This window comes from Lepus europaeus, chromosome 1, assembly GCF_033115175.1.
Source record: "Lepus europaeus isolate LE1 chromosome 1, mLepTim1.pri, whole genome shotgun sequence".
Taxonomy (NCBI): Eukaryota; Metazoa; Chordata; class Mammalia; order Lagomorpha; family Leporidae; genus Lepus; species Lepus europaeus.
Window position 1 is genome coordinate 61388097 of NC_084827.1, and position 288358 is coordinate 61676454.

General features: G+C 45.1%; 3 protein-coding genes and 1 pseudogene across 6 annotated transcripts; all 4 read right to left on the reverse strand.

Moving 5' to 3' along the window:
* Positions 1-14474: 14474 nt before the first annotated feature.
* Positions 14475-40551, reverse strand: LOC133750225 (cytochrome P450 27C1). Of its 4 annotated transcripts, none has more exons than XM_062179734.1 (9): positions 40327-40551; positions 34266-34456; positions 30930-31129; positions 28083-28292; positions 27000-27163; positions 23241-23407; positions 21907-21985; positions 21336-21539; positions 14475-17858 (listed from the first exon to the last, which is right to left on the reverse strand). In XM_062179734.1, exons 1-9 carry the CDS (start codon positions 40549-40551, stop codon positions 17742-17744), a joined length of 1557 nt encoding a protein of 518 aa, XP_062035718.1. In that variant the 3' UTR covers positions 14475-17741. The 4 variants fall into 4 exon arrangements, with proteins under 4 accessions (XP_062035718.1, XP_062035801.1, XP_062035964.1 ...); XM_062179817.1 differs by having other exon boundaries at positions 34266-34453; positions 40327-40424; XM_062179980.1 differs by having other exon boundaries at positions 34266-34383; positions 40327-40413.
* A 26235-nt stretch (positions 40552-66786) lies between these two features.
* Positions 66787-97935, reverse strand: ERCC3 (ERCC excision repair 3, TFIIH core complex helicase subunit). The gene is made up of 15 exons (XM_062180076.1): positions 97828-97935; positions 97332-97537; positions 96442-96678; positions 94476-94525; positions 93911-94046; positions 93562-93726; positions 92991-93195; positions 90501-90815; positions 85539-85723; positions 78777-78979; positions 74076-74172; positions 72956-73073; positions 69889-70007; positions 68644-68796; positions 66787-67227 (listed from the first exon to the last, which is right to left on the reverse strand). Exons 1-15 carry the CDS (start codon positions 97853-97855, stop codon positions 67096-67098), a joined length of 2349 nt encoding a protein of 782 aa, XP_062036060.1. The 5' UTR covers positions 97856-97935; the 3' UTR covers positions 66787-67095.
* A 6237-nt stretch (positions 97936-104172) lies between these two features.
* MAP3K2 (mitogen-activated protein kinase kinase kinase 2) lies at positions 104173-187386 on the reverse strand. Its single transcript, XM_062180273.1, has 17 exons — positions 187340-187386; positions 153678-153746; positions 147728-147855; positions 147085-147125; positions 145135-145234; positions 139713-139826; positions 139236-139323; positions 136070-136200; positions 135177-135256; positions 132636-132703; positions 131686-131778; positions 130830-131036; positions 124205-124353; positions 123710-123841; positions 121612-121741; positions 114207-114384; positions 104173-113178 (listed from the first exon to the last, which is right to left on the reverse strand). Exons 2-17 carry the CDS (start codon positions 153682-153684, stop codon positions 112953-112955), a joined length of 1872 nt encoding a protein of 623 aa, XP_062036257.1. The 5' UTR covers positions 153685-153746; positions 187340-187386; the 3' UTR covers positions 104173-112952.
* Positions 187387-239262: 51876 nt separating this feature from the next.
* LOC133762728 (coiled-coil domain-containing protein 71L-like) lies at positions 239263-241626 on the reverse strand (annotated as a pseudogene).
* Between the last annotated feature and the right edge of the window lie 46732 nt (positions 241627-288358).

The following is a 288358-nucleotide window of genomic DNA, read 5'->3' on the forward strand; positions in this document are numbered from 1 at the left end:
CATTCTTCAGCTGTGGTTGTCCTAGACTAAGTGGAGGTGGATCAAAGCAGCCAGGCAGTCCCCCAGAGAAGTCATCTAAGGCAAAAATTTTTGCAGGGTCCCTGGGGACAGAAGCGGGGAGAAGGCAGGTGGACAGCAAGGTGTCTGTACTTTATTTTCCTTTTTTAATTTACTTAGTTAGTGATCTGAAAGGCAGACAGGAAGAGAGGGACAGAGACAGAGACCGATTCCATCTGCTGTTTCACTCCCTCAAATGCCTGTAACAGTTGGGGCTGGGCCAGGCTGAAGCCAGGAGCCAGGAACTCCATTCAGGTCTGTGAAATGGGTGACAGGGACTCAAGTACTTGAGCCAACACCTACTACCTCCCAGAGTGCACATGATCAGGAAGCTGGAATTGGAAGTGGAGTCAGACTCAAATCCGGGCATTCCCATATGGGACAGGGGAGTCCCAGGGGGTGTCTTACCACAGCAGCGAATGCCCATCCTCTCTGCCCTATTTTCAAGGACCAGGGGTCAGGAGACAAGACAGACTCAGAGCCGGGGAGATGGGGCTTCTCCCCATTTCCATACCAAACCCAGTAGAGTGCCATGGGGCAGAAGGAGGCTGTTGCCCAGGGCAATAGCTGGGGTGAGCAGCCAGCTCAGGTGCAGACAGCACTGACCCCAGAGAGCTGTGTGTGGCCCAGGGAGAGGCTGAGAGGCTCAGTAAAGGGGGCAAATGCCCTCCCTGGGGGGACTCCGACCATGACAGCTGGGACCAGGCTCCCCCACCCCCAGGCTGGGGAGGGCTGGAGCAGTCAGTTCCACAGGCTTTTGTCAATGACCCACACAAATGTAGAAAGTATGGCAGCCAAAATTGTGAAGAGTCTCCCCACGCCAGCAGAGTCGCTCCATGCTGGAGGTAACAAAACTAGGATAGGAAAATGGTCCCGTGGGCAGAACACCAGGCTGAAGCCAGCAAAGATCACATTCTGCAGGGACACGTGGAAAAGCCGAGACTGAGCTCCTTGGGCGCAGTGAGAGGGAAGTGCTGGGAACAGACAAGGGGTTAGTTTTTCTCAAGTTCTGGGTCTTCCCTTGCTGGGAATTGGCAGTGGTTTGTCCCCAAGGGTTCAGGGGTGGGAACATTGGCCCTCAATGTGGTGGTGTTGGGAGGTGGTGGAGACTTTAAGAGGTGGGGCTTGGGGCAAGATAATTAGGTCATGGGGGCTGCACTGCCTGCAGAAGGGATTAATGTAGTTCTCAGGGGCCCTGGTCAGTTCCTGCTAGAGTGAGTTGTTTAAAAAGAGAGAGAACCTGGGGCAAGGAGCTGGATTGGAAGAGGAGCAGCCTGGAATCAAACTGGCGTCCACACAGGATGCCTGCTTTGTAGGCACTGGCTTAACCTGCTATGCCACAGCGCTGACCCCAGCAGCCAGTAATTCCATTGGCTTTCCTACATGAGTGGCAGGGACCCAACTATTTAAGCCATCATCTGCTCGCCTTTCAGGATGTACATCAGCAGGAAGCTAGATTAGAAGCATGGAGTAGCCAGGACTTGAACCAAGGACTCCAATACAGGATGTGGGTATCTCAAGTATTGGCATAACCCACTGCACCACAACACCTGCCCTTCCATGGGATTTTTAAAGAATTAACGTATATAGTAGGCAGCCTACAGAGATGTTCCCATCTTCCCACGAGGTGTTCTGTAGGAAAGCTTGAACAGCCAAATAAATGTGGGAAACTCTGGCTCCATCCCACTTTCAGAGACTCACCACGTATCTTGCTATTCTGAGGCTCTGAGAAGCCCTGCAGTAAAGAAATTTGACAGTTCTCCACGTTTTCGGCATTGGCAGCAGAAAATGTTAATAGGGTCATAGGGCTGTGTTTGTGCCACAGAACTAGTGTTCTACCTGCTAACATTGGGAAAGTCCAACCCAGGCAACAAAAGCTGATCTTCATGGGCTGGACTTCATAACCTGTGATTTCATCATTAGAATTCTGCTCGGGGCTGGCATTGTGGCTCAGTGCATAGAGTCACTGCTGGAGACGCCGCTAGTTCAAGCCCTGGCTGCTCCACTTCTGATCCAGCTCCCTACTGATGTGCTTAGGAAAGCATTGGAAGGAGGCCCAAGTACGTGGGTCCCCGCCACCTGTGTGGGTGACCTGGATGGAGTTCCCAGCTCCTGGCTTCAGCCTGGTCCAGCTGCAGCTGTTTCAGTCATTTAGGGAATGAACCAGAAAATGGATGATATCTCTCTCTCCCTCCCTCTCTCTGTATCACTTAGGTTATACTGTGTTTCATAGCATGTGGTATGGGAATTAATTTGACCTTGTGTTTTTCAAGGGGGCTACCAGAAAGTTCAAAATTGCATGTGTGGTTCCCATTTTGTGTCCACTGGCCAACATTTTCCTCTCATAACCTAGCACATAGTAGGAGCTTCATAATAGAGTCACTTTTGAGACAAATCCGGATCGGTGTCTTTCCGTTTATTTACTTATTTTCATTTGAGACACACAGAGAGAGCTCCATCTGCTGGTCACTTCACTAAATGCTCACATCTGCCCCAGGCGGGGATCGGCCATCACTGCTGCCTTCCAGAGTCGGCATGGAAGGTGCAGGCAGCCATGGCGTTGAGTATCAAACCCAGGCACTCCAACATGGGACACTGGCCTAACCACTAGGCTAAATGCCACCCTGGATCAATGTCTTGATTTCTGAAAACATACTCAATCCCACCCACCTCGTCCACCTCAGCTTTAGCACAGTGAATTGCAAATGGCAAGTAAAAACTCACAGGCCAGGCTGCTGGGTGCATTTGGGGCATAGTCCTGAGCATGCTGGGCAAGACATAAGAGACAGAGACACAGCGAGAGAAAGAGAGGAGGGCAGCCTCCCTGGGAGAAGTGTGCAATGCCGGGGGCTTGAAGAAGCCCAGATCAAAGCTGGCCCAGCCTGCCCCTATGGACAGGCCCTCCCTCATGCAGAAGATACACCACGCAGGCGCCCAGCACCTGCAGCCTCAAGCAAGTAAACTGCTCACCCACAGCTGTCGCTCAAGGAGAAGTCATGGTTTCCATCTTGTGGTCCATTCCCATGCCCCTACCCGTCCCACCCCTGCTACCTGCACCGTAAAGGTTGGCCCAACGCGAGCTGGTGGCCACCAGAGCCACGGCAGCAGTGTGTGCTGGCTTCCATTGCGGACACTCCTGCCACGGCTGGTTTCTACAATCGCTTCCAACAACCGTCAGCTCCCAGGAGCCGTGTGCTCTGGACCAGCTCCAGCACAGGATGCACAGCTCAGAAAACCACAGGGAGCAGCCCGGGCCAGAGGGCAGCAGTGTGCAGAGGCGCCGGTTGAGCGGAGCCTGTGACTCAGCGGAGGTGCCCCTGGGAGAGAGAAAAGGCTGGAGAGGAGGAGGGGGGAGGAAGCGGCCTCGCCTTGGAGAGCATAGTGATGACCCAAACATTTACATCGTGGGCCACGCTCCAGGAGGCCAGTACTGCTCCAGATGAGGAGCCTGGGCGTGGCGGCTGGAGTCACTCTGCGAAGTCCTGCCCTTGTCGGTCCCAAGCTGCCGCTGGCTGAGCCTGCTCACCATGCCGCATGCTGAGCCATGATCCGGAATGGCACGATCGCCTGTGATCAATCTTACGGGGGTATGTGGTTCCAGGATGCAGTCCCCTTGTGACACCCAGGCACCACTCTAACCTGGCACTCGGACCTCAGACGGCACCCCCATCTGTTACCGGAGAATGGCAGTGTTCTTGTCTTCGCACAAGAAAGAATTCAGGCGTGAGACAGATGGGCACCTCTCCAGACAGGACCTGAGAGAGTGCAGTCATTGGGACGGGGTGGGGGTGGGGGGGAGTGAGGTTACATGGTTGAGTGGAGAGATTACACCTGGCCAGGCAGGCGGGCGACTCAGCAGAGAGGCAGAGGGCTGAACACACAGTCCGGTTGAGGCGAGGGGGGGGGGATTAAGGAGATGGGTCTTTTTCTTCACACATCTCCTCCCGAAACAAAGGATTTTATGGCTGTAAATATTAAGAAGCTCCTATCTGAGTTTTCCCTTGAAGGTATCAGACAGGAGGAAGCCTAGCTGGTGCCATCCTGGGTTCAGAGGAAGGGTGAGCAGGACCCCCTAGAGAATGGGGATCCGGAGCAGGGTGTTGGAAATGCAGATACTGGGCTGCATCTGGGAGATTGTGGAAGATTGTCAGGCAGAAGGGGCGGGGACCCCCACGTGACAGGTTATCAGGTAGAAGGGGGCAGGGCAGGATATGAATACTGGGCTGCCCCTGAAACATTATCGGGATGACTTTGAGATGCAGATGCATATGCTGGACATAGTCTTCTCTTTAGGCCTGTCACACACACATAAGCTCATATCTAACTTCCTACTTAACACATCCTCCTATTTAACCCGCTGCAAGGACACTGGGCAGTTATTTTGTGCAGGCAAACACACATGGAGGTGCCTTTGGGACCCTCTACTCAGGCCCAGCCACATACCAGAGGCTTGGTGTATGCTACCTTATTTCTAACCCTTATCAGGCACCAAAGGGTAGTCAGAAAAATTCTTGGAAAACGGAATTACAAAAATTTGCAAAATGCATTTGAAACCCCTGCATCTATTTTTCATACCATGCATTCTCCATGCATTTTTTGAACACCTCTCATAGCTATTATCATCCCTGGCTTGGGGATCCTTGGGATCCTTGAGTGCTTGCCAAGGTCAAAGACTGGTCAACATTCAGATCAGGGTGCACCCCAGAGCCCTGTGTGCATGCCCAAGCCCAACACATCCCAAGAGCCTCGGGTGGGATGGGGGAGAGGGGCCCCCTGGACAGCAGTGAAGAGAGAGTGTATCTCACCCATCTGCTCCGCTGTGTGGGTGCTTACAATGCATTGCCGGCAGCTTCTGCACCAACCTCACTTAGGCGGGGGCACTTACTCAGGGAGCCCCATGGCTTCTAGGCCCTGAAGGAAGGTGTTAATTTCTCTCTCTCTCTCTCTCTCTCTCTCTCTTTCTTCCTCCCTCCCTCCCTCCACCAAAAGCCCACTTTTTTTTATTCGGTTCCTATTTAAAAATGGTTGTAAATAAAATATGCTCCAGCCATGTTTTCTCTTGCACAGATAACAATTTCAAACATCTTTGAGTGGGGGGGTGGTCCCTGGATCCGCACCTGCCATTGGTGCTCTAATCCCACGTAGGTTCGTGACTCAGACCCAAAGAGACCCAGGCTCTGGGAGGGACATAGTAATCCTGGGTTTGCACTAAGCCTGTAATTTAAAATCCATGTGTGCTGACATTAACACAAGCTGACATCTTACAAACCCACGCTGCGTGCCTGGGGAGCACCCACGGTGCCTGTACCACATGCCCTGGCAGCCAGCACTTACTCACTTGGCGACAGGTGCTCCCTGCACAGAGACTTCTGTCCCACATCCGGCTCTGTGCAGGGATCCGGCTCCTCGCAGGCTCCTCAGGAGACTCAAAGACACACGAGCCAGCAGAGTTCTTTTGGAAGGATTTTATTATAGGAAGAGCTGAGCGTTCAGCTCTGTGGGAAACGAAGCATTTGGCAGAAACAAAAGCACTTCCCCCAGAGCTGGGTTTCCACCCCTGAGACACAGAGCCTGGTGGTTTGGCTCCAGTCTTTGTGTGTCAACATTGACTTTGAGGGCCAAAGCCTGTGGTGCTGGCATCCCATATGGGCGCTGGTTCATGTCTTGGCTGCTACTCTTCCAATCCAGCTCTCTGCTGATGGCCTGGGAACATGACCCAAGTGCTTGGGCTCCTGCCACCTATGTGGGAGACCCAGATGGAGCTCCTGACTTCAGCCTGGCCCAGCCCTGGCCATTATGGCCATCTGGGGAGTGAACCAGCAGAGGAAGCTCTCTCTTTCTCCTTCTCTCTTTCTCTCTCTGGGTCTCTCCCTCTCTCTGTAACTCTTTCAGATAAAATAAATATTTTTTTTAATTACCAGAAGTTCAGTGGTGAATCATCTGACTGTTCAGAATGACAGGAATTCAACCCCGGCCACCCTGGACTGCCTTTCCCAGCTGAGAACCCATTTCCAAAGCCTTCTCTGCCTCCAGCTGCCACGCACATCCCTTGGCTCGGGGCCCCTTCCTCCATCTTCAAAGCCAACCACACCGCACCTCTGACCACTCTTCTGTAAGAGCCCCTCTGAGCCTCTTCTGTCTCCTTCTCTTCCATGGCTACCGACCTTTGTGATGGCACCGGCCCCTCCCAGCTCACCCCAGAGCAGCCACCCAGTCTTAAAATGCACCGATCAACTGCCCCAGCTTCATGTGCAATCTGAATGCCCTTTGCTATGTAATCTTTTTTTTTTTCCCCAAAGAAATCTTTTATTTAAGGAATACAAACTTCATGCATTTCATAAGTGCTCCCGGAGGGAAGGCCGTGGAAGCTGTGGTGTTCTTGTCTTCAGGCAAGAAAGAGTTCAGGCGTGATTGGGGAAGGAAGGGACAGGAGACAGAGAGAGCGCCCAGTCGCTCAGCCTGGGGGAGAGCGAGCTTACATGATTGAGCGGGGAGAATACACCTGGGCAGCCCAGGTGGCTCAGCTGAGAGCAGAGGGCTGAGCACCCAGTCCCTTTGGACTCCCTAGGTTTTTAAGGGAGTCTGTTTACCCTCCTCTCCCTCTCCTCCAGGGCAAAGGATGGAGAGTCCTGTCCAAAGAGTTTGTTGGGATGAAAATTAGCAAATTCCTCCCCAGATTTGCTGGGGCCCGGGCAGAGTAGGGGGCTTCCCTTAGGGCGTGTCTGAGAAGGTTTCATTGCCCTATGTTATCAGGTAACCCCTTTGGTTCTGCTGGGAGCTTTCCTTGGGGGAAGGGCTGAACAGGACTTTGAAGTGCACGATGCTGGGCTCTGGTCTTCAGGCCTTTCTCACACACACATAGGCTCAATTTCCGACTTCCTACCTACCATCAGTACAGCTTTAGGAATACAGTGATTCTTCCCACCATACGGGCCCTCCCACTCACTCCCACCCCTTCCCCTTCTCCTCCTCCCATTCCCAGTCCCGTTCTCCATTAGTTACATTTTCAATTAACTTTACACACAGAAGACCAACTCTATACTAAGTAAAGAGTTCAACAATTCGCAGGAAAAAAATGTTCCTCAACAGTGGAGAAGTCATTGCTTCTCAAAATGTTGTGGAGTCTCTTGAGCCCTTTATATATTCTGGTCATTAATCCTTTATCAGTTGTATAGCCATGTAATCTTGAGTTTTCATGGGCTCTGGACACTTGTGGAGGACGTCTCTGGGGTGAGGTACCTTTCTCTACCTATCACAGAGAGGACACTAAAACACAAAACTAAGTGGAGCTCACACACCAGCTGCCTTGGCTGGGAGGGCAACTATTTCCAAAGGGCTTGTGTTTCACTCTCCAGGTAGACGAGAGGTGTGCCCCAGGCTCACAGGAATAGAGTCAGAACTGAGTGCCCCTCTGGCCTCAGAATCAGCCCTAAAGGCATTTGGATCTGGCTAAAAAGCCAAAGAGAGTATTTCAGGCATGGAAAGCCAAGACACTGTGGCAAAAAAAAAATGACCTTCATTAAAGATCTCTCTGAGTGAGATCCCAGTGGAAAGAACGGGCCATCAAAGAAGGAGGTACTTTTCTCTGAAGGGAGGAGAGAACTTTCACTTTGATTATGGCCTTGTCTAAATAATCTCGGAGTTTATGGACTCAAGAGGCTTCCACAGCCCTGATAGCTCATGACAAGAGCCTAGGGTGATTACTGACGTCATAAACAAGAGTGTCAACTGTTAAATCAACAAGAGTCACTGTGCACTTACTCCCCATGTAGGATCTCTGTCCTTAATGTGTTGTACTATGAGAATTAATGTAAAACTAATCTTCAAACAGTACTTTCTACTTTGTGTGTCTGTGTGCAAACTATTGAAATCTTTACTCAGTATATACGAAGTTGATCTTTATATAAAGATAATTAAAAATGAATCTTAATGAAGAATGAGATGGGAGAGGGAGTGGGAGATGGGATGGTTGTGGGTGGGAGGGTGGTTATGGGGGAAAAACCACTATAATCCAAAAGTTGTACTTTCAAAATTTATATTTATTAAATAAAAGTTTAAAAAAAAAAAGAAAAAACCTCAACGGACACATTTCAGAACAAAGACAACACAGCTGAAAAGAACAAGAGTGAACTAGAGAATAAGATGGGAGAAATTTCCCAGAATTCCACTCACAGCAGATAAACAGAAATTTTGAAAGCAAAGATAAGAGTCATGGAATACAGAATGAGAAAGGCCATCTTATGTTTTACAAAATTCCTGAAGGAGTACATAGAGAGAATGGAAGAAAAGCAATATTCAAGATGGCTGAGAACTTTCCAGAACAGATGAAGGACACGAGTCTCCCAACTCAGAGTTTAGCGGGCTCTGGGTTAAGTAAATAAGGGTGGGGCGGGGGGGGCTGGGGGGGGGCTGGCACTGTGGTGTAGCAGGTAAAGCCACTCTCTGCAGTGCCAGCATCCCATATGGGCACCGGTTCAAGTCCCGGCTGCTCCACTTCCAATCCAGTTCTCTGCTATGGCCTGGGAAAGCAGCAGAAGATGGCCCAAGTGCTTGGGCCCCTGCACCCACGTGGGAGATCCAGAAGAAGCTCCTGGCTCCTGGCTCCTGGCTTCGGATTGGCCCAGCTCCAGACATTGCAGCCAATTGGGGTATGAACCAGCGGATGGAAGACCTCTCTCTCTCTCTCTCTCTCTCTGTGTAACTCTGTTTCAAATAAATAAATATTTAAAAAAAAAAATGGGGAAACATCAAGACCAAGGACAAACACAACCAGAGAGGAATGAGAAATGGCCTACAAGGTGAGAAGAAATTGACCTCAGATCTCTCAATAGCAATGACCAAACAACAGAAAAATATCCTCAAAGTGCTGAGAGAAGGGAACCACCGATGGACAGCTCCTTGCTCAACTAGATTATCCAGGAATGAGAGTGATCCAGAGACACAGCTACAAATTTAGGGAGGACATGGGATAGAGGAACACTCTAAATTATGTCACACTGCTAAATTCCACAGCACAATAATTCAGTTTTTTTAACAAATAAATTGCATGGAAAAATTTTTAAGAAGAGAGGAAAGATGAGGTAGCAAGGGGAGGAAGAGAACCCTAAAAGATACTTAAGAGACAAATCAATCCACCTTGTTGGGTTTTTTTAATTAATTCAAATTACTTCACAATTACAGGGCCGATATTGTGGAGCAGTGGGGTAAGCCACCTCTTGCCACACTGGCATCCCAGATGAATGCTAATTCAAGTCCCAGCTACTTCTCTTAATATCCAGCTCCCTGCTAATGTGTCGGGGAAAGCAGTGGAAGATGGCCCAAGAGACTGGGTCTCCACTATCCACATGGGAAACCAGATGGAGTTCCTGGCTCCTGGCTTTGGTCTGGCCCAATTCCAGCCTTTGAGGCCACTGGGAGAATGAACCAGAAGATGAGAGATTTCTCTCTTTCTCTCTCTCTCTCTCTCTCTCTTCCCCTCTCTCTCCCTCTCCCTCTCCCCCCCCATCACTCTTTCAAATAAATCCAATAAATCTTTTAACAATATACTTATGAGTATATTGAGAGCTTGAACACAGTTTGAATATTTGAAAATTATAACAAATCATCATTAAATTTTTAGGTGTTATAGTTATTTTTAAAATCCATACGTTTTAGAGATATAGACTGAATTATTAATAGGTATAATGGTATAGCATGTGGTACTGGCTTCAAAATAATCCAGTGGGTGGAAATACACCTACAACCAGATTGCCCATGAGTTGCTAAAAATTTGCAGATACATGGGATTCATTATCCTATTTTATTGTTGTTTGAAGTTTTCTTCAATATCAATATAATAAAAATAAAAGCAGTTATAATAAAAATAAATTTTTCATTGCAAGTTTTCTTCCAACAACATGGATAAGTAGATGGTGCTTTATCAACATAGTGAACTATTACAGAGGGTTAAAATTAATGAAACAGGTCTACATGTAACCATAGGAATAAATCACTTAAAACAAGGTTGATGGGGCTGGCGCTGTGGCACAGAGAGTTAACACCCTGGCCTGAAGCACCGACATCCCATATGCGCACCAGATCAAGACCTGGCTGCTCCACTTCCAATCCAGCTCTCTGCTATGGCCTGGGAAAGCAGTAGAAGATGGCTCAAGGCCTTGGGCCCCTGCACCCATGTGGGAGACCTGGAAGAAGCTCCTAGCTCCTGGCTTCGGATTGGCACAGCTCCGGCCATTGCGGCCAATTGGGGAGTGAACCAGCAGATGGAAGACCACTCTTCTCTCTCTCTGACTCTCCTCTCTCTGTGTAACTCTGACTTTCAAATAAATAAATAAATCTTAAAAAAAAAAAAAAATCAAGGTTGAGAGGGAAAAAAAAAAACAGAATGATACAGTTTGACATTATTTATACAAAACACAAAAACATGAAGAAAATGAGCATAAAATAAAAATATTCCCAGGACTGGTGCTATGAAACAGCAGGTAAAGCCACCATCTATGGTGCTGACATCCCATATGGGTGCTGGTTCTAGTCTCAGTAGCTCCATTTCCGATCCAGCTCTCTGCTATGGCCTGGAAAAGCAGTGAAAAATGGTCCAAGTGCTTGGGCCCCTGCACCCATGTGGGAGCCCCAGAAGCTCCTGGCTCCTGGCTTTAGACCAACTCAACATTTGGGGAGTGAACCAGTTGACAGATGATCTCCCTCTGTCTCTCTGCCTCTCTGTCTCTCTCTGTGTGTATCTCTCTGCCTTTCAAATTAATAAATAAACCTTAAAAAGAAAGAAAGAAAGAAAGAATATTCCCAAGTAAACTGAGTTTTACCACCAACAAATTTTTATGGATGGAATTCTTAAATGCTATGTTTTAGGAAGAAAGAAATTAAATCCACAGGAAGAACTGAGAAGCCAGAAATAACTGGATGGCAAAGAGACTGGTAAATATGCAATAAATTAAAATGAATATTTATCATAGGAAATAATAATTATGACTGCCATGGAGGATAGAACAGATGAGACTAATATTGGACCAGGACAGGTGTTTAGCTCAGCAGTTAAGACACTTGCTAAGAAGCCTGATTCCTGCGTCAGAGTGCCTGGAATGGGTACCCAGCCCCAGCTCCTGACTCCAGCTTCCTGCTGATGCACACCCTGGGAGGCAGCAGGCGATGGCTCAAGTAGTTGGGTTCCTGCCACCCATGTGGGAGACCTGGACTGAGTTCCTGGCTCCTGGCTCCGGCAGCCCTTGTGACTATCTGGTGAGTGAACCAATGAATAGGAGCTCTTCTCCTATCTCTCTACCTCTCAAATAAATAAATGAAAAACTTTAAAGTTAAGATAAAATACTAGATAACAAAACCCATGAGACAGACACAGGGATCTGAGCTAATCCCTATCAAAGTTCTTGTATTTCAAGAAGCAGGTATGGGGCTGGCGCTGTGGCATAGGGGATAAAGCTGCTACCCGCAGTGCCAGCATCCCATACAGGCGGTGGTTCTAGTCCTGACTGCTCTACTTCCAATCCAGCTCTTTGCTATGGCCTGGGAAAGCAGCAGAAGATGGTCCAAGTCCTTGGACCCCTGCACCCATGTGGGAGACTCAGAAGAAGCTCCTGGCTTTGGATTGGCACAAATCTGGCCATTGCAGCCATTTGGGGAGTGAACCAGGTGGGCAAATAAAGCTAGAATAGTCAAATTAATGTCAGAATTTTTAACACGCCATTCCCAGCCACTGATAGGCATCTGGTGACACATGGGGGAGCCCTATACTCAACCAGAGATTACACAGTTCCACAAGCACATGTCGGGTATTTTCAAAAATTCACCTGTTTTAGGCCACAAGGCAACACATTTCAAAGAATTAACATCATAGGGACCACAATGCAATTCAACAGCAATTTAAGGGTGGGCGTTTGGCACAGCAGTGAAGGCAAAGAGGTGAAGCACTGCTTGGGAAGACTTCATTCCAAATTGGAGGGCCTGGGTTTGAGTCCCAGCTCCGCTTCTGCTCCAGCTTCCTGCCAATGCGCACCCGGGGAGGCAGCAGATGATGACTCAAGTGCTTGGGTTTCTGCCTCACACGTGGGAGACCCAGAACAGAATTCTAGGCTCTTGGCTTCAATTTGGCCCAGCCGCAGCTATTGGGAGGCATTTGAGATGCAGCAAATGGAAAATCTCTTCATCTCCCCCATCTCTCTCTCTCCCCCTACTTTTCAAACAATGAATATCTATCTATCTATATCTATCTCTGTGTGTGTGTGTGTGACTTAAATCAGAGGAGGCCATGTCTTCTAAAGATATATAATAGGTGTGATGAATCATTCTCCCTCTGGTCCTAAGAAGCTATCAGGAAATGCAGCCACACACACACACCTGCTCCTCTGTGGCCCAACAGGGAAACAGTTCTGACCCTTGCCAGGAAGTCAGGAGGCCTGACAGCGACCTCTATGTCAGCTGTGGCCAGTATGCTCTAGTCTTGTCCCTAGGGCCAGCACTGACCCAGCCCCCTGTGGCTTCCTGGAGGGCCCTGGGAAGGAAGCTGTGAGCGGAACAGTGGGTGACCAGTGCCCCATGTTGTCCCTCATCTGTTCCAGCCCCAAGGGCTTACCTGGAGCCCATGTAGTACAGAGGCTGGTGGCCCACTTACACCAAAGGAGCCCACTCGAGACTGGGTACCACCACCAGTGAAAACAGAGATGGCAATGTTGTATTAGATTCTGCCCTAGAGGAGAGCATGGAGGGGCATGGGGCCCTGGGTGCCCAAGCTGTTGAGAGAGTGGTCTTAAGCCACCCGGAGGGCCCCAGCACTGTGGTGCACAGGGTTAAGCCGCTGCCTTCAACAGCATCCCATCTGGGTGCCAGTTTCGTCCTGGCAGCAGCACTTCAGATCCAGCTCCCTGCTACTACTCCTGGGAAAGCAGCAGAAGATGGCCCAAGTGCTGGGGCCCCTGTACCCACGCAGGAGACCTGGATGAAGCTCCAGGCTCCGGGCCTGGCCTCGTCGTGGCCATTGAGGCCATTTGGAGAATGAACCGGTAGATGGAAAATCAATCAATCTCTCTCTCTCTCTTTCCCAACCTCTCACTCTCTGTAACTCTGTCATTCAAATGAAGAAGAGGAGGAGGAGGAGAGAGGAGGGAAGAAGAAGAGGAGGAGGAAGGAGGTCGGAGGAAGGAAGAAGATGAAGAAGAATAGGAGGAGGAGGAAGAGGAAGGAGGAGGGAGAAAGGAGGAAGGGGAAAAAAGAGGATGAGAAGAGGAGGAGGAAAAGAGGAAGAAGAAAGCAGCGGCCGCTACTGGAAGGCGGTGTACCGGCTGCTTCTTGGGAACCAAGGCTGGGGACTGCCTGTTGGGAAAACCCCCGAAAACGAACCCCAAGGAGGCAGCGCCGGCTTCGCAGCTGCACCTGCTGAGCTGCTGAGCTACAGAGCTTGGAGCCGGACGGCCACAGCGGCTCAGGGGGGCAGATGCTTGGTTTTACCTGGGTTCTGGGACGTGCCTTGGACAACGAGTAGGACAACCTGGTTGACTGTTCGCAGGTGTGGCCGCGGCGAAGCGGCGTCTGGGAGCGACTCCAGACGCCCTGGAAACCGCCCCAGGTTCTTCGCAGGCGGCGCTCCGCGCTATTACGCAGGCTTACAAACGCCTGCGCACAGCTTCGCTCGCACTCTGCTCAGACCGCTGACGCCAGGCCCGCACTCACCAGTGATTGGCCAGACAAGCAGCCTCCCTCGCTTCTTTTGGTCAGCGCGCCTGTCGATCACAGGGCCAGCCAATGGCATGCCTCGTGGAAATGTACTCTTGGATCCCGGAAGGAGGCTGCCCAGAGATCACGGGTCAGCAGTTCCTGATGCTTACTGTGCGTGGCTCCTTCCGCCGCGCCCGGGGGTGGGTGCCCCAGCAGCCCTCTGGTAAGGTCATTTTTACTTAAACGAAGCCGTCTGCCTTTGCTGCTGGTCCCGGTGGGCGTGCCTGCCTGCCTCGGCCGTGAGGCAGGCCCCAGATTCTCACCTGCCTGAGCGCCTGCTCTCTTAATGTGGCGCTGTATTTATGTATGCATTTATTTATTTGAAAGCGAAGAGACAGGAGGCGGGAGGGGAGAGAAGCAGTACATTTCTTAAATGACCTTGAAAACCTGGGCATCGAGTCCCCTGCCCAAGTCCCACGGCCCCTGCTCCCACACCCTGCGGTCCTAACCCACCAGGCGCCCGCTGGTTTCTGCTCCTGCTCCTGCTCCCCTCCCTGCTATCTTTGGATTTCTCAGCTGCAAAGGTGAGCTGCGAATCCCAGCCCAGCGCTTGTGGTTCAGTGCACCGACCCCGTCCTTCCTGGCAAGTCTTGAAGGACAGGTGCAGCTCCTTGCGGAATCTGATTTACTATCCGTTCTTGCTGCTCTGTGAAGAAAAACACGTGGACTATGTGACTGGACCGGTCAGGGCTTTTGTCTGTTCAGAATCTTCTTTATTATGGAGATGCCCACACATCCACAAAGTAGAGAACATGGTCTCCTGAGACCCCTGTGGACCCATCATCCTGCCTCGAGGGTGAGCATCCTTGGCCCGGTCTTTGCTCCCATCCCCTCCGTAGCCCTCCCCACCTTCCCACCCCCACAGAAAGCTAGGTGATTTGAAAGCAAATCCAAGATAGCATAACCTTAGATCCTTACACATGTGTATCTTTAAGGGAGATCTCCATTAGATAAGGTCTCTTACTCTGTTAACATAACCATTACATCAAAAAATTGAATATTAACTCCTCAATTCTGAATACACATTGTTTAAACTTTTCCAGTTCTGTTCCTCTCTCTCTCGCTCGCTCTCTTTCTTTCTCTCTTTCTCTGCAGACTGGAAGAATTAATCTTTTTGCCTTCATTTTTAAAGTATCTCTTAAATGTTTTTTTACAAATGGTGTATTTGATGCTGATTCAAACTAAGCCCAGAATTGTGCTTGGCTGATATATCCCATAAATGTCTCTCTAATCTCTAACAGTTCTCCCTAACTCATTCATATTTCTCTTGGCATTTATGTGTTGAAAAACTCGAGCTATTGATCCCGTAGCTTTCATCGTACAGATCCTCAGCTTGGGTTAGGCGCATGTCCAGTTAACCCATGATGAATTCAGAATGGCCCGAGACAGAAAAGCACCGCCTGCCTATTGCATGGCTCAGCCCAGCAGCACCTGCGCCTGGGGTGGGGGTGGGGTGGGTTCTTGCTGGCATGCAGCATCGTGGACATCAGCTGCATGGCACCAGCCTGGAAAGAAGATCCAAACGCGCCATCCTCAGTACGGTTGCTCCTGAAGGTCTGTCACTGTCGCATCTTCACACAGGAAAAGCCTTCTGAGTCAGACCGCTGTTAACGTTAAGTCAAGGCTGACTGTGTTCTGGATTTTGCTGGCGGCATCTCCATGGACTTTGAACCTGTCTATACCTGGAATTCCCTGTAAACTGGGAGTGGATCTGGAGACATGTCCAATTCAATTTCAGTTCCTTTGGCCAGGATGCTTCAGAAGGAAGGGCCTGTGCATCCCTGTTGCGTCACAGCAGGAGGCTCCTGAGGTCTGGTTGTCCCTCCTTTAATACTGGGCAGCAGCATGCGTGTCGCCACGTGCGTGTCACGCCCCTGACCTGCTGCACCCGCTGTTGGCCTGCTGCTGATCCCACACAGCCCTGCAGGGTCGCATTGCACGCCCAGGGGAGGAGACACCATTCAGCCTGCTTAGTTATTCTCAGTGTTTTCTAGTTTCACTCAAACAGAATCCGGTTGCATCTAGTTTATAAAAGTTAATGTATTATCCAACATTTGGCCTGTGACTGAGACAGAATTTCATCTTTAAGAAAAAAATTTTAGGGCATCAGTTCGAGTCCCAGCTGCTCCACTTCTGATCCCACTCTCTGCTATGGACTGGGAAAGCAGTGGAAGGTGGCCCAAGTGGTTGGGCCCCTGCACCCATGTGGGAGACCCAGAAGAAGCTCCTGGCTCCTGGTTTCAGATTGGCGCAGCTCCAGCCATTGCAGCCATCTGGGGAGTGAACCAGCAGATGGAAGAACTCTCCCTCTCTCTCTCTGCCTCAGCCTCTCTGTAACTCTGCCTTTAAAGTACAATAAAAATGTAAAAAAATAGATTTTTACTTATTTATTTGAAAGTCAGAGTTGGGAGCAGGGAGGGAGAGAGAGAGAGATTCTATCCATTGGCTCACTCCCCAGATGGCCACGATGAGCCAGGCTGAAGCCAGGATCCAGAAGCTTCATCCAGCTCTCCCACATGGTTTACAGGGGCCCAAACACTTGGGCCAACTTAACTGCTTTTCCAAGGCCATTAGCAAGGAGCTGGCTTAGAAGTGGAGCAACTGGGATACAAATTGGCACCTACATGGGATGCTAGCATTGCAGGCAGTAGCTTTACCCACTATGCCACTACACCAGCCCCCATAATTTCATATTTAACTGTACATGTACTTACAGAACTCATATTAGAGCATTCTGTCATCACACAGAAAGTTCACTTTGCTATGTAGGTTAACAGAAACGGTATGTGACGTGGCTATTATTTCTATGCTATCGAAGGGCTGTTTTGCCGAATAACTTTCTAAAGGGGAAAAAAAAGATTCATGGAATATATTGGCAGCAAAGTCACTCGTGGATAAGGATTACATAAAAAGAATCACAGAAGCGGGAATGGGCTGTCTCTGGTACGATGGCAAGGAGAGAACGTTATCAAATCAGTGTTTCCTCGTAGTGACCAGTAGGTGGCACAAAAGGCGGCAGAACTAGCCTCAACGGCAGCTCCCGAGCCATGCTTGTACCCCACCACCACACACCAGTCCTGACAGCTGCATCCCATTTTCAATTTGGATATGCACAGCCACACACTGAAGATACACATACTGCTCTATCTGCAGCACGTCTGCTTTTTACATTTATTTTTTCCTTAAAATAAAAATGTTATGAAGTTACACTGTTGTCCACGATGCTGGTTTCATTCATTTCTCTCAGTTGAGGCAACAAAATCCTACAATCATGTCGACCTGTGCCTCGGATTGAGACTGGATTAGAAAATCTGGTGATTGTTCACTTCACCGGGAGCAATTTTCCTGTTGATTGCATCTCAAATAAACACTAACGCTCCCTTGCATTCGGAGCCACGAATAGAAAAGCAAGCAGCAGTTTGGAGAGGAAAATAAGAATGTGGCCCTTTTCACCTGAGATCCTTGTATAGGATCTAAATCTGGTGCTTAGCATTAAAATGTTGCCTCCAGCGCATAATGACAGCATCACAGAGGCGTTCCTAAGGTTCCCTGTTCAGGTTAGAGGCAAGTGGAAATCGCCTCGTGTCGTGTCGGAGACTGCCGATGCCAGCAGCAGAGAACGAATCTTCAGGAAGTACTGCTTCCTTGCACAAATGCGTAAGATACCACCAACCGTTAAATACTGAGCACAGCACGGCATCTGATACGTGAAAATTGGGCCACCAGTTTCTAAACGGCTATTCCCCCCAAGACAACTTCCGGTGCACCAAAGCAAACTGGCCATCTCCTTAGATTCCTTTGCGTAAGAACTTCCAAGTGTCCTGAGAACCCGGGAGGCCGCCAGACAGCATGGCGAGTGATCGCTCCTCTGTGGGGATCATGAGAGCACACCCTGGGGGGTGTAGCCAGCTGGCTGTGCTCTGTCACCCCTGTCTGTGGGTCCCGGGTCACTTTCTGTTGACAAAACGCACGTGGATGGGCTCCCCGGGTGTCAGCAGCCCATGTGTTTTGGCGCGAACAGCTTTAGTCCGAGGTGATGTTTTGATCTCAAAATGTTGAAGCAACTACGAAGAGAATGAGAGAGGATTCAGCGTCGGGACAGCAGGGCTTTCTCGGTGCCCCCCCCCCCCCCACCAGTGGCTCTCACAACCTCCCATCAGGGCAGCAGCAGCCAAGGCAATGGGAACCCACACATCTGCGCTGCAGGCCCCTGCATCACTGCTCAGGCAGTGAAACCCCAGAGCATCCACTGAGCAGTGGGAGACAGGTGCAGGCAGAATGCTCCCAGGGCGTGGGTTGTATTTGCCATCTCCAATTCCTTAACTCTAGGGGGCGCCATTGTGGCCCAGCAGGGTAAGCTGTGTCCCACTTCGGGGTGCCTGACTGAGTCCGGGCTCCTCTGCTGTGCACCCAGCTTCCTGCTAATGAGCACCCTGGAGGGCAGCAGATGATGGCTCACTCAAGACCCAGATGGAATGCTTGGCTCCTGGCTTCATCCTGGCCCAGCCCTGGCTGTTGCAGCCATTTGGGAAGTGAACCAGTAGATGAGAGAGAGAGTGTGTGTGTGTGTGTGTGTCCCTCCCCCATCTCTCTGTCACTTTGCCTTTCAAGTAACTAAATATATTTTTTAAAAGTAGAACCAAGGAGCAAGCATTTGGCCACATCGGAGAATCTGGGCTCTGGCCCTGAGAGTCAGCAGTGATGGCTCAAGTAGTTGGATCCCTGCCACCCATGTGGGAGACCTGGATGGAGTTCCTGGCTCCAGGCTTTAGCCTGGCCCAGTCCCAGCCACTACAGGCATTTCAAGAGTGAACCTGTTTGTGTGTGTATGTGTCTTTGTCTCTCTCTTTTTCTCTCTCACCCCATCTCTGTCTCTCTGCCTCTCTAATAAATAAATGAGTTGTGGAAGCAGCTCCCCCTCCCAGGATAAGAGTGGAAAGTACCTAAACAGTGAATTTGGACAACATCATAGTATTCACCACCCTAAAGCAGTAATCTGCACACCAGTTGGCAGGGCCTGGTGTTCAGAGCGAGCCCTGGGCTTAGGGAACCCAAGACAACTTGCTCTCAAGGCTGCCCTCCACAGAGGCTCCTGGAGGGAGGCAGGGCTCTGCCCTCAGCCCTGCTGCATAGAGCAGGAGGCGGATGAAATGGGACCCAGGCCATCCCTGCCCTGCCCTCACTCTGCAGCCTCATCTCCCAGATGGGGAAGCAAGACCCAGCGATGGGTCTCCAGCAGGGAGATGGGGTGCCAGCATGGAGTCAGGCAGGGGTCAGGGGTCAGGGACCACACAGGGGTTAAGGCAGCCATGGGGAAGGCTGTTGAACTCATTCCTTTGTCACTGTTTAAAACAAGTACACAGCCTGTCTCTAGGCAGCACTGTCATCTCTGGCATCCAGTCGGCTTCATCTGCACCTGTAACCTCTGACCTTCCAGTCTGACCTCTCAGGGTGCTGGCTTGTGCCCAGGAAACAGAGCGGCAGGAGATCAGCACATGAATCTCGAAACTTCAAGGTCATGGTGCCACTCACTCGCTTTTCCTTTCTCGGTGGGCAGCACGTGCTTGTGGAAAAATTAAAACTACCTAGGAGACATAAAAACCAAAGCCCTCTCCCCCACCACATTTCACAGTCCCTTCCCAGCTGTCTGCAGGCGGGTGTGCCACCCCCTGGGGTGCACGCGATTCACTTGGTTGAGGACGGCCCTTCTGCTGCGGGTGTCCGTGAATGGGCTGGATTCCCCCACTTCTCTCTGGGGCTGGTCATGCAGCATTTATCCTCTTATCTGTGATCCTGCTGGTTATACTGACATGCTGCTGCCCTCTGTCCCTGCACAGGCAGATAGGCGGGCTCCTTCAGAAAGTCGCAGCAGGTGTATGTGCCTGTTAGTAGCAGCACACCAAACCCCATCACCTGCTCCTAGCCTGGGCACCCTGTTCCTAGCCCTCTTCCAACTCCACCCCTCCACAGGAGCCCCCAGCCAGACCCTCCTGCTCTTGGGTGTCTTCTCAGCCCCCCAGGCAGTCAGAGCCCAGGATGCTCTCCCTAGGAAACACCTCTGCCCGTCCAGGACATGGCCGCAGCTGTGTAGCAGTATTTCAGGGAGCGAAGACCTTCCTGGAAAAACTCCTGGCGGCAGGAGCCTCCTGAAGGCGATCAGAGAACAAGGAAAGAGTCTGTCCTCCGGCATCCTCACGCCCCTAGGAGGCAGAGATCGGGGTGGTGGGAAGCCTGCCCAGGAGTGTCTCTGCCCTGAGCTCTCTCCATCCTCCTGGGAGCTCACACAGGACCCTCTGTTGTCCTCAGGGACAGCCGCACTGGTGGCTGCACCCACTCAACAGCCAGATGTGCGTGTTCATCCTGCAGCCTCATCCCAGCTCAGCGTCTCCCACCAGGGCCAGTCCTGGGCCAGGGGACGCTGTCCCCACATATCCTTCTATGCCACCTCCCCGGGCAGTAGCCCTGTACTTCCTGAAGCTTTGATGCCTCACCCAGGCCTCACCTCCCTAGCCATCCAGAGTCCCTTTCCCCACGTCTCCGTGCTGTCCCGTCAGCTTTGTGAGCTGGAGGTGGCGTGGGGAGATGCTGGACAGAGTCAAGACCCCTCCATCCCAGCCTGCACCTGCCACTGTGTGACAAGTGGTGTGCACTTCCTGAGCCTCAGTTTCCTCATCAGTAAAATGGGGACATTGGGATCACCAGGAGAGCCCCATGCTCTCCCAACGCACGTGCCAACAGCAGTGGCTCCCCAGCACTGGGCCAATATTTTCCATGGCTAAAATAGGTTCATGGTTGCTCTCCCAAACCTGTGGGAGAAGTTAATGGGTAGAATCTCTTCTTGTATAAATTCTGCTCATGTGATCTAGTTCCTGATGCAGCCTAAACTCAGGTGCAGTACAATAATAATAATATTATATAATATATAATAATTATTATATTATTACATATTCAGCGATGAAGAAATAAGGTCTCCTCCAACAAAACCCAAGACTTCCAGATATTTCACAACCCAGAAAGCCTGAGAACCTCTGCTCCCCAGAAACAAAGAAGGAGGGTCCAGTGTGGGGGTGGCCTTGGCCACCGGCTGACCACACAAAACCCTGAAGTGTAGACAGTGAACCTGAGTCCCACACGTCCACTAAGACCACGAGGGTTTCTCAGAGAGCAGGCCCAGGCCCCACCCCCTGCACTGACCCATCAAAACATCATCTCTGTGCCTGGGGCCTGGGAATCTGCATTTTTCAGGAGCTCCCTACCCTGTGAGGTCCACTCTCCCATAGGCCTCTTGCCGATTGCCCCCATGTGTGGGCAGCAGCACTGGGCTCTGGGCCCTTAGAGCCTCTCCCCCTCGCCCCCCAGGACCGCCCCCACCCCAGATCTTCAGAGCCCACCAAGGCCAGGAGAAAAGATGCCAGGAGGAAAGAGACAGGGCAGGCGGCCCCGGCGTTGCACTTGCCCAGGGTGGCCTCTTAGCCAAAGCAAAGGGCTCTGGGGCAAAGCCTCTGAGTGTTCAGAATCCTCCCTTCTGTGCCGGGCCCTACCTGGATCATGACGAGGTGAATCTCCAGCTCTGCGATCCTCCGCCCGATGCAGCTGCGGACGCCGTACCCGAAGGGGATCGACCCAAAGTTGTCCACTCTGCTCAGGCCGTCCTCGCGCAGCCAGCGCTCCGGCCGGAACTCCCTGGCCCGGGGGAAGTTCTCGTCCTCGTAGGAGGTTGCATAGTGGCAGAGAGCCAGCTGGGTCTGAGGAGGCCGGCGGACAACAGAGAAGGGGTCAGAAGGGAAGGCATGAGGGCCGTGTGGCGGTCACAGCCCCCAGCAGCGCCGTCCTTCTGGGGACGGCCACGTAAAGCCCAGGACACGGCAGCCACTGAGAAGGCAGCTTATGTCCAGACAGCTGGCTGCCTCTGGCCTGACAGAGGAGCGGGGGAGGGGCTTATTGGGCTGCAGGGCTCTCTCCTTTATACGCAGCGGAAGCCCCATGTTTGCCACGGAACGCGGGCAGAAGCAAAGGAAGCCCGTGGATCTTGGCTTCAGGAACTAGCCCCAGTTCAGCCACCCCAGCACGCCCAGCCCCCTCTCCCTCCCCGCCAGGGCCCACCAGACTCACGCCTTTAGGAATTAGATACCCGCCAATAACCAGGTCTTCTTGGGTGACCCGGCCATTCCCCGGTAGCACAGGAAACAGCCTGGGATGGGGACAATGGGGACAGGAAATCAGTGGTGACGTCTGAGATTTTTGTTTAAACATTTAAAAATCTGGATGTATCACCTTTTCCATGAATGAGTCTAAAAACAGTAACAGAGGGTACAGTTCCAACCAAAAATGTTTCAGGCCAAAAGACAGTTTGGCACGATGGGGAAAGGGTGCCACAGCTCAAAAGTTTGCCAAACACCCAGTGACCGTGTTCCCCAGAGGGAAAGGTCCCACTGTCTGGCATTTTATGTGACCAGGAGACAACTGTGTCAACTAATAGTTCCCCTGAGAACTTGAGCTTTTGGATAGTCCGGAAGGGCAGATCCTAAGAAAACTCCAATGAGAACACCTTGGCTCCTACCAGGAGCCTGGGCAGGCTCCCTTTCAGCTCTGTAGAGTGAGGATGCAATAAAAACCGAAGAGGAATCATCAGAGCGGGTCTGAAAGAATTCCCTGTGTGCACTGTATGGAAAACTGTATGGAAAACTATCTCCCTCCCTCTCTGTGCCTGAAACCCTGCCTCTCAAATAAACAAATCTCAAAAAAAAAGTTTTTGTATCAAGATAAACTTCTCTCCTAATTCCATTTTCCAAACTTTTTGAAACTCCCTCACATTGAATATTTCAAAGGAGCTAAAAGAAGATTTTTGATGTCCTCACCAAAAACAAATGAGCAGCATTTGGGACGATGGATATAGACCTACCCATGATTGTGATCTGCCCAGCCCACAAAGTATACTCATACTTGTACTGAAATACAATAGACATACGTAATCGCCACTTGTCAGTTAACATTGGTATTAATATTGGATCGGAAGTAGAGCAGCCAGGACTCAAACCAGTGTTTGTAGGCCATGCCAGTGTCGCAGGCGCTGTAGCAGGTTCAGCCACCACTTGGAATGCCCACATCCCACATCAGGGTGCTAGGGGGCCACCCCACTTCCAATCCAGCTCCCTGCTAATGCACCTGCGAAGGGAGCAGAGGATGGCCCAAGTGCTTAGGTCCCTGCCACCTATCTGGGAGACCTGGATGGAGCTCCTGATTCCTGACTTTGGCCTAGCCTGGGGCCATTCCATTGCAGCCATTTGGGGAGTGAACCAATGTATGGAAGACCACTCTTCTCTCTCTCTGCCTCTCCCTCTCTCTCTGTAACTCTGTCTTTCAAATGAATAAAATAAATCTTAAAAAAAAAAATAAAGGAACGATAGGCTTATAGGACACATTCTGGTGACTCGAGTCTTGGTTACCTCAGGGTTTCCTTCAGGAGAGCTCTGACCAGCGGGACCTTGGGGACGTCGGCTGCCGTCGGCACGTGCCTTTCTCCCAAATTCCTGACGATCTGCCGATACACCGTCTGCTGCACCTCTGGGTGCCTCGCCAGGAGATACACCGCCCAGGACAGGGTGAATGACGTCTGGCGAGAGAAAGTGGCAGGCACAGGTCCCCGGGCTGGGTCCCACCAAGGACTGCCCTAGCCAGCAGCGTGGGGCAGCGCTAAGCCCCCTCATGAAGCTGTGCAGGTGCAAAATCAGACCTTCCACAGGCACATTCCATGGCTTCCCTTAATTCACACCAAGAAAGGCACACAAAGATGTATGGGCAGTCTCTCCAACTCTCTGATTTGCGTGCCCTGAGAAGAACATATTATTTGGGGACCTCTTTAATCACATAAGAGCAACTCGCCTCTTCTTCTGGGGAGCCCGCGGGATGCAGGGGATGATAGAAGTTCTGCCTGGAACTTCATGCAATGGCCTTCGCAGGGGCCACCTCATTTGTTGCTAACAAAACACCTGTGGTTGCCTTCCAGCCCTGGACCCATGTGACCCTCCAGTACATCCCCCCAGGCCCAAAATGGCCCCCACTGCCATAATCCAGAAGTAAAGGAGTGGCCGGAGGACTACCAGTCTTTCCAGTTCCTGTGTGTTTCTCAAGTGAACTCAACAGTGATTGAATAGCTCATTTGAGCAAACCAGGATCATTTTCTAAAATCGTTTTTGAAAGAGAGAGAAACAAAGAGAGACAGGCAGACGGACAGAAAGCTCCTATCATTGGTTCACTCCCCAAATGCCCACAACAGCTGGGGCTGGGCCAGGCAAAAGCCAGGAGCTGAGAACTCAATCCAGGGACCCAACTACTTAATCCATCCGCTGCTGCTTCCAATGGTGCGCATTAGCAGGAAGCTAGAGTCAACAGTAGAGCCGGGACTCAAACCCAGGCCCTCTGATATGGGACATGGGCATCCCAAGTGGCATTTCAGGCACGATGCAAAATGTGCACCCCAGCAGTATCATTTTTTATACCACTTCTCAGACTGAAGAATGACATTTCCAGTAACTGAAAATAAGTCTACTTTATCTTCCTGGGTCCCAAGATTTTCATAGAGGGCACTCTTCTGAAACTTATAATATATGAGGGATCTTCAGTTTGTTCATGGGAAATACTTATTGTGGAGAAACTATGCTTGCATTTCAAAAAATGTTTGCATCACAACAGGGGTCCAGCATTGTGGCAAACATGATTAAGTCACCAGTTGTGACACTGGCATCCACATTGGAGTGCTGGCCAAATCCCACCTACCCTTTGTTCTGGTCCAACTTCCTGCCAACATACCTGGGAAGGCAGCAGAAGATGAACAAAGTACTTGGCCCCCTGCTACCTACGTGGGGGACAAGGATAGAGTTCCTGGCTCTTGGCTTCAGCCTGGCCCAGACCTGGCTGTTGGAGTCATTTGGGGAGTGAACCAGCAGATGGAAGATCTCTCTCTCTCTCTTTCTCTCTTTCTCCTCTCTCCCCCCTGTTTCTCTCTCTCTCTCTCTCTTTCTCCTCTCTCCCCCCTGTTTCTCTCTCTCTCTCTCTCTCTCTCTCTCTCTCTCTGTAATTCTCACTTTCAAATAATAAATAAATTCTTAAAGGAGAGAGGGAGAGATGGTGCAGTTGGTTCCTATTAGAATAGAAACTTTCTATTAAGACCACATAATTGTGGGACACCAGTGTGGGATACTCACGCAACAGAATACTACTCAGTAATAAGAAAGGACCAGTTGCTGTCATATACTACCACATGGATGAGTCGCAGACTCATTTTGCTGAGTGCAGGAAGCCAGAAGCAAAAGAATACATATTGTATGATTCCATTTATAAAAGTTTTTAGCAGAATGTTGTGGTTTCCTCAATGATTGCATCCATCAACAATCCATATCAAATTTCACAGCTCAAATGGACCCAGTTTATTGCACATATGTTATCTGCAATAAAGTTGTTTTTTTCTTTAGATGAATTTGAAGTTGTAAGAATTTGTCTTCCCGCTCAACCCTAGGATGCTAGTAGGAACTGGTCCCTCTCAACTCCACCTCATTGCAATGCTCTAAGTGACCACAAGGGGGCGAGCGATCCAAGCGTATCCAAACAGCTCTGCGACCAGGCCATTCATGCCTCGCTCTCCCGGCCATTCATTGCTTTGCTGTTCAAGTGGTGACTTAGTTTGAGCAAATCCGCACCATCCTTCACGTTCACGTAGCTTACCAGAATTTCCATGGATCGTATGATTTACTTTGCTTTTATGCTTTTCTGTTGTAGAAGAGCCATAAGAATGAGTTTATATTGTTTTTTGCGTTTCCTGTTAAAGTGACTTAATACTGCAATAAATATAATGTAAGCCATCTCAAACCTTTAGAATGAAGGTCTGAGGGGCCAGCGCTGTGGCACGGTGGGTTATGCCAACACCTGTGACACCAGCATCCCACACAAGAGCACCAGCTTGTGTCCCGGCTGCTCTGCTTCCAATCCAGCTCCCAGCTAATGCACCTGGGAAGGCAGTGGACAACGGTCCAAGTGCTCGGGGTCCTGCCACCCACAGCAGGGACTGGGATGTAGTTCCTGGCTCCTGGCTTCACCCCAGCCCAGCCCCAGCCATTGCTGCTATTTGGGAAGTGAACCAGCAGATGGAAACTCTATCTCTTTCTCTCTCTCTGCCTTTCAAATAAAATAAATAGATAATGTTTGAAGAAGGAGGACTGTCCTTACTCAAAGTCAGAAAGCCCTGGTGTCAAGGAAAATCCTGGAGGTGACAAGCTTAGTTGTTGGGTTTCCCTTCTGCTAAATCAAAGCCATGGACCACTCTCTTGCGGAAAGCTGGGGGCCCAGATGGGTGCTCATGAAGTGCTCTGGAACATCAGCGCCCCTGCAGTCCACAGTCTGACTTTGCAGGCAGACCATCAGAAGCAGTGGCTCCCACTCCACACTTTCCTAGTCTCCTGTCACAAACGTCACTCAACGGATTTGCACTTACAGAAAGCCCCACTTGTGTGTGCCTGTCCCACCACCCCATTTTAGCAAAATGTAAAATTCTCTGCACCCACACCCATACACCTGCCGCTGCTCAGAGAGGAATAAATGCATATGCAACGTATGGCTGTGTGTTCAGAAGGAATTGGCTCCCCAGCCCCTGCTGGCCCATAACACAGCCCAGCAAGGTGACCCCTGTCAGCAAGCGAAGGGTTACAGGAGCACTCGTGGACATGCACTTGCACACGGGTGTGGAGGGGCGGAACCCCGTGCTTCACCCAGGGAGACATAGTATAGTCACCCCCAGGGTCCAAGCAGCATCGCTTTGCAGCTAATCCCAACAGTGCTACTATAAAATGGCACCATATTTGCATACGTGGCACAGTATTTGCATAGAACATACACACACCCTCCAGTACACAGGAAGTCATCTCTAGGTTACATATAACACCTAGGACACTGTAAATACTACCTAAGTAGTGGTATTCTGTGTTGTTTAAGGGATCATGAGGAGAGGAAAAATCTGCACATGTTCTAAACAGGTGCTATCTTTCTCAAAAACAGTTTCCACGCACAGTTGGTTAAATCCACAGACACAACCGTATAGATAGCCATTGGAGGAGTGAACCCGCAGATGGAAGATCTCTCTCTCTCTCTCCCCCCTTCCCTGCCCCCCCCGGGGGGGTGGTGAGAGGACAGGAAATGTGTGCTCCATGGCTCACCGTGTCGACGCCAGCCAGCAGCATCTCAGTCACGTTGGCATAGATCTCCTCCAACGTCAGTGCCTGGCTGAGGACAAGGTAGGTGAGAAGCCCCCCTCCCGCCCGCTCGCCTTGGTCCATCTGGCACTGGATACTCCTCAACTTCTTGTCTACGTGGATTTGGCCTGTGCAGGAAAGAAGTTGGAGTGGAGAAAGATCTTTGCCTGTCCTCCCAGGAATGGAACCAGAGCCAGAACTGGGCCAGTGGCATGTGGGAAGCAGCCAAGGAAACCCAGGCTGGTCTCTTGTCAACCTTGACCTTCACACATACACTTGCCTGTGTCAAGCTATGAAAAAATGTCAAGCCAAGCATCTCTCTTCTTGAAAATACTCTGCAAGATGACAGCAAATGCTTGCTTTATCAATCCAATGACCGAAAACGTCATTGCCGTAACATGGCATCACAAGAACACAGATTTCTGTGTTTTCTTCCCACTATGCTTCCAGAAAAGAAAACTGAATCTAGAAAAGAGAAAGGATCCGTTGTGATGCAGCGAGTTAAGCTGCCACTTGTGACGCCAGTATTCCATATCAGAGTGCCAGCTGTTCTGGCTCAGATCCACAGTTCCAATCCAGCTCCCTGCTAATGTGCCCGGGGAAGCAGCAGAAGATGGTTCAAGAACTTAGGCCCCTACCACCCACATGGGAGACCCAGATGGAGCTCCTGGCTCCTGGCTCCTGGTTCCTGGCATCGGATCAGCCCAGCTTCATTTGTGGCCATTTGGGGAGTGAACCAGAGGGTGGAAGACCTTTCTCTCTGTCTCTCTCTCTCTCTGTCTCTCTCTCTCTCTCTCTCTCTCCCTCTCTCTCTCTCTCTGTAACTCTACCTCTCAAATAAACAAATAAAAGCTTTTTAAAAAATTAAGTTAAAGATGGAAAAGCAGTGTGTTGCTTGTAGTCACAACACACATGCTTTTTTGCTCATTTGAGAAACCAATCTGAAAGGCACAACCTGGTCCCCAAGGGGCGTGTGGGAGTCAGGCACGCGACAGGTGGCACCGCCAGGCCAGTGCCAGCCATGGCCCGCCCCCGTTCTGGGCTTACTGAATTTGAAGAGGCCGTCCCAGGACCTGCAGAACTCCCGCCAGGGCTTCGGGATGAGGGGGCGGAGCCACCGCGGGATGGCGCCCGCGTACATGGAGGTCTTGAACATGCTGAACATGAGCTCCAGCGCCTGGATGTACTCCACCGTTGTCTGGGGAACGACGTTTTCCAGGCAGCCCAGGCGACTCTCGAAGAGGATGGTGGCCACGCCTAGGCGGGAAAGGGTTTGAGCGCCTCTTGTCGAGATGGGCTCCCATAGCAACATGCAACGCCTGGCTAGAAAAGCAGTTCTCAAAAGCGATTCTAGGGGAGCGAGCGCTGTGGTGTAGAAGGTTAAGCCTCCACCTGCAGTGCCAGCATCCCATATGGGCGCCGGTTCGAGTCCCAGCTGCTCCACTTCCAATCCAGCTCCCTGCTAATGTGCCTGGGAAAGCTAGCAGAGGATGGCCCAAGTGCTTGGGCCCCTGCACCTGTGTGGGAAACCCAGAAGAAGCTCCTGGCTCCTTGCTTCAGCCTGGCCTAGCCCTGGCTGTTGTAGCCCTTTGGGGAGTGAATCAGTGGATGGAAGACCTCTCTCCATCTCTCTGTCACTCTGCCTTTCAAATAAAATAAATCTCCTTAAAAAAAAAAAAAAAAAAAAAAGTTAGTGATTCCCAGGCCCAGAGAGCTAAAGGAATAGAGCAAATGGCTAATGAATCTGTTTAGAGCACAGGTGCTCACTTCCCTGTTACTGTGTAACTACTTTAAGAACACATCCCTAGCAGACCTTTTAAAAGTTAACCTAAGAGTTAAATTTCAAGTAAGGTCTGGGGCAGGCATTTAGCCCAGGAGATAAGACTCTCAGGTTCCATATTGGAACACCCAAGTTCAAATCTCAGCCGCAGCTCCTGACCCAGCTTCCTGCCAGTGCAGACCCTAGGAGGCAGCAGTGATGGGTTAAGTAGTTGGGTCCCTGCCACCACATGGGAGACCTGGAGAGAGTTCCTGGTTCCTGGCTTCAGCCCTGGCCCAGCCCCGCTTGTTACAGGCACTGGAGGAGTGAACCAATGGATGGGGGCACTCTCTGTCTCTCTGACTTTCAAACAAATGAGTCAGCAATACAACAATAATTTTTTTAAGGATAAACATTTGGCGCAGTGGGATTCAGTCATCACTTGGGATGCCCACATCCCCTGTAAGTGTGCCATGTTCAAGTCTGGGCTCTTCCACTTCTGATCCAACTTCCTGCTAATGCATACCCAGTGAAGTAGCAGGTAATGGCCAGGTCCTTGGGTCCCTGCCACCAAGATAGGAGACCCAGACTGAGTTACAAACTCTTGGCTTTGGATTTGCCCAGCCCTGGCTATTGTTGCAAGCAATGGGGAGTAAACCAGTAGAATCCCAATCAATCTCTCTCTCTCTCCTTCAAGTAAAAATGAAAATAAATTTTTAAAAATGTGTTAAGTAAGGTAAACTCATTTAAAGAAAAACAAGGATGAGAAAATGGACAGAAGGTTCTCCAAAATATATTTTTAAGTAAACAAAAAACAAGGTATAGTGTAGCCACCTGAGACACCAGCATCCCATTTGGTCCTGGTTCCTTTTTTTTTTTTTTTTTTTTTTTTTTTTTTTTCCTTAAGATGTATTCACTTATTTGAAAGGTAGAGTTACAGAGAGGAAGAGAGAGAGAGGTGTCTTCCATCTGCTAGTTCACTCCCCAGATGGCCACAGCAGCTGGAGCTGTGCTGATCTGAAGCCAGGAGCCAAGAGCTTCTTCCAGGTCCCCCATGCAGGTGCAGGGGCCCAAGGACTTGGGCCATCTTCTACAGGCAGTGGTTCTTGTGTGTCCTGCCTGTTCCACTTCTGATCCAGCTCCCTGCTAATGCACCTGGGAAAGCAGCAGCAGATGGCCCAAGCACCTGCACCCCTGCACCCACATGGGAGACCTGGATGAAGCTTTTGACTCCTGCAGCCATTTGGGGAATGAACCAGCACACCAAGGATCTCTCTCTCTCCCTCTCTATCTCTCTCTCTCTCCCCCCCTCTCTCCCTCCCTTTATCCCTCCCTCTCTCTCTCTCTCTCCCCCTCCTCTCTGTAATTCTGCCTTTCAAATAAATAAATAAATCTTAAAAAAAAAAATAGGGACAGCACTGTGGCACAGCGGGTTAATGTCCTGGCCTGAAGCGCTGGCATCCCATATGGACACCAGTTTGAGACCCAGCTGCTCCACTTCTGATCCAGCTCTCTGCTATGGCCTGGGAAAGCAGTAGAAGATGGCCCAAGTGCTAGGGCCCCTGCACCTGCATGGGAGATCCGCAACAAAGCTCCTCGCTCCTGGCTTCAGATTGGTGCAGCTCCAGCCATTGCGACCAATTGGGGAGTGAACCAGCAGATGGAAGACCTCTCTCTCTCTCTCTCTCCTCTCTCTGTGTAACTCTGATTTTCAAATAAATAAATAAATCTTAAAAAAAAAAAAAAAGGCCGGTGCCGTGAGTTAACAGGCTAATCCTCCACCTTGTGGCGCCAGCACTCCAGGTTCTAGTCCCGGTTGGGGCGCCGGATTCTATCCCGGTGGCCCCTCTTCCAGGCCAGCTCTCTGCTATGGCCCGGGAAGGCAGTGGAGGATGGCCCAAGTGCTTGGGCCCTACACCCGCATGGGAGACCAGGATAAGCACCTGGCTCCTGGCTTCGGATCAGCACGAAGTGCCAGCTGCAGTGCGCCGGCCATAGTGGCCACTGGAGGGTGAACCAACAGCAAAAAGGAAGACCTTTCTCTCTGTCTCTCTCTCACTATCCACTCTGCCTGTAAAAAAACAAACAAACAAACAAAACAGTAAACTGCTGTTTGGGGCATGACTCCACTTCACCTTCCATGGAATAGCGGAAAAAAAGGTCATTGACATTAGTCACAGTTTCTCCATCGTCCGCCTGGCTCCTCAGGATGTAGATTCTTTGAATCAAATCAGCGATCACTTGGTTGACTTCCCCGGAAAATACGGCCACGTCTTTCGGCTTCAGAATTCTCTGTCTCAAAACTCTTCTCATCTTGAGCCACTGTTCACCCTCCCTGGAAAAACAAAGCGAGTCTCAAACAACTTGACTTACCAAGATGCCCCAGGGAAGAACTGCAAGGCATCTCAGAAAAAGTCCCCAGGTAGAAAGAAGGAACGGGATCCTGGATCCAGCACTCCAAATGGAACGAAAGCGGGAAAGATCCCTGCTGGGGTGAGGAACCCTAACTGCCTCCTGGAACCTTAAGAGTTTAAGCTGTTGCCCTGGGAGCACATTTTTTGGGTTTTTTTGGTTTTATTTTATTTTTTATTTTTTTGACAGGCAGAGTTAGACAGACAGAGAGAGAGAGAGAGATCTTTCTTCTGTTGGTTCACCCCCCAAATGTCCGCTACAGCCGGCGTGCTGCACCGATCTGAAGCCAGGAGCCAGGTGCTTCATCCTGGTCTCCCATGCGGGTGCAGGGGCCCAAGCACTTGGGCCATCCTTCTAGGAGCACATTTTATTGGAAGAAAAAAAAAAAAAAACTATCACCAGGAATCATCTTTAGGAAAGGGAATAGGAAGCCCTTGGGAAGCCCTTGAAATAATGTTATAACAAATACACGTGAGACTGCTGATCACCAAGAGAACAGCGCTGTGGCCCAGCAGGCTAAGCCGCCGCCTGCAATGCCGGCAGCCCCTATCAGAGCACCAGTTCCCATCCAGCTCCCTGTGGCTGCTCCTGGGAAGGCAGCGGAGGATAGCCTGAGTTCCTGGACCCCTGCCACCCACTCAGATGAAGTTCCCGATTTCCTGGTTTCAGTCTGGCCCAGCCCTGGCTGTCATTGCCATTTGGGGAATGAAGAGATGGAAGACCTCTCTTGGTCTGTCACTCTGCATGAAATAAATCCTTTAAAAAAAACAGTTTGCAGGGCCAGCACCATGGCTCACTTGGTTAATCTGAGGCACCGGCATCCCATATGGGCTCCAGGTTCTAGGCCCAGTTGCTCCTCATCCAGTCCAGCTCTCTGCTGTGGCTCAGGAGGGCAGTGGAGGATGGCCTAAGTGCTTGGGCCCCTGCACCCGCATGGGAGACCAGGAGGAGGCACCCGGCTCCTGGCTTGGGTTCGGCGTAGCTTTGGACGTAGCAGCCATTTGGGGGGTGGACCAACGGAAAAAAGACCTTTCTCTCTGTCTCTCTCTCACACTGTCTAACTCTATCTGTCAAATAAATAAATAAAAATTTATCTAAAAGGCAGAGACATCCTCCATCCATTGGTTCACTTCCTAAATGCCACAACAGCTAAGGCAGAAGCCAGGAGCCCAAAACTCTATCCAAGTCTCCCACGTGGGTGGCAGGGACCCAAGTACTTGAGCCATCACCTGTTGCCTCCCAGGGTGTTCATTAGCAGCATGTTGGAATGGAAAGCAGAGCTGGAATTCAAACCCAAGCACTCCAATATCGGTGTCCCAATCAGTGTATTAACCACTGGGCCAAATGCCAACCTCCACAAGTTTTCCAAAGTGCCTTCATATACATACAGATTTAGAAATTACCCCTCCTCATTCGTGAGTTCTGCATCCAAAGATTCAACCAATGGCAGATGGAACATATTTTAAAAAATGCATCTGTAGCAGTCACGTAAGACCTTTATTCCTTGTCATTACTCCCTAGACAGCACCACTTGACAGCTCCTTACATGCGTGGCATTCACACTGCGTGGGTAATCTAAGCCATCAGGAGATGATCTGTGTGATGTGAAGGGCTGCAGCTAGGTTAGATCCCAATGCGCTACCATTTCATAGAAGGACATGAATGGGGCCAGTGCTGTGGCGCAGTGGGTTAAAGCCCCAGCCTGCAGCGCCGGCATCCCATATGGATGCTGGTTCTAGTCCTGGCTGCTCCTCTTCCAATCCAGCTCTCTGCTGTGGCCTGGGAAAACAGTAGAAGATGTCCCAAGTGCTTGGACCCCTGCACCCACGTGGGAGTCCTGGAAGAGGCTCGTGGCTTCAGAACAGCTCAACTCTGGCCATTACGGTCATTTGCGGAGTGAGCCAGTGGAATGGAAGACCTCTCTCTCTCTCTGGCTCTACCTCTCTCTGTAACTGTCTTTCAAATAAATAAAATAATTCAGAAAAAAAAAAAGGACATGAACACCCACGGGGTTTGGAATTCACAGGAGGACATGAAATCAAACCCCCACCCCCCAGATCCCAGGCTTGGGCTGTGTATGTACACGCATGTTTACAAAGAGTGACTACAGCTTGTGACCAGGGGCTCTGGCTGCATGCAAGGAGGCTCCAGTCCCCAGGCTTGGGGCCACCTTAGAGGATCGAGGATCTAGGATCCAGGATGGGAGCAGGGCCGTGCCCCGACCACCCAGCAGAGGTGCTCACTCATGCACACATCCCTACTTACTATTCCCCCAGTCTGTCCCCACTCCTCACTCCCCCTAGTAAACCACCTGCACTCAGAGCCCCATCTCAGTACCCACTCTGGGGCACCCCTGCTAAGCCAGGCCGTTCCCCTGTCCCTTTCCTCCCCACCTGGGCTAGCGTCTCCAGCGCCACCTGGCTCTCGTCTTGGGCGAGAGGGTGTCCAGGCACCTCCTGAGCTCCTGAGGCCACAGCTGACTCATCAGGGAGCAGAGTTGCCCGAGCCTGCGGCCACTCCTGTTACCTCCCTCCCCGGTGACATCCAGTCACTTGCCTGATTTGAGGAAGGACACAGAAATCAAAGGAGCCACAGAGGCAGCCCCGAGGCCCCAGGGGAACTGGGCCAGGGCACGTGGTCTCCTGGGAGACACAGAGGTGTCAGCCAGCCTGTTGTTCCACGTTCAGAATCGCAGCCTGTCGTGAGACAGAAAGGCAACTAATGGCCAACAGTGCTGGCGGAGAGCCTTAGCCCTTAGCTGTGAGAGCCGACCACCTGCCCTGCCCTGTGTGCAGACGAGGGCTTGGGGAGCTGCAGCGCCCTCAGCTGTCCCCAAGAGGACACCTAAAGCCACAAGGCATTGCTTTCAAAGAGTACCTGCCCATTACTCAGCCAGCATGCACCCCGACCTGGTCCCGGAGTCGGGAAATGGCCCAGCCTGGCCCTGAGGCTCCTGCTTTCTAGAACATCACACAAGCAGGCCACTTGGCACCGTGCTGCTGGCATTTCTCTGCTCTTGCCCCAAACCCCAGGGGGTGTCAGTGCAGCCGCATACTCACGCTGAGATGAGCCCGGTGGCCCTGCCCCGCAGGTCTCGGTACTCCTGCCAGGACTCCATGTTGGCTCTCTGGGGCGCGTCCCCCTCCGCCCGCAGCACCTGAGCCACCATGTCGCGGTCTGCAACAGATACTACAAACTGAGGACCAAAGTGAGACTTGAAGATTTTTCCATATTTCCGTGTGTGCTGCTGCTGCAATATCATGGAGAAATCAAAGAAAAAATACACAGAGATGACACACCTTGCACGTGAACGTTCCCGTGTGACAGGGAGCAGAACCAGAGAACCGGGGCGGAAGGGGAGCTGGACATGACGCGAACGGGGTCAGGGGAGGACTCGACTCCTGAGATACACCGGCTTTCAGGGGTGTTTTCTTATTCTGGAGCGATAAGCTTTACATACCTTCCTGGAGGAAGCAACCAGAGAGAAGGGCTTTAAAGGCAGAGAGGAAGTAAGGAGACAGATAAGAGCCAACACAGGAGAGCCAACTGGGTGGGCTCCTTCCCCTTTACCCGGAGCTCTGCACGAGCAGTGTCCAGCCCGGCCTGCAGAGGAAGCCCTCCACAGACCAGCTGATGAGCCTCATCTGGGCGGGAAAGGAAGAAATAAAGCATTATCCAGTCACACAGGATGTGAATTTGCATACAGCAAATCCAAAAGAACTCCCTGACATACAATGAGACTTGAGAAACAACTTCAACAAGTTTGCAGAATAAAAAAAAAAAAAAATCAATCCACAAAATCCTGTGGTATTGCTATACTCTAGCAAGGAATGATGCAAAAAATGAAATTAAGAAAAAACCTGGTTTAAAATAGCCTCAAAAATTATAAAATTCTCAAATTTAAATGTAATAAAAGTGCAAAAGTATACTCTGAAAACTACAAAACATCATTGAAAGCAATTGAAGACCTCATTAAGTGGCAAGACATCCCATGCTCATGAGCTAGAAGATTAAATATTGTTAAACTGAAAATACTCCCCTAAAGTATCTACAGAGTCACCACAATGCCTGTCAGAATTCCAGCTGGCTTCTTCATAGAAATTGATAAGCTGAGGACTGGGTTGTGGCATAGTGGGCTAAGTCCTGCTAAGACTCCAGCATCCCATATGGGCTCCAGTTCATGTCCCAGCTACTCCACTTCCCATTCAGCTCCCTGCTAATGGCCTGGGAAAGCAGTAGAGGATGACCCAAGTGCTTGGGCTCCTCCCACCCAGATGGGAGACCCGGAAGAAGCTCCTGGTTCCTGACCTTGGCCTGGCCCAGCCCTGGCCGTTGTGGCCATTTGGGTAGTGAACTATCAGATGGAACATCACTCTCTGTGTCTCTCTTTCTCTGTAACTCTGCCTTTCAAATAAATAAATAAATCATTTTTTAAAAAAATTGATAGGCTGCTGGGGCCGGCACTGTGGCGCAGCGGGTTAAAGTCCTGGCCTGAAGTGCCAGCATCCCATATGGGCACTGGTTTGAGACCCGGCTGCTCCTCTTCCAATCCAGCTCTCTGCTTGGCATGGGAAAGCAATAGAAGATGGCCCAAGTCCTTGGGCTCCTGCACCCACGTGAGAGACCCAGAAGAAGCTCCTAACTCCTGGCTTCAGATAGGCACAGCTCCAGCCGTTGCAGCCATCTGGGGAGTGAACCAGCAGATGGAAGATCTCTCTCTCTCTCTGTCTCTACCGCTCTCTGTAACTCTGTCTTTCAAATAAATAAAATAAAATCTTTTTAAAAAATTGATAGGCTGATCCTAAAATGTATAAGGAAGTAAAAGGATCCCCATTAGCCGAAAATATCTTAAAAAAGAATAAAACTGGTGGACTCAAATTTTCCTGTTTCAAAACTTACTGCAAAGCCACAGTAATCAAGATGGTACAGTATCAGTGTAGTCACTGGAATACAACCAAGTTCAGAAATAAACCCAAAAATCTAGGATCAACTGATTTGCAACAAGAACACCAAGACCATCCAAGGTGGAAGAGTGATTTCTTAAAACAAGTGATGCTGGGACAACTGGAAAGTCACAGGTGAAGAACAAAGTGTATCCCTGTCTCACACCATACACAAAAACCACCTCAAAGTGGAACAAAGTCCTAAATGTCAGAGCTGAAACTATAAAACTCTTCCAAGAAAGTATGAGTTCGATTTTCTTTTTTTTTTTTTTTAAGATTTATTTATTTATTTGAATGTCAGAGTTACAGAGAGAGAGAGAGGGGTCTTCCACCCTCTGGTTCACTCTCCAATTGGCCGCAATGGTCAGAGCTGCCGGAAGCCAGGAGCCAGGAGCTTCTTTCGGGTCTCCTACATGAGTGCTATGGCCCAAGGACTCGGGCCATGCTCCACTGCTTCCCCAGGCCATAGATAGGAAGTGGAGCAGCTGGGACTCGAACTGGCGCCCATATGGGATGCCAGCACTTCAAGCCAGGGTGTTAACCCACTGCGCCACAGCACCAGCCCCAGGGGGTCAATTTTCACAACCTTGGGTTTGGCGTGGCATCTTAATCTACCATAGCAAAAGCACAGTGACAAAAGAGTGGCTAATCGGATGCCATCAAAATCAACAACTTTTATGCGTAAAAGGACACTGCTGAAAAACTGAAGATAACCCCTAGAAGAGAGAAAATATTTGTAAAACACATATCTGATAAGAGACTTGCATCTAGAATGTACAAGACAATCCTTGTGATTCAATGGTAGGAAAGCAAGTAAACCATTTAAGAACAGGACATTCCTCTCTAGAAGATGCACACGTGGATAATAAGCACATGAAAAGATGCTCAACATCGTTACCCACCAGGGAAGTGCAAATCAAACACATGAACCAGCAACTTCACACCCATTAGGATGACCATAAGCAGGAGAAAACGTAATAACAAGCATTGACAAGGATGTGGAATTACTGGAACACATTTGCAGACACTCTAGAAAAGAGTCTGGCATCTCCCCCAAAAAGTTAAATGTGGAATTACTCTCTAACCTAGCAATTCTACTCTCCCATGTGTGTATATCCAACAGTAATTAAAACACCTATCTTACACAAAAACCCTCCACACAGATGTTCCCAGCAGCTTTAGGCATAGAGCCCACAGGTGAACATATCCAAATGTAGATCAACCAATGAAGTGTAGCATATCCATACACTGAATGCTATTCAGCTACAAAAAGAAATGAGGTGCGTACACAAGCTACAGCATGGATGAACCCTGAAAACATTACAGTCAGTGAAAGAAGGCAGTCACAAGAGGACAATCTATAGAGACAGAAAGTCAGTTAGGGAACTGAAGTCTTGGAGGGGGGCAAAAGGAGAGAACTAAAAAATACAAAGTAATGCAAATGCCCCAAAACTGATTGATTGTGGTGATGATTGTACACTTCAAATGAGTACACTGTACATTAGGTGAATTATATCTCAATAAAACTGTAAAAAGAAAAAACACAATAAACGTAAATGAACTAAATTCTCCAGTAAAAAGAGAAGGTGGTGGGAAGGAGCAACTCCAACAGGGCTTAGCATGACACAGACAGGGTTAGACTGGGAGAAAAACAGCTAAGGCTCTCTTTGGCCCCTACCAACCTTTCTTTTCACTCCAACTCTCAGTCTCAGAAGTGGCAGGCCAAAGAAACTGTTGTCTCTCCACTCTTCTGCCCTTGGGTAGAAGCTGCTCACTCCTTCCATGGACCTAGATGAGGTCCACTTGCCTCCCAGGTGAAGATGCTCAGACTCAAGTGGAATGCATCAGTGTCCAGGGGTCACTCCCACCTAACAAATGAGTGACCTTAAAGAGGTCAGGTCTCTGAAGAAGACCACAACAAGGATGCCTGGTCATGGGAACTATTGGAAAATAGGTCACTTTCCAGACAAGTCTAGCTCCTGAATGGATTCACCCAGCACAAGGAGCTGGTGGTAGACATGATACAGAGCTTACAGCACTTTTGAGTGGTAGACCATGGCGCAGTACAGTCAGGCATAGTGCTCAAAGTCTGCTTAGACATTAATTGCACACAATTAATGGAGTTCAAGTACTGGCTCACAATGCAGAAATAACAGAACTTATCTCACATGCAGGACTCACAGTTGTGCCTGGAACATGCAAATAGTTCTAGAATTGTCTATTGTTATTATTTATTATTACAGCTTCCTAGCCCTAATCCTTTGTGACCCCAGCATAACCCAATAGATAGATAGGGAATGGCTGTCTCGCTCACAGACAAGGAAATAGGTCCACAGAGTGATGGACCAGCCCAGACTCCACACATGGCTTCAGAGGAACAGCCACCAGCATCCATGCAGCTCTGTCACACTGACAATGCATCTGGGAACCCAGGTAATGCACACTCTGCCACCAAGACCATGAGCAAGCCACTTGGCCAACATTTTAGGGCTTTACCCACGTGTAAAATGAGAGCTGAATGCAAAAGTCAGGGCTAAAATTCCTTGTTGGGTTAACATTCCATGATTATAGGATGAATGCAGGTAGACCTGATGTGCTAGGTGAGAGAATACAGACTGAGTGTCCCTAATCTAAAATGCTTGGCACCAGAAGAGTTTCACATTTGGGAATTTTTTTTTAACTGTCTGCGTTTTACATAATGAGGTATCTTGAGGAAGAGACTCAGATGTAACATGAGATTCACTTACGTCTCATCTATGCCTTAGACAATAGCCTGCAGGTAAATGTGTGCAATATGTTCACTGAGCCTGTGTTTTGACTGGGACCTGTCATATGAGGTCAGGTGTGGAATTTTCCACTTGTGGCAGGCATCATGCTGGTGCCCCAAATCTCTCCAGTTTTTGGATTTCGGGTTTTGGGATTAAGGAAGCTCCATTTGTCATGCCCTTCCCCTTGGTGGTGCCTTGCAGTAACCTGGAGAGCACAGGGAGAGACTGAGTTTTACCAGAACTATGCCCACTGGAGGGCGCCGTCGTACCCAAGAAGTCCAGCTAACACCAGGAGGCCACAAAGCGTTGACAAGGGTCCTCACAGGGCTTGTAGGGAGTTGACAGTCCCTGCAGAGCGATCCGGAAGGTAAAGGACAGGGTGAGTGAGCCCAATGTTTTGGGGAAGCACCCCGTGAGCCAGCTGCAGGCCCAAGGTCATAGGCGTGGCTGAAGACCTGTCTGAGCAGTAGGCAGGAAGAGTTGGTTCAGGGTGCTGGTGAAAGGCAGGCCAGGCAGAAAGAAGACACCAGGCCTGGGGGAAGGGACAGTGGCCAGTTTCCCAAAGGGACCTGTGTCCACAGAATAAACCCTGGTCAGACCGTGGACGAAGCAGATACAACAAGAACATTTAGCTTTTAGAAATCAGAGTGTATGGAGCTCATCCATAAGTATACAGTAAAACATTGCTCCCCTCATTTGAAAACGATCCCTGTTGCTACCTTAGGTTAGAAAAGAGGGCTGGGGGGAGGGGGATTGGGTCGAGGTGGGATGGGGGCTGCGGGCTGGGGAGGAAGGACCAGCTGAGATTTCAGAGGACTTGAAATCGCTCCTGGCTGTTTTCTGTTCACTGGGGGTCTGCTTCTCCAGGTTGAGCTGAGGCCCCGGGCACTATCAGGCACATTGACAAGGCTGATGGAAGGGAGGAAGGGGCTTCCACTGAACCCGTCTTCAAGGACCAGTAAGCTTTGGGCAAAGCAGAGCGAGTGGGCGCAAAAGGAGGAGGATCTTCCCGGAAAAAGCCAGGGTCTCAGAAAGCAAAGATAGATGGACGGCCACCCAGCAGCGGACCACGCAGAGGACCACGCTCGGGATCACTGTGAGCCAGCCAGGAAGCGGCGGGGCACTGCCTGGGCTCTGCCCCGGGGCCTGCCTCCAGCCCCGGGGCTCCTTCCCGCGCCGGCCCCACCGCCACAGCTTTCGGAACCACGGGAGCACCCCCGCCCGCGCCCCCTTCCTTTCCAATCGCAGACCGCCAACAGAAAGGGCTGCAAACGAACGCCACGTGGAGACCGCGCTCACTCCCCGCGGGATCCCGTCCCCGCAGCTACGTCCGTGGTCTCCGCTCCCCGGGGTTCCCTGCCCCCGACGGCCCGCTCCCCGTTCCCCCCACCCCCACGCCCCGGCGCTACCTGGATCTCGTGGATGCGGCCGAAGCCGTCCCGGCAGAAGAACTCCACCAGGTTGGCTAGCGTGCGCGGCCCGGGCATGGCGGCCAGGCTGCGGGGCCCCTCGGCCCGGCCCCCGGCCCCCGGCGCCCCGGGCAGCCCGGACCCTTTGTCCTGGGCCCGCGCGAGCCCTGCCCGCCCAGGCGCCTGCCGCAGGCGCGCTCTGAGGATCGGCGTCCGCAGGGCCATGGCCGCGGCGTGCGTGAGGGAGCTGGCTGGGCGCGGGGCTGCCCCCGGGGCTGGCGCGTCCCTCGGCTCTAGCGGGTGGGACTCATGCCGCCTGGGCTCTGATGAAAGGCTGCCTCCTCCCAGCGGGCTGGAGGGAAAGAGTCTGCGGAGAGGCCGCTGGAGGAGGCACCGCTTGAGCGTCCTGTGAAACCGCAAAGTCCTGGGTCCTCCCCACTGCCAGCCGCGGCCAAAAAAAAAAAAAAAAAGTCTACTGCGTTCGGAAGCAAACTGCTGAGGAAGGCAAACGAAGGTTTCTGATTTGAGGAGGCGTCCCCGCTGCAAATTGGGCCCCCTGTAGTTCCACGTTCTTGGGGGGCAGGGGGGAGCAGTACAGTGTTCCCTCTGGAGGGTATAAAATGACCTCAGTATTGATCACTAGGGCTGCGTGGCTTAGGGAGGCTGCTTGTTTGTTTTTCCCCACCGTTCTGAGCAGGGAGGAAGGGACCCCGGCACCGCCCCCCAGCCCCCGCACACGGCCCTGTCCTACTGCCCAGAGCTCAGGCTAAGCCAGAACGCACATGTGTGGGGAGCCAAGGCGAAGGGAGAGCCGGGCGTGCAAACACGGGTGCAGAACCCAGCCCCTGGCTGCACCCAGGAGGCGGCCCACGAAGACAGGGTTTGGGCACCGCAAGGGCTAGAGTGCGGGAGCGGGGACGGGGAGGGAGCCCGGCTTCCACTCCCGCAGCTGACCAACTCCCGCTGAAAACCCAGCACATTGTTGCAAGGTGGCCTTTCGGTTTCCTGCATTGGAAGGTTGATTAATTAATTAATTAATTTAAAAAATCTTTCTAAAAACTAGATATCAATAAAGTGTTGAAACCAGGAGCCTGGAACTCCATTCTGATTTTCCACACGGGTGGCAGGGGCCCAAGCACTTGGACCATCTGCTGCTTCTTTCCCAGGCACATTGCACAGGGAGCTGGATGGGAAGTGGAGCAGCCAGCACTCAGGGGACGCTGGAGTCCCAGGCAGCAACTTAAAAGCCTGTCCCAGCAGTTTGTTTTTGATGGGGAGTTTATACTTTTCCAGCTCTGCTTTGAGTAACTATGGTGTAGATGCAACCAAGAAGACTATGTGGAATCGTTGTATAGAATCTGACCGATGCGGGCGCAGCAACTCCTATTTATAAGGAGCTGTAACTGCAAAGGATTCGAGGAGTGTTGCAGCGTGTTAAGGCGCCCACCTAGGATGCCCGCCTCCCACGTCCACGTGCTAGAGGGGTCTTGGCTCCAGTGATTCCCAGCTTCCAGCTTCTAGCTTACGTTCCGGGGAAGCTAGAGTACTTGAGCCTCTGTCACTACATAGGAGAACCGGATAAAGATCTGGGCTCCTGGCTTCAGCCTGGCTCAGCCCCTGCTGTGGCAGGCATTTGGGGAATAAACCAGTGGATGGAAGATCGATTCTGCGTGTGTGTGTGTGTGTGTGTGTGAGTGTGACTTTGTCTAACAAATCAATCTCCTTTAAATTATTTTTAAATGATTAAATGTGCCTCTGAGGAACTTAACACCTCGAAGAAGAATAAAACAGGAACACAAAGACACGCTGGATAACTCTTGTCACCAGACTGGTGGGGAATGTGTGGAATCTGGGAAGCCTGAGGTCCCTGGGTGTGGGGCAGGGACTGCAGGGGCGTGGCCTCCACGGCTGGGCTGGCAGGCCCAGGGAAGAATGGCCTCCTAGCCTGCTTTCTTTAAAAGCCTCTTTAAAAAAAAAATTGTGTATGTGTTTGTAAGGCAGAGTTACAGAGAGAGATCTTTCTCTGCTGGTTCACCCAGTAACTTCTCCCCTGGGCCAGGCTGAAGCCAGGAGCTTCCTCTGGGTCTTTCACACACGTGGGTGGAAGGGCACTTGGGCCATCTTCCCGTTGCTTTCCCAGGTTCATTAACAGAGAACTGGATCAGAAGAAGAGCAGCCAGGACTCCAACCGGTGCTCATATGGGATGCTGGCATTGGCATTGTCGCAGGTGTTGGCTTTGCCCTCTAGGCCACAGTGCCGGCCCCTCCCCCACCTATAACTTTTTTTTTTTTTTTTTTTTTTTTAGAGCAGAGAGCTGCTGGTGCTCAGCCACAGGGACATCATTAACAGACCACACATATGGAAGTTCAGTCCACTCCCCCACAGGGAACTGCTAAGTCTATGCATAAAATGATTACAAATACAGCTAGCTCTCTAGGAAGGCTAATCAAGAAAAGACTGCAGTAAAGAAAGGAAAAGAGAGGCCAGCGTTGCGGTGCAGTGGGTTAAACCGCAGCCTGTGACACTGGCATCCCATACAGGCACCAGTTCAAGTCCTGGCTGCTCCACTTCCAATCCAGCTCCCTGCTAATGACGTGGGGAGAGCAGCAGAAGATGGCCCAAATGTCTGGGCCCCTGCACCCACATGGGAGACCCAAGTGGAGCTTCTGCCTCCTGGGTCTTGGCTTCTGGCTTCAGCCTGGCCTGGCCCTGGCTGTTGCAACCATCTGGGGAGTGAACCAGCAGATGGAGGATCTGTCTCTCTCTCTCTAATGCTGACTTTCAATTAATAAATCTTTTTTTTAAGAGTAAAAGCATACAGGCAACCTCCCCTATCCACAGTGATATGTTCCAGGACCCCCAGTGGAAGCCTGAGACAGGAGAGAGCACCGAACCCGACATAGGCTGTTTTCCCATCCACACATTGCCAGCATAAAGTTTAGTTTATAGGGGCTACCATTGTGGTGCAGCTGGTTAAGCCACTGCTTGCAACACCAGAATCCCAAATCTAGTGCTGATCTGAATCCCAGCTGCTCTACATCTGATCCAGCACCTTGCCAATGCACCCATGAAAACAGTAGAAGATGGCCAAAGAGCTCGGACCCATGCCACACACATAGGAGACCTGGATGGAGTACCTGGCTTCTGACTTCAGCCTGGCCCAGCCCTGGCCATTTAAGCCACTTAGAGAGTGAACCTGAAATGGAAAATCTCTGTCTCTGTTTCTCCCTCTCTCAAATAAACTAACTTTTTAAAAGCAATATAAACCTTAAAAGAAAGTCTTCAAAAAGTTCATGGAAAATGCAGATTATGGAAAAAATTATATATGAATTCAAAAACATTTTGGTGTGGGCCAATATAGCAGGTTATACCACTGCTTGCAATGCCACATCCCATATGGGCGCCAGTTTGAGTCCCAGCTGCTCCACTTCTGATCCAGCTTCCTGCTAATGCACCTGGGAAAGCAATGGAAGATGGCCCAAATACTTAGGCCCCTGCACCCATGTGGGAGACCTGGAAGAAGCTTTTGGCCATTTGGGGAGTGAACTAGTGAATGGAAGATCTCTCTCTGTCTTTCCCCCTCTCTGTAACTCTGCCTTTCAAATAAATAAATAAATCTTTTAAAAAAATCTTGGTACAAAAATAAACTTTTTTTTCATTTTTACTTATTTATTCGTATTTGTTTGAAAGACAAAGACAGATAGAAAAGAGATCACCCATATGTTTGCTCACGCCCCCTAAATACCCGCAACAGCTGAGGCTGAGCCAGGCCTAAGCGTGGAGCACAGATCTCAGTCCAGGTGCTCACGTGGGTGGCGGGGCAGGTTCTTGATCCATGATCTGCTGTCTCCCAGGGTGCACGCGAGCAGGAAGCCTGACCGCTGAGTACAGCCAGAACTCAAACGCAGGTACTCGGATATGGCATTGGGATGTTCCAAGTGGCACCTTAGCGACAGCCAAATGCCTGCCCCTAAACTTCTCTTTGAATTCCATTTTCCCACGAACTTTTTTTTTTTTAAATTTATATTTATTTGAAACTCAGAATCACAGAGAGAGGAGAAAGAGGGAGTGAGGGAGAGACAGACAGAAAGAGAGAGAGATCCACTGGTGCACTCCCCAAGTGGTCACAACAGCCAGGGCTGGCCAGGCTAAAGACAGAAGCCAGGAGCCAGGAGCTTCCCCTGAGTCTCCCACGTAGGTGCAGGGGAATGCCACCTTCCACTGCTTTCCCAGGTGCATTGGCAGGGAGCTGGATCAGAAATGAAGCAGCCAGCACTGGTGCAGGCTCTGAAGGCGGTGCACAGAACTTGCCCCCTCCCATGAACTTTTGGAAACCCCCTGGCCAACAGCGTCCAGGCCAGGGTGGATTTAGGATGCCTGTGAGTGTGTGATCCCCCGGCCATCAGGTGTGCCGCATGCCTCGCCCCGGGGCCACTGTGTAGAGCATGACGCCCACACCCTCCCCTGCCCAGCAAGCTTCTGTTGTTCCCCCCAGGGGAAGCTGCAGAAGGCTTGCTCCAAACAGAGTTTTGCTGCACGGAAGTTGAAAAATCAAACTGAGTTCCATTCCTTTATTCTACAAATGGAGACATAGGAAGGGTCTTATCTGGAAGCAAAGCAGCAGAGCCCGGACAAAATCCAGGCCTCCTGGCATGCAGGCTGGGAGTCTCCAAAGGGCTGTGGCCTCATTCTGCCCCCAGGCTCAATTCTGCAGTGAGCCACTGGGGGATGACCCTGGGATCTGGAATCCCTGAGTCTCGAGCCTAGCACAAGGGCCTCCTCTCTGCAACCAACAACTAACTGGTCATTTTTCTGTATCTCTGAGGCTGGCTTCGCCAGCTGCTGAAACAAAGAACCACATGCTGGGTGTCTCAGACAGCTCTTTATTTCCCACAGTTCCAGAGGCTTCCAACAGCTGGTTCACTCCCCAGTTGGCTGCAACAGCCAGAGCTGCGCCGATCCAAAGCCAGGAGCCAGGAGCTTCCTCCAGGTCTCCCAACACGGGTGCAGGGGCCCAAGTCCTTGGGCCATCTTCTACTACTTTCCCAGGCCATAGCAGAGAGCGGGATCGGAAGTGGAGCAGCCGGGACTCAAACCAGCAGCCATGTGAGATGCTGGCACTGCAGGCAGCAGCTTTACCTGCTACCCCACAGCAGTGGTTGCGATGACCTTGTTTAACCTGCATGACCTCCTAAAGTCCCAGCTCCAGCGGCACTGACACTGGGGGTAACGGCTTCACACAGGAGCTTGGAGGAAGGTGCTGTCCAGTCCCTCACCAGCAGCCAATATCTCTCAAATGTTGGTGGCTTTGGGATGCCCCGTTGACTGTGCTGAGATGGCAGGTTCCTGAGGACACGGATGCAGGGGCTGTGGGGTGAGGCTCTGCCTTGATGACACTCACCACTTGTCTTAGTCTGTTTTGTGCAGCTCCCAGAGAAAATCACAGATCAGGCGATGGAGAAGCAGTGGAAGTTTATTCAGCAGACAGCCGTGGAGGCTAGACAGTGCCACATTGACATCTGACCACAGGTAAGGGCCAGCGACATGCGGTGAGAGAGGGCGAGAAGGGGCTAGCTCAGGACTGTCCTCCTCTTGCAAAGCCACTGCTGCTATCATGGGGGCCCCACCTTTGAGACCTCATCTAGCCCAAAGGCCACCACCAAGTACCACCTGCAGCTGAGCTAGGAGACTAAGTTTCCCACACCTGAACTTTGGGGAACCCATGTGGACTACAGCACCAGCGAGACTTGCCAAGCTGCCGTCTGCATGTGGCACGCTTTGTGAACCCATTTGTGAAACGGCCCATTTGTGAGCCGTTTTTCTTCCGTACTCTTCCTCCAACTGCCCACCCTCTGTCTGACTACTGCATCAGTCTTCATGCAGCCTGCGCCAGGAGTTGGGTGTCTGAGTTGCAGAAGGTTGCAAATCTGCAGTCTCTCTGGATTAACGCTGCAGTGAAAGGCACAGCGAGGATTTTCAGTCGGCCTCTGAGTGTCCCGCAAGGCGTCCCCAAGTTGAAGGCATTGCAGCCACTCCTGTGCTGTCTCCTCCATAGGTCGTGAGCACCTCACGGGTTCCGAAGGTACGGAGCAGCCTGGCTGCTTTCCCACACTGGTCTTTCATTGTGATTCCAGCACCAACTCAGATTCTCTGACACCTACTGACTGTCCAGCAAATCAACTCAGTTCTGACACCAGTGACAGCGGCAGTGGCAGTGCAGACTCCAGAGGTGAAAGGCTCAATCCCCCAGGGCTGCGCCTACCTCAGGCACCAGGCCCAGCTTCTTACCTTGAAACCCTACCCCTGGAGCTGGCGAGGCAGGTTAAGCTGCTGCCTGCAATGCCGGCATCCCATATGGGTGTCAGTTCCAGTCCTGGCTGCTCTGCTTCCCATCCAGCTCCCTGCTAATGCACCTGGGAAAGCAGCAGAAGATGGCATAAGTGCTTGAGCCCCTGCCACCCACATGGAAGACCTCGATGAAGCTCCTGGCTCCTGGCTCCTGGCTTCAGCCCGGACCAGCCTTGGCCATTGCAGCCATCTGGGGAGTGAACCAGCAGATGGAAGATCTCCTCCCCCCCAGTCTGTCTCCCCCTCTCCATGTAACTCTGCTTTTCAAATAAATGAATAAATCTTAAAATAACAATTAGGAGGCTGGCACCACGGCTCACTAGGCTAATCCTCCGCCTGCGGCGCCAGCACCCCAGGTTCTAGTCCTGGTTGGGGCGCCAGATTCTGTCCCAGTTGCTCCTCTTCCAGTCCAGCTCTCTGCTGTGGCCGGGAAGGCAGTGGAGAATGGCCCAAGTGTTGGGCCCTGCACCCACATGGGAGACCAGGAGGAAGCAACTGGCTCCTGGCTTCGGATAGGCACAGCGCGCCGGCCACAGCACATCAGCCGTAGCAGCCATTTGGGGGGTGAACCAACGGAAGGAAGACCTTTCTCTCTGTCTCTCTCTATCACTGTCTAACTCTGCCTGTCAAAAAAATAAAAAATTAAAAAAAATTTAAAAATAACAATTGGGAGACAGGAGCTCTTGGCAGGTGTCCCACTGACCTCACAGGGGGCTCAGATGGAAAACTGGAGCAGACCTCGGCTCTTTCCTGCCGCTAGTGTGGATCCGGGCCCTGAAGCTTTAAGAGCTGGAAGCCAGGAGCTCAGCAAGCCCTCAGCTGCCAGGCAGTCCAGGGACGGTGACAGCTTTCACCATCACTGGGACAAGGCCCAGAACTTTTAAGGTTTTGATCAAGAACAGAAAGAGCCGCTCCCGGCAGTCCCAGGAGAAGCAGAGGCAACCTTCTTCCTTCAGCTCAGCCATAAAGCCATAGCTGTGCCCTCTGTGAGCCGGGCTTGCTCAGGTTGAGCCCAGCCCGCCTGGCCTAGGGGCCTGCAAGTGCGTTTCCCAGATGCCCTTGTCACCCGCGCTCCCATCCGGCTCTGCGGATGGCAGTGCCGGGGGAGACTGAAGGCTGGGAGGAGAGGAAGGGGGCCTCCTGCTTGTAGCCATGGGGGCACCCCTCAAGTCAGTGTGGAAGTTTCCAGCTCCCCACTGCTGGGACATGCTGGGCACTGGCCCACGGTCTCTGTCGGAGGCACCAGCAGCCCCAGGCCAACACCCTTCCAGCTCCGGGTCCAGGGAGCGCCACCTCTCCCCTCTTGTATTCCCAGCCCGAGGCAGGGGAGCTGCTGCCCACGGTGCTCATCCGTTTCATTCATGAGACTCCAGTATCTGTGCAATGGGTTCCTAGAATTAAACCCCTTTTGTGTGAAACGTGCGGTGTGCTTTCCATTCGCTGGGTCCTACCTGAGCCCGTGCTTGTTACTGGGATGGGTCCGGTTCCCACCTTCTAGAACTCTGGGTTTCTAACATGTCAGAGGTACTTTCGGCCTCTTGCTCACTGGGTCCATTCAGCAAGAAGCCGCCACCATGACAGACTGGTGTGGTGCTCCCTGGCAAGTCAGGGTTAAGTACTCTGCAGGCAAGATTACAGCAGAGGACAGCCCTGCGGCCACACGGGGGCAGGTGCGTGTGCCCTCTGAATCACCGCCTTCCTCACTGGATTCTGACTCAAGGGCCATCTTTAACCACTGCTACGTGAAGCTGAGCCACATTTCTTTTCTCTCTCTCTTTTTTTTATTTTTTAAAGATTTATTTATTTATTTGAAAGAGAGAGTTACAGAGAGGCAGAGGTAGAGAGAAACAGAAAGAGGTCTTCCATCCGTTGGTTCACTCCCCAAATGGCTGCAATGATCCTCGCTGAGCTGATCAGGAGCCGGGAGCCAGGAGCCAGGAGCTTCTTCCGGGTCTCCCACATGGGCAGAGGGGTCCAAGGACTTGGGCCATTTTCCTCTGCTTTCCCAGGCCACAGCAGAGAGCTGGATCGGAAGTGGGGCAGCTAGGACTCGGACCAGCACCCATATGGGATGCTAGCATGGCAGGTGGCTGCTTTACTTGATATGCCACAGTGCTGGTCCCTAAAAAAATCTTAAAAAAAAAAGAAAAAGAAGAGAGAAGAGAAAAGAGAAAAGAAAAAAGAAAAGATGCCACCTGGGAGGCTGGGCCCTGTAGCAGAGTGCCTGGGTTTGAGCCCCGGCTCCACTTCTGATTCCAGCTTCCTGCTAAGGGCACCCTAGGAGGCAGCAGATGATGTACTTGGGTCCCTGCCACCCGTGTGGGAGACCCAGATTGAGTTCTGGGCTTCTGGCTTTGACCTAGCTCAGCCTCTCCCTCCCTCTCTCTCTCTCTCTCTCTCTCTCTCTCTCTCTCTCTGCTTTTCAAATGAAATGGGAATACACACAGTATAAAACTATGTTTTGGGGGCACATGTTGTGATGCAGAGGGTTAAGCTGTCACTCGGGGCACCTGCATCCCCTACCAGAGCGTCTGGGGGTTCCATTCCCACTACTCTGCTTCCAATCCAACTTCCTGACAATGCATCCTGGCAAACAGCAGACGATGGCTCAAGTGCTTGAGACCCTACTGCCCATGTGGGAGACCTGGATGGAGTTCTGGGCTCCTGGCTTCAGCCTAGCCCAGCCAGGGCCATTGGAGATCCCTCTCCCTCTCCCTCTCCCTCTCCCTCTTTCTCTATAACTCTGCCTTTCAAACAAATAAGTCTTTTAAAATAAAAATAAACCTGAAAAACATAAGGAAACAGCATGCAATGCTTCTTCCTTTCTCCTCCAGTGAGCAGGAAACACAGGGCGAGCATCTGGTTTCCGGGAGCCAGGATGGCACCGTTTGTCCCCACCTGGACTTAAACCAGGAGATCGGGCACGGACGCTTGCCCTCCAGGAAGCCAGCGTGTTGGCGGTGCCTACGGAAACACTGAGCCGCCTGAATCCAGTACAGAAGGGAAACAGGAGACCCGCCACGTTCACGGAATCAGCGCCATCCCAGTAACGAGCAGCCAAGGCTGCCAAGCTGTCGGCCTCTTTAGCGCCTCCCAGGTGCAGATGAATTTCCAGGCTGCACAACAGAAACCAGGGCGGCCATGAAGCAGGCCAGGCCTTCCAACAGCTCACGGAACACAGAGTTAAAGATCAGCTTGTGTTGGTGCCAAAAACAAACAAACAAACAAATGAAGTCTATGCCTAGTTTTTTCATAGTCTATATTTTTCCACGAACATCCAGTTAAGAGCCCTTGTCTGCAAGGCTTCCACAAATTTCTGTAGCAAAATAAACTTCTCCGTTCATTCTACTCTTGTTCACAGATTCTTGCAATGGAAGAGATGATTGGACTGGTTCTCCGAAAGGAAACGCACTGGACTTTCTAGAAAGCAGAGTTCTGAGCTGCTCACCCACCCACCCCCAGCGCCGGCTGGCTGTGCTCTGACTCCATGCCACCGGCTAGTTTATTTTTCTTTTCTTTTAAAGATTTATTTATTTATTCATTCATTCATTTATAAGGCCGAGTTACAGAGAGGCAAAGGCAGAGAGAGAGAGAGAGGTTCTCCATCCACTGGTTCACTCCCCAAATGGCCACAATGGCCGGAGCTGCGCCAATCCAAAGCCAGGAGCCAGGAGCTTCTTCCAGGTCTCCCACGTGGGTGCAGTGCCTTGGCCATCTTCTGCTTTCCCAGGGCATAGCAGAGAGCTGGATCAGAAGTGGAGCGCCCGGACTTGAACCGGCACCCATATGGGATGCGGGCACTGCAGGAGGCTGCTTTAACCGCTATGCCACAGTCCCAGGCCCCAACCACTGGCTGGTTTCAATGTAAAAATCAATGATGCGTGTCTCTCTGTCCATCTCTCTCTCTCTCTCTGTAACTCTGCCTTTCAAATAATTAAAAAAAAAAAAATAGGCTGGCACTGTGGCTCAACAGGCTAATCCTCCGCTTTGCGGCACCAGCACACTGGGTTCTAGTCCCGGTCGGGGCACTGGATTCTGTCCCGGTTGCCCCTCTTCCAGGCCAGCTCTCTGCTGTGGCCCGGGAGTGCAGTGGAGGATGGCCCAAGTCCTTGGGCCCTGCACCCCATGGGAGACCAGGAGAAGCACCTGACTCCTGCCTCCGGATCAGCGCGGTGCGCTGGCCGCAGCGCACTGGCCGTGGCGGCCATTGGAGGATGAACCAACGGCAAAGGAAGACCTTTCTCTTTGTCTCTCTCTCTCTCTCACTGTCCACTCTGCCTAAACCAATGGTGTGAAAAGGAAAAAGCACAGCTGGTCTGATTTTGCTATTTATTTCCCCAGTCCCACTGATAAGACGGTAAGATGAGAAAGAAAACAAACAAAACAAACTCAGCCGGAAGACAGAACTCAGAGGCCACAAGTCATCTTGGTTGTGAATGGGGTGGTGCTACTTAAGCTGCCACTGACAGCCAGCAAGCCATTAGTGGAGGCCAAGGACAAATGCCTCTTCTTCCCGGAAAACGGCTGGATGGAAACCTATTGTTCCTTTTTATTGTTTTAAAAATATTTTTATTGGGGCCGGCGCAGTGGCTTAACAGGCTAATCCTCCACCTTGCGGCACCGGCACACCAGGTTCTAGTCCCGGTTGGGGCACTGGATTCTGTCCCGGTTACCCCTCTTCCAAGCCAGCTCTCTGCTGTGGCCCGGGAAGGCAGTGGAGGATGGCCCAAGTCCTTGGGCCCTGCACCCGCATGGGAGACCAGGAGAAGCGCCTGGCTCCTGGCTTCGGATCAGCGCGGTGCGCCGGCCGCAGCGGCCATTGGAGGGTGAACCAGCGGCAAAAAGGAAGACCTTTCTCTCTGCCTCTCTCTCTCACTATCCACTCTGCCTGTCAAAAATAAATAAATTAATAAAAAAAAATTTTATTGGAACCGGTGCTATGGCGTAGTAGGTTAATCCTCCGCCTCCAACGCCGGCATCCCTATGGACGCCAGTTTGAGTCCCGGCTGCTCCTCTTCTGATCCAGCTCTCTGCTATGGCCTGGGAAAGCAGTGGAAGATGGCCCAACTCCTTGGACCCCTGCACCTGCGTGGGAGACCCTGAAGAAGCTTCTGGCTCCTGGCTTCGGATCAGTGCAGCTTCAACAGTTGCAGCTATTAGGGTAGTGAATCAAACAAGTCTTGCCTGAAAGAACTTCATTAGTGGAGGCAAAATTGGCCTTTCAGTCCAAATCTGCTTCCAAGGGTCGTGTACCATGCACTACACCTGCGTAGTGCAGGGGACGAGAATCTCAAGTAGGCCGGCTCTTGCAACCTGCAGCAGGAGATGTGTGTCCAGGCACTCAGCATTTTGATCTGAATGATGGAACAGACGACAGCGAATAAGACATCACAGTGAATTCTGAATGAAGAGCGCACACCACAGAAGGTCTTGTGTGCTCACCACCCCTTCCTTTGGAAAGCCACCCTCCCCCACCCCCACAGCCCGCTGCTCAGGTCCTGGCGGTCCACGGCGCTGGCTGCCGGTGGCTGACCTGACCCAGCTGTGGTCAGAGTCCTCCTTGGGACCTTTGCTAAGGCGACCGATCAGTGAGGATTGCAATCCAGAAGGCCCCTGGGAGCTCCATCTGTCCCACTACATGCAGAGACACCACACAGCAAGTCTCACTTGAGACCTTGGGTGATCCTGCTGTGCCTCCAGGGGCTCGGCCACTCCCTCTCTGACTTTTCAGCATGTAACTGGGTGTAGGAGAGGGACTTTGAATATTACACACTCAGTACCTTGCATGGTTAATGTGCAGTAAGAGGGGACACTGGACATGTATGCACCTGATCTTGGCCTCACCAGCCTGGTTCCCTCTGTAGACATTGCAAGGGCGCCTGGGGGCCCAGCCCACATGCCTGTCTGCCATGGATCTGGAATCCTTGAGTTATTTACTGGCTTCCTTGTTTACATAACAGCTCTCTAGCCCAAGCCTAGAACTATCATGTTTGGAGGGCTGGGACTGTATCTGACTCACACAGAGCTGGCACACAGAGACTCTCAAAAATGCGTAAGAGCCATTTTCTGCTTCTGTCAGCAAAAAAAAAAAAAAAAAAAGAAAGAAAGAAAGAAAAGAAACCCAGTCCCCACTACCAAGAGTAATAAACCACAAAGCACCTACTTGCCAAATGGAAATTTTTCTGCAATGGCTTTGACTGCAGCCAAATCATTTCCTAGTGGTTAAATTCATTGGCGACCTCACTGCCTACCCAACAAAAGTGTTGGCTTAGTCCATCTGGGCTGCCCGAACAAAACACCACATGGTGGGTGGCTTGGACACAATGGAAATTTCTTTTTCGTGTTTCTGGCGGCTGGAAGTCCCAGCTCAGCCTTGGTTGGGTTCTGGCCAGGGTGCCTTTCCAGGTAGCCAACTGCTGCCTTGTGGCTGTGTGCTCACATGAGGGGAGGGGCGGGTAGGCTCTGAGGCTCCACCCTCATGGTCTAATCACCTCCCAAAGGCCCTGCCTGCTAAGACCATCACTGTGGGAGTTAGGATTTTCATGCATGAATTTTACGAGGGACACAGACATTCAGATTATAATAGCTGTGACATGGACTTGCCGCAGCCTAAATGCATCTTTATATCAGGTGTGACCTGGAGCTAAGAGGAGTCCTGCCCCTCCCCCCAGGCTTCAGGAGCTCTGCTGACCCAAATGGATTCACATGCCTCACATAGGTGTAGCAACCAGGACACAGCAGTTCATCCATCAACATATTTTGGTGGACCAAGTTAATTCCCTTGTAACAAAGAGGGCATAGAGGCCTCTACAGGTTAAGTAACTTGCAGGTTTTACATTGCATGGTTTATAGATTCCTTAAAATCATCCATTCAGGACTTTTTTTTCATTTTATTTTAAGAGCATCAACTCTTGGGGGCTGGCGCTGTGGCGTGGTAGGCTCAGCCTCCACCTGTGGCACCGGCATCTACATGGGTGCCAGTTGGAGTCCTGGCTGCTCCTCTTCTGATCCAGCTCTCTACTAATGGCCTGGGAAAGCAGTGGAGGATGGCCCAAGTGCTTGGGCCCCTGCACCTGTGTGGGAGACCAGGATGAAGCTCCTGGCTCCTGATCGGCCTAGCTCCAGCCATTGCAGCCATTTGGGGAGTGAACCAGCAGATGGAAGACCTTTCTCTATGTCTCCCCCTCTCTCTGTCTTTAACTCTACCTTTCAAATACATTTTTTTTTAAAGAGCATCAACTCTTGGTTTAACTCAAGAAAGTATAAGCTGGGGATGGGATTTCATTTCTGAAAACTAAAGCATAGGTGAAAGAAATTTTACAAGACTAAATCAATGGAAAGGCAGCCGGTATACATGAATGGGCAGATTTAATATGATTGCCAGTGCCGCGGCTCAATAGGCTAATCTTCCACCTGCGGCGTCGGCACACCGGATTCTGTCCCGGTTGCCCCTCTTCCAGGCCAGCTCTCTGCTGTTGCCCGGGAGTGCAGGGGAGGATGGCCCAAGTACTTGGGCACTGCACCCGCATGGGAGACCAGGAGAAGCACCTGGCTCCTGCCTTCGGATCAGTGCGGTGCGCCGGCCGCAGCGCGCTGGCCGCGGCGGCCATTGGAGGGTGAACCAATGGTAAAGGAAGACCTTTCTCTCTGTCTCTCTCACTGTCCACTCAGCCTGTCCAAAAAAAAAAAAAAGATAGCAGTACTCACTACATTGATCTCCTGAATGAACATAAATCTTATCAAAGATCCAGGTGCCATTTTGCAGAAATTGATGATCTGGTTCTAAAACATACAAGGGGCCCAGGTGAGACAAAACATCCTTGAAAATGAACAACGTTGAAGGACTCATACTTCTTCATTTCAAAACTTGCTGCATAGTTACAAGAATCAAGATGATGTGTTGGGGCAATCAAGATGATGTGTGGTGCAGTGGGTTAAGCCGCCTCCTGTGAAGCCAGCATCCTATAACAAGTGCTGGTTCAAGACTCAGCCACTCCCTTTCCAATCCAGCTCCCTGCTAATGCACCTGGGAAACAAGCAGAGGACAGCCCAAGTGCTTGGGCCCCTGACATCCAGGTGAGAGACCTGGATGGAGGTCCTAGCTCCTGGCTCCAGCTTGGCCTATCCCTGTCTGTTGGGACCCTTTGGAGTGAACCAGTGGATGGAAGATCAATATCTCTCTCTCCCTCTCTCTCTATGGCTTTGCTTTTCAAAAAAAAGATGATGTGGTGGTATTGGCATGAAGATGGACATATCAGAGGAACAGACTCAGGCAAGAAATATGGTTAATTAATTTTTTACAAATATTCCAATATAATAAAGTAGAGAAGGAATACACTTTTCTTCTTTTTAAAAGATTTATTTATTTAGGGTCTGGCACTGTGGCTTAGCCAGTAAAACCACCGCCCGCAGTGCCAGCATCCCATATGGGCACAGGTTCAAGTCCTGGCTGCTCCACTCAAGCTCTTGGCTATGGCCTAGGAAAGCAGTAGAAGATGGCCCAAGTCCTTGGGCCCCTGTACCCGCTTTGGGAGACCTGGAAGAAGCTCCTGGCTCCTGGCTTCGGATTGGCTCAGCTATGGCCGTTGCAGCCATCTGGGAGTGAACCAGCTGACAGAAGACCACTCTCTCTCTCCCTCTCTCTCTGCCTCTTTGTAACTCTGCCTCTCAAATAAATAAATATTTTTTTATTTGAGAGGTAGAGTTACAGAGAGAGGGAGAGACAGATCTATCCACTGGTTCACTCCCCAAATGGCCGAAATAGTTGGAGCTGTGCCGATCTGAAGCCAGGAGGCAGGAGTTTCTTCTGGGTCTCCCATGTAGGAGAGATGGCACAATTACTCGGACCATCTTCCACTGCTTTCCCAAGAGCATTAGCAGAGAACTGGATCAGAATTAGAGCAGCTTGTATTTGAACCAGTGCCCATATGGGATGCCAACACCACAGGCAGAAGCTTAACCTGCTATGCCACAGTGCTGGCCACAGAATACACATTTCAACAAATGGTGCTGGAACAACTGGATATCCATATGCAAGAAAATGACGTTGAACTCTTACTTTATACCATATACAAAAATTTATTCAAAATAGATCAAAGACCTAAGAGACAACTAAAATTGTTAGAAGAAAACATAAGAGTTAATGTTTGTGACCTTGAATTAGACCATGACTTTTTATATGACACTCAAAAGCACAAACAATGGAAGAGAAAGTAAATTAAGAGTTCATGGGGCCGGCGCCGTGGCTTAACAGGCTAATCCTCCGCCTTGCGGCACCGGCACACCGGGTTCTAGTCCCGGTTGGGGCGCCGGATTCTATCCCGGTTACCCCTCTTCCAGGCCAGCTCTCTGCTATGGCCCGGGAAGGCAGTGGAGGATGGCCCAAATGCTTGGGCGCTGCACCCACATGGGAGACCAGGAGAAGCACCTGGCTCCTGGCTTCGGATCAGTGAGATGCGCCGGCCGCAGCGGCCATTGGAGGGTGAACCAACGGCAAAAAGGAAGACCTTTCTCTCTGTCCACTCTGTCAAAAAAAAAAAAAAAAGAGTTCATGAAGAGGGCCGGCGCTGTGGCACAGCAGGTTAACGCCCTGGCCTGAAGCGCTCCACTTCCAATCCAGCTCTCTGCTAAGGCCTGGGAAGGCAGTGGAGGATGGCCCAGGTCCTTGGGCCCCTGCACCCTCATGGGAAATCCGGAAGAGGCTCCTGGCTTCGGATTGACACAGCTCCAGCCGTTGCGGCCAATTGGGGAGTGAACCAGCAGATGGAAGACCTCTCTTTCTCTCTCTCTCTCTGTAACTCTTTCAAATACATAAATAAATGAAATCTTAAAAAAAAAAAAAAAAAAGACTTCATGAAAACTTACAACTCCATGAGGCCAGCAGTGTGGTGCAGTGGGTTAAGTTGATTTGGATCCCGGTTGCTCCACTTTCAATCCAGCTCCCTGTTAATGCACCTGGGAAAAACAACAGATGGCCCAGGTACTTGTGCCCTTACCACCCAAGCGATAGACCAGCCCAGCCCTGGCTGTTGCAATCACTTGGGTATAAACTAGTGGATGGAAGATCTCTCTCTCTCTCTCACTCTACCTTTTACATAAAATATATACATAAATCTTTATTAAAGATGCTAAAAAAGATGGAATTAATTTAAAAGAAATCAAACTCTTGTGTTTCAAATGATACTATAAAGAAAGTAAAAGGAGGCTGGCACATCCCATACAGGCGCTGATTAGTCTCGGCTGCTCCACTTCTGATCCAGCTCCTTGCTAGTGCGCCTAGGAAAGTAGAAGATGATCCAAGTGCTTGGGCCCCTGTACCCACATGGGAGACCTGGAGGAAGCTCCTGGCTGGCTTCGGCCTGTCCCAGCCCCAGTCATTGTGGCTGTTGGGGGAGTGAACCAGCAGATGGAAGATCTCTCTCTCTCTCTCTCTCTCTCTGTTTCTCCCTCTCTGTAACTCTGGCTTAAGAAAGGGAAGGGAAGGGAAGGGAAGGGAAGGGAAGGGAAGGGAAGGGAAGGGAAGGGAAGGGAAGGGAAGGGAAGGGAAGGGAAGGGAAGGGGAGGGGAGGGAAGGGGAGGGGGAAGGGAAGGGAAGGGAAGGGGAGGGGGAAGGGAAGGGAAGGGGAGGGAAGGGAAGGGAAGGGGAGGGGAGGGAAGGGAAGGGAAGGGAAGGGAAGGGAAGGGAAGGGAAGGGAAGGAAACTAAAAGAACATCATTCCAACTTCCAGCTGCTGATTGAGGACATAAGCAGTGGGGACGCAGTCATTCCCATCCCAGCAACGAGAAGAGCTTGACAGACTGACAACCACGCACTCTCTCAGATCCAGCAGAGAACTGAGGTTACTGCCCCAGAAATGGAACAGGCAGCCAGGTGGACACTTGTCACTGGCTTCACTGCTTGAGCGGAAGCCCAAGAGCAGAAACCTTTGCAGCACCCGGTGACAAGCAGGCAGACTTAAATTGGAGTTGCTGAATCGCTGGAGGCCCAGTGTGGATGGCTCAAGGTTTGAAAACTCCAGTGGGGGGCTGGTGCTGTGGCGCAACAGGTAAAGCCGCTGCTGGCATCCCATATGGGCACGAGTTCGAGTCCCAGCTGCTCACTTCTGATTCAGCTCCCTGCTGAAGCCTGGGAAAGCGGTAGAAGATGACCCAAGTGATGGGGCCCCTGCACCCACGTGGGAGACCCGGAGGAAGCTCCTGGCTCCTGGCTTCGGATTGGCCCAGCCCTGGCTGTTGTAGCCATTTGGGGAGTGAACCAGCGAATGGAAGACTTCTCTCTCTCTGCCTCTCTCTGTCTGTAACTGTACCTCTCAAATTAAAAAAAAAAAAAAGACACAGACCCAGGAATAATCATTGAGCTTGAAGATATGTCAGTAGAACTTCAAAACTGATAGGCAAGAGAAAAAAGATTGAACAAAACAAAACAGAATATCCAAGAAGTGTGGGACAGTCTCCAAAGTGTTACATATGCATCACGGGAATATCAAAAGAAGAAAGAGAGAAAGCAACAGAAGTAATATTCAAAGGAAAAGTGACTGAGAATTTCCAAAAATTAATGATATCAAACCATAGATGTAGAAGTCACAGAAGATCAGATGAACAACAACAAAATTTACACTTAGATATAAAATATCCAAACTTCAGAAAGTCAAAGACAAACAGAGGATCTTGGAAGAAGTCAGAACAAAACCACCACTTTGAAGGAGTCAGGATAGAAATTTATCAGATTTCTCTTCAGAAACTATGCAACCAACAGAATTGTGAAACATTTTGTAAGTGTTGAAGGAAAAAACCACCAATCTAGAATGCTTTGGATGCAGAAAAATCACAAAAACTCTAAGACAAAAAATTGACCTACCTTGCAGGAAATATTCAAACTCCTCAGAAAGAAAATGATATTGGTCGGAAACTCAGATCCACACAAAGAAATTACAAGTATCATGAAATAAATTAATTAAAATAAATTAAGATCTTTTGGAGTCAATATTGTGTAGTGGGTTAAGCCACCATCTGCAGTGCCAGCATCCCATATGAGTGCCAGTTTGAGTCCCAGCTGCTCCTCTTCCTATCCAGTTCTCTTCTGTGGCCTGGGAAGGCAGTGGAAGATGGCCCAAGTGCTTGGGCCTCTGCACCCACGTGGGAGACCCAGAAGAAGTTCCTGACTCCTGGCTTCAGATCCACACAGTTCCAGCAGTTGCCAATGGCCATTTGGGGAGTGAACCAGGGGATGGAAGCCCTCTCTCTCTCTTCTCTCTCTGCCTCTGCCTCTCTGCCTTTCAAATAAACAAATAAATCTTTAAAAAAAGAAAATCAGAAAACAAAAACAGGCATTTTGGCACAGTGGATTAGGTTGCTGCTTGTGATGCCAGCATCTCATACTGGAACGCCTGTTCAAGTCCCAGCTGCTTTGCTTCTCATCCAGTTCCCTGCTAATGGGCCTGGGGCTTTGGAAGATGGTGCAAGTACCAAAACCTCTGGCAGCCACATGAGAGACCTGGATGGAGTTCTGGCTCCCGACTTCAGCCTGGCCCACCCTTCAGCCAGTGTGCCATATGGGGAGCAAACAGCTGATAGAAGAAGTACTTTCTCTCTCTCTCTCTCTGCTTCTCAGATACATAGATAAATCTTGAAAGACAAAAACAGTAAAAATATTTTAAAAAAGGAAAACAGCAAAAATATAGTTAAGATTTTTTTTTAAATTTTTTTATTTTTGACAGGCAGAGTGGACAGTGAGAGAGAGAGACAGAGAGAAAGGTCTTCCTTTTTGCCGTTGGTTCATCCTCCAATGGCCGCCGCGGTAGGCGCGCTGCGGCCGGCGCACCGCGCTGATCCGATGGCAGGAGCCAGGTGCTTATCCTGGTCTCCCATGCGGGTGCAGGGCCCAAGCACTTGGGCCATCCTCCACTGCACTCCCAGGCCACAGCAGAGAGCTGGCCTGGAAGAAGGGCAACCGGGACAGGATCGGTGCCCCGACCGGGACTAGAACCCGGTGTGCTGGCGCCGCAAGGCGGAGGATTAGCCTAGTGAGCCGCGGCGCCGGCAAATATGGTTAAGATATTAACCCAATCATCTCAATGATCATATTAGACATAATGCAATTTGTCTTAATAAAGTAACTTTTTTCAAGATTTATTTAGTTATTTGAAAGGCAGAGTTACAGAGAGCAGAGGCAGAGAGAGAGAGAGAGAGAGAGGTCTTCCATCTGCTGGTTCACTCCCCAAATGGCCACAATGGCTGGAGCTGGGCTGATCTGAAGCCAGGAGCCAGGAGCTTCTGGGTCTCCCACATGGGTGCAGGGGCCCAAGGACTTGGGCCATTTTCTACTGATTTCCCAGGCCATAGTAGAGAGCTGGATTGGAAGAGGAGCATCTGGCACAGGAACTGGTGCCCATATGGGATGCCGGCACTGCTATACCGCACACTGGCTCAACATAATGGATTTAAATATACCAATAAGAGGGCAGATACTGTCAGAGTGAACAAAAATAAGAACGAATTATATTTTTCAGTAAGAAACTCATTTTAGGGGCTAGTGTTGTGGCATTGCAGTTTTGTAAAACTGTTGCTTGCAACACCAGGCATCCCATATGGACACTTGTTCGAGTCTGGCTGCTCCACTTCCAATCCAGCTCTCTGCTGATGGCCTGGGAAAAGCAATGGAGAATGTCCCAAGTGTTTGGGCCCCTGCACCCATGTGGGAGACACAGAGGAAGCTCCTGGCTGCTTGCTTTGGCCTGGCCCAGCCTGGCCATTGAGGCCATCTGAGGAGTGAACCAGCAGATAGAAGATCTCTCTCTCTGTCTCTCTATAACTCTACCTTTCAAATAAATCCATCTTTAAACAACACAACAATGACAAAAGAAAATAAAGATGGAATGAAAGTACAGAAAAAAGACATAACATACTGATTTCTTTTCAAAAGCAGAAGTAACTATAATAATAGCAGACAAAACAGACTATAGGACAAAGAAAAGGTATTGGGAATAGAGAAACAATAGAGGTTAAAGGGGTCAGGTCTCCAAGGAGACAGAACAATCCTTAACACACACGCACCCAACAACAGAACATCAAAATACACGAGGCTAAAACGTATAGAACTAAGAAACAGATGACCCTGCCATCACAGTGGCAGACTCCACCCCTCAGTCCGTAAGCGGAGACCCAGCCAGCTGCAGGAAATGAGCCAGAACACAGCTGAATGCAATAGCGCCATCAGTCAGCTGGACCTGGTGGACAGCTACAGCCCTACTTCCCCTAACTGTGGGTGATCCGTGGGACTGCCTGCCTAGGCTATGCCGTTAGCCTGACTGCTGGCAGACGGCCAGAGCCCGGGGCACGTTTCCCCCACTCCTGCCTTCTGCCAATCAGGTAAATTGCTACTAGCCTATATGACCTTCAGGCTGATTGGAGAAGCATAGTGGTGCCAATATTGGCTCTATCCTATAGAATCAGTATTGTCCTGAATGAGCTATCCCCCCTCTGCCTGCCCTTTAAAAGATGTGCTTGGTTGTTAATAAAGCGGACACGTTCACCAAAACCTGTCTCTGGTGCTTCTTGTTGAAGAACACCTTCGCCCCACCCATGCTGACAGGGTGCAGGCCTCGCGGGATGAGCCCGTACCCTCACAACAGCAGAAGGTGAGTTATACACTTCTCAAGGCCACACAGATAGAACAGATTCTTGGCCATAAAACATACCTTAACACATTTAATAGCCTATAAACCATAAAAGTATGACAACAGAATCAAACTAGAAATCAATACAGCAGGATTAGCTAGACATCTCCCAAAACACTTAAGAGATTAAATAAGACTTCTAAATAAGTCATGGATCAAGGAACTCTCAAGATAATTTTTTAAAATATTTCAAACTAAATAAAAACAAAACCATAAGTTTTCAAACTCTGTGAGATGCAGCAAAAGCCATGTTTGAAGGCAAATTTATAGCACTGAGTGTATGTTTTAGGAAAGATGGAGAATCTGAAATGAATAATCTATTGCTTCTTGGCCTTTTGGCTAAGATCAAGTGAAATCAATAATCTAAGTTTCTGCCTTAGGAAACTAGAAAAAGAGGAGCCAATTAAATCCAAAGTCAGGAGGGAAAAATATCTGAAAGCTGGAGAAATGAAATAATAATAAAAGTAGAATAATATAAATAATTGAAAAATAATAGATAAAAATCTTTAATTCTTCCATCTGTCGGTTCACTCCCTAAATGTCCACAACAGCTGGGGCTGGACCAGGCTGAAGCCAGGAGCCAAGAGCTCCACCCAGGTCTCCCACATGCATGCAGGAGCCCAAGCACTGGGGCCATCACCTGCTGCCTTCCCAGGCACATTAGCAGGAAGCTGGATCAGAAGTGGAACAGCTGGGACCTGAACCAGCACTCATATGGGATGCTGGTGTTACAGGCGGGGCTTAACCCACTGTGCCACAACACCAGTCCCTGGGACACTTTTCTGACAGTACTTTTTGGCACAGTCCAGCATCTGGAGCCATGTTAGTGTTTTACATATACAGAGAAGGAAATCAGTATTGCAGACGATGGATAACTTTTATACACACTAAAACTGAACACAAAAATCCCAAATGAGGCCGGCGCTGCAGCTCACTAGGCTAAGCCTCTGCCTGCGGCGCCGGCACCCTGGGTTATAGTCTCGGTTGCTTCTCTTCCAATCCAGCTCTCTGCTGTGGCCCGGGAAGGCAGTGGAGGATGGCCCAAGTCCTTGGGCCCTGCACCCGCATGGGAGACCAGGAGGAAGCACCTGGATCCTGGCTTCAGATCTGCGCAGCACGCCGGCTGTAGCGGCCATTTGGGGGGTGAACCAACGGAAAGAAGACCTTTCTCTCTCTCACTGTCTAACTCTGCCTGTCAAAAATTAAAAAAAAAAAAAAAAAAAAATCCCAAATGAACCAAGTTTCTTATCAACATAGTTGTTTATCAACCAAGTTGTTTATCAAATAAATATAACCACCTGAAGGGGGCCTGGGAAAGAACCTAAGTCGTGTTTGAACCCAGGCCCGGGACTCCACATCTCAGGTCACAAAGCCCGAACATCCCCAGATACTCACCTCTGATTAGCAGGCCCCTTTTCTACCAAGCCACAGATTGGCACTTCTGACATCACTGTATATGCACTGGAGCACTGAGCAAGTAAGAAGATATATTGTGTAATTTTGGAGCCGGTTTCTCATTGTCAGAGAAAGAAGTTGTAACTATGAAAGGAAGGATCAAATAACCACTGTGAAGACAGGATAGACGGATGATATGATGGAAAATATTAAAATGAATATAGACATAGGAGGGTTTGTATATTTGTGTATATACATTCAAATAATGCTACTTTCATCATAGATGAAGTTCTCAATGACTTTTATGTAGATTCTCTATTCATTCCTTTGGTGTACTTTTCTATTCCCGTGCCTGCTGCATTCTTATAAATTAACTTTGATATTCTTGCTTTTATTATTATTATCTTTTATTTGACAGGTAGTTATAGACAGTGAGAGAGAGACAGAAAGGTCTTCCTTTCGTTGGTTCACTCCCATAATGGCCACTACGGCCAGTGCTGCGTCGATCCGAAGTCAGGAGCCGGGTACTTCCTCCCGGTCTCCCATGCAGGTGCAGGGACCCAAGCACTTGGGCCATCCTCCGCTGCCCTCCCGGGCCACAGCAGAGAACTGGACTGGAAGAGAAGCAACCGGGATTAGAACCCTGGGGTGCTGGCGCCGCAGGCGGAGGATTAGCCAAGCGAGCCATGGCGCTGGCGTTTATTATTTGACATTTATTTTAGAATTAGTTTTGGAATACACATTGAAAATCTTGTTAAGAATTTGGTTTAAGGAGTGCTGTGGCATAGCAGGTAAAGCTGCCGCCTGCAGTGCCAGCATCCCATGTGGGCACTAGTTCCAGTCCTGGCTGCTTCACTTCCAATCCAGCTCTCTGCTATGACCTGGGAAAACAGTAGAAGTTGGCTCAAGTGCCTGGGACCCTGCACCCACATGGGAGACCTGGAAGAAGCTTCTGGCTCCTGGCTTTGGATTGGCTCAGCTCTGGCCACTGAGGGCCAATTGAGAGTGAACCAGCGGATGGAAGATCTCTAACTCTGCCTTTCAAATAAATCAATCAGTCTTTGAGAGGAAAATGATTAAATTTATAGACAAATACATGCAGAATTGACATCTTTTGTCAATTATCCCCAAGTATTTCGTGTTTGTGATGCTATTATAATAGTATTTTTGTTTCAAGTTTCACTTATTTGTCATTAATATAGATGCTCCTTTTCTTTTTTTTTTTTTTTTTAAGACTTATTTATTTGAAAGGCAGAGTTAGAGAGGAAGGAAGAGACAGAGACAGGTCTTCCATCCACTCGTTCACTCCCCAGATGGCTGTAGTGGTTGGAGCTGTGCCGATCTGAAGCCAGGAGCCAGGAGTCTCCTCCAGGCCTGGGAAAGCAGTAGAAGATGGCCCAAGTCCTTGAGCCCCCACACCTGTGTTGGAGACCTGAAGAAGCTCCCTGCTCAGAGTGAGCTACACGCCCACCCTTCACCTTGTTGCTCTACACTGGCCTCCAGTGGACTGGCTGATGTCCACCCACAGTGGTGAGGGTGGGTACTTACTCATTCCACCAATTCAAACACTAATCTGTCAAGATGGCACTGGTAGTGGCTAATTTGTTTGGATTCTCTTCTCCAGTGGGTTAATGACAGTTCAGTGAGACAGAAGTAGACATGGTACAGTGAGGCTTATTAAGGTTTATAAAAGTCTGTTCCTCTCCCAAAACAGGCAATCAGGAGACAGACCCTTTTTTCCTGGTTTGAGCTATTGTCCCTGAAGCCTAAGGGTGTTGACCACAATGCTAACTGAATCATAATGATTGTATTGAGCATGTGCTGTAGCCCACAAACCGGGTGGTCTCAGGGTCTAACTTTCTGCCTGACACACCCAGGAGTGGTTCACTAGCTATCTGGGCATCCCTTAGCCTGGTCAAGTTGATGCACAAAAAGGACCATCATGTTTCCCAAACATGAGGATTCTGACATGCTTTTATGGACTCTAATTTCACTGTGATCATGGAATACAGGCTGTATGGCTTCAATCCTTTAAAACCTACTTGTTCCTGTTGCATGGGCTGCTGTACTGATTCAATCTTGGTAAATGATCTTTGTGTACTTGAATTCTTATTATTCCATTGTTACCAAGGGGAGTTTTTTTTTGTTTGTTTTTTTACAGGCAGAGTGGACAGTGAGAGAGAGACAGAGAGAAAGGTTTTCCTTTTGCCGTTGGTTCACCCTCCAATGGCCGCCGCGGTAGGCGCACTGCAGCTGGCGCACTGCGCTGATCCGATGGCAGGAGCCAGGTACTTCTCCTGGTCTCCCATGGGGTGCAGGGCCCAAGCACTTGGGCCATCCTCCACTGCACTCCCTGGCCACAACAGAGAGCTGGCCTGGAAGAAGGGCAACCGGGACAGGATCAGTGCCCCGACTGGGACTAGAACCCGGTGTGCCGGCGCCGCAAGGCGGAGGATTAGCCTAGTGAGCCGCGGCGCCGGCCGAGTTTTTTTTTTTTAAAGATTTTACTTATTTGAAAGACAGAGTTACAGAGAGAGAGGTAGAGACAGAGAGAGAGGTCCTCCATCCGCTGGCTCATTCCCCAGATGGCTGCAACGGCCGGAGCTGCGCCGATCTGAAGCCAGGAGCTTCCTCCGGGTCTCCCACGTGGGTGCAGGGGCCCAAGGACCTGGGCCATCCTCCACTGCTATCCCAGGCCATAGCAGAGAGCTGGATGGGAAGAGGAGCAGCCAGGACTTGAACCAGCGCCGATATGGGATGCCGGCGCATCAGGCCAGGGCTTTAACCCGCTGTACCACAGCGCCGCCCCCCCCCCCCCTTTTTTTTGTTTATTTATTTGAAAGTCACAAAGAGAGAGAGGGAGAGAGATCTTTCATCTGCTGGTTCACACCCCAGATGGCCACAGGGCTGGACCTAGCTGAAGCCAGGAACCTGGAGCTTCATCTGGGTCTCCCATGTGGGTGCAGGGACTCAAGCACTTGGGCCATCTTCTGCTGCTTTCCCAGGCACATTAGCAGGGAGTTAGTTCAGGAAGTAGAGCAGCTAGGACTCAAACCAGTGACAATATGGGATGCTGGCACTGCAGGTGGCAGCTTAACCCATTGTGCCACAATGATGGCTCCAGCACCAAGCCCTTTTTAAGTGTAAAGGAGAGATGGGCATTTGGCCTAGCAATTAGGCCACCTGCAGCCCATACTGGAACCCAGATTCAGTTCCCAGCTCTGGTTCCCTACGCTAACATACTGTCAGTGCAGACCTGGGAGGCAGCAGTGATGGCTCAAGTGATTGGGTTCCTATCACCTACATGGGAGACCTGGCTGTTGCCTCAGGCTCCCAGCTTCAGCCAGCTCAGCCAGGACCACCACGGTTGAGACCCTGGGTTCGATGTCCAGCTCCTGACTCTACCTTCCTTTTAATGAACTCTTGGGGACGGCAGTGATGACTCAAGTACATGGGTTCCTGCCACCCACCAGGGAGACATGGATTGAGTTCCGGCTTTGGTCCTCAGCTCTGTCCAAGGCCACTGTGTACATTGGAGAGGGAAGGAATGGAAGAGAAGGAAGGAGGGAGGGAGGAAGAGACAAAAGACAGGGAGGGAGGGAGAATAAAAGGGGGAACGTACAGGAAACTGCTACTAGAAAAGGAATCCAGTTGCCCACTGGCATCTATGCTGTTTGAGGGGAGGAATGAGATGGGTCCCTGCAAGAAGCAGCCCCTGCAGGAGCCATGTGCACAATGGCTTCCCAAGAGAGGATGCCTGGCAGCGACTGGAGAGCCTACACATCCTGGGTGTTGACCTCAGACCAGGCCATGAGGGAAATTGAAGGCCTAGTCCAAACCCAGAAGAGCTACCCCAGGGACGGAGACCACAGCTAAATGCCTGGGCTCTTCCCTCTACTAGATGCCCTCTCCAGGTTCCTTGGGGCTTGTCCCAGCAGTGTTCGGGCTGTGTCTCTCCAGCAGCGCCCAGGGGACGGGCTCCACCTTACTCCCCTGTACCCTGTGGGACGGTGGTCATATGAACACAACCCACAGCAGAGCCATGGCGTAAAAAGGCCTCACAGCCAAGAGTGGCAAAATGTTCCGTTTATGCTTTAGGAGAACAGGAAGATAAATACACCTTACATATTACAAATTTGTATATACAGGAAAGACCCATGCCCCCATTTGTCTAAACAGTCTGCTTAGTTTTTAAGCCCTGATGAGCACATGGGCAGAACACACAGCAGGTGGCAGACCCGGGTTGGCTCAGCTGGGCTCACTGCACGACAGCACGTGGATATGGGCTCAAGATCCCTGTCCAGTGCGGGAGCCAGGGGTCGGGGTTCAGCCAGCTAGGCTGCGAGGGCATCACTTCCTGAAGCGCTTGAAGAGGGGGTGCACGTGTTTGGCGGTGGCCTTGCTCCGGGACGAGTGGTATTCCATGTACACTGTGTCGTCGGCCCCGGACATAGAACTCATGGTGCCGAAGCGGCGTGACGCCTGTGGGAAGGGGCAGTGGCATCAGTGTCAGGGCAAAGATGGTCCTTGTACGACATTCACAGTCCCCATCAGCTCAGTCAAAGCTGCCTAAGTTTAACGCATTCTGTGATTGACAGTAACACTGACCACCTACCACGGCTGAGCTCGGTTCTAGGCATTGCCCGTGTACCTGCAGGTATGACCTCACCTAACCTCACAAGCATGGCAGTCCTCATATTCCAGAAGGGACGCTGAGGCACAAATGTGGATGCCCGGCTCCAAATGAGATGGCACTTAAGCCTGGGGAGGTGCGCTCAGCCTCTCTCCATAACCATACTGCCACACTGCCTCTCCAAAAATCAGGCTCAGAAACTGCCACCACCAGGAGAGAAGCCCCTGGAAGGTGCTACCGTAAGGCCTGGACTCAGAGGGAAAGCCAAGTCTTTCTGGCCTGCATCTTGGTCACCTCTCACTCGGGGACCCTGGGCCAGTACTGAATGTCTGCACTGCGGTGAACTCAGCTGTCAAAAGGGAATGACCACGTCTGCCCTCACAAGTGGGAGTGAATAGAAGCCTTATTGAGTCTGAGGTTGGCCCAGAGCCCAGCACACAATGGCAGGCGGCACAGGGGACGTGTGCAGCACCTGGACCTCGGGGGGCCAAGCTGAGACAGGGATTGCGCGAGGCCACCTGGGGACCTGTTAAGAGCAGGAAGGCACCCTTGGGGGTTCTGGCCAGCAGCTCCATCCTCGCCTGGCACCTGTCATGGCTTGCCCTCTGGCACCAACACCAGCAGAATTTCAAAAGCACCTGACTCCACCGCACTGCTCTCCTTGGAAGGGCCTGATGGGAAGTCCCCAGGAATTAACTGAGATACTCCCTTAAGGACACCCTAGAGTATTCACTTGGCACATGGCAGGCGCTCAGTGTCTGCAAAATATGCAAAAGGCTGAGCGTTTTCAGAGAACTCTGCTGAAGCTGCCATGTGAGGTGACCCTCAGCCACATCCCACAGGCAAGAAGGCGCAGCTCCTTCACTGAGCAGAAAATCAGTGGCGAGCTGCCTCGGCCAAGGCCAAGGCCAAGTACGGCAATCGCAGGCCCACCCCACTCTGCTCCCTTGGCAGGACCCCGGGGAGCCCCAGGTGTCCTGTTTGCCATCCAGGCTCCAATGTCAAGACACTGGCAAGCCCTCCTGGCAGACTGGGATGTGAAGGAGGCCACTCACAGCCCCTGGGAGGGTGGCTGTGCGCAGCCATAGGGAGGCAAGGGGACATGCACCATATGGTTAACAAGGGTTGTTTTTCTCTTCTCTATTTTCCTGTGTTCTCCAAGTGTTTCCAAAAGATCCCAGAGGCCCCTACACACACCCCCAGGACTCTGTGAAAAAGGCTACCCTTCAGGAGCACGGACACCGGAACCTCTTGTTCCCACTCACCTGGCTGGACTTGGAGCCGAATTCTCCAGCCACCACCTCTTCCTCAGCGTCCAGGTCGGTGGCTGCCAGCACTTTCTGTAACAGCTGCTGCTGCTCCTCTTTAGTGGAAAACGCCAGCTCTTCCTCCTCCATGCCCGCTAGCTTTGTGATCACCTGCAAAGCCCAAACCAGAAGCACTCTGCCTTCTGCTGCCAGCCCAGCCGGCCAGGCAGCTCCCAGCGACAGCCCTTCCGTGCTGTTCCACACAGCAGCTGTGGGAGCGGCCCTGCCCAGAGAGCTTGAAGGGATGCGGGAGGCTGGAGCTGCCAGCCCCCAGCCCACAGCATCTGATGGCTGCATACAGCAGAGCAGCAGGAGCCTGGGGATCTTGAAACCTCCACCTCCCTCGCACCAGAAGAAGGGAGCAGACTGGAAGGCTCAGGCTGCGCCTCTGCACAGGGCCCATGGCTATGCTGCGCATGGCACCCAGGGCTGCCAGTGGGAGCAAGCACCCAACACAGAGAGGATGTCGGAATTCATCAATTAGATTTTCTCTAAAAGGGCAAGGGAACAGTACACAGCATGGTGGAGACTGGGTTCTCATTTCCATGGGAATAACTTACTGCCAGGCCTACCTCTCCATGCAGCGAGCAGAGCTGATTCTGTGAAGGGCCCCTCCCTGCCCCGCTGCTATTCTATCTGGAAAGGCAGCCCGGCCTGTAGTTTTTCACAAGACCAGGAACTGGGGACCTTGTGTGTCCCAGAGTTCTTCAGTGAACCACAAAGGCTCTTTCCTTCCTTTCCAGGTCTCTTCATCCATGTCACAAATAAAGGCCTCTGGGACACTAAATCCTGCCATAAACTCAGTATATGTGTCAATAGGAAGGAAAGCAAATGCCTCAGCCAATGAGAATTGGTGAAGGCTTTAAAATCCCCACTACTCACTGGCTGATTCGCAGTAAGAGGGCCCTGAGGCCTGGAGACGCAGGGTGTAACAGCTGATTAAAGGGAGAGTTCTTCCAGCCATGTGGAGGGGCACCCCCTGAGAAAGTGACCCCAAGACGCTCAGGCTCAGTGCCAGCTGACACTGCCCCAGTAACTCATGCACACTCCCAGGGAGTCTGCAGCAAGGCCTCTCATCCCCAGTGCCCACCGCCTGCCTGTGGGCTGTCCCAGACTGCCGCTGACAGTCCCCACTTCTCCTGCAGGCCGGGGTACCCAAAAGGCCTTGGTGCTGGTTTGAGCAGAGGCCACACAGATACCAACCTTGAAGCTATAACCCTGATCTACCAAGAACCTCTGGCGCTTGGTAGAGTAAGCCATTTCCTGTGTGTCCTGGGACACCAGCGAGTAGAAGAAGGCGTTGTACTCCTCTGCAACCATGCCTGTGGGGAGAAGGTGAGAAAAGTCAGGAAAACAACAGGAGCCACTAGAAGGCCGGAGCGCAGAGGCTCTCGGGCAGCACTGGCGTGGGAAGCTCGGCAAGCAGCCACAGTCACCTCGACCCTGCACACGACTCCATCACGATGGCAGCCTCTCGTGCTAAGGACACCATGAAGATGGAGAAAAGACAACCTGCAAAGTACACATCCGGTACGGGACCTGCCTGTACCTGTTCTAGACTACGTCAAGAATTGTGAAAACTCAACAAGACCAATTACTCAACTCTAAAGCAGGCAAAGTGTGTAAAGACATTTCTCCAGAGACAGCGTGCAAATGGCCAATGGCACGGAAAAGACACTCAGCACCACAGATCATCAGGGAGAGGCGAGCAAACACATGTGGCCTATCATCTACTCCCACTTCTACAGTAGAGGCAAAAAGCAAGATGTATCCCTGTGGTCAAGAATGAGACTGGAACCCTCATCTACTTCTGATGAGAATGTAAAATGTGGCAACTGCTCTGGAAAACAGCCTGGCAGTTCACCAAAACGCTGGGTTAACACTGAGTTACTAGCACATGACCAGGCAACTTCTCTCCTAGGCACACTCATATAAGCAAGACCAAGAAAACTAAAGATCTATCCACAGAGATTTGCATTATTCTAAAATCAAAGAGTAGAAATGGCCTAAAAGTCTATCAAAAGATGAATGGATAAAATGTGGTATGTCCACACAGAATATTATGTGGCAATAAAAATTAAAGGGGAACAGGCATTTAGTCTGCCAGCTAAGACATTGTGTCCCATACTGGACTACCTGGGCTCCAGGCCCAGCTCTGACTCCTCCCTTCAATTTCCTGCTGATGCAGACCCTGAGAGGCAGCAGTTAGCAATCAAGTATCTGGGTTCCTGCCATACATGTGGGAGACCGAAACTGTGTTCCCAGCTTCTGGTTCCAGCCCTGGCCCAGCTCCAGCCTTTGCAGGCATTTGGGAAGTGAACCAGTGGACAGGAGGGTACTCTTTCTCTCAAATAAGCAAAAAATAAAGAGTGAGATACTGACACAATATGGATAGTCCATTACGCTGAGCAAAAGCAGCAAGTCACAGGGGCCTCAATCCGTACGCCTCTACTTCCAAACTGTCCAGACAGCCAAGAAGGCAGGTGGGCGGGTCCCTGGGCCTGGGGGTGCAGAGGAATGGGAAACAAGGAATGACTACAAATGGCAGGATTCCTTTCAAGGGGTGAGGAAAATATCCTAAAGATTGGGGTAATGGTTACACTTTCAGAACACACTGAAAAATCACTGAACCAACCGTACACTCAAAATGAAGCAATTGTATAATCTCTGAATTTTATCTCAACAAAACTGCTGGAAAAAAAACAGCTCAGAGAGGAAAGCCTCTGTAACAGGGGCACTTATCACAGAAACTAGCACAGAATATACCTGTCTTTCAGGAAAATCTGAACACTTTTACTTCACAGTTCAAATGTCATCAGACAGAGCATGCGTACACTGCTGCTGTATTCAACTGCTTCCTACAGCTCACAGTGGCAAATAAAGGGACCAGATGTCTGATCTCAGGAGATACTATGTTGAGGGGCCAGCGCTGTGACGTGGTAGGCTAAGCCTCCGCCTGTGGTGCTGGCATTCCATGTGTGTGCGCTTCATGTCCCTGCTGCTCCTCTTCCAATCCAGCTCCCTGCTGTTGGCTTGGGAAAGCAGTGGAAGATGGCCCAGGTGCTTGGGCCCCTGCATCCACATGGGAGACCTGGGAGAGGCTTCTGGCTTTGGATTGGCACAGCTCTGGCTGTGTGGCCACTGGGAAGTGAACCAGCACATGGCAGACCTCTTTCTGTCTCTCTTACACTATCTTACTCAACTACCTCTCAAATAAATAAATCTTTAGGGGGGGGGGGGGAAGGATACTTGGAGTAAGAAAATGTAATTCTAATCAAATTCAAAGGAGCTTTCAAATCAGATATGCTTCTGTTTTAAGAAGATTAAGGAGCAAGCAATGAATTGGCTGCACATCTGTCAGCAGTGACATCCTGCCAGCTGCAGCCCATGCTATGTAAGCTTACCCTCCCATCAGTCCTGCAAGGTAAGATGGTTACCCCTACTCTGATGTGAAAAACCAAGGCTCAGAGGAAATGACTTGCCCAAGGTCACAGAGCAGATCCAGTACCCAAGTCCATGCTATTTCCACTTTTAGCCCTGTTTCCATTTCAGATACAATCCTGGAGCTGTCTCCTAGAAACATCTGAGTAAGGTACAGTTTCAAGATATACCCACTAACCTTCCTGTTTTCAAACATCTCAATAGTCCGGATGCCTCTTCAGATAAGCCTGGCTCTTTGTCTGGTCCCAGCAGGAGAGATGGGGCCATCTCCTGGCAGCAGTGTCAGTCTCTGAAGCGCCCTCCTCACTGCAGTCTGGCACTGTTACTATAGTTACCGAGTGCAGGAAGCCTGCCCCTCCCCAGTCAAAACCTTTGCAACAGTGCCACTGTACTTGCTTGCTTGCCAGCTCCACCCAGGCTCTTCACAGGTAAAGAGTGCTGTGCCATCCTGTGGCTGCCCGGGCTGCTCCTGTCACACCCTCCCTTCCTCCTGACTCCAAACTCAGGGCAGCTTCCAGCCACCCACTTCCAAGGGTGGCCCTTCTGTGTCTATACCATCAAGCTCTGCCCATCCCTGGCAGCCTCTTCCCTAGCAACAGCACCAGTCAGCTCAGACCACTGCCCTGGGAATTACAGGCTCTAGTCATGGGAAGACACCCAAATATGCATGCCCAATGTGTGAGAAATAAAAAGGGCTGTGGGGATCCTGGTCTGTGCTTTGGGGTCCCTTCTCTTCAGGTCTCTGTAGCCGAGGCAGAGCTAGAGGGTATTGTACACGCAAGACCCGAGCAGTTCAGCAGCCATCGCCTCCCCCAAAACTACCTCTTACCTTTTTTAGCTCGGAGCACCCGCCCTAGCCTCTGTGCCTCCTGCCGCCTGGAGCCACCGTGGGATGAGATCTGAATGAGGACATTTGCTTCTGGTAGGTCAAACGATGTGTCACCTACCTAGAGAAACAAGGCAGCAGTGAGTCTGGGAAGGTGATGACACAGGACACAGAATGAGAAACAAGATCGACTGGCCCAGAACTGAAGGAAGGCCTGCAGATAATGTTAAAAACAATCTTTCTCCGCTCCAGGCCAGGGGCTTTCTGATGCAGGCAGGGAGTGGCACGGGATCCCAGAAAGGTCTCTCTGGGCCTCTAGGCCCTAGCCTGAGTTCTCCTAAAAGCCACCAGAAAGCATCACTGGCACCACTGACCCACAGTCACCTCCTGTCTCAGCACCTTGTGCCCTGCTGCGAGGGAGGGGCCTGATCAGCAGGGATGCACGTGGATACAGAAACAGGTCTGCACAAAACCAGCCCGTCCTCTTACCTGGAGGGCAACAGCAGCAGCAGCATGTGAGGAACAATGTAGAACTTGGGAGAGGCCAGTGCCCCAGAGACCCTGACTGGGGGGCTGGCTCCAATCTCAAGGTTCCCAGCCGTAGACAGGGAGATCTAGTGCTCAACTGCACAGTGGAGTCTCAGTTCTCCTTGGCTCTGAGCCACTGTTCTAAAGTGTCAGGCCCACAGCTCTGAAGGCAGAGCAAAGCTGTCCAGAGCTGGGTCTGCATTAGTCTGTGCTGATGCTGGCCACTCCAGGGGACAGGATGGATGCCACTAGAGTCACAGAGAACCTCATTCAAAAGCCTACTTTTGTTAACTTCTGTCTTTTTGGAAAGGAAATGCAACTTAAAATTCCTAAATCTCCAAAAGAGGTGGGAAAAATGTGAGTCAGGCAAAGAGCCTTTACAGACTTATGAAAATCCTAAACCTGCTGCTGCTACTACAAAACAGGCAGATCCCTGCCCCCCCCCCCCCCCACACCTCCGCCCAACCACTAGCACCTGCATGTGGGGATGCAAATGTGCACCGGAAGTTGCTTCTACAAACCTGAACCCACTGTCCAGGAATCAGTCTACCCCCCAGCCCCAGCGTCTCATCCCCACCTGCTGTGCCACACAGACCTTGGATATGAAGATGGTGTTGATTTTGGGATTGTGCTTGAAATTCTGGAGAATCTGCATCCTTTCCCCCTGGGATGTGGGTCCATAAATATAGGGTCTAGCAAAGAAAGCTGTGTTAGAGCTATTGCTGAACCACACCTCAGTTACCCTGAAAGCACTGCAGAGGGGAAAAGTGCTCAGCGAGGCTCTCCCAGAAGCCCCCGGCCATGCTGGCCTATCAGAACCCACAAACCCACAGGCTGCAGACCACCACTGGCAGCCCTTCCCCTCTGATTCTAGGTGTAGACCCACCACTCCCTCTGGAATTCCCTCCTTCACTGTGTCTTCTCCCCTGCTTCAACACCCCTAACTTAGACACGGTGCCTGAACAAGCAGAACTCCCAGACTTCTTCAAGACCGATGGGAGCAGCGGAGAACACTGCCATCCGCCCATCTCGCAGCAAAAGGCCTGACACACTAACCCCTCAGTGACACAGTGTCCCCTAAGTAATGGGCAGGAAGGGGAGAAGAACCCTCAGACTTTTGCCTGCTGAGCTCCCACAATACTGCACATCAAACACTTTTAATTCCTAGCTCCCCTACTTAGAGGTCACCATATCCCGGTACCTGGGAAGGCCATACCCCTGCTGCTGTCTTGCATATGCTAGGGGTTGTATGTGGCTACCCAGCATAACAGTAAAGAGGTGGACAAAGACAGGTACCAGGCATATAGGACCAAGCTCTAGGCTTGTATGACATTAAATAAATCAACCCTCCCATCCCAACAATGTTACTGAGAACTGTAAACGGGAGCAGGTGCTGGGGCACAGTGGGGTCAGCTGCTGCTTGCAATGCCAGCATCCTATATCAGAGCACTGGTTCAAGTTCTGGCTGCTCTTACTTCTGATCCAGCTCCTATTAATTACCTGAGAAAGTAGCAAAGGATGGCCCAAGTGTTTAGGCCCCTGCCACCCATGTGGGAGACCCAGATAGAATTGCTGGCTCCTGGTTTCAGCCTGACCAACCCCTGGATGCTGTGGCTATGTGGGGCAGAAACCAGCACATAGAAGATCTCTCTCTTGCTCTGTCACTCTGCCTTTCAAATAAACAAACAAATCTTAAAAAAAAAAAGAAAAAAAAAAAAAGAAAAAAATCCTATAAAAAAACAAGTTTCATGGTCCCCAGTTTATATCTGGGGAACTAAGGTTCCAGAGCTTGAGGCGATACAGCCCAAGTATGGCTGTCCCCATTACCCCTACCCATCCAGTCCTATCAATGCCCTGGGCAATGCCTGTTAAGGGTCCAGGACGCACTGCTTTTGCTGCTCCCCAAAGCTGTGTTATGAGATGGTTAACAAAACAAAACAAACTTGAAGGAGAGTCAGTACAGGCACAAAAGGAAGCTGCAAAAGTTTTCATAGCCTCTGAGAAGACACTGTGTGCTCACACGGCAAGAACAGTTATCAAGAAAGAACTCAAGAAAAGTAGTCGGGCTCTAGAGAAGGACAGAAAGTAAAAAGCTAAGTGCTAGTGTTGTGGTGCAGCACAAGCCTGCATCCCATGCAGAAGTGCTAGTTAAAGTCCCAGCTGTTCTGCTTCCCATCCAGCTCCCTGCTAATGCACCTGAGAAGGCAAAGGACAACGGCCTAAGTACTTGGGTCCCTGCCACCCATGGGAGGCTCGGATTGAATTCCTGACTCTTGGCTTCAGACTGGCCCAGCCTAGGCCACTGTGGCCATTTGTGGAATCAATCAGTGGATAAAAGATCCCCGTCTCTCCTCTCTCTGTAATTCTGCTTATCAGATATATAAACTGTTTTGTTTTTTTTTTAAAAGACTTATTTATTTATTTGAAAGTCAGCATTACAGAGCAAGAGGGACAGACAGAGACAGATCTTCCATCTGTTGGTTCACTCCCCAAATGGCTGTTACGGCCAGGGCTGGACCAGGCCAAAGTTGGGAGCCAGGAGCTTCTTTCAGGTCTCCCACATTGGCACAGGGGCCCAAGCACTTGGGCCATCTTCCACTGCTTTCCCAGAAGCATTAGCAGGGAGCTGGATCAGAAGTGGAGCAGTCAGGACTCGAATCAGCACTGATATGGGATGCAGGCACTTCTGACAGCAGCTTAACCTGCTGGGCCATGGCACCACACCAGACTCAATAAATCAAAAAAAAAAAAAAAAAAAAAAAGCAACAAGATTAAGAAAAAAGGGAAAAAATATTAAAAAACTGGACAAGCTGATCAGAAGACCTATCATCTGACAAGGGATTCCCAAAAGAACGAACAGAGAAAACATACACAAGATGATAAACAAAGAAGAAACAGAAATTCTCAGAACAGAAAGACACGAGATTCCAGATGGAGAGGGCCTGAGTGGGACAGGCATCTGGTACCGGGGTTAAGACACTGCTTGGGATGCCTACCTGCATCTTGTATTCGAGTGCCTGGGTTTGAGTACCAGCTCCACTTCTAATTCCAGCTTCCTGCTAATGCACGCCCTCAGAGGCAACAGCTGATGGTGCAAGTATGTGGGTTGTTACCCACTAGGGACACCTCAGTAATTTCTTGGCTCCTGGTTTCAGTCTGACCCAGCCCTTGATGTTACAGGCACTTGGAGAGTGAAGAGTGGAAGTGCTCTCTCTCTCTCTTTCTCTTTTTCTCTCTCTCCTTCTCCCTACCTGCCTCTCAAGTAAAAATAAACAAAAATTTCATAGATTTTATTTTTATTATTAAAAAGGGGAAAACAGGGAGCTTCAGCCCCTCTCATAGTGAAAGAAAAAAGACCATCCTAGATTTAGGATTGATTGAAATCTCCAAAAAATGAAAATATGACTTCCTGAAAGAAGGAAAACACACAAGCACCATCACCAGTCACATAGAAACCAAAGAGCACCAGACTTCCAAGCAGCCTCACTGCAAGCTTCAATATTGCTTCCAAGGCCCAGTCAACTTGCAAAGTTCTGTAAAGGCATTTGTGAACATTCAGTCTTACAAACTTTCCCTCCAGCATCCCTCCTCTCAAGAAGCTACTGGGGCATGTGCTCCATCCAATGAGTGACCAAGAGAAGAGAGCACAGACTTGAGATGAAGAAATCAGGGCCCAGGGAATTCACGGGGTGATTTCCAAGGGAAGCCCATTGATGATAGCCAGGCCAGAGCAGAGCAGGAGGGTGGAGTGCTGGTGGGGATCCCACTGGACAGAGAAAACCAGAACTGAGAGGTTACCTGACCCTACTCAAAGGGAATTTATGGTTACGTGAAGAGTATGGAAAGGAGGAATCATTGTATATGCAAACCTAGCAAAAGCAACCAGGGGCAGGAGTTAAGCCTTATGGTTTAGACACTGGGTTGGGACACCTGCATCTCATATCAGAGTGCCTGAGTTCAAGTCCTAGCTCCGCTTCCAATTCCAGCTTCCTGCTCATGTGCACTCTGGGAGGCAGCAGGATATGACTCAAGTACTTGGGTCCCTGTCACTCACCTGGGAGTCTTGGACCGAGTTTCAGTTCCTGGCTTCAGCCTGGCCAAACCCTTGCTGTCTGAGGCATTTTGATAGTGAACTAGCAGATGAGGGTTCTCTGTCCAATATGGGATGCAGGCATCCCACAGTGTTAACCACCTTGCTAAAAGCCCACCCCATGGCTGGCGCCGCGGCTCAATAGGCTAATCCTCCGCCTAGCGGCGCCGGCACACCAGGTTCTAGTCCCGGTCGGGGCGCCGGATTCTGTCCCGGTTGCCCCTCTTCCAGGCCAGCTCTCTGTTGCGGCCAAGGAGTGCAGTGGAGGATGGCCCAAGTACTTGGGCCCTGCACCCCATGGGAGACCAGAAGCACCTGGCTCCTGCCATCGGATCAGCGCGGTGCGCCGGCCGCAGCGTGCCTACCGCGGCGGCCATTGGAGGGTGAACCAACAGCTAAAGGAAGACCTTTCTCTCTCTCTCTCACTGTCCACTCTGCCTGTCAAAAAAAAAAAAAAGCCCACCCCAGAAATTCAATCTTTCTAAGCCCGTGTTTTCCTTCGTATAAAATGGGAATACCTCCTCGTATGGCTGAGATGAGGAATAAACAAAACATACATACAGTATGCCCAGCATCCTGCTTGCTAAGGAGAAGCTGGTCTATATTCATTTGCCCCTTGCTGCCCTCACAAAAAGCATCACGGCCTGTGTCCACGGAGCACTTTGCTTACTCTGACGCAGCACCTGCGGCCCTGCATCACCATCTGGGTAAGCCTCTTCCTCTTCAGGTGGCAGGAACTTGGCTACAGCTAAGTCAAAGCACACGCACTGGGGTGGGGCTATGGGCTGACGAGCAAGCTGGGTGTTTCCTGAGAAGTTCTTGGATGCCGGTCCACACCTGGGATGCTGGCCCAGCCCCCTTTGCCATCCAGCTCCTTGCCCAGACAGTATGGCCTCATCACTGCCCATAGCATTCACCTAGCCTGAAACTCCAGATGCCAACCCCATGCAGCTTTGGAGCCCAGATGTGAGGAAGCGGCTCTCCCAGCTATGCACAACTCTGACCCCTGCTCTCTGGGCTGGAGGGGACCAGTCCCTCTTGCCTCTCTGCTCTAACCTCCATCTCTGATCACCTGCTTCTCTGTCTTGCCTGGGTCCTGAGAGTAGTGACAGAGCTTTAGAATCCAAGAAGTTCCCAAGAGCTTCAAGAATCAAGGAAATCGCCTTGTGCACTCTCATTGAGGAAAACGAAGCTTTCAGGACTTACTTGTTCAGACGAATGGCGTACTCCTTCAGAGCAAACACATTGTCAGCAAACACAATAATCTTGTCATTCCTCCTTTCATGAAACTTGATCAGAAACTGACAAGCCCTGAACTTGTTGGGGTTCATGGTGTACAGCAAGATTCGTTTCTTGGTTTTGATTGCCACATACTCCCGGTAAAATTCGGGTGACATTGGGCACCAAACCTGTGATGCATTAAGAATCAAGGATCATTTTACAGGTTTAAACATCACACAACTGTAAACTTTTAAAGTCCGTTCATCTTCTAAAAACAAAACCAACGGTATATGAATTATGATTTCAACGCAACAACAAGTCCATGCATGCACAAAATCAAATCTAACACTGAACTGGACACTCTCATGTGCCCATCATTTAACACCTATTTTTAAATAGTTATACCCAGGGAACTAATTTCACACCAGCTGCAAAGAGAGAGGAAGCAGATTCTCAACCAGTGGTGCCAGCCATCCCTCCACTTAGACCATCCCCCACTTCCACAATCAGCTCTGCTACTAAGAACTTCCCACGCCCCCAGCACACTCTTCCTGGCAGGGACAGGTTCAGGGTCAGGTTACCATGCAGTCCTGTGGTGTGAAGGAGCCTTCATTCCCTGTGCCCTGAATCCCAACCTTCACCCACAAAAACCCTTGTCCAACAAGCCCAGAGGCTGGCAAAAAGAATCATTCCAAAGTCGGAGGTGGGCAAGGGAATGGAGGGCGATCGGCACGGCCATGGCGAAGCGCCAAGTGGACTTCTGCGTGGTTTGAACTGTTGGAGCCACTAGGGACAGCCATGGGAGGCAGGCGATAATCCAGAGGGACAAAATCCAAACAAAGGCAACTACATGCGCTTCTAAGAACACGTTCACCACACAGGAGGAGGAGGAGAACACAAGAATGAAACCAAGAACCTCTCACACAGCTGAAATGTATGATGGTACTTCAAAAGTACATAGAAAACGGGGTTAGAAGTTTATTGTGGTGCAAAAAATTTTGAAATCTACACACTTCTTTTCATAAAACACATTCCATGAACGTTCTGAAGCTCCTTCTTAGTATCTGGACTCAATACCCTCAGGCCACAGACAAAATGAATTATAACCAGATACTGAAGTATAGTTTTGTTTTTCTAAATGGTATCGGTTAGCAATTCTAAAATTCCTTTGTGTATATCATAGGACCGAACTAATAAGTAAGTGAACTTTCATGGATAATGGAAGCCAAGTTTCTCACTGTCTGAGAAAGGAATTATAAACAGGGAAAGTTAGAATACAATCTGTGGGGGCCGGTACTGGGGCGCAGCAGGTTAAAGCCCTAGCCTGTAGCGCCGGCATCCCATATGTGCTCCTCTTCTGATCCAACTCTCTGCTATGGCCTGGGAAAGCAGTAGAAGATGGCCCAAGTCCTTGGACCCCTGCACCTGCGTGGGAGACCTGGAAGGGGCTCCTAGCTCCTGGCTTCGGTCGGCGCAGTTCTGGTCGTTGCGGCCAACTGGGGAGTGAACTATGGGAGGAAGACCTCTCTCTCTCTGCCTCGCCTCTCTCTGTGTAACTCTTTCATATAAATAAATAAATCTTAAAAAAAAAAAAGAATACAATCCGTGGAGCTTGTGGTTTTTAATGTGTACAGAGAGATGAGAAACAGATACAGATGTGTGTACACGCACACAGACACACACACACTTGCAGCTCCGTCTACTGAGTTAGCCTCGCCATGACATTCTGACAGTAAAGAACACACCTCTACTTTGGTATTAAAATCCCATCCTTGCTCCTTTCTTTCCCGACTGCCGGGGGACCCGCCAGCATCACGACCCACACAGTAACTGCCTGGCCTAGGCAGTCCAGGAGCAACAATGACTGTAGAGGAAATAGCCACCAATGTCCTTCACTCTGGGAAGGCAGCTGTGCCAAAGATAGCAATTTGAGAAAAACCAGCCAAAAGGTACCAGACTACACCAATATCACCTTTCTATCTGGATCCAGAACACATTTTGGTGGTGGCACTGGTTTTGGCATGATTTAAGAACCCTTGGATTATGCAAGAAAAATGAACCCAAACATAGACTTGCAAGACGTGGCCTGTATGAGAAAAAAACCTCAAGAAAACACTGACAGGAGCACAAGAACAGGGTGCAAACACTCAGGACTGCAAAGGCCAATGTCGGTGCTGGCAAAAACCTACTGGAGTAGACTCTTCAGTTACTGTGAAAATTCTTCATGCTAATAAACCAGCAACTTTTAAAATAATCAATGTTTTTAAATTCTAAATTCTGTCATCTACTTAAAGGAGCCAGGGCTGCTTGGGGAAATGCTGAGTCCAGGCCCAGGGGAAGGAAGGTACCCAATGAGACTAGAATCTCGCTGTGCTGCAAGGCGAGGATGTATGTGCTCAAAGAAAGATGGGGACACATCAAATGGACACAGGAGCCAGAGGGGGAGGGGTCCTGCAGGTCAAGTGTGGGACAACTTGGACATCCAGATAAAACATCCGCCTGTACAGGGGGAGACTGCTGCTGGTGGGAGGGGAATCATCGAGGGAACAATGGATGGGAGGGGGAGGGCAGGCTTGGGAAATGGTGACAGGAGACTCCTGTCACAGAGGGGTTTGAATAGATTTTAAATTTTCATATTGTGAATCTTAAACCTTTACATTAAAACTTAAAATATGCTTAAAAAAAAAAAAAACAAAAAACAGAGTCCTGCTCCAGAGAGCTCCTCCGTGCTGATAAGCTGAAGGAGGTGTGTACAAATGTACTCAAGCGCCAATGAGCTTTAAAGCACTCAAGGCTGTGCAGACCAAAAAGGGCCCTCCAGGAGCGGCGCTCTGGCACAGGCCACAGAACCTCCGCTGCCAGGCTCTGAGCTTGTGGCTGTGATCTGAGCCACTCGTCTGTGATCACCACAGACCATGTCTATTCATGTGGCCACCACTGTGCAATTATTGGCCACTACTACATGCCAAGCACCGCCGTGAGCTCAAAGCCATTGGTGGTGTGATGTTAAGTTTCTGCCTCTCTGGGTCACATCCTATTGTGAGACCCCATGAGAATTCCCAGTTCTTTATGGTCAAAGCTTTTTACATAGTAACATCTTTATATTCATACATTTCACAGAATATGAACCGCAAACCTGTAAACATATGTCACTGATAAAGATAGGATAACACAATTCAAACCACAAAGGGATGCCACTGCACACCCAATCAGGTCAGCAAAAACTTAAAGGGAAATAAAAAATCACCTGGCGCACTTGGCTAATCCTCCGCCTGCGGCACCGGCACCCCAGGTTCTAGTCCAGTTGGGGTGCCAGATTCTGTCCTGATTGCCCCTCTTCCAGTCTAGCTCTCTGCTGTGGCCCGGGAGTGCAGTGGAGGATGGCCCAAGTGCTTGGGCCCTGCACTTGCATGGGAGACCAGGAGGAATCACTGGCTCCTGGCTTCGGATCGGCGCAGCATGCCAGCCGCAGCGGCCATTTCGGGGGTGAACCAATGGAAAGGAAGACCTTTCTCTCTGTCTCTCTCTCTCACTGTCTAACTCTGCCTGTCCAAAAAAAAAAAAAAAAAAAATCCAACATGAAGGGTCAGAGGAAACATGGAGCAATCCTAGGCACCCCAGCACGTCCCAAAGTACTCTCATGTGTCTGCCAGATAGTGGCTTTCACACTTGGGCCACTGTACATCACACAACACATACACACACACACAGAGTTTTACCAAACAATATACACCCTTAATCACTATTCTGTAAATCTATTCTCTACTGGCCATAACTCATCCTATTATGGGGGGTCACAGTGCAGTGTGAAGAATACTGCTTTACAAAAACTCCTAGGGCTAGAGTTGTGGGTTGTGGCGCAGTGAGTTAAGCCACTGCTTGCAATGTCGACGTCTCATATCAGAGTGCTGCTTCCAGTCCTGGCTGCTCAGCTTCTGATCCAATTTCCTGCTGACAAGCACAGAAGGCAGCAGATGATGGCCCAAGTACTTGGGTCCTTGCTACACATGTGAGAGACTTGGATGGAGTTTCAGGCTCATGGTTTTGGCCTGGTCTGGTCTGGCTCAGCGCTGGCTCCTGTGGCCACTTAGGGACAGAACTAGCAGATGGAAGACCTCTCTGTCACTCTACCATTCAAATAAATAAATATTAAAAAGGAGAGAGAAAGTCTTAATCAAGGGCACTGGAAATGGTAGAAAAATATGTACAGAGGGGCTAGCACTGTGGCGTAGCGGGTAAAGCTACCACCTGCAGTGCCAGCATCCCATATGGGTGCCAGTTTGGGTCCTGACAGCTCCACTTCCAATCTGGCTCTCTGCTATAGCCTGGAAAGGCAATGGAAGATGGCCCAAGTCCTTGGGCCCCTGCACCCGTGTTGGAGATCCAGAGGACGCTCCTGGCTTCAGATCGGCGCAGCTCTGGCCATTACAGTCATCTGGGGAGTGAAGCAGCAGATGGAAGACCTCTCTCTCTGCCTCTGCCTCTCTGTAACTCTGCCTTTCAAATAAATAAAATAAATCTTTAAAAAAATATATTCAGTAACACTGTCATAATAGCAAAAAACTAAACTCTAATTTATAGAGACAGAAAACAAATCAGATGCAAACAGGCATGATGGCCTTTTATGGGGAAATACTTTTATGGGAAAATACTCTGAAATTTACTAAAATCACAAATTTTATACTCAAAAGTGAATTTTATGGTGTACACACCATATTATTTACAAATAATATCACAACAAAAATGTTAAAAAATCTAAAACAAACCCTTAAGGATGGGCAGTTGGCCAAGTGGTTAAGACACCCATGCCCCACAGAGTACCTCGAGCATCCTGATAACGCAGACCCTGGAAGGAGGCAGCCATGAGGGTTCAAGTGATTGGGTTCTTACCACCCACAGAAACTTGGATTTAATTTCTGGCTCCTGGCATTTAGGAAATGAACCAGTAGCTGGGAGCTCTATCTGCCTCTCAAATAAAACCAAAAATGGGGGAGGGAAAGAAGGAGCAATTCAAATGTCAACATTAGAAAAGATTTTACTTCTATTGCTGGGTAGTATTCCAATACAGAACAAACTGTAGTATATCTATATAATGGAATACCACACAGATATTCAAAGGAATGAGCTAGAGCTATATGCAAAGAAATAATGTGGGGCTGGCGCTGTGGTGTAGCGGGTAAAGCCGCTGCCTGCAGTGCCGGTATCCCATATGGGTGCCAGTTCGAGTCAAAGCTGCTCCACTTCCGATCCAGCTCTCTGCTATGGCCTGGGAGAGCAGTAGAAGATGGCCCAAGTCCTTGGGCCCCTGCACTGTGTGGGAGACCCGGAAGAAGCTCCTGGCTCCTGCTTCGGATTGGCGCAGCTCTGGCTGTTGTGGCCAATTGGGAGTGAATCAGCGAATGGACGACCTCTCTCTCTCCTCTCTGCCTTTCCTTTCTCTGTGTAACTCTTTCAAGTAAAAATAGATAAATCTTTAAAAAAAAAAAACAAAAAAAAAACAAAAAACAGAAAATGTATTATGCAAAAAGTAAAAACAATGAGAAAAGGCAAGTCACAGAAAAACACATATAACCTGATTCCATTAACAGGAAAAATAATCTTAAGCAGGCAAACATATATTCAAGGAAATATATGTAACAAATAAACTAATAAAGGAAAGCAAGAGATTAAGTTCCATGATAGTGATTACCCAGACAGGCAAAGAGGAGACACAACTGGAGAGGAACAGACACCTCAAGTTTCCGGCAACAGTTTTTCACAGTGGCCGATGATGCTACAGCATGACTGAGGGGTGTGGGCCTCTGTCACCAAAGGGAGTCTCTCTGCACAGCTTCCTCACTCTCACCTTTATCCAAGAGGCCCCTTTCTACCCTTTCAGGACAGGGACCACTCCAGCCACTGAATGACAGTCATTTTAAGGTGCTAGAGAATTCTTTTTGGGGGCTGGTGCTGTGGTGTAGTGGGTAAAGCCGCTACCTGCAGTGCCAGCATCTCATATGGGCACAGGTTTGAGTCCCGGCTGCTCTACTTCCCATCCAGCTCTGTTTATGGCCTGGGAAAGCAGAAGGGGACCCCAAGTCCTTGGGCCCTGTACCCATGTAGGAGTCCTTGAAGAAGCTCCTGTGTCCTGGCTTCAGATTGGCTCAGCACCAGACGTAGGCCATTTGGGGAGTGAACCAGGATTTAGAAGGCTTTTCTCTCACTCTGTCTCTCCCTGTCTCTCTGTGGCTGTCTTTTGGATAAATAAATCTTAAAAAAAAATGATTTAGTTGCTCCTTCTCAGACGACTTCCCTTTGAACACACATTTTTAACATACACATATGCAGGTATTCTCTACAAAATGGTCAAGGCCACAGATTACCAAGAGTGCTGAAATCAACAGGCTCTGACACTGGGTGGCACACATATGGGACCTCCCAGAGATCCCAGAGGGTGAGAGACAGGGACAACCCCACCAGGAGCTCACTCACACAAAGGAGGAGGAAGTGCATGGACCCAGCAGCTAAGCAGCCTGGGTCTGTATTCTGACTTTTCCATGTACAAGCTGTGTGACCAGGACAAGGAATCCTGTTCCACTCATTCGTGAAGTAGAACAACTCCCACCCACCCACCCCCCACCCCCCCCCGCCCCAGGTGACTGAGAGGAAGATACTGCACAAGGTGCAGTTTAACTGGTCCCAACCTGATCACCTCTGCTTGCCTGTCAGAGAGCGTGAGCCAGATGCCCACCCACCAGGCCCAGCTACCTCAGCACACTGGACTTTGGCGATGTAGCCGTTGTTCTCCAGCTCCATCCAGTTGGCTTCATAGAGCTTAGGCCCGATCAGAAAATTTAAGTCGACAATCTTGTCATCTTCCCGGACGAGGGTTGCGGTCAAGCCCAGCTTGCAGTGGGCCTGCACGATGGTGAGCACCCGGCGGAACATCTTGGCTGGGGGAACAACGGAGCACGCTCTAAGACTCCGGAGCAGCACACACATACTTCCCTTTGACCTGGCTAACCCCCAAATGCCAGGCCAAAGGCACCTGACTCGAGACAGGAATGATTAAGTCAGACGCCTTCCCATTTCTTTTACCATTTGCCCAAAAGAGGGGCGAAGAGGAGAATCAGAAGCAGAAATGTGCTCTCCCTTTCTCCAGAGCTGAGTTACGGGGAAAAGCATAGAGGCAACCCAGAGTCAGCTACAACACTTACATCATTAACTCTAAACTAAGCAAGGAGATGTTTAGCCTGAAACTTGTACCCAGCCTCTGGGGCAGTCAGCTGGGGATCTGGTGGGGAGAGAGGAACCAAAGAGGTCAGCTCTGCCTAGCTCCCAACATCTTCCCAGAAACCAGGCAGAAAACAAAGCCCAAGGCAACCCCAAAACCCCCAGCTCTGACTGCTCTGCCTCTCTCAGGAAACCCCTCGCCACATCTTATCAAGTAGATTCCCTCTGGTCAACCAACAGCTTCCTTTCTTTTCAATGTTACAACTCTTTCTGATTTATAAAATCAGGTATGAGACACTCATTTAAAAGGCTCAATGTATGGGTTCCTATGTGCCCCAATACCCTGAAGCAAGGTTAACATGTCTGAGACGTGATTATCTTAAAATATAATAAAAGTCGGGCTAGTGATACTTAAAAAATAAACCGCCATAACAACGTGAAGAAAAAAAGAGACTGGAATACACCAAAACACAAACCAAAAACCTAAGAGCAAAGCGATGACCGAGGACTGTCTAACCCAACTACACGTCTAGTCTTTACAGCTGTGAAACAGAATAGTAACAACGTGGTTTGCACACATACCACATGCACACACAGATGACACACATAAGACAAACAACCAGCACCATGGTTGATGCCAAAGAGACTGTCAGTCTCCCTCTCTCTCTCTCTCAAACACACACACTGTGTGGCAGACGGCTCGACATTTTTACGTGGGCACACAGCAGTGGAAGAAGAGGGTGTGTGTCTGTACCCCCAAATCCCCCAGCCCCTGCTGTCATGAGGAGGAAACCACGGGTGTGACTTCCATCATCAGAGAGGAGTCTGTCTCCTCTGACCTTCACAGGAATGGAGTCAGAGTATGTACTTTTGTGTGTGGCTTGTGTCACTTAACACTGTCACGGCTGTCACTTGACATTCATTAGTGTGACTGCTGGACTGTCTCTCCAATTTCGATTCAATGCCAAGCACAGGGCCTGGAGCTAGCAATAAATACCTGTTAAACAAAGACACTGGCACAGGGCCTAGCAAGAGAGAAGCACTTAACATATGCAAATATTTTATACGGATTTCTTACTAATTAGATGGCCCACAGGGCTTCCTTGAAAAGATTTGTAAAGTAACACAGCTATCTTCATCTTTTGAGAAGAATTTCAAAGATGTGTCATTCTATCTAACCCAACTTGGTAGCTGCTGAGTAGTCGGGAAACTTGCACTCATATCCCAGCAGTCAATCCCTCAGTCAACACTTGCTCTCTGGGTGAGCACAGCCTGGCCTTGGGCTTGCAAAGCCTGCAGCGCTTTACAGTCCTCTACCCAACCAAAGATAAAGTGATAAAGTGAACAGGAGACAAGCATGCAGACACATGCTAAATACACCCTCGGGCAGAAAGCTGAGGACAGGCACTGGAAATCTGAAGTATGTTCACGTAGAGCATTCAAAATTTGTCAAAATGGCCCCAGCATCTGCTTCTGTGTGGTTGGAGCTCTTTAAGCACCTGTGGATATCTGAAGATACCTGGAGATGTTCATAGCTGGCCAGGTAGGAGTTAGGGTCTTTGAGGAGGAAGCAGCAAGGCACAGGCTCTGTGGTGGGAGTCCTTGGTGTGTTCAGACACAAGGTGACCAAATGGCCAGAGGAGAGCATGGGGAGAGCAATCAGCATGGGTAGGATAGAGTTCTCTAGGCAGATCTTGTGAAGCCTTGTAGGCCATGACAAGGATATGCACTGAGAGGCTGGGAGCCATCCAAGAGATGGAGCAGAGCTGGCTTCCACGTGAGCAGATGAGGCTGGCCACTGTGTCCAGTGTGGGTGGAAGAAAGCACCGTGAAAGCAGCGAGAAGCACAGGATTGTAGAATCCAGTAAGACAACTGACCCAGCGAAAAAGACAAGAGGATGAAGGTGGCCTGACGGGGTGGTTGGAAAGTTTTAGCCGGTGAGTCAGACATGGGATCAGAGAGAGATCCACAGTGATGCTAAAAGGCTTTTGGCTTGAGCAGAGGAAGGATGGCACGGGTGTTAACTGAGACAGGAACAGCTTTAGAAGGAGTAGAGTTGGAAGGGGCCGCTCAGGAGTTAGGCTTTAGACATGTTGATTTGAGTTACCTGTTAAGAGATTCAGGTACTGGCCAGAACATTAGGAAAGGAGCAAAAGAAATGGACATTTCACCAAAGGGGATATTAAGCTGCCAGGTAAGCAAGTTGAAAAGGTGTACAACATCTTTCATCATCAGGGAAGTGCCAGCTAAACCCACCACGAGATCCCCAGTAAATCTTTTAGATTAGAAAGTACTGACAATGCATTCTATCATCTTGTATACCATTGGTTTATTTTTATAAATTATTTTCTCATTGCCATTGGAATAGATATCTCAGATTGTGTAGATATGCTATTTAAATAATTTATCAGGAAATACTGCCTGTAGAGTTAGTATTTCTATTTTTATATAATGTTTGCACACTGAATTGAAGAATTGTTGGTTTTTCTTTTTTTTTAATTTGTTTTTCGCTTTTTACCCCCCCCCAATTTTTACCATTTGCCAATACCTTTTCTAGAAATGTGCTTTTTGTACACATTTTTATCCATTTTACATTGTAAAGCAGTGTAAGTTGTATATTACTGTTTCTTATGTACAAGGAACAATAAACCATATGGAAATTTATATTAAAAAAAAAAAGAGGCCGGCGCCGTGGCTCAATAGGCTAATCCTCCGCCTTGCGGCGCTGGCACACTGGGTTCTAGTCCCGGTTGGGGCGCCGGATTCTATCCCGGTTGCCCCGTCTTCCAGGCCAGCTCTCTGCTATGGCCTGGGAAGGCAGTGGAGGATGGCCCAAGTGCTTGGGCCCTGCACCTGCATGGGAGACCAGGAGAAGCACCTGGCTCCTGGCTTCGGATCAGCGCGATGTGCCGGCCACAGCGGCCACTGGAGGGTGAACCAACGGTAAAAAGGAAGACCTTTCTCTCTGTCTCTCTCTCTCTCACTATCCACTCTGTCAAAAAAAAAAAAAAAAAAAAAAAGAAAAGAAAAAGAAAAAGAAAAAGAAAGTATTGACAATGCAAATGATGGGGGAGGTTACAGAGCAAATGAAACTGTCATGTTGTTGGAGGGACTGTGTTGTGCTCAGTCACTCTGGAAAATGGTTTATGGCAGTTTGTATTAAATTGCCAGTGGCCTACCAGTGCCATTCCTGGATAACTATCTTAGATCAGTGGAGACAGTTTTATACAAAAACCTGTTTATAATGCTTATGGCAGCTCTGTTCACAATCTGCAAAGGCCAGTGCCTTCAGATCAGCACAGCTCCAGCTGTTGCAGCCAATTGGGGGGTGAACCAGCAAATGGAAAATCTCTCTCTCTCTCTCTCTGCCTCTTCTTCTCTCTGTGTATAACTCTTTCAAATAAATAAATCTTAAAAAAAAAAATGTTTTGGGGTGGGCATTGTGACATGGTTGGTTAAGCCATCACTTGGGACACACATATCCCATACTGGATTACCTAGGATCAAGTCCTGCCTCTGCTTCTGACACAGCTTCCTATTAATGTGCCTGGGAGGCAGCACATGATGGCCCAAGTAGCTGGGTTCCTGCCACCCAGGTGGAAGTCCCAGATGAGAGTTCCTGGCTCCCGGCTTTGGCCTGGTCCAGTCCTGGTTCTTGGGGACACAGAGGGAGCAAACTAGTATTTGGGAGATCTCTCTGTGTCACTCTGTCTTTCAAATAAACAAATGAATACATAAAGCTTTTAAAAATAATAAAATTTTTAAAATGAGTCTGCCTTAGAGTGGGAGTTCAGTGCAGTAAGTCACTACTTAGGATGTCTGTATCCTCTACTGGAGTGCTTAGTTTGCAGCCTTGCTCTGCTTCCAACTTCTTGATAATGTGTACCCTGGAAAGCAGTGGTGATGGCTCAGTTACTTGGGTCCCTGCCACTAATGCGGGAGACCTGGGTTAAGTTCTTGGCTCCTGGCGTCAGCCTGTCCCAGCCTGGGTTGCTGTAGGCATTTGGGGAGTGAACATCAGATGGAAGATCTGTATCTGTCTCTCTGCTCTTAAAATAAAAACGTTAAAAAGAAAAAGGTTTGCCTGCAATACTTAGAGAAGTAGGGTTTCTATTACATATTCCCTGAGGACCAATACTTCAGCTTTCATATAACACAGCCACGCTACTGCAAGGGCTTTTCAGTGCTCCTGGCCATTTTCATAGGGCTAAGGGTGTGGTGAACTGCAATAGTAAGAAAAATGGAAGAAAAAAAAGCCACCTTCTAAATGACTAGTGTGGGCCAATGCTTAAGGAAGCTGTAAACGTAATGTACTCACCATCCACCCCAACCTTGACCCTAACTATTCTTAAGAATTATTTAAACACTTTATAAAGCAAGTCTTGTAGCCAGCTGGGTGGACTACAGAGCAGTCCCTCCCCCAGGCCAGCAACTGGAAATTTTTTATCTGTTTTTTATCTGTTCAATGAAGGGACAACCTGGCTTCACTTGCGTACCTGGTATTGTGTGCACCTCATCCAGGATCATGAGGCCCCACTCCTGGGTTTTGAGCCACTCCATGACACGCTCAGCCTCCCAGGACCTTTTGGTGGTGTGGCCCAGCATGGAGTAAGTGCTAATGGCAACGGAGCAGCCTATGGGCTTATCCTTGGCATCAGAGGTGAAGCGGCAAATCTGGCTGTCATCGATGGTGGACCACATCTTGAACTGGGCTTTCCACTGTTCCACAGACACAGCTGAGTTCCCCAGCACCAGACAGCGTTTTCTGACGGTGCACGCAGCTGTCACGCCAACCAGGGACTTCCCAGCACCTACAAGAAACCCAGGGCCAGGCTGAAACAAAGGACAGGGACAGGCAGAATGACTCAGCAGGAACACAGGACTCCCAGCAAACTTCTTGCTGTGCCTGCCAGCTGACTCTGTGAGGACAACTTTGGGGCACTCCTGCCCCAGCCTCAGTCTCCTGCTTCATAGAGGAGACATGTCCAATTCACACACAAGTGAGAATCAGATGTACTTTACCTGCATCCCGTTTAAATGCTGAGGTCTCAAAACAAACCAGTGAGAGGAGATACTCCCATTACCACCATTTCAAAGATGGAAAAACTGAAGTACGGAGTGCCTTGCCCATGGGTAGAGCACAGTGGTGCTCCTAGGCACAGGTGCACAGCACACGGCCTGCTAAGGAGGGACCCAGTAAAAGACAACTGGTATGGGGGCCAGCGCTGTGGCGTAGTAGGCTAAGACTCTACCTGTGGCACCAGCATCCCATATGGGCACCGGTTTGTGTCCCAGCTGCTCCTCTTCTGATCCAGCTCTCTGCTAATGGCATGGGAAAGCAGTGGAACATGGCCCAAATGTTTGGGCCCCTGCACCTGCCAGGGGGACTTGGAGGAAGCTCCTGGCTCCTGGCTTCAGATCAGCTCAGCTCTGGCCGTTGCAACCATTTAGTGAGCAAACCAGCAGATGGAAAACCTTTCTGTCTCTCCCTCTCTGTGTCTGTTAACTCTACCTCTCAAATAAATAAATAAAAATCTAAAAAAAAAAAAATAAGACAACTGGTATCATCACACAGTGGGTAAGGCCAAGAACTTGACGGTACTGGCGAAGACAGAGGAGGAAATTCCAGGAGCTTCTAAGCATACAACCGACCACCATCTGAAGATCAAGGTAAAAACCAAGCTATTCTTTTCAACAGTGACTCTCCTTTACCATCAAAATAACCCATGGAACGTTAATTTAAAAAAAAAAAAAGATCCCAGGGGTGACCTGTGGCACAGCAGGTTAAGCTGCCACTTGCGATGTTGTCCACATCCTATACCAGAGTGCTTGGAATCAAGTCCCACCTCTGTCTCCAATCCAGCTTCCTGCTAACGTGCATCCTGGGAAGTAGACGATGATAGCTCAAGTATTTGGATATCTGCCACCCACGCGGAAGACCTGGTTGGAGTTCCTAACTCCTAGCTTCAGCCTGGCTCAGCTCCGGCTGCTGAGGGCATCTGGGGAATAAACTAGTGGAGAGAGGCTCTCTCTACATGTTCCCTTTCCCCCTCCAATTTTGCTCTGCCTTATAAATAAATAAACTTTAAAAAAACAAAACAAAAAACAAAAAACCTGGAGTCTATCATGGCCTCTGGCCAAAAACCTAGGTGGAGACCTCATATTACTTCCCTCATCTGAAAATCTAAAATCCACAGTGCTCCAAAAGCTGGCACTTTTTGCGCACTGACAACACCACATGTGAAAAATCCTACACTGACCTCATGTGCTGGTCACACTCAAAGCACAGGTGCACTAAAATGCTGCATCAGTTACCTTCAGGCTGTGTGTACAAGGTAATTATGAAACAGAAGTCATTTCATGTTTAGACTCAGGTCCCATCCCCAAGATACCTCATTGTGAATAAGCAAAACAATCTGGTATCCAAAACACTTTACCTAAGCATTTCAGATGAGGGATACTCAACCTGTGACCAGTGAGATTGGACGGGAGGCAAGCGAGCTGCCACCGCATTTTCTTGGCACTGTCATACGCCATCTAGGAAGAAGCAAGGCTTCTGTGCTGGGGAGTTTCCAAATTCACAGCTCACAAGACTAATTTCCAGGAATGAGAACCTAACCCCACTATCTATGGTCAACAGCACCTCACCAGCATCACCATCGCAGCCCTCACATGACTTGAGTTTCCTTTACCACCTCTATCACCACTCAGGATGTGCTGTGTTGCTTAGCTGGTCTGTTTACTGCCTGTCCCTTCCCTGGCGGAATGAGCTCCATGAGGTCGGGACTGCTGTTTAATCCCTGACTACGTCTCAGCACACTGGTCAGGACCACCCACGCAGCTAACACTGGATAAATATTTGCCAAGTCATGAATTAAGACTTCACCTTGGCCATTCCTTGGAAAGCTGCTGCAACTTAGGGAAAAGCACAAAAGGGAGAGCAGGAGGCAACCAGCAGATTCAGAGAGAGCAACCTGACCACTTACCGCAAGGAAGAACAATGACCCCAGAACGCGCACGCCCATTGCCAAACATCTTCCGCAAGCTCTTCTCCTGGTAGGGTCTGAGGACAGCTGTGGGTTTCAGATCAATGTTGATATCAGGGTTGACAGAATCATTCCGGAAGTCGTATTCGGCCAACAGAGGGTACTCCAGGTGGATGCAACGCTTCTGGAGCTCCTCAATCATTTCCTGGAGAGGAGGCGCGAAGGTGGTTTCATTATAAGCTTGTTAGCTGAGGGTAGGTGCTCAAAACACCACATATGCTAGGGGCCCAATGTTCAAAGCCAGCATTTTATTTAGACTTCTACAATTTCAGATCTTAAGGCACAGAAAAACAACCCAAAACTACACTGGCAAAATGAAATGTAACTGGCCAGACCAAACTGACCCTCAGCACGATTTCTCACATCTCCTCAGGAAGGGCCTCCACTGGGAGGAAAGATGCTGTGGACCCCAGACACTTCAGCAGCTCACACCGACTAGAGCTGGAGTCAACACAGGGCTGGGCTTTGGAGCCCAGCTTGCTCAAAGGGCTGGTGGGACACACTCACTAACCTGTTTGACTTCAAAGGACACTGTCTGTGTCTCTTCCTCCTCTTCCTCATCCTTGTCCATTTGCTCATAGAAATCAAACAGGTCCGTAGGGATGTCAGATTTACCCTGTGGATCTGTCGCCCGGGAGGTGGAGGGCCCGCCGCCACCTTCAACAGTCTTAGAGATCTGGAAGAGAGAGGCAGGTCGTGCTCCGCACACAACCTTTAACCCTGCCGCTATCAAGCAAGAGTTGAAGTTGCAGGGGGTAGAAAACTGTAGGGCTGTTAGGTTCCAGGTGGCGGATTACAGATAACTGCGAGCTGGAATCCTAAGTGCCCGGCCACCCCAGGTGACCCAGGAGCCTACATACAGCAGATTTGCTCGTGAAAGTCTCTGTGATGAGCTCTGTGGCCTCCCCCTCAGAGTTCCTCAGGCGGCATTCCCGGATCACTGGGTCCTGAAGAAGATGCTGGATGACATCGGGGTGTGAGCTTTCAACAAAGTACCTACAAGCAGGGGCGGGAGGAAGGGTCCACTGACTGGCACACCACTTCTAGAAGATTCTACGGTTCATCTGACCAGATGGTCTGGAAATAGCAGCTTCTTAAGAACTTGCCCCACTCCCTCACTCCCCCCAACCCTCTGCCTATTCTGAGCTCTGAGCTGCTGGCCATGACATAACTTACGGGGACTATGGGCAAAGCCCTATTCTGAAGTCAAGCGAGCAGGGGACTGAGCCCCAGCTCTGCTGCTGTGGGGAATACAGTGATCAGTGAATAAACTGCCATTTGGGGACACTTGTCCTGCTCCTCTTATCTGTGCTTCAGGGCAGTGAGGTACTGGTGCAGAGAAGAGGTTGGCTCCTTCCCACAGCCCTTCCCCGCACTGTGCAGAGGGTGAAGTGCCCGGGACGGGGCTGTCACAGAGTCTCTTACCTGTTATGCTTCAGGACCAGCTTGACCTTCCCATAGCTAACCGTACACAGCTGCAAGCAGACATAACACCAAACAATCAAGTCAGCAACAAGCAGCTCACTCAGAACATGGTCACCACTGGGCGTGTCCACTGCCCAAGTGAAGAGTGCATTTACCTCAGGAAAAACCAATGTGCAATCCCAAAGGAGCCAGATCTGTCTAAATCGAGCTTTCCCCATTAGCTTCTGCTTTTGGAGAGCAAACTGTTCTTGCCTAATTCTGACATACATTCCTTAATTTCTAAAATAGCTTAAAATCTCTCTTTTATCTTCTCTCTCTTTTTTTAAAAAAAGATTTATTTATTTGAGAAGGCAGAGTCACAGAGAGAGAGAGGTTTTCCATCTGCTGGTTCACTCCTCAGATGGCTACAACAGCCGGAGCTGTGCCAATCTGAAGCCAGGAGCCAGGAGCTTCCTCCCGGTCCCCAGAGCTGGTGCAGGAGCCCAAGCACTTAGGCCATCCTCCACTGCTTTCCTAGGCCATAGCAGAGAGCTGAATCGGAAGTGGAGCAGCCGGGACTAGAACCGGTGCCCATCTGGGATGTTGGCACTGCAGGTGGCAGCTTTACACAGCACCGGCCCCTCTTTTTATCTTCTCTTTCTTCACCATGTCCAAAGTTGTCACCCTTATCCAGAGCTCATCTTGCCACACCAGTAATTACCACAGCTCCCAGTACACAGCTGGCATGGAGCAGGCACACAGTAATTGTTGCATAAATCAACATAAATCTGGCCTCCTTGCCCATATTATTTCCCCAACTAAAACGTAAGCTTCTTGATGGCAGAGAATACAGACAAGCTCTATGAAGAAAGCCGCAGAGGTGTTATGGTGGCCATGAAAATCTCCCCACTCAAACCCTTGGCTGTTGCCCCTTCCCCCCAACTACCACTGCATTGTACCAACACACGTATCTCTACAAACAGCTCCCAGGCACGAGTGGGTGCAGTCATGGTGCGAAGCTGACTCATTCCAGTGAGATATAAGCCCCTCTCCCTGGGCGGCCTTGCCCATCGTAAGACAGAACTCTCTTCAGGGCTCCTGGCAGCTACTCTGGGGCCGGAGGCCATGGCAGTCTGGGGCCCTCTTCTGCCATTTGATTTGGGATCTGATTCACCTTCCCTTTAGATCAGCCAAAGGCAACAAAGTCATCATCTGTACCTTCGGAATGGCACTAGTCCTTCACCAACCACTGTGCACACAGAACCCGCTCTACTGCAATATCTGCAGGTCTTTTTGATGTTCCCCCAAGGGAGCTCACTGACCACTGGCCTCATGCAAGCATTAAGTCTTAGATGGAGTTTAGCCCCTGCATTAGTCAGCTCGGGTTGACAAAACCAAAAACCACACACTGAATGGCTTCAACATCTATTTTCTCAGTGTTCTGGAGGCTGGAAGCCTATGACCAAGGTACCAGCCAATGTGGTTCGTGGTAAAGGTCCTCTCTGTAGGGAGCTGTCTTCTTGCTGTGAATTCACATGACATGGAGAGAGAAGGAGAGCTCTTGCAGTGTCTGTGCTCATAAGGACAAGCATCCCACTGGATCAAGGCCCCATCCTTAGGACCTCATTTAGTCTTAATTACTTTCTCATGCCAACCCACACTGGGGGTTAGGGTTTCAACATGCTAACTTTGGGAGACCACAACCCGGTGCACAGCACCACCCCACTCTAGGCTGTGTTCCCAAATAATCCTGGCCAGAAGGAGTCTGAACCGGTACCCATGCTGTTAGTTCCCGCGGATGAGAGCAGCTTGGGGGAAAACACAGCCTCAGCCACAACACAATGCAGGACCCAGGGAAGCAGCAGCTGCGCTCCCCACAGGGGATCTGATTGGCACACTTCCGTGGCTGCCCCAGGCTGAGGACAAGCAGCACCTATCCACACTATGCCGCCATCCCCAGGGCAGGCTGGCCTCGGTCCCCACTTGCCTTAATAAACTGCATGATTCCATCAGGGACTCCAGTCTTGCTGAGCTTCCTGAGGTACTCAGTGATGTCACTGGTTTGCAGCCCAACGCTGACAGCTGCATACAGGGAGTAGGCAGTTAGCTTGTACTCATGCACGTGGGTTGGCCGGCACACCGGCTCGGCAATAGCCACCAGGAAGTCTTGGGCATATTTGTAAACTGGAGAGAAGGCTTCCAAGAAGATGTGGCCATCAGGAGCCTGAGGAACATCAAATGCACATGACAGGACACTCCAGAGTTGCAGAGACTCTTAAGACTCCCATATAATTATCAAAGAAGGACAAGCCGCCTAACACCAGAAACGTTCCTGCAAGCCCCCCTCCAAACAACTTTAGGGCCTACCACTCAAATCAGATACACAGAAGGAGAGCAAAACAGAAGAAAAGGTTTCCAAAGCCCACAGCTGTTTCCCACACGGGATTCTGCACAAGGAAAGGCAACCTTATTGCCTATCCTCATGGAACCGTTTTTAAGTTAGATCTCAACTGAAGGTAGAACGCTCACTACTCTGGTTGAGCCAAACCAGATGCATGGTTTCCAACTGATCTAAAACATGCAAAATAAAGTGCTACATAATACATGCTATTTATCCCGCAGCTCACGTTAATTCCTGGCATGGGGTAGGGAAAAGGAGAGGGGAGTGGGTGAGAATGGAGGGGCTGGAGGTAGAGGAACTGCAGGCGGGATCGGGTGGCACTTGTGCGCAGGTGTGTGGGTGTGTGGGGGGGGGGGGGTAGAGAGAGCGCTGTCCGGAAGACTGAATCCCACACCTTACTTTTGGATCTGAGAACGCCCAAGCTTCGGCGGCTGTTCCAGGCTCCGGAGCCCGGTCCCTGCCGAGGGCGTGCTTACCACCCAGAGGGGCCTGGAAGCGTGGTCGTCCTTGAGAGGCATCTGCAGCCTGTAGTCCTTGGCCCCGTATTCGTCCACTTTGGTGCCCGACTCGTCCACCTGCTTCCCGGCCGCTGAGGGTACGGCCTCCTGAGAGTCGTTTCCAGGGGCGTCGTCGTCATCTTCTTCCTCATCCTCGTAGTGCCGCTTCTTGGACTTCTTCTTGTCTGCAAACAGACACAGGCGTGAGCCCAGCAGTAGCCTGGGGTTTCCACCACACTGCAGGGCGCCAGGTCGCGGCCATCACCTCCCCCCCCCCCCCCCCCAGCCACCAACTCCGCGCTAAAAACAACCGCTTCCCACCCGGCCCGGTTCGCAGAGAGCTGCGCTGAGCTCCAGCCACGCAACTCTCCTGCCGGGCGGCAGGGCCTGCGGGAAACAGCCTGGCGGCGAAGCCTGGAGCAGCTCCGCCACAGAGGCGGGGGCGGGGCCCGAGTGCGGCCGCCCCACGTCTCACCGCGGTCCGCCCGGTCTCTTTTGCCCATGGCAGCGACTGCCACACACACTGGGGTACAGAAAGCTGCCCGCGCACGGCGTCGTCTGCTCTCGGAGGAACTTCCGGCTCATACCGGAAGCTCTTCTGACGTCTGGATGGGAAGTCCCGCCTCTGGGGACCAAGTAGGCGGGGAGGGCGGAGCGAACGCCGCGGCCGAGAGCTTTCATGGTGCTGGTGTTAGTCAAAGCCCGGACGTTTTTTGTTGTTGTTGTTGTTTAAAAACAAGATTTATTTATTTGAAAGAGTTTCACAGAGAGAGAAGGAGAGGCAGAGAGAGAGTCAGAGTCTTCCACGGCCGGAGCTGCCCGGATCCAAAGCCAGGAGCCAGGAGCTTTTTCCAGGTCTCCCATGCGGGTGCGGGGGCCCAAGGACTTGGGCCATCTTCTACTGCTTTCCCAGGCCACAGCAGAGAGCTGGACTGGAAGTGGAGCAGCCGGGACTCGAACTGGCCTCCATATGGGATGCCAGCACTTAAGACATTGGCTCCCCGGGTGTCTTCTCTCCGGTGCTTTCTACTATTCCTTCAGTGAAGTTTTTTCTGAGTGCCTGTGTGATCGCGCAGTCACTGCTGTAAGCCGCTCGGTAGAACAGACAGCGAACACAAGGCCTCGACCTTCTGGAACATAAATTCTGACAAAGCAGTGTAGGCCACCAATAAATACAGTGTTGAAATAAAAAGGAGCCCAGAGGATGCCGGGATACCTCTCTGAAGTGGTGTAAGACCATAGGCTGAGCGCGGGCATCGCACCATGTAGAGGCGCAGTGTGGCTGGGAGACCTGGGAGAGAGCAGGTGCCCCGCGTCCAGAGCGTGGCCCTCCCGGGGGTGTCGACAGGAAACGGAAACTGGGGTAACTCAGATTAGAAAAGCCGGTGCAGAGTGCCTCGCCCCATCCCCGCCCTTACGGAATCAGAGAGGACGAGGTGGGGCTCAGTTATCGGGTCCTTCCGATGTTCAAGTTCCAGAAGCACTTACGTAGACCATGGTAGGGAATAGTTTTGAGATGGGAAACCACTGGGAGGTTTTGCGCAGAAGAAATGAATCTGATTTGCTATTCAGTGATCATTCTTCACCGGCTGCTGTGCTCAGAGTAGCCTTTACATGGTAGTTGAGTGCAGGAACAGCTGGTTCTACCAGGGTGGCAGGGTACGGGTGACACAAGGTGGCGCCATTCTGGATGTATTTTGGAGGTAGAGCAAATGAGATTTGCTTACTGACTTACTAGGGCAAGTGAGAGAGGGGTAAAGGCTAACTCCACGATTTTTAGGCAAAGAAACTGTAACAATGAAGAAAACCGAATATGAGTGCAGGCATTCATGCACAGACTGCATAAACAACTTACTTTCTCACAGTTCTGGAGGCTGGAGAGTCCAAGTAGGATATTGTCCAACCTGGTGAGGGCCCACTTGCGGCTGTCAGCTGCCTTCTTGCTGTGTCCCCACGTGGCACAGAGAGGGAACTATGGTGTCTCTTCCTACAAGGACACCACCCTAGTGACCTCTTCGAACCTTTGTCACTTCCTAATACCTGTCTTCAAATACAGCCACATTGGGAACGGGTCTTGTGGCACAGTGGGTTAAGCCAACACTTGGCATGCCCACAGCCCATATTGGGGTTCCTGAGGTAGAGTCCCCCCTCTGCTTCCAACTAATGTGCACCCGAGGAGGCAACAGTCAGTGGCTCAAGTACATTGGTCCCTGCCATCCATGTGGAACACCTGCATGGACTTCCTGGCTCCTGGCTTCAGTCTGGCCCAGCCACAGCAGTTGTGGGCATTTGGGGAGTGAACCAGCAGTTGGAAGAACAATCTCTTTCAAAATAATAATTAATATTCCATTGTATGGCAATATCATACTTTACTTAGCCAAATCCTAATTGCGAGGACATTGGATAGTTCCAGTCCATTCAGTTTTAAATAGCTCTATTATGAATATCATGAGTTATAAATCGTTAACTGCATCCTGGGTTGTTTTAAGGCAAATTCTGAGAAGTGGAAACACGGGGTTAAGCACAAGGCTTTTTAAGTTCTTGCTACCAAACCTGATTAACTTGAGTGGAGGAGGTGATGAGGAAGAATGGCTGATAATAACATTTTTACAATTAAGCAAAGATTTTGGACAAAGCAAAAACATCTACAAATCCTAAGTTTAAAAATTACAATAAATAATAAACAAAAAAATAAACAAATATAATCACTCCACCACAATATGTACTTCCAGTATTTTTTCTAAATATTCTTTAAAAAATGCGATCATGCTACACATCTTATGTAATTGGTTTTCTTTCAGTCAGTAACATATGTGAGAGTACTACAATTTATTTAATCCCAGTGATGGTTAATGTTATGTTTCAACTAAACTAGGCTATGAATGGTGCCTTTGTTGGATCAAACACTAGTCTACATGTTGCTGTGAAGGTAGTTTTTAGATGTGATCAACATTTACAATCACTTATCTTTTATTATTTATTTATTTGAAAGGTAGAGTGATAGAGAAAGATCTCTTCCATCAGCTGGTTCACTCCTCCAAATGGCTGCAATGGGTGGGGCTTGGCCAAAGACAGGAGCTCCATCCAGGTTTTCTACACAGGCATGGGCAGTAGGGGACCAAGGCCAAAGCACATTAGCAGGGAGCTGACTCAGAAGCAGAGCAGCCTAGACTGAAACTGGCTGGGGTCACAGGTGGTGGTTTAACCTTCTGTGCCACAATGTTTGCCCCAATCAGTTGGCTTTTTTTTTTTATTTGTATCTATTTAATTGAAAGGTAGAGTTACACACAGTGAGAGGGAGAGACAGAAAGGTCTTCCATCTACTGGTTCACTCCCCAAATGGCCGCAATAGCTGGAGCTGGGCTGATCCAAAGCCAGGAGCCAGGAGCTTCTCCAGGTGTCCCACATGGGTGCAGGGGCCCAAGCACTTGGGCCATCTTCTACTGCTTTCCCAGGCCATAGCAGAGAGCTGGACTGAAAGAGGAGCTGCCTAGATCAGAACTGGCGCTCATATGGGATGCCAGTGCCACAGCGCCGACCCCCATCAGGTGGCTTTTAAATAAAGATTACCCTCAATAATGTGTGCAGGCTTCATCCAAACACGGCAGACTGGTTTCCCAGGGAACAATGCAGAATGCTCCAGACTGTAACAACATAGAAGTTGTTTTCTACAACTTTCGACGTAGAAATTTAATTTCTAGCCTTTGAACTCAAGATTCCAACATCAGTTCTTATTTGAATTGTCGGCTTCCATACTATGTGAGCCAGTTTCTTTAAATAAATCTCTCCCTAACACTATCAGTGGGAGAAACACCACCTTTTGGTCCTGATTCTCTGGAGACTCAATAATTTTGGTACAGGGAAGTAGGGTGCTGCTGTTAGAAATAGCCGAAGGTATGGCCGTAGTTTGAAATTGTGAGATGTATGAAGGAAAAAGCCTTGGTTGCCATAGAGATTAATAGAAATTTAGACATTGAAGTTGATTCCAGGGGCTGGCGCTGTGGCGTGGCGGGTAAAGCCACCACCTGCAGTGCCAGCACCACATATGGGTACCGGTTTGAGTTCTGGCTGCTCTGCTTCTGATCCAGCTCTCTGCTATGGCCTGGGAAAGCAGTAGAGGATGGCCCAAGTCCTTGGGTCCCTGGACCCTTGTGAGAGACTCTTGGCTCCTAACTTCGGATTGGTGCAGCCTGGGCAGTTGTGGCCATCTGGGGAGTGAACCAGCAAACGGAAGACCTCTATCTCTCTCTCTGCCTCTCTGTAACTCTGCCTTTCAAATAAATAATAAAAAATAAGTATAAAATAAATGCAATGCTGCTTCTCTGTAGTTAAACAAAACAAAACAAAAAAACACAACAATTGGGGCTGGCGCTGTGGCGTAGTGGGTTAAAGCTCTGGTTTAAAGTGCTGGCATCTCATATGAGTGCCAGTTTGAGCCCTGGCTGCTCCACTTCCGATCCAGCTCTCTGCTATGGCCTGGGAAAGCAGCAGAAGATGGCCCAAGTCCTTGGGCCCCTGCACCCATGTGAGAGACCTGGAAGAAGTTCCTGGCTCTTGACTTCGGATCGGCTCAGCTATAGCCGTTGCGGCCATCTGGAGAGTGAACCAGCGAATGGAAGACATCTCTCTCTCTAACTTTCAAATAAATAAAAAAAAGTTGATTTCAGTGAGAGCTCAGATGAAAATGAGAAACGTTAGTGAAAGCCAGATGAAAGGCAATCCTTGTTATGAAGCAGTAGAGACCTTTCCCAAACTGTTCTGCTGGGTAGGAGAGAGAACTTTTAAGCCACGAACTTGGATACTTCTTGAATCTCTATGCACAGCTTCAAAGTGTAGCTTGGTTTCTTACTGCTTAATAAGTAAAATGTGAGAAGGAAGATTGTTCAGCAAAAAAGAACCCAAACTTGCAAGACTTGGACAGTTCTTAGCCTATCAATTTTGTAAAACATGAGCAAGCGTGCCCTGGAGAAAACACAAGAATATGACTGGACAACCATCTGTAGGAGATAAGGTGTGTGGACTGCCTATCCAATCAACCTTCTCAAGTAGAAGGTTGCACTCCAGGGGAGAAGATTGGAGGCAATGAAGGCAGGCTGTTGACTTCTAGGAGTCTATAGCCAGGAAAGACACAGAGCATTTTGGCTGTGAGCACATTTTTATCCTTAAAGAAAAGGGAAAACTGCCGGCGCCGCGGCTCAATAGGCTAATCCTCCGCCTGTGGCGCCGGCACCCCAGGTTCTAGTCCTGGTCGGGGTGCCGGATTCTGTCCCAGTTGCTCCTCTTCCAGGCCAACTCTTTGCTGTGGCTCAGGAGTGCAGTGGAGGATGGCCCAAGTCCTTGGGCCCTGCACCCGCATGGGAGACCAGGAGAAGCACCTGGCTCCTGGCTTCGGATCAGTGCGATGCGCCGGCCATAGCGGCCATTGGGGGTTGAACCAATGGAAAAAGGAAGACCTTTCTCTGTCTCTCTCTTTCACTGTCCACTCTGCCTGTTAAAAAAAAGAGAGAGAGAGAGAGAGAGAAAGAAAAGGGAAAACAGACCTGAAAGCAACGTGGAGGCCAGCAGGGCTGTTTGTGCCACCAGAGGCCTAAAGGGGACAGACTCAGGGTATGGATGTACTGTTCTGAGGGGTGGACCTCAGTGAATCCCTAGGACAAGAACACTGAGCTGGAGAGGACTACTCTGGAGTCTTAAAGCCTAATGTAATTTGCTCTGCTGGATTTCAGATTCGCTTGGGACCATGGCTTTTCCTTCCCATTTCTCCCTTCTGGGAGTCTATTCTCTGCCTTTCCTGCCACTGTAATTTGGAAGCAGGTAACTTCCCATTGTTGCACAGATGAGAAGAAATTCTGTTCCAACACAGTCACCCTTGACTGATCATTTCAATGATGAGATTTAAGCTGATGATTTTAAATTTTAATATCCAAGAGGCAGGAGTTAATGAACTGGTTCACGCCCCAAATGCCCACAATGGTCAGGGCTGGGCCTAGGGACAAAACCAGAAGCTGGGAATTCAATCCAGATTCTGAGGCCTAACATACATTAAGCTGCCCTCTATATAAAGTTAGCTCTGATACCACATGAGAGATCATTCCTTATACTCAATAGGTATGACAGATCTTGTGTTTGCTTTTAATCGCTGCTAAATTCTGATCTGATAATTAAGATATCCAGGCAAAGCTATAACAGAACAAGTTGGGGAGGACTTTGTAGATTCAGGGGTGGGGAACATCAGGCTTGCAGGTTGTATATGGCCCTGCAATATCATTTAATCTAGCCCTGCCAACGCAACCACAGGAATGACTCCAATGAATCTGGTCTGGTACTGTGGTGTGATAGATAAAGCCGCTGCCTGCGACACTAGCAAACCTTATGGGTGCCAGTTTGAGTCCCCGCTGCTCCACTTCCAATCCAGTTCCCTCCTAATGGCCTGGGAAAGCAGCAGATGGTCTGAGTTCTTGGGCCTCTGCACCCACATGGAAGACCGGCAGAAGCTCCAGGCTCCTGACTTGGGGAGTGAGCCAGCAGATGGAAGATCTTCTTCTCTGTTAACTCTACCTTTCAAATAAATAAATAAATCTTTAAAATAAGTCAGTCAAAGCAGGCTATGTTGGTATCTTATATTGACTGAGAAGGGTGTTATAAATATCCAAATGGCCTTTGGCAGAACAAACATGCCCCACCCCTGAATAGTGGAGACTCAGTCCAACTCAGCATTTCTAGGTTAGTCTCTTGGAACATGATGAACTCAATCAAGGCGGACAATTGCCAAGGGGAAAACTTCGAACAAATAGTCCAAGAACAGATCTGGACAAACCAATCACAGTGGAAATAAATATCAGTTTTATTAACACTCAAAGTGCCAATCATTTATGTTCATTCCATAGTCCAGAAGGTTACTCAGAGTAAGCCTTTGCACCACAATCTTTCAAAAAAAAGAAAAATGAACTAACATGTAATAAAAAGCAATTTTCATTGTGCTAATTATTGCAGGCCTTCATGCACAAAAAATCTAAACAAAGATGTGTGCCAACAATATACAAATTTCCATATAAACAAAGTCATTGATCACTAAACAAAATATAAACATGGTTTCTTTTATATTAGATTTTTTAAAAGGCTATTTACCAGCAAGAAAAAAAAACAAGTACACAGAAATTATAAAACTCAGAAATTTTATACATTTTTACAAGCACAATTTTGAATAAACAACACAAAGTCAAAATGTGCATGAAATGTGGCACATACCACACTATATCTGGCTTCTGGTAGGTTCTAATCACACCGGTTCCTTTTAACATAACAAGCTTAGTGACACTCAACTTCAACAGTGGACTTTATTCCTAACACAAGTAACTTTATGTGGCACCACATATTGAAAGCAAGGTTTGTGTTGTTGGTTTTTTTTTTTTTTTAATACAATAACAATGTCAATTGGAAATTTCTATTTCCAATTATTTTTCTGGCAGTTACTTAAAATGCACGGTACAGTATAAAGACACAACAATATATGTTTGGACATTTCTAAGCCAATTTATAGTCAATTACAGAGATTCACAATATGTCAATGTATATTGTTTTATAAACCCAGTCTGACCTTGCCCAGTAGGGGAAAAAACAAAGTTGAAATCCTTTGGGGGCAGAATAAAGGAAATATTAACAAAACAACGGGACAGGCCAATGGCAACTGGAGTTATAAAAATCTTGACATGTCTTGAAGACAATTTAGTTTCTTGCATTTTTAATAGCACTGAGAATTCAAAGGCCATTTTAGAGGACACTGTTTTTGATACTACTCAAAATCTATTTTTTTCTCTTAACTTGCATTTCCCAGAATTCTCAAGAGAATTCACTGCTTCTCTTTGGAAGCATAATTTGATTGGGCTCTTAAGTACAATGTGTGTCCAATTCTGGAAATACAAATACATTTTGAATGGTTAAAAACAAAACTAAAAAAATATTTTGATCAGCCAGCTGAAAATATATTCATATAGTAAATAATCTCTCAGAAAGCTTTTATATATATTTAATTATCCTAACTAAATAGTACCCTTATAAAACAAGTTCATAAAAATGTAGAAATGAAATTAAAGTAAGAACTTACTGGGATATATACATGTGCCTAGACACAGAAAAAGACATCTCCACACAAACACACATCCCCTGATACACAGAATCACAAAGCATACTTTCAACTTAGTAATGGATTTCAGAATACATTATAAAATTAGAAAGTAATGTTGAACTCCTGAGTTCTTCAACAAATACAGAACCATAGATAAGTATACTTTGTAGAAGCAAGAATGTTCATGTAAGTCAGTAATAGCAGTGCAGTAACTGATGGCTACATCTTGAAAGAAGTTAAAACACAGAGACACAGACAGTAGTTCAATGCACGCATTCATGATGCTCATACACTCATCAACAATTATTGGTCAGAATAGGAAATCAGTGTACAAATTAAACATTTCCAAAAATGTGCAAAAAGTCAACCTTAATATGAAAAAAAAACCTTTGTACATAATTATAAACTGCCCAGCATTCAACTGAGATTAAAAACATTTACAGAGAAATTAATAGATTAAATATAGAGAATTTAATGGTTACATTAAAAAATGTACACTAAGTCAAAGGGTAAATTTACAAATCGATAATCATGGCTGTAATAATTAAAAGTTTATCTTCAAATTTATCCAAGTTTGCTTTTATTTACAATGAATAAAAAGAACCACGTGAAATGTAAGAGATGTCAGACATTAAAAGTATTTTTGGTATTAACTTTGCAGGGTAGCAAACTTTAAAACCAACAGCAATAGAAAAAGTGTAAACCTTTTACTTACTAATTATGATTGTATTAAAACAATTATTTTTAAAGAAGTATTCTTGTTCTTAGATACTGCACTTTTAATTAAAAAGGGTATATTGCAAGGGTTTAGCTGACTTTCTTTTGCCCATAAGCCTTTCCAGCTCAAATGTTTCTACTAGTTCTGTCTTCTTATTTTAGGTGGAAGAAAAGTCTTTGGAAAAATGAGAATTTGTCAAATCTATTTTGGAATCTAAGAATCTAATAGAGTTTAAAGATGTACCTTTGTTATTTATCTCTTTCCTTCTAGTAATGCTAAGATCATCACTAGTTACATATGCTTTTAAAAATAAATCCCCCAAAAATATAAATAAAGGAACACAAAAGTGCTTTCAGGATAATCATGAACTTGACTGTTCTCAACTGGCATTAAGGGATTCAGAAATCCTTATTTGAGGACAAATTCTGCAGGTATAATGGAGAGCAGACACTATCTTATGTTCCAAAAGATCTATGGCACAAGGCAGATGTTGGTCTATAACCTACTTTTCTTCACAGCTTTGCTGAAATGCCCCTCAAGTCAAGCACAAGTTCATAAATGTTAAGACACTAGAAGAAAGTACGCCACCAACCTGAGGCATCAGACATCAAGGTATATCTATGCATCTATGATCAGGTGACGTTAATAGATTGGCACGTGTACAGCTTAAGTTCGTAATGTCTATATAGTTCCTTAATAGAAGCATTCTGCATGTCTAAATGCAAACACTGAGCACCTGTCCTTTTCTTGAAGGATAGACTGAGATAAAATTCTATTAGTACCTGCCTTACCATTTTTATGTTAGCTTAGAAATGGGCAGATGTAACAGTGCTAATCATTTTGGCTATGTGTGCAGGAAATATAAAAGCTTTGGTTTAAAGTGATTCTGATAATAGACTGTGATACAAACAAGAAGTCATCAGGCAGAAGGAATAGTAGGTGCTGATTGAATGCCTTTGCTGCTTGTAATAAAAATGCTGTATGACTATCAATTAAAATGTAATTATGAAAAATACAAACACATAATAACGATATGAACAGATAAAATTTATTCTCTTTGTTACTACAGCTATGACTACTCTCTCACTTTTCTGAAGCTCAACCATGATCACTCTACTTGAGAGCTCGTTACCATCTACAGCTGACAAGTGAATAGAGAGAGATGGGAGGCTCTGATACTTCCCACGTCTGGTAGGGAGGGCATCCTGTCCAGATCATGGCAGGAGTCAAAGCAAAGCTAAAGACGACTGTGAAGCAGGAACGGTGACTTCACAGCACACCTTCCCCAGCCAACCAAAAAGAGGTATAAGAGAATTTCCTTTTGAAAAACTGGTAAGCCAAGGAATCTGGTTTTGATAATATCTTGCAGAATTTCTATTCCAAAAACTTCATAAAGAACTATGTAAGATCAATTACTTTATATTTAAGTAATAGAAACACACACACACACACAATTTTAATCTACTTTTAGCAACCAAGAGCTTGGCAATCTACACTAAATACCTTTATTAAACAATCATTTGTACTAGCTAGTGGTGGAAAATACACTGATGTTCCCACCTGAGGATGAGAACATTCAACCATTATCAGGAGGGCACGCATTTTTGAGTTGTTCTTCGAAGAACAGAGATTGAGCTAACTGAAAACTCTCAACTTTCCTTTCTTCCTACCACTGCCCCAACTTCAAAAACACACACACACACACACACACTCTTCACAGAAAAGACGAGCTAGAGTATCAGTCAAAATGTTATTTATAAAGCAAGGATTAGAATTTGTTATCACTGGACTTCTTGCTGACTGCCCAATTAATTCTCACTGCTTCAACAGCTGTAAACTACGTAAATGATCTCTTTAGGGCAAAAACAACCACTCTAGTCTGCGTGAACATGGTAACTGAATCATGATATACAAAGAACATGGAGGTGCTAATGTTACTGAAACTCAAGTAATCAACCAAGAAAACAATTTACTATGTCTCTTGAAGAATGACAATACTTCTTTCTATGCTTAGGAATTCATGCCTAGTGGAGAATGCAGTGCTGATCACAGAAAAATGCTAATATTTCTCTCCTAAACAGACCAACAACAAAAAAGGAGGTAGAAGGAGGAAGAGGAGGAGAAGGCCATTAAGAAATGTGTAAGGGCTAATACACAGTCTAAGGCCAAAGGAACTCTCGAAGTCTGCTGATTTTGGAAAAAATCTTCATTTTGGTGGGTAACTTGAATTATTAATATAAAATAAAATTAAGGCATACAGAGAGAAAGGCACTACTAAAAATAAGTAATTAAATTGCTTTCATTGACATTCGACCAATCTTAAAGTTCAAATAAATATGAACATTACATTTGTAACAAAGATCAAACTTAATGATAAAAATAACATGGTCTCAAGAAATTATCCTGATCTTAGCATAAATAACACTTGACAGTTCAATTCTCACCAAATGTTTTGGGTGTTTTCACAATTTAGACCTAAAGACTCTTTTTTTTTTTTTTTTTTAAAGAGACAGCTAGGAAAAATAACCTCCATCACCCCTCCCCCACTGTGTTATGGACTACCCCATTACTGGAACTGTTTGGGTGGAGGCTGTGAGTAGAGGTCCTGAGACAGACTACCTAATCTGGGGTGGGTGGGTCCCTCCAGCTGGAGGATACTTTTACTCTAACCTCTGTCGTTAATGACATTTCAGTGTACAACAGCCCATCATTAACATAAAATTGTTTTCCCCTTATTTCCAAATAATGGTAACACTTGAAACCCTTGCTGAATAGTCAGTGTTAGAGTATACCATAAAACAAGTAACCATCTCCATCCATGTTCCTCCTAGACCGAACCTCCTGAAGGATGTTAATTTAGTACCTGACATAGTCACAATTACTGAATAACTAAATAAAAAAATTCTCCCTATTTTTAAAGAACAGACAGATTTGTATACTCAACTGACATCAGATGATTTCATATGAAGTTACTGATTGGTTCCTAGACTTCAGATGAAATCACCGGCACAGAACTCAGCCATAGGCCAAAGAGTCAGTTTCTGGCTTGGTCATCCTACCAAACTATCCAGATTTGACTCTCAATGACTTTATATATCTTACAACTCTATCTCAGAAATACTACAGCACAGACCAGAGCTATGTAAGAGCTGGAAGAGCAGGAAACTACTCTAAAGAAATAGCTTTGCCTCTTTTTTCTTTTTCTTTTTTTTTTTTTTTTTAATGTAATTGCTATTGGGAATAAGGTAAAGACTCTCTCAAGTGAAAGTCAATTCAATTTAAGTCAAGTCAATTCAATCAAAGCTTTAATTTCTCTTTTATAGCTCAGTGTATGTATTAATATTTTAATCTTTTATATGCAGTATGTAAGGGAGAGTGTGCCTTTTAAATTTTTTTGAAGGGAAAAGTCATTTTTAAGATAGAAACCTGTTTTGTAAATTAAGAAAAGTGCTGACAATTTTCAAGGTGTTCAAACTGAAATTTTCAGTCTGTATGCTTTTTAATACCTTTTAAAGAAGTGCCAACCCATCAAAATTTCCACTACTCATTAGGATAATTTTCAACTCTTTTATTCAATACATTTTATTTGCAATGTAAAAGGTCTTATGTTTGGTCCAAGCCCAAGTCATGCCACTTGGAGTCTCTCAAGGCCTAAGTAGAAAGATATTTCCTGAAAAGCTTATGTAAGACTGCTAGTAAATCTTCTCCAGCACCAAAAAGTCTGCCACTGTCAAAGCAGAATGCATTTTAAAGGCACAAAGTCAGCAGTCTGGCCATTTTCCAGCCTCAGTAAAGAAACATTACAGTATAGAAGAATCAGTTGTGCACTTAAAAAACAAAATACATTTAGAGTCATCTTAAAAAGTTCAAATTTCATGTTACCCACACCATTATTAAAAAGAAAAAACTGGAGTGTTATATTTAATTTCCCCTGATAAAGGTGTTTCCTATCAAAAGTTTCTCCTTATTTACTTTTGGTCTTCCATGCCTTCCTCCCACCTTCAGGCTTTTTTGTTCTGAGTAACTCGTTTATATATATATATATATATATATATATATATATAAACTTTTATTGTGGTTTTTGGTACCTTCACAACTTGCTTGAAATAAATTCATACTTTATATAATAACTCTGTAAACTATCAGTCTATTTTTAAGTCTTTACATAAAGAACATTACTTTCCCATAGCTAATATTTTTCTTATAAAGCAACAGTTTTCTGCAGCAGTGTTAAAGTAGTAGTTTCTCCTCAGGTGCCTTTTCTCCTCAATAGCACTTAGAAAAGAAAAAGGAGACTGAAAAAGCAAACAACTTTGCTTTGGGTTCCACAGCCTCCCCAATTTCACTCTAAGGAGCGTTTGTCTCCTATTCTGCACTGCTGGTTACCCTGACAGACCAAAAATGAGCCAAAGGGAAATCACAACCACACAAGACAAAGAAATGAAGGAAAAGCCCACTGGTCCAGACACCATGATCTTGCTCAAGTACAAACGATGCCCTTGCTCAGGAACAGAAAGAAATCACAAAAGGTCCACAAACTGGGAGATTCTGTTTCTAGCACAGGTTTAGCAGTTGATTGATCACGGCAGGAGGCACCTAATTCTTGTTCTTCCTTGTAAGCTGCTTCCTTTGATTTTAATATTATGGGAAAAGCATTAACATCTAATTTTGTGCTTTGACTTCTCAGATCAATAGCAGGATTTCAAATATTCCTCCAGGGAATGCCAGGTAGGATCGTGATACAGGAAAACAAGATCTACCTTCAAGATTCCCTAGTAGCATACCTTTTGGCAGAGAATAAGAATACCTTAGTCCCTTATGAATCCCATGAAAGGAACCACAGATTTAAGGCCTCCAGGAAGACTATTATTTTCCAGACCTCTAAAAATAAAATACTTAACAGCATTTGCTTTAATTTGCTGGAAAAAAACTGCAAGTAGCCAAATTACTGATCATATTTTTCAGTTAGCACAAACTCATTAGATAGCGCGACCTTTCCCAGCTGTCTCATTCCACTAAATGTTCTTGCTCTTAGAAGATACATTACATTAGAAATACCTGGCAGTTTTTAAACTGTCCTGATAGTAGCTAACATTAATTTTGATAGGCTTTCATTTGTTCCAATTATGAACTGACTTCTACAGAGATTAGATCCACAAATGGGCTGAGTTCAAATGGCTCAGTGCTCAAATTCATTTTGTTTCTAAAATGGAAGCCTTGCTGCTCTGGGTGCTATGTACAGCTAGCTGGTAAGGAAGTAACTGAGATTTGCTTTCTGTTAAGATCATTCACCCTTGATCTAAAAGTAGTGGCATCAGTTCACAGAAAATCCTCATTTCACATTGTGTCACTTTCTCCTTAAAATTTGTTTTGTGTTTACTGCTTTGTAAGTGGCAGTTTTCAGTTCATACCTGGGACTCGTCTTTACATCAGGGTTCCTAGCCTTGGCACTTTTGGGCAGGACAATACTTGTGGGGTTCAGGGGCACTGTCTTGGTGTATGACAGGTGAGCAGCATCCCTGGCCTCTATCCTTTGGATGCCCGGAGTATCCTCCTGGTCTCCAGGCATTGCAAGAGGCCAAGTAAATTATCCCCACTCCACTAATAACAATCGCACTGTTTCCAATGATATCTGTTTGTCTTTTTTCTTTCTTTCTTTTTTTTTGAGGGGCTTTATTCCTCTGTGACTCCAAGAACAGAGGTTTTGGCTCAGGACACTAGCTTTCACATACGGGTACTCTGGATTGAACTTATAGTTCCTAAATAATGCTATCTATGGGGAATCAGGAGCTAGAAACAGAAAGATGGTACACATGATTGTGAATAGTTCTCTATCTCCTTAATTTTGGGACTTTCCCCTCAAGTAAAGAACATAGTTTAAAATATACTAACCAACATTCAGTCCTTTTTTTTTCCTCCCTCATTATTTCTGTTGAATGACAAATATGGTCTTATCTATTGCTCACACATTTAATGAGAGCACTCTCCTTTTGTCATTTACTTGAGTTTGTTGCTCACTGAATTCCCATATTTCTTTAAAATAAAGTATCTTTTTCTCATAAGCAGAAAGTTATCCCTCAAGGATTATGGATTCCAGTACCATAGATCTACTATAGTGTATTTGCTTATTATACTGGTTAGGACTAACAAATAAACATACCTCTTACAGATTCTTATCTTCTATCACAATTCCTACTGAGCAAAAAGCTTGGTAGACAGAGGTTAGGATCTAAAGAATACAGATGTAAGAAGAAACCTATATTCTTTAAGTTGAGTACCTACCCTAAAGACAAGTTTAGGGTTCAACCCTACAATTGAGGATCTATTTTAAATACTAGGACTAAAAACTACAAATGACACATTATTTTCTTCGCTGTTTCCCATGTCTCTCCAACACCACTAAGACGTCAGTGATAACAGGGAAAGACTCTACAATCTTTATGTATTCCAAATGATTTGTGTATACTAAAAAGAGTGACTATGTACTAAAGTGCTTTATCTCTCTGAACCACATCAGTACATTATACAAACTTAAAAAAAAGTTTCAAGTTCTTGTAAGGAAAAAAAGATTAAATATAAAAAATTTAGGTTACTATTATTATTAAACAAATTTAACCAATAATCAAGAGAAATACTTTCCCTCTTGTCTTTTTTCTCCCCATCTCTCTTTTTTTTTATAAAACAGAAAAGTGCAGTCAGAGAGAAGGTGAATGCACAGATGGGAGCCGGGTAGAGGCACAGGAAAGGTTACTGGCTGCTAGTGATAATGCACAAACATGTGCCTTAAAAGTTCATCAGCTGAAGGTCTCAGTTTGACCTCTACAAAAATCCGTTTGAGGAAATCTCGAGTATAGTCTGAGACATGAGGTGGCAGCTTTGGGTTTGTTGGCTGAGTGGCGATTTTAAAGATGGCGGCCATCGCTTCGAATTCAGCCCACGGTGGCTTTTCAGTTAGCATCTCTACCACAGTACATGCTACACTCCTAAAAAAGAAATAAATACATTATACAAGCAATAGTATCATGAAATAAAGCTACTTACCTAGAAAATGAAAAAGAGAAGTCCATATAAATTTAAATACGACTTGATTTCACATTTAAACATTCACTAAAAGGTTGCAATTACATAAAACTGCAATTTAAACATAAAAAAAAAATCAAAGAAAATAACCCATAACTTGATGACTATAATTTAATCCAAATGGTGGGCAGAGAATATTACTGTGATTTTATGTGAGTTTCTAACCTGGTGCTAAAAATAATTGTTTTTACCTTATAAAACATTAGGAGATGTTTGCCCTCAGGTGCCTAAAATGAACATCTATTAAAATCTTTGCTGGGTGAGAAGTTGCCAATGACCATTTTGTGTTCTAACTTAAAATTATCAAGCAATTAAAAATTAAGTGAATTATTATGACATTAATAACAGACTAATTACTTTCAAAGATCTTCAGGGAAATCAAGTAAGATAGCTTTCTAATGCTGAGATTTACTTCATACAATATCCTTAAAGAATGAAAGCTCTAAATATACTGTCAATTATAAGCCTCAATGAGGTATAATTAACATAGTATTAATCCTTACAATTGTTGCATTCTATTTCAGAAGTACAAAGGAGAATTTTGTAGCAGGCATTGTGGCACAATGGGTTAAGCTGCCAAATCAGACACCGGCATCCTAGTCACAGTGCCTGGGATTGACTCTTCCATCTGCTTCTAATGCAGCTTCCTGTTATCGTGTGGGAAGGCAGCAGGTGGCCCACATCAGAGTGATTCGGCAGTTCTTGACTCCTGGCTTTGGTCTGGCCTTGTCCCAGCTGATGAGGGCATTTGGGAGTGAACTATCAGAGGAAAGATCTCCCGCTCACTTATGCTTCCCTCTGCCTTTCAAATACAAATAAATAAATCTTTTTTAAAAGATCATTTAAATTCAGCTCAATAATTTCAACCCTGAGTGGGAACACTTAAGAAGTCCATAATGTCCAGGCAAGTCTCACAAACCTCAAAACCTACCAGATATCTGCTTTTCTACCATAGCCTTCTCCACTGATTACTTCAGGGCTCATCCAGTATGGTGTGCCTGTGACAGACTTCATTCCTGTCCCCGACAGACAGATGGTTTGAAGCCGTTTGCTGGCCCCAAAATCTCCCAGTTTGACATTGCCTGTTGAATCTCGCAGGATATTTGCACCTAAAATCAAGAAATATCTTCATTTCATTAATTTTACTGGCAGTCTGGAATATAGTACAAAAGAATAATGGCAGAGAACCGGTTACTGAACTCTTCAGCCTGTCTCCAAAATTAGACAACTTTTATCTCCTGATCAGTAGTAGTACCTGGTACAACAGCAGCTATTTGCTGCATAAACAAAATTTTTAAACAGCTGTGTGTGCTTCAGGATGTAAGAGGGATCTCAGACTAAAAAGGACTAGTGAGGGCAGGAGGTGAGAGGAACATGAAAAGAAAGATGAAGGAGCAAGAATCATAAAAGGGGGCCAGCCCTGTGGCATAGTGGGTAAAGCTGCCACCTGTAGCACCCAGCATTCCATAGGGGTGCTGGTTCAAGTGCCAGCTGCTCTCCTTCCAATCCAGCTCCCTGCTAATGTGCCTGGGAAAGCAGCAGAGGATGGCCCAAGTGCTTGGGCCCCTGCACCTACATGGTAAACCAGGAAGAAACTCCTGGCTCCTGGCTTTGGCCTGGCCCAGTCCTGGTACTTTGTGGCCATTTCCAGAGGGAACCATTAGATGGAAGATCTCTCTCTTTAACTCTGCCCTTCAAATAAATAAATAAATCCTTACAAAGAAAAAAAAAGTCACTACAAGATCTTGGTTCTCAGTTTGTCTGTCATAGAGCAAGCATCCCATGGCCAAAGCTTATTTCCTTGAGAAATCAGCTTCTCCCTACAGGGTCTTCCTGTGGAACCTTCCTAGCCAAAAACTTCTAGCACTGTTTTCCCCTCTGCTACTACATAAATATTGTATTTTAAACTTTTTCTTAATAATGGGTTTTAATAATTTAAATGTCTTATAAGCAAGCTTTGAGTTTCCCATCTGTTTTTAGATTCCTTTTTTTTTTTTTTTTTAAGATTTTTACTTTTTATTTATTTGAAAGGCAGAGTCACAGAGAGAGGAGGAAAGAGAGTTGGAGAGAGAGAGGGAGATAGCTTCCATCCGTTGGCTCACTCCCCAAATGGCCACAACTGCTAGACTGGGCCAGGCCGAAGACAGGAACCAGGAGCTTCTTTGGGGTCTACCACCTGAATTCAGGGGCCCAAACACTTGGGCCATTCCTCTGCTGCTTTCCCAGATGCATTAGCAGGGAGCTGGATCAGAAGTGGAACATCCAGGTTTTGAACTCGCACCATATATATGGGATGTCGGCATCACAGATGGATGCTTTACCTGCTACGCTACAACACCAGACCCTAAATTTCATTTATTTTTTAAAAAAAGTTTTTAAATGTTATATAGCTTTAGGTTTATAGAATTACTGCAAAGATAGTACAGTTTCCACATACCCTGCTATCTCCTTGTATTATCTCACATTAGTATATTTGTCATAACTAATGAATATTGATATACTGGCACTAACTTAAAGCCATACTTGCTCAGATTTCCTCAGTTTTCACTCTAATGTACTTTTTCTGTCCAAGGATCTCATCCAGGATCCCACACTGCATTTAGTTATGGTGTCTCCTTAAGTTCTTCTTGGGAAGCAGTTGTTTCTCAGATTTCCTTGTTTTTGATGACTGACACTTCTTAGGAATACTGGTTAGGTTCTTGCAGAATTAGGATTTGTGTCATTTTTTTAAGATTCACTTATTGGGGCCTGAAGCATCGGCATCCCATATGGGCACTGGTTCAAGACCCGGTTGCTCCACTTCCAATCCAGTTCTCTGCTATGGCCTGGGAAATCAGTAGAAGATGGCCCAAGTCCTTGGGCCCCTGCACCAGCGTGGGAGACCTGGAAGAAGCTCCTGGCTCCTGGCTTCAGATCAGCACAGCTCCAGCCATTGTGGCCATCTGGAGAGTGAACCATCGGATGGAAGACCTTTGTCTCTCTCTCTCTCTGCCTCTCTTTTCTCTCTGTAACTCTGACTTTCAAGTAAAATAAATAAAATATTTTAAAAAAAGATTCACTTATTTATTTTTAAAAGATTCATTTTATTTATTTGAAAGACAGATTTACAGAGAGAGGTAGAGACCGAGGTAGGTCTTCCATCTGTTGGTTCACTTCCCAAATGACTGCAACAGCTGGAACTGAGCCAATCCTAAGCCAGGAGCTTCTTCTGGGTCTCCAGTGTGGGTGGCAGGGGCCCAAACACTTGGGCCATCCTTCACCATTTTTTCCAGGCACATTAGCAGGAGCTGGATCAAAAGTAGAACAGCCGGGCCGGTGCCGCGGCTCACTAGGCTAATCCTCCGCCTTGCGGCGCCGGCACACCAGGTTCTAGTCCCGGTTGGGGCACCGATCCTGTCCCGGTTGCCCCTCTTCCAGGCCAGCTCTCTGCTGTGGCCAGGGAGTGCAGTGGAGGATGGCCCAAGTGCTTGGGCCCTGCACCCCATGGGAGACCAGGAGAAGCACCTGGCTCCTGCCATCGGATCAGCGCGGTGCGCGGGCCGCAGCGCGCCTACCGCGGCGGACATTGGAGGGTGAACCAACGGCAAAAAGGAAGACCTTTCTCTCTGTCTGTCAAAAAAAAAAAAAAAAAAAAAAAAAAGTAGAACAGCCAAGACTTGACCTGGAGCCCAAATGGGATGCCAGTGCCACAGGCCTGGGCTTTTAACCAGCTACACCACAGCGCTGGCTCCAATTTGTCTCATGTTTAAATTCATGATTAAACTTAGGGATATAAGTTTTGGGAAAGAAGCTCAGAGGGAAACTGCCATTCTCACCCCATGATGTTAAGGGCACACACTGTCAACATCACTGTTGTTAATCCTGATCTCTTGCCTTTAAGTAGTACTGGCTCCACTTCTTTTTTTTTTTTTTTTTTTTGGATAGGCAGAGTGGATAGTGAGAGAGAGAGAGAGAGAGAGACAGAGAAAAAGGTCTTCCTTTTTGCCGTTGGTTCACCCTCCAATGGCCGCTGCGGCCGGCGCATCTCGCTGATCCGAAGCCAGGCTGGCTCCACTTCTGATTCTAGCTTCCTGCTAATGTGCACCCTGGGAGGCAACAGTTGATGGCTCAAGTTCTTGGGTCCCTGCTGCCCACGTGAGAGACCTTGACTGAGCTCCTGGCTCCAGGCTTTGGCCAAACACAGTCCTGATTATATGTGCATTTGGAAAGTGAACTACCATAATTTCATAGCTAAATTTGGAGGTTTGATCAAATTCAGGTTCTGTTTTGGAAGGAAGGGATAAGAATGTATTCTAGACTATTTTAGTAGCATCAGAGGTTATTAAGGCCAACACCTTATATATATTAGTTCCCTGGTAATTATAAAATGCTACTATTCTATCATTCCTCTTCCTCTGTTAGTCAAAATACTTCTGTGCTGTGGTAGGCTAAGCCTCTGCCTGCGGCATCTGCATCCCATATATGCATAGGTTGGTGTCTTGGCTGCCCCTCTTCCAAGTCAGCTCTCTGCTAATGGCCTGTGAAAGCAGTGAAAGGTGGTCCAAGTGCTTGGGCCCCTGCATACATGTAGGCAACCCAGAAGAAGCTCCTGGTTCCTGTCTTCAAATTGGTTCAGCTCTGGCTGTTGCAGTCATTTGGGGTGTGAACCAGCGGATGGAAGACCCATCTCTGTCTCTACCTCTCTGTGTAACTCTACTTCTCAAATAAATAAAATCTTAAAGAAAAAAAGTAAGTTTTCTTTCATCCACTATTTGGTCTTCAGTTGTATAGTTTAAAAAAATGCATGGAATAGAGAAGTTTTTGAAATCAGCTTTTTTTTAAAATAATGAGCTGGGGCTGCAGCTCACTAGGCTAATCCTCTGCCTTGCGGCGGCAGCACACAGGGTTCTAGTCCTGGTCGGGGCGCCGGAGTCTGTCCCGGTTGCCCGTCTTCCAGTCCAGCTCTCTGCTGTGGCCCGGGAGTGCAGAGGAGGATGGTCCAAGTGCCAGGAGAAGCACTTGTCTCCCGGCTTCAGATTGGTGCGGTGTGCTGGCCGCAGCGGCCACTGGAGGGTGAACCAACGGTAAAGGAAGACCTTTCTCTCTGTCTCTCTCTCACTGTCCACTCTGCCTGTCAAAAAAATTTAAAAAAAATAAAAAAATAAAATAATGAGCTGGCTGCCTAGCAACAATGATCCATTCATTCTCATCCTAAATTTCAAAATGAACTCAGGAATTTAAACTGAAAATCAATCAACTACCTTTCCTTTGCCCTTACCATTTAAAAATTATTCATAAAAATGTGGGAAATACAGAAAAAGTAAAAAATGTTGAAAAAATAATTATTCATTTTTAAAATTTTTAAAAAATTTTTTAAATTTTTAATTTTTTTGATAGGCAGAGTTAGACAGTGAGAGAAAGACAGAGACAGAGAGAAAGGTCTTCCTTTCCGTTGGTTCACCCCCCCAAATGGCCGCTGCGGCCAGCATGCTGTGCCGATCGGAAGCCAGGAGCCAAATGCTTCTTCCTGGTCTCCCATGAGGGTGCAGGGCAAAAAGCACTTGGGCCATCCTCCACTGCACTCTCGGGCCACAGCAGAGAGCTGGACTGGAAGAGAAGCAACCGGGACAAAATCCAGAGCCCCAACCGGGACTAGAACCCGGGATGCCAGCACCACAGGTGGAGGATTAGCCAAGTAAGCCGTGGCGCCGGCCCCATTCATTTTTTTCATATCATTCATCTTCCATTCAGTATAATCACCATTAATCAAACAAAAATTTTCCTTCTATGTTCCACTTGATCATATTGTATATCCCAGCTTATTTACTGATATTAAAGATTTATTTTGGGGCTGGCTCTGTGGCATAGTGAGTAAAGTCACCGCCTGCAGTGCCAGCATCCCGTAAGGGTGCTGTTCCACTTCAATCCAGCTCTCTGCTCTGGCCTGGGAAAGCAATGGAAGATGGCCCAAGTTCTTGGACCCCTGCACCCGCATGGAAGACCTGGAAGAAGCTCCCGGCTTCTGACTTCAGATCAGCAAAGCTCTGGCCATTGCGGTCACTTAGGGAGTGAACCAGTAGATGGAAGACCTTTCTGTCGGCCTCTGCCTATGCCTCTCTGTAACTCTGCCTTTTAAATAAATAAATAAAATTTTTAAAAAAAGACTTATTTTATTTATTTAAAAGGCAGAGTTACAGAGAGAGAGAGAGAGAAAGCCAGACTTCCATCTGCTGGTTTACTCCACAAATAGCCACAATGGCCTGGGCTGGGCCAGGCTGAAACCAGGAGCTTCATCCAGGTCCCTCACATAGGTGCGGGGGCTCAGGACTTGGGCCATCTTCTGCTGCCTTCCTAGGTGTTAGCAGGGAGCTGGATTAGAAGTGGAGCAGCCAGGCCGGCGCCGCGGCTTAGTAGGCTAATCCTCCGCCTTGCGGCGCTGGCACACCGGGTTCTAGTCCCGGTCGGGGCACCGATCCTGTCCCGGTTGCCCCTCTTCCAGGCCAGCTCTCTGCTGTGGCCAGGGAGTGCAGTGGAGGATGGCCCAAGTGCTTGGGCCCTGCACCCCATGGGAGACCAGGAGAAGCACCTGGCTCCTGCCATCGGATCAGCGCGGTGCGCCGGCCGCAGCGCGCCAACCGCGGTGGCCATTGGAGGGTGAACCTACGGCAAAAAGGAAGACCTTTCTCTCTGTCTCTCTCTCTCTCTCTGTCCACTTTGCCTGTCAAAAAATAAAAATAAAAATAAAAATAAATTAAAAAAAAAAAAAAAGAAGTGGAGCAGCCAGGACTAGAAGCGAAGCCCATATAGGAAGCTGGTGTCATAAATGGTGGCTTCACCATAATGCCAGCCCCGATATCCCAGTTTACTAGTTACTTTTTTTCCATTATCAATAAATTTGCCTTCCAATGCTTTCAAACCAGCTTGTTTCCATCCTTATTTGACAAGGGCAGTAAGACAGAGTTAGAAAAAGATCCATTTGGGGAAAGCACCCTCATTCCTGGTCTTGCCTTATTATGGGAGCTACTGAGAAACTGGCTTGAATAGAGATTGCTCCTAATCAAGTTAATTTCTCTATAATCGTCTTCAAACTATCAGGATTTGTACTTAACAACTGAGTTCTGCCTGAAATAGGGAAATCATGGGGATGCTCTCACACTCGCTGGTAAGCCCATCCTTATACATGTCATCTGGCTCAGTATTCTGCATACTCTGTCACAGAAGCTGGTTTGGGAATGTTCTGCTAGGCCTGAATATGGCCATACCACAAAAGCCTGGGAGCTCTAAAGAGCCCCCAGCAAGACCAATGCATAATACACATACTCGATTAATACAAGGGGTATTCAAAAAGTTGGTAAAAAATGTGTTTTATGAAAGACCTACCCATGGATCTTAAAATTTTTTTTAAATGAATGTAGACTTGTCTTTTAATTTCCCATGAATTTGTCTGAAGTACTCTCCTGTACACATATACACTCACACACAGTTTCTCTGTTTATTTTTATTGACAGTGATTTCTAAACTTGGGGTCACAACCAAGCCTTCACAGAATTAAACCTACAGAGATATATTTTGCAGTTCAGAGTTTTAACCACTCTCAAATTTCCTACATCCCCAACACTCATTTTTTTTTTTTATTATTTCATGCATTTACTTACTTACCTGATCCCTGAAAACAGTTGTTTTTGATTTAAAAAAGTTTAACCAAGTTAGAGTTCAACAAAGTTCAGTCTTGAGCTCTTTTCCTTCCTTCTCTTTATTCTTTCCCTAGGTAATGACATCGATTTTCATGACTCTGAATATGATCTCAACAGAAGGTATATTATTATCAAAGCTAACTTTTTGTTATTTTCCAGATACCAGGCACCGTCCTAAGAATATTTCATGCATTAACCCATTTAATTCTTACAAGAATCCTGAGTTGTAAACTATTATTATTCTCATTTCAGAATGAAGAATTGAGGCATACAGAGATTAAGTTACTATTCCACAATCACATAGTTAGTGACAGAAAACATCTGAATTTGAATCAGGCAGTGGGATGGCAGAGCCCCACTCTAATCACTCTACTGCAATGCCTGTGCAGCATGTATGAAAACCCAGTCTCACTTGCTTGGTCTTTTCAACTTCATTGATTCTCTGAAACTTCCCAGTGAAGCTACCCATTTGTGGAATCTGTACCAACAGCACTGCACTAGTGGAACAGTGACAAGAGTCCATGAGAAAGCAGAACTGTTTTCCTATGGTACTTCAGATATAGATGAATTAATTTAAATGTTAAGCATATTAACCATATCACCTGCTTCATTCACATTCTCAAAGAACTGTGTTCTCAGAACAAAAAATACCTCATCTCTTACCTTTGATGTCTCTATGGACAATCATATTACTGTGCAAATAATGGACACCCTCTAAAATTTGACGGGTATATTTCCTTGTCACATTCTCAGTAAGAGCTCCATATGCTTTCAATTGGTCCTTAATTGAACCCTAGGAAAAAACAATTACAATAAAAATTGTGCTGTGGTTTGAAATGGAAAGCAATAGTAAATTTCTATTTTAAATAATTTTTTCATTTATTTATTTTATTCATATGGAAGGTAGAGACAGAGAGAGAGAGAGAAAGATGGAAAGGGAGTGAGTAGGAAGAGATGGAGGGACAGACAAAGAAAAGAAAGTACTGGAGTCAGTACCTGTTGCTTTCTAGAGTGCACATTCACAGGAAGTTGAATCAAAAGTGGAGTAGCTGGGCCGGTGCTGTGGTGTAGCAGGTAAAGCCATTGCCTGCAGTGCCAGCATCCCATATGGGTGCCAGTTCAAGTCCCGGCTGCTTCACTTCCAATCCAGCTCTCTGCTATGGCCTGGAAGATGGCCCAAGTCCTTGAGCCCTGCACCTGTGTGGGAGATCTGGAAGAAGCTCCTGGCTCCCAGCTTTGGATCGGCGCAGTTCCAGCTGCTGCAGCCACTTGGGGAGTGAACCAGTGGAAGACCTCTCTCTCTCTCTCTCTCTCTCTCTCTGCCTCTCCTTCTCTCTCTGTGTAATTCTGACTTTCAAATAAATAAATAAATCTAAAAAAATAAGTGGGGTAGCCAGCACTCAAACCAGGCACACCAATATAGGATGCAAGCATCCCAAGTGGCAACCTAACCGCTGTGCCGAATGCCCTCTTCTCAAACTCCTTTTTTTAACATATCCTACTTTATGGGAATGCATGTATTTTTAAATGAGTAAAGACACAACCATATTGAAAGTTAACAGAATTAGAATGCACCCTACAGATTGGGAAGAATAACATACAAGGAATGATAGGTCACAAATCACAATTTGTAACTCCTAATGAAATTACTGACTCTAGCAATGCCTATAAATCAGTTTTAAAACATTAGGTAGAGGCCGGTGCCGCTGCTCACTAGGCTAATCCTCTGGCTTGCAGCGCCGGCACAGTGGGTTCTAGTCCCGGTCGGGGCGCTGGATTCCGTCCCGGTTGCCCCTCTTCCAGGCCAGCTCTCTGCTGTGGCCAGGGAGTGCAGTGGAGGATGGCCCTGCACCCGCATGGGAGACCAGGAGAAGCACCTGGCTCCTGCCATCGGATCAGCGCAGTGTGCTGGCCACAGCACGCTGGTCGCGGCGGCCATTGGAGGGTGAACCAACAGCAAAGGAAGACCTTTCTCTCTGTCTCTCTCTCACTATCCACTCTGCCTGTCAAAAAAACAAAAAAACAAAAAAAATTAGGTAGAAAGTTGAAAAGGAAGTGGATATTAACATATGCCATATGAGCTGTAGCTCAGATTATTTTCAGGTCTGCAGGAAAAAAATTTACATTGTGGCAATTAGGATGTCAATCACCCTAGGTTAGCAGTCAACTATGGCATCACTACAGTGCAACAAGTGGAAATCATGTGTCCTGATGGGATGCAACATGAAGTCTACAGATGAAATAAAAACATGAAAGTTGAATCTAATTTAGACTTCACATCTAACGGAGTTTACAGGAAATAAATAAAGGAAGACATTAAACAAAATACATGAAGATGCGATTAAAAAAGTCTATGAGATGGGGCTATTAACAGAAAAACTATTCCAGTCTCTGCTAAATCTGCATCATGTAAAATTTGACTGTTCAGGATAAAAAGAGAATAAAGGGACATAACTAACTAAATATAATGTGTGGGTATAGAATGGAAACTGGTTAGGATAATCAGCTACAATGGACATCTTTTGGGTACCTAGGAAAATCTGAGGATGAACTACTGTAATATCTGTAACCTATTTTAGAATAATTTAGCAGTAATGAGTTAAAAATGCAGAAACAGATGAAGAGAACAGAAAATATTAGACAATTCTAATTTAAAACTTTTGAAATGTCCTTAACTAGGATTAACATTTGACAATCAAGGTTTTTTAATTTGTTTCCTTAACAAGACTTAACAGATTTTCAAACAGATATATCAACTTACCCCTGGCATATATTCCATAAATATGGAAAGTGTTTTTTCCTGGGGATCCCTCAAACAGCCATAATACTGAACAATTCGCTCATGCAGCAGGTTTTTCAACAGCTGAATTTCACATTCAAGTGCATTTACTTCCTAAAAAACAGAATGCATTGTCTTTACAACACTGTTAAAAAGCAGAAAATTCCAAGTTCATGAATTATCAAGGCAATTTCACTTTAAGACATTTACTACTCAAGAAACAAGTAACTTAAGATCTCAAACCAAAAACTTTAACAGTCCTTGATGATATACTAAAGCAACATTATATCAGATTAGGAATATGACTAAAGTATTAAGAAAGAAAATTCCATAGTACAAAGTAGATAAAACTTACCTTTGTCATCTGTTTTGCAAATAATTTGCATTAAAGAAAACCCCAAAATTCTGTATATTATGTATTTTCTTTCAGTAAAAATGCATCTTACAATGTGACAAAGTCTGTGCAGTGATTATTACCTTGCTGGTCTCAGGGCTCTCGGGGTCAAACTGAACTTGCTTAACAGCCAATTCTCTTCCGGTATCAACATCATAACAGAGGTAGACCCTGCCAAAAGCTCCTTGGCCAAGCAGTTTGCCCAATCTCCAGTTAGTTGGAGCTCGAGGTGCTGAAAAAGAAAACTTCCTTAAAATGGAGTAATCAGTTGGCACATGAATAGGAAATAAATGAATATACTGCATCACTTATATCCTTTATTAAATGTGCTTGGATATGAGGGAAAATCACGACTACCCAAATTCATAATGGTTATAACCTTTCAAGATTTTTCTCTTGGGCCGGCGCCACGGCTCACTAAGCTAATCCTCCGCCTGCGGCGCTGGCACCCCAGGTTCTAGTCCCGATTGCTCCTCTTCCAGTCCAGCTCTCTGCTGTGGCCCGGGAGTGCAGTGGAGGATGGCCCAGGTCCTTGTGCCCTGCACCCACATGGGAGACCAGGAGGAAGCACCTGGTTCCTGGCTTCGGATCGGCATAGCACGCCTGCCGCAATGCACCAGCCGTAGCGGCCACTTTGGGGGTGAACCAATGGAAAAAGGAAGACCTTTCTCTCTGTCTCTGTCTCTCTAATTCTGTCTTTCCCAAAAAAAAAAAAAAAAAAAAAAAAAAGATTTTTCTCTTTAGTCAATTTTCTGAGGATCTAAACTGATATGTTTCATATTCCCATGACTTGTATATTTCCAATTTTTTGTGATTATAAATGTGATAGCATCTTTCAATCTAAGATGCACTAATTTTCAGATATACTATTTCTAAAGATTTATCTATTTATTTGAAAGGCAGAGTTAGAGAGAGGGAGGGTAGAGGAGAGACAGAGATAGAGAAAGAGATCAAAATCTTCCATCTGCTGGTTCACTCCCCAATGGCAGCAACAGCAAGGGCTGTGCAAGGCTGAAGCCAGGAGCCAAGAGATTCTTCCAGGTCTCCCACATGGGTGGCAAGGGCTCAAGCACTTGGGCCATCTTATACTGTTTTTCCAGGCACATTAGCACAGAGTTAGACCAGAAGTGGAGTAGCCATGATACAAACCAGTGTCTATATGGAATGCCAGCATTGCAGGCGGTGGCTTAACACTGCGCCACAACCTGGGCCCCAAGATGCACTATTTCTTATCTAGACTGCAGCAGTATTTGGAATTAGATTTTCAGCTTCTACCTGCAACACAAAAAGCTGGAAAAAGAATCATTCCCATCCTAATGATAAAAAAAAAAAGTCTATGTAATTCACAAAATTATAACCTATATCAAATCTATCAGAAAACAGACTGCAGGGCAACCAACTAGCCAGGAATCCAAGGAAAAGAAGACATCTCTAAAGAGAGGTGCAATGTGAGCACTGGCAAAACACAGAAACCACATGGTACAGAAGGAGAACTCAGCTCAATTTTTAACAAGTGTAGGTTATGAGAAAACTAAACCCTTAGGATCCTGTTTCACACACAAGGGTGAGTTTACACTTACTCAAAGTCTATTCTGTGGACCTCCACAGTGTACTTACGGGCAACAGTACAAGCTTCTCCCCTAAGAAACAGAAGTCTCAAACTGCTGGAGGAAGAGCAGCAAGCCATGTCACTTCTAGGTTACAGCTGAAAACCCACTAAGGTTAGGAGAACCAGGGTTGGAGCCGATTCCTATTCCTGATGGCCCTGACCATTAGAATTCCTGTAAACTGATGGGTGACATTCAAAATTGCCTTCTTTCCAAATGTGGGTTAAATGGAGATGGTGAGCCCCAAACTTGGGCTAGAGCAAAAGGCATAGACCAGGGCAGTTATTGCCATGTATGTTGTGGACCTCAGTTCTCATTAAAGTATTTATTGGCATAAAAAAAAAAAAATTCCTCTACTCCTGGAAGATGGGCAGAATCAATGCGAAAACTCATTTCTGAGAAGCAGGAAGAGAGAACCTAAGAATGAAGCTGGACAGGAAAAGAGAACTCGCCATTTCTCCTCTGCCGTCCTGGGCCAACATATAGCTGCAATCTACTGATGATGGAGGACAAGGGCACAGACAGAGCCTCCTTCACTGACAAGATGATGCACAAGAAAGGCCAGAAGCTGAAGATGCAGCAGGACCACTGAGAAAATCCCTCTAGAAATGGTACAAGGTAAGTCTGGCCGGCGCCGTGGCTTAACAGGCTAATCCTCCGCCTTGCGGTGCCAGCACACCGGGTTCTAGTCCCGGTTAGGGCACCAGATTCTATCCCGGTTGCCCCTCTTCCAGGCCAGCTCTCTGCTATGGCCCAGGAAGGCAGTGGAGGATGACTCAAGTCCTTGGGCCCTGCACCTGCATGGGAGACCAGGAGAAGCTCCTGGCTTTGGATCAGCGCGATGAGCCGGCTGCAGCAGCCATTGGAGGGTGAACCAACGGCAAAAAGGAAGACCTTTCTCTCTGTCTCTCTCTCTCACTGTCCACTCTGCCTGTCCAAACAAAAAAAGAAATGGTACAAGGTAAGTCTAGAGGAATTTGATATCAGTGCTACCCAGAGACCATAGCGACAACAAAATCCAAATCCATCTCAATTCCTGACTAGAGTGACTCAATACCCCATAACAAGAGCCTAGCAGAAGAGCTGTGCTTATTTCTAGGCATAAATACTATTTACCTCAGTCTATTACCCTATACATAGCATCTAGCATTCAGTGTAAAATCATAAGACGCAAAAAAAATTTAAAAAATCTAAAGGAAGGATAATCAATACAACCAGATTCAAGAGATTCAGACAGGAAATTTAAAACAACTATGATTAACACATTAAATGCTCTAATGGAAAAGTCAGACAATATGTATGAACAGATAAATACTTTTTTTAAAAAAAAAGACTCATTTATTTATTTGAAAGGTAGAGTTACAGACAGAAAAAGATCTCTCATCCTCTGGTTTACTCCCCCAAAGTCCGCAAAGGCCAGGACCAGGGTTGGGGCAAGCCAAAGCTGGGAGCCTGGAACTCCATCTGAGTCTACTGTATGGGTCCACACACTGCTTTCCCAGGTGCTTTGGCAGGAAGCTGGATGAGAAGTGGAGCAGTTGGAACTCGAACTTGCACCTACATGAGACTCTAGTGTTGCAGGCAGCAGTTTAGCCTATTGCACCACAATGCCAGCCCTGCAGATGAATATTTTCTCAGAGACAGTTAAGGGTCAACTGAAAATGCTTGGAGTAATAAAACAAGTATAAATAATTCCTTCAATAGGATCATGAATATACTCATCAGAGTTGAGGAAAGAATCAGTAACCTGAGAATAGATCCACAGAAATTCCCAAACTGAAACACAGACACACACACACACAGACATACACGTGTGCACCCGTGCACTGGGGTATATGGAGGGAACAGAGGTATGATACAATATCAAACAGTCTACTGTACAGATAATTGACATTACAAAAGAAGAAGAATGAACTAAAAGCAATACTTGAAGCGGTAATGAATGATTGATAATTCTTTCATAGAACTTAGAGAATGCAAATTGGGAACCACACACAAATATATCAAAACAATTTACATTCAAACTGCTGAAAAACCGAAGACAAAATTTTGAAAGCTGCCCAGGTTAGGAGTAGGGGCAGACTACATACAGAAGAACAAAGATAAGAATTACAGCAGTTTTCTCCTCAGAGAGCATACAAGCCAAAAATGTCAGCACTAGGCACTGTACAAAGATAGGTGGAAAGAATGGATGAAAATGGAGCTTTAAAGTGCTGAAAGAAGGAAAAAAAAAAAAAAACCAAACCTATGACTGGAATTCTTTTTTTTTTTGACAGGCAGAGTGGACAGTGAGAGAGAGAGACAGAGAGAAAGGTCTTCCTTTACCATTGGTTCACCCTCCAATGGTCGCTGCAGCCGGCGCACCGCGCTGATCCGAAGCCAGAAGTCAGGTGCTTCTCCTAGTCTCCCATGCAGGTGCAGGGCCCAAGCACTTTAGGCAATCCTCCACTGCACTCTCGGGCCACAGCAGAGAGCTGGACTGGAAGACGGGCAATCGGGACAGAATCCAGTGCCCCGACCGGGACTAGAACCCGGTTGGCGGGCGCCGCAGGCGGAGGATTAGCCTATTGAGCTGCGGCACTGGCCGACGGGAATTCTATACCTAGATAAAATATGCCTTTCAAAAATGAAGGGAAAATAAGTAACTGAAAGAACAAAAGATGAGAAAGAATTTATTACCAGATTTGTATTATAAGAAAGGTTAAATGCAATTCTCAGGCAGAAGGAATTTGATATCTGATAAGATGTTGGATCACACAGAAAAGGATAAACTGAAGGTATATATAAAAGCAGTACAAAGGGGCCAGCACTGTGGTGCAGCAGGTTAAAGCCACGGCGTGCAGCACCAGCATCCCCTATAGGCACTGATTCAAGTCCTGGATGTACCACTTCTGATCCAGCTCCCTGCTAAAGCATCTGGGAAAGCAGCTGAGAATGGCTCAAGTCCCTGAGCCCCTACATCCTGGCTCTGGCTTGGCCTACTCCTGATCATTGCAGCCTTTTAGGAAGTAACCAGAAGATGGAAGATTTCTCTGTCTCTCTACCTCTCTCTCTGTTACTCTTTCAAATAAACAAACAAATTAAAAAAAAAAAAAAAGAGAGAGGAAGAAGTAGTAGTACAAGTGCCAGAGCTGTGGTGTAGCAGGTAAAGCTGCCACCTGTAGTGATAGTTCAAGTCCTAGCTGCTGCATTTCCAATCCAGCCAGCTCCCTGCTGGTATGTCTGAGAAAGCAACAGAATATGGCCTGAATACTTGGGCCCCTGAACCCACATAGAAGATCCAGAGTAAGTTCCTTGCTGTTGTCTTCAACCTGGCTCAGTCCTAGTCGTTGTGGCCATCTGGGGAGTGAGCCAGCAGATGGAAGTTATCTCTCTGCCTCTTTGTAACTCTGTCTCTCAAGTAAATAAATAAATAAATAAACAAATAAATCTTTAAGAAAAAATAAAAGTACAAAGATATTACTCTGCTATTTTTTCATCACTTTAAAAGATAGCTGTCTGGGGCCAGCGCTGTGCCATAGCGGCTAAAGCTGCCGCCTGCAGTGCCGGCATCCCATATGGGCACTGGTTCTAGTCCTGGCTGCTCCATTTCCGATCCAGCTCTCTGCTATGGCCTGGGAAAGCGGCCCCTGTAGCCGCGTGGCAGATCCGGAAGCTCCTGGCTCCTAGCTTCGGATCGGCGCAGCTCCAGCCATTGCGGCCAATTGGGGAGTGAACCAGTGGATAGAAGACCTCCCTCTCCCTCTCCCTCTCTGCTTCTCCTTCTCTCTGTGTAACTGACTTTCAAATAAATAAATAAATCTTTAAAAAAAAAGATAGCTGTTTAAAGCAAACAGCATAGAAACGCAACTTGGGGTCATGGATATAGAAGTAAGGTATTACAACACTAGCACAAAAGGAAGGAATACAGAATATGCAAATACTGCTGCATGAATCTTCAAGGGTGGGGAAGCTTTTTTCCACCAAGGGCCATTTGGATATTTATAACATCATTCGTGGGCCATATGAAACTATCAACCTAAAAATTAGCCTACTACAGGTTCACTGAATTTTGAGTCCCACCTGTGGTTGCTTTGGCAGGGCCAGATCACATAATTTCCAGGGCCTTATCATGGCTGTGGGCCAAAGGTTCCCAAGCCCTGCTTTACATGTATTGCTTACATATGGTGGGTTTTCAAAAAAATGTGAGGAAACTGTAGGGATCACAAAATTTTTTGCACCAAAATATACTTAACTTCTAATTTCATTTCCCATGAACTTTTTGAAGTACTCTTATAAAGTACAAATACTCACATTCTGGCCTTGGTGACCATTATAATCATATTCCCACTATTTCAAGGAAGATATCCCCATTCATGTTCCTACAAATGAACTGCTCCCAATTTTCAGACTATGGCATAGTTTCTCACACACTTCATCTCCTTAACTGATGAATTTCTACCCACATTTACGACCCAGTTATTATGCTAGACTATAATTATTTCTCCATATATCATTCTACCCATTATACTATGTCTTATGAGGTCATGCTGAAATTTCAGTAGGAGTCACTCAACAAGGATATATGGAATGAGTGGATGAAAAAAATGACTAGCTGGGTGCAGTAGGTTAATCCTTCACCTACGGCACCAGCATCCCATATGGGTGCCAGTTCTAGTCCTGGCTGCTCCTCTTCCAATCCATCTCTCTGCTGTGGCCTGGGAAAGCAATAGAGGATGTAACAAGTCCCTGGGCCCCTGCACCAGCATGGGAGACCAGGAAGCAGCACCTGGCTCCTGGCTTTGGATCAGCACAGCTCTGGCCATTGCAGCCATTTGGGGAGTGAACCAGAAGATGGAAGACCTTTCTTTCTGTCTCTCCCTCTCACTATCTGTAACTCTACCTCTCAAATAAATAAATAAATCCTTAAAAAAAAAAGAGCATAATTATATCAAGTAATTAGCAGGAAAGCTATGCTTATAGCTCATATTCCAACCACCTTTACAAACATCATTACCTCTTTTTGAGAAGTCTGTCTCAAAGTCTGCTTGGTATTTACTCCTCTTAATACTACAAATTTTGGTGAAAATTCTGCTAAAATATGCCAATTTCTATTACTTACAACGGCTGGGTGGGCTGATGTCCATCACAGTCAAGGTAGGATTCTCTATGTCACTTCCTCTTCTTCTTATTCGACTATCATCATACTCCGGGGTAAAGATACTGCTTCCACTACTGGTACTTAAGGAGTGATCAGTAGGACTGAAACTCACAGGAGACCGGAAGCTGGTCCCCTGGGTCCTTCTGGCTCTTGGAAAAGTTTTACGACCTACAAAATGAAAAACAAGAAATATTTTATACCTTTTATCAATATCCTGTACTATTAAAATATTTAAATTTGTAATGTAGGGAACTTTTGTTCTATGACTAGGCTGCGAAACAAACAGCAGTTTGTAGGAGGCAAGGATGTGTATGGGGAATTAACAGTAATTTATTCCAACTCAAACAATCACTTAGGGTGAAATGTACACATATAAAAATAACAAAATAGGACTCTCGCATTTCTGGATAAAAAGGAGAAAAATATTTTATTCTTATTTCTAATAATTTTAACATATAAAACAAACACTGCAAAAGTTTATAGGTAGTATTTCTGTCTTTAAGGGGCAATGTGAGTATAAATTTCATCTTCAAGAAGTAATTTTCTGAATAAAATAATTTTTAAATTTCTCCTTTTAAGAGAAAGAGAAGTACGGTAAGTTGACATAAAGCTAAAATACTATTATGGTTTTATTTAAAGACAAATTTTCTCAAAAAAAAAAAAAAAGTGTCTTTTAACCAGGATACTAAGTGATTCTGAAACCAATTTATTTCTAATAGTATTACACAAATACAGGACTTTGAATTTTTTTCATTTATTTTATTATTTTTGATATTTTTAACAAAGTGTTCGTAAAGTCTAATTGTCAATAACTTACCATCATTATACTCTTGGTGGTGATATGAAATATGATACCTTCTTGGATATGTTCCTCCTTTTCCAAATTTCTCAAAGATAGGGTTATCATAATCTATTATGACAGATAAGAAAGTTTTATGTTGTACAAAAGTCAAATATTTTTAGTGATGAAAATCATATTTTAAAGTTTCTGAAGAACTAGATCTGTGGTGCAGTAGGTTAAGTTACAGCCTGTGATGCCGGATCCCATATCAGAGCACCAGTTAGAGTCCTAGCTGCTCCACTTCCAATCCAGCTCCCTGCTAAATATGCCTGTGAAGGTAGCCGAAGATGGCCCAACTATTTAGACCCCTGCCACCCATATGGGAGACCTGGATGCAGTTCCTGGTTCCTCAGCCCTGATCACTGTGGCCTTTTGGGAGTGAACCAGCACATGACAGATCTCTTTCTCTGTGTCACTCTGCCTTTCAAAAAATTTATTTCAAAAAATTTGTAAGAAAGGAAATAACTACCTCCCTGAGAAGCAGTTTGCCAAGGCTTTAAAAAAAATGCTTTTGATTTGGGGGATACACATTTGGTACAGTGGTTAAGTTGTGGCTTGAGACATCTGCATTCTATATCAGAATGACTAGGTTCAAGCCCTGGCTCTGATTTCAATTGCAGCTTCCTGTTAATGTGTACCATGGGAGGCAGCAGGTGATAGTTCAAGTACTTGGGTTCCTGCTACTCATGTGAGACACCCAGATTCAGTTCCAGGCTCCCCATTTTGGCCTGGTTGCTGTTTTAGGCTTCTGGGGAAGGAACCAGGAGATGGGAGATCTGCCTCTCTCTGGCTCTCTGCCTTTCAAGTTTTTTAATAAATAAAATGAAAAATTTTTTAAAATCTTTGATTTTTCGAACATTTCTCCTCTTCCTCCCAACGAAAACATTACCCAATGACACAAACAATTATAATTTATATAGTCTAACCTGAAAATTCCTGATGATTATCTGGATAGCTCTGTGCCCTAGGCATTCGTGACTTTGGATAGCTCTCTCTAAAAACAGAAAATGTCACATTAAGTTAAGAGAAAGTATATAAACAGGATATTTTAAAAACATCTTTAAACAGTATATCTGGTCTTTATTTCTAGGCATATAGTACCTAAAATCTTTATAATCTTTAAAGTGATAAGTGTTTTATATGCTAATAAGCTAACTGCTCCCTGCCCCTTAGTAGATTTAAGATGCGGGCTGGTCATGGAAAAGACCAATACAGGGTTTGGGACTTTCAGTTCTATCCACAACTTCCATGGATAGGGCCAAAGCAAAAAAGTTGAATGCCAGCTGGGTTCTATGGAGTAGTAGGTTAAGCAATTCCTTGGGATGACCATAACCCGCATCAGAGTGCCAGTGCAAGTTCCAGCTCTGCTGCTAATGATCCAGCTCCTTGCTAATGATCCTGTAATGTAGATGACAGCACCTGATGTCAAGTTCCAGGTTGCTGGGTCCTGCCTGGCCCAGCCCTGGTTTTTGTGGGTGAACTAGGGAACAGAGTATCTTCTCTGTCATTCTTACTTTCAAGTAGATGAAAATAAATAATTGTAACTTTACTTATTAAAAAAAAAAGTTGATCACCAATAGCCAATGATGTACTCAATTCTGTCCACGAAATGTAGCCTCCATGAAACCCAAAAGGACAGGTTTTGGAGAGCTTCCTGTAGGTGAACACATGGAGGTTCCTAGAGAATGCTGTATCCTGAGAGGGCCTAGAGGCTCCCCATACTTGGTCCTATATTTCTCTCCCTCTGCTAATCATTGGTGTTTCCCTCAGTTCTGTGAGCTGCTCTATGTAGCGAACTAATGGAATCCGAGGAGATGTTGTGGGAACCGAAAATTATAGTTGCTCAGCTAGATGTAGAGGTAAAACAGCCTGGGGCTTAAAACTGGCATGGCAGGAGTGAGTCTTAAAGACTGATACCTCAACCTGTGGGATCTGACACTGTCTCCAGCCGGAATTAAACTGAATTAGAAGACCTGGCTGGTGCCCACTACAACTGATTCCTTGCTTAGTTTGTGAGGAAAAATCCCACACATTTGGTAGGAGTTATTTATCTTATATCCTCAGAATATGTGCTAACAAAGGAGCTCACTCAGAAATGTTAACATACCTAAATAAAGATAAATTTCTTAAATACTTATATGGTCCATGTAGGGAAAAAAACCCCTGGCTTTTAAAATTAACTTGTAGAATATAATGGTAAAAATTATGTATTTCGCATTCACTGGTGCTTAAAAACATCTGTGTTTCAATTCAAGCTCTGCTACTTAACTGTGTAACCTTGGCAAATCAACCTGAGGTTGTTCCACATCTATAAAAAGGACATAAGTTCTAAGTCATCATAAGTAAACAAGTGAAATGTTAACAAAAATGCCTTGCAAATATTAAGTACTCAACATGTAATTTTCTTATTACCACCTTTGATTTCTTAAATGTCTACCTTGAGGTATTTGACACAGACAGAGGCTGCATATATATGGATAAGAAAAACTTAAGTGGACATTACCAAAAAGTATGTAATCTTTACAGAATCTGCTGTCACACAACAATCTCAAAGGAGTTTAAACAAGAAAAGATTTTAATATTCACCCATGTGTTACAAAGTGACTACCATGAACACTGTCCTTCTCAGACCAGGAGAGGGAGCACTTCTAATAAACAATTCACAGCCCCAACTTGATCCCTCTCATATTCCTCAACAGCTATTTCACAAAAAAAGTTTTAAAATACTTGAAATGACAAGCAACACACTAGGCCACAATGACCAAGAATGTAAGTTATTTTGAGTCTGGTATCAGAATGAAAATAATCATGAATAGGTGGAACTCAAGAAATTTCCAAATTCAAACATACTAATGAAAACTGACAGCAGTTTCACACACACAGTTTTAAATGTAGGGGCCAGTGTGGTGGCACTGTAACACCAGCATCCCATTCCAGAGCGCTGATTTGCATCCTGGCTGCTTCACTTCTGATCCAGCTCCCTGCTAATGCGCCTGAGAAAGTACTTGGGTCTCTGCCATCCACGTGGAGACCTTAACAGCGTTCCAGACTCCTGGCTTCAGCCTGGCCCAGTCTCGGCCACTGCAGCCATTTGAGGAATAAGCCAGAAGGAAGGTCTCTTTCTGTTCCATTGTCACTGAACTTTTCAAATAAATAAATCTTTATAAAAATTTTAAAATAATAATAATGGTAAATATACAGAAATTCTAAGTGTGCATTCACCTTCAATGAACACACTTTTGGCACCTTCAATGAACACACTTTTGGCAAGCAGAAAAATAATAAACATACTGAATTCCTTAAGGATAAAGGATTTATCCAAGGTGGGAAAAATTCATTTGCCATTAGTGTAGACATACATCAGTTAATTATTCAGCTAAATACAGCACAAAAGTTACTGATAATATATACTAACTGTATGTTCATTTATCCACAACTATTCAAAAAACAAAAGTATTATCAATTACCCATCCAAAGGACTATCAAGTGATGGACAACTTCCTGAGCCAGAATTTTCAGGACTACTTAAAGATAATGGATCCAGCATCTAGGAAAACAAGAGAGTTCTGCCATGATTTGATCTGACATAACCCAAAGCTGCCTTTTTAAAATTGCTCTATTGAGGTGTAATTTACGTAACATAAAACTCATCCATCCAAAGTACACAATTCAATGGCTTTTAGTAATACTGTAATACTGAGAGTGTGCCACCCTCACCATAGCTTTAGAACATTTTCAGTACCTCCAAGAGAAATCCCATCCCAAAAAGGTCTCTTGTAGGTAAACCACAACTTCAAAACTTCTTAAAAGAAAATACACTTTCTCTAGAAACTATTAGCTAAATAATTAAAAGTTAAAACACATTACATATTTTTGTCTCCTTAAAACTGAACAACAGCCACACATGAATGGAATCTGGATAATAAGACAACTGCTACCTCATTACAAAATGTAAACTACTGTAGCCATGCAAGCACCCAGTGCAATGTTAAGTATACCTGTTTTATCTACTGAAATGCTTCTGTATTTTAAAAAATGTTTTTACTTCATAAAATTTGTAGTTTCACTCTTTCAAATGTCAAAAAATATCAATGTTAGCTAATGCTAGGATTTTAAAACAAAACTTTTGTTAATTTATTCTTCTGTGAATAAGCAATATAAGAAAATCAGTCTTAGTCCAGCTTTCTTTATACGTTAATTGATACAGAACACTTCAGTGGGCAGTTTCCTTTAAGAAGGCAGAAGTGAGCCTGGAGAAAAGGTCACATACACACACACACACACACTCTCCCTACCAAATCACACTGCACCTGACAATGTATCTGAACAAAAAGGAAAGCAACATTAAGCTTCTGCTTACTTGGTCCATGCTCTCTGGAATGAACTCTCCTTCACTGTTGATGCTAGTGAATGACCCGTTCCGGGCAACCTGGTGTAATTCATCTGGAATGTATCCTGGGGGAGGGGAGCTCCTGTCTCTACTAGTGGAACCTCAAAGGAGAAAAATTAATGTGCATTTTTATAAATACCAGCAAGGAAATAAAATTTTGTTTTAACTGAATAGGTTGTATTTCTGAACTACATCAAAAGCAATTTTAGCAAATGAATCCAGTGTTTGTTAAAACTTAACAGAATGTTTATGTTTGTAAAACTAGAAATGTTTCTGTGCCCTTCATAAGCTCCCACCCTACTCCCTGTAATATTCAGTTAATACTTATTAGGTAGTACGTTCTCCTGAGTGCTGACAGCTGTATCACGGGCTGATAATGCACATTTTTAGATATGCTTGATATGCTGCTTCTGAACTTCCAGAGGCCACTGGTACCCTAGCACATGCTAGTTGTTAACCTAACTGATGGGCGGCATTATGATATAGTGAAAGGATAAGGGCTCTGGAGTATTCCAGTGTACATCCCACCTCTGGCTATTTACCAGTAGCTATGTCTCTGTATAAATTACACAATCTTCATTAGCCCATTTTCCTCATCTGCAAACATGAAAATAAAACTCTTCTGTGCATGGGTGTTGTGATCACAAAATCATTCATAATGAATGTGGTCTATGCATATTTGGCTCCGTGATATTCTTTCCATTCACTCTCTTTAATCTTTAGAAATCTGAAGTGAAATTACTTCTTTGTCATTTAGCCCTATATAAGAGTATTTATAATTTTCAATCTTGCATTTTATTTTGGGGTACTTAAAAATCAGGCTTTTTCTGTGGCAAATCTTATCCTGGAATTTAAATTTATTAGTAGTTTAGAAAAATAGAGGAGCAAGAGTTGTGCTTAAGCTTGCAACACCAGCACCCTATATGAACACCAGTTCATGTCCCAGATGCTCTTTTTTTTTTTTTTTTAAGAGTTATTAACTTATTTGAAATGCAGAGTTAGAGAGAGGCAGAGGCAGAGAGAGATCTTCCATCCACTAGTTGACTCCCCAAATGGCCCCAATGGGCCAGAGCTGGGTGGATCCGAAGGCCAGGAGCCTAGAGATGCTCCCAAGTCTCCCACATGGGGTGGAGGGGCCCAGGCACTTGGGCTATCTTCTACTGCTTTCCCAGGCCATAAGAGAGAGCTAGATCAGAAATGGAGCAGCTAGGACTCAAACCAGCACCCATAAGGGATGTGGCACTGCAGGTGGTGGCTTTACCCACTACACCACAGCACCCTCCCCACCTCCAGTTGCTCCACTTCTGATCCAGCTTCCCCTGGGAAAGCAGCAGAAGATAGCCCAAGTACTTGGGCCCTTGACATACATGTGAGAGATCCAGAAGGATTTCCTGACTCCTGGCTTGGACCAAGCCCTGCTCTGGTCATCAAGATCATTTGGGGAGTGAACCAGCAGCAGTGTGTGTGTGTGTGTGTGTATATGTGCATGTGCGCACACGTGTGTGTATAAGTGTCTCCCTCTATCTCTGTAACTCTGCTTTTCAAATGAGTACACAAATCTTTAAAAAAAATTTTATTCGAGGGGCCAGCGCTGTGGTATAGTAGGTTAAGCCTCCACCTGTGGCACCAGTATCCCATATAGGCAATGGTTCAAGTCTTCGCTGCTCTGCTTCTAATCCAGCTCTCTACTAATGGCCTGGGAAAGCAGTGGAAGATAGCCCAAGTGCTTGGGGCCCTGCACCCACGTGAAAGACTCGGAGGAAGCTCCTGGTTCCTAGCTTCGGATCAGCCCAACACTGGTTGTTGCAGCAATTTGGGGACTGAACCAGCAGATTGAAGACCTTTCTGTCTCTCCCTCTCTCTGCCTGTAACTCTGCCTCTCAAATAAATAAGTAAATCTCTAAAAAAATTTTTTTATTCAAAAAAGCAGGTAGACAGACAGAGCTGCCACCTGCTAATTCACTCTCCAAACGCCTATAAAGACTCAAACCAGGAGCCAGGAACTCAATTCATTTCTCCAATGTAGGCGGCAGGAATTGAATTACTTGAGCCATCACCACCACCTCCCAGGGTTTGCATTGGTGGGGAGCTGGAATCACCAAGCTGGAACTGGGCATCAAACCCAGACACTCCAATATAGGACTCAGATGTACTAAGTGATGTCTAAAATGATAGGCCAAATGTCCAGTCCAAGTCAAATTTAAGGCAAAAGGGCTTTAGCCTTATATAAAGGGGTCATTTTAAATGAATGCCAGCATTCATTAGTGAGACAGGCAGAAAAACAGCAAAGTACATATCAAGAGAAGCGCATAAAAGAAATCACCTACACTTCTCTATAAAATGATTAGAGGCTGAACTTTGAGTCAGTGCCAATTTAGGTTCTACAAATAACTATAGCCACAAAGATCATATTGGGCCCTATTGTTTTTATTCTTACATATACCCTTATTTATAAAAGGTCAATATATTTAATTACTAAAAGGAGACAGGGAAGAAAAATGGTTATGAAAACCCCTTTATCTCCTAACTTGACGGCCCATTTGTCTTCACTCTTGTTAGTAATGGATCTATCAGTCCACACTTGCCTCAGATCTGCACACTGGCCTACACCTCCACCCCAAAGGAAGATTTCCTCTTGCTTCCCTTTATGAAGATAATTAAAGGTAATAATTACCAATAATCAAGGAAAAACAGTAACGGTCATATGTATGTATCAAAGCCATTCCAAGTTTAAAGTAATGCCAATAAAAGACTAGCGATTCTATATAATTTCCAATTTCTTCTTACTCTGGCACTTAAGTCAAACAACAAGAACATTTATTAGTAGATTAAGGTATTTGGTAGAATTTTAATTCAAAATGAATTCAAAATGTCAATTCAGCTGGGGCATTTGACTTGCTCTGTCTAATGCAATGAAAATGAACTGGCAACTTACTTCAAAATATAGGTATTATAAAGTGGTAAGAAACAGATAAAGAAATGCACAACTAAAAGTAGTCATGCTTTCCAGAGTCAGCAGTATAGAGTACTTTACAAGAGTTCTCTCAACAATCCAATGAGCTAAAGACAAATTTACTGGTCTGGTGGCTGCTGGGTTAATTAGAGTGCTCAATGATTCAGATACCAGCTTTCTTACCTATCATAGACAGCCGTTTTTTCCTTTCTGCTCCAAATACTGTGTTATCCAAATCTTCTAGTGATGTTAATGGTTCTACAGTAGTAGCCTACAGAGGATAAGTGACAATTCTAATGTTATTCTTCCCCTTCAGGACTTTTACATAGAATCCTCTTCCCTACCAAACACAATCTAACTATTCTATATTGTTTATGGGCCTTAGCAAACCTTACACTCTTTGAAACTTTAATTAACACAATTCTTCCCAAACTGTCAGTTTCTGTTAGTTTCACATACTCAAAATATTATACTTATTTGTAATTTTTGACTTGTGGTTTTGAAGAGCAAAGTTATTGAAACAATAGCAATTAAAGTGTGTACTTTTACATTTATTCATATTGAAAATACAGTGATGATTACATAATGTAACTGTTTCAAACATTGGATTTTATAGGCTTAAATCCTACAATTATTAATGAAAAAAATTCCAATTCATACCTGTACATTACCATTTATTACAAGCAATATTTTGAGGCTCTTCATATGAATACTACGATCCAACAGTTCCACAGCTTTATCCAAGTCATCTTGGGTAGTTAATGGAATTACCAACTAAACAAAAAGGAACATAAAGAATCATACAGCCATCTCATCAGGTCAAGCTCTCCAATGGTTATCTCCATTACTAGGGCATTACAAATTTCAAAATACCTTGCTCTTTGATATGTTACTACAATGAAAGTCTGAATAAGTACGTGACTCTATATTGTTTTGCTCTCCCCATGCTGCTACCAGTAAAATCTCAGGATACAGCTAAATATTTTTAAATTTAGCTGTTAATTACATAAAGATTAATTTTCTAAGATTCTTCCACAATATTGTCAAATATAACTTACAAAATATTCATCCCCAAATGACATTAAGGAGTACCACACAAACTGTATAAAATAAAGGTATGACTTTTCATCTGCACAGATGAAACTCTCAGTGCTTTTTCCAATAGTAAATACAGATTTGCGCTCATGCCCAGTGCGCTCCTTGACACACCAACACCCACAGCATCTGTGACAGCTGCCGTAGAGGACTGCCACAAGCAACCTACATGCCATCTGTAGTCCACCTGGGGTTTGCCTCTCTGACCCTGCTGGCCTGAGCACTGTTGTTGCAAGAAACCAAATGGGTCAGTCATCCCATCAACTCTAAATGTGGAAATATGCTTTCATCAATTCTCTCATGGATCAGCTATTACACAGGAAAAAAGCACCAAAGAGGTCTGTGAGAAAAAGTATGATGCATACATTTTAAGAAAATCAAAATACTTTTAAAATGTCAACTTAGTAGCTTAAGAAGACTGTCAATAACTTCAAAGTATATTCAACTTTATTGAAAAACAAACAGAAGTAAACAAGTGAACATATTCCACTCGCCCTTATTAGTAGAGCCTATGAGTCACTCAAATCGAAGGCCTACATAGTTTGGGATTCCCTACAATACCTTGTGAACAAGGACCTATGCACATTAGCAATAACCACAGAGCACAGCAAAGAGAAGAGACTTGGTAAATGTTATTTAATAAATATCATGTAGGGGAAGAAGGCACTTCAGGAACAATGGGTTAAGCCATCTCCTATGACATTGGCATCCCATATAGCACTGGTTCAAATCCTGGCTGCTCCACTTCTGATCCAGCTCCCCGCTAACATGCCTGGGAAAGCAGCAGAAGATGGCTCAAGTGCTTGGGCCCCTGCCACCCATGTGGAAGACCCAGATGGAGTTCCAGGCACTGGCTTCAGTCAGACTCAGGCTCAGCCAACTGCAGCTACTTGGGGAGTGAAACAGTAGATGGAAGATGGATCTCTTTCTCTTTCAAATAAATAGATACATCTTAAAAAATAAACAAACAAATAGATAATCCAGAGGTGAAAGGTGAAAGTTTGAACCAAACCCACTAACTAGCAGGGCATACGTTCATTCTCTATGATTTCTATATGAGAAACACCCTTGTTTTTAAGAACTACAAAGGACTACCGTGAATTCCATCACACAGTCTGCTCACATTTACTGACTGGACACCTACAACCTAAGTCCCAACTTCTGTCTGAGGCTAATTTCATACTACTACAAGTTACCCAGCCACTGGATTCCGCTTTCTTTTTAAGAATTTGTTCCTAATGAAAAAATAATTATTAACTAATATTACACAAGTCTGATCTATTTATCTGCTTAATAAATTCCTTTCCTTCTCCTACGAGTTATGAATCAAATGGGCAATTTTGCTCCTCTCATTAATGGTCTTTTTTATAGTCTTGATGTGATTATCCCTATGTTCTAAGGTCACCTATTATAAACAGTAAAATCCAGAATGAGAGTCAAGAACAAGTCCGGGCTTATCTAAATTATAGTAAATAAAACAGAATTTTCATGCTTCGCAAATTCATTTCAGTATTATTCACGCAATCTCCCTTCAGCTAATTTTTGACATAACAGTTATATGTTAATATGAATCCTTTCCACAAAGGAAAAAAAAATTAGTTCAAGAACACAAGGAATAGAACTTAAATTTGAAATAAGTGAATTATCTTCTTGACTTTACATAGTAAAGTATGAAAATAGCCCATAGAAAGATTTTCTTGTTCTCATCTAAACTGAGAAAGAGCTCAGAAAATCTCCCACAAGAACAACTACAGTCAGCATGTTACTAGAAAAAACAAATCCAATCAATCCCAGCTTCAAATTCCTGGGTATTTCAATTCTGGTGAACTATAAGTTTATACAGTAATAGTTCATTCTGGGCCAGCACTGTGGCTCACTAGGCTAATCCTCCGCCTGTGGTGCCGGCACCCCAGGTTCTGGTCCCGACTGGGGCGCCGGATTCTGTCCCGGTTGCTCCTCTTCCAGGCCAGCTCTCTGCTGTGGCCTGGGAGTGCAGTGGAGGATGGCCCATGTCCTTGTGCCCTGCCACCCGCATGGGAGACCAGGAGGAAGCACCTGGCTTTTGGCTTCTGGCTTAAGATCAGTGCAGCATGCTGGCCGCAGCAGCCATTTGGGGGGTGAACCAACGGAAAAGAAAGACCTTTCTCTCTCTCTCTCACTAACTCTGCCTGTCAAAAAATAAAAAATAAAAAAAAAATAGTTCATTTTGAACAGTATGAATGATACTGTACCAGAAATAAATAAATAAGTGGAATAATATGCAGTATACATGAGTTTTTTATTTCTCTACAGGTCCACAAAACTAACACCTCTTGTAAGATTTTCCTTAGGGCCTGGAGCTGTGGTGCAGTAAGTTAAGCATCCACCTGTGGAGTTGGTATCCCATATGGGTGCCAGTCTGAGTTCTGGCTGCTCCATTTCCAATCCAGCTCTCTGCTATGGCCTGGGAAAGCAGCAGAAGATGGCCCAAGTCCTTGGGTTCCTGTACCGGCATGGGAGACCTGGAAGAAGCTCCTGGATCCTGGCTTCCAATCAACCCAGCTCTGGCGGTTGTGGCCATTTTGGGAGTGAAATAGCGGATGGAAGACTTTTCTCTCTCTCTCTCTCTGCCTATGCCTCTCTGTAACTCTGCCTCTCAGATAAACAAACAAATCTTAAAAAATAAAAATATAAAAAAAAAGAAACTGCAAGGCATCACTATAGTATAGTACTCGTCCCTTTGTGGATATTAAATGTTTTGGTTATGGATTTTTACTTTCTCAAAATATTCTCATCTCTGAGCTGTACGTGGTTTCTTTAGACAAGCTACATTAACATTTTCTTTTGCTTTAACTATTTAAGATCTAATATATTTAAATATTTTATTTACACTTTTTAAAATTGTATCTATTTATTTGCAAGGTAGAGTTACAGAGAAAGGCAGAGGCAGAGAGAGAGAGAAGTCTTCCAACTGCTGTTTAACTCCCCAGTTGGCCACAACGGCTGGAGCTGAGCTGATCCGAAGTCAGGAGCCAAGAGCTTCTTCCAGGTCTCCCAATGCGGGTGCAGGGACCCAAGGAGTTGGGCCATCCTTCACTGTTTTCCCAGGCTATAGCAGAGAGCTGGATCGGAAAAGGAGCAGTGGGGACTCAAATCAGAGCCCATATGGGATTCCGGCTCCATGTTAGCCCACTATGCCACAGCATGGACACCTTGCACTGATAAAGCACCTTCACATGTTTTCTTGCATTAATTTTTACTAAGCAGTCTGCTATCACTCTATCCCCACTTTATTTTTAAATTTTATTTATTTATTTGAGAGGTGGAGTTACAGAGAGAGAGAGTGACAGAGACAGAGAAAAAGGTCTTCCACCCACTGATTCACTCCCCAAATTGCCGCAAGAGCCAAAGCTGGGCTGATCCAAAGCCAGGAACCATGAGCCAGGAGCTTCCCCAGGGTCTCCCAACATGGCTACAGGAGCTCAAGCACTTCGGCCATCCTTCGTTGCTTTCCCAGGCCATAGTAGAGAGCTGGATTGGAAGAGGAGCAGCCGGGACCTGAACCAGTGCTCACGTGGGATGCCAGTACTGCAGGCAGAGGCTCAGCCCACTATGCCACACCGCAGGCCCCATGGCACTTTTCCTATTTCTGAAACACACACATCTTTTCCTCCTTAGGGTCTCTATATGCACTGCTCTCAAGCCACTCTCCCAATCAGCAAGGATCTCTGCCTGAAACTCTTTGTAGGATCGGCTTTTCATACTTAAGAGTTTCAGTATATTCTGTAGACAAATGAAAAACTCACTTATACCACATTTCATCCTGCTTACACAATTATTTCTGGCATTGCTCTTCTTTAATATTATAAATAGGACAGCTTCTGCCCTTGCCTTTATTCTTCATCACAACACTTTATACATTTTCTTCAGAGAATTTCCCATGTTTGAACAACCCACTTACCAGTCGTCTGCTTCTACACTAGTCTACAATGTTTCCTCTGTGAGGAGCTGCAATTCGTATCTCATTATATTAGGCCTCAAAAATCCAGTGATTATTTTGTAAATCAAGAAATTAAAATAACTACTAAATCATTCTTGTAAATTTTAAGATCACAAGACCTCACAGGATCTCAAAGACTGAAAGAAACCTTAGAGATCATCCAGCCCATCCTAATTTTACAAAAGACTAAAAAGGGATTGCCCCAGAATACAAAGCTCCTTAGTGCCAGGCAAGCATTCAACATCACATGTATTAATTCCTAAACATAAGCTTAAATTGCTAATCATGTCCTAACCAACACTAAAACAATCTTTTATGTTTTTTTTTGGACAGGCAGAGTGGACAGTGAGAGAGACAGAGACAGAGAGAAAAGTTTTCCTTTTTGCCATTGGTTCACCCTCCAATGGCTGCCGTGGCCGGCGCGCTGCACTGCGCTGATCCAAAGCCAGGAGCCAGGTGCTTCTCCTGGTCTCCCATGCGGGTGCAGGGCCCAAGCACTTGGGCCATCCTCCACTGCACTCCCGGGCCACAGCAGAGAGCTGGCCTAGAAGAGGGGCAACCAGGACAGAATCTGGCGCCCCGACCGGGACTAGAACCTGGTGTGCCAGTACCGCAGGCAGAGGATTAGCCTAGTGAGCCGCAGCGCTGGCAATCTTTTATGTTTTAACTAAACTGTTAAGACTGCCAAAGCTCTAATGTCTATAAACAAGTGTAGAATATGAGAAGAAAATAGTCCATCAAGAGTACAAATTAAGTATAAGACCAAATTTCAATGTAATATATATTTATTTCTATAATAGATTATCCATTCACTCACATTCCCAGTAAAACCTTCTATTATTTCCTACAATAGCAAAAATTTCAATCAGCTAAAATTCACAAATTTCCTTGAGAAATTCCTGACATATCATATACTTATCAATCTCTAAAAGAAAAAATCCTAAACACAGTCTTATAAACATAATACTTCCCAAAATAAGTACTAAAAATTAAATTATACATGATTACCTCATTATTGGTATAATGTAGATCCATAGACTGTCCAAAGGCAATTTTAGCTTTAGACCTCAGATCTTCCAGTTTAATTGGTCTGGGGAACTGAAGGATTCTATATGGGAAGAATTTTAAAATATTTTTATTTTCTTAGACATAAATAATATACTGGTACAGTTACCTCATTAGATAGATACAAAATGAAACTACATAAATGCTCACTTTTGTTAAACATCAAAACAGATTTTTAAAAAAATATGTATTACATATGTAAGTATCCGAGAGACAAAGAGAGAGCGAACAAGCTCCCATCTGCTAGGTTATTCCCCAAATGCCCACAGTGGCCAATATTCAGCCAGGCCAAGGTTACAAACCAGGCACACTACCCAGTAATCCATGTGGGTGGCAGGGGCTCCAGTACTTGGGCCATCTTCTGCTGCCTTCCCAAGCAGATTAGTAGGGAACTGGATTGCAAGTAGAACAGATGGGACTCAGACCTGTTCTCCAACATGAGATGCCTGCATTGAAGGTAGCTGTGCTACTACGCCAGCCCCCAGGAAATTTCCTTTTCAAAATTTGTATTAGAGAGAACAAACTTCAAAGTTTTTTGAGCTTTGTATTAAAAATATGTGCACTTGATCAAATTGTTATAGGGTTGGGAATTCTAGTGGTTAAGATGCCAGTTAGGATGCCCCCATCCTACCTTGGGGTGCCTGGGTTCAATTCCCTGATTAACTTCCTGTTAAAGCAAGTTACTCGAGCCATCAGCACTGCCTCCTAAGATCTGCACATGAACTATCTCTGTTGCTCTGTCTGCCTACCTCTGTCTCTCACTCTCCCTTTCAAATAAATAATTTATTTTAATTTTAAAAATAAAGAAGAAAGTGAATCTTTGGGGATTCAAATTTTGATGACTTTATCCTTATCCTCAACATTTTTGGGCATATGTCTCATGTAAGCATAACTCCAAAATAAATATTTTAAATGACTAAAATCTGTAATCCAAGTTTTAGTATTTTCTTCCTATGTCTCAAAAGACTGGCCTGTACTGTGCTCCGAGAGCATATTCTGCAAACCTGAAGACTACCATACTAGCCCAGACACTCCAAAAGAGACAGCATGTCTGCTGTGCTCATATTACCCCTTCTAGGACTGTCATAAGTAGGTACTCAATAAGTAGTAGTAAACCAGGTTTTTAGAATTGGGAAAACACGCATAAAAGAATCTTAACAAGGAAAGCCAATTTGATAACAATTATATGATTATTATCTAGTAAACTCACCTTTTTTCAGTGTTCTTGTATAAAACACACTTAGACCTTCAAGTTATATGATTTGTGAACTATGCTAAACTCCCTAAAACTAACAGGCTTTTCATTAACTTAATGGAAAACTCATAGCAGAAATGAAATCCTATCTTCTCTAACTCCTGTAGTTTTTATTAGCAATTTTGTTGTCAACTATCACTACCACCACTATTGTATTGAGCTACAAATACCAAGAGGAAGACTAGGTTTAAATCTCTGCTAAATAATTTATAGTCACTGTTCTAACACAGTGTCCCCAACATTACTAATGAAATACATAAAGTCTCTGGAGAATAATCAAAATTGTGAACATTAAGTCCATAAACTCTATATAGCACAGAGGGATGATACAATTATGGGAAGGAGAAATCTTTAATTTCCACTGAGTAAAAATAAAATGGAATTATGATATTTAAAGCTGCCTTGTTCAGTGACCTTATTTCTCTTCTAATACTGAAAAGTAAAATCATTAATCACTCCCAATATCAAGCCTAAAATTTTGACAGATTCTATCTTAAGTCCAAGCACATGTTACATATTACCAAGTACCACTCCATTCTCAATTTATAAGCCACGAAATTTCAAACAAAATTGGAAAGAACCTTGCCAATCTGGCTTGATTAAATCAATTAAATGCCATGTAATGTTTCCTTCCTTACCTTTTTTCTCCTCTGTGTTCAAATTTGACCCGGACATCATTCTGTAATGAATTGGTAAGTCAGTCATCTAATCATTCAAAGATCAGATAAAATTTTTAGCATTTCTAAACCAATTTTTCTTAGCCACTCATTTAAAATACAGCAGAAGGGGAAAGATTTTTCATTTTCAGTATCAGCTCCAATCAACTGACAGTGTCTGTCAAAAAGGTGAGATGAGAATTATGTTTCTGACTCTGGACTCAACAGGAAAGAGCTCCAGGATCTACTTAATGAAGGCATCAAGGTCCTGTTGCAGGGAATGTGGAATACTGTACTTCCACTTTTCATGCTGGGAACCCCAAACTAATTTCACTTGTAAGCATCAAAATCACCCACATCCTATTTGCAAAAAACAAAATAAAACTACAAAACAATTTTCTCATCTTAGTGCCTGACGAATGGATTAAGTATGGGCTTTGGAGAACAGTTACTTTGTCAAATTAAACGGTATATTTTTCCCAAATACATAATAAATAACCATAGTTGATTCAAAAGTATAAAAGCTGAATACTCTAAACAAGTCCTCTGTAAGAACAGGATATTAAAGGAAAATAATTCATAAGACAACAAAATAAACTTTAAAAAATACTACAGAAACAAATACCTGTTTTTTTGGTGATGAAGATTTTGCCTTTCTGGTTTCCTGTAAGGATAGTGCTGGCCGACTTGCCTTGTGAAGGACAGCCAGATCTTGCATGATTGAGTTCAAAGCCTGCTGATCATCTAGAGATTCTTAAAATTACATATGTAGAATTGTAATTTCAATATATATTTATCACAGGCCTCAAATACAAAATATTAAATAAAATTTAATGTAAAAAAGCATTAGTTTAACACAAAATACATCTAAAACATTTTTATGCTATACCTACAGTGAAATGAAATTTTACTTAAAAACTGAACATAAACAAAAGAACTCTGAAAACAAGTAAGACTAAAACTGCACTAGACTCAAGCTATAGTATCAGACATACAACAGATCTATAAAAGCAAAATAAAGTTATTCTGATTCTTCTAATGACTTAAAATCCTAGGGTAGGAGTCAAAATGGCTCTGGAATTATTTTTTATGACTCCTAAATGAAACATCAACCAGATATCTAAAATCTTAATAAAATCAGGGGAGAGGAGAGTATATAAATACATAATCATTTAACATTTGTATGCAAAGAAGAAACTTCATGTTAGGCCTTTTTCTTCTTTCATCAATATTTAAGAGTCAGAAATAAAGAAAAGTATCATCTACAGACACTGGACAACTGATACCTAGATGTATAAGCTCAAACTTGTTCACATATGACAAACTAGTTAATTATCTTTGTCAGCAACAAGTTAAAAGGTAACGTGGTAAGAAAAATCCATTCCTTAGAAAAAGTACTGAGATGGTAAAACTAAGAGAAAGATCATGAATCATGAACTGTTTTGGTCTCTTCCAAATACATCAAAGATTTCTTTCTGAGACGTTAAGTATGCACCTCAATTAGAAGCTCTCTTGAAGACTTCAGGAACACCTTAATTGATTTTCACTAGAGTAAATCAATCCTAGTGATAATCAACAGTTGATAAATGAAAGAATCAAGAGCCTTTATAGTTTATATTCTAAAATGTTAGCATTATGGTGACCAATAATTTATGTTCCTAAAGTAATAATTAATACACGCTATATTCTCTAAGGGAAATCATACATATTAATCTAACAATTCCACAGTTCTAACAGTCTTTGTTTTTTTCTTTTTTCTTTTTAGATTTTACTTATTTGAAAGGGAGAGTTAGAGAGAGAGCACCCACGCTGTACTTCCAATCGGTGTTCTACTTCCCAAATGGCCACAACAGCAGAGGCTGGGCCAGGCCAAAGACAGGACCATGGAACTCCATCTGGGTCTCCCATGTAAATGCAGGGGCCCTAGGACTGGGACCATCTTTCACTGCTTTCCCAGACATATTAGCAGGGAGCTAACTTGGAAGTAGAGCAGCCAGGATAAGAGCCAGTCCCCACTCTGGGATGCCAGCCCCAACCTAACAGCCTTTCAGACACACAAATACCTGACTTATACAGTTTACTTATTTTTAATAAACATTCAATAGATTACATTCTGTAGTGAAATTATTTACATATTAAACCTCTAAACACTGCAATGGTATTATTAATAAATTCTACATTAAGAAAAAGATTTAAATCCTTCACAAAGTATCTTTTATAAAATAAAATTTGTCACAGTGTTTGCTTAGACAAACAGGTAATCGGGCCTATCAGGTACAATGTAACCATAACAGGTGTACCATCAACAGGTCTCTTCTTACTACATCAATTATTTAATAACTTTTCTTTCAGTCTAATAAGCTCAGAATGATCCTAACTGGAATACATTAATTTCATGTGACCTTCTTGAATAAGAGTCTTAATTCTATATTGGGGGTGAGGGAGAACTCCTAATACTTAAAGGTAACATTGTTGTTCTAATTATCCTATTAGAAAAAACTTAAAACAACTGAATTTTTTAAAGATTTATTTATTTATTTGAGAACCAGAGTTACACAGAGAGAGAGAGAGAGAGGAAAAGACACAGAGAGAGGTCTACCATCTGCTGGTTCACTCCCCAAATGGCCACAACGGCTGGGCCTGAGCCAATCTGAAGCCAGGAGCCAAGAGCTTCTTCTGGGTCTCCTATTGTGGGTGGGTAAAAGGGCTCAAGCACTTCAGCCATCTTCCACTGCCTTCCCAGGCCATTAGCAGGAAGCTAGATTAGAAGTGGAGGAGCCAGGCCTCAAATCAGCACCCAAATGGGATGCCAATGCCACAGGCAGAGGCTTAACCTATTACGCCACAGTGCCAGGCCATTTTGATATGTTTAATATCAATATCACAATGCCAAAATAAATAAATGTCAGAGAAGGCTTTTGCTAAAATCTCTTATCGCATTTATATCTATTTCCTTGCTTTAAAAAAGAGCATGGTTTTCTATAATAAATGTAAAAAAGGAGAGAGTCATCTGAATAAAGTTCAGCCCTTAGGAAGATGATGCATAAAACAAAGGATAATTTAACTGAGGTCCTTTCTTTTTGCTGGTGTGAACAATCCATGAGATATAAGTACCCCGAAGAAGATTTATTTTAAGGAGACAGATAAAACGGGAGCTAACAAATTGGCATAAGATCAAGCATAATGATGAAACCATTATGCTCAAACCATAATGAGCACTGTTCTAACAATTCTTTTTATTATTTGTTTTTTTCCCAAAGAAACCTTTTATTTAAGGAATACAAACTTCATGTATTTCCTAAGTACAAGTTTAGGAATATAGTGATTCTTCCCACCATACCTGTCTTCCCACCCCACCTCCTCTCCCATTCCCAGTCCCATTCTCCACTAACATCCATTTTCGATTAACTTTAAACACAGGAGACCAACTCTATGCTAAGTAAAGAGCTCAACATTTGCATGAAAACAAAACAAAACAAAACTGGTCCTCAACAGTCCAGACAGGACTCAATTAAGAATCTCTAGTGGGTCCGCACTGTGGCATAGTGGGTAAAGCCGCCGGCAGTTTCCAGCATCCCAAATGGGACCCGGTTCAGGTCCCGGCCCCTTCACTTCCAATCCAGCTCTCTGCTATGGCAACAGAAGATAACCCAAGTCCTTGGACCTCTGCACCCGTGTGGGAGACCCGGAAGAAGCTCCTGGCTTCAAATCGGCGCAGCTCCAGCCATTGCAGCCAATAGGGGAGTGAACAAGCAGATGGAAGACCTCTCTTTCTCTGCTTCTCCTTCTCTCTCTGTGTAACTCTGACTTTCAAATAAAAATAAATAAATCTTTAAAAAGATTCATGAAGAAGTGGGATTATAAGATAAGTTTATTAAAAAAAAAAAAAAAAAAAAAAAAAAAAACTCGGGTAGGCATTGAGCCTAGCAGTTAACAGGCCCATGTTCCCTACTGAAGTACCTAGGTTCATATCTAGCTCTGGCTTCTGATCCCAACTTCCTGCTAATGCAGACTATAGGAGGCAGCAGAGCTGGCTCAAGTAACTCTTCCCACTCACATGTAAATCCCAGACTGAGTTAACAGCTTTGGCTCCAGCCAGGGGCCAATGGGTGTTCTCTACCAAATAAATATTAACAAAAAAAAAAAAAAAAAGAGAGAGAGAGAGAGAGATCCCTGTGGTAGTCACAGGGTACCAGTCAGGTTATGCAGATGATATATGGATGATAAATGTCCTAAAGATCATGAGTTGACTCAATTAGGCAGTGAGGACACCAGTGGATCCCAGACTCTGATGCACAGAGGCTGTAGTGGGTTTCTGACATATGACAACATTTAACTAAGTACAAAGCCCAGAAAATATTTGGGAAATAAATTCAATTAAATTTTTTAACAGAAACACTGCATTAAATCTCATATGCTCATTTGTTATATCTGAAAAATACTATGACTATCTTCAATGAAAAGCTCAACTGTGATTCACACTTTTAAATAACCCTAGTTGTCTGTGACTTCTTTCATACATTTTTTAAGCAATGACTGTTCTTTGTTTTGTTACTGAATTGCAATATTATTCAAGAATGATGACAGAAATCAATTTAATATATAACTCAGAATGCAAGGGAGAGCAAACAAAATGAAAAGTTGATAGGAATTCAGTAAAAAAAGAAAGAGCAGGGGAGAGGAGGGGAGGGGAGAGGACAAGGAAGGAAGTAAGGGAGGGCTGGCACTGTGGCATGGCAGGTAAAGCTGCCGCATGCAGTGCCAGCATCCCATATGGGCACCGGTTTGAGTCCTGGCTGTTCCACTTCCTATACAGCTCCCTGCCAATGCACCTGGGAAAGCAGCAGAAGATGGCCCAAGTGTTTGGGTCCCTGCACCCGTGTGGGAGACCCAGAATAAGCTCCTGGCTCCAGCCTGGCCCAGTCCTGGCTGTTGCAGCCATCTGGGGAGTGAGCCAGCAGGGGGAAGAGATCTCTCTCTCTGTAACTCCGACTTTCAAATAAATAAATAAATCTTTAAAAAAAGAAAGAAGGGAGGGAGGGAGGGAGGAGGAAGGAGAAAGAGAGAGAAAAGCAAAAAGTATACCCAACCTAGAGCTGAAGATGAAGCTGACTAGTGTGGAGGAGCTGGACGAGAAAACAAGGTGCTCACGGCAACTAAGAGAATGTCGGAGGCTGGCATTGTGGTGTAGCAGATAAAGCTATTGTTGGCAGTGCTGGCATCTCATATGGGTGCCAGTTCAAGTGCCAGCTGCTCTACTTCTGATCCAGCTCTCTGTTATGGCCTAGGAAAGCAGTAGAAGATGGCCCAAGTCCTTGGGCCCCTGCACCCACATGGGAGACCTGGAAGAAGCTTGTGGCTTCAGATCAACCCGGCTCTGGCCGTTGCTGTCATTTGGGGAGTGAATCAGCAGATGGAAAATCTCTCTCTCTTTGCCTCTGCCTCTCTGTAACTCTGCCTTTCAAATAAAATAAATAAAATCTTTTTAAAAAGAAAAGAGAGAGAGAGAATGTGCGGGAGACTGAAAAAAGTAGGAAAGTGAAGTTTTGGCTTACACACATGCCACAAGTACACAGAGTGTGGCAGCCTCTTCACAAAAGAACATGGATAGGAGTATGCAGCAGTTACATTGCTTCCTGGGATGCCTGCATTCCATATCAGAGTGCCAGGTTGTTTTTTTCTTTAATGTAAGAATTTTGCTTTTTTTTTTTTTTTTTTTTTAAGATTCAATTATTTATTTGAAAGGCAGAGTTACAGAAATGCAGAGGCAAAGGCAGAGGTGAGAGAGATCTTCCATCCGCTAGTTCACTCCCCAAATGGCCACAATGGGGGGGCCAATCCGAAGCCAGGAGCTTCCTCCAGGTCTCACACACAGGTGCAGGGACCCAAGTACTTGGGCCATCATCTGCTGCTTTTCCAGGCCATAGCAGAAAGCTGAATCGGAAGTGAAGCAGCCAGGACTCGAACCTGCGCGCAAATGGGATGCCGGCACTGCAGGCGGTAGATTTACCTGCTATGCCACAGAACTGGCCCCAGAGTGCCTAGGTTTGAGTCTCAGCTCTGCTCTCAGTCCCAGCTTCCGATAATTCACACCTTGGGAAGCAGCAGGTGATGGCTCAAGTACTTGGATAACTGCTATCCACATGGGAAACCAAGACTGAATTCTGAACTCCCACCTTCAGTCTAGCACAGCTGTTGTGGGCATTAGAGAAATGAGCTAGCAGTTGGGAGAAATCTCTCTCTGCCTCTCAAATACAGATAAATTAATTAACCAATTTTTTTTTTTTTGGAAACAAAGAACTTGAGCAAATTTAAGCTCCTCAGCCATCAGATTCTATGCAAACCAAGTCCACCTTATCATCATATTTTAAATGACTACTGTGCATAAAGTAGTCATCTCCAAGCCATACAACACAAACACTGCCTGATGGAAAATCTATTAAGAAAAAATATAAATTCTCACATCAAAAATTTCTTTATAAATAGGCCTATCATAACAAGCAATACAGGAAAATTTGCCCCTCCCCCATAGCATCCTTTAATTATAGCTGACAATGCTTTTGGTTTGAACTTACCCATCATGGCAACTGGTTCAACAATTTGAAAATTAGGCAAATGGTTCTTCTGTCAGCATTCTTTATTGCCTTTGGGGGTGATAAAAAAAAAAAAAGATAAATACATTAGTAAGAAGAAACAAATGAGGCAGCCACACACAAAAAAAGTCAGTATAAATAATATTAATGAGGGGAGCTGGCACTGTGGCTCAGTAGGCTAAGCCTCAGCCTGAGGTTCCAGCATCCCATATGGGTAGCAGTTTTTGTCTGGGCTGCTCCTCTTCCAATATAGCTCTCTGTTAATGGCACGGGGAAGCAATGGAAGGTGGTCCAAGTGCTTCGGCCCCTGTACCTGCATGGGAGACCCGGAAGAAGCTCCTGACTCCTGGCTTCAGATTAGCCCAGCTCTGGCCAGTGCATTGATTTGGGGAGTGAACCAGTAGATGGAAGACCATCTCTCTCTCTGTCATTCCCTCTCCCTGTCCGTAACACTACTTCTCAAATAAATAATCAAATAAATAAACTCTTAAAAAATAATATTAATGAGAAATATATAATATGACTACTTTACACATTCTGCTGGGAAGAGGTGATTTACACTGGGGACTGATCATGTGGACACCCTCATTTAACTCATAAAAAAATTCTAGACTCCCGGAAAAAAAAAACACACGTTCAGCATAAACCAGTATTTCTACAAACAGCTTAGGCACAGTGAATTGTTATCAGTTAAAGAGGTTGGAACCCTCCCAAAACTTAAGTGTCAGCCAAGGGCTGGCCTTGCTGACCTTGAAAATTAGGCCTTTGTAAGGATAAGCAGCCATCAGATCTGTTATATTAAATCTTTTCTACATAAGTAGCAACAGGAAACTTCTACACTGGTTTAAAGAAACTGCATAAAGTAATAATTATATCTGTTTTGCCAGGCATACAACTTATAATTATATAATTTACATAAAAATAACAGTACAAAGGATAGAAGAATGGAGTTATTGAAAGTGTTTATAAACTAATGCAATTAAGTTGGTATTAACCTAACTACATGGTTATCAATTAAGATATTAATAGTAATACCCAGATCAACAACCAAAAAAACCTTTTTAAAATATAGTAAGCGGGGCATCTGGCCTAGCGGTTAAGATGCTGAAGCCAGTTAGGATGCCTGTGTCCCTCATCCAAGCGCCTGGGTTCGATTCCTAACTCCAGCTCCTACAAGTGTAGACCCTGGGAGGCAGCAGTGATGTCTCAAATAGTTGGGTTCCTGCCAACCACACAGTAGGCCTGAAGAGCATTCCCAGCTCCAAACTTCAGCCCCCAGATCACTGTAGGCATTTGGGAAGAGAACCAGCACATGGGAGCACCCGCTCTTGGTCTGCCACTCAAATGAAAAACATACATGTGTTTTTATTATATATATCATGAAATATATGTAATATTAATGTATAAAACATATAAAATGTTTTATGGTATATATCAAACAAAATTTTTTTATGATCTATATCAAAAGAAAAGAATTAAAAGGGTACACTAGTAGGGCCGGTGCTGTGGCATAGCGGGTTAATGCCCTGGCTTGAAGCGCCAGCATCCCATTTGGGAGCCAGTTTGAGACCCGGCTGCTCCACTTCCAATCCAGCTCTCTGCTATGGCCTGGGAAAACAGTAGATGATGCAAGTGCTTGGTCCCCTGCACCCACACGAGAGCCTGGAAGAAGCTCCTGGCTCCTGGCTTCGGATCGGCATAGCTCCGGCCGTTGCGGCCAACTGGGGAGTAAATCATCGCATGGAAGACCTCCTTCTCTCTCTCTGCCTCTCCTCTGTGAAAATCTTTCACATAAATAAATAAATTTTTTTAAAAAAATTACACACTAGAAAACACCTATGTGATACAAAAGGCAATATTGGAAAAATTGACTAACAAAACTAGAAAATGCCAGACATAATCAGACCTTTAATTACACTAAGTATAAATGGAAAGAACAAAGGCACAGATTAATAGAATAAAAAAATATATATTATCTATAACAGACATACTTTAAATTCAAAGACTAGAGATTCAAAGATTCAAATAGGTTCAAAGTTAAACAAAACACTATGCAAAGTAGCCAGAGGCCTACACTGGCTATACAAGCAAAACAACAATCATTCCCTGGTTCACTCTCCAAAAGACCACAATGGCTGGGATTGGGCAGGGGCCAAAGCCAGGAGATGTGAACACAATCCAGATCTCCCACCTAGATGAAATAGGCAAATTCCTAAAAAGAAACAACCAGGGCCGACGCTGTGGGCTGTGGCGCAGTGGGTTAATGCCCTGGCCTGAAACACCAGCATCCCATATGGGTGCCAGTTCTAGTCCCGGCTACTCCTCTTCCAATCCAGCTCTCTGCTATGGCCTGGGAAAGCAGCAGAAGATGGCCCAAGTCCTTGGGCCCCTACAACCACATGAAAGATCCAGAAGAAGCTCCTGGCTCCTGGCTTCGGATCGGCACAGCTTTCGCTGTTGCAGCCAATTGTGAACCATCCGATGGAAGACCTTTTTCTCTTTCTCTGCCTCTCCTTCTCTCTCTGTGTAACTCTGAATTTCAAGTAAATAAATAAATCTTTAAAAAATATATTCACAGGTTGACAAAATCCTATTACAGAATATTCTAAGATATTCACAAGAACACTATTAAAACTGATAAATAAGTTCAGTATATTTGCAGGACACAAAAGCAAAGGTGAAAATTCAGCTGTGGGACAGGTGTTTAGCCTAGCAGTCAAGGCTCCAGTTAAGATATCTACATCCCACACTGGAGTGCCTGGATCTGACAGTCAGCTCCAGCTCCTGACTAACTTCCTGCTAATGCAGACTCTCGCGGCTGCAATGATGGTTCAGGGTGAATCAGTGGATGGAAGATTTCTCTTTCTCTTTGCCTTTCAAATATATACATAAATCTTTTAAAAAAATAAAGTAGAGCTAAATAGACAGAAAGAACTAAATCTACAAAGCTCTTAAGGGAACAGATGCATAAAGCTTTGGAAAATTAGGCAGTAATTTCTTAAATATGACACCAAAAGCACAATAAAAGAAAAAATAATTAGACCTCATGAATATTAAAAATTTTTGTGTGTCAAAGGATACTATCAAGATAGTGAAAAGACAATTCACAGAATGGGAGAAAATATGTGCAAATCGTGTATCTGAAAAGAATTTATAAAGATCTATAAATAATATAAAAGGAACTATTAAAACTCAACAAAACAACTAATCAAATTATGAAATGGGCAAAGGATTTCACTAGAGGTTCATCCAAAGATACACAATGGTCAATAAGCACTTGAAATTATGCTCAATATTATCCGTCATGAGCGCAAGGGCAATTCATACTCAGTAGGAAGGTTATAATTTAAAACACAATGACAAATGGTGGTGATGATATAAGAAACAGGATCCACAGGAATAGCTATTTCCATGCCTATATACACTCGAGAGAATTCATAACACACTTGTAGAACTCCATTAAAAAACCTGAATACTACATTCAATGACACAGCATTATTTACAACAGCATGAGGTGTGGAAATTGAAATGTCCATCAATATGACTCAGTCAAAAATAAAGCAAAGTACAGATGCATGCTTCAACAGGCATAAACCTTGAAAACACTTTTAGGTGCAATAAGCCAGACACAAAAGGTCATACATTAATTATTTCACTTATATGAAATGTCCAGAATAAGTAAATCTATAGAGACTAAGGGAAAATAAGTGGTTTTCTAGAGCTAGAGTATGAGAAATAGGGAATAACTATGGAAAGGCACAATGTGTCTTTTGGAGGTGATAAGGTGTTTTGGAATTAGTAATTAATGGTGACGGTAGTACAGCTTTTTGAGTAGACTAAAAATTACTGAATTGTAGTTTTTAAAGGAGTGAATTTCATGGCATGTGAACTATATCTCCAACAGGAAGGAGGAGAGAGGGGGAGGGAAAAAAAAAGAAGAAGGAAGAGGTAGTGGGAGGAAAGAGAAAGCAGCTTTTGTACTTAACTAGAGTTGGTCTGCCCAGCAAGAGGGGCAACAGCCTCAGCATCAGTCAACAGCTGCCTCAGCAGCTCAGGTTCAGGATTATCAGATACACTGATTTCTTCAAAAAGCTCCAAATCCAAATTTTAGTGTAAGATCCCATTTTCAAATAGTGGCAACTAATCAAATCTGTAGAAAAACAGTATGCATGTTCTCCTTTCATGCTGCCACCTTGCAACCACTGACCTACTTTAGTACCGTAACTCATTCCTAGAGGAAGCCACACACACAATATGAAAAAGAAAGTCAACATAATGATAGCTTTAATTTCTTTGGAGTGTTATTATCATTTTGAAATGTGAAGCATCACTAGGGATTATCAAGGAAAAAATTTTTAATATATGGATTGTAACACAAAACATGAAGATACTCCTTTCATCATCCAGTCAGTATCATTTCCAGGGACAATCACTATGTTACTTCAGTTTTCAATGTTTTTTTTTAATAGAGAGAGAGTGCACACAACAAACTCTCATCAGCTAGTTCATTCTCCAAATGTGTACAAAGGCAAGGAGAGGGAGGAGGCAAAGCCAGGAACCAAGAATGCTATATGGTTGTCCCACATAACCAACTACTTGGGCTGTTTACTGCCTCCCAGGGTGTACACTACCAGGAAACTGGAATCAGGAGCTGGAGCTGGGAACTGAACTCAGGCACTCTAATGTGGAATACTGGCATCTTAACTGCTGGGCCAAACAAATGCCCACCCCATTTTTAGGATTTTCTAATAATGGATTTTCCAATACTTGATTTTTAGTCAAGCACAGGACTCAAAGACACAAAGATTTAGTCTAAGCATCCTATAATATAAGAGACATCTGAGGGCCAAGGGGACAAAAAGGTTCATTTTCTGAATATTACCCATCACCCAGGTGATGTTAACTTTGATGTAAGCTTGAAAGATTTATCTCATTTTTCTCTCAAACTGGTTGCAACAAAGAGAATGAAACAGCCCAGATAATCTGAGAAACACCATGGACTTTTACAAACAACTTTTGAATGCTGCTCTAAATTTAATCAAACCTAGAATAAGGGTATATTCCAAAGCCAAACAAATACCAGAATATTACAATTTTTCCTGATTAATTCAAATTCACTTTCAATTATTATTGACCACTGAGAATTCAAAAAAATTATTGTTATTCTTAATTACAAAATGCTTCAAACATATAGAAAGTGATAGGACATATTTCTACTTAACACCTAGATTTTTTTTTTAGTGCAAGGTGCACAAATTTTAAATATACATTTTACATATATGTTCACCTGTAAAATTACCAACTAGGTGAAGAGAGAGACAATTCCAGCACCCAAGAAGACTGCCTTGGATTACATCTTCCCAGTCAGTTACCCTTTTCTCTGCAAGGGTATCTTGACTTTTATTACCACAGATAAAATGGCCCTTTTTTTGAATTCTATAGTAACTAGATTACATAAAACATATGCTATTTTCACTGTTTATTATGTCTCTGAAATTCTTCCATATCACCTGCATTAGCATTTTGTTAATTTTCATCACTGTATAATATTCCATTGCATTAATATACCTGAAGGATATGCAGACTGCTGTTTCCAGTTTTGTAATACTACAAATAATGCTGCTGTGAATTGCCTTGACCACATCTTTTGGCAAACACAAACACATATTTCTGTCAGATATACACCCAGAAAGGAGGCGCAAGCTCTCTAAGACATGCATATTGTTTGCTTTAGTGAGAACAAGCATCTTTTCAAAGTGGCTGTATCAACTCATATACTTCCACCAGCCTAAGAGTTTTTTTTTTTTTTAAAGAATTATTTGTATTTATTTGAAAGACAGTTACAGAGAGGTAGAGACAGAAAGATAGGTCTTCCATTCCGCTGGTTCACTCTCCAAATGACTGCAATGGACAGAGCTGAGCTGATCCGAAACCAGGAGCCAGGAGCTTCTTCCAGGTCTCCCACGAAGGTGCAGGGGTCCAAGCACTTGGGCCATCCTCTACTGCTTTCCCAGGCCATAGCAGGGAGCTGGACTGGAAGAGGAGCAGCTGGGACTGGAACTGGCACCCATATGGGATACTGGCACTGCAGGCAGAGGATTAACCCATTGCGCCATGGTGCCGAGCCCTAAGTTCCAGTTCTTCCATATTAGTCATTCTGGTGTTTGTGTATTGTTGTGTTTGAGAATACAGCACTGTATTCTCAATTTACAATTATCGAGTGACTAAAGATGTTGACTACCATTTCACTAGTTTATGGCCCATTTTGATATTCTCTTGTGTAAAGTGACTCTAAGTCTTAGTTGGATAAATTCAACTCTAGTCTGTGTCTCATCTCCATACTATTTATGGTATCTTTGCTCAAACTAATTTAATGCAGTCAGTAAGTATACAGTGGAGGAATTGGGCAACTCCTTCAAGACAGGGACATCTAGTGTCTTCAGATGTGATACACTAAGGACACAAGGTCAACTAAGCACTTTTCTGAGACTGCATACCCTAAACACAATCATAAAGAAACTTAAAACAAATACAAAATAAGGAAACACTGTATTTAATAAAAAAAGATCATATTCTTCAAAAGTGACAATGCCATAAAAATCAAAGAAAGGCTATGGAAATATTGCAGGTGCAAGGAAAGTAAAGATACCTGATGACCAAACAGAAATGACAACAAAAGTACAATTAATAAAAGAAAAAATTGGTAAATCGGAGTTCATCAGATTTAAATTGGCTTCAAAAAACACAACTGGGGCCGGCGCTGTGGTTTAGCGGGTAAAGCCGCTGCCTGCTGTGCCGGCATCCCATATGGGCACTGGTTCAAGTCTCAGCTGCTCCACTTCCGATCCAGCTCTTTGCTATGGCCTGGGAAAGCAGTAAAAGACAGCTCAAGTCCTTGGGCCCCTGCACCTGTGTGAAAGACCTAGAAGAATCTCCTGGCTCCTGGTTTCAGACTGGCACAGCTCCAGCTGTTGCAGCCAACTGGGGAGTGAACCATCAGAAGGAAGACCACTCTCTCTCTGTCTCTCCCTCTCTCTGTATGTAACTCTAGCTTTCATATAAATACATAGATCTTTAAAAAAAATAGTTAACTGAAAATGGGTATTATGAAAAAAGTGTAAATTTCAAAGTTTTTTGAAATTTTTAATAAATTTATTTGAAAGGCAGAGTTACAGAGAGTGGGGAATATAGGGGAGGGAGTCTTCCATTGTTGGTTCACCTCCAAATTGCTGCAACAGCTGGGGCTGGGCCAGGCTGAAGCCAGGAGCCTAGAGCTTCATTCTGGTCTCCCACGTGGGTACAGGAGCCCAAGCACTTGGGCCACTTTCCGCTGCTTTCCCCGGCACACTAGCAGGGGCTTGAATCTGAAGTACAGCAGCCTGGACTTGAACCAGTGCCCATATGGGATGCTGGCATCACAGGCAGTGGCTTCAATCTGCTGAGCCACAGCAAGGGCCTCAACAAAAAAGTTTTTTTTAAAGCTAAATCTAATCAACCAAAAACAACAAAATATAACAACAAAAAATACTTAATCTAGGGAGAGGGCATTTAGCTTAGTGCTTAAGATGCCTACATCCCATATCAGAGTGGCTGGGTTCTATACCCTACTCTAAAAATTCCTATATTGGAGAAAAGTAATGTCTCAAATCATTGACCTCAGTTTACAGTAAAACATATTAGTAAATTAAAAGCAAATTAAAGCCAAAGGAAGACTAAATAATAAAAAATCAGAAACAAATACAGAGAATAGAACATTAAACTGATAAAACTACAAGCTAGTTCTTTCAGATCACTGAAATTGTTAAACCACTAGCCAAAATACTTGGTCGAAAAAAACCAAATTATCAAAATCAAAAAATGAGAGGCAATATGACTATACATCCTACAAATAATAAAAGAAAAATAACAAATTATTAAGAAGATTATACCAATCAATTAAACAAAGTAATTAAATGGACAAATTTCTTAAAAAAAGCAAACTACCATAGCTCACTCAAGAAGAACTATACGGGGCCAGTGCTGTGGCAGGGTAAGTCACTGCTTGCACAGCCAGCATCTACATCAGAACGCTGGTTCATATCCTGGCCGTTCCACAGCTAATCCAGTTCTCTGCTAATGTGACTGAGAAAGCAAGGGAAGATGGCCCAAGGACTTGACCCCTGCCACCAATGTGGGAGACCAGGATGGACTTCCTTGTCCCATGCTTCAGCCTGGCCCAGCCCTGGCTGTTGTAGCCCTTTGGTGGGAGTGAGCCACCAGATGGAAGAGTTTTCTCCCTGTCATCCTGACTTTCAAATAAACAAACAGAGGAGGAGAGGGAAGAAGATATTTCTCTGACTCTCTCTCTCTGCCTTCAAATAACACTTTAAATAAATAGAGGAAAAGAAAAAAGAAAGATGCATGTAACCTGAGTAGTCAAATCTATTATTAAGGAAACTTCATTTGTAGTAAAACTCTTCCCATAAGGAAAAGTCCAGGTTAATATGGCCTCCCTGGTGAATTCTACCCAAAAAATAAGGAATATGTAATATCAATTCTACATAATCCTTTCTAAAAATTTAAAGTGGAAATATTTCCTAACTCATTCTGTGAGGTCAGCATTATCCTGACATTCAATCCAGAAAAAGACATGACAAAAAACAAAATCAAATACCAAATATCCCCCATTACCGTAAGTGTAAAAATTCCTAACTAAAATTTAGCAAACTGATCTAACAATATACAAAAAGCATAATATATCATAATCAAGCAGTGTTTATTCTAGGAATGCAGATTTGGTTCACAATGAAAAATAAATCAATGTAATTCACCATATTAAGCAAACTAAATACATATGTAATTATACCAATAGACATAAAATTTATTTGACCGAAAAATCCAAAATCCATTTCTAATTTCAAGAATAACAACTCACAGAAAACAAAGAATAGGAGAAATTTTCCTAAGCTTGGTAAGGGAATCTAGGAAAAATGTATAGCTAACATATTTTCTAGCATTAAAAGACTAAATGCTTGGGGCTGGCACTGTGGTGCAGTAGGTTAAACCTCTGCCTGCAGGACCAGCATCCCACATGGGCACTGGTTCCAGTGCTCACTGCTCCATTTCCGATCCAGCTCTCTGCTGTTGGACCTGGAAATGCAGTAGAGGATGGCCCAAGCGCTTGAGATGCTGCACCCATGTGGGAGACCTGGAAGATGCTCCTGCTTCTGGTTTAAGATCAACCCAACTCCAGCCATTGTGACCATTTAGGGAGTGACCCAGTAGATGGAAGATCCTTCAGTCTATGATTCTCTCTATATATATAGTTCTCCCTTTCGATAAAATAAATAAATCTTTGAAAAAAAGAAAATGCTAAATGCTTTCCTTTTAAGATAAAAAAAACGGGCCAGCTCTGTGGCACAGTGGATTAATCTTCCACCTGCGGCGCTGGAATCCCCTTTGGGTGCCAGTTCTAGTCCTGGCTGCTCCTCTTCCAATCCAGCTCTCTACTATGGCCTGGAAAAGCACAGAAGATGGCCCCTGTACCCGTTCACCGGAAGAAGTTCCTGGCTCCTGGCTTCGGCAGCACAGCTCCGGCCGTTGCGGCAATCTGGGGAGTGAACCAAAAGGAAGTCCTTTCTCTCTGTCTCTCCCTCTCACTGTCTGTAACTCTACCTCTCAAATAAATAAAATCTTTTTTATTTATTTTTATTTTTTTATTTTTATTTTTGTTTTCTTTTTTTTTTGACAGAGTGGATAGTGAGAGAGAGAGACAGAGAGAAAGGTCTTCCTTTTTGCTGTTGGTTCACCCTCCAATGGCCGCTGCGGCTGGCGCATCGCGCTGATCCGAAGCCAAGAGCCAGGTGCTTCTCCTGGTCTCCCATGCGGGTGCAGGGCCCAAGGACTTGGGCCATCCTCCACTGCCTTCCCGGGCCATAGCAGAGAGCTGGCCTGGAAGAGGGGCAACCGGGATAGAATCCGGCGCCCCAACCGGGACTAGAACCCGGTGTGCTGGCGCCGCAAGGCAAAGGATTAGCCTGTTAAGCCACGGCGCTGGCTTATTTTTATTTTTGACAGGCAGAGTGGACAGTGAGAGAGAGAGAGACAGAGAGAAAGGTCTTCCTTTGCCGTTGGTTCACCCTCCAATGGCCGCCGCGGCTAGCGCACTGCGGTTGGCGCACCACGCTGATCCGAAGGCAGGAGCCAGGTGCTTCTCCTGGTCTCCCATGCGGGTGCAGGGCCCAAGGACTTGGGCCATCCTCCACTGCACTCTCGGGCCATAGCAGAGAGCTGGTCTGGAAGAGGGGCAACCAGGACAGAATCCGGCACCCTGACCGGGCTAGAACCCGGTGTGCCAGCGCCGCTAGGCGGAGGATTAGCCTGTTGAGCCACGGCGCTGGCCAATAAAATCTTTTAAAAAAAGATAAAAAACAATACAAGTGACAAGGGCACCAAAACTATTCAACAAAGAATAAATAAAATCAATAAATGAATCAATAAATGGTGCTAGGACAACTAGAGAGCTACATGTGAAAGAATGATGTTGAGCTCCTACCTCATACAATACACAAAAATTCACTAAAAATGAATCAATGACTTATATGTAACAGCTAAAATTGTAAAATTTAAAAGAAAAATGAAACCTTTGTGACCAAGCTTGAGCTAAGCAATGATTTCTGAGATATAACACTAAACACAAGCAACAAAAGAAAAAGATAAATTAGACCTCACCAAATTAAAGAATTCTGTGCTTCAAAAGATACCATCAAAAAGGTAAAAAAAAAAAAAAAAAAAAAAACACAAAATGGGAGAAAATTTTTGCAAAAATGCATACAAAGGCATTTCAAAAAAATGTAACTTCAAATGAAACTTTAAAAAAAAGGTTTGTGGATACAAAAAATTTGAAATCTACAATTTTTTATTCATAATATGCATTCTCCATTAACTTTTTGAAGAGCCCCTCTCAAATGCATAGATTTCAAAAATTTTTCAGGAAAGTAAACTGATCTTTTAATTCCATTTTCTACACAGCTTTTTTTTTTTTTTTTTAAGATTTATTTTATTTATTTGAAAGAGTTACAGAGAGAGATAGAGACAGAGAGAGGTCTTCCATCCAATGGTTCACTCCCCAGATGGCCACAATGGCCGGAGCTGCGCCAATCCGAAACCAGGAGCCAAGAGCTTCTTCCGGGTCTCCCATGTGGGTGCAGGGACCTAAGGACTCGGGCCATCTTCTACTGCTTTCCTAGGCCATAGCAGAGAGCTGGATTGGAAGAGGAGCAGCTAGGACTAGAATCAGAGCCCATATAGGATGCTGGTGCTTCAGGCCAGGGCTTTAACCCACTGTGCCACAGCGCCGGCCCCTACCCACAGCTTTCTAAAGTACTCCCTTAATAAATCTTAAAATAAAAATAAAAATATTCTCTTACTTGATGAGGGACTTGTAACTAGAAGATACAAAAGAATTTTTACAGCTCAACAATAATAGGCAATCCATTTTATTAAATGTGCAAAGGATCTGAATATTTCAAAACATATAACCGGATGCGCCATAGCACTGGCCCCACAACAGATATTTCATAAGAAAATATATGGCCAACATCATTATTTATCAGGGAAATGCACATGAGAAAGAGGATACCACCTTACATGCACTAGGATGGCTATAAACAAAAAGACAGGTAATAGCAGGAACCAAAAAGGATGTGGAAAAGTTAGCATCCATGGGGCAGACGCTGTGGCACAGCAGGTAAAGCCACTAACTGCAATGCTGGCATCCCATATGGGCGCTATTCTTGTCCTGGCTGCTCCACTTCTGATCCAGCTCCCTGCTAATGGCCTAGGGAAAGCAGCAGATGACCCAAGTCCTTGTGCCTCTGCACCCACATGAGAGACCTGGATGAAACTCCTGGCTTCAGCATGGCCCAGCCCTGGATGTTGCAGCCATCTAGGGAGTGAACCAGTAGATAGAAGATCTCTCTCTCTCTCAACCTCTCTCTCCTGCTCGCTCTCTAATAAAAAAAAAAAAATCAGAACTCTCACACACTGCTGATAAATGATGCAGCCATTTTGTAAGAGTCTGGCAGTTCCTCAAAAGGTAAACAGGGGCTGGCACTGTGGTGTAACAGATTAGGCCACTGCCTGGGATGCCAGTTGTTCCCCTTCTGATCTAGCTCCCTGCCAATGCACCTGGGAAAGCACTGGGAGATAGCTAAGTGCCATGGCCCCTGCCTCCACATGGGAGACCCAGAAGAAGCTCCCGGCTTCAGCCTGGCCCAGTCCTGATTGTCGTGGTCATTTGGGGAGTGAACCAGCAGATGGAAGATCTCTCTCTCTCTCCCTCTCAGTGTCTCTCCTTCTCTATAACTCTGCTTTTCAAATAAATAAATCTTTTTAAAAATCAAAATAAATAATAAAAGTACAAAGAACATAATGCTGAGCAAGTTAAAATATGTTTTGATAAAAGATGATTTCATTGAAAGACAGCAAGGAAAGCTAGGAGCCATGAAGAGACATGGAGAGGAAGTAAAACAAGCCAATATGGAAAGATTATATACTAGGGCTGGTGCTGTGGCAGAGTGGCAGTTATGGGCGCTGGTTCTAGTCCCAGCTGCTCCTCTTCCGATCCATCTCTCTGCTAATGGCCTGGGAAGCAGAAGATGGCCCAAGCACCTGGGCCTCTGCACACGTGTGGGAGACCCAGAGAAGCTCCTGGCTTCGGATCAGCCCAGCTCCAGCCCTTGCAGCCATTTGGGGAGTGAACCAGCCGATAGAAGACCTTTTCTCTGTCTCTCCCTCTCACGTCTGTAACTCTACCTCTCAATAATTTTTTTTTTAAAAAAAAGATTACATACATGTGATTCCAAACCACACAGCATTCCCAAAAAAGCAAAACTATACAGAAAATAAAAATATCAGTGGCTGCCAGGCATGGCATAAGTGGGAAAGGCAAGAGGAAGGAACACATGGGCCACAGACCATTGTTAGGGAGGCGAAACTATCCTGTATGATACCATAATGGTAGGTTCATGTAATTAAACATCCATAAAAACCCACAGAATGTCCAACACAGAAGGACTGCTAACAAAAACTATAGACTTTAGTATAGAATAGTGCATCAAGGCCGGCGCCGTGGCTCAATAGGCTAATCCTCCGCCTGCAGCGCCGGCACACCGGGTTCTAGTCCCAGTCGGGGTGCCGGATTCTGTCCCCGTCGCCCCTCTTCCTGTTCAGCTCTCTGCTGTGGCCCAGGAGTGCAGTGGAGGATGGCCCAAGTGCTTGGGCCCTGCACTGCATGGAAGACCAGGAGAAGCACCTGGCTCCTGGCTTTGGATCAGCGCGGTGCGCCGTCCGCAGCGCACCAGCCTCAGTGGCCATTGGAGAGTGAACCAACGGCAAAGGAAGACCTTTCTCTCTGTCTCTCTCACTGTCCACTCTGCCTCTCAAAAAAAAAAAAAAAAGTTCATCAATACTGGCTCTTCATTTGTAACAAATGTACAACACACTAATGCCAGATATTGCTATTGGGGAAAATAAAGCTAAATTCCCTCTGTTTCACCTTAAAAAAGAAAAGCCACACTGATTCCAAAAGTCTGGCCACATGAAGTATTGGCAAAGATGTTACTCTGTACTCTGGTAGAACGTGTAAAATGGTACAATCATCACTGAAAACAGTTTGGCATATGACTCAGCCATTCTACTCCTACGTATTTATTCAAGAAAAACTAAAGCAAATATCCACACAAGTACTTGCACACAAAGGTTCTTAGATTTAACTGCAATAGCTTAAAAACTGGAAACCCAGGTGTCCATCACCAGGTTAACAGTTACATAAATTGTGGTGTATCCACAAAATGGAATAAACAATACTCAACAATAAACAGAAATGAACTACTGATAAAGTTAGGAGAATATGGATGAATCTCAAAATAATTACGCTGTGTGAAAGAAGCCAGACTCTTCCCTCTACACATAAAAAGTACATACCATATAATACACATAATTCTAAAAAATGCAAACTAATTTGTAGTGACAAAAAGCAGATCATTGGTTGTCTAGGAACAATAAATAGAGGCCAGATAGTGATGGATTTCAAAAGGGCCTAGCAAACTTTTGGAGGGGATCTAATATGTTTACTCCCTTGAGATGGATGATAGTTCTACAGGGATATACATATAAGAAAATTCACCAAATTGTATGTTTTAAATGTACAGTTTGTTGTATGCCAATTATTTCAATAAGGTTATAAGAATTTTTGTTCTTTAATGCTATTAACTCCGCAACTCTCATCACTGACTCTAAGCCAATTTATGAGTCATACTACCAGTCTCACCACCATACAGACACTCATTGATTTTTGTTTTTCAAAAATATTACTTAAACTTCTGACCCTTTATTTACCAAACTGTAAATGAATTCTGACCTTTTAAAAACAAAATCACAGGGCTGGCGCCAGTTTGAGACCCAGCTGCTCCACTTCCGATCCAGCTTTCTGCTATGGCCTGGGGAAGCAGCAGAAGATGGCCCAGATCCTTAGGCCCCTGCACCCACCTGGGAGACCTGGAAGAAGCTCCTGGTTTCTGGCTTCAGATCGGTGCAGCTCTGGCCATTGCGGCCAATTACGGAGTAATTCTGACTTTCAAATAAATAAATAAATCTTTTAAAAAAATCACATTTGCTTTCATTGATTAGACATATCCTAATTGCAAACATTAAAAATTATGAAGAAAATGTCCAAGAAGTATTTTTCAAGTAATACTGGATACCTCTGGTTAAGAACTGAGTGAGAAGGAAGGGCCTCAAGATCTTTCATTATGTATTTTTCCATACTTTCCTTTTTTTTTTTCTTCTATTTTTTGACAGGCAGAGTGGACAGTGAGAGAAGTAGACAGAGAGAAAGGTCTTCTTTTACCGTTGGTTCACCCTCCAACGGCCACTGAGGCCGGTGCGCTGCGGACGGCACACCGCGCTGATCCAAAACCAGGAGCCAGGTGCTTCTCCTGGTCTCCCATGCAGTGCAGGGCCCAAGCACTTGGGCCATCCTCCACTGCACTCCTGGGCCACAGCAGAGAGCTGAACAGGAAGAGGAGCGACTGGGACAGAATCCGGCGCCCCGACCGGGACTAGAACCCGGTGTGCCGGCGCCGCAGGCAGAGGATTAGCCTAGTGAGCTGCGGCGCCGGCCCCATACTTTCTTAACCTTTTATCATAATATCTATCAAAACCATATAAAACTCAAATTTAACAGGAATTTTAACAGTGTTCTCAAATCATATGAAGTAATAATGTTAGCAGCAACAGTAAGCATAAAGCCACCTGGAATGATTGCAGAAAACATTACTTCAGAATATGTAATACATTTAGTGAAGTAACCTCATGTTATCTCAAATTGCCTGAATGATCACATATTTCATATAAAATATCAATTATTTGCAAATATTCCTACATATCTTCAGAAAAGCAGAGAAAAATATAATTTTCACCTAAAAGTCTCTGTGGTCCTGATAATCATTACATTTAGGATACAGTTGTTTCATTTTTCCTACCAAGCTTCTAAGAGACTTTCCAGGGGTGGACATCTAGCCCAGGAGTGAAGATACCACCAGTTAAGATGCCTGCATCCCACATCAGAGTACTGGATTCAATACCCAGCTCTGGCTCCAAATCCAGATTCCAGTTAATGAAGATCCTGGAAGGGAACAGTGACGACTGAAGTTAATGGAATAAGGTTTAGGAAGACCTAAAGTCCATCAGTCCACCCAGTCGCTCTCTCTCCTTCTCAAACTAATAAATACTTTCAAAGGTTTTCTTAGTTGATAAAAGGTTTTATCATGGGGCAGGCACTGTGGTGTAGTGGGTTGAGCTGCTGCTTACAATGCCAAGCATCTCACATCAGGGTGCTGATTTGAGCCCCAGCTGCTCTGCTCCCAACCTGCTTCTTTCAAAGCACCTGAGAAGGCTAAGGAGGTGACTGAAGTACTTGGGTTCCTGTGACTCAAGTGGGAGACCACAGTGGAGCTTCTGGCTTCAGCCTGACCCAAATTCTGGCTATTGTGGACATCTGAAGAGAGAACCAGAGCATGGAAGATCAGTGTGTCTGTGTCTGTTTCTTGTCTCCCAGCCTCACTTCCTGCCACTATGCCTTTCAAATAAATTAATGAATTAACCTTAAAAAATGTCTTATCATTTCTTAAATGAACATTTAAAAAGAATATGTAGTTCACCTGGAAAATGAAACTTAAGTTTCTACATTTCCTTAGGCAGCAAAGTATTATTACAGGACACCTCAGAGTCACAAAAAGACTTGGGTTCAAAATTTAGCAGTAACGCTTTTCAGCCTTTTGGCTAAGATCAAGTGCAAAATTTAGCAACAGTTGTGTGTGACTTTGGGTTATTATGAACCCATGTCCTCATTTATAAAATGAAGACAGAAGAGATTACATCCCAGGTTTGCCTTAAGTGCTAAATAAGAGTATGTACGTATATCATAAGAGAAAGAGAACACCTACCACAAACACCTAACATAGACATTCTCAATAAATGTCAGTTCGCTTCTCTTTCTCCAAACAGCTCATGGTTAAAGGCATATGAAACTCTAAATAGTAAGTTCTGATTTTTCTCCTTTTTTAGGTATTACACAGAAACAACAATTGTAATTGGTAACAGATTCCTTCTTACTCATCCACATTTCCTCTCTCAATGGGTCATGTTCCTTACAAAAATAGACAGCAAGCATAGAGGTTAAAAACTCATACTGTGGAGCCAAACTGCTTGGATTTAAATCTATAGCTGACACGTACCAGGTGAGAGACCTTAGGCAAATGACTTCATCTCTTTTTGCCTTTGTTTCCTAACCTGTAATCTGGAGATCTTCAGATTGTTATGGGACGGGAATTAAACAAGTGAATGTTTGTAAAGTGCTTAGAAGGAGCCTGGCATATAGTCGTAATTATGAAATATCTGTTAAACAAAATTAAGTTCATATACTGTTATGATTTGAATGTGTTCCTAGAAGCAAGTGCTGGAAACTTAATCTTCAATACAACAGTAGTATTACAAGGTGGAATCTTTGAGAGATGATAAAACCATGAGGGCATGAATAAATTAATGTTGATTATAAAAAACAGCTTGCACACTGTCTCTCTCCCATGTGATGCCTTCCACCAGCGAGGCAGCCCCTCAATTTTGGGCTTCCCAGCCTCTAGAACAGAGGAGATAAATCTCTGTTCTGCATAAATCATTCATTCACTCCATGGCATTCTCTTATAATAGCACAAAACAGACTTAAGACATATATATACTTAAGACACACACACACACATATATATATATACACACACACACACACACATACTTAGGAATTTTTCCTTCCCCTAAAGTTCTTAAGCCAGGCTAAGAAAGCTGGGAAATTTGTTTTAAATGTGTATAAACTCTAGTTATTTTGCATTAGATTATCTTTAAAAACAATGGTAGCGGCCAGCACTGTGGCAGTGTTAAGATTAAATTACCATTTACACTGCTGGCATTCCATACTGAGGTGCCAGTTCGAGTCCTGGCTGCTCTGTCTCCAATCCAGTTGCCTGCTAATACACCTAAACAGGCAGTAGAAGACGGACCAAGTGGCTGGGACCCTGTCACCTACATGGGAGACCAGGATGGAGTTTCTGGCTCCTGGCTTCAGCCTGGCCCAGACTGGCTTTTGTGAGCATTTGGGGAGCGAATCAGTGAATGAAAGAAAACTCTACCTCTACCTATGCTCTGCCTTTCAAATAAATGTATCTTTTTCTAAAAGAAAAGAAAAAGAGTATAGTTCTTAAATCAGTTCTCTAACAAATGCAGGTTTCTTTAAAACTCTTCAATCACTTTGGGCTGGTGTAGCCACAGTAAACTGAGTGTTGTACTCTAATAATTCTGTCAGACATTTGAAAAAAGCCATCTCATCTGTAAAATGTTGACAGTAACTGTATCTACTTCATATGAATATTATAAGGGTTAAATTAAATATCTGTAAAGCAGTTGAAATAATACCAAAGCACAGTGAGCAGTCCACAAAAAAAGGCTAAGATTCATTAAGTTGAGCATTTGAACCCAATCCTGTTCGGAATCCATTCTCGCATGCTGTATCATATTGCCTTTCATTTGTTTATTGGTTCAACATTTAACACATGCCTATCATATACCACTATGCTCCCTTCACCAACCTCCTAATTTAAAAAAGATAAAATACTAAGTTCCAAAATATTACTAATGTCTTTAACAGCATACATACTTTGCTGAAATACCTTCTGCTACTTATCATAAACTCCCAAATAACATCAAATGTGGTACTTCACAGTCAGAACTCTGAAGTCATCACATGTTGCCAGAACTTCAAACTCCAACATAAAAACTGGAGGCTAACCAATTCTCACTAAATCAATTTCCACAATGCTCTTCACTCCATTCTCCATAATAAGATTAGTGTACCTGGCTATCTTCATTATGAAGTAAGCTCTGGAGAGCAAGAAACATTACTGAGATATCTTTATTTTTTAAGATTTATTTATTTATTTATTTATTTGAAAGTCAAAATTACAGGGAGAGGAGAGGCAGAGAGAGAGAGAGAGAGGTCTTCCATCCAATGGTTCACTCCCCAATTGGCCACAATGGCCGGAGCTACGCCGATCCAAACCCAGGAGCCAGGAGCTTCTTCAGGTCTCCCACGTGGGTGCAGGGGCCCAAGGACTTGGGCCATCTTCTACTGCTTTCCCAGGCCACAGCAGAGAGCTGGATCGGAAGAGGAGCAGCCGGTACTAGAGCCGGTGCCTATATGAGATGCTGGTGCTGCAGGCCAGGGCACTAACCCAGTGCGCCACAGTGCCAGCCCCTAATGAGATATCTATATTCCACAGTACTTAACACACTTTGCACATAGCTAGCCTATACAACTTAAATAAGAAAATCACAAACTTGATTCATTACAATCATAACACAATATAGCACACATCTATTTGAGTCAATCCAACTTATCTGCTTTTCAAAGGACATGCTAGATCCCACTTCCTGGGCCTTGGTTTCTGCCCATCCCTTGAATGCCCATATCCCTCTTCTCTTTAATAATCCTTACTCCTACCATATACCTCAAACAATTTATTTGAGGTAAGCACTTACCCTATCAGTTAAGATGTCCAAGATCCACACCGCCAAAGTATCTGGGTTTGACACTTGGCTCAGGCTCCTGATTCTGGTTTTCTGTTAATGTAGACCCTGGGAGGCAGCAGGGATAGCTCAACCATCCTGCCTATGGAGGAGACCTGGAATTAGCCCCTGGCTGCAGTGGTTGTGAGCATCTGGAGAAAGGGCCAGTGAATGGGAAGTTTTCTTTCTCTTTCTCTCTATAAATAAATAACTTATTCCCCAAATCATTTCCAATTAATTTCAATGCCACACCTAGCACTTTGCAATTCATTTCTGGGCATGGTTTCCTACCTAACCAATTTGAAATTAATTTTTTGGGGGCCAAACTGAGGCTTTTATCTATTTACTTCTTGTCTTCAATAGGATAAGCTGACATTTAGCTATGTTTCAGTCTTACAAGATCAACACTGCCATCACTCTTTAAATGTAGCTTCAGTATTCAACTATTACGCTATTATATTTTTGTACTTGATATGAATGTTTCAAATATTTATAAGATTTTATATATTAAATAATCCCAGGGGCTGGTGCTGTGTAGCACAGCTCCGGCCATTGCAGCCAATTGGGCAGTGAACCAGCAGATGGAAGACCTGTCTCTCTGCCTCTCCTTCTCCCTGTAATTCTGACTTTCAAATACATAAATAAATCTTATAAAAGAAAAAGTAAATTATCTGATCACACCCTAGTATGTCTGTCTCCTCTACCAGAAATAAGTTCTATAATCACAAACAACAATTAATTCATCTATTTATCTTGACAGTTAACATGGGGAAAGTAGTCATACATTTTGTTAATAATTTTGCAAGTGAACAACTATAACTAAATTAAAAATTTCTTAAAAGTTTTTTTACTGACATCCTGTAAGATTTTTAATGAATGTTCAGTGAACTTTAAAAGTAAAATAGTATGAAAAAGGAAAATCAATATGAATACTTCTATCCAAAAGCCAATTACGTATGTCTTAATACTACAATAAAAAAAAAACATAATTAGTAAAGCATACATATTGCTTCCTATTTCTGATTTTATGGCAGAAGTCTGAATGGATTTCAAAATGCTAAAGTGAAAATAATCATTAAACTAGATTTTCATTCACAATCATTCAAGAGTGAAAGGTTTCAAACAGAAAACAGTTTATCACCAAAAGACCCATATTTGAGACATTTCTAAAAGATGTACTTCAAGGAGGAGGAGAGTGATAGCCAAAGAACAAAAGCTTGAAATTGTTAAATGTGGTAAACCTAGGCCGGCGCCATGGCTCAACAGGCTAATCCTCTGCCTTGCGGCGCCAGCACACCGGGTTCTAGTCCCGGTCGGGGCGCCGGATTCTATCCCGGTTGCCCCTCTTCCAGGCCAGCTCTCTGCTATGGCCCGGGAAGGCAGTGGAGGATGGCCCAAGTCCTTGGGCGCTGAACCCGCATGGGAGACCAGGAGAAGCACCTGGCTCCTGGCTTCGGATCAGCACAGTGCGCCAGCCGCAGTGGCCATTGGAGAGTGAACCAACGGCAAAAAGGAAGACCTTTCTCTCTGTCTCTCTTTCTCTTACTATCCACTCTGTCAGAAAAAAAAAAAAATTAAAAAAATTAAAAAATTTAAAAATTTTAAAAAAATGTGGTAAACCTAAAGAAATATAGACTGAACAGAATGAGAATAAAATACTTAATTTGTGGAATTGAGATAGGTGAATTATAATACTGAATAATGGTAGCACATTAAGTAGAAGGGAGACTGAATTATTCACCTTTAGTGGGCACTTACTGCTTCCAGAAATCCCCTTCTTGTGGAAACTTGTCCCTTCTATCACCACCACCACGTCCAACTATTCACATGATTACTGAGAATGTCACCAAATTACTGGCATGGTTCCACATCTTGGCCATAACTGATGATACAGAGTGGGCAACTGACCAAACAGGAACAAACACAATCTCTAGAAATTACAGGCAACCAAAGGAAGCAGAAAGGAGAGTCAACAGGCACTAACCTGTGCTATGGAAGGGCTTCATGTACATTATTGATGCCCACCTTTTGTCTCTGTGCTATCTGAAATGCTTCCTACCTCATTTATACTTGTCTAACCCATCTTATAAAGACCCATCTTTTAAGCTGTCCCTACCTTATCCACCTGGTCATATTTTCATCTGTAAATGACAGTGGAGAATTATCATCTATGGACTGCCAGACCGTATGTGAGGCATTTGATATATATTATCACTTCAAGACCCTATCAATACTGGAATGACAGCACTTGCTATCTCTCTACTCATCACGGCAAAAGTGATCTTTCTTAAAAGATACTACCTCTTGGGGTCAGTGCTGGGGTGCAGTTGGTTAATTATCCCCCTGGGGTGCTGGCATCTCATATGGATGCCGGTTCTAGTCCCAGCTGCTCCTCTTCCAATCCAGATCTCTGCTATGGCCTGGGAAAGCAGTTGAAGATGGCCCAAGTGCTTGGGCCCCTGCAACCACGTGGGACACCCAGAAGAAGCTCCTGGCTTTGTATTGGCCCAGCTCCGGCCGCTGTGGTCATTTGGGCAGTGAACCAGCCAATGAAAGACCTTTCTCTCCATCTCTCCCTCTCACTGTCTTTAACTCTACTTCTCATATAAATAATAAATAAAAATCTTTTTTTAAAAAAATGTATTACCTCATACAACAGCTTCCTAACCATTCCATATTATTTACTTATATTTTCTGAAGCTAGATTACAATATCCTCAAATACAGGAACTATGTCCTTTACTTTATTCTTATTTCCACTCATATTTCTTACTTTCACATACCCCCTTCTTTCAAAATATACTCTTCTTATATCTCAATCTTCTACATTAGTTGTGCAGTTACTACAACTACTATTACTAATAAAAGTTACTATTTATAATGTTTTGCATTGGGTTGACATTCTACTAATATTTTACAATATTTACAATATAAACAAACAAATATTTACAATATTTACAACAATCTGATAGGGAAGGCATTATCTGTCCGTTTCAGAGAGAAGGATACATGCTTGGAGAGCTTAAGCAATTTGTTCTCTCACATTAGTATAAGCCTAAATTTGTAAAATATCACTGTGAACTCCCACAACTGTAATATCTCCTACTGTGGTTTTCTTCCTTAACTGCTATGACAGTGTATACTGTGTCAACTTGGTGAAGTTCAAACTACATTTCCCAGAATTCTCTTCTCGCAGATTCCAAGTTAGAGCAGGCCAAGAGGCAAATTATTGTAAAGATCATGGTTAAATCACATTATGTCTCTGCTCTCCCCTGCTCTGCATACAGCTCTTCTTCCTGATTGCCAAGCAACCAAACCCAAGTCCACCACCAAAAGCTTGAATGGATGACTTCAGGAAAAGGGGTAATAGATCTCTATTGATGTTCCACCAGCTCCAGCTGGTCCTGCTCCAGGAGCTGGGCAAACCTGGCTTCTTAGATTCACCTGCAAACTCCAAGTTGCCCAGAACACCTAGTGACTTTTCTCTCATCTGCACTTGGAGACCCTGGCTTCTCAGTCTTGAACTTCTTTCATAAGTCCCTTTTTCCATATCATTGTAGTCGCTCTGCTTCCTTGAGCAAACTTTTAAATGATGCCAGTATTCAAGCTTTCTCCCAATCCTCTGACCAAGAAATCTCAGCAACTTCCCCTTTCAAGATCTTCTTGCATAAGCAAATCTTGTCCACTCAGTCCTTTCATTGCCTCCAATTAACAAACAGTTTTGCACCACTATCCTTGTCTCCAAAGAAGCTGAAGTATTCCTTGTTTCAAAGAAGCCACATTGCTTTCTACTTTTACAAAGCAAGATTTAATGGAGACAATACTAAAGGAGATATGAAATTAACAAATGTCAGTATCAATGTATTAACTTAAGAACAAAATTAGCTAAGGATGTGTAGGAGAACTTTTGGGCTTTGGTTAGATATGTAAAGATGGAGAAAGGAAAAACAGAGATACAGAACAATTCTAAGAAAAAAATATATATAGTTTGTCCCAAATGTGTTTTCTGGTGCCTCCCCATTGGAAGTAGGGAATCTTCACTCGATTATGTAGTCATTCTGGATATATTCAAGATTCCCCTAAATTATTTAACTTTCTACTGAGCATAAGACTGTGTGTACAATATTTCTAATACCTTCTTTTTCTTAAAGAGATCTTTTACACACTCTCCTTGATTTCTGGTTAAAGTATTTCAAAAAATGTATTTCACTATTCTGGCTTTCCATTCATAACTTGAGAATAACTCAGTTCTCTCTATTTTCTAGGGCTCAACGCCTCCTATCCTGGATTGCATGACTGAGTGGTGCCACAGGTGATTCCAATTTCTGTCCCTCTCATTCACTCTTCCAACAGGCATTTACTGAGAGTCTCCTACCTATCAAGCACAGTTCAATGCAAGGTACCTATAAAATACCTTTGAAATAAGAGATCTCATACAGATCAATTAATCACATTAAACAGAGCTGTTTATCCTCCTTCCAAATGTTGTCCTATAACACAGCTTTCCCGACTGCTGTCATGTTAACAACTTCCCAAGCAAGAAACCGTGGTCTCTTCTGCCTCTTTACTATTTATTCAGTTGTAAGTCTCACTGAATCACAATTAGATCCTCAAGAGATCACTCAGGGCAACCTTATTTTTACAAGTTCAGAAATCCTGAAGTTACTCTATCACAATCTACTTCTATGACAGATTTAAGACTGAACGCAGGCTTCCTACCTATCATCAGTGTTTAAGAAACAGTATAGGGAGCCACTGCCATGGCACAGTGGGTTGAAAGCCACTTGCAGTGCCAGCATCCCATATGGGCATGGTTGCAGTTCCCGCTGCTCCACTTCTGATCCAGCTCCCTGCAAATGCGCCTGGGAAAGCAGCAGAAGATGGCCCAAGTACTTAGGCCCGTGCACCCACGTAGGAGACCTGAAAGAAGCTCCTGGCTTCAGATCAGCCCAGTCGGTCATTGCAGCCCATTTAGGGAGTGGAGTGAATGGAAGCAGATGGAAGATCTCTCTCCACCCCCCTCTCTCTGTGTCTCTCCCTGTATATAACTCTGCCTTTCAAACAAATAAATAAGTCTTAAAAAGAGAAAGAAAAAGAGCAGTATAGAATTTGGCTTGTGACACACCCTTCAGGAAAACTCTAGGCAAGAAATCGCTCAGGCACATCACCATCACCTTCAACTCTAGCAGTATCCAACAACCCATGACTTGGGATATAATGTTGTGATGTTAACATATCTTACATGATCTCAGAACACATAACTCACCTACCCTTCCTCAAATCATGGGGTAAGATTAAATATGAAGAGACACAGTGGCTGGGGGGCTAAGTCATCAGAATGCAGCCATCCACTAACCATAAACCACCTAGATTAATGTCATATCATCTCCAAAAGTAGATTTTATCAATATTAAGGCTGAGCAACTTCTATTTCTTGTTTCTTTACAGTATCTGAGCATCCTAAAAATGTTATTATTTGACATGCTAATTATTCTACAATATATGTATAAGATATTCCTAACTTTAAGGAGTTAATAAGCTACTTTAAAATGCCTAGACTGCTTAGAAAATATAATAAAGCCATAATATAAATCATACCAATCTCTCCTCTTAAATTGAACCAGAGTCCTTAAGTCTCATTTCCTTATCATATTGAAATAAAAGAACAAGATGTTTTGGATTAAAGCTCCATAAATATCATTAAAATGTAACAAAGTTAAACAGAGTAATCCCATACCAAATAATGATAAGGAAGTATCTTTAAGTCACACATCTAAAATATGACTTGGAAGCATTTAACAGAAACAACTGACTTCACTTTAGGCTACAAATCTATTCCCAAAGACTTAAAAAACAACTAAACTCTCATCATCCCCACTTTTAAAACTGCTTCACAGAAAACATCGTCTATGTAGTAGGGCTGATCACGAACACCTACTTTTCTCCTTCTGGGCGTATGGAAAGATTGAATTCCTCCTCCTGTTTACCCCAGGACCAGCCATGAGACTTCCCTTGGACAGAACTTTGTGGGTAGACGTGGTGAATGTTTCTTCCAGGTAAAAGCTTTAAAAGCCAGAGTGTGCTTTGACACATTTTGTTTTCCCTCCGTCCTAGCAACTAGTAATGTTCCAGACAGTGGCTGCTCCCAAGTGAGGTTGCAAAGTGGGACCCAAAGTAAAGATGACAACAACATTGAGCTGACCCTCAATGAACACACAGCATGAGTAAAAAATAAACCTTTGTTGCTATTTTAAGATCCTGAAATTTGATTTTATTCTGTGCAGCATATTCAGAATGATAGAGACTTTTTTTAAAAATCACACTAAAAATTCCTACTGTTCATTTGATTCATTTCAAGAAGCTAATTATGGACATTAAATTCTCCCATGTTACTTCCCCTACAATAGAAAAATGAACATATTTCCCATACTACCTATTTAAAATAGACCAATTTTTGCTCATCCCAAAGTGTACAAAGAAAAATACCATTCAAGGGCCAGCACTGTGGCACAGCAGGTTAAAGCCCGAGCCTGCAGCACCAGCATCCCATGAGGGCACTGGGAGTCCTGGCTGCTCCACTTCCAATCCAGCTCCTTGTTAATGTGCCTGGAAAAAGCAGAGGAAGATGGCCCAAGTCCTTGGGCCCCTGTACCCAAGTGGGAGACCCAGAAAAAGCTCCTGGCTCCTGATCAGCTCAGCTGCAGCCGTTGTGACCATTTGGGGAGTGAATCAGAGATCTCTCTCCAGAGATATCTCTCTCTCTCTCCCTCTCCGTAACTCTTTCAAATAATAAAATAAATCTTTTTAAAAAAAAAAAAAAAGAAAAATACCTTTCAGATTTTTTTTTCTTAAAGATTTATTTATTTATTTGAAAGGCAGAGATACGCAGAGGCAGAGGCAAAGAGAAAGAGAGGCCTTCCATTCACTGGTTCACTCCCAAGATGGCCACAATGGCTGGAGCTGTGCCAATCCAAAGCCAGGAGCCAGGAGCTTCTTCCAGGTCTCTCACGTGGGAGCAGGGGCCCAAAGACCCAGGCCATCTTCAACTGCTTTCCCAGGCCATAGCAGGATCGGAAGCGGAGCAGCTGGGACTCGAACTAGCTAGCGCCCATATGGGATGCCAGTGTCCTTACCCACTACTCCACAGCACTGGCCCCAACCATTCAGATTTACTCAAGGATTTATCAGAACTCTTTGAGTAATTAAAAAGATGATGGACGAGAATACCTAAATTTAAGCGGTTGGCATTTTGCCAGGCAGTTAAGCCATTCATACTCTACATCCTCGTTCTGACTCCTGACTCCAGCTTCTTGTTAATGTACACTTAGCAGGCAGCAGTGATGACTCAAGTAATTAGGTTCCTACTACCCACATGAGAGACTTGGACTGTGTTCCTGCTCCCAGTTTTAGCTTTAGCCCAACTCTAGCCATTGCAGGCATTTGGGGAGTGAACCAGCAGATGGGAATGTTCTCTCTCTCTCTGCCCCACAAATAAATAACTTTCAATTGAATCTGCATATTTTTTAACCATGTTGACCCCATCCCCAGAAAATTCCAATGCACACATTCCTATGGGGAATGTTGTAGATAACGAGAACATGTGAGCAACATAGAGGCAACAAGAGGATCAAGAGTCCCTACTGTACTGGAGAAGCCATACACAACCTCAACTGCACTGCATCCCTGAGCAAGATCTGTTGCATCTCTGAACCTCAGCCTCCTCACCTGTAAAGTTGGGATAATACTGCGAGGTTAAAAAAATGTGTGAGTTTCCTAGCGCATAGGAGACATTCAAATATTATTTCTCCTTTTTCAAACAGGAACACAAAGTCAAAAAGGAGACCAGATTGAGATGCAAAATGACATGGTGCTAAGATAAAAATTCAAATGCAAAATTAAAACAAAATGAAAAATTATTTTAGAAGATATTGGAGGATACAGAGAATAGGACTATTGATGTTTGCTACGGAGGTCAAACCCAGAAAGCTCTACTAGAAAACAGAAGAGATGAAATATGGAAAATTTGAGATCTATTCTAAAAACTATACATATTTACAAGGAACTGAATACAAAGAAAAACCAAAAGCACAAACTGAAAAAAAATCTGAAGGAGTTAACACCAAATTCAAACATTATGATTATATAATCTTGAGTCCTCTAAGCATCTGTATAATGCATGTATCCCTGCACTCAGATACTAGAAGGCAAGGCAAATGTATCCAAACTGCGTAACAAACCAATCTGGCAAATTCACCAAGCACTCTCCATACTCTCTGTGAAGCCTGCCAAAATTACTGAGCACGCATCACTAGTTGAGCTTACTTTTTATCAAACCAATATATTTCTGTTCCCATCAACTTATCAAGAGTTATGTTTACGTATTTGTTATAATCACAGTCTAACTAAATGACACAAACCAATGAAGCTGTGATTGTAAAAACAGTTGTTTCCATGAAAATTAAGCAGAATATTTAGAAAGATTTTTTAAAGTTAAATTAGATATAGATGAATCAATTGTAAGACAAGGGGGAAAATATAATTCTGGATGGATCATGTGCTCAGGTTGCTTAAAATTTACATGTTTTCCTATAAAATATCTAGGGTGAAGGTATCATTTTTTATTCCTCTATGTTAATGTATTTTTATTAAACTAAATACCACCAGTCCTAACCACATTAAATAAAAGGGCTTCTATATACACCAAAATAGACAAGATATGTTTGGATTATGGGGGATTAATATAATAACTTATGTTTTATGAACACATCATATGCTGCTGCTAGGTTTGCTCCTGAATTAGGTACCATTTACATTCATAACAAACCTGAATTAGGTACCATAATCACCATTTTATAGACAAAGAAAGTGAGGCTTGGAGAGGTTAAGCAACAGAACTGAGACCCACATTCAGATATGACTCCCAAGCTCATACTCTTAACTATTTACCACCTTTATTTTCTTCCTTATTCTGTATTTTTAAATTTTTTACAATAAACATAGTAGTAAGTTTGGCTGGTCAATGTGTAGGGTTTGTTAATTTTGTTAAAATTGTTGCCTACTCTTCAAGGCCTTCTGGAAACTCCTCACTCTGGTACACAGTAGGTATTTGATGAATAATAACTACTTTAAACCAAATCCAGTTTTTCATTGCCCTGATAAAGCAGAGATGCAGCATAAAAAGCACAGATTCTAGAGCCGGCCTGCTTATACTCAAGGTCCAGTTCCACCACAGACAAGATGTGTAAACATAGGCAAATTATTTATTATCCCAGTGCTTCGGTTTCCTCATCTGCAGTATGGACGGACATACTAACAGCAACTAACTCACTGTGTTGTGGTAGGGTTTAAATGGATGAAAATCTATAAAGTAGGTGCCAGTGGGTTAAGTAGCCACTTACGATGATGGTATCCCATGTAAGAATGCTGGTTAGAGTCCCGATTGCTCCGATTCCAATCCAGCTCCCTGCTAATGCACCTGGAAAGTAGCAGATAACGGCTGAAGTACTTGGGCCCCTGCCACTCATGTAGGAGACCCAGATGGAGTTCCAGGTTCCTGGCTTCAGCCTGGCCCAGCCCTGGCTATTGTGGCCATTTAGGTAGTAAACTAGCAGATGGGAGACCCAGACCCCCCTTTTCTCAGTCTCTCCCTTTCTATCACTCTGCCTTTCAAATAAATAAATCCCCCTTTTTTTTTTTTGAAAAAAATCTTTAAAGTAGTACTTAATCAGTATCTAGAATGTAGAAAATTAAGTTTGCTAATAAAATAATGTAATAAGGGAGAAAAAAGAAACAAAGGAAACTCAACCAGCACATCATCAGTGGTTACAGTAGACACTGTCTTTAAGCCTACAAAAATCAAAGGAGGTCCCTACTGTCTGTATTGAGCTAGATATTAGGATACCAAATTCAGCAAAACACCACCTCTTGTCCTTGAAGACCTAACTTCCTGCTGATGGACACAAAGGTGATTACTGTGCCATGTGTTAAGTACGATGGTAGAGGCAGGTGTGGAGAGTGCTCTAGGAGCATTCTGAGTCAGTGATGATGAGTGGGCCCAATTTGGGAACCATCAGGAGAATACTGGGCAGGCATTTAGCCTAAGGCTTTGTATACCCACATTAGACATTAGAGTGCCAGGGTTCGATTCCCAGCTCCAGCCCCTGATTCTAGCTTCCCACTAATGTGGAAACTGGGATGACAGCTCAAGTATAGTTTGTCCCTGCCACCAATGTGGCAGACCTGGAGAGAGCTTCCAGCTCCTCGGCTGGCCTCCCAGTCAGGGACTGTGAGTTCTGGGGAGTGAACCAGAAGATGAAGAGCTTGTACTTGTACTAGCATTCCCTCTGCCTCTCAAATAAAAAAATTAAAAATAGACTGATAAAATCATACCTTAAACTACTCTTAATTTGTCATTATTAATCACTAAAGTCCATATTATATGACTAACTTCACAAATGGGAGAAAAAAAGTCCAAAATTTATAAATCTCATAGTTTTTAATATGAATATCAAATAATTACTGAGCATTTATAACAAAGGCAATGTGCTAGTTACGGTAAGGACTACAAAGAAAATTCAGCAACAACCTAACACTTAAGTTACAATAAAGACAACAATACAAGAGATATTACAGGGGGTCCCCACTGGTATCCCATAAGGGCATCGGTTCAAAACCTGGCTGCTCCACTTCTAATCCAGCTCCCTGCTAAAGTGCCTGAGAAAGCAGTGGAAGACGGCTCAAATGCTTGTGTCCCTGCACCCACGTGGGAAACCCAGAAGAAGCTCCTGGCTCCTAGCTTTGGCCTGGCCCAGCCTTGGCCACTGCAGCCATTTAGGGAGTGAACCAGTGGATGAAAGACCTCTCTCTCTCCATCTCTCCATCTCTCCATCTCTGTAACTCTGCCTTTCAAATAAATAAATCTTAAAAAAAAAAAAGAGAGAGAGAGATTACTAAGCAAATGTATGATCAACCCTCATGAGAAACAGTCAATCAATGTTCCAAGTAAATCCCAGGGATACCTAAGACAACAGACAAAATTACATGTATGTGTGTGTGTATATACAGATATACAGATATATTTCATAAAACACTGAGAATGAGGGAAAGAGTTACTTTCTCTATATATATGTTTCATCCTGATTTGCAAAAGAGGTATGTGGAAAAACTTCATGTACAGTTTTACAAATTAACTCATACTTTCAATGAGGGAACGTATCACTTACAGAAATCCTATTATGAAACCTTCTTTAATACAATCACCTATTAGATCTCAGTTAATTCGCTGACAAATTGTATTTTTATTATTCCTATTTGATGTAATAAAAAGATACCAAATGTAATCAACATATCTCATTATCACAATTATTAATAAATGCTTACTATCATAATCATTAAGAAATGAGAACACAAAGTCTAAAAATTTATAACTCTAGAACTTCAAAATTTTTTATCAGATTCACCCCTCCTTTACAATTTCTGATTATTCTTGTGCAACAATGCTAAGAAAAAAAAATTTTTTTTTTTTTGACAGGCAGAGTGGACAGTGAGAAAGGTCTTCCTTTTGCCGTTGGTTCACCCTCCAATGGCCACCGCGGTAGGCGCGCTGCGGCCAGCGCACCGCGCTGATCCAATGGCAGGAGCCAGGTGCTTCTCCTGGTCTCCCATGGGGTGCAGGGCCCAAGCACTTGGGCCATCCTCCACTGCACTCCCTGGCCACAGCAGAGAGCTGGCCTGGAAGAGGGGCAACCGGGACAGGATCGGTGCCCCGACCGGAACTAGAACCCGGTGTGCCGGTGCCGCAAGGCGGAGGATTAGCCTAGTGAGCCGCGGCGCCGGCTGCTAAGAAAAATTTTAACATACTCCTTAAGAGTACAGGAAAAGACACACACTGAATGTATTCCATTTTCAAGCCAGGTTTCTTGCAAAATTCATGAGAGACACCCTGAATTCATCACTAAAAAACTGTAAACTCCACAAAATCAGAATCAGATTTTATATATCTGAACAAGATATTTTACAATTCCTATGATTCTGTTTCCATCTATAGACCAACAAAAGATGTTTAACAAAGAAATTCAAAAGTCAGCCTGACAAGGATCAACAATAGATGCTACTACCAATAGGTGAAAGATTACTGGAGAACAGGCTAGCTTCACAGTGCTAACTAACCAGGCCACAGACCACTTGCTGACTGCAGTGGGAAAAGTACATTTTACCCTAAGCCCCTCGACCAAGTGATCAAACTTGGCGTCACAAATAATGGAATTGAGCAGTACACATCTCCCAGAGGGAGGCAACATGAAGTCCATGACATCACTTATTAGGCATCACTTATTAGATATTCTTGTCCAACATGGTTAATTTGAAACTAATGAACCACTAAAACCTAATTTACAATTAACAGCTCGTACAGGGGAATAGAGGAACAAGCTAAATGACATCTTGAAGGGGAAAAAAACCTGACAAATCTGGAATGCGAATCATTTTATAAGACAACTATCTCCTTGATGTTTTTTTTTTTAAATCCATGTAATTTTAAAAGGGAGGAGGAGGTGAAGCCATTCTTGAAGAGACTGAAAAGGCTTATCAAAAGCAATGAATACATTTTGATGGGATCCTGGTTTGACAGGAGAGAAAATACAAAGTCATAAAAGGCCTTTCAGTATAAATGGAGAGATTTAATTATCACATTTAAGAAAATTAACAATAATGGTATTTTGGCCATGTAAAACGTGTTAAGGGGTGAAGTATCATAATGTGGGGATAAAGTATCACAATGTGCTACAGCTTAGTTTCAAATGGATCAGCCAAAAATAACACACATATTTAAAGAAAAAGCAAATAGACCATGATATCAACAAATGTTGATCTGGGGATTCATCATTAGTGTTAATTATTACTGATTTTTCTGTATACTTAAAATCATAAAAAGCTGAGGGCATAGGTAGCCTACAAAGCATCAACTGCATAAGGAAAAAATCATCCTGAAGCAAGAGCTATAGGAAATATACAACACAGGACACAATTTCATTTTCATTTATCTCTATGGTAGCAATAAAGTAAAGTAGGAGTGAAAGTTCTAGCTGAAACACTGCTTAAAAGATTAGTATATAATGTAATCCAATTATTTAATATAAATCTTTAATCTCGAATCAGATACATGGAGAGCTCAGCCATATAACCATTCTAGAAGAATATCATACTCAACAAGATTCAACATGCGTTTATATTTTAACCAAATAAATCAATCCAGGAACCATCCACTAGTTAACTCTACAAACTTGATCTTCTCTCTATAGACAAAGACATCAACAACGAATTTTCTTCAACTTGATAACATCCTGGAGAGATTACGGAGTACCCACATTGGACATCAACAGATTTCTCAACCATTTCCAACTAAGTCAAAAGCTTCCGTCACTCAAGGGAATGTATCACCATTTTCCTCTGCAAAAAAGCTCTGGCTCTAGTTTTTCCACTAATCATAGTTACATCAATATTACTGACAAATGGTCATTTTCATTGAGCTTCCCAACACTGGTTTGTAGCACTCCACACCAATGGAAAAAAAATCTCATCATCAAAAAATAATATCCTAAAAAATTAAATTTTGACACTGAACTAAGAAATATTACATAAGACAAAACGCACAAATTACTTTGTGTGTTGACATTGCCACATAATCCAGCAACAAATTTTGCAATAAGGAAACCTCAAGCAAATAACCCAACTGCAAGTTCCTTGTATGCATCAAGAACAAACTGCACGAGTAAAACTAACTTTTCATGACATGTACAATTTTACCAAATACTTTTTTTTTAAGGGAAATCATCCAGACCTGCTACACAAAAGGTAAAGGTACCTTAAGCCATTTTTAAAGTAATAATAAAAAACTAAGAAAATGACTTGGCTGGGCTGCCAAATATATATAACTGCCTCCGCCAAGGAAAAGCAAACCGTATCTCCCTATGCGTTCAAAATTTATCCCCAGGAATAAACTGTCCAGCCTGGCTCATTTTCCTCACATATTTCTTTTTGCAAGAAGGAAAGACGCATGCATAATCGAATCAAGACTTCCTCGACAGCCACCGGCTGCGTGACCTTGGGCAAACGCTTTCCTCTTGGGGAAAGCCTCTATTTTTCATCTGTACAATGGGGAGACAACGCGCCCGCCTCACCGGGCGCCGAGTGAGGAGCTCCGTAAACACTAGCTAAACGGTCCGTAAAGAAAGGGGAAACAAGAAACGAGCACGCTCCGAACGTGCAAAGACGACCAGCACTTCGGGACGCACTCCACGTAACATCCCCGCTTCGTCCCAGACACCGGCCGCAACCGTGCCTCCAAAACCCCCGCACCGCACGCATCTGACAGCCCTGCGGCCCAGGGGGAGACCCGGGTCTGCCCTCCGGGAGCGAAATCCCCGCCCCCGCTGGAGCGGCACCCAGGCCGCCGCGGCCCTGCCACACACGCACACTCACACAGGCACGTACCGGGCGCTCTGCGGGGACGCCGGAGCCGCAGGCCCGCGGAAGGGCCGCCGCCGCCGAGCCCGCCCCTCCGCCCCCGCGCGGCCTGTCACCGCGGCCCCCGCTCCGGGGAGGCCGCGGCGCCCCCGGGGGCCGGAGGGGCGCGCGAGCAGTCGGGCGCGGGCCGGCGGGCCGGGCCCGTCCCTCCTTCACATGGAGCCCGGGCCGGCCGGGGAGGCGGGCGCGTGGAGCGTCGCGGCCGGCCGGGGCCTCTCGGCGCCCCCTCGGTGCTTCTCGCCGCTGCAGCCCCAAGGCCCGCGGAGGGCTGGCCAGGAAAGGAGGAAGCCGAGGGCCGGCACCGCCAGAGGCCGGAGAAGGGGCGGGGGCGGCGGCTCTGCGGCCTCGGGTGTCGGGCGTCCCGGTCGTAGCCCTCGCCGCCGCCCGCGCGACCCCCAGAACGCCGCGCCCAGCAGCCACACCACCCGCGTCAGGCGCCGCCGCTGAGGGCAGTTCGGCCGCCACTACACACGGACCCGTGACGTCGAGCGTAGCGCGGCGCACGTCACGGTCGCCCGCTCGTGCACGCGCAGCCCTCCGCCCTCCCAGAGCGTAACCCGCGGCGAGCGCGCGCCCGGCCGAGGAAAGCGCGTCGGCGCCTGCGCAGTGGCCAGCGACGCCCACGCGCCGGCCGGGTGCGTGCCTGAGGAGCGGCGCGGGGATTCCCAGGCCTGGCTGTGCCGGGGCGCGGAGCGCGCGCACCTGGCTGGGTGCTCTCCCCGCTGCGCGTGTGGGCGCGGCCCCAACGTCAAAGGAGATCCCGAGAAGGGCCTCCCACGTGGGTTGCTGAGCCGGCAGAGGCAGAGAGCCAGTTCTCTTTCGTGGCGGGTCGTTTGCGAGGCGAAAAGCCCCAGGCCCTGAGAGTCGAGTGTCAGAAAATCTGAGAAATTACTGTAGGTCGGCCACTCAAGCCAGCCCCGTAAAGGGAGAGATCCAAGTTTTGTGAGTATTTTGTGTTTTATCCTGGGTGACAGACGTGGGACCCTCACGCAGCCCGGGAGGGGGCGGAGACCCCCGCACTCCCCACTCCTCCTTCGCTCCCGGTACCCAGCAGAATCACATGCAAGTTAATTGGGCCTGTTCTTTCTGGCCTAGAAGGCATCTTCGGAACCCCTGTCTTCTTTTCCTTAAAGATCTGCTTAGGCTTTCCCGCACCGTTCCCCCCATCCACGCACGTGGGAGCCGTGCCCGCCAGGCCAGGAGCTTTGGCAATTCGGGATGAGAAGGAAGCAAATGTCCGGGTGATGCTCTTTATGACAAACCCCTTAGCAGAGGAGTGGGGCGCGCTGGAACAGGAGTGTGTGCTTCAGAAATGCAGAGTTGCCTGGAAACAGCAGTTTCCTCCCATTTGTTACAGAACCTTTTGTCTGCCCAGGGCTGTTATGGAGATTGATAACGTCATCATTCAAAGTTATCAACTTAAAAATTAGCCTAGGGGCAGGCATTGTGGGGCAGGAGTTAAGCTACTGCCTACGGCGTCCCACATGGACTCTGGTTCTTGTCCTGGCTGCCCCACTTCCGATCCAGCTCCCTGCTAATGTGCCTGGGAAAGCTGCAGAAGATGGCCCAAGTCCCAGGGACCCTGCACCCACGTGGGAGACCTGACTTCCACCTGGCTCAGCCCCACCATAGCAGCCATTCGGGGAGTGAAGCAGCAGATGGAAGCTCTCGCTCTCTTTCTAGCTCTTCCTCTCTCTGTCACTCTGCCTTTCAAATACATAAATCTTTTTTAAAATGTTGGAGGCCTTCTAACCCTATATGTGCATAAAATCTCAAGGTCTTAAGATTCCTTTGGATTTTAATATTATAAGACTTGTACACCACAGAAAAAAGGGCCTCAGAATCTCCAAGGATAGCATTTGCATGTTAAACTTCTACGGTGTTTGACAGAATTCCTGTTCTGGCCAGGCATTCAATATGTATTTGTTTAGTAGTAATCAAGAGATAGAGTTTTCTTTATACCTCTGCTTACACCTCTGTTCCCCTCCCTCACTGGCCTCCTGGGAACGTCATTCAACTCTGGGCTACTCAGAAACACCCCAGGTATATATTTCTAGTAGCTATTATTTTTCTGCATCCTGTTTTTAAATGAGTGGGTTTTTCTCTTCCTTAGAGATTCAATGTTTGGCATCTTTCTTTTTTTAAGATTTATTTTATTTATTTGAGAAATAGAGTTACAGTGAGAGGGAGAGACAGAGAGAAAGGTCTTCCTTCCGTTGGTTCACTCCCTAAATGGCCACAATGGCCAGAACTGCGCCGATCCAAAGCCAGGAGCCAGCTGCTTCATCCCGGTCTCTCATCTGGGTGCAGGGGCCCAAGGACTTGGGCCATCTTCTGCTTTCCCAGGCCATAGCAGAGAGCTGGATCGGAGGAACAGCCGGTATTAGAACCAGTGCCCACAGCTGGCGCCGTGGCTTAACAGGCTAATCCTCCACCTTGCAGCGCCGGCACACCGGGTTCTAGTCCCGGTTGGGGCGCCGGATTCTATCCCGGTTGCCCCTCTTCCAGGCCAGCTCTCTGCTATGGCCCGGGAAGGCAGTGGAGGATGGCCCAAGCCTTGCACCCGCAAGAGAGACCAGGAGAAGCACCTGGCTCCAAGCTTCGGATCAGCGCAGTGAGCCGGCCGCACCCTCCATTGGAGGGTGAACCAATGGCAAAAAGGAAGACCTTTCTCTCTGTCTCTCTCTCTCTCACTATCCATTCTGCCTGTCAAAAAAAAAAAAAAAAAAAAAAACAAAAAACAAAAAAACACAGTGCCCACATGGGATGCCAGCACTGCAGGCAGAGGATTAACCTACTGCACCACAGCGCCCACCCTTTGACATCCTCAAGTTAGTATATATGGGGGCTAGTGCTGTGGCATAGTGAGTAAAGTGGGTAAAATAAAATCCCATACCAAATCTTAATCACAGGAGTATAATCCGTTACACTCACAGTAAGGAGGGCACTTTAGGGACATTTTAAAATCCTGTCTTTACACGTTGTGAGTGGAGAATTGAATGGGGGTGGTTAATTGTTGGGCATTCTCCAGGAAAAGGGGACCATGTGGGCACAAAGCAGGAAGTGTGAGAGAATGCACTCTACCCAAGAATGGCAAAAGTTGCTGCTGGCTGTTGGGTATTGGAGAGATGCAGGTAGGGTGTGAAGTCAGAACAGGAAGAGGGCCAGCAGGAGATCAGGAAAGAAAGGTGTTGGAGCCAGCCAGAGATCTGGGTAGGGCAATAAAGATGCAAACCAGAACCCTGACCATGGCAATGACATGAGGATTGTTGGTTGGGATACATTCAATGGTGGTGAATAAGACACCTGGCCTAAAGCAGCTTAGGCAGTGAGGTTTGTCTTCTCACATAGCAACTAGAATCCAGTAGGTGGGCCCAAGGCTGGTTAGGGCTGGGCATTAGTGTCCCTGAAGTCAAGAGATGGTCACTCAGTTTGGAAGATCATGGCATCCCACAGCAGAAAGACAGGAGAGCCTTGCCCCTTTTTATCCTCCACCTTTTAAAATACACTTTATAAATTTTAGAATAGTTTATAGTTATAGAAAAATTGGTAAGATGATGCAGAGAGTTCCCATGTGCCCCTATACCAGTTTCCCTAATTTTTTTTAAAATATTTTATTTGTTTGAGAGGTAGAGTTACAGACAGAAAGATCCTCCATCCTCTGGTTCACTCTCCAAATGGCCCAACGGCCCATGAGGAACCAGGAGCTTCTTCCAGGTCTCCCACATGGGTACAGGGGCCCAAGCACTTGGGACGTCTTCCACTGCTTTCCCAGGCCATAAGCAGAGAGCTTGATTGGAAGAGGAGCAGTCGGGTCTTGAACCAGTGCCTATATGGGATGCCAGCACCGCAGACAGAGGCTTAGCACTGTCTTCCAGCTTCCCTGTTATTAAGATATCACATTACTATGGTACACTTGAAGCAGTGAGTGAATGATACGTCACCGCTAATCCAAAGTCCACATTTCTTTCAGATTTCCTTGGGTTTTACCTAATGTCCTTTTTCATTCCAAGATCCCATCCAGGATCCCACACACTGCATTCAGTCTTCATGTCTCCTTAGGTTCCTCTTCGTTTACGACTTCTCTTTTTATTTATTTATTTATTTATTTATTTATTTATTTTTGACAGGCAGAGTGGACAGTGAGAGAGACAGAGAGAAAGGTCTTCCTTTACCGTTGGTTCACCCTCCAATGGCCACCGCGGCCAGCGCACCATGGTGATCCGAAGCCAGGAGCCAGGTGCTTATCCTGGTCTCCCATGGGGTGCAGGGCCCAAAGGACTTGGGCCATCCTCCACTGCATTCCCGGGCCACAGCAGAGAGCTGAACAGGAAGCGGGGCAACCGGGACAGAATCCGGCGCCCCGACCAGGACTAGATCCCTGTGTGCCGGCGCCGCAAGGCGGAGGATTAGCCTGTTGAGCCACGGCGCCAGTTGGGACATGCTGATCAGGTATTTTATAGACTATTCCTGAATGGGGCCAGCATTGTGGTGCAGCAACAGCAGGTTAAGCTGTTGCTTGAGGCATTGGCATTGCTTCGGATCCAAGTCCCTACTAATGCACCTGGGAAAACAGCAGAAGGTGGCCCAAGTGCTTGGGTCCTTGCTACCCATGTGGTAGACCTGGATAGAGTTCCAGGCTCCTGGCTTCAGCTTAGCTCAGCCCTGGCAGTCACAGCCATTTGAAAGTGAACCAGTGGATGGAAGAGTCTGTTTCTCTCTCTCTCTCTCTCTCTCTCTCCCTCTCCTTCAAATAAATAAAAAAGAAAAGAGTATCCCTCAATTGTGATTTGCCTCATGTTTTTGTTGTGATTAGAATTTGGGAGAAGACTACGGAAGGCAGTGTTGTTTTCATCATCTGGCAAGGGTTCTTTGTTAGACCATTTGTGCTGCTATGCCAGAATACCACACACTGAATAAATTATAATGGACAGAAATTTATTTCTTATGTTTCTGGAGATTGTGAACTTCCTTTTTTTCCCCTATTACTTGAAAGATGGGGAGACAGTGCTGTAATTCACTGGTTCACTCCCCAAATGCCAGCAACAGCATGGAGTTGTAAATTTCACCCAGATTTCCACTGTCGGGGACAGGGACCTCAATTACTTGAGCCAGCATCTGCTGCCTCCCAGGGTGTGCATTAGCAGGAAGCTGGATCGTAGTGGAAGAGCTGGGACTCCAACCAGGCACTCTGATATAGGATGTGGGAATCCCAAGTGGTGATTTAACCTCTCTACCAATCACCTGCTTCTCAGAAGTTCTCTGAGTGTGGAAAGAGGCAATGTGACAAGATTTGCAACAGAATATTGTCTTGAATTCTCAATGAACTTGTTCATCTCATTCTTTCTTACATAAGCTGCCAACACATAAACTGCTTTCTTTAAAATCTTCATGTTATATAGTTGCCAATATTATAAATATGTATAGCACATTTATAATAGAAAATAAGGAAAACCACAAGAACAAAAGAAAAAACTCTCATTCCTTCTGTAGTTCTAGTTGTGTCCAGTGTTCTCTGTGCTTAGTTCTTTATTGTGTTAGTATTTTCTATTTTAGGTATAAATGGGTACTTGAAAATGGTTGGGGAGGAGGGCTGTTTGGCACAGCATTTACGATGCCACCTCCCATCTGGGAGTGTCTGGGTTTAAGTCCCAGCTCCACTCCCATTTCCTGCCAATGGGCACCCTGGGTGGCAGCAAGGATGGCTCAAGTGGTTGGGTTCCTGCCATCCACATGGGAGACCCAGTTTGAGTTCCAAGTTTTCTTGTCTAGGCCTGGTCTAGCCCCCAGTTGCTGGGAGCTTTTGGGGACTGAACCAGTAGATGAAAAGACATTTCTTCTGGCTCTCTGCTTTTCCAATCAAAATCAATAAGTTCATAGGAAATGGAATTAAAAGTTTGTTTGTTGCCAAAACTTTTGAAATCCATGCGTAGTTTTTTCATAATATGCATTTTCCATGAGCTTTTGAAGAACCTTCATATTTTTCGAGAGTTGCTTGATAGTTGTGATCTATTCTATACACAATTTTTTAAAAGATTTATCTATTTTATTTTAAAGAGTTACACAGAGACAGCAGAGGCAGAGAGAGAGAGAGAGAGGGAGAGGAAGAGGGAGAGAGAGAGGGAGGGAGAGGGAGAGAGAGGGAGAGAGAGAGAGATCTTCCATTCATTGTTTCACTCTCGTAACGACTGGAGCTGCGCCAATCTGAAGCCAGGAGCCAGGAGTTCTTCCTGGTCTCCCACGTGGGTGCAGGAGCCCAAGGACTTGGGACATCTTCTACTGCTTTCCCAGGCTATAGCAGAGAGCTGGATCAGAAGTGGAGCAGCTGGGTCTCAAACCAGCACCCATATGAGATGTCAGCACTTCAGGCCAGGGCGTTAACCCACTGTGCCACAGCACTGGCCCTACATGCAACTTTTAAAAAAGATTTATCTTTCATCTATTTGAAAGGCAGAGTTACAGAGACAGAGGAGAGACAGAAAGAGGAAGGTCTTCCAACTATTGGTTCACTCTCCAGATGGCCACAACAATGGGGGTCAGGCAGAATCTAGGAGCCAGGAGCTTCTTCCAAGTCTCCCACATGTGTGCAGGGGCCCAAGCAATTGGGCCATCTTCTGCTGCTTTCCTAGGCACATCAGCAGGGAGTTGGATCTCAAGTGGAGCAGCCAGGAATCAAACCAGTGCCCACATGGGATGTCGGTGCTGCAGATGTTTGTTTAACCTGCTGTGCCATAGTGCTGGCTCCAGCACATGTAATTTTAAATCCTTCTTTTTTCATTTAACACAGAATGAGTAGTTTCATTTATTTTCCCTTATATTTACAAACATGGTTCTGATTAGCTGGATTGTGTATTGAAAATTTTTAACTTTATTCTAAATATTTTACATGAAAGATGTTCATCTAATGGATAATCTTTTAGCTACTGATGAATGGAACAGCAGCAGACTGCATTGTGTTTGAGGCAGAATGAGAAGAGACCGCATGAATACAATGCCAACGTGAACCCGGGAAGGGAAACTCACGCTTGCCTCAGAATGTCTGTCTTTCACAGATCATGCACCCTGGTCAACCTACCATTGCTCATTTTCATGATACAAGGTCAGAAAATTTTATGTCTAGCATTGGAGGAGAACTTCTATTTATGAAAAGACCTAAAGCTCCTACAATCATTTGAGTTTCTCAGGTTGGTGCATACTAAGCCTGTACAGTAAAAAAAAAAAAAAAAAAGGTTTTTACAACAGCCCATTGTTAACAATGATAAGAGATAAGAGATTTTTGGGCCAGCACTGTGGCATAGCAGGTAAAGCCGCCGCCTAAGTGCCAGCATCCCATATGGGCACCCGTTTGAGTCCCAGCTGCTCCACTTCCAATCCACCTCTCTGCTATGGCCTGGGAAAGCAGTAGAAGACGACCCAAGTCCTTTGGCCCCTGCACTCACATGGGAGACCTAGAAAAAGCTCCTGGCTCCTGGTTTCAGATTGGCGCAGCTCCAGCCGTTGCGGTCAATTGGGGAGTGAACCAGCAGACAGAAGACCTCTCTCTCTTTCTCTCTCTGCCTCTCCTCTCTCTCTGTAACTCTGACTTTCATATAAATAATAAAATAAATCATAAAAATGATATTTTAATTTTTAAATATTTATTTAGTTATTTTTAATTTACTTAAAAGACAGAGCACACAAGAGAGATATTCCATCTAATGGCTCACTCACTCCCCAAATCCCTGCAACAGCAAGGGCTGAGCCAAGTTGAAGCCAGGAACCAGAAATTCCATCTGGGTCTCCCATGAGAATGGCAGGGGCCTGAGCACTTGCCCTATCGCAGGCTGCTTCCCAGGATGCATTAGCAGGAAGCTGGATCAGAAGCAAAGTAGCCAGGACTCCAACAGCCTCTCCCCTACTCTGATATGGGACACAGATGTCCCAAGCAGGGACTTAAGCGTCTACACCCCAACACCCATCTCAGTAAGGGATTTTTGGATCTTGGCTGTTTGGCTGGGGTCCCCTGGTGGTCGCCACTGCAGCATCCCCCATGGGCCTAATGGTCCACTCCCCACTTCCCACTCCGCGCCTTCACAGCAAAGTGAGGGGTCTCTGTTCCTTCCCTTTCTCTGTTTACGTTGTGGTCATTTCTTCCTGTTCCCCTTTTTCCTTCTTTCTCTGCCTCTTTCATATACCTCTCCCCACCCTATTTAATGCACCGTATTTTATTAGTTACTTTTCACACATATCCTGAGAAGTAGCTCAGCAGAATTATTCTTCTGAGTTTACATCTGAGGATAAAGAGGCAGAGAAGGGCTAGATGGCCCAGCGTTGGGGGAGGGACACCTAGGGGAGCAGCCAGCAGGCACCTCAAAGCCCATTTGGCAGGCCCTCCCTCCCTTCCTGGGCCCCAGGTCCCTCCCTGATTGCCCAAAGCCCCGTAGCACCACTCCCTGTGCCACCAACGCCAGCAGCCCCTCCGAGCAGCTGGGGCTCTCTCTCCAAGACCAGCCTTGCCTCCCTTGAAACCATTGGCTTCCTTCACACCAAGCCCTCTCAGCCCCTCTCAGCCTTGCTCTGCAGGACCTCAGCCCTCTTGGCCACCATCGAGGGGCTCACATCAGCAGAAACCAGAAAAGCACAAGTCGCATTCATCCTAGGGCCCGTGGAACCCCTCAAGCCAGCTTCATGAAGCTTGTCTTGCAGCTAGTGCCCACAAGTCAAGTCACGGGATTGGCATTGGTTCTGCAGCATGGGCCAGTCTGCCTGAAACCTAGCAGGAGGTGGAGCTCGTGTCTCGAGAGGCAGTAGTGCCACCACCCCCCTCCACCCCTGACGTCTTCAGATGACCAGGGCAATTCAGATAAATCTGAGGGCAGAGCTCCCTGCAGCCTCCCCCAGCGTCTGCCTGGCCACTTCCCTGGCATCTCTTGCTTCAGGCTAGACTGTGGAGAATGCTGGAGCCTGCAGAGACTTCTCTGTGACCTTGCCCTGGGTCGCTGAGCCTCTGAAGACAGAAAGGCCTCTTGCTCCCAGGACTCTGATGGAGGCCCGAGGGGTCAGGCAGGTGAACGGTGAGAGACGGGTAACACTTGTAACCACCTGCTACACACAGGAGGTTCCGTGCTCTCTACATCCTCGTAGACCCCAGAGTCAGAAGGCTTTAAAAATGGAGGCAGATGGGGCCACCGCCATGGCACAGTAGGTTAACCCTTTGCCTGCGGTGCCGGCATCCCAGATGGACGCCAGTTCGAGTCCCAGCTGCTCCTCTTCCAATCCAGCTTTCTGCTGTGGCCTAGGAAAGCAGTATAAGATGGCCCAAGTGCTTGGGCCCCTTCACCTGCATGGGAGACCGGGAAGAAGTACCTGGCTCCTGGCTCCTGGCTCCTGGCTTCGAATCAGTGCAGCTCCGGCCATTGAGGCTATTTGGGGAGTGAACCAACAGAAGGAAGACCTTTCTCTCTGTCCCTCCCTCTCAGTCTGTAACTCTACCTCTCCAATAAATAAATAAAATCTTTTTAAAAAAATGGAGGGAGAGCGGGTGTTTAGCACATTGGCCATTTGGGATGCCCACATCCCATATCGGAGTGTCTGAATTCAAGTACCAGCTTTGCTCCCAATTCCAGCTTTTGTTGCTAACGCACAACTGGGCAAGCAGTGGTAATGGCTCAAGTACTGGGGTCCCTGCCACCTACATGGGAGACCCGGACCTAGTTCCAGGCTCATGGCTTCAGCCTAGCCCAGACTCGGCTATTGCAGGCATTATGGGAGTGATCCAGCCAATGGAAAGATTCTCTTATCTCTGTCGCTGTTGGTCTCTCTGCTTTCAAATTAAAATAAATTTTTTTTTAAAAGAAAGCGAAATTTAAAGAAAAATAAGGAAAAAAAATCGGAGAGCATCAGACACAACCGGAAGGCAAAGTTCTTTTCTGGGCGGCTGACTCTGAGACTGGGACTGTGTGTTGTGAGTCAGTGCCTCTCCTCCCTGGAGTTCACAGCCATCCTCAGCTCTCCCAGGCTCAGCTTTGAGTACGGCAGTGAGTGCATGCCAGGAGAAACGTGTGCAGTTTTCCGTCACCAAGGTTGTCATGCATTGAACAGGGCTCAGCTCCCCAAACTCGTGCGGCTGTTTTAACTCTGAAGTCTCATGTTACGGGTTGCTGGTGTAAGGGTGGAGACTTGATCTCATTAGAGCATCAGAGTCGGGTCTGCTGGGAGGGTCTTAGGTCATCAGGGGCTGCCCTAGGAAGCCTCTCTCTGCTTCCTGGCTGCCCATGTGAGTGTTCCTCTGTACCTGCTCTGCCACGCCCAGCCCCCACCACACTCCAGACTAATGGGGCCACCTGATCCTAAACTGTGAACCTCCAAACTGTAAGCCCAATCAGACATTTTCCTTCCCAAACAAACTTCTCTTGGATATTTTAAAGCAACTGGGGCTGTGGTGTAGTAGGATAAGCCTCTGCTTGGGGTGTCGGCATCCCATATGGGTGCCAGTTCGTGTCCTGGCTGCTTCTGTTCAGATCCAGCTCTCTGCTGTGGCCTGGGAAAGCAGCAGAAGATGGCGCAAGTGCTTGGGCTCCTGCACCCACGTGGGAGACTTAAAAGAAGCTGCTGACTCCTGGCTTCAGATCGGCTCAGCTCCAGCTGTTGCAGCCATTTGGGGAGTGAACCAGCAGATGGAAGACCTTTCTCTCTGTCTCTTCCTCTCTGTCGGTATCTCTACCTCTCAAATAAATAAAATAAACCTCTTAAAAAATACTTGATGGTAACAGATGGTTTCCAATAGAATAAAATAATCTATGGGGACACACACGTGTAAACATGAATGGGGCAGAAGGGAAGCTCTCCCATGCAGAACAAAGCAAGCAGCCCATGGAAAAGTAATGATGGAATTAGGAATAATTCACAATGGATACTGATGATGAACAAGGCTGTTCCTCTCCATGTAGCAATTACAAAGGGAAAATAGCTGTATGGCAGAGAAACCTAGCAAGCAACACATTTACAAAACCAGCAGCTTAGGCTTCCAGGATCCACCTGCTGAAGTGCCCTGGGAGCACCTGCCATGTGCATGCTGTGCTCACCAACATGGGGTGAGTGTGACTCTTCTACAAAGCTGACTACAGCTGCTCGTGTGCAGTAATGAGCAACTCCACCTTCAACTCCAAACGCACCTGTTTCCTATGGGTGACCACCTGGTGCACATGTCAGACGTGGCTTTGAATTTCTGCCAAGCTGTGCATTCAGGCAAGCTGCTCAACCTTTCTCACCCACAACCTTTGACCTATAAAATGGGAAGAGTAATTGTAGCCAGTTAAGCACCCAAGCAATTGCACTGCTAAGGATTTGCACAGGAGAAGTGAAAACCCATGTCCACGCACAGGCTTGTACACATGTTTCTTCCTGCCCCCCAAATAATCATCAGCTACTTAGCAGAAACACAAATCGGTGTTTTGGTTTTTTTTTTAAATGTTTTTAAGATTTAGTTTATTTATTTGAAAGGCAGAGTGACAGAGAGAAAGAGAGAGCAAGGTATCTTCCATGCACTGGTTCACTCCCAAATGGACACAATGGCTGGGGTTGGGCCAGGCTGAAGCCAGGGGCCTGGAACTCCATCCGGGTCTCCCATGTGGGTGGCAGGGTTCCAAGTACTTGGGGTGATGGGAATGTTCTCTGTCATGAGCATTGTAGCAGTTACAAGGTTATACTTTCATTAAAACTCATCAAACTGTATACCTAAAATGGGTGAATTTTACTGTATGTAAATACAGTCGCAATAAAGTCAATAAGGGGCCAGTGCTGTGGCCTAGCAGGTTAAGCTGTTGCCCTGGTTCAAGTCCCGGCTGCTCCACTTCTGATCCAGCTCCCTACTAATGTGCCTTGGAAAGCAGAAGATGGCCCTAGTGCCTGGGCTCCTGCACCCACGTGGGAGACCTGGAAGAAGCTCCTGGCTCTTGCCTTTTGGATCGGCCCAGCTCCGGCTGTTGCGGCCATTTGGGGAGTGAACCAGTGGATGGAAGATTGATTCTCATTCTCTCTCTCTGTCTCCCCCTCAGTATCTCTGCTTTTCAAATAAATAAATATTTTTTTAAAAAGCCAATAAAACCTTCATTAATCAGGTGATGCATATGCTGTCCCAAGTTCAGTACCTGCCCTGAGAACGGTCCCAGAATAAGAGTGGTAAGCAGGTGCACAGCCCTTAGGCGAGCAGGGCCAGTGTGTAAGCAGGAGGCCCAGCCTGGGGTGCCAGGCTCACCAGGTATCAGGCATCTAAAGTGAATCACCTAGGTGATTGGAAATAGAAGAGTGCAGGTTCAAGGAGAGGCCATGCCTGTGCCCAGAGCCCTGGAGCAGAAGCCCTGCCCACCCCTGGGAAATGGGCAGGCGCTTGGTGGCGGGAGCTTGGGACAGTGCCCGCCCTTCTGGTTTCAGGGTCAGGCAGTCATGCCTGCTCCACCGCCCTTGCCCAGCCTGGCTGGGTGGTGAAAGTCCAGCTCGTCTGCCACCACCACCTCCGCCTTCTTTTCTGTCCCGCCCTGCACAGCCTCCTCCAGCTCAGGCCCAGGCAGAGCCCTGCAGCCACCCCCAAGGCGTCCCCAATGGGTGGTCCTGTGGGTGTACTGTGCACTCACTCCAGGCTGGAAGCTGTGAATGCCAGCACCAAGCTGACTGCACCAGAAGAGGCTTGGGGGCAAAGGCCTGGGGAGACAGAAGGAGCAAAGACAAGCAAGCAGCCAAAAGCAGGTCTCAGTGCTGCAGTGAGAAATCTCATTTTATTTATATATGTTATGTCTCATCGCTCGGCAACCAGGTCTGGGCCCTGGAGCGGGCGGGGGAGGGGGCTCTCCTGTTGCAGCGGGATGAGGTGACTCATCACTGTACACCCTGGCCTCGGGGCCTAGGTTAACAGACTCACGTGTCCCAGGCTGGGCTTGGGCAGCCGGGCTGTCCTTGCAGTGGAATTCATGAGAGGAGCATGGGCACACAGAGAGTAGGGCAGATCACCTGGGCCCTGGCTGTGCCACCTGCTCCACCCTTGCAGCCTTGGGCTGGTCGGGTAATAGCCTCTCTGGCTTTGGCCGCCTCGTTCTGGAAGAGGAGAACATGAGGTAATGTTGGAGCAAGGCCTTGGGAGGGCTTACCACAGACTAAATACCTTCACTTGTCCGCACACAGCCCTGCCCCCTCCATCCCATCGCAAGCAGGTGGAGGAAGTGAGGAAGCTGTCCTCCTGGGGCAGTTAACTGAGGTTCTCCACATCGCCTAATTTGCATATGAAAAAGCCAGCCCTGTGTGTTTTTTTCGCCAGAGCACCCTACCTGGGATACTCAACATGCCCAGCTCAGCTGAGGGCCCAGGAGCTGTAGGCTCAGCCCCACGGGAGTCTCAGAGGACAAGACTTTTCTCTGCAATCAAGGCCATGTGTTTTCTTTTTTTTTTAAAGATTTTTTATTTATTTGACAGGTAGAGTTACAGAGAGACAGAGAGAAAGGTCTTCCTTCTGTTGGTTCACCTCCCAAATGGCCAGCACGGCTAGCGCTGCACCAATCCGAAGCCAGGAGCCGGGTGCTTCTTCCTGGTCTCCCATGTGGGTGCAGGGGCCCAAGCACTTAGGCCATCCTCCACTGCCCTCCCGGGCCACAGCAGAGAGCTGGACTGGAAGAAGAGCAACCTGGACTAGAACCTGGCGCCCATATGGGATGCTGGCGCCGCAGGCGGAGGATTAACCAAGTGAGCCATGGTGCCGAGCCCCAAGGCCATGTGTTTTCATTAGCAATGTGTTGGATGGTGGTGGTGCAACCGGGGTGCAGCCGCCCTCCCACTGTTAGCGTGCACAGGAAACTCCGGCTTCCCTGAGTCACCTACCAGGGTGTCATCCGAGCACAGCACAGTGCCAGGAATTGTGCCATTGGCTCCAGGAATCACGTCTGGGTCAGAGCAATGGATACTTGGACCATCTTCCGTTGCCTTCCCAGATGTGTGAGCAGGGAGCTGGCTCAGAAGTGGAGCGATGAGGACTCACACCTGCCCTGATACGGGACTGCCAGCATTGCGAGCCATGATGGCAGTGTAGAGGTAGTTTGTTTTTTTTTTTTTTTTTTTTAGTAAAAAAAGATTCATTTATTTATTTGAAAGACAGTGTTACAGAGAGGCAGAGGCAAAGATAGAGAGAGAAAAAGCTTCCATTCACTGGTTCATTCCCCAAATGGCTGCAATGGCCAGAGCAGGGCCAATCTGAAGCCAGGAGCCAGGAGATTCTTCCGGGTCTCCCACGCGGGTGTAGGGGTCCAAGGAGTTGGACCATCTTCCACTGCTTTCCCAGGCTGTAGCAGAGAACTGGATCGGAAGTGGAATAGCTGGGACTTGAACCAGCACCCAGGGGATGCCGGCACTTGAGGTGGTGGCTTTACCTGCTATGCCACAATGCCAGTGGCCCCAGAGGTAGATTTAAACACTGTTGTGTGGCAGGCAAACAAGACTTCCACCCTGTGAGCTCTGTGTCTCCAGGCCTCCTCTGCCCCTGCTCTGCAAGCCCCAGAATTCGGGAGCTCTTGGGGCCCTCTCAGGCCCACCGGTCCCTCCTGCCCACCCTGCAGGCCCCCTACACCAAGCTCTCCCAAGACCCTCCTGGCCTCCCCAGGCTGGCTTGAGTCTCACTTCTCCTCCAGCATTGCTGGGGGCTTCCTTCAGCTACAACTCCAGGAGGCAGGTCTCACCACGCCCATTTCACAGGGGAGGAAACTGAGGCTCCAGAAGGTGACTTTTAAATTTTTTTTAAGAATACTTACTTATTTGAAAGTCGGAGTTATGGGGTGGGGAGGAGGGAGAGAGACACAGAGAAGAGAGATCTTCCATCCACTGGTTCACTCCCCCAATGGCCACAATGGCTGGGGCTGGGCCAGCCCAAAGTCAGGAGCCTGGAACTCCATCCAAGTCTCCCATGGGGGTGCAGGGGCCCAAGCACTTGGGCCATCTTCCTCTGCTTTCCCAGGTGCATTAGCAGGGAGCTAGATCAAAGTGGAGCATCCAGGACTTGAACTGGGGCCAATATGGGATGCCTGCATTGCCACCCACAGCTTAACCTGCTACACCACAGCACTGACCCCAGGAAGGTGACTTTTCTAATGTCACACAACCTCCCTTCTCCCTCCTGTACCTCCTACCTTCCCCGTGCACATCTCGTTGCAAGCTTCTCACCAGAGTGTGGCTGTTTAAGGAGGTTCTTGCACAAGTTCATGGAATACGGAATTGAAAGAATACTTGGTGCAAAAAAAAAGAATATTGAAATTCATGCATATGAAGAATCTTCAGAAAGTTCATGCAAAATGTGTATTATAAAAAAGCTGCATGTGTTTCAAATTGTTTTGAACCAAAATAAACTTGGAATTTCATTTTCCACAGACTTTTATTTATTTATTTTTTGGACAGGCAGAGTGGACAGTGAGAGAGAGTTTCCATGGACTTTTGCAACTCCTCTTGTACACCTGTCTCCCCGTGATGAGATTGCCTGACTCTCTGTACCTTTAAGGCAAAGCTGTCCCATCTTCAGCTCCAGTGCCTGCTCTGCCTACCACTGCCTAAGGTTATCTGGAGGGAGTGCACAGGTGAAGGACAAGACAATGGTTCTATTTCCAGAGCTGCAGGCCTCCAATATAGGACATTCGGGACTACTGAATAAGGCTAGGAAATCTCTGGTTTAACACCCCCCCCCCCCAAGCTAGCTTCCTCTAGCTCTTGATGGTTTTAAAATGCAATGCTTATTATTCAGACACATTGCTCACAAAAGCTTAGAAATGTATCACAAGCTTATCCTGAAAACCTGCAGCATAAGGGCACTCTCTCTTATTAGGGCCTGGGTTTTCCCATTTGCACAGTAGGAGGTCAACCTGGAGGGGAGCTTTTCAGACTGGCAGTCCTGATCCCTTCATTGGCAGGTTGTGAAGGGCAAGTGACCTGCAGGGAATAGAGGACAGCTTGGGTAACACATAACAAGAGAAAATACAGTGTTGTGAGGTTTTCATTTATTTATTTTTTATTTGTAAAGACAGAGTTATAGAAGCAGGAGGAGATCTTCCATCTGCTGGTTCACTCCCCAGATGGCCACAACAACCAAGGCTCGGCCAGGAGCCTGGAACTCCATCCAGGTCTCCCATGTGGGGCCCAAACATTTGGACCATCATTTACTGCCTTCCCACATGCAACAGCAGGGAGCTGGATCAGAAGTGGATCAAGCAGGACTGGAACTTATAGTGGCATAACCCACTATGCCATATCACCAACCCCTGAATTTTTTTTTAAGATTTATTTATTTATTTGAAAATCAGAGTTACACAGAGAGAGGCAGAGAGAGAAAGAGAGAGAGAAAGAGACAGAGAGAGAAAGAAAGAGAGTTTTCCATCTGCTGGTTCAATCCCCAAGTGGCTGCAACAGCTAGAGCTCAGCTGATCCAAAGCCAGGAGCCAGGAGTTTCTTCCAGGTCGCCCACGCAGGTGCAGAGATCCAAGGACTCAGGCCATTTTCCACTACTTTCCCAGGCCTTAGCAGAGAGCTGTATCAGAAATGGAGCAGCCAGGACTCGAACCAGCATCCCTATGGGATGCCGGCACTGCAGGCACTGGCCCCTACCCATGAAATTTAAATTGAATATGTGTCATGTTCTATTTTATTTTGTTATAAAAATGTGTATTTTTGTTATATATTTTTTAAGATTTATTTTATTTGAAGGGGGGAGAGAGAGATCCATCTTCCACCACTGGTTCACTCCCCAAATTGCTACAATGCCTGGGACTGGGCCAGGTCAAAGTCAGGAGCCTGGAACTCCATCTGGGTCTCCCATTTTTGTGGCAGAGTCCCAAGCATTGGGACCATCATTGCTGCTTTCCCCAGTGCATTAGCAGGGAGCTGGATGAGAAGCAAAGTAGCCAGACTCAAACTGACGCTGTAATATGGAATGCTGGCATTGTAAGCAGTGCCTTAACCTCCTGTGTCATAACATCCTCCCACCCTTTATTTTTAACCATGGGTAGCAATAAGGACTGTTTAACAGTTCCTGCCTACATGATCCCCACAGCCTCTCTCCCTCTGGGCCCTGAGGGTTTCATGATTGGGAACAAATGTGTAGCTCAATCCCTGTGCAAAGACACCCCCCACACCGTGAAGAGTAGACCTCATGGGCACCAGCAGATCCCAACTCACACACACTCCATCCATCTCCCACCAATGTTTCGCAGTGTGAGAAAAGTAAACAATGAAGGTAGATAGTGTTAAAGAAAGAATAGAAAGGTAGACCTTTTCTTTTTTAAAGATTTATTTATTTGAAAGAGTTACATAGAGAGAGAAGGAGAGGCAGAGAGAGGTCTTCCATCTGCTGGTTCACTCCCCAATTGGCTGCAACGTCTGGAGCTGAGCCGATCCAAAGCCAGGAGCCAGGAGCTTCTTCTTGGTCTTCCATGCGGGTGCAGGGGCCCAAGGACTTGGGCCATCTTCTACTGATTTCCCAGGCCATAGCAGAGAACTGGATTGGAAGTGGAACAGCCAAGACTTGAATCAGTGCTCATAGGGAATGCTGGCATCACAGGGGGTGGCTTAACCCACTGCACCACAACGTTGGTGATGAAGAAGATGATGATGATGATTTTTTAGAAGGACCCTTTTTTTATCCTCCTACCCCTCCCCACTCCAACTCCCAGAGGCATTCCCAAGAGGCAAGCCCCTCAGGAAGCTCAGTGAATTAAGAGGTGCTGCTGCCTGAATCCCAGGCTTATTTGCCAATGACTAAGTGACCAAACCGCGCCCCTTCTCTGTCCCCTCCCTCTCTGAATCTGTCCCTCTGCCTCTCTCCGTGCCTAGCAGTTTGTCCCTCTCCTTCCTGGCTGCTCTGCCAGTCATCTCAATTCTGCATTTCCACTTAATGAAGTTAAATAGGACTTCTCCAATACCATTCTCCAACCAAAAAAAAAAAAAAAAAAAAAAGGGTTCCTAGAGGAACTGTTGCTTCCAGGGCCAAGGTAGGGAAAGTGCAATGGAAGCCTAAAACATCTTTTTGATTTTTATCTTATTTGAAACTCTTTAGAGACAGAGACAGACAGAGAAGTCTTCCATCCATTGGTTCATCCCCCAAATGCCTGCAAAAGTTGGGGCTGGACCACACCAAAGCCAGGAGCCTAGAACTCAATCAAAATCTCCCATATGTGCAGCAGGGACCCAAGTACTTAAGCCATCGCTGCTGTCTTCCAGGGTGTGTGTTAGTAGGAAGTCGGAATCAAGAGCAGAGCTGAGACTCAAACTCAGGCACTCCAATACAGGATGTAGGTATCCCAAGCAACATCCTAACTCTACACCAAACATCCACCCTGCCTGTAGCATCTTGTGCCAGACAATAAGGAAAGGCTCAAACAATAGGGTTATATCAAAGGGTAGAGGAGCCAACTCAGAAGCTCTCCCAATAGCCAAATCTGGTACAATTAGAGCAAAACACGAAAATCATAGTGCTAGATTATAACTCGCAGAAGAAAACATCCAAGAGTCCATAACAGATGTGAAAGTAATGAAATAAAGGAAGGCAAAAGACAGTTTTTTAAAAGATTTATTTATTCATTTGAGAGGCAGAGTTAGAGAGAGAGAGAGAGAGAGAGGAGAGATAGAAAGGTTTTCCATCCACTGATTCACTCCCCAAGTGGCCGCAACAACCAGAGCTGGGCCGATCCAAAGCCAGAAGCCAGGAACTTCTTTCCAGTCTTCCATGCAGGTGCAGGGGCCCAAGGACTTGGGCCATCCTCTACTTTCCCAGGCCATTAGCAGAGAGCTAGATCAGAAGTGGAGCAGCCAGGACACAAACTGGCACCCATATAGGATGTCAGCAAAGGCTTAACCAACTACACCATAGTGCCAGCCCCAATAGTTCTTTTTCTTAAATAATAAAATTCCAGTTAGTAAACGTAGAGGGGCTGATATTGTGGCTCAGTGAATGAAGGTGCTGCCTCAGACGCTGGCACCCCATATCAGAGAGCTGGTTTGCTTCCCATCCGGCTCCCTGCTAATGTGCCTGGGAAGGCAACAGACAATGGCCCAAGTCCTTGAGGCTCTGCCACTCCCATGAGGGAGACCAGATGGAGTGCCAGGCTCCTGGCTTCAGCCTGGCTCAGCCCTACCTGTTGTGGCCGTTTGGGGGAATGAACCAACAGATGGAAGATCTCTATCTCACTCTTTTTCTCTTTCTCTTTCTCTCTGTAACTGACTTTCAAAGAAAGAAATCATTAAAAAATAAATGTAGAAAGAATGATATAAATAGAAAATTACCATTTTGCAATAAACCACAGTAATAATTGTTGGAGGCAAGAATCATAAACAGATGCTAAAATTAGTGGGCAAAAATATGAGAAAGAAAGAAACAGGATAACGCAACTCCCCAGAGGATATTTGTTAATTGTGAAGGGAAAATAGCCCCGCTACCATGGAGAAACATCTGGGAGACAACAGTATAACCAAGTTAGCCAAATTCACATGACCAATAACAATGCACACCCACGTCACCTGTCCCAAGGCTTGGTGTCCCAGGAAAGGCACAACACTTCTGCGGCATTCTTGCCAAAACTGCATAACCTCAACCTAATAATGAGAAGATGGCAGCAGACCTATCCACTGTGAGGGATGTTCTGGAAAGCAACTGTCCAGAGTGTCCCAGTGACAAGGAAAGACTGAGGAGCTGTCTCAGACTGCAGGAGGCTAGAAACCTCGTGGGATTCCAAACAGAACTCTGGCCTAGAAGCGGTGCATTAGTGGGACCCTGGCGGCAACAGCAGGATGAGACACATACCCCAGCCAGCAAAGGCTCCATCTCAGTGTTCTGCTTACCCTCCCTGTGTACCCCCCAGCCCCGCTGCCCTCAGAGGTGCACCAAACCACAGCAGAATCTCTGCAATCAGAGGAATGTGGGCTTCAGGATCAGTCTGTTCCAGCAACCCTGCCCATCTCCTGGGGGTGGTCTCTGTCCTCAGCCGGCTGCTCTCTGGCTGTGCATCTGCTCAGCACATTGGAGGAGACTGGGGCTCTTGTGCTGGTTTTCCCCTGAAAAGAGAAGCCCGGTTTTCTACAGAAGCCTGCGAACTCCCCCTCCTATTCCACTAGCCTGCATTTGATTACAGACCCATCCTGGAAGTCATCTTTGGGCCAGGGAATGCCATGTACAGGCTGGTAAGGGGCTGGGCATGGGTCAGCTCTCCCAGAGGTTCCTACAGAGGGGGAATGAATGCAGGGCAGGCAACCATCTCTTCTGCTATGATCGCCTTCCCTGGGAGGTTTCCTGCAGAGCAGAGAACGCACCTGTCACAGACGGGTGTGCACTTTCTGTTCCTCCCGACAGCTGTTTCTCACCTATCAGTGAGCCATGGGGCACGTTCATGGTTACACACCAGGCTCTCAGAGGTGACTGACAAAATGCCAGAGCAAATGTGAGCAGCCCAGATGGTGTCAAGTTCGCCCTTGTGCACAGAGGGACTCAAGGTGGCAACCTCCAGCTGAGGGACTTTGCAGGTCCTGTGTCCTATAGGAGGCACCTGATTGGTCAAACCTTGGGAATGTCTAGTGCCAGGATCCAGATAACTTTTTAAAAAGAATTATTTATTTATTTATTTGAAAGGCAGAATTACAGAGAGAGAGAGACAGAGAGAGAGAGAGAGAGAGAAGGGGAGACACACACAAACACACACACACACGGGGGGGGGGGAGATCTTCCATCTGCTGGTTCACTCCCCAAATGGCCACAGTGAGCAGGGCTGGACCAGGCTGAAGCCAGGAGCCTGGAACTTCTTCTGGATCTCCCATGCAGGTGCAGGGGCCCAAGCACTCGAGCAGCCAGGACTCGAACCGGCGTCCCTATGGGACACCGGCATCTATATGGAACACTAGCGCCACAGGCGGATGCTTGGCCTACTACGCCACAGCGCTGGCCCCGTCAGAGATAAGAGCCCAATGACCCACACCAACAGATTAGCAGTCTCTCTCTCCTTTTTTTTTCTTCACTGTTCTCTAGCTACCTTAGATTGTGCTCCAAGAGACAGTCCAGCTTCCAGCTAATTTCCTTCAGATTTTGGAGTGCTGTCACCACCCAAAGACTCTAAGTGCTATGGGGAAAGGGACCTGAAGGTGCTGCGAGATGGCTGAGCACCATGCAGTTCCCCGGGGGCAGCCAGGGCTCCAGACAGATCTGCCTGCTGACCACATGGCCCAGCCACTGACAGCATGTTCAGTCCTGCCAGAGTCTCCCGGCTGCAGCCCGGGTGCTGCCTAGACAGTGCTGGAGGGGACGGTCTCCAGGACAGCAAATAACTTCCAACTCCAGTGGTTTCGGTGTGATCTGTGATCACTCGGTGGGGCTGCCCCGAAGGCTGTGCTAAGAATTCCAAGCCTCCTTCCACTCCCAAGGGGGATGTGCTGAGGCTTTCTCCAGGGCAGGAGGAGGCAGCAGTGACCGTGTGTCCCTTTCATTCCTGACACCACTTTGTCCCTTTTGAAATGTTTCTAAATAACTTTTTTTTTAAGATAATTTACTCTCATGAGTGAAAAACTCTGAGCAACAATGAGAAGTGAAGTCCTCCCGTTAGCAGAGATGGCTGGGATAGACATCCTTGTCTTCCGGCAAGGAAAGGGTTTCAGAGGTGGGGCAGCGGCGAGCAAGGCAGCAAGGCCGAATGAGATAGGGCATCCGTCAGGACGAACCTCAGAGACGTCGCCCAGCCTACCTGCAGACCGCAGGAAGCCGGCTGGCAAAGTTTAAGGAAGAGAATGCACCTCATTGGCTGGGCAGGCATCTCAGCAAAGAGCTGAGAGCCCAGCTTGGACTCAGTCTGGGGCTTCTAATGCAATGGGGTCCAGGTCTTCCTGCCATTTCCCCTTCCCCTGGAGGTGGGGGGAGGGTGCGGTTCCTCCCAAGGTTTTGTTAGCCAGCGTTATCACACTGGGCAGCCTGCTAGCAGCCTGGGACCATCTATAAAGTCACTGGGACCTGTGCGCAGGACTTTGTAGTGTAAAACAATGGGCTGCTTCCCAGGCTGCAGGGGCTGTGTTTTCCTAAGGCTGCCTGCACACACAGAGGTTAATTTCTATCTTCCCACCTAGCACTCCCATCCCCTTGTCCTCTCCCACTGCAAGGAATCAGTTACCTGGCTGCAGTGCACATCCCAGATAAACAAACTCACAGCTGCTTATGGCTCCTGGGGCTTCCTTACCGGTGGGCTACGTATTTAAAAGGAGGAAAGACCTATGGCTGCAGACCCTCAAACCCAGGTTACAACCTATTAGTAGGTCATAAAAATCAGTTCAACGTTTCACGATTAAAAAAAAAAAAATCCAAACAGGACAGTGTGAAGATGGCAACACCTGTGACAGGGATGCACGTGGCTTGGTGGAACTTGGGTGTGATGTAAAATGTACGTCTTTCTGAGGGCTGGGGTCTTGTTCAAGATTTTAGAAAAGACGGCCTTGCGCCGCGGAGTAGGCGCTCGGTGAGGACGGACCCAGGCTGCAGGTGAGGGCCCTGCTCCGGGGTCCGGAAGTTTCCGCAGAACTGTGCGCGGGGCGGCGGGCTCGCAGGTGTCTCCCCGCACCCCCTGCCACTGCCGGCCGCGCCCCGCCGCGGCGCGCTCAGGGGCGCTGACTCACCAGCTGACTCAGCGCGGGGCGCGCTGCCAGCAGACGCGGCGTCCGGAGAGCGGCGGGGCGCCGGCGGCCGCAGGGGCGGGGCGGCGGGGCGGCCCGGGCGGCCCTGGCGGATCCTGGATCCTGGCCCTCCGCGGCGCCGGGAAATACCGGGGCCTGGCTACAGGGCCGGGGCCCGGGAGGACGGGCCCGGAAGCCGTGCTGCCCCCGGCCACCCAGACCGCCAGGCTCCCCCGACTGGCTCTCCCTCCCCTCTCCCCTGGCGGGTGATGCAGGGACCCCACCGAGGACCAGTCACCGGCTTGGGGCAGGCCAGGAGCTGGGCTCCGCTCTTTCCCACACACTCCAATCCCCAAACTCCAGCCCCCACCTCCCGCTGCCGCTTGGCCACCTCCTTCGGGAAGCCTTCCAGGAGGGCCTCTCCCTGGCCTGTCCCAGGGACACCTTGAACTTCGCTCCCTGCTTGTTTCTGGTCCGTCTTCATCCCCAGACTGCGCCCCTTGGGGGGAAGCCACAGGGTCCTCCCTGGCTCTGTCAAAGCCCCTGGGTGAAGAGAAGGTTCTGGAAGAAGTAGGACTTGTACCACAGTGTGGTCAGCTTCACAGGTCCAACCCAGGACGCAGCCATACCAGATGGGGGGGGGGGGGAGGAATACAATATGTGAAAAATTCCTGAACACGTGTTTTTATTACTTTAAAGAGTTTTTTTTTCTATGTGAGAGACCGAGAGCTTCCACTGGCTCAGTCATGCCCCAAATGCCAGCACCGCAGGAGGGAACTTAGCACAGCCCCATCACTGGAGCCATCACCTGCTGCCTCCCAGGGTCCACATTAGCAGGAAGCTGAAGTCAGGAACAGGAGCTGCCTGAAGAACCCAGGTGCTTTGATGTAAGGTGCTGGCGCCTTGCCCTACCAAATGCCTGCCCCTTTTATTATTTTAATGTGGAAATATCAAAGTTTAGTTGAAATCATATATGTTCTGAGTACATGTATTAACAGAAGAAAAATCTAGTTAGGTGCAGTGGGATAAGCTGTCACATGGGATACTTGGGACCCAGCTCACATGTACCCTGGGAGGCAGCAGATGATGGCCCAAGTATTTGAGTTCCTACCACCCACATGGGAGACCCAGATGGAGTTCCTGGCTCCTGCCCGTTCAATTAGTCCTACTATATTTACAGTCTCCTTTCAAAAGTCTTAAATTTATGGATCTTTTAAAAAACTTTATTTATTGGAAAGGCAGAGACACAAAGAGAGGAACAGACAGGGGGAGGGGGAGAGAGAGAAAGAGAGCGAGTCAGTGAGAGCGGCCGGGACCCAGGGCTCTCCCATCCCCTAGAACACTCCCCAGTTTCCTGCAACAGCCCAGGATGGGCCAGGCACCCATGTGGAAGACTCGAAAGAAGCTCCTGGCTCCTGGCTTCGGCCTGGCCCAGTCCCTGCCATTGTGGCCATCTGGGGAGTGAATCAGTGGATAGATGATCTCTCTCTCTCTCTCTCTCTCTCTCTCTCTCTCTTTTCCTTTCTCTGTAACTCTGACTTTCAAATAAAAATTTTTTTTAAAAAAATTAAATTTGATAAAAATCACAATGACACTTGATAAAGGAGGATATTTTTACTCTAAGTCACTGTCTGCAGCCTTTGGGAAATTTTGAATGTAATGATCAAACTAAAAATGCTCAAAGGTAAAACTTTTTAAAAATTTATTTATTATTTTGAAAGGCAGAGTTACAGAAGTGGAGAGAGAGGGAGAAGAGAGAGAGAGAGGTGTCTTCCATTGCTGGTTTGCTCCCCAAATGGCCGCAATAGCCAGAGTTGAGCTGATCTGAAGCCAGGAGCCAGGTGCTTCCTCCTGGTCTCCCACGCAGGTGCAGGGGCCCAAGAACTTGGGCCATCCTCCACTGCCTTCCCAGGCCACAGCAGAGAGCTGGACTAGAAGAGGAGCAACCGGGACAGAATTTGGCACCCCAACCTGGCGTGCCAGTGCCGCAGGCCGAGTATTAGCCAAGTAAGCTGCGGCGCCAGCTCAATTTTTTTTATTATTTTGAAAGGCAGAGTTACAGAAGCAGAGAGAGAGAGAGAGAGAGGGAGAGAGGGGGGGGGGGGGTTCACTCCCCAAATGGCTGCAATGGCCGGAGTTGAGCCAATCTGAAACCTGGAGCCAAGAGCTTCTTCTGGGTCTCCCACATGGGTGCAGGGTCCCAAGGACTTGAGCCACCTTCTGCTGCTTTCCCAGGCCATAGCAGAGAGCTGGATGGGAAGTGGAGCAACTGGGTCTCGAACAGGTGTCTAGCTGCATCTTAACATGCTGCAGGGAGTCAACACTGAGACTGAGCAAGAGTGCTAGAGAGCTTGGTTTTGCAGCAAACTCCTGCTGCCTCTGTAACTGTCAACCCATCCAGGAGAGCACAGCCCCCATGACCTGTTCACCTCCTCAAAGTTCCGCTTCCAAACGTCATTAACATATGGTTTTGGTGTTTAAGTGTCCAGCACGTGAATTCTTTTCTTTTCTTTTCTTTTCTATTTTTTAAGATTGATTTATTGGAAAGGAAGAGTTTCAGGGAGATCTTCCATGCACAGGTTCATTCCCCAAATGGCCATAATGGCTGTGGCTGGGCCAGGTCGAAGCCAAGAGCCGGAAACTTCTTCCAGCTCTCCCATGTGGATGCAGGAGCCCCGAGCACTTGGGGCATCTTCTGCCATTTTCCTAGGCTCATTAACAGGGGCTGGATCAGAAATGGAGCATCGGGGCCAGTGCTGTGGTATAGCGGGTAAAGCCACTGCCTCCAGTGCCAGCATCCCATATGCATGCCAATTCGAGTCCCAGCTGCTCCACTTCCAATCCACCTCTCTGCTATGGCCTGGGAAAGCAGTAGAAGATGTCCCAAGTCCTTGGGGCCCTGGATCCATGTGGGAAACCTCAAAGAAGCTCCTGGCTCCTGGATTTGAATTGGCGCAGCTCCAGCCATTGCGGCCAATGGAGGAATGAACCAGCGGATGGAAGACCTTTCCTTCTCCTTCTCTCTCTGTAACTCTGCATTCAAATAAATAAATAAATCTTAAAAAAAAAGGAATGAAGCATCAAGGACTTGAATCCTCACTCATATGGGAAGCCAGCGTCACAGGCAGTGTCACAGGCAGCGTCACAGGCAATGTCACAGGCAGCAGCCCAGCCTGCTGTGCCACAACTCCAGCCCCGCAAATTCCAGGGCCAAACATTCAAACCATGGCAGATTTTGGCCTCTTTCCTCCATTTTCATTCTCAACACCTTTCTCTATTAGAGGACATTTGTGTCCCACACGTTGAAAATATGATTTGTTGGCAAGCTAACTTTCCCCAGTGGCAACATGGGCAGCCACCTTGTAGGCTTTTGTGTAAAGGAAGTCCTCTCTTCCATTTCTGGAACATCAGAAATCTCATTGAGTGCTTTTGTGGGTTTTGAGGAAATGGAAAAGTAACCAAAAGCTTTAGTTCTGGGGCAGGCATTGTGGCTCGTCCCTTGCAACAGTAACATCCCATATTGGAGCCCAGTTCCAGTCCTGGCTGCTCCACTCCCAATCTAGCTCCCTGCTAATGCACCTGGGAAAGCAGCAGAAGAGTCTTGTGCCCAAGTCCTTGTGCCCTGCACCCACATGGGAGACCTGGGTGGAGTTCTGGATTCCTGGCATCTGCATGACTCAGCCCTGGCTATTGCAGTCATTTGGGAAGTCAATCAGTGGATAGAAGTGCTTGCGCTCTCTCTCTCTCTCTCTCTCTCTCTCTCTCTCTCTCTCTCTGTCACTCTGCTTTTCAAACAAATAACAAATTTTTTATTGAAGTTTTTATTCTCCAAGCCTCTGTGTCACAGGGAAGTAACCGTATCCCCTTGAGCAGCGTTGGGTACAAGGTATGCAGGGTATTCAGCCGTTAGCATCTCTCCATTTTCTTTGAGAAGGAGTTCACAAACTGAATGGAATTTGCAAAAAATTTCCTTTGCATACTCCACTGAATATGCAGACAGATGAGCAAAGTCTCATCTATATTTGGACAAGACATCATCGACATTATTGTGTGTGTGTGTGTGTTTCCTGGACCTTCTTTAAAATTTTCATAGAAATCGAGAATCAGAAAGGCCACGTTTCACAGTACATCAGAGGCAAGGGAACATGATCTGACACAGTGCTTTCTATGGGGTGCGGTGGGAAAGCCTGGCTGCCGGCTCCACCTTGTGAACCAACACAGCTGTCATCAGAATGTCTCCTTTTGTTCGCCCACAGACATGTCAGCCACAGCTCAGGTTCACAGAACAATCGGTGGAAGAAGAAATAGGCACAATGGTGCAAGTTCACGTGTGGGGTATGCCCAAGCTAAGTCAGTGGCTACTCTTTGCAACTGAGAATTCGTGGTGCCTTCTGGGGAGACAAAAAGGCCCTTTGACTCACTTAGAGGTGCTTGCCTGTCCCCCTGGGGACCCATGAGACTCAGTCTGTACGGGTGCTTCCGCCAGCATGCCCGATCCATACTTTGCTGCATAGCATATGTGTGTTATTTTGTTTCTTTACTTCCCTAACCCAGCTGTTTGTGTTATTGCAGCTGTCATCACAATTGCACAGTTGTTTAACCTTCTACATGACCATGAAGTCTGGATCATGCTGGCATTGAGACTGTAATTGTTCTCATTTTCATCTTCTGGACTGTTAAAAAATAGGCCTGAGGCCAGCGTTGTGGTTCAGCACGTGAAGCCATGGTTTGCAGTGCCTACATCCAATATCCAAGTACAAGTTCAAGTGCTGGTTCAAGTCTTACCTGCTCTGCTTCCAACTCGGCTTCCTGCAAATGTGCCTGAGAAGACAATGGAAGGACTTGGGTTTCTGCTACCCATGGAGGAGACCAGGATAGAATTTCTGGATCCTGGTTTCAGTCTGGCTCAGAACTGGCTGTGGCACCTATTTGAGGAGTGAACCAGTGATGGAAGACCTCTCTTTCTCTGTTGCTCTGCCTTCCAAATAAATAAATCATTTTAAAAAATAGTCCCAGTATTCATTCACCATGTTCAAATTAAACTAGTGCTCTCAAAGTGAGGCACACCTGCTAAGTTACGGGTAGAGTGGGTGTTCATGCTAAAGATTACAATACATTTTAGCCACATCACTAGGATGGGATGGCATAATAGATGACCCACTATTATGGGAAGTCAGGGTCGCCATCATCAGTAAGAGACTGAGGAAGATGCTTTGTTCATTTGGCACTGAAACCAGACTTGCATTCAGCCGCTATTTTAGGGACTGCCTTATAGGCTTGGTACCGTTCCTCTAACCTTCTGTAGCCACCACTGAAAACCAAGACTTGTCTCAAACTGAGGAGTTTAACAGACGTCGGATCTTTGGTGCTAAAAATGGGACAGTTCAATCCTCCGCCTTGCGGCACCGGCACACCGGGTTCTAGTCCTGGTCGGGGCACCGATCCTGTCCCGGTTGCCCCTCTTCCAGGCCAGCTCTCTGCTGTGGCCAGGGAGTGCAGTGGAGGATGGCCCAAGTGCTTGGGTCCTGCACCCCATGGGAGACCAGGATAGCACCTGGCTCCTGCCATCGGATCAGCATGGTGCGCCGGCCGCAGCGCGCTACCGCGGCGGCCATTGGAGGGTGAACCAACGGCAAAAGGAAGACCTTTCTCTCTGTCTCTCTCTCTCACTGTCCACTCTGCCTGTCAAAAATTAAAAAAAAAAAAAAAGAAAACAAAAAATGGGACAGTTCAAGACAAACTGAGATGCTTGATCATCCTAGCACATTTGCAAAATCAATAAATAACGTCTCAGGGCTGGCACTGTGGTGGAGTAGGCTAAGCCTCCAACTGTGGTGCCAGCATCCCATATGAGTGCTGATTAGTGTCCCGGCTGTTCGTCTTCCGATCCAGCTCTCTGCTAATGCACTTGGGAAGGCAGTGGAAGATAGCCCACGTGCTTGGCCCCTGTACCTGTATGGCAGACCCAGAAAAAGCTCCTGGCTCTTGCCTTTGGCCTGGCCAACCACTGGCCATTGTGGCCATTTGGGGAGTGAGCCTGCAGATAGAAGATCTCTCTCTCCTTTTCTCTATATATCTCTGCTTTTCAAGTAAATAAATAAATCCTTAAAAAAAGAAGTCCATTGTATTTCTATATGTTAGTAGCACATGATTATAAACTCAAATCTTTAAAAGATTTGTAAAATCATTTAAAAATATAAAAGAAGTAGGGAAAATTTTATCAAAACATGTTCAAGACCTCTGCACTGAAAACTACCAAACATGGTTGGGAGGAGTGAACAAAGAAACCTAAATAGATGGAGAGCCAGACCCTGGTATGCTGGAGAAGGCTCAGTGTGTCTCTGCTCCCCAAATTAACAGGACTCCACTCAGTCCTAATCAGCATCACAGCAATTTTTTTGTAGAGATGGATAGCCTGATTTTAAAATGTATATAGATGTGGAAGGGATGTAGAATAACCCCAAGAATTTTGCAAAAGCAGAACAAAGTTGGAGACCTATTTCATGACTTACTTGAGTCTCCTGATTGCAGCTAGAGATGAAAAGACGATCATATTGGCATAAGGACCTGCCAAGGTTCCAGAACAAAAAAGCTCCCTGGTTAGTTTCGTGCAGACACAGTCAACTAATTTTCCACCAAGTACAAGGCCCGTCAGAGGGGGAAAGTGAAGTGCTGGGACAACTTGATACCTGCATGGTTTTCTTCAGTGAATCTTGGCTCCTACCTCACACCATATACAACATCAATAAATTCAAGATGAGGCAAAGATCTCAATTTAGGAGCTAAAACCATAAAGCAACCATAAGAAAACACAAGAAAAGATTCCTTGTGATGACCTTGGAGTAGGCAGAGATTTGACAAGACACAGAAACATGAACTGTAAAAGAAAATGTTGCCAATTGGACTTCATTGAAACATAAAACATTTGCTCACCAAAAGATACTGTTTAAGGATAAACTGTAGACTGGGAGAAAAAAAATGCAAATTATTTATCTGACAAAGGGTTTGTAACCAGAAAATATATATAGAAAGCCTCAAAACTCAATAAATTTTAAAAACTTCAATTAAAAAAGGTTAAACAGACACTCCACCAAAGAAGACTCATGAATGCCAAATTAGCACACAAAAAGAGGCTTGGCATCATTAGTGATGAGGGAGATGAAAATTAAAGCTACATACCTACTAAAATGGCTAAACATAAAAATAAATGACAACACCAAAAGTTTGTGAAGACGCAAAGCAACTTGAACTCTTAAGCAGGGGCCAGTGTTGTGGCACAGGGGGTTATGCCTCCGCTGACATCACCAGCATCCCATGTTGAGATCCCCATTCCAGTGCCAGCTGCTCACTTCTGATTCAGCTCCCTGCTAACGTGCCTGGGAAGGCAGCAGATGATGGCTCAAGTACCTGGGCCTCTGCCACCCATGGTTGGGGCACAGATTGGGGTGGGTGTGGTAGGGGAGCAGGATGGAGCTCCTGGCTCCTGGCTTCAACCTGCCCCCTAGCCAAGGCCATTGTGGCCATTTGAGGAGTGAGCCAGCAGATGCAAGATCTCTCTTTTCCCTCTCTGCCTCTCCCTCTCTTTCTGTGTGTCGCTCTGCCTTTCAAATAAATAAATAAATAAATAGGTAAATAAATGCAAATTTATCTGGGGGGAATGCAAAGTGGTCCAGCCACTCTGCACTTGATCTTAGCCAAAAGGCCGAGAAGCAATTCCAGCCACTCTGGAAAATAGTTTGGCTTCTTTTTTCTTTTTATAAAAGTAAACACATATTCACCATATGACTCAGCAATTTCGTTTCCCGATATTCACCCAAGAGAAATGAAAACATATGCCCACACAAAGACCTGTACAGGAATGCTCCAGCTGCTTTACTTAAGAATAGCCAAGAACTGGTGCATGGGTGACAAATTGCGGTCCATCCACATAACCATACCTGCTCAGCAGTATCAATAAACTACTGATATATACACAGCAACGTGGTTGCATCTCAAAATCTTTATGCTGAGCCAAAGAAACCTTTTTACTAGCAGTAGTAGTATTTGAAAGGCAGTTACAAAGAGAGAGAGAGAGAGAGAGAGAGAGAAATCTCCCATCTGCTGGTTCACTCCCCAAATGGCCACGATGGTCCAGACTGGGCCAGGCTGAAGCCAGGAGCCTGGAACTCCACCCGGGTCTCCCACATGGGTGCCAGGGGTCCAGATGTTCTGGCCATCTCCTGCTGCCTTCCCGGGCACATCAGCAGGGAGCTGGATGGGACATGGAAGAGCATGGGCTGGAACCAGCACCCATATGGGATGCTGGCAGCCAAGGCATGGACCCACCCTGCAGCGCCACAGTGCCAGCCCCAGAAACCAGTCTTCAGATGCTGTCTGTTGTAGGAGGCTATTTATCTGCCATCCTAGGAAGGCAAGCTCCAGGGACAGAATTCAGATCTGTGCTCACCAAAGGCTGAGGGGAGCACCAAACGCCTGCCTTAAAGTTTTTTTTTTTTTTTTTAAGATTTATTTATTTGAAAGTCAGAGTTACACAGAGAGAGGAGAGGCAGAGAGAGAGAGAGAGAGAGAGAGTGAGAGCGAGAGATCTTCTATCTGCTGGTTCACTCCCCTGATGGCCTCAATGGCTGGAGCTGTGCCGATCTGAAGCCAGGAGCCAGGAGCTTCTTCCTGGTCTCCTTTGCGGGTGCAGGGGCCCAAGTACCTGGGCCATCTTCTACTGCTTTCCTAAGCCATAGCAGAGAGCTGGATTGGAAGTTGAGCAGCTGAGATTTGAACCAGTGCTCATATGGGATGCTGGCCCCACAGGCGGATGCTCAACCCACTGCGCCCCAGTCCTGGGACATAAGTGTCTTAATCACTAGGCTAACTAGACCCAGAAAATACTTAGGGTGTTAGGGTGTGCGTGTGTTTTTGTGTATGTTTAATATGACATTTTTAAAACTTTTTTTTAAATAAATATAAATTTCCAAAGTACAACTTTTGGATTACAGTGCCCCCCCCCATAACTTCCCTCCCACCCACAACCCTCCCCTTTCCCGCTCCCTCTCTCCTTCCATTCACATCAAGATTCATTTTCAATTATCTTTATATACAGAAGATCAATTTAGTATATATTAAGTAAAAATTTCAATAGTTTAATACAACTTTTTTTTAAGAGGGAGGGGTCAGGTCAAAGCTAGGAGCCAGTAGTTTTTATTTATTTATTTTATTTGACAGGTAGAGTTATAGACAGCGAAAGAGAGAGACAGAGAGAAAGGTCTTCTTTCCGTTGGTTCACTCCCCAAACAGTCGCTATGGCCAAAACTATGCGGATCTGAAGCCAGGTGCTTCCTCCTGGTCTCCCATGCGGGTGCAGGGCCCAAGCACTTGGGCCATCCTCCGCTGCCTTCCCGGGCCACAGCAGAGAGTTGGACTGGAATAGGAAACCAGGACTAAAACCCGCAGTGCCGGCGCCACAGGCAGAGGATTAACCAAGTGAGCCATGGCGCCGGCCCTTAATACAACATTTAACCCTCACAACCTCCACCTGAGAGGGATGCTATTACTGACCCCATTTGACAAATGTGGAAAATGAGGCTCAGGAAACTGTAAATAACCCAGTTGGGAAGCCACGTGTACACTTAAATCCACGGTAGCTCGATATCCCACCTCCACCCCGCCGATCGCTGTCTGCCGCTTTGCCCACATGCGTAGCTCCAAGCCCTCGGCCTGGGTCCTCATTCGCTCCTGGCACCGCGGATGCCCTACCCACACACCTCCGCCCCCCCGCCCCCCCGCCCCCCCCCCGCCACCGGCTCTTGAGCCCTGGAGGCTCGTGTCAGGCAAAGGTAACCCCACAGACCAGGCGGACCCGCGCCCTAGCACGTGAAACTGCACCTGTGGCCCGTGCGGCGCCCCCTGCTGGAAACCTGTCGCAAGTGCGCGACACGCAGCCGCCTCCAGGGGAGGCCACAGTCAGTGCGCCCAGACTCAGGAACGCCGGGGTCTCCCCCGCTGTTGGCCCCGGAGCAGGCCACCGGCACCACCCCGGCGTCTGCAGAGGAGCCGTCCCCACCTCCTCAGGGCGGCTGATCCCTCGGGTGCGCAGTAGTGCCCAGGTTCCTGCCCGTGCTCCCGTGAACCCGGGAACCTCGGGCAGAGTCCGCCGTGCAGGTGCAGATCCGTGTGTGGACTCTGTGGACTTGACACGGAAGTCACCACCTGTGCTCTGCCTGGAGGGAGTGGCATGCTGGGGGGTACCTAGGGGCTCCCCATTTCCCACTGGCACAATTCTCTTTTCTCTTCTTTTCTTTTTTCTTTCTTTTCTTTTTTAAAAATTTATTTGAAAGGCAGAACCACGGACAGGCAGAGAGAGAGAGAGAGAGAGAGAGAGAGAGAGAGAGAGGTCCCCCATCCATTGATTCCCAAATGGCCACAACAGCCAGAACTCTGCAGATCTGAAACCAGGAGCCAGGAGCTTCTTCCGAGTCTCCCACGCAGGTGCAGGGGCTCAAGGACATAGGCCATCTTGTACTGTTTTCCTAGGCTTTAGCAGAGAGCTAGATCGGAAGTGGAGCAGTCGGGACTTGAACCGGTGCCCATATGGGATGCCGGCACTGCAGGTGGCAGTCTCACCTGCTATGCCACAGTGCTAGCCCCCACTGGCTCAATTCTAAGCCCTCTCCTCCCCCACTGCATATCTTCAGGGCTTGCCTCATTCCCTCTCCATCTGGGACATCCTTCCTGTTTTGCATCCATCTCATCTGCTTGCCACCTCCTCCAGGCAACCTCCCCTGGCCACCTCAGCCTATGCTGACTTCCCTCCCTATTGCCACCACCTGCCCCCCATGCTGTGGATCTGCCTTGTTCCTCTATAAGGGCTTTGTACCCCCTATACTCCAGAGGAGGCTTTGTCTTCGTAGGAGGCAGCTGTTTGCCAGAAACACTGCTCCAGTCAATTTTAGGCAACTTAGGGAAAAGGGGGTATCTTAGTGCCTTCATGATTACAAATTGGGAATCTGCCACTAATCATCGGGAGGCAGGAGCTACCCCCCGCTGCTCCCTGGGAACCTGGGCTTTCCCTGGCCTGTGCCCTGGGCTTTTCTGTGTGTGTGCATCCTCCTTCTTACCAGCTTTCCCTGATTAGACCCGACCTGTCTGCAAAGGCCCTAGCTTCAGACTCCGGGGCCCACATGCAATGAGGGGTGCGAGGCCCTGCTTCTGGGGGTTGGAGAGAATACCTGCACAGTGCCCTGGGGCAGGGGACTTTCCTGTGCAGTGTGCAGGGCCCAGGCCCCACTCCAGGGTGCAAACTTAGAGAAGGAGAGGGTAGGGCAGGGGTGAAACAGGGGCATTTCCAGTACAGCCAGGTCCTGAGAAGAAACACACTTAAAAAAAGATTTATTTGTTTATTTATTTATTTATTTGAGAGGCATAGTTACAGACAGAGAGAGGGACAGGCAGATAGAGAGAGAGAGTGGTCCTTCCATTCACTGGTTCACTCCCCAAATGGCCACAACAGCTGGAGCTGCGCCAATCTGAAGCCAGGAGCCAGGAGCTTCTTCTGGATCTCCCATGAGGGTGCAGGGGCCCAAGACTTGTGTCATCTACTGCTTTCCCAGGCCACAGCAGAAAGGTAGATTGGAAGAGGAGCAGCCGGGACTCGAACTGGCGCACATATGGAATGCCAGCACCACAGGTGGAGGTTTAATGTACTGCGCCACAGCGCGGGCCCCAAGGAACACAATCAAATTAAGCCGACAGTGGGACGCAGGTAGAGGCACTGAGCTGGAGCTCTGATCACTGCCATTCTCCCTCCCAGCATCCCAGCTGTCAATCACAGCAGCCTTCCTGGGGTCCTGCTCCTTTTTTTCTCCCTTGTGCACGGAAGTGGCCAAGTGGGACCAGGAAGACCTGACCTCTTGCCTGGATTGGCTCCCTGCCAGCTCAGTGAACCTGGGTGAGTAACGCAGGATGACCACGTCCTCATCCGGAAGGGAGAAGATCCAGTAACGGCTGCATGTGCATTGGGTGGGGATTCGAGCCACTGACGCTACAGTGCTGTCGAGTACACAGCTGTCGTTACATAATTGTCAGTGTCTTTTTTTCTTCTACAGTAGCACATAAACAGGTGCGACCTAAGGTTAATGGCCTCCTAGTTTTGATGAAATATGGGACCATTCGCTGTTAAGCTGATTGTGGACCAACTGCAATATCTCTGTGAAGAATACTCCCCTCTAGGGCTGGCGTTGTGGTGTAGTGGGTAAAGCCACCACCTGTGGCACCGGCATCCCACAGGGGCGCCGGTTCAAGTGCCAGCTGCTCTACTTCGCATCCAGCTCCCTGCTAATGTGCCTAGGAAAGCAGCGGAAGATGGCCCAAGTGCTTGGGCCCCTGCCACCCATCTGAGAGACCCAAACACAGAAGAAACTCCTGGCCCCTGGCTTCAGATTGGCTCAGCTCTGGCCATTGCAGCCATATGGGGAGTGAACTAGCAGATGGAAGACCTCTCTCTCTGTGTGTGTGTCTCTACCTCTCTCTGTAATTATGTCTTTCAAATAAATAAAAAAATAAATCTTAAAAAAAAAAAACACTAAGTCTTGGTGAGAACTTGGTTAACTGCAAATTGTGAAGTAATTGAATATGTCTACTGTGTGTTTTTAATGTTCTTTTATTCTATTTTGCATTAAAATGCAAAATAACTGTATAGCTACAAAAAAATGGTCAGTATCTACAGTTATTGACTCTTTTTATGCTCAAAGAAGGATCATTTTCATTTAAAAAATGTAGAGAAATGTTGTCTTAAAGATTCATTTCCTAAGGACATTTTAGAAATCATTACAAAACTCAAATGTATGCCATGCTTCTATAAAATTAGTTCATTTTGGGGCCAGCCCTGTGGCATAGTAGGTTAAGCCTCTGCCTGCAACACTGGCATCACACATCAGTGCTAGTTTGAGCCCTTGATTGCTCCACCTCTGATCCAGCTCTCTGCAATTGCCTAGGAAAGCAGTAGAAGATGACCCAAGTGCTTGGGCTCCTGCACCCTCATGGGAGACCTGGAAGAAGCTCGTGGCTCCTGTCTTCGGATCAGCCCAGCTCCATTTCAGCCATTTGGAGAGTGAACCAGTGGATGGAAGATCTCTCTCTGTCTCTCCCTCTCTCTGACTCTGCCTCTCAAATAAATAAAAAAATTATTTTTTAAAAAACTAATTCATTTTATTTTAGCTTGAAAGTGGTAATATCAAATTGTCCAATCACTGAAGAACATAAAAAGCATATGAACTGGCTCATATGCCCATAGATACTAAATAGGAACTGACTGAAATGATTAAAATTTTCAGCCTTATTTTTAGTATGCAGGGCAATTTTCAAAGTATTTTTCTATTGCCTTGACAAAAGTCATTAACTAGACTATAGGCTTATAAATACAATGGCTTGTGAACACTAAATCATATATTCCTAAAACTTGATGACATGATAATTTCATAACAATGACATTTTGTTTATGTAGGAGATTGTCATTGTAGGAAACTCACCCTAAAATAGGAGGAGGTCGATAGGGTATCATGCCAAAAATTTACCCTCAAATAGTTCTGGAAAAGTAAGGTATCTGTGTTTTGCTTGCATTTTTACTGTGAGTGTGAAATGGTTTCAACATAACAACCTACTTTCTCACATTAATAATTGTAGTGCATGATCCTCATGAACACTTTTCTCTCCTTGGCACCTGATGGAACCAGATTTCTCCTTTCTGGGCAGAGAGGATAGAGCTTGCTTATTCTCCCCTAGTTGCTTTTGCAGATACAGGCTTCAGCAATCATAAATCATGTAACACAATGATTGAAGAAAGATTTCACTATATTATCCAAAAGTTGAAGAATAAAGCTTTCTGAGAACTAATTGAAAGCAAAGGAAGACCCGAGTGAGGTCACTGGCTTGTTTCTGACACAACAGCTTTTTAGAATTTCAAAATTAGGGAATTTTCCTAAATCCCTATTTTTTAAAAAAATATTTATTTATTTATTTTGAAAATCAGAGTTACAGAGAGAAAGAGAGAAAGAGAGAGGTCTTCCATCCACTGGATTACTCCCCAACTGGCTGCAAAAGCCAGAGCTAAGCTGATCCAAAGTCCCTAGGAGCCAGGAGCTTCCTCAGAGTCTCCCATATGGGTGCAGGAGCCCAAGGACTTGGGCCATCTTCTACTGCTTTCTCAGGCCATAGCAGAGAGCTGGATTGGAAGTGGAGCAGCCAGGACTCGAACCGGTACCCATACGCGGGTGCCAGCACTGCAGGAGGAGGTTTTACCCACTACACCACAGTGCAGGCCCTTAAATCCTTGTTTTAAAAGTATGCAAATGTTATGCTAATAAGCAAGCATTAAAACAAACAAGCTAAAGATTTCCTAAATCCAGGTCTTCTACAAAAACAACTATGTACTCTTTTTTTTTGTTTGTTTTTCCTTTTCTTTTCTTTTTTTTATTTTTTTTTTTTATTTAATGAATATAAATTTCCAAAGTACAGCTTATGGGTTACAATGGCTTCCCCGCTCCCATAACTTCCCTCCCACCCGCAACCCTCCCCTTTCCCGCTCCCTCTCCCCTTCCATTCACATCAAGATTCATTTTCAATTCTCTTTATATACAGAAGATCAGTTTAGTATATATTAGGTAAAGATTTCAACAGTTTGCCCCCATATAGCAACACAAAGTGAAAAAAAATACTGTTGGAGTACTAGTCATAGCACTAAATAACAGTGTACAGCACATTAAAGACAGAGATCCCACATAATATTTTTTTAAAAAATTAATTAATTTTCTATGCCATTTCCAATTTAACACCAGTTTTTTTTTCATTTCCAATTATCTTTATATACAGAAGATCGATTCAGTATATAATTAGTAAAGATCTCATCAGTTTGTACCCACGCAGAAACACAAAGTGTAAAAATACTGTTTCAGTACTAGTTGTAGCATCACTGTACATTAGACAACACATTAAGGACAGATCCCACATGGGATGTAAGTACACAGTGACTCCTGTTGCTGACTTAACAATTTGACACCCCTGTTCATGGCGTCAGTAATCTCCCTAGGCTCTATTCATGAGTTGCCAGGGCTATGGAAGCCTTTAGAGTTCGCTGACTTTGATCTTATTCCGATAGGGTCATAGTCAAAGTGGAAGTTCTCTCCTCCCTTTGGAGAAAGGTACCTCCTTCTTTGATGGCCCCGTTCTTTCCACTGGGATCTCACTCACAGAGATCTTTCATTTAGGTCTTCTTCTTTTTTTTCTTTTCCATGATATCTTGGCTTTCCATGCCTACAATACTCTCATGGGCTCTTCAGCCAGATCCGAATGCCTTAAGGGCTGATTCTGAGGCCAGAGTGTTGTTTAGGACATCTGCCATTCTATGAGTCTGCTGTGTATCCCACTTCCCAAGTTGGATCGTTCTCTCCCTTTTTGATTCTATCAGTTAGTATTAGCAGACACTTGTCTTGTTTGTGTGATCCCTTTGACTCTTAGACCTATCAGAGCCATCAATTGTGAACTGAAATTGATCATTTGGACTAGTGAGATGGCATTGGTACATGCCACCTTGATGGGATTGTATTGGAATGCCCTGGCACATTTCTAACTCCACCATTTGCGGCAAGTCCGATTGAGCATGTCCCAAATTGTACATCTCCTCCCTCTCTTTTTCCACTCTTAAATTTAACAGGGATCACTTTTCAGTTAAAATTTAAACACCTAAGAATAATTGTGTGTTAATTACAGAGTTCAACCACTAGTACTAGAACAATAACAACAACAACAACAACAACAAATACTAAAAAGGATAAAGTATTACATTGTACATCTAGAGTCAGGACAAGAGCTGATCAGGTCATTGTTTCTTATAGTGTCCATTTCACTTCCACAGGTTTCCCCTTTGGTGCTCAGTTGTCACCGATCAGGGAAAACAAATGATATTTGTCTCTTTGGGACTGGCTTAATTCACTCAGCATGATGTTTTCCAGATTCCTCCATCTTGTTGCAAATGACCGGGTTTCGTTGTTTCTTACTGCTGTATAGTATTCTATGGAGTACATGTCCCATAATTTCTTTATCCAGTCTACTGTTGATGGGCATTTGGGTTGGTTCCAGGTCTTAGCTATTGTGAATTGAGCTGCAATAAACATTAATGTGCAGATGGCTTTTTTATTTGCCAAATTAATTTCCTTTGGGTAAATTCCAAGGAGTGGGATGGCTGGGTTGTATGGTAGGGTTATGTTCAGGTTTCTGAGGAATCTCCAGACTGACTTCCATAGTGGCTTTACCAGTTTGCATTCCCACCAACAGTGGTTTAGTGTCCCTTTTTCCCCACATCCTCTCCAGCATCCATTGTTGGTAGATTTCTGAATGTGAGCCATTCTCACCGGGGTGAGGTGAAACCTCATTGTGGTTTTGATTTGCATTTCTCTGATTGCTAGTGATCTTGAACATTTTTTCATGTGTCTGTTGGCCATTTGGATTTCCTCTTTCGAAAAATGTCTATTGAGGTCCTTGGCCCATCTCTTAAGTGGGTTGTTTGTTTTGTTGTTGTGGAGTTTCTTGATTTCTTTGTAGATTCTGGTTATCAACCCTTTATCTGTAGTATAGTTTGCAAATATTTTTTCCCATTCTGTCGGTTGCCTCTTCACTTTCCTGACTGTTTCTTTTGAAGTACAGAAACTTCTCAATTTGATGCAATCCCAAATGTTAACTTTGATTTTGACTGCCTGTGCTTCTGGAGTCTTTCCCAAGAAGTCTTTGCCTGTACCTCTATCTTGCAGGGTTTCTCCAATGCTCTCTAATAATTTGATGGTTTCGGGTCGTAGATTTAAGTCTTTAATCCATGTCTACAAAAACAACTATGTACTCTTAAAAATTATCTTGTAAGGATCACTGAGTTCAATTTCAAAAATTAATTGCAGCAAACAATTCTTGAAAGAAAGTACTAAAATATCTAAATGTGAGCTAAGTAGATATGTCAGAAGGAATTCATTTCAGAATTACCTTTAATTATTTAGCAAAAGAGATATATTTTGACATGATCTCTTCTCAGCTAACTTGTAAAGGAAAATGGAATTTTTATGAAATGCTCATTTTGGTTAAGAGGTGAAACCCATGAGAATCTAATGCAGAGTTCTACAAAAACTAAAATTATTTTACTGTAATTTTTTTGTCTTTCTTTGTTATTTTTTGGATAAATTAAGCTTAAAACAAGAAATAACTTTGAATAGTAGATACAATTTTCCTATTTGGGCTGCCATCTAGTGTTAAAATAATATATTACTCTTTTTTCTTCTGTATATTTTTGTGCTGGGAGCATGTCATTATTTTCTTTTTGACAGGCAGAGTGGACAGTGAGAGAGAGAGAGAGAGAGAGAGAGAGAAAGAAAGGTCTTCCTTTTCCATTGGTTCACCCCCCAATGGCCGCTGCGGCCGGCGCACCGCGCTGATCCGAAGGCAGGAGCCAGGTGCTTCTCCTGGTCTCCCATGGGGTGCAGGGCCCAAGCACTTGGGCCATCCTCCACTGCACTCCTGGGCCACAGCAGAGAGCTGACCTGGAAGAGGGGTAACCGGGACAGAATCCAGCGCCCCGACAGGGACTAGAACCCGGTGTGCTGGCGCCATAGGTGGAGGATTAGCCTATTGAGCCACAGCGCTGGCCATCATGTCATTATTTTCAATATGACAGAGTTAGAACTATGATTGCTACTCTGAGTCCTTGCGAGATCTTGTGGTGTTCTGAAAAGATATTTCCAGAGTGCTACGCAGACCTTATAAACTACAATCACTCTGCTAGGGCCTAGGAATCCAGGTTCAGAAGGCTGCAAGTGATTTCTTATATCAGAAAAACATGGATTCAAGGAATATTACATCACTTTCACTCTGTATTTTAAAAATACAACTTCTGTTGCTTGGTACAACTGTCCTTAACTTGACTTAATTATTTTACATTTTATTGTATAAACTTTGTTCAAGGTCCAAAAATTTAGTAAGAAATTCAGCAATACTTTTTACTGACTTGGTTTCATAAAGCTACAAAATATTAAAACAACTTATCATAAAAAGACTCAAATTTTGAGATATTGAAGAGAAATCAAAATGAAATGAAGAATTCAATAGAATAAATAAAAAATGCAGTTTGAGAACCATAAAAACAGAATCAGTGAGGCAGAAGAGAGAATTCTATTCTTAGAAGACAGAGCACAGGAAAGTATAGAGTCAAACCAAAGACAAGAAGAGGAAATTAGAAATCTAAAAAACACTGTTGGGAATCTACATGATACTATAAAAAAAAACCCAACATTCAAGTTCTAGGAATTCCTGAAGGCATGGAAAGAGAGAAAAGATTAGAAGGCCTTTTTAGTGAAACACTAGCAGAAAACTTCCTAGGTTTGGCGAAAGACAGAGACACCCAAGTACAGGAAGCACACAGAACTCCCAATACACATGACCAGAAAAGATCCTGGCCAAGACACATTGTAATCAAACTCACCACAGTGAAACATAAAGAGTAGATTCTAGAATGTACAAGAGAGAAATGCCAGATTATTTTCAGAGGATCTCCAGTTAGACTCACAGCAGACTTCTCATCGGAAACTCTGCAGGCTAGGAGGGAATGGCGAGATAAAGCCCAAGTCTTAAGAGAAAAAAAACTGTCATCCCAGAATATTATACCCTGCAAAGCTCTCATTTGTGAATGAAGGTGAAATAAAGACCTTTCATAATAAACAGAAATTGAAAGAATTTGTCACCACTCATCCAGCCCTGCAAATGATGCTTAAAGATGTGCTACACACAGAAACACAGAAACACGGTCATCAATACAAAAGAAGCTTTCTATATAAAAAAAAAGTTAAGAAAAAAAGACTATGCCGGCTCTGTGGTGCAGCAGGTTAACTCCCTGGCCTGAAGTGCCGGTATCCCATATGGGTGCCAGTTCAAGACTCAGCTGCTCCATTTCTGATCCAGCTCTCTGCTATGGCCTAGAAAAGCAGTACAAGATGGTCCAAGTCCTTGGGCCCTTGCACCCATGTGGGAGACCCGGGAGAAGCTCTTGTCTCCAGGCTCCTGGCTTCAGATCGGCACAGCTCTGGCCATTGTGTCCAATTGGGGAGTGAACCATCAGATGGAAGTCTTCTCTCTCACTTTCTCTGCCTCTCCTCTCTCTGTGTAACTCTGACTTTTAAATAAATATATAAATATATAAATAAATAAATCTTTTAAAAAATATTCAATTTTGGTACAAAAAATAATTTCAAATACCACTGATGATCTAGAAACATCAAAGTTCACTGAGAAATTGGGGGGAGGAAGGTTAAATAAAACACATGTATTCTCTTACTTTGGTTGACTTAACTAGGTATGTGCAAATAGAAAAATCAGCTAATCTTTTTTTTTGTTTTTTTGTTTTTTCGTTTTTTTTTTTTGACAGGCAGAGTGGATAGTGAGAGAGAAAGAGACAGAAAGAAAGGTCTTCCTTTTTGCTGTTGGTTCACCCTCCAATGGCCGCTGCGGCTGGCTCACCGCACTGATCCAAAGCCAGGAGCCAGGTGCTTCTCCTGGTCTCCCATGCGGGTGCAGGGCCCAAGGACTTGGGCCATCCTCCACTGCCTTCCTGGGCCATAGCAGAGAGCTGGCCTGGAAGAGGGGCAACCGGGATAGAATCCAGCACCCCAACTGGGACTAGAACCTGGTGTGCCGGTGCTGCAAGGTGGAGGACTAGCCTGTTAAGCCACGGTGCCGGCCTAAAATCAGCTAATCTTACAGAATCTCATTCAAATATTAAATCAGCTGTTAAAAAAGGGATATAGACTGGATGATTTTTAGGATCACCATTGAATCTAAATGACAGTATGATTCTAAATATCATTAATAGGCAACAGAGAACCAGATGAGATTTGAGAAGCTACTAAAGTCATAATTGTCACATTAGAATGTTAGCAAAAACAAAACAAAACAAAACAAAACTATGCAACTGAGAAATTCAATTATGAAATTCAAAATGAAGTATATATAGTCACTGGACCCTAAAATAATTATTCCAGTATTTTCTAAGTGTCAAGATGGTAAAACGGAATTAAAAGATAAATTTGGGGGGCAGACATTTGCAGCACTTAAGATGCCACCTAGGACACCTGCTTCCCATATCAGAGTGTCTAGGTATGCATCTTGGCTCCACTTCTGATTTCAGATTCATGCCAATGCACAGCTGGAAGGCAACAGGTGATGGTTCAAGTACTTGGGTTCCTGATACTCATATGAAGGACTCGGATTGAGTTTCTGGCCTCTTGGTTATGGCCTGACCCAGCACAGGCTGTTGGAGACAATTGGGGAGTGAAACAATAGGTGGAAGATGTTTGTGTATGTGTGTGTGTATGTGTGTGTGTGTCTCAGCCTTTCAAATAAGTAAAAAACAAATTTTTAAAATGTTGAAACACAAATTTACTTTGTTACAAAAAATTTGAAGCCATGAACAATTTTTCCATAATATACATTTTTATGAACTTGTGAAGTCCTCTCATATGCATGGCTTTCAAAAATTTTTATCTCTTTTTCTAAAAAGATTTATTTATTTATTTGAGAGGCAGATTTACAGGGAGAGAGAGAGGGAGTGAGAGAGAGAGAGGTCCTCCATCTGCTGGTCCACTACCCAAAAGGCCACAGCATCCAGAGCTGGACCAATCTGAAGCCAGGAGCCAGGAGCTTCTTCTGGGTCTTCCATGCAGGTGCAGGGGTCCAAGCTCTTGGGCCATCCTTCATTGCCTTCCCAGGGTATCAGCAAGGAGCTGGATTGGGATTGGAAGTGGAGCAGCTGTGACTCTAGTGGCAATATGGCAAGCTGGCACTGAAGATGGAGGCCCAACCTACTATGCCACAGCACCGGTCCCTTAAAAGCCTTCACACCAAAATAAAATTATATTTTAATTCTGTTTTCATAAACTTTTTGAAGTACTTTCATACTATTATTGCCACTCATACATCAAAATGAAGGTTAGGAAAACTTAAGTTTCATAATATTGGGACAAATAACCTATATGTTACTGATTTTTTGGTTCTTTCCTTCTTTCATTATAATTATGTATAACAAGTAAAAAGTTAAGAGTCCACTAATTAAGATGAACTACCTACTCAAAGGATAAAGACCATAAATATCTTCTCTTCAGACTGAATTTAACAAAATTCAAGTATTATAGAGAAGATTAGTTATTTAAAGTCAGGTTTCCTAGAAGCAACCTTCTTCTGTAGGATTCAAAAATATCTCAGTGGTCAAAATAGATAGCATAGTGTAAATTGTGATTTGTGGGTTATAATCTAATAGGAAAATATGTTGAAATAAATAAAGATGAAGGTACAATGCAAAAAAGGAAATAAAAGGTCAAGTTTATTAAAAAAAAATGTTACTTACCCATGAGTGAGAGAGAGGAGATTGAAAGAGACAGGGACAAGAAGGGGTACAGAGTGAGGAAGGAAATATTAATCACTGGAAAAGTATATTTAAGGTAAGAGTATTTCATTTTAAAAAAATTTTGAAACCAGTGCAAGTTAGGCAAGCAAGCCCATATGTAGTCCAATGTTTCAATATAAGTTCCAAACACCCTGAATCACATAGTTTCAGAAACATAATAGTTTATAAAGTCATCTATATAAATCATGAAATCTAAACCACAGTTCTACTTGATCTGTAATAAATCAGAGATCATCAAATGTTGCCAATATCAACATAAAAACAAAGAAAAAAACAAAGAAAAATTTTAAGGAACTTCTTGTATAAAATGCCTCCTGCTACCAATAATAAATATTTTCTGTGTGCATTCTCTTCCAACCACTTTGTTATGCTAGCTTTTTTTCCCCAGGTTCTTTGATTTTTAATTAAAAAGTAAATGTCCTAGAAAGTAGATATCAATTAAAAAGCTACGTACCTCCCAATGTTAACCAATGGTCTGATCATACCTGGTAAACTGTAAGTATAGTTTCTAAATATACCTGTTTGAAGACTGTATGGTAACTACAGGAAGCCCACTTGGAAAGAACTGGCCAATATTATGCATCATAGGATGACCAAATAGGATATCTTTAAGATATCTTTAAGATATCTATGTAAATAGCATAAATATAACCAAATCACTCCATTAAAAGTATCTTGAGTTCCTTTTTTTTTTTTTAGTAAACATGTTGATTTTTAATTATCTTCCTTTAAGTATTTCCACTTAAAACAATTATAAGCATATCCCAAATAAGAAAGAGTAGGTTGACAACATAGACGTAAAGATAACCTTCTGTGATGACTGGGGGAAGTTTTGATACCTGAAAGTCTATTTTCAATTCCTGGAAAGTAATGAAAGTAGTTGTGATTTTCATTAGGCAAAGTGTTATGTGTCTAATGTTATGTGTCTAATGCTGCTCCGTGGAGTTTTAGGTAAGTCTTAAGGGGCTTCAAAAAAGTTGGGGGAGCTACGATATAATTATGCCACCGAACCTTTGCAATTGAGTTCTTTGTACCATCTCCCTATTGAGTGTAGGTGAGTGCCTTAGAACATCTTTGTCCCTTGACTGATTGTTTATATCAGCAGTTTGCTGCCACCTAGTGTCCAGGACAGAGTGTCACCTATAGAATCAGGTGTTGATGGAAGGAACCAGACACTACTTGTGAACAGAGCACAGAAAAAGCAAATGCACATGGGTGGAATGATAATGGCTCCAAATTAATAAGTCCATCACATGATATGCAACTCTCATTAATATGCATCTCAAATAGGAATGCGTAGAGGGCTGGGTGAGGGGTGGAAAGAGTTCCAGTTCCAAATTAAACTAGAGAATAATCCTACACATTTTCAAGTGCCTGAGTTTCAAACCTTATTGAGTTAACGATGAGAATTCTCCTAGCTCCAGTCCTACTCGATAGGTTTAATTACTGAGATCACAAAGAGCTTGGTATAATTAAGAGGGATTTACATAGAATTGGATCTACTCTTCTCAGGGATACTGTAGGATACTTATTTCATAAGGTAAATTTCTCCTTATATGTTAAACCTTCTCCATCTAATGCTTTGGCTTGGCCCCAGCTATACCTGGGCCATGTGTGACTTATGAAAGCCTAGTTTTTACCAGAATGTGACACACAGTGTTTGACATCTGCTTTCACTCTGAGCCTGTTCCACTTAGAGCTGTTCTCAAGATCAGATTCATTTTTGGGAGCCCCATGCAGGGCTGTTACATAAAGTCTGATTGATAGGAGTTAAGGTGGGCAGAAGTTATCAAAATGTGAAAACCAAGTGTTTTAAGGGGAAGGAAAGTATTCTCATCAAAGAGGTGGGAGGGGAGAACTGCCTGTGCTGGTTGGATGACTGGCTGGAAGCACCAACCTCCGCCGCAGAACCCAGGAGCTGAGGCTGACATCCTGGTGGACCCAGGATCTCTGCTGACCTTTTTAGAGCACACGAATGCCACTGGTCAGAAGGGGTCCTTGTTTAGCTGCCAATCTGGTCAGAAGCAAGGTCTTGGTTGTTCGTCGCCCTTTATGTCTCACTACAGTCTTAGAAACCGTGAAAGAACGGCCTCAACCAAGAATGAGCTACTGTGTGAGGGTGAGCAAGTCACTTCACCTCTCTGGGTAAATGTCCACATCTGTGCACTGGAAATGAAAACTCCTGGTTCAATGTCTTCACTGGCACCTGGTGAAACTTCATGCCCAGGCCTGGGCAGCTCCACAGGGGCGTCCGCTCCCAGCCAGCCGAAGGTCACAAAAGCAGACGTGCTGCTGAGTCCTCCCGTGCAGCCTCAGCTCAGCCTGCCCAGCCCTTGAGTTCTTTATAAGTAAGATATGTTACATGAAATGTATTTATACCTCTCAGTTTTCTACTGGGCATAAAGTGAAGCCAAAATCGTTTGATGGCAGTAAAAAAAATTCTATAAATATAATCATTTATAAAGTATATATAGGTGGGGCTGGCGCTGTGGCTCACTTGGCTAATCCTCCGCCTGTGGGGCCGGCATTCCATATGGGCACCAGGTTCTAGTCCCGGTTGCTCCTCTTCCAGTTCAGTTCTCTGCTGTGGCCCGGGAAGGCAGTGGAGGATGGCCCAAGTGCTTGGGCACCTGCATCCGCATGGGAGACCAGGAGAAGCACCTGGCTCCTGGCTTCAGATCCACATAGTTTCGGCTGTAGCAGCCATTTAGGGAGTGAACCAACGGAAGGAAGACCTTTCTCTTTGTCTCTCTCTCTCACTGTCTAACTCTACCTGTCAAAAAAAAAAAGTATATATAGGCTATTCAGACATATCTATATAATGTCACTAGTCTTCTATTTGGAGAAGCAAGGTTTTCTTTTTAACAGAAAACACTGTAAAATGTCTTTTTTAACTTCTGAAAATGTTAAAGTTTGAACATTTTGAAATATATTTTTCAAGGAGATTGGAGTCATGTTTTATTTTTTATTTTGTTGCATAAACAGCAGATAAATGTGAAGCAAAAATTGCTTCTGCAATGTCAAAGAATGAGGAAGAGGAGGAGGAAGGTGATACCCATCTATTTTTTTTTAAAGATTTATGTATTTACTTGAAAGGGAGAGTTACAGAGAGTCAGAGTCAGAGAGAGAGGGGTCTTCCATCCACTGGTTCACTCCCCAGTTGGCTGCAACATCTGGAGCTGAGCCGATCTGAAGCCAGCTTCTTCCGATTCTCCCACAGGGGGTGGGGGTGCAGGAGCCCAAGGACTTGGGCCATCTTCTACTGCTTTCCCAGGCCATAGCAGAGAGCGGGATAGGAAGTGGAGCAGCCAGGACTCAAACTGGTGCCCATGTGGGATGCCAGCACTGCAGGGCTTTACTTGCTATGCCACAGCACTGGCCCCACCCATCCAATAATATATGCTTTTCTTTGAGTAATTAGTGTTATGGCACATTGTTGAGCTAGCATGATCCATTTTTTCCCCTTGCCTCACACCACATTTGTGACACTATTTTACTTTGGAGAATTAATTTGAAACCATTCATTTGAGTTGTAGTGGTCAGCATACAAGCTAGCAAAGTATGATGTTCCCAAACTCCTGGCATTTTCAGCGAAAACATAGGGAAATTTCCTGCCTGGGCTTCCTTGATGAGATGAGATGCTATCTTGAGTCCCATTTTATGATTCACTAGAATGGTTTCACTTCTTGCTCTTTGGTAATTTGTAAGGTGCAACCAGAGCTTCTGAATGTTTCAGTTGCCTTTTGGCCTGTTATGTCCACTCTGAAAACTGTGACTCACATTCCTAGGCATCAACTAATTTTCCTAGAGGGAAGTTATTTTCTATTCCTTTTAGATAAATCTTTTTAATTTGAAAGTTTTATTTTATTGTTTCAAAAAGCAGAGGAGGTAGGGAGAGGATGAGAAAAGAGATCATCAACCTGCTGGTTCAGTCTCCAAATGGCTGCAACAGCCAGGGCTGGGCCAAGCTAAAGCTGGGAGCCAGGAGCTTCCTCCTAGTTTCCCAGGTGGGTGACAGGGGCCCGAGTAGTTGGGCAATCCACTACAGAGAGCTAGATTGGAAACTGGTACTCTAACTAGCACTCTGATATGAGATGATTGCACAATAAGTGGTGGCTTAACCTGCTGTGCCACAATGCTGACCCCTCAATTGTTCTTATAAAAAATCTCTTATCTAAAACTACTTTAATTTGCATACCTTCTTCCATTTGGAAATAATTAAGTTCTATGGCTTGCCAGCAGCTCTGCTTATGTATAGTGGCCTGATAAAATACAAGATAGCAGTTACATTTCTGTTTCAGATAAACAACAAAGAATTACTTAGTGTAAATGGGTCCCATGCAATTTTTTTCGTGTATGCTCTAAAATTTATTAATAGTTGATAAGTTAAAAAGGAAAGCACAACCAGATTGTAAATTTTAATCATACACACGTCAAACTGTCCAGGGAAACACTTCAGTTCCATTATAAACAATCGCTTTCTAATGCACTTAAGACATTAACAAATATTAAAAAAATTTAAGCACATCAATAAAGTAAATATTAGGCATTTATGTTCATTAAAAACCACAAATTAAAAGAGTGCCATGGCAATCCATTAAAAACCAACAACAACAACAAAAAACTTCTGACTTCAAGATTGTTTAAAATTTTTAGATTCAACTATTTTTTTTGGAGTTTTTTTATTCAAGTGTTTCCTGAAAAATAGTACTATTATTTGCACATAGTAAATCAATAGGTGTCAGCCACCAGCTTAACATTTGTCCAGTAAAGTACTCAAACTCAAACAAAATAAATACACCCCACTACCGTGACACTTTGCATTATCAACATGAAGCCTGCCCCAACAATCAGGTCACTGGTTTTAGTAATGTAAGAATAAGTTGCTGGTTGACAAGGAGGAGAAGGAGGAGTTAAATGACGTAAAGAATCTTATTTGAGGTGCCAGTCACTTGAGGCACTCAAGAGTTAAACACTAAATAAAAACACAGCCACACAGCCGGTGATAAATTCCATCCTAGCTCCCTTCTACTTGCGCCATGATATAAGAGAGAATAAAGGTCTCAGGATTTCTTTAGAAAACTACACCCAAGCTAAGCTACAGACTCATTGGAGAGGACAGGAAATGGATGCCTCACTGCAGAGGCCTCTGTGCCAAGTTTCTGTTCACATTCTGCTCAAAGTTCCCATAAAATACTCTCCCTTTCCCGCTAAAATACTAGTCAACTACATCAGATGTTTCTTCACATTTTTGAAGTTGTCACACAGGTCTTGCTAAAACAAACTCGGCAAAAACAAAGATTTCTTCTATCTTATTTTAAAAACCAGAAGTGGCAGGCTTTTTAATAGCCCAGATGAACCATATTGAGCTCACGATGAGTAATCAGATCCCAACTGAAATCAAACAGCCCAAATAATCCAAAAAAGCACTTATGAGAGCTCAAGCACACAAAGTAACAAGGCATAAGTGGAAAGTATGTCGAGGCTCTGAGTTAAAATAAATGCATGGTGTCACTGGTTATGTTTCAGTCGTGTGCTGAGCAAAGTCAACCTCTCAGCTGAGCCTGATTTCAAAATGCTCTGGGAAACTACCTGGATAAACTACATGTTAAAATTACATTCTAATATGGCCACTGGATTTTTAAAATTATTATAAACCTATGTACAATAGTGAAGTGGTACAAACACTTTTTTTTTTTTTTTTTGCTAGTTAGCTATAAAAATTAACAATATGTTTTTGGGAAGAAAGTCCTATGTATCTGAAGTACAGCTGGCAATGGAAACTAACCAACCAAAAGAGTCTAAGCTCTCTATCACACAAATATAATTTAACACTCTCCATCTTCTAAGTAATTATTCACTTTTTATCTATTCATGTGTCAGTGTCTGTAATAATGCATCAAGTAGCAAGTAAGACTGAGGCTTACTGGGCAACTGGCATGAAGTCTCACATATATTTATAGATACATTTTTTAAACAAAAGAACACTGAAATAAAGTCACTACACTCCTATTATGGACTATTAAACTACAAGGAAAAAACTGATTTCAGAAAGCTATGCCATGTGAATTCTAGGAACCCTAGAACCAAAATTCCAACTCTGCGTATCCTCCTAAAAAGTTGCCAAGCAGAGCTAAACCTTCGCGTTGAGGATTTCACGTGCAAATTCCAGCCCGGGGTAGATCATTCTGCGGCAGAACACTTACATTTGAAATAACAGTGGCACAGACACACTACTTGACCCTTTAGTATTGCAGTTAAAAGCTGGTTGTGGCACCACTAGCTGAGAACCATTAAGTCTTGCTGCCACCAATGACCAAAGGCACTTGGATAATCAAAAAGCCCACACTGGGCCACATGGTATCCACACTACTGTAACAGCCTAAGAAGGGTCAGTGCTCTGTGGGGCTCAGCCAGCTAGATTCTGCTGTCTTCAGCTGTCAAGGACCTAACAACCGCAGACACAATTACCAACGGGAAGACGAAAAAGGCAAATCCATAGGACAAAAATGTCAACCGTCATGATGTATATAAAAGCGATGTTAGTCTGGGCATTTCTTGTTATCAGACAACAAGGAAACAAAGATCTCTCTTGCCCAAAGTTCACTTCAACCAGTGACTTGATACCAAGAAATGCCCCCCACCCCAGCCCCTCCTACAGGATCATTAACAGCTGTGAGACTTGTAATGGATATTCTGTTGATGGTTTTCGTCACAATCTTTACACATACTCACCCCTCTTACGCAGCTCCCGCTTTAAATTAAGTATCCCAGAATTAAGATTCTTGGATTTATATGTTGGACCAAGACAATGAGGTCAAGTCACATCCAGTCGGATGCCAGTCAGTCCTGTAACCAGCTCCGGTTCATCACAATTTATTCACTTTTCTTTATCACAAGCCATGTGGTGTTTCAATTCTGTTTTTTCTTTTTTATTATTCAATTAAAAGGAATTTTAACAAGTCAACTTTTCTTAAACCTTTTAGCATTCTACCATTCTCTTTAGGAGCTCAGTAAATATAAACATTAGCTTTCCGTATAAATCTTTAAGAAACACTTTATAAATGTTTACACAGTTGTACTTTGCATCTCTTTGTAATCACTGAGCCCAGGAAATTTAAAGTCACACAAATCCTCCCACTACTCAGAGTCATAAGCTTGAACCTTTTAAGAACATCCTTGGTCGAAGCTTTGCAAGCCGGCAAATATTCAGAAACGAATGAGGATTCAGAACACCCTGAGCACAAACTGGTGCAACATCACAAAGCATGTTCCATCCAGAAAGAGGGGTGACAGTCAAAAAAAGGGGGGGGGGCGATGAAGAGCAAGTAAATTCTAGCTTTAAAACAAAAACAAAAAACAAAAACCACGAAATCAAATTCCTTTAGAGGAAAAAAAAAAAAAAAAGAGAGAGAGAGAGAGTGACTTCTTCTTGGGACTTCCAGACCAGTGAGGTAGTCCGTAAGGGAGAGAACGGATCAGCCCCTACAGTCCTGGAGACGTCTGTCTGGGGTTAGGAAGCAGAGGGGCCTCCCCTGCCGGTCCAGCTGTCGGCCCCTCCGCAGGCCCGGTGTCCCGGGAGTCCCAGACGGCGGCGACGCGTGCCTGGGGCGCAGGGCAGAGAACACCATCCGGTGACGACTTCTTCGCGCGTAAAGTGCACTAGGGGACAGGGTCCTGGCCGGATCTGTAAACCCTCGACTGCCACCTGTCCACTCGTCCAGACGGAAGCCCCGTGCCGGGGTCGGGGGCCGGCAGGCGGCGCCCTCGGCACCGCTCCTCAGGCCCGGGGCGCCGGGCAGCGGCGGAGCCTCACCGCCGGTTCCAGGTTCCCTCGCAGGGCCTGGCGCGCCCGGTGCCGCGCCGCCGCCAGGCTGAGGTCGCCCCACACGTGGCCGCCGACGCGGACGGTGGGGAAGGTGGTCAGCGTCGGGGTGGCCGCCCTCCAGGTCTCCCCGGGCGTGCGGCCCCCGAAGCAGGGCCCGGGCGCCGCCGCGGGCTTGGCCGGCGAGGTCTCCTCAGCGGCGGCGGCTTCCTCCTCCCGCGGCGGCCGCCCGGGCTCCGCGGCGCCTCCTCCTGGCCGCTGCGCGCGGAGCCGGGCGGCACTGGCGGGTCGGGCACCTGGGCCCGGCAGGCGGAGTAGCCGTGGACGTCCTTGCTGCGCAGATGTGCGGCGACAACTGGTGCTTGGGGCTGCAGAGGAAGCTCCAGAGCTCCGCGTCCGAGCTCATGAGCTCCGTGCTGTGGGGCATGGACAGCTTGAAGGCGTCGCCCAGCGCCTTGGTGCTGTCGCCCAGCGACAGTTGCGATCGCGAGTACAACCACCTCCCCTACCGCGCCTGCAGCGCCACCCTCCTCCCGCCCTCAGGCCGCCGCGCAGGGCCGGCGCCGCCCCCTGCAATATTTGTTTTTGCTAAACCCTATCCCTAACCTCTGTGTAGACTGGATCACTGCCTCCTTCAACTCTCACAGACTCTGCTAGTTCTTTTGTTATTGAACGCATTTATTTCTGCTTGTGCTGTGGTGAGTGTGAACACCTGCCTCTTCTGTGAGTCTACAATCCCTTCGAAGGACGGACTTCCTAGCTCACACTGTTGCGTACAGTGTTTGTCAATGCCGTGTGTTTATAGTCAACAGGAAATTCATTCTCATATTTTTCAATTTTTGTGCTCACCATTGCTTTCTGTATTCCACTCCTTTCTTAAAGGTTCAAGTTCCTTCTTTCTAAGAAAATTCAGTATTTTTTTCAGCATGAGGGTCTTTGAGAAGTAAGTCTTCCCAGCCTTTGAGTATAAATGCCTTTCTTTGATCCACAGTTTTGAGAATTTATCTGGGTGTGAAATTCTAGACTGACAGTTGCTAATCGTTGGATTTTTTCCCCCTCCACACCTCACTTCTTTAGCATCTTCTCATATTGATGGTTCTTATTTGTCACAAATCTGCTCCCTGTCATATAGCTGTTCCTTCTCTGTATATGTGTGACTGTTTTCCTCTGGTGTCTTTTTAGGTTTTTTAAATTTTTTCCCCCTATGTATCGCCACAAGTACCGCTTGAAGTACCAAGGTGTGGACTTATCTTTATTCCGCGTGGTTAGCACACTTGGAGGAACTAATACTTCCTTCAGTTATTTTCAGTACACTTTCTATTCTCCATTTTGCGCCACGGAAAACCTTTTAGAAAGATGTTAGAGTTTTCTCAATCTATGACTTTTAACTGCTCCTTCACTTTTCTCTTTAAAAATTTTGTAAAATACACAGGTTCTCCTCCTGTTTTCAAGTCTTCCATCTTTTTCCTTGAGGTCTGAATATCACCTGACTTAGAACTTTTAAAAACTGCTCCAACTCCCTTCAGAATACTTAAGACAAGTTTTCCATGAAATCATCTCCTACATTGTTGGCAAGAGTGCCGGCAGGAGGAGTGTGCGGCTCCAATTGCTGAAGTCTTCCCAGTTCTTCTTTTGCCCAATCCTTTAGAAATAGCCCAGCTCCCATGTTGCAGTTCCTTGTGTGGCAGCTCTGTGTGTTACAACCTCTCCTGTCCCTTTGGGTCGCAGCTTCTCCTCTCTGCCTGGTTGGGCGAGGTGCATGGCAGCTCCTCTTCCCTGCTAGGTTCTCTGGAGTAGGAGGCACATGGACAAGGAAGACTGAGCAAAGCAAAGGAAGTTCATTGAAACAAGCAGAGAGAGCTCCCAGCAAAACAGCAACTATCCCAGAAGTGTGCCAGCCAGGACTGCCTGACTTAGGATTTTTATGTCTCCAAATGAGGAAGTTTGCCCGATTGGTATATGCTAATAAGGACTTCTATGTGAATCAATCAGCGAGTCAGCAGAGCCTGAATGTGATTGGTTTGGCCAGGAACCTATCAGCAGTGGCCTAACTTGGAGTTCCTGTTATGGAGGGAAGTTAGAAGTGTACTCAACCTGGAGTGGGCAGAATGTCCTAAGCATACAATGTTTGAAGTTTATGTAATATATGTTTCCCCCGTCTGTCTGGGCTCCGGGGTGGTTATACCATGTATGCTTCTTCCTTTCCTTTCCAGGGGATCCTGGAGCCCCACTCAGCACTGCACGGGGTTTCTGAAGTGACCCGAATTTTTTAGAAAGGTTGTAATATTGGAATGGAGCAAGTTGTCGGAGCTTCATCATCTCTCATTTCCCCTTCTTCTACATCCATTCCTTTGTCTCTATCCTCCATGGACTTCTGACCCAAGGTGCTTTCCTGCTCATTAGTATTGAAAACAGTGACTCTGTCCAGGTTAAGCGGACTCTGAGATACCTGGTTTCTCAGGTAAAGGGAAAAGCCTGTCCTAAAAGAGTTGAATTTACCCACAGAATACTGTATTCTGGGATTTAGATCATCTTCTTAGGAGATAATCACATATATACAGTAGATAATTTTTCCCAAATAGAATGCTTTTAATTTTCAAGTAGCAACATTTATTTTTCACAAAAGGTAATATTGTGTCACAGTGATCCAAAGAAAGACAATACAAAACATCTCCCAACAATGCAAAAGGTATAGATGTGATGCCAATACCTTCAGTTTCTCCCCCAATAATGAAAATATTAGCTGAAACAGCTTCACATGATGACTGCTTTTATAATTTCTTCTTCTAGAACAACTCAGAAAGCTTCGTCAAGGATGTGGGTTTTGTTTTTGTTTTTGTTTCTGTTTTTGCTGCCAAGTAACTGCTCAACAATGGCTTGATATTTTTGTTGTGCAAGGCCTTGCTGATAAGTTTCAAAAACCATGTCTTTGCTTGGAGCAAACTGAAGAGGGGCGGCGTCAGAGACCTCTTCATGGCTGTGCATGTCCACCACAGTGCTGTGGCACCTGCCAATCATAATTGTGAATTAAAAAAAAAAACAAATTTAGCATTCTATATTGGTTCAGACTCCTCTTACTTAAAATACTGTCATTGAAAATTCTGTGAACTTCTTTTCAGCTCTGTTAATTTGGTATTGGTAACATTAAACAAATTGAAATGTTTTATTTGTATTCAATTGATGTAACATAGAATCTTACAGTCCTTGGGCTGGCATTGTGGTGGAGGAGATGAAGCTGACATCTGCAACACTGCATCCATGAATGCGGGTTCAAATCCCAGCTGCTCCAGTTCCAATCCAGCTCCCTGGTAATGCTCCTGGAAAAGCATCAGGGGATGGCCCAAGTGTTTGGGCCCCTGCCATCTACATGGGAGACTTGGATGGAGTTCTAGGCTCCTGGCTTTGGCCTGACCCAACCCTGGCCATTGCAGCTATTTGGGGGATGAACCAGAGGATGGAAGATCTCTCTCTCTCTCTCTCTCTCTCTCTCTCTCTCTCTCTGCCTTTAAAATAAATACAGCTAAGAAAGGTGCTGTCTAAGCATTAAATAAATAAATCTTTTTTTAAAGGAATCTTACAGTCCTTATCTGTCAGGAAGTCCGTCTAGCATACTTGCTAGGGCTTTGAAACCCCTTAGTCTCATCTAATGTAAATTCCTAATTTAGTGTTGATAATGTTGGTGCAAATAGAAAAGTCTAATAACTTAACAAATGATGGTGTGTTTACATTTATGAAGGTGGCTAGGAATACATATGTTTTACTGACTGATGTATATTCAAAGACTACCATGATGATCAGGTTGTTAAATGTGTACTTTTAATAGTAGTAGTGGGCTTTTTTTTTTTTTTAAGATTTGTCTCTATGCTATCTTTATTTGAGAGGTAGAGTTACAGACAGTGAGAGGGAGAGACACCATCTGGTTCAGTCACCAGATGCTCAAAATGGCTGGAGCTGCGCCGATCAGAAGCCAGGAGCCAGGTGCTTCTTCCTGGTCTTCCATGAGGCTGCAGGGGCCCAAGGACTTGGGCCGTCTTCTACTGCTTTCCCAGGCCATAGCAGAGAGCTGGATTGGAAGAGGAGCAGCCGGGACTAGAACTGGCACCCATATAGGATGCCAGCACCCCAGGCAGAGGATTAACCTACTGCGGCACGACACCGACCCCAGTAGTGGGCGTTTTGCATATACTATTTCATTTAAACCTCCATAAAACCTTTTAAGATGCGTATCATTGTGCCCAATGGGAGGAATGAGAAAATTAAGACTCAGGGAGGTAACGAATTTTGTTCACTATTGTAGGGGGTGACAAAATAATAACTCTGTTTCATATGGCTCCAAGGTCTGTACTTTAATGATTTTACAATGCAATGCAGGCAAGTATTGCTGCTGCCTTTAAAAAAATAGATGTCCTAGCTCAAACTGGATCCACGTGTCCTTGTAAAGGTCCTTGTAAAACAAAATATATTTTTCAACTGTTGGAACAGAGACTTCAGCATTGGGTGATCTGCTGAAGTGTGTGTCAAAGCCAGAATGGAATCTAAGTGTGCTGTGCTTCCCCAACACTGTCGTCCTTGACAAGCCTCTAAACTCTCAGAAACTGTACAAGGCATTAAAGGAACAGGGTTGCTCATCCTGCTGCATCTAGGCACTGGTTTATTCACGCTTCCACCAAGTGTTCATCTGCTTGCTGTGTTGCCCGACCTGCATTTCTCACCTTCTTCTGGGAAAACACTTTTCTCTTGAGACAAATTCTGTAGTCCTGTGGAAGCTGTTGTTTTCTTGAAAGACTCAATACCCTAGGGTGCTGCTGATCGGGTTGGGGGTCTCTTGACCATGCTGTCTAATCACAATATCTCATTCCATGGCCATAGATTATTAAACTGGGATGATTGAAGCAGGAATCTGTTAACTACTGAGAAAAGGGGGGCTTGCAGAAGTTCATTTGCCCACAGTATCACAAGCTGGAAGTTTTGAGGCTAGGAATTGACAATAAAATAGAATACTGAGATCTTTTTAGTTTTTTTTAATGAATTTTTAACTGGATGAAATGTACTGTTAATAGGGAAGGCAAGGAATAACTAATAAAGGTAAAATATAACTCAGTTTGCAAAGCAAGTTAAAAAAGCTAAATATATGTGTTATAGTTAGGGTTACCCATTTGCTTTAAAATCTGACAGTGACTGATCACCTAGAAGGACAGCTCCAAGTCCAGCTTCAGCTATACCAGCTTCAGCTTACCCAGGGAAAGGATGTGCTTTCAAGGTCATCTAGGTGTTATCAGAACTGAGTTCCTTGGGGCTGTAGAACTGAAGTCTTTATTTCCTTGAGGCCAACAGCAGTACTTGACAAAATGCTCTCCCTGTACCCTCCATCTCAAATGTCTCTGAATTCCCACTGTCACATTGATACAGGTGTTAAGGACACATGTGATTACATTGGGCCCACATGGATAATCCAAGGTAATTATATTTTCCTAAAATCTACAGCCTCAATTACAGCCACAGAAGTCCCTTTTGCAGTGTCACATACCACATTCACAGGTCCAAGGATTAGGCAAGGCATTTTAGGTGGCCATTACTCTGCCTACCACAATGACTATTTCTCTAGAATTGTTTTCTTTTTTTTTCTTATTTTTAACTTTTATTTAATGAATATAAATTTCCAAAGTACAGCTTATGGATTACAATGGCTTCCCCCCCCATAACTTCCCTCCCACCCGCAACCTTCCCCTTTCCCGCTCATTTCCTCTTACATTCACATCAAGATTCATTTTCAATTATCGTTATATACAGAAGATCATTTTAGTATGTATTAAGTAAAGATTTCAACAGTTTGCACCCACATAGAAACACAAAGTGAAAAATACTGTTTGAGTACTAGTTATAGCATTAAATCACAATGTACAGCACATTAAGATCCTACATGAGGAGTAAGAGCACAGTGACTCCTGTTGTTGACTTAACAATTTGACACTCTTGTTTATGGCATCATTAATCTTCCTAGGCTCTAGTCATGAGTTGCCAAAGCTATGGAAGCCTTGCAAGTTCACCGACTCTTATCATATTTAGACAAGGTCATAGTCAAAGTGGAAGTTCTCTCCTCCCTTCAGAGAAAGGTACCTCCTTCTTTGATGACCTGTTCTGTCCACTGGGATCTCACTCGCAGAGATCTTTCATTTAGGTCATTTTTTTTTGCCAGAGTGTCTTGGCTTTCCATGCCTGAAATACTCTCATAGGCTTTTCAGCAGGATCGAATGCCTTAAGGGCTGATTCTGAGGCCAGAGTGCTGTTTAGGACATTTGCCATAGAACTGTTTTCTAGCATGTTCCTCACTGAGATGATTTAGAGAATTATCTTACACCAACATGATTATATTTGTTTTGCATATAGCATCAAGGTTTTTTTTTTAAATAAAGAGACTGGAAATTCTTAGACATTATGAACCAGGTCATAAAGGTTCCTAGAATGAGGGATTAACTATGGATACAGAAGAAGGAAAGATCTAAAATAGATAAGGAAATCAGTAAACCCTATAAATGTAATATAAATGTAAATGATACAGGAGCAATGCAGATGCCTATTTTACCTAGCTACAGAAGAATATAGTGTCAAACATTGACTGTAAAAAACCATTCAAATATAGATATTTTCCTGAAGGCATTGTCTATTTATATGCAAGATAATCTATTCTGCACAATATTGGATTCATTTTGTTTGAAATTCAATGAAATTATTTTCCAACATGAAAAGAATCACAAAAGAGTTTAATTTCCCATTTTACCCAACTATTAATCGGAATAAAATTAATGAATAGTACAGACTTTTAGAGAGTCTAGTGTTTTTTGGGTATCATGCTAGACCCTAAAGATAGACATATATCCGATTACATTCCATGCCTGCAGGAAACTGGAAGACATATACGCAAATAAATTATAATATTGTGCAGCAAGGGCAAAATGTGAGGCAGGCACAGGTGGAAGGAATAATGTATGCTATGAAGTAGCAAGGAAGATTTTCCTGGTTGAAGGATAGATAAATCTCCACATGGGTAGGGTGGAAGGAAAGCTAAGCCAGCAGCATGAACAAAAGAAACAAGTGTGAAAAGGCACAGGGTATTTGGGGAAGAGCAAGTCTGAGAGGATGATGAAGAATGGGGGACAAGGACCCAGGAGGTCAGCAGGGCCAGAGCCTGTCAGGCCATATTGCTTATTCTATGGGGAGAAAGCAATAGCAAAAGCTTTTTGATCAGGGAAAACACATGATCGGACTTGTAATTTCCAAAGATTACGTTCGCCGCACAGAGGAGACTAACTAGGTGGGAGGTTAGCTACAGGCTGGAAAACCAGCCTAAACTACAGCAGTGGCAATGACAAAGTAGAGCAAAGACGCGAGAGATTCTGCAGTAAGGCACATCACAGGAACTTCACGCGTAATTCAGTGTGTGGTGGTGGGGAGGGGAGGGGAAGAAATGGGAAGGGGAAGCTAAGGAAACATTGAGAGTTACTTGAAAATCTTTGATATTGGAGGAAAACCTGGATAAATTAGAGAATGAAGGAAACCAAGGGCAATGCTATAATTTGGCCTCTTCTTGCCCAAACTTTGGTTATGCTCCTCTGAGATGTCTTCTTACCCACTTCGGCCCAGCATTATATGAATGAAATGCATGGTTTGTGTTTCTTAAATAAAAGGTTTCTGGGAAAAAAGTAAAATCAAAGTAAATCTTCCTAAAGTCCAGTTTTTGCAGGAATCCCGCCACGTCATTTTAGAAAGATTCTCCCACCGTTGATAAGAAATCACCTGCATATGCCTTCAGCAAGAATCGTTTTGCGTTGGTTTAGCAAGGATGTCCCGCACCACGGATGTCACGTTAGTAGTTTTCTACCTACTGAGCACTTGCTGTGCTGATGGACTGTGAATCCCAGCTTGTCTTTGTTGTATGGGATCTGAGGCTGATCGCCATCCCCTGTGGTGGTAGTCTTGCCATCTGTTCCAACACTTCTGAATTGGGTTCCTTTGCCATTTTAACAGGGGTCAGAAGCACTTTTTTCTTTATGGGGAGAAATCGCTGTCTCAAGACCTCGAGTTACTTCCACACTCCTCTAAGGTGTAATTTGGCCACACATCTTTCATTTGGCTGGCTTAGACACTGAGGGGATTTGCCAGGCATTATGATGTACGCAATTTAGCCACTTGTGCCACAAGACCCTAGCAAGCTGGCTCCCCAGCCTCGATTTCAAAACACTTGTACCGACAGTCTAGCACCCACGATGTTTGGAAGCTCATACATTTCCCTGCCTTGAGGACTTCACAGAAATCTCGGGGGGGGGGGGGTTCTGATGTTTTGACGCTCAGGAGAAGGTGCAGAATGTTGGTATAATCTTGAAGATGAGGACTAGTCAAAACTACGTTTCTACTTTCCTCACTTCAACACAATTGCAAGGTCACTTAAATAGAGGAGCTGTTGCAACTCCCTAAATTCACTGCTGTAGCCGAAAAGCTGCCCTTAACAACATGCAAAGGAATGGCATGGCTGTGTTGTAATAAAACCTTTTCTTGGGCATATTGAAGTCTGAATGTCATGTCATCGCCACGTATCCGCACACATACTCCCCCCTCCCCTTTTGAACCACTGAAAAATGTGAACAATCATTCTTAGCTCAGAGCTTTTCAGAAACACGCGGGGGCTGGCTGATCCGGTCCACAGAAAACGTCGGAAGTAATTTAGAAAAGAGTGTTAAGTGTGAAGCCACTTGTGACAGTCTGTGCTAACTTCCGGCACGATCAAAGGCGTGAGAGCTTCCGCGTGACATTTGGTCCGGATGGCCATGCCCAGGAGAGGCTGGGCGAGGTGTCCTCCGTAGGAACCTTGACAGCAGCGTGGGGCGACCCGGCCCTGCCCTCTACCTCCCGGAGGGCCGTGGGTCACTTCCGCTGGGGCGGGGCGGGGCCGAGCGCGTGGTGCCCTGGCTCCAGCGCCCAGGTTTGTGTTGGAAGCTCAGCTGATTCGGGCCAGCTGGGGAGGACGTCAGTGCCTGGAAGAGTCGACCGCCGCTGCCACCAGAGTGACCGCGAGGGGACAGGAGCGGGATGATAGGAGGCCGACTGGTCGTTCTGGGCGCCCTGTCTGGGGCCACTTCCAGAATAAGACGGTGGTGGGGAAGTGTCTGACTTGGGGGAGGTCCCGGGACCGAGGTTGGGAGCCCGTGGCCGGTGGGTGCGCAGCCCTGTCCGCTCCCCTCGGGGTGGCTGTCGCTGCACGAGAGGCGCAGGCTGTCCGGGTTCCTCCGGCTGGGCCCCGCGGCTCCTGCGCCAGCCCCGGCCTCCCAGCCCAGTCCCGCCCGGAGTCGCTGTCAAAGCGGTTTCCCTGTTCCCTGTCACTCTCAGCCACGTCTGTGTGGCCTGTGCTTCTGCTGCTTGGTGTTTTTATTCATCGGCGATTTCTTTTTGGCTCCGCCCACAATCGAGTCTGTCCCCGCCTTCAGCGCCTTAAGCGGGTTGAGGTGTGAGCGCTTTCAAAGGCGAAGCTGCAGCCATCAGGGAGTCGCCGTGCTTCCAGTCCTGGATGGGGTCTGCCTGCGTGCTGGGAGGACCCTGGGACAAGGAGAGCTTGAAAAGCTTAGGTGTGGCGTGGGGACTGCCACAGAATCCCATGCAGTTTCCGTTGACGTTTGTATCCAGGTTTTGTAGTCCTAAGTTTTGAAACTTCTACAAGGACTAAAGTGTTTTTGCAGTGGATCAGGAAAATAACGTTATGTCATATTAACATTGTAATATTAACGCGGTATCACACGAAGAATTTTTATACCTGGGGATTTTAAAAAATATATACTCAGCACGGAACTGACAGCTTATGCCTTGGAAGGATGTCAGATCCAGCCCACTATGGTCGTTTTGTAAAGTCGCTTATGCAGACTAGTTGTTCTTTCAGTAGAAGGTCATCCTACTTCATAATTTTTATTAATGAAATGTCTTTTTTTAAAAAAAGATTTATTTATTTATTTGAAAGAGTTGCAGAGAGAGGACAGGCAGAGAGAGAGAGAGAGAGAGAGAGAGAGGTCTTCTATCCGCTGGTTCTCTCCCCAATTGGCCGCAATGGCCAGAGCTGTGTGGATCGGAGCTAGGAGCCAGGAGCTTCCTCTGGGTCTCCTACGTGGGTGCAGGGGCCCAAGGACTTGGGCCATCTTCTACTGCTATCCCAGGCCATAGCAGAGAGCTGGATCAGAAGAGGAGCAGCCGGGATTAGAACTGGCACCCATATGGGATGCCGGTACTTCTGGCCAGGGCGTTAACCCGCTGCGCCACAGCGCCGGCCCTGAAATGTCTTCTTAATGTTGATCCTGTTCTTCTATTTCTGTCTGAGATCTAAATTAAAATCTTAGAAACACTGTCCTTTGATGAGTGAGGTTGAATGAAAGACACAGTGTCTGTTAGTTTACAAGTTCACTTGTTTCCCATGCAGAGTTGGTGCAAGAACAGTCTGTACTTTGGGTTTTTTTTTCCCCCAGTGGAGACAGGGATTGTGCAGAGGCTGGGCATTGCTTCACTTGGGTGGGATGTATATTTGTAAAAAGGTCAGTGTTAGAACGCCTGGCCTTAGAGACCTCTCTGTCCAGAGATTTCTTAGCTCTAGCCTGCTCTAAAGTGTTTTTGCAGTGGATCAGGAAAATAACGTTATGCCATATTAACATTGTAATATTAACGCAGTATCATATGAAGAATGTTTATACCTGGGGATTTTAAAAAATATATACTCAGGCCGGCGCCGTGGCTTAACAGGCTAATCCTCCACCTTGCGGCGCCGGCACACTGGGTTCTAGTCCCGGTTGGGGCGCCGGATTCTATCCCGGTTGCCCCTCTTCCAGGCCAGCTCTCTGCTATGGCCCGGGAAGGCAGTGGAGGATGGCCCAAGTCCTTGGGCCCTGCACCCGCATGGGAGACCAGGAGAAGCACCTGGCTCCTGGCTTCGGATCAGCGAGATGCTGGGAAGCAGCATGGTCCTGATTCGGTTTCCAGCACGCCGACCTTCTGGCATATCTTCTCTCCTGTGCTGTAGTTTTCCTGGAAGGCTTTTCCCCTTTTGCCTAACTCTGGATCGTACTCAAAGCCCTATCCGTGTCCTCTGTTAGTCAGCATTTTAACACAGGAGACCCAACGTCTGTGAATATCCTAAAAAGTCATGAAACTACAGTGATTTTTCCCAATAATCATTTTTCACTGAAGAGGGGCTTTTATCAGATGCCATGATCCCCAGATACTCAGGTGTTGTTACTGTAAACTGTCCTTCCTTGAGTCCAGCCAGCCTTCCTCACTGTGTTGCTAACTCAACATGCAAACCCACGTTCTGTGTACATTGCCATTTAAGTGTCCCACCCTCACTTCTTCCTGGAAATCCAAAAGAAAATTTACTTTGCCTCTCCAATTAACTCCTTCCTGGATTCTTTATATCCACAGGTGACATTCTCCCCATGTCTCTGATTTAAATCCTCCCAGTGGGCGGGCGCTGTGGCATAGAGGGTAAAGCTGCTGCCTGCAGTGCCAGCATCCCATATGAGTGCCGGTTCATGTTCTGGCTGCTACACTTCTGATCCAGCTCTCTGGTATACCCTGGGAAAGCAGAAGAAGATGGCCCAAGTCCTTGGGCACCTGCACCCATGTGGGAAGACCTGGAGGAAGCTCCTGGCTCCTGGCTTTGGATCAGCGTAGCTCCAGCCTTTGTGGCCAGTGGATGGAGGATGGATTTTCTCTGTCTCTCTCTCTCTCTCGCTCTCTCTCCCTCCCTCCCTGCCTGCCTCTCCTTCTCTCTCCGTGTAACTCTTTCAAATAAACAAATCTTAAAAAAAAAAACAAATAAATCCTCACAATTCTCATGTGCCCACTCTTTCCTTACAGCATCCTTGGTTGCCTGCTTTCAAAACGTGCCTCAGTGTAACCCTCCTCTCCTTTCTGGCCTGTTAATTCAGGCGCTTGTCACTTCTGTCCTGTGAAGTAATTAAGTGGCATCTTCTGTGAATTCTTTCTTTCCATCCTCAACTGGGTCTCCACTGGCAATCCCCTTAATCTCTCAGGCTAAAATTCCATTCCTTTCCCTGCTGGTTGGTCCAAGCCTCTCCATTCTACGTATTCCTCCCTTGCATTTTTGACACTTCTGTCTGCCTTGCTCTTCCTCTCAGTCCTTGGTGGTACCTCTCAACTATTCGTTCTTCCCTGTATCTTTGTACAATCTAACTTTGGTTATGGCTGACTTTACTCTCAAAACACTTACCTTCCGCTTACTCATGTTGTGATTTGGGAGCAGTTAATCTTGTTGACTTTGTTGATCCTCTCTATGTTTTATAACTTTTGCTCAATAGTTGTAGTTTCTGAGAGAGGAATACTGAAGTCTCTCATCATCACCAAGAAATTCTCTAATCTCCCTGTAATAGTTTCCATTTTGGCCACATACACTGTATTTCAGTGTATTTCATACTGTATTTCAGATCAATAGTACATTCACCATCAGTCATGATGGTTGCATCTCATTGGAAGGAAGCAATGCAAACCTTCTACCACGGTCGAGGCTGACATTGTGCCGCCTTCTGCCTGAGCCTTGCGCCCATTTCTCTGATTCTTCCCTCCCTTACTTCCCTTCATCCACCTTTTCATTCTTGCTCTTCCTGAGTATAGAAAGCTCATTTCTTGCTCTGAAGTGTTGATTGCTATTTTTCTCTGCCTAGAATGCCTTTTATTTTCCCCTCAGATTCTTTTAATAATTTTCCTCCTTGGTTCATTCAAGTCTCCACCAAAATGTCAACTCATTTCTTCCTCTGACCACATGATCTAAAAAGCACTCTCTGGGTGCAGGCACCTGGCACAGCAGTTAAACTGACCCTTGGGAAGGTTGCATCCCATACCGTAGGTGTCTCAGTTAGAGTCTCAGCTCTATTTCCAGTTCCACCTTCCTGTTAATGCACACTCTGGGAAGCAGAAGGTGATGACCCAAGTTCTTAGTGTCCCTGCCACCCATGATGGAGACCTGAATTGAATTCTCTCCCAACTTTAGTCTGGATGAGCTCTGGCTGAAGCCAGGAGCCAGGAGCTTCTTCTGGGTCTCCCACGTGAGTGCATGGGCCCAAGGACTTGGGCCATCTTCCACTGTGTTCCCAGGCCATTAGCAGAGAGCTGGATTGGAAGTGGAGCAGCCAGGACTTAAACTGGTGCCCATGTGGGATGTCGACACTGCTTGCAGCAGCTTTACCTACTACGCCACAGCACTGGCCCCCCATTCTTTTTATTGTTGAATGGTATCTCTTTTTTTATATTAATGTCTTTCCCTTACATTTACATTAAAGAGCTTTTTACTTTCGGTGGACTATATAGGCCTAGTATGCCATTTTTCCCATTTATCTTCAACAGTTCTTGTCATCGTATTTTTGCTGTGTCTCAGAACTAGCATGTGGCTCAAGTTTTCATTTCTAAAATTTGCTGTCCCTGTTTACTATTGGTACAGTTTTCTTTTTGTCTCCTTTGTTTTGTTTCTTCTGTTATGTCTGTGAACATTTTAGACTTACTTAATTTTTTTCTAGCAGTATATCTTGGTTACACATTTTCCTGCGAGGGTGTTTGCTGCTCCTCTCTCTAGGTGATGGTTCATTTCCTTGGGTGTTTTGTAACCATTGTGAGTTAATCTTCAGTGGTGATTGCTTAGTGTGGGAGTCCTGCTGTCCTGGGCTTTGGAAGCTTCCTTGCATGGTCCTTTCAGTTGATTCTGTAAGGAGGCCCATGGGTCTCTGAACCAGAGGATGTTGTAACTACAGATTCAGGCCTGTGGTTTCTCTTGAACCTATGCATTTCCCCCTGCTGGTTTTGAGCATGACTTTTGATCCATGTGTACTTTGTATTTTTATCAAGTATTTCTGTGTTGTGGGGTTGTATGGAGATAAAGCAGAGGAAAGAATTAGTGAACTTGAAAATAGAGTACATTAAAATAAGCAGTTGGAGAAGGAAAAAAGAGTTGAGGAATGAATAAAGCTTATGGGAATGCAGGGACATTAAATGTCCAATACCTGAGTTATTGGGGGTTAAGAGGTCCTTAATATGGGAGGGGGAGGACCACTAGATTCCTAAAGCTGTACCTATGAAATTTGTATTCATTAAATAAAAGCTTTCTTAAAAACACAAAAAATAAAAAATAAAAAAAGAAAGTCCAAAGAGTTGAAAGAATATTCAGAGGTAATGATGGAAAACTTCCTAAACTCAGATAAAGACACACTGTCTAAGTATTAATGTGATTTGTAGATACCATACTAAGAACATAATATTCCCTTCCTCCCTCCTTCTATTTCTCTCCCACCCTCTTCCTTTCTCCCTTTTAGTTTTTGAGATAACATATTTTGAAGTTTCATTACAAAAAAAGGCTTACTACTTCACAGAATAAGTTTAACAATAAAAAGCAAACAGACCCTTGTTTAGTGTGAATATAGACAACAGCAATATACATTAATTGAATAGAAAAATGACCATTTTGCTCATATATAGTAAGTTATAAAGTTATCACAGATCACTAACACTACAGTAGTATAAAATTCTTTTTTTATTTTTTATTTTTTTATTTTTGACAGGCAGAGTGGACAATGAGAGAGAGAGACAGAGAGAAAGGTCTTCCTTTGCCATTGGTTCACCCTCCAATGGCCGCCGCGGCCGGCGCACCGCACTGATCTGAAGGCAGGAGCCAGGTGTTTCTCCTGATCTCCCATGGGGTGCAGGGCCCAAGCACTTGGGCCATCCTCCACTGCACTCCCTGGCCACAGCAGAGAGCTGGCCTGGAAGAGGGGCAATCAGGACAGAATCCGGTGCCCTGACCGGGACTAGAACCTGGTGTGCTGGCGCCACAAGGTGGAGGATTAGCCTGTTGAGCCACGGCGCCGGCCAGTATAAAATTCTTAACTATTGGTTTGACAAAGGTATAAAACAAAGTTACAAAACTAATCTGCAGGGCTGGTGCACCTGCAGTGCCGGCATCCCATATGGGTGCCAGTTTATGTCCCAGCTGCTTCTCTTCCGATCCAGCTCTGCTGTGGCCTGGGAAAGCAGTAGAAAATGGTCCAAGTGCTTGGACCCCTGCACCCATGTGGGAGACCCAGAAGCTCGTGGCCCCTGGTGTTGGATCAGCTGAGTTCCAGATGTTGCAGCCACCTGGGGAGTGAACCAGTGGATGGAAGACATTTCTCTCTGTCTCTCCCTCTCTCTTTCTGTAACTCTACCTCTCAAGTATACAAACCTTTTTTAAAAAGCCTAAATTTCAGCAATACAGATACACACAGACATTTCTGTTTTGTTTGTTTTTTTAAATTTTAGCTCCCACATATATTGGAGAACATGCAGTATTTTTCTTTCTGGGTGCCACATATTTTTCATTTTTGTTTAAATATTTATTTATTTGAAAGTCAGAGTTACACAGAGAGAGAAGGAGAGGTAGAGAGAGAGAGAGAGAGAGAGAGAGAGGTTTTCCATCCACTGGTTCACTCCCCAGTTGGCTGCAAAGGCCGGAAATGTGCAGGTCTGAAGCCAGGAGCCAGGAGCTTCCTCTGGGTCTCCCATGTGGGTGCAGAGGCCCAAGGATTTGGGCCATCTTCTACTGCTTTTCCAGGCCATAGCTAAGAGCTGGATCAGAAGTGGAGCAGCCAGGACTTGAACTGGCACCCATACGGATGCTGGTACTGCTGGCGGCAGCTTTACCTCCTATGCCACTTCGCTCAATAAGATGTCCTCTAGTTGCATCTATTTTACTGCAAATGGTAGAATTTTGTTCACTTTTATAGTTGAATAATATTCAATTGTTTATATACACCACATTTTCTTTCTTTCTTTTTTTTTTTGACAGGCAGAGTGGACAGTGAGAGAGAGAGACAGAGAGAAAGGTCTTCCTTTTGCCGTTGGTTCACCCTCCAATGGCTGCTGTGGCCGGCACACTGCGCTGATCTGAAGCCAGGGGCCAGGTGCTTATCCTGGTCTCCCATGGGGTGCAGGGCCCAAGCACTTGGGCCATCCTCCACCGCACTCCCAGGCCACAGCAGAGAGCTGGCCTGGAAGAGGGGCAACCAGGACAGAATCCGGCGCCCCAACCGGGACTAGAACCCTGTGTGCTGGCGCCGCATGTGGAGGATTAGCCTATTGAGCTGCGGCGCCGGCCTATACCACATTTTCTTTATCCATTGATCTGTTGATGGACACCATGGTTCATTCCAAATTTTGGCTATTGTGAACAGTGCTGCTCTAAACATGGTGTTACACGTATTTCTGATACACTGTGTTCGTGTCTTTTGGGTATGTACCCAATAATTGGATCACTGCATCATATGGCAAATCTACTAGTTTTTTTTTTTTTTTAAGAAATCTCTACACTGTTTTTCATAGTGACTGTACTAATTTACACTCCAACAGTGTGTAAGGGTTCTCCTTTGTCTACATCCTTGCAACATTTGTTACTCTCTGTGTTTTGGATTTTAGCCATTCTGATGGGGTGAGGTGATATTTCACTGTGATTTTGATTTGCAGTTCCCTAATAGCTAGTTATGTTGAGCAGTTTTTTCAAATATTGGTTGGCCATTTGTATTTCTTCTTTTGAAAACTGTCTATTAAGTCCTTTGCCCACTTCTCAACTGGATTGGTTGTGTTTTTTGTTGTTGTTGCTGAATTTTTATGTTGCTGATATATTTGGCATAGTAATCCACTGGTCAGCTGGTTGGCCAATTTCTTTTTCCCATTCCGGTGGATTCTCTTCACTCTATTGATGGTTTCCTTTGCTAGGCAAAAGTTTCTGAGTTTGATATAGTTCCATTTGTTACCGGAGATCTGTCAGTGTGATGGTGAGGTGTGGGGAAGGGAAGCAATCTACAATGTTAGGATTAAATCTCTATCCACGGGGCAGGAAATATGAACAGAACCTGCCGGATTGTTTTTATTCGTGCAGGTTCTACATGCCAGGTGCCGTCCTAAGTTCTTTTGTTGCCTATGCTTTGGAGGTCTTGTAGAAGGGGTCCCCTACACCAACATCTTGGAGTGTGTCCCCTACATTTTCTTCTAGCAACCTCGTAGTGTCAGGCCTTAAATTTAGGTGTTTGATCCTCTTTAGTTGATTTTTGTATATAGTGAGAGATATGGATCTAATTTCATTCTTCTACATATATAAATTCAGTTTTGTCAGCAACATTTGTTGAAGAGACTATCCTTACTCCAATCGATGATTTGAGCATTTTTGTAAAAAATCAGTTGGCTATATACATGTGGATTCATTTCTGGGCTTTTTCTATTCTGCTCCATTGATTTATGCACGGTTTTTATGCCAGTATCAAGCTGTTCCTTTCGACAAATAGACCAGTAAAATGTAAACAATAGATTTTCTTAATTGGATAAGAATAAACGAGGTAGAAGTTTAAATAGTAAACTAGAATATGAAAATACGCACAGTATAATGCATAGTCCTATAAAAGAAAGTTAATGCCTTAAAGTGTCTTTTTGCAATCTATAAGTTTGGCACTGTTTAAAAATTGTTACTTTTGGCTGGCACTGTGGCTCACTTGGTTAATCCTCCACCTGCAGTGCTGGCATCCCATATGGGCACCAGAATCTAGTCCTGGCTGCCCTCTTCCAGTCCAGCTCTCTGCTGTGGCCCGGGAGGGCACTGGAGGATGGCCCAAGTGCTTGGGTCCCTGTACCCGCATGAGAAGCACCTGGCTCCTGGCTTCAGATCGGCATAGTGTCAGCTGTTTGGGGAGTGAACCAGCAGAAGGAAGACCTTTCTCTCTCTCTCTCACTGTCTGTAACTCTTCCTGTCAAATTAATTAAAAAATTTGGTACTTTTTATTCATGATTTTTGGGATTAATTGAGCAGCGACATTAATTAATTAATTAATTGATTGATAAGACAAAGAGAGACTCAGACATTGGCACCAATTTTCCTAGGGCTGGCCCCCAGCGTCCCTAGGACCTTGTACCAGGCACCACCTCCTAAACATTTCACCACCTCCTAACAAAACCACCCTAGAGACCAAGCCTTTTTCACTTGGGCCTTTGGGGAACATTCAGCATTCAAACTATAGCACATAGTCATCTGTCTCAAATAGTAGCATTGAAGAGATGGCGCACAGATACTTTTCAGCTTACACAAAATACATCAACATGATTAAATTACATGAAATGTATGTATGTCCTTAGACATCCATCATCTATTAGAGTAAAGCACATACATCCTTCAAATAATAAAAATAAGAAAGGAAATGGGAAGCACTGGCAAAGCCAGAAAGGGAAAGGAAGGTACAGAAAGGAATAGAGGGGCATAGGGTGAACAGGTTAATGTCTTCGTTTTTCCAGGTAGGGAATGCTTGTTTAAAATAGGTTATATTAACTTACAAATAGTGAGGCACAAGTGTGTGAAGCATCACATTGTTATAATAAATAAGCTGAGGTAGATATGTGCAATATTTATCCAGAAAAAATAGTCATATTTAATTTTTAAACTTTCCTTAGGTTTCATTTATTTGAAGGACAGGGAGCTGCAAAGGGAGACAGAGACAAAGAAAAATTCATCATCTGTTCATTCCAACTGCTCAACAGCCAAGGCTAGGTCAGGCCAAAGCAGAAGCTAGGAACCCAATCCAGGTCTCTCACATAGGTGGTGAGGACCCAACTACTTGACCTATGACCTGCTGTCTCCCAGGTTGCATGGCATCAGGAAGCTGTTCGAAGAGCAAAGCCAGGACTGGAGCCAAGGCACTGGGATATGGTACGCAGGTGTCCCAAGCAGCTTCTTCGTTGCTCAACCAGATGCCTGCCTTAATGTTAACATTTTCAAAATAGTAATGAATGAACAGGAGTAGAGGGATTTTTGGTTTACTCCAACAAGTTAACATCATTCAAGTTATTTATAAACAACAGAAATTTATTCCCAGAACTGGGGCTGGGAATCCCAAGATTAAGAAGCCATCGGATCCTGTGGTCTGTGAAGTCCCACTTCCTGATTTACAGGCTGTGCCTGCTCAGGATCTCCTCACAGAGCAGAGGTGAGTTTCCAGGGTCTATTTTACAAGGCATTATGTTGTGATCCTGTTCATGAGGGTTCCCTCTAGAGACCTACTCACTCCCAAAGGCCTCAGTTCTAATAGCCTGGGCGCCAAACTGAGGCTTCAAGATTTTGAGTTTTTGGGTAACACAGACATTCAGCTTATAGCAGCAAGATATTTAATTTCTCAGACAGAATTAATCAAGTCAATCCCCCAATTAGTTGTTCATCATGCTAAGCTATATGGGACTATTTCACCTCTATTTTTATCATTGATAAATACTGTCATTCCCTAATGGAATTTTATTTATTTACTTAATTTATTTGAAACACAAAGGCAGAGAGAGAGAGAGAGAGAGAGAGAGATGCCCCATCTGATGATTTATACCCCAAAAGCCTGCAACAGCCAGAGTTGAAGGCCAGGCTGAAGCCAGGAGTTGGACACTCAATCCAGGTGTCTCATGGGGGAAGCAGTGACTCAACTGCTCAAAACATCATATTCTGCCTCCCAGGGGTCTGTACAAGAAGAATCCTGAAATCAGGGGCAGAGCTGGAAACCAAAGCCAGGCATTGTGACTTGGGATGTAGGCATCTCAAGTGGTAACTTAACCCTTGCATCAAATGCCTGTTCCAATAGTGTCATTGCTTACATTGGCACCATTGAAAACAAAGGGTGCTGAGCATGAGCCATTGAGAACATCAATTGAAAAGGACTACAGCACAACACTGTGTGCCTTCTATATATGTGTAAGCCACCTCTAGCTCAGCTCTGTCAGTTTGCTTTGAGTTCAACCTCTCCTTTCTTTGTAGTCTCCATGGTAACAGGGTTAGTATTAATGAGCCAGTTAGCAAGATGCTCATTTACCCATAGAATTACTGCAAAATTTCCCATAGGAAAACTGGGCTGAAATATAGTGCCAAAAACCTGTGAGCCTCAACTGGTAATAAAAGAAGACAATGAAAGGTAGAATAGGGAGGAAAACAAATATAGGACATGTAGGGGCCAGCATCGTGGCATAGCTGGTAAGGCCACTGTCTGTGACACTGGCATCCTATATGGGTGCTGGTTTGTGTCCCAGCAGCTCCACATCTGACTCTGCTCTCTGCTGGTTGCCTGGGGAAAGCAGTGGTGGACAGCCTGCATGTTTGGGCCCCTGCTACCCATGTGGATAACTGGCTCTTGGTTTCAGCCTGGCCCATCTCTGGCCTTTGCGGCCATCTGGCAAGTGAGCCAGCAGATGGAAGATCTCTCTTTCTCTCTGTCTCTCCCTCTCTGTGTAATTCTGCCTATCAAGTGAATAATTCAATATTTTTTTCTAAAAAGAGTATTTGAGGGCCAGTGCTGTGGCACAGTGAGTAAAGTCACTGCCTGAGGTGTTGGCATCCCAAATGAATGCCAGTTCAAGTCCTGGCTGCTCCACCTCTGATCCAGCTCCCTGCTGATGGCCTGGGAAAGCAGTGGAAGATGGTCCAAGTACTTGGACCTCTGTATCCACATGGGAGACCTGGAAGAAGCTCCTGGCTTCGAGACAGCCCAGCTCCATCCCTTGTGGCCATTTGGGGAGTGAACAAGCAGATGGAAGATCTCTCTCTCTCTCTCTGTGCGTGCATGTGTGTGTGTTTGTGTGTGTGTCCCTGTCTCTTTCTGCCTTTCAAAGAAGTAAATAAAATTTTTTTAAAAAGGACAATTGATTAAAAATTCTCCAAGTGACTAAGGAATCTAAGATCTTTGATTTTCCAGGTAATTGACCCCATTCAATGCTGATTGCATTGGGATTAGCATAAGCTTTCAGTTGAGTTCTTTTGTTTTGTTCACACATGTATTTTCCTGTGTAGTATAACTCCTAAGGCAGCATGTGCCAGGAAACACTGTTGGAAATGAGTGTACAATGTGTCTTAAAAATTAAAAATGAAGAAATGGTGACCTCATGAACAAGAAAGGAGAAAGACAGTAAACTGTCATAATGAATACCCAAGTTTTAAGCTCCAAAGTGAAAAAAAGAATTGGCATTGTCACGTTTGTAGACATTGCAGTGTGGGTTCCCTAATACATGAAAGAAATAATTGAAAAGTTGGTTTTTCCTCATTCCACAAAGCCTCATGTCATACTGTGGATCCCATGTAATTCCAGTTTCTTTGTGTTTTCACATTCAGATAGGAACACCACAGCTGCTATCAAAAAGGGGAAAAGAAACAAGAAAGTGTCCTGGAGATTTTATGAAGTTATTTACAGATGTCATTTGAACACAAGAGTAAAGGAAAATTCAAACATTATTGCTGAACTCATGAAAATTTTCCATTTCTGTAAGCGTGAAAGACAACTGTTTTGAAAAGCAAAGTGACACACAGAGAGAGGGAGAGACAGAAATAGAGAGAAGTCTTCTGTGCACTTACTCTCCCTGATGGCTGCAACAGCCAGGCTGAGCCAGACAAAAGCCAGAAGCCAATAACTCTGTCCTGGTCTCCCACATGAGTGGCAAGGGGTCAGCTTCCCCTGTCTTCCCAGGTGCATTTGCAGGGAGTTGGATCAGAAGCAAAGCAGCTGGGACATGAATCAGCACTCCCATCTGGGAAGCTGCCTTGCAGGCAGCAGATTAACCCACTGTGGCACAACACCAGCCCCTATGGTAGAAATTTTTTGTCTTCAGAATCACTTGTTAATGCTGTACGTATTGCACAGATATTAGATACTGCATCTATGGAAAAATAAAACCACATCTTTAGTTTTAACAGTAAAAGTTGGCTGGTGCCGTGGCTTAACAGGCTAATCCTCCACCTTGCGGCGCCGGCACACCGGGTTCTAGTCCCAGTTGGGGCTCCGGATTCTATCCCGGTTGCCCCTCTTCCAGGCCAGCTCTCTGCTATAGCCTGGGAAGGCAGTGGAGGATGGCCCAATCCTTAGGCCCTACACCCGCATGGGAGACCGGGAAAAACACCTGGCTTCTGGCTTCGGATCAGCACGATGCGCTGGCCGTAGCGGCCATTGGAGGGTGAACCAACGGCAAAAAGGAAGACCTTTCTCTCTGTCTCTCTCTCACTATCCACTCTGCCTGTCGAAAAAAAAAAAAAAAACAAAACAAAACAAAACAAAACAAAACAAAAAAACCAGTAAAAGTTGAAAATTTACATTCTAATTTCAGTGTACAATACAATTTTTACAATGACTTACTGGTACCTATTATCATAGCTATGAGATTTTATTTTTCCCATTTTTATGTCTATTACACCTTAGTTATAGATTTTCTCTAATTTATGGAAGTTGTCTACTCCATCTTACTCATTCTGGGCATATTTTTGAGTTTCTGTAGCTTGTTAGGCCATCTTGGATTGTAATTCTAGTGCCAAGAATCTCCAGATTAGAGGGATCCTTGGATATTGAGGACCCTGGGGATATGGAAATCTACCCTCTACCTCTCCACTCCCTGACACTGAGTTGGAAAACAATTCTGGCAAGAGTCAAGTGTTGCAACTGACAATCTTTTTTAAAAACTACTAACTAATTTCCCTGATTGGTATGATTCTAATTTCTATAATTAGTATTATTATAATATCTTATGTATATATTTTATAGCTGAGTTTCATCACTCAATTATTTCTTACAATCTGTATTGTTCCATGACAACAGGGGGATTCTGTTTCTTATTCATTTTTCTGGCAGTAGCATATTTATGAATGAATTAAAGAAGGGAAATCTGAGTGTATTATAGAATAGCAAAAAAGAATTATATTCAAGACAACATTGAGGGAGAGAGGAAAAGAACAGAGCTTACTTTAGCTGAAGGGATACCTGAAGAATAAAGGCAGGAAGACACTAATGCCCATGGCACGTTCCAAAAACTGAGAACATCAACCTGACAAGCAGAGGTTTTCAGTAGAAGCATAAGGAGATAGACTTGAAGAACTAACATACCACGAATGTATTAAATCAATTGATTTTTAAAAAAGTTATGTATATAGTCTTATATGTATATTTGATAGGTAAAGATCTTCTATCCATTGGTCTACTTCCCAAACGTGCAAAATAGCTAGGCCAAGGCCAGATCATAGTGAAGAAACTTGAACTCCATCCGGGTCTCCCACATGCATGGCAGGAACCCAAATGTTTGAATGGTTATTGATGGCCTCCCAGGCACACTAGCAGGAAGCTGAATTGGAAGCAAAGAGTAGCTGGGACTTGAACCAGGCAGTCTGATGTGGGATGCAGGCTTCTCAAGAAGTGCTAGAATGTCCACTTCATGAGTCAGTTTAAATATCTATGATTATATTATTCTATGGAAAAAAAGGGTAGAAGTAATGCAAGAATAAAAGCATATCTTCCAGTTAAAATTGTATGTATGTATGTGTGAATATGTGAATGTGTGTGTGTTTAGTGTTGTTCATGAGGCAGAAGGTAAACATGGTATTGACACATAATCTTCACCTCTTATTAAATACTGTATCTAAATTTGGAAACAAAACTCCAGATTCTTAAAGGTCTGAAAATTCATACCAATATCAAATTTCATAGATTCATAGATGAAACTTCTGGGAATAGGGCCACTATTGTGGTGCCACAAGTTAAGCTGCTGCTTCTGACACCAACATGCTATATCAGAGTGCTGGTTTAAGTCTTGGTTGCTCAGCTTGATTCACCTTCCTGTTATTGCACCTGGGAAGGCAGCAGAACATGGCCAAGATCAGAATAGATCCCCTGGCTCCTGGCTTCAGCCTGGCTCAGAGCTGGTTTTTGTAGCCATTTGGAGAGTGAACCAGCAAGTAAAAGATCACTCTTTCTTTCCCTGAATCTCTCTCTGTTGCTCTGCCTTTCTATATATATATATATATATATATATATATATATATATATATACCTTTAAAAGAAACTTCTGAAAAGAAACAAAGAAGTGAATCTTTGATATTCTCATTTCACAATATGGAAACAGAATCTATCTCAGAGTGTAATTCAGAAACAGATAGAAGCATTAAGCATTAAAAGTGTGTATGGAGGCTGGCGCTGTGGCATAGTGGGTAAAGCCACTGCCTGCAGTGCCAGCATCCCATATGGGCACCTGTTTGAGTCCTGGATGCTACACTTCTGATATAGCTCTCTGCTATGGCCTTGGAAAGCAGTACAAGATGGCCCAAGTCCTTGGGCCCCTGAACCCATGTGGGAGACCTGGAAGAAGCTCCAGGCTTCTGGCTTCAGATTGGCACAGCTCTGGCCATTGATGCCATCTGGGGAGTGAACCAGCAGATGGAAGACCTCTCCCTTCCTCCCTCCCTCCCTCCCTCCCCCCCCCCACCCTGTGTGTGTGTGTATGTGTGCAACTATGACTTTCAAATAAATAAATAAATTTTTGAAAAGTGAGTATGAAAGCTGATACAATCCACCATAGGAGTGGAAGGGATCTGGTGATTCTCATTAGCAAAGAGGAAAAGAACAGGGCCTAGTATTTATTGAGCGACTGCTGAATGCAAAGTACTGGGCTTTAAGAACACAACCTCATAGGAATTATGCCACATGGACAACTAGACACTTCAGCACGGTTAATGATCCAGACTCAATTGACAGAAATAAGTCAAGTCTATGATATGAGAGATAACTACAACATAAAATAGACAGACACACAATAAATAGTTGTGTGAGAGATGCAGAATAGAAAATAGGTAGTTACTATTCTTCTACCATTGTTTCTGAATAGATAAGATTGCCTTTTGTTGATTATTTTTTGAAAAATGCTAACTTATATTTACCCCCCATTGTAGTTTTTCTGTATTTAAGTCTTAAAATGTTTCAATTCTTTTCCAGCCACACATCAGTTTATAATACATTTGTTAATTGTGTATGAGTGAATGTGGTTGTTGATCATGGAAGTGTGATTAAAAAGGGCAATTGCTTAACAGTTGAGTAGAAGAACTTTTAATGGCCAGTTTGGAGAAGGAATGTTCATCCTAGTAATAATTCGAATATCTTATCCTGATACTTTCTGGTAATATCCTTTTATTTCTAGTAAAACTGAAGAGGAAAACAAGACTTGAAAAATAATGACCTATAACCACTCTTTTCAATAAAGCTTTCAGCACCATGTGTGTAGTATAGAAGATGAAATTCTGAGTTATGAACACTTTAGGGGTCAGTCTCAGAAGGTTTAGCTTTAGACATGTCTACATGATTCTTTGTTGCTTATATTTTTTTACAATATGCCAACAATGTTATATGATAAAGTATAGAAGTTTAAAAAGGTTTTTATATAAAATGGGGCAGGCATTGTGGCACTTGGGTCACCTACAACCCATATTGGAATGCTGGTTTGAGCCAAGCTACTTTTATTCCAACCCAGGTTCTTGCTAATGTACCCTGAGAGAGACCAGAAGACAGCTTATGTGCTTGGGCCCCTGCCACCCATGTGGGGATCCAGAATGGAGTTCTGAGCTTCTGGCTTCAGTCTGGCATAGCCTCAGATGTTGCAAACATTTTTGTGGAGTGAATTAGAGTATAAATAGAAGATATTAGATATCTATAGAGAGAGAGAGAGCTTTAAAATAGGTAAAAATAAGTAAACATTGAAAACATAAATGAGCATAAAATAAAATGTCTGAGTGATCAGAAAGTATCATCTCATAGTATAACTTCAAGAATCTCTCTTTCACACATCAGGGAGACTCTGCATGACATTGGCATAGGCAAATACTTCTTGGAAAAGACCCCAGAAGCACAGTCAATCAAAGCCAAAATTGACAAATGGGATTACATCAAGCTGAGAAGCTTCTAAACTGCAAAACAAAAACTCAGCAAAACGAAGAGGCAACCAACAGAATGGGGAAAAAAAATTTGCAAACTATGTAATTTATAAAGGGTTAACATCCAGAATCTATAAAGAGCTCAAGAAATTCAACAGCAATATAAACAATCCAGTTAAGAAATAGGCAAAGGAATTGAATAGACATTTTTTCAAGAGAGAAAATTCAATTGGCCAACAGATGAAAAAGTGCTCAGGATCACTAGCCATCAGAGAAATGCAAACCAATACCACAATGAGGTTTCACCTCACTCCAGTTAGAATGGCTCTCATACAGAAATCAACAAACAAATGCTGACAAGCATGTGAGGAAAAAGGTACCCTGGCCCACTGTTGGTGGGAATGTATACTGATACAGCCACTGTGGAATACAGTGTGGAGATACCTCAGAAATCTGAATATAGACCTACCACATGATCCAGCCATCCCACTCCTGAGAATTTACCCAAATCAAAAGAAACCAGCATCTGAAAGAGTTATCTGTACACCACCCCTCACTCCCGTTCATTGCAGCACAATTCACAATAGGTAAGATATGAAGTCAACTCAGATGTCCATCAACTGTTGACTGGAATAATAAATTATGGTATATATACACTATACAGTACTACTCAGCTGTAAAAAGAAAAAATGGAACTCTGTCTTTTGCAACAAGATGGTCTAAACTAGAAACCATTGTACTTAGTGAAATAAGCCAGTTCCAAAAAGACAGAAACCATATGTTTTCCCTGATATGAGGTAACTAATAGATTACCTGAAATGTAATATATTGCAGTGAAATAGACACTATGAGATTATATGATTTTTTTTTTCATAATTTTTTTTTATTTTTTTTTAACTTTTATTTAATGAATATAAATTTCCAGTGTACAGCTTATGGATTACAGTGGCTTCCCCCTCCCATAACTTCCCTCCCACCCGCAACCCTCCCCTCTCCCGCTCCCTCTCCTCTTCCATTTGCATCAAGATTCATTTTCAATTCTCTTCACATACAGAAGATCAATTTAGTATAAAGGTTTCAACAGTTTGCACTCACATAGACACACAAAGTGAAACATACTGTTTGAGTACTAGTTATAGCATTAAATCAAAATGTACAGCACATTAAGGACAGAGATCCCACATGAGGAGCAAGTGCACAGTGGCTCCTGTTATTGACCCAACAAATTGACACTCTAGTTTATGGCGCCAGTAACCACCCTAGGCTGTCGTCATGAGTTGCCAAGGCTATGGAAGCCTTCCAAGTTTGCCAACTCTGATCATATTTAGACAAGGTCATAAAAGACAGGGTGAGGATAGTAACCAATGATCCTAAGAGTGGCATTAACCAGGTTTGAACAATTATACAGCATTAAGTGGGAAAGAGGACCATCAGTACACACAGGTTGGGAGTAGAGCCATTGGTGGTAGAGGTTATGATTACAAAGGAATGAGGCCCAAGTGTGCTAGACAGGGTCTAGAACAAAGGACAGAGTCATTATTAGAGGAGCTAAGAAAGGTGTTGTCTAAGCTACAATTAAGTTTTCTGATTGAGAGGCAAATAGAACCTGATAGAAGGGGCTTAATAATAATCTGGTGGGCTTTAGGCCTTGTAAGTTAAGAGGCCCAGACCTACCTATCTCTTCACATGGGGTATATCCTAAGGGAGGTGTGAACCTCCTAGGGGAAGGCACTCTGTTGACTTTCATTACTTGGCTGGCCTGGGAGGAGAGCTGGCCAGGTAAAGGCAGCGGGCATCTCTAACAAGAAATTTACAGTTCTGCCTGCAATGTTGCTGACCCTACTTGACCACACCCTCAGCTGCAGTGGTCACTTTGGAAGTTGGGCTGAGTGAAGGGCTTTTCAGCTTAGAGCCAATAAGATCTGTGGCTCTGACCTGGGCATCCTTCGACTCCAGGGCAGGTCCATTTCCAGTGATCCAACTCTTGGCAGAGCTGCCAGGGCTCTTCACAAGCTGACTTCTGCTGAAGCCCAGGCTTACCACATTGAAAGCCACTGCAGTGGACTGGCCTGTTGGGTCTCCTTGAGGGCAGATCACTGTACAGATCAGCCATTAATAGGCCTGCCACCCATTGCTTCTGATGCCTAGCTTTCTTTTCCTCCTGATTTGTGTTAAAGCAGACCAGAGGATGCAAGTCAAGGGAGTGCCCGTATCCCATCTCTAATCTTCAGTGGCCTGAACTACAAGTCTATAGTCACAGACATGTTCTGTAGTAGTTTTTCTAAGGTAGACAATGCCCATGAGGAAAATTATATTCTCACTTTAAAACTTCCTTTCACTTTGGTCTGAAAGGGAGGTTTTTTCTACTTACTGTTTACTTCGCTGGTGGCGAAGTGAATCTAGCTATGAGATTATTATTTAAGTTCTTATTTTGGCTATGCTATTACAGAAAAATGTTAGCCATCTCTTTTATAAGGTCTAAAGATTAAATTGTGCATCCTACAGATTCCTTCATAATAGAATTAGTTTCCTACCTTGAAGAGAATAGAGAAATGAAAGAACAAGTTGGGCTTAGAATAGAGAAATGAGGGAGCAAGTCCTAGATCGCTTGCTGACAATAGCAATATCACATGAATACTTAGCAAACAGTTTCAACCATTAGATAACAACTTAAGAAAACATTTACCAGAAGGTCCAATGCCTTCTATAAATTTTAAGATTCATGTATTTGAAAACACCTCTTAAATATCTAACATGGTGTAGTTTGTTTAACCAGTAAACTTAAGCACAACCATATAAAATGTTTTTAGTTTCTTTCTACCAACAAGTTTAAAACATATGATACACAGATTCAGGTCACACAAATTAAAATGTATCTTTGATTGATTTTAGCAGCTTAAATTTATGGACAATCTTATCTATAAGCCATTTAAAATAAAACTCTTAATAAAATTTCCCCATGTGGACATACAATATGTACACACATATAACATAGCATAATAGACCAATATAGCATTTATAATAATAGCTTTTAAAATCTTTAACTTTTTGTAGATTGCCAATTGATTTGAATTGCTTTTTTAGTAACCTCAGTTAACCATACTTTCTCTCAGTTGGTTCTGCTAATACATTATTGGCTTCATCTGTTTACAGAGCCATCCCAAAGTACTGAATACAATGGAAGTGGCTGGAAAAAGTCCATAGAAACCTATAGGAGGACAGCTAAACACAGAACCAACAACGCTTTAGTTTTATGAGCAGCAAATCATATATAACTGTGGATGACAAAAGACTTTAAGTCGTCATGTTTAAAATTATAAACTCATAGACCAAATTTGATCTTGTTACAAGGTGATTATTCAAATCTTTGAAAATAAGCACATATTTACATAACCCATAGCTCTTAATAAAAATTCAGCTGTTTTTGAACAATTAGAATTTAACAGACATCAAGAGAACATAATAGATTACTTTAACACATTGCTTTACAGAGCATCAGAGTTTAATTCTATGTCAAAGAGAAATTGAGCTTCCTGTGATCTTTTGCTGTGAGGTTTCCTTCCTTTACCTTCTTTCATATTGATGACCATGTTTCTGTGTTTCTGTGTGTAACACATCTTTAAGCATCTTTTGCAGGGCAGGATGAGTGGCAACAAATTCTTTCAGTTTCTGTTTGCTATGAAAAGTCTTAATTTCACCTTCATTCACAAATGAGAGCTTTGCAGGATATAATATTCTGGGCTGGCAGTTTTTCTCTCTTAGTACCTGGGCTATGTCTCGCCATTCCCTTCTAGCTTGTAGGGTTTCTGATGAGAAGTCTGCTGTGAGTCTAATTGGAGATCCTCTGAGAGTAATCTGACATTTCTCTCTTGCACATTTTAGGATCTTTTCTTTGTGTTTCACTGTGGTGAGTTTGATTACAACATGTCGTGGTGAGGATCTCTTTTGGTCATGTTTTTAGGGGTTCTATAAGCTTCCTGTACTAAGATGCCTCTGTCCTTCTGCAAACCTGGGAAATTTTCTGCTAGTATCTCACTGAAAATGCCTTCTAATCCTTTCTCCCTCTCCATGCCTTCAGGAACTCCTAGAACTCGAATGTTGGGTTTTTTAATAGTATCCTGTAGATTCCCGACAATATTTTTTAGATTTCTAATTTCCTCTTCTTTTCTTTGGTTTGCCTGTTTCCTTTCCTGTTCTCTGTCTTCTAAGTCCGATATTCTCTCTTCTGCTTCGCCCATTCTGCTTTTAAGGCTCTCTAATGTGTTTGTCATTTGATCTATTGAATTCTTCATTTCATTATGATTTCTTGTCACTATCTCAGTTTCTTGTTTCACTAGTTGTTTCATTTCATTTTGATTCCTCCTTAATATTTCACTTTCACGAGAGAGATTTTCTATCTTGTCCATGAAGGATTTCTGTAGTTCAAGAATTTGTTTTTGAGAACTTCTTAATGTTCTTATCAATTTTTTGAGATCCGCTTCTTGCATTTCTTCTATCTCATCATCTTCATAATCTTGCATTGGGGTGTCTTTTTCATTTGGGGGCGTCATAGTGTCTTCCTTGTTCTTGTTAGCTTGGTTTTTGCATTTGTTGTTTGGCATGTTGGAGATATTTGGTTTCTTCACTGTGGTGTTTTTTCTTGTTACACTATGGCTCTATATTAAGTGGACTGTCTGCTTTTGGTGGAGCCTTAGAGGCTTGAGATGAGCGTGGACTGAGAGCTGTGTTTGGTTCCTCAGGGCTGAGGGTGTGTCAAAGATGACACTCCCAGGTTAGGCGTGGTAAATCTCTCTCTTTTTTTTTTTTTGATTCAAAAGGGAAGTAATTCCACACAGCTGAACGTACTTGGAGGTAGTTAGCAGGCAAATGATATACCCACAGGAGCCAGAGATTGGAAGCTCCTTCCCAAGGACCACACAGGGAATCGGTGCTGCCCTCCGTGTGGGCTCCAACTCTCCTGCAGTCTCCCACTGGGTTGCCAACTTGATCCCAATCTCCTGTTATTTCACCCCTCCCCCCAGAGTCAGGTTTTTCTGCTAGGCTCAGGGCTGGTGCAGACCTGAGGTCGCCCTGCTTATGACGTATGTCCAAAATGGCGCCTGCTCTTTGTCTTGCTCGCCTTTGAGAGGTGAGCGGAGAGAGAGAAACTCGTGTCCGTATCGGTCACTTTTTTTTTTCCTCTCTCTCTTCTAGTTAGCCTGGTGAACTTTTCCCCACGGAGTTTCAAGCCTCGTTCCCTCTAGTCTCCTCTTTCCGCTTGCCCGCCGGTGTCTCGGGCTATTGTGGTTCGGCTCACCTGCGTTCCAGCGCTGGTGCGTTGAGTCTGCCGCTGGTGTCCCGAACTTGGGCTCCCACGCTCTCCACGCAGGTCCACTGTGAATCACTAGTTCCGGAAGAGTTTCCTCTGCTGTTTCTTCCCCTACTCTTCCTTGACCCTGCAGTATCTCCACTTATATTAACGTGTGTCTTGACGAGCTATCAATATGCTCCCTTCCTATTCCGCCATCTTGCCGCTCTCCCGATTATATGATTGTATATAGCCCTTGTCTCTTCCTTTGAGGAACAGTGTTTTTTTTTTCTTAATTATCATTCATTTTTATTTTGTTTTCCTTTGATTTTTCTTCATACTATTTGTTGAAATCTTTTACTTAGTGTAGGGTTAACTATATGATCTTTAAGTAAACTGAAAATATATCTGTAAAGTTAAGAGTGGGAATGTGAGAGGGAGGAAGAGGAAGAGTTGGGGTGTGGGTGGGAGGAAGGGTAGGGGGAAAATGTCACCATGTGCCTCAATCTGTATATATGAAATACATGAAATTTGTATAACTTAAATAGAATTTAAAAAAGAAGCTCTTTTCTATATATATTAATCACTTCTGTATCATAATCAAGAGTGCCTTAGATTTCATTAAGTATAGTATATTCAAAAATTGCACTGAGATTTTTAACTGTTTTTGTTATATACTCATATTTAGTCTATATTTACACTAATATTCTTCCAGTGTGGAAAATGAACTGAACAGTCCAGGGCCAGGTAGCCCGTTACAGGGTGCACCAGGACCCAGACTCAGATGAACAGAAGAACTGATAGGTAAACTTCATGATCAAGGGGAAATAAGCGTTCTTCATTGTTAGAAATGTAGAAAATTGATAGCAAGTTATGGTTGCTTCATGAAATATCTTGAGAATCAAGTGAATATGGGGTCTGATGAAAATTTATGGCAAGGAAGCAGAAAAAAAGTAACCAAGAATCTGTGGGGCAAAAGGAGAGAAGACAGAGACACACTTGCAACCAGCTGCACCACACAGCCAGCTGCCAGCTCAAAGCAAGAAGAAATTGCCATGCACCCCACCGCTCGCAGTATTAGCCAAGGTGGAATTCCACAGTCACCCACCAACTATTACTTCAGCCTGGAGAGCTGACTGGGGTCTGAGCGACTGCCAAGCTTGGAGCAGGAAGTGACCTTGCTTTCCTCTTCTCCCCTCCCCACCCCTGCACAGTGCTCCTCTCTTCTGCTCCTACCATCATCCTAGTCAGAGTCTGGGCAACGTGTGGAACAAAGGTCAGATCCCCTCCATCCTGCATCTGTAAGAGTGTTTGGGCATTAGCGCCAGAGCCACACTCGTGGACTATACGTGAGCAACGAGGATTCACTTTAAGCTGCTGGGGGCTATCACCAGGAACAGCCCATAAAAAAATCTGCTCCCACCCTGGGAGATCTGTGTAATGACCCCATTATACCCTGCAAAATCAGCACTGTAATAATTCAAATTCTAAATTTCTGGATGCCACTGGGATCGACCTATTGGACATAGGGAGGAACCTATCTGTATTCCACCTCTTTGGACTCATACTCTCCCTGGTAAAATCTAATGTATATCTTGTAGTCACTCTATAGTTCTGGAACAGGATTCCCTTCACATCCTGTAGTCCTAGGACTAGGGCTGTTGGTAACATAAGCCACAGCATCAGTTGGATTCTCCAAGCAGGACTTGAGGAAGGGTGCATCTGTATGACATAGTCCTAGAGCCACAACAACTGGTACCATAAGTCCTGGCATCACTCAGGCTTGTCAGTAGGACAAGAGTTCAGCCACCCTTGTTCCCCTCAGCAACACAAACAAGGCTCTGGCTATGACATTCACCAAAGAGAACAATACCAAATTCTCTGTGGGCCAAAGATACACACCCAAGGAAACCCTTATTTATCTGAAAGCCATACTTCTGTCCCAACACACAGCAGACTAGTCCACTGTGTCACTTATAAATGCAGTGACATTGAGTAAGACAAAAGAAATTACTCAGAAACTACACTCCTGGGCCCACCTAGAACCAAAGCCAAAGCAACAAGCCAAGTGATACCCTGCATTCCAGCTAAACTACAAGCTCTTTTCCAATAAAGCCTATTCCATAAAGAAGAGATGAACACTCCAGATGTGCAGAAATCAACCCAGGGACACAGGAGACATGAAGAAGCAAAGCAGTATGATGTCTCCAAAAGAACACAATACTCCTCTAGAATTAGATCCTGAATTGAAGGAGATCTGTGAAATGACAAATACAGAATTCAAAATAATGATTGTAAGGAAACTCAGTGAGATGCAAAATAATACAGATAGGTTAAAGAAATGAGGAAATCAATGAGTGACATGAATGAAAATATTACTAAGGAGATAGAAAGAACCCATTAAGAAGAACCAAATAGAAAGTTTGGAGATGAAATCTTCAATCAGTGAAATAAAAAAAAATGATTGAAAGCTTTAACATCAGAATAGACCAAATGGAAGAAAGAATTTCTGACCTCAAGGAGAAGAATTTTGAAATAATCCAATCGGACAAAACAAAGAGAAAAGAACTAAAAAGAAAATAAAGGCTATGAGAAATATGGGATACCATCAAATGACCAAATATGCATTTTATAGGTAGTCCTGAAGGAGACGAAAAGGAAAAAAGATATGGAGAAATCACTAAATAAAATAATAGTTGAAAATTTCCCAGGTTTTGAGAGAGACATGAATATCCAGATACAAGAAGCTAAAAGAACAAGCCAACCGAAAAAGGTCTTCTCCAAAGCATGTTGTCAAATCATCAAAAGTTAAAGACAAGGAAAAATCCTAACAACAGTAAGAGAAAAGCTTCAAGTCCTTACAGATGTTCCTTCTTAATAAACCTTGCTATTTTACCTCCCACTAAAAAAAAAAAAAAAAAAAAAAAGGAAAAACCAATTAGATTAATACCAAACTTCTCAGTGTAAAACTCACATGCCAGAAAAACTGGGATGACATATTCAAAGCCTTAAAAGAAAAAAGAACTTCCAACCAAGAATATAATATCCAGAAAAGCTATTATGTAAAAATGAAGGAGAAATAGTGTTTTCCAGATAAGCAAAAGCTGAGAGAATTCACAACTAGAGCAGTCTTACAAGAAATTCTGAAGGGTGTCCTGCATGAGAAGTAAACAGGAGGGGCCAGTGCTGTGGTGTAGCAGGTAAAGCCACCAGCTGCTACATCATGTGCTACTCCCATATGGGTGCCAGTTCAAGACCTGGCTGCTCCACTTCCGATCTGGCTCTCTGCTATGGCCTGGGAAAGCAGTAGAAGATGGCCCAAGTCCTTGGGCCCCAGCACCTGTGTGGGAGAACTGGAATAAGTTCCTGTCTCCTGGCTTCAGATCAGCACAGCTCCAGCCGTTGCAGCCATTTGGGGGAGTGAACCAGTGGAAGACTTCTCTCTCTCTCTCTCTCTTTAGTATAAACCTAAAATATCTATACTACCTCTGCCTCTCTGTAACTCTTTACTTTAAAATAAGTAAGTAAATATTGTTTAAACAAACAAAAAAAGCAGTAAACAAGAGACACATGTTACCACCAAATTCATTTCCAAAGCAGGTAGAATCATCCAATCAACAAAATGGCAGGTCTTAGTTCTTATCTAACAATACTAACCTCAAATATGAGTAGATTAAATTACTAACCAAGACTTAGGTTGGCTGAAATCCATTCTATAAACAAAACAAAACAAAACCCTGTGACCCCATTATATGCTGCCTACAAGAATCTCATTTCACAAAAAAAGATACACACAGACTGAATGCGAAGGGAAGGGTTCGAAAAAGACATACCAGGGAAATAGAAACCAAAATCCAAAATAGAGGTGGCATTGCTATCCTGATATCAGATAAAGCAGACTTTCCTTTCAACTTTTATTTAATAAATATAAATTTCCAAAGTACAATTTTTGGATTATAGTGGCTTTTCCCCCATAACCTCCCTCCCACCCACAACCATCCCATTTCTCACTCCTTCTCCCATCCATTCTTCATCAAGATTCATTTTCAATTATCTTTATATACAGAATATCAACTTAGTATATACTAAGTAAAGATTTCAACAGACTTCACCTACACAGACACACAAAGTATAGAGTACTGTTTGAGTAGTAGTTTTACTTTAATTCACATAGTACAACACATTAAGGACAGAGGTCCTACATGGGGAGTAGGTGCACACTGACTTCCATTGTTGATTTAAACAATTGACACTCTTGTTTATGCCGTCAGTAATCACCTGAGGCTCTTGTCATGAGCTGCCAAGGCTATGGAAGCCTCTTGAGTTCAAAAACTCTGATCTTATTTAGACAAGGCCATAGTCAAAGTGGAAGTTCGCTCCTCCCTTCAGAGAAAGGTAATTTCTTTGATGGCCCGTTCTTTCCGCTGGGATCTCACTCACAGAGATCTTTCATTGAGGCCATTTTTTTTTTTGCCACAGTGTCTTGGCTTTCCATGCCTGAGAAACTCTCGTGGGCTTTTTAGCTGGATCTGAATGCCTTAAGGGCAGATTCTGAGGCCAGAGTACTGTTTAGGACACGTGCCATCTATGAGTCTGCTGTGTATCCCGCTTCCCATGTTGGATCGTTCTATCCTTTTTAATTCTATCAGTTATTATTAGCAGACACTAGTCTTGTTAAATTTAACCAAAGAAGTGAAAGATCTCTCTAATGAAAATTATCAAACACTGATGAAATACATCATCAGGACACACAAAAATGCAAAGGTATTCCTTGCTCATGGATCAGAAGAATCAATATCATTAAAATGTCTATACTACCTAAAGCAATCTACAAATTCAATGCAATTCCTATCAAAATACCAATGGCATTCTTTACAGAACTAGAAAAAGCAATCCCAAAATCCATATGGAATCAACAAAGATTCAGATTAGCCTAAGTGATCTTGAAACAGAACAATAAGCTGGAGGCATCACAATATCTGACTTCAAAGCATACTACAAAGTTATAGTAATTAAAACAGCATGGTACTAAAATAAAAACCGATACATAGATCAAAGGAACAGAATAGAGAGCCCAGAAATTAATCCACATATATACAGCCAACTCATTTTTGACAAAAGTGCTCAGACCATACAGTGGAGTAAGGATAGTATCTTCTACAAATAGTTCTGGCAAAACTGGATTTATATATGGAGAAGAATGAAATCAGATCTATACCTCTCACCATTCACAAAAATCAACTAAAGGTGGATAAAAGACCTAAATTCAAGACCTGAGACTATGAAGTTGCTAGATGAAAATGTAGGGGAAACACTGCAAGACATTGGTGTATGGTATGGCTTCTTGGATTAGACCCCTACACACACAGGTAACAACAGCAAAACTTAAATAAATGGGAAATATGAACTCTGAGACTTTTGCACAGCAAAGGAAACAATTAACAGAGTGGGGAGGCATCCAACAGAATGGGAAAATATAATTCCAAAACACCTATCTGACAAAGGATTAACATCCCAAATATATCAGCAACATAAAAACTCAACAACAAAAACAACCAATCCAGTTGAGATATAGGCAAAGCACTTTAATAGACAGTTCTCAGAAGAAGAAATACAAATGGCCAAACAGTATATAAAAAAATGTTCAGCAAAACTAGCTATCAGGGAAATGTAAATCCAAACCACAGTGAGCTATCACTTCACTCCTGTCAGAATGGCTAAAATAAAAAAACAGAGAGTAGCAAATACTGGTGAGGATGTGGACAATGGGGAACATAATATACTGTTGGTGGAATTAGTGCTGCAATTGTGGAAAACAGTGTGGAGATTTCTTAAAAACCTAGGAGGAGACTTGTCATATGATATACCCAAAAGATATGAACACAAAGTATCAGTATTAGCTGCACCACCATGTTCAGAATAGCACTGTTCACAATAGCCAATTTTGGAACTAACCAAAGTATCCATCATCAGATGAATAAATAAAATGTGGTATAAATATATGCACAATGGACTATTATTCAGCTATAACAAAGAATGAAATTCTAGCATTTGCAGTAAAATAGATGCAACTGGAGGATCTCTTGATTACTTTAAAATTTACTATAGATAGGTTAAATGGTCATTTTTCCAATGTTTATAGCCATTGTCTACATTCCACTAAACTAGTCTTTTTGATTTTTACTTTTATTTGGTGAAATATTAAGCTTAAAATATGTTATCTCAACAACTAAATAATAAACAGCCAGAGAAGAAGGAAGGAGATTAGGAAGGAACGAGATGGGGGGAGAGGAGGATGAAGGGAGGAAGGGAATATCATTATGCTCTTAAGATTGTATCTACAAATCACATTGAATGTTAAAAATCATAAATCAAAATAAAAAATAAAATAATGAACTGAGCGTGCTGTCAATTCCATTCTTCCATATCTAGAAAGAAGCAGAGTTGTGTTAGAACCCACATCTCGGCCGGCGCCGTGGCTCAACAGGCTAATCCTCCGCCTTGCGGCGCCGGCACACCGGGTTCTAGTCCCGGTTGGGGCAACGATCCTGTCCCGGTTGCCCCTCTTCCAGGCCAGCTCTCTGCTGTGGCTAGGGAGTGCAGTGGAGGATGGCCCAAGTGCTTGGGTCCTGCACCCCATGGGAGACCAGGAGAAGCACCTGGCTCCTGCCATCGGAACAGCGCGGTGCGCCGGCCGCAGCACGCTACCGCGGCGGCCATTGGAGGGTGAACCAGCGGCAAAAGGAAGACCTTTCTCTCTGTCTCTCTCTCTCACTGTCCACTCTGCCTGTCAAAAAAAAAAAAAACCCACATCTCTCTGATTTTAAGGCAGTTATTCCTAATTACAGTGCCTGCATATCTTACACTTAAATGTATAAACCATCACCTAGTAAGCTTGCTAAATATTTAGAGTTAGGAACTATCCTCCGTGCTATTCTGCTTTAACAGGTGTAGTTCACACTCTGGAATATGTATTGGCAATGAACATTTTGCAGCAGGATGTCTGCAAACTTCGCTACTCTCTTCTAAATCAGATGATGATTAAAAGAACATAGTCCTGGTACATGATCAACAATACACAACAACAACAAAAAACAAACAAACAGACAAACAAAACAATATACAACAAAATAAACTAGAGTCTTGTTCTCTAAGTTATTTTTCCAAAAACAAGATACTTACTAGCATCTGGGGAAAAATAGTAAAGGTACAAGCAAAAATTCCAGGTACACATAAAAATTTTATAGATAAAAGTAAAAGTGAAGGACACTAGCTGCAGAGGTTAGGAAATTTAAAAGTAGATAGACAAGTGTATGACACTTCTAGCGAGTATAAGTAGATGCTATCAATGATTTTACCAATTCACTGTGCATCCAACCCACAAAGATGTTAAGAATAAGTCTCAGAATATTTAAAAAAGTTCAAAATCAGTGATTAATTTTAGGTGATGGGAGCATGGGAGATGTTGATCAAATTGTCTTGTTTATATTTTCTTGCTATGTATGCAAATAATGTTTTAAGATTATATGACTATATACACTTTTTGTGTTTATAGAACTTTTATCCTCACTGAGGATAAAATGTCTAATAATTGAAAATTATCTAATTTCCTTAAAAAAACCTACATTACTTTGATTCTGTTGTCTTCATAGTAAATGAAAACAGTACTTTAACAATTAAATACTTTCAGGTAAGACAGCATTCAGGTACATTCATCTAATTTCACTGCTCATGTCCCTTTAAAAAGTCATTAAAATTACACATTTTTAAAATTCATAAGATTAGTAAAGTAATAGTCACAGAGTCAGAATGTTGATGAATCCCTGTTTAAAAAAAATGGACATAGACTGATGAGAGAAAAGAGATGTCCACCTGGTAATACAAAGAACTATCCAACATTAAAGTGAACAGGAGGAAAATATGAAAGTGTTTTACTTAAAAACCTCAATTAACAAAACTGGAATGGAAGCCCAATTATGGGGCATGTACAACTAAATCCAGCACCTTGCGGAAGTACACCAGACAAAGGACATCAGAATGACTTTAGATTCTGTTCTAAAACTTTTATCAGCTTATATTTGGTAGCAAGGATTTCTTGCTACCACACAAAATGCAAAATTATTTGACACAAGTACCAAGCTAATAACAGCCTCTGCTCTAGCACAACCAATCTCCATGTTCCATATTTGCCATGTAAAAACCTTTAAGAATTTTCCCTTAGATTCATTGGAACTGAACTATTTGAGTATACTACAGCAGGAGTATAAGCAATTGGACAGAAATTATTGCAGTTTTCTCAAGAAGGAAATGCTCATTAAGTAATCATCATCTTAGGGATTGGTGCTGTGGCGTAGCAGGTAAAGCCGCCACTTGCAGTGCTAGTATCCCATATGGGCACCAGTTCAAATCCAAGCTGCTCCACTTCCATTCCAGCTCTGTGATATGGCCTGGGAAAGCAGTAGAAGAAGGCTTAAGTCCTTGGACCCCTGCACCCATATTGGGTCCTGGAAGAAGCTCCTGACTCCTGGCTTCAGATCGGCACAGCTCCAACCATTGCGACTGACTGGGGAGTGAACCAGTGGATGGAAGATTTCCCTCTCTCTCTCTCTCTCTCTCTCTCTCTCTCTCTCTCTCTCTCTCCCTCTCCCTTTCTATGTAATTCTGACTTCCAAATAAATAAATAAATAAGTAATTCTTTAAAAAAGTAATCCTCAGCCAGCGCCCTTGCTCAATAAGCTAATCCTCTGCCTGTGGCACTGGCACCCCGGGTTCTAATCCCGGTCGGGGTGCCAGATTCTGTCCTGGTCGCTCCTCTTCCTGTCCAGCTCTCTGATATGGCCCGGGAGTGCAGTGGAGGATGGCCCAAGTGCTTGGGTCCTGCACCTGCATGGGAGACCAGGAGAAGCACCTGTCTCCTGGCTTCGGATCAGCGCAGTGCACCAGCCGCAGTGTGCCGGCCGCAGCAGCCATTGAGGGGTGAACCAACAGAAAAGGAAGACCTTTCTCTCTATCTCTCTCTCACTGTCCACTCTGCCTGTCCAAAAAAAAAGCAATCATCTTTTTTTTTTAAAACTTTTATTTAGTAAGTATAAATTTCTAAAGTACACTTTATGGATTACAATGGCTTCCCCTCCCCATAACTTCCCTCCCACCCACACTCCTCTCATCTCCCGCTCCCTCTCCTATTCCATTCACATCAAGATTCATTTTCAATTATCATTATACACAGAAGATCGATTTAGTATATATTAAGTAAAGATTTCATCAGTCTGCACCCACACAGAACATAAAGTGTAAAATACTTTTTTAGTACTAGCTATAACATTAATTCACATTGGACAACACATTAAGGACAGAGATCCTACATGAGAAGTAAGTACACAGTGACTCCTGTTGTTGACTTAACAATTTGACACTCTTGTTTATGGCATCAGTAATCTCCCTAGGCTCTAGTCATGAGTTGCCAAGGCTATGGAAGCCTTTTGAGTTTGCCGACTTCAATCTTATTCAGACAAGGTCATAGTCAAATTGGAAGTTCTCTACTCTCTTCAGAGAAAGGTACCTCCTTCTTTGATGGCCTGTTTTTCTACTGGGATCTCACTCACAGAGATCTTTTATTTAGTTTTTTTTTTTTTGCCAGAGTGTCTTGGCTTTCCATGCCTGAAATACTCTCATGGGCTTTTCAGGCAGATCTGAATGCCTTAAGGGCTGATTCTGAGGCCAGAGTGCTATTTAGGACATCTGCCATTCTATGAGTCTGCTGTGTATCCCGCTTCCCATGTTGGATGGTTCTCTCCCTTTTTGATTCTATCAGTTAGTATTAGCATTCACTAGTCTTGTTTGTGTGATTCCTTTGACTCTTAGACCTATCAGTATGATCAATTGTGAACTGAAATTGATCACTTGGACTAGTGAGATGGCATTGGTACATGCCACCTTGATGGGATTGTATTGGAATCCCCTGGCACATTTCTAACTCCACCATTTGGGGCCTGCCAACCTACAAAATAATCATCATCTTAAAGGCCTCACTAAACATACAAAAATATACTCTAAATAGAAATAGACTTTTTAAAAAAATCTCTGAAACTTCTTATAAAATTGAATTAATTGGATAAGAAACATTGTAGAATATCTTATTTTTTCAATGTGATTAAGAAGAAACTGCATCTGTACAATTTAAAAGAAGTCTTGATTAGAAATACCATAAAATTAAAAAAAAAACCTTAGTGAAAGTCAAAAAATAAGTTGCATAAAAAAGGATGCAGAGAATAGCAACTTGAAATTTAAAAATAAAAAGATTCTGTGAAATAACCATGAAGATTTTTTCCTTAATGAAAAGGGAAAACTTTAAATGAAAAATTAAGAAGAGCTTTAATAGAAATCTGTTTCTATTAATGTGAATACGGCTACAGGTATAGGAAGAAAAAAATCCTTAAATCATTGAAGAAATTGTAAGATAGTGAGAGTCTGGCCAAAATTTCACAAAACCTTGAGCCAAGAGAAACAAGGAAAAAAATTTATCCAAATTCTTTGGCATTTGCTACTCCTGGTGAAATGGATCTCTTTTTTCCCCATATTTAAGGGGCAAAAACCAACCTTGGCATATCTAAGTAGAAAAATGCAATATTAGATTCATGGACTCAAATCCAGATCCACAAAGAATTATATACTCCTTATCAGAGTGTAACTCTTGGGCAGGAATTTGGTACAAAGTTTAAGAGACTTAATAAGATGTCCACAAACTCTTATCAACGAATTTACATGCTTGAATCAACTCTGCTCCTCTTTCTAATTTTCCTAGGATGCTGATATGTACCCTAAGAGGCAGGCAGCAAGTAATGATTATAGTGGTTAGGTCCCTGATACGAAAGTAGGAAACTGGACTGAGTTTCCAGCTCCCAAAGTCAGGCTGTTCCAGTCCAAACTGTAGTGGGCATTTGGTGAGCGAACTAATGGATTAAAGATTTTCTGTCTCTCTTTATGTGCATTTCATATAAATAAATATTGATAAAGAAGAACGTAGCTCTGGAAGAAAATAAGTTATCCCAGATGTGTAGGTGGATGTTCAAGAAGGGTTGGAGGTAAGTTTTCCCAAAGCAACGATTTGCAGGTCATAGGCAGTCATGTGCTGAAGTGATGAGAAAAACTGGTTGGAATTTTTAAACTATCTAATTCAAGTTATCTAAGAGTTTCTCAAACAATTTTTAAAAGAGATTCATTTATATATCTGGAAGGCAAAGTGAGGGAGGGAGAGAGAAAGAGGGAGAAGGATATGCCACCCACTGGTTCACTCCCCAAATGGCTGCAACAGCCAGGGTTGGGTCAGACTGAAGCCAGGAGCCTGGCACTCAGTCTAGGACTCCCAAGTGAGTAGCAGAGTCCTAACCACTTGGGCCACATTGTGTTTCTTTCCCAGGAGCATTAGCAAGGAGCTGGATTGGAAACAGAGCAGCCAGTTTACAAATCCTAGCTCCAACATCAGATGCCTGCATTTCAGGTGGTAGCTTAGCCCACTGAGCCACAATGCTGACCCCCAACAAGAAAGCTTAAGTCAGTATCTTGAAGAAATTTGAAGTCCAAAAGGGAAGTATGATGTTAGATGTTGTTTTTCCCCAACATGCTGACTGCTCACTCAAAGCTATTACTGAGATGATGAAAACCTAAGTAGAAGTCCTTATCCTTTCATGGGATTGGGTGTGCATAGACAACAATTGGGAATCACATCTGCCCATGAGTCAAAATTCTGGTAAAGAGCAAAGGCTTGGGGACCTAAGGGTTCACAACATATAATTAAGATTGAACTGAAGATAAACCAGAGTTAAGGCCAATTGTGATAACTTCAAATGCTGATTGTACTCAATGCTGATTGTACTAATTAGATTTGTCATCTGCCTCCCAGATGGAAATAATTCCTCCCTGGAGAAATTTAACATTATCTAGTTCAAGATATGTCTAAAAATTTCACAAGCAATATTTAACTTACAAACACAAACCACTAGGTGTAACCAACTTTTAAGGAAAACAGCAACATAGAAAATAAAAGAGCCATACAACACACACACACACACAATACACACAAAACAAAGAACTATGATTGATTTTAGGAGACTTGAAATATTCCATGGAAATGTATATTTTGAAAAACCTATGTGTGGATTTCAAAAATCTTTTGTAACAAAATAAACTTATCTTTGATTCCATTTTCTGTGAACTTTTTGAAACGTTCCATAGCCAAGATTGTAAAACACAAAATGGAGACTTTGGGTACAGAAACAGAAATATATACACAAAAATTGCATAGATCTGTTACAAGTGCGTGAGGCAATCACTGAAGGACTGGGAATAAAGACACTCACCTAACTTTGGAAATTAATGATGTTTGTAGAACTAAAATCACAGAAACTTTGCAGAAACACTGTTCTCTATACTTCTGTCATCTGCCCTGCACTGCACTCTATGATGTTCACTGTACTCTGATAAATTTGTTCCCAAGTAGGGCACGGATGAACAAGTAGAAAACTCCTATAAATTCATCTTGAAATTGAACAATTAGGTCAATGGGTAGCAGCAGACAGCCAGATTCTCAATGGTTGGACATGCTGTGACAGAGAGAAAAGGAATGGTTCATGTGGTCATGGCTAAGAGTTGGATGTGTAGTATTAATTCATGCTTCTTTAAGGTAGATATCTAATCTGTGATAAGCGATATTAGTCATGTATGTCTTTGATATGCTGCAGTGAGAATGGTACGTTTCTTCTCTTGTCTTTCTTCCAAAATGCATAGCCCCAGTCCAGTCATATGGAATTGTTGCACCTGAGGGACATTCTACAAAATGCCTGACTGGCAATCATCAGAATGTTAAATATAGGTCATCAAAAATGTACATTCTGAAAAACTGTCACTCTAAAGACAAATCTTAGAGACACAATGATTATAACAAAAAAGTACACAGTAGGAAATACTGAATTTAATATGAATTTAGTTAACAATGTATAATATAAATATTGTTTCATTCATTACTCACTAAAACAAACAAACACAGTTAGATGTGAAAAGTCTTCTTCCAAAAATCAGGAATAAGGTAGCCATATTCACTTCCACCACAATTTAACAACAATATATTAGAAGTCATAGAAAATAAAACAAGATACAATGAATGTATAAAGATCATTCACAGATGACAGTATTATATAAATACAATGTCTAAAGGACTACAGATAATCTGTGAAGTTTAAAACCACAAGTGAGAGACCTGCACTGCAAACTGATAATGACTGAGTTTAATGCCCAACTTTGGTTCCTGACTCAGCTTCCTGCTAATACAAATCCTGGGAGGTGCACTAATGGCTCAACAGTCAGATTCTTGCCACTTGTGGGATACATGGACTATGTTCCCAGCCCCTGGCATTGACGTGGGCCAATTCTGACTGCAGTGGGCATTTGGGGAATGAACTAATATAAGGTAGATCCCTCCCCCCTTTTCTCTCTCTCTCTTTCTGTCTGCCTCCCCATCTGTCTCTTAAATAAAATACACAAGTAAAACTTTTAAAAATATTTATGTGAAGTCAGCAAGGATGCTGTAAGCAAAGGCAACAAAAAGAACGTTTCTCACATAGTTATCCTAATCACATGGACTGTGACATGTCTTGAAATAGGAACATTGTGAGAGTGAAGAATGAATCAGATTTCATCAGAAAGTTGTTGTTAGGAGAAATTTTAATGGTATTACTTATTTGAGACTAAATATATATGGGTTGATACCATTTTTTGCTCTGTTTTTAATCTTTAATATTGGGGAAATGTGCTCTTTTGTTTATTAGTTTCTTTTGGACATGAATCAAAGCCAGAACTAAAAATATCATTTTTGATTCCATAAAAAAGTACATGTACCAAGTAAACCTAATTTTTCTCTAATGAGTTCTAAAAATAAAACAAACACTGTTTTCAGAGGATAAAAATCCAAATTAATTTCATTTGAAATAAGAATCAGAGATATTTTTTCACTAACATTGCACATTTTTTTAAAAAAGGATATCAAATGCACTGATAATGTAAAGCAATGAAAATCCAAGAATTCTACTTGTAGAAAGAAATTTCTTTTTTATTTTTTTAATCTGGTTTCTTTTTTTTCCATTTATTAAACTTTTATTTAATGAATATAAATTTCCAAAGTACAGCTTATGGGTTACAATGGCTTCCTCCCTCCCATAACTTCCCTCCCACCCGCAACCCTCCCCTTTCCCGCTCCCTCTCCCCTTCCATTCACATCAAGATTCATTTTCAATTCTCTTTATATACAGAAGATCAGTTTAGTATATATTAGGTAAAGATTTCAACAGTATGCCCCCATATAGCAACACAAAGTGAAAAAAATACTGTTGGAGTACTAGTTATAGCATTAAATAAGAGTGTACAGCACATTAAAGACAGAGATCCTACATAATATTTTTTTTTTAAAAATTAATTTTCTATGCCATTTCCAATTTAACACCAGGGTTTTTTTTTCATTTCCAATTATCTTTATATACAGAAGATCGATTCAGTATATAATTAGTAAAGACCTCATCAGTTTGTACCCACACAGAAACACAAAGTGTAAAAATACTGTTTCAGTACTAGTTATAGCATCACTGCACATTAGACAACACATTAAGGACAGATCCCACATGGGATGTAAGTACACAGTGACTCCTGTTGCTGAGTTAACAATTTGACACTCCTGTTCATGGCGTCAGTAATCTCCCTAGGCTCTAGTCATGAGTTGCCAGGGCTATGGAAGCCTTTAGAGTTCGCTGACTTTGATCTTATTCCGATAGGGTCATAGTCAAAGTGGAAGTTCTCTCCTCCCTTCAGAGAAAGGTACCTCCTTCTTTGATTTCATTATGTCTATGAAGACGATATCAAGTACCAACTATTCAGAAATTTCTCCTTTACACATATGGCCAAGCAAAACTCAGACAGCTCTATATGAAGACATTCACAGGTATTTATAGCAGCATTAATTGCAGTGAAGAACAAAATTCCTGAACTAAACTTCATCAACAGAAAGAGACTAATCATAAAATTAGCATCATCTTACTATAAAAATACTAAAACTCTCTCTACTTACCAGTACGGAGACATCCTAAAAGACTGAATTTAAGTAGCAGATGAGGAAACAAGCTGTGATATCATTCATAACAGTTTATATAAAAATATATACTTTGTTGGGATATGTTATACTGACTTTATTACATCCCCACAAATTCTCTGACAGTGGGTGTGGAAATGCTTTGTGACTTGCTTTTAACGAGTGGACAATGTATAGTTTCTAGATTTAGATAAGAGGACATTGTGTTTTCTAATTGCTCTCATGGCGGCCCATGTAATCTGGAGGAAGCCAGCTGCCATGTCAAAAAGACATTCAAGGTCACAGAAAGGATCAAGTTTCGAAATATTGGTAAACTGCCACTTTCAACAGGATACCCATTTGAGTCCAAAAAAGAAATTTATCAAAAATGGGAACTCCATTAATATAATGAACTATATTAGCAATTAAAGTTCAGTATGAGATAATTTAAAAATTGACAAGCTAGAATTAAAAGGCAGCTGTACTACCATAGTAATATTGGTGTAAAGATTTAAAATGTGAAATTGTACATAAAAACAATAAAACTGAAAATTCAAGAATCCTAATTTCTCATTTTAAAATATTTAATGTTTATTTATTTGATAGGCAGAGAAACAGAGAGCTTGAGATAGAGGAAAAGGAGATAGAGAAAGAGAAAAAGAAGGGTCCCTAACCACTGTTTGACTCCCCAAAAGCCTGCAATGCCCAGGACTGAGCTGAGTCAAAGCCAGAAGGGTAAAGTCAATTCAGGTTCCCTAGGTGGGTGGCAGGAACCCAGGTACTTGAGACATCACCACTGCTTCTCAGGGTCTGCATTAGCATGAAGCTGGAGTCAGAAGCCACAGCCAGATTCAAGCCCTGGACTTGATATGGGATGTGGGCATTTCAACTGGTATTTTAACTGCCAGGCCAAATTTCTGCCCCTAATTTCTCATTTTTAAACAGAATTAAAGAAGTAGCCAGATGAAATGAAAACTGATTCACTAGATGTTTGGAGGGCAGAGGGGAAGAGAGGGAGTTTGGCTAATGGTACTGGACCAGGGTGACATAGAAGCAGTAACTTGCCAGTGTTACACAGCATGGTGGGTGACTCTAGTTCACACTAACCTGGTATATGTATTTAATGAACTAATGGAAGGAAGTCACTCTAAATCTCCCATCATGTGGTAATGTCAATGAAGGAGAAATTTTGATTGCCTTAATTTGATCAGTATGCATTGTATGCGTGTGTTGAAATGTGGCACTATAGCCACTAAATATGTACAATTATTGATCATAAAATTTTTGGAAGAAAACTAATACTCATAGACAGTTTTCTCGTGAGTGTGTCATATTTATAACAGGAAATATGAAGGAAAAACTTGTGGAAAAAGTGCAGTACACATAGAAAACCATTGTAGAATTAACATTACAACAAAAAAATCATCATGTGTGAGTGAAGAAGGAAAACTATGAAGCTTTCCTGCAAGTCATAAAAAAGGACCTCAGTGAACTTAGAGAGAACATATTCCTGTAAGGGAGAATTCACTATTGCAAAAATGTCTTTTCTCCTTCCATTATGCTATAAATCCCTACCAGACTTTTATGGAACTTCCCAGGCAGAATTAAGTGTATCTGAAAGTGCAATGCACAATAATAGCTGAGTAACTTAGGAACAGTGAGCAGAGTGTTCTGTATCACAAACCAAAGCATATGATCTATAGCTCTCTTTTTAGGTTTATTTATTTTGAAAGGCAGTGAAGAATCCAGAGAGAGAGAGAGAGAGAGAGAGAGAGAGAGAGAGAGAGAGAGAGAACACTTCCATCAACTGGTCCCCCCCCCCCCCCCCCATAATACCCACGGCTAGTGCTGTGCCAGGCAAAAGCAGAGTCTGGAAGTCCATCTGGTCTCCCACACAGTCCCATTGGGCCATCTTGTGCTTCCTGGGTGCTTAGCAGGGAGCTAGAAAAGGAGCAGAGCAACCAGGACTCCAATCAGTGTTCTGATGTAGAATGCTGGTGTTGCAGGTGGCGGCTCAACCTGCTGTGCCACAATGCCATATCTACAATATATTTTTTAAAAAGATTTATTTATTTATTTGAAAGTCTAGTGACACACAGAGAGGAGAGGCAGACACACACAGAGAGAGAGAGGTCTTCCATCCGTTGGTTCACTGCTCAGTTGGCTGCAACAACCAGAGCTGTGCCGATCCGAAGCCAGGAGCCAGGAGCTTCTTCTGGGTCTCCCATGCAGGTGCTTTCCCAGGCCATAGCAGAGAGCTAGATTGGAAGTGGAGCAGCCAGGACTCGAACCGGTGCCCATATGGGATGCTGGCACTGAAGGCGGCAGTTTTACCTGCTATACCACAGTGCCAGCCCCCACATCTACAATATCTATATTACAGAGTAATACTATCAAAGGTATGTCCACTGCATCATCCCATACCCAAATGAACCACACATCAAGCAAACACTGTTTAAAACATTAGCTTCCACAGTTATGTCTTAAGGACTCAGCTGTCTTGTCAATAGAGTGAATAGTTACTTTGATCAGATGCAGACTTTACAAATCCCTGCCTACTGCCAACTGAGAAATAAGCATTGTTTATTTACTATTTGTCTGCTCTGCTCCCTGTTCATTGAATATCCTAACCATCCCAGAGCTCTCCATTAGGAACTAGCTGTCTTCATTTTATGGAGCTCTTCCCCAGCTGCCTGTTATGACAATCCTAAGAGAGCTTCTTCACTGACGTGGGAGTTCAATGGTGCAATGAAATTCTGACAAAAGCAAACTTTCAAATCCTTGAACCTCACGAACTTCTAGGAATTTTGCATTGCTGCCAAGACTCTGATAATGTAGCAGAAATGGCCTCCCTTCAAACAAACTCTGGTCAGTAAGGCTGTCACCAGGTCAGCATATC

Coding starts and splice junctions, on each gene's coding strand:
- LOC133750225 (XM_062179734.1), bottom strand. CDS start 40,551: ATGGCCCTGCGGACGCCGATCCTCAGAGCGCGCCTGCGGCAGGCGCCT. Junction 34,457..40,326: donor GCCGCATCCACGAGATCCAG/GTAGCGCCGGGG, acceptor ATGATATTGCAG/CAGCAGCACACACGGAAATA. Junction 27,164..28,082: donor GGACGGCCTCTTCAAATTCA/GTAAGCCCAGAA, acceptor TTTCCTGCACAG/GCCAAATCCACGTAGACAAG.
- MAP3K2 (XM_062180273.1), bottom strand. Junction 121,742..123,709: donor TTATGGAATATATGCCAGGG/GTAAGTTGATAT, acceptor GTTTTTTCCTAG/GGTTCAATTAAGGACCAATT. Junction 113,179..114,206: donor GGTAGAAAAGCAGATATCTG/GTAGGTTTTGAG, acceptor TTTCTTTTTTAG/GAGTGTAGCATGTACTGTGG.
- ERCC3 (XM_062180076.1), bottom strand. CDS start 97,855: ATGGGCAAAAGAGACCGGGCGGACCGCG. Junction 73,074..74,075: donor ACACCATCTTCATATCCAAG/GTCTGTGTGGCA, acceptor TTGTTTCTCTAG/GTAGGTGACACATCGTTTGA. Junction 68,797..69,888: donor ATCAGGGTTATAGCTTCAAG/GTTGGTATCTGT, acceptor TGGGCTTTGCAG/GTGATCACAAAGCTAGCGGG.